General features: G+C 41.4%; 2 protein-coding genes and 1 long non-coding RNA gene across 10 annotated transcripts; 1 reads left to right on the forward strand and 2 right to left on the reverse strand.

The window, feature by feature from the left end:
• The first annotated feature begins 923 nt into the window (after positions 1–923).
• LOC122462439 lies at positions 924–3895 on the forward strand. The gene is made up of 3 exons (XR_006284976.1): positions 924–979; positions 1601–1755; positions 2414–3895. It is a non-coding gene; the product is annotated as an uncharacterized LOC122462439 (long non-coding RNA).
• Positions 3896–8484: 4589 nt separating this feature from the next.
• CHRNA1 (cholinergic receptor nicotinic alpha 1 subunit) lies at positions 8485–19491 on the reverse strand. Its single transcript, XM_007060526.4, has 9 exons — positions 19278–19491; positions 16577–16722; positions 16428–16472; positions 15834–15943; positions 15124–15319; positions 14335–14572; positions 12817–13040; positions 11219–11458; positions 8485–8892 (listed from the first exon to the last, which is right to left on the reverse strand). Exons 1-9 carry the CDS (start codon positions 19315–19317, stop codon positions 8761–8763), a joined length of 1371 nt encoding a protein of 456 aa, XP_007060588.1. The 5' UTR covers positions 19318–19491; the 3' UTR covers positions 8485–8760.
• A 25868-nt stretch (positions 19492–45359) lies between these two features.
• On the reverse strand, positions 45360–201973 carry CHN1 (chimerin 1). Of its 8 annotated transcripts, none has more exons than XM_043525352.1 (15): positions 201831–201973; positions 201440–201571; positions 200431–200442; positions 155639–155677; positions 150987–151042; positions 141233–141264; positions 139918–140031; positions 113114–113402; positions 80827–80904; positions 65344–65428; positions 51897–52070; positions 50955–51032; positions 49648–49785; positions 48631–48736; positions 45360–46284 (listed from the first exon to the last, which is right to left on the reverse strand). In XM_043525352.1, exons 2-15 carry the CDS (start codon positions 201456–201458, stop codon positions 46113–46115), a joined length of 1392 nt encoding a protein of 463 aa, XP_043381287.1. In that variant the 5' UTR covers positions 201459–201571; positions 201831–201973; the 3' UTR covers positions 45360–46112. The 8 variants fall into 8 exon arrangements, with proteins under 8 accessions (XP_043381287.1, XP_043381289.1, XP_007060587.2 ...); XM_043525354.1 differs by having other exon boundaries at positions 201827–201845; XM_007060525.4 differs by lacking the exon at positions 200431–200442.
• Between the last annotated feature and the right edge of the window lie 14361 nt (positions 201974–216334).

The raw sequence follows: 216334 nt of genomic DNA on the forward strand, positions 1-216334 counted from the left end.
CACTAATATTCAAAACCAGTGTATTGCACTGTGTTCAGATTATCAAGTGACACCTGTCTTTTAATGTCTAATGTTTAATAGCTCATGACCTGACAGAGCCAGAACCACTTTGGCAGGATCTGGACAAATGCTTTCAGGACCAGTAAGCTTTTCCAATCACTGGTCCCGGGTGAGTGCTCAGAAGGAAATATTTCCAACCTTTGGCATATCTGAGCTCATAATCAGGCTTTTAGAGTAGGCTGCTGTCGTTTCCCTGCTCATTCTGCCATATCCACTTCAACTCAGCTGCATGTCACATGGCTGAGGTACAACTGGCTGAGGAAGTTAAATAAGGCCATCAAATTTAGCTTATTTGCACTGTGAATATTAAGAGCAGCAGCCCATTCTGATTGCTGCTTCCAGGCACAAGCAGCACTGGAAACGGTCCTCTGGAACTCTTTAATGGCCTTTTTAAAATGCAGACTTTAAAAAACCCCTCAAGTTAATGGGTCAGGTCCCTTGGACAGAGTAATTGCTGAAGAAGAAGACACATTCAGGATGGCTGGAAATTTCTGGGGGCAAAATATCCAGGGCCCATTAGAAAGCTATCTATGTGCATAGGGGAAAGAGTGGCCAATATGGTTAAAAGAGCCTTTGAAAGTAGAAAAAGAATCATACCAAAAATAAGGTAGACTAGAAAAGTGACAAGGGGATGCTGAATTAAGGACGTGTGATAAATAAAGTGGGTGGATAGCTCCCTTTGATGGACACCCAGCCAGCCAGTTGGCTGTAAAACTCCTCTTGGTAGCTGTTCTTTATTTGCTTTACCTGTAAAGGGTTAAAAAGCCCCCAGGTAGAGAAAAAAAAAAAGTGGCCATCTGACCAAAAGAGCCAATAGGAAGGTAGAACTTTTTAAAATTGGGAAAGAAACTTTCCCTTTGTCTGTTGTTCTCTGGGCTGCAGGGGTGAAGCAGCAATGCAGTAAGCAGCTTTAAACCAGGTATAATTATAGATTATCAATTCATACCTCGAACCTACTTATCTGAAGTCTCAGATACGTAAGTAAAATTAGGGAATGTCTAGAAAGATGCGATTAAGGTTATTTCTTTTATTCCTTATTGGCTCGTGGACTCCTCGGTGCTTACCCCAGATGCTTTTGTTTTCTTGTAACCTTTAAGCTGAACCCCCAAGAAAGCTATTTTGGGTGCTTGATTTTTGGAATTGCTCTTTTAAAATCTAGCAAAAGCCTAAGTTCCAGATGTATTTTCTTTCTTCTTATTTTTAATAAAATTTACCTTTTTTAAGAACAGGATTGGATTTTTGGTGTCCTAAGAGATTTGTGCATATGCTGTTTGACTAGCTGGCGGCAACAGCTAATTTCCTTTGTTTTCTTTCTCAGCTCTTCCCTGGAGGAGAGAGGGGGGTGAAAGGGCTTGAGGGTACCCCCCAGGAAGGAATTCCCAAGTGCTCCTTCTTGGGTTCAAAGGGTTTTTTTTTTTTTTTTTTTTTTTGCATTTGGGTGGTGGCAGTGTTTACCAAGCCAAGGTCAGAGAAAAGCTGTAATCTTAGGAGTTTAATACAAGCCTGGAGTGGCCAGTATTAATTTTTAGAATCCTTGCAGGCCCTCACCTTCTGTACTTGGCGTGACAGAGTGGGGATTCAGCCCTGACAATATGGAAGAGTAACATCAAAAGCACATGAAGGAGTACTACAAGCAAAGGATTAAAGGGAACAATAACAGTTTAATAAGCAAGAGGATGAAAATGAAAAGTGCAGGTCAGTTACTTACAGTACTCCTCACTGTGCAAATGGCACCTTCTTACTCAGAAGATCGGCACTCTTGTTAGTCTGGAGAGTCAGATAAAACAGTTACCGATTTTTCTTTACCTGTTGTTTGAGATGTGTTGCACTGTAGGGGTGTGTGCACCTTGTGCACAGTTGTTGGAGAGTTTCCTCTCAGCAGTACCCTTTGGGGCAGCAGGAACGCCTCATGCCACTACTTCCCCTTTGTATTCAGGACTAGGATTAGGAAGTAATGGGAATAAAATCCCCTCCCTCTGAATGACATGGGAACGTCCTCTATGGCCCCCATGAGGAGAAGAGCCTAGAGCTCCTGAAGTAGAACTCTCCCAAGAGAGGGGTCTCTATAGAAGGATGGGGTAATGGGGGGATAGAAGTAAGTTGAAGGGTATGTCCCAGCTCCACTGTGCTTAAGACCCACAGATCCATGGGGATGGAGGTCCAAGCACTCAGGAAGCGGGATAGGCAGTTGGCAAAAATTGGAGTGGGGAAAGATGGTACTTTGGTGAGTGGTAAACTGCTCTCAACCAACAGGTCAAAAATGATAGTTTGATAGATACCTAGTTTGCCTAGAAGAACTGACAGCTGTAGGAGAGGAGGATGACAGTCTTGTAACTTCTGCTCCTCTTTTTAGATAAGTCCGAGGTATGCAGCAAGAAGGGCTGAAACAGCTGGGACTGTTGTGGGTGGAATGATTTTCTTTTTGCAGCTGATGTATAAATCCTAAGAGGGTCGCCCTGGAAACCTTAACACTATGAAGGGTCTCATTTGTCTTATTGGGGAAGAACCAGCGGCCTTCAAATGAGAGGTCTTGAATCATTTGTTGCCTCCCAGGGAAGACCTGACAACTGCAGCCAAGATGAACACTGCACAGTGATGGCAGAAGCCAGAACTTGAGCCCATAAAGTCCACCACATCCAAGCTCGCTTGCAGTGCTGTTTTGGCAACAAATTTGCACTCATCTACCATAGCAGTGAACTCCTTCTTTGCCTGATCAGGGAGCTTGGCTTTGAACTTCAGGATATTATCCCACAGACTTAAATCCTATCAACCCAGCAGAGTCAGCTGGTTCATGATCACAAGCTGTAAACTCCCTGTGGAATAAGCCTTCCTGCTGAATAAGTCTGCTTTTTTTTGCTTTTTTTGGGGGGGGTAGAGACCTGGTGTCCCTGTCTCTTTTTTTCATTAGCAGCAGTGACTATCAGGGAGCCTGGAGGAGCATGGTTATAGAAGTGCTCAAATCCCTGTGAAGGGACATAATATCTTCTCTCCACCTTTTAGCAGTGGGAGGCAATGGGCAGGCACGCCGCTGGGCTGCTGGGCATGCTCAGGTCAGGATACATATCATCCAACCTCAGAGGCTGATGAGGAGTCTACTTCCTCAGACCATGGTGGAGATGGCCCCTTTGTACCAGGGAGACTAGCTCAGAGCCCATCACTGCCTCTTTGGGTGTACAAACTGGACACTTTTCTATAGCCTCAATATCCTCTAGAGACTTTTGGGGGAACAAAGTATAGCTCATTCCTAGCAAGGCGCATCTTAAGAAAATTGGGGTGCCCCCTTCTTTGGTTAGAGTTAGGAGAACGTATTTAATTTAAAATGGAAAAAGAATAGATCCCTCCAGAGGCGCGTAACCAATGGCTGGCACTGCTTGCTTCTGAGACAGGGCTACTTGGCTGTGGCAGCTTTGCATTGCCACACCCCACCCTGGGTTAGTCTGTCACTATAAACTGAGCTCTGTGCCCTGCATCTGCCAACAGAAACAAACCCGTGGGTAGTGGTACAAGCACCAAGGGAGGATGTGGAATCACTAATACCAGCTGTGATGATTTGGCACTGCTTGTCATAATTTATGAATATTGTGTGGGGTTTTTGTGATGTTTGCTGCATGCATATATTGTGGTAATTCAGTTACAGGATTGTCAGGAAATGCACCCAGGAAGGGGAAGGTGAACCCTGATGTACATTTCTCAGCACACATTTGTGAGACAATGCAAGAGCTATTTGTTTTGATGCTCTGGTGCAACCTCCTGCTGGTTTGCCAGACAGGTTTCCCCCAGGAATAAATTGGTGTCTGTGAAGGGGTCAAAAGACTCAAGAGACACACACTCCCTCAAAGCAAGAGTCAGCCTTTTGAGACTGAGAACCTACAGCCTGCTGTGGGAGAGTCTTGGAGAAGTTAGACATGCTGGGTCCCCATCAAGAGGATGGCTTGATTCAAGGTCAGATAGATGTGTAGACCTTTTGCTATATTAAAATCCTCCTTTTTTTTAGGTTTAATGCTTTGTTCCTACTGCTAAGAACAAACAATGTTTTAAGAAGGCTGTCTGGTCACTGTTTTCACTGCTGGTCACAAGCTCCCAAAGGGAAGAACGCTGCAGGTTCCCAATCTAGTCAGACCTGCTGGATAAGCACCGGACTAGATAGACTGGCTGCTCGACTACAGTATCCTGTGTACTTTGCCTGAGACCTGTGAAGACATACTCAGTGACCACAGAGAGGTCAGAAGTACAGCTAGCCCTATTACCATGCCACCAGAGACCTCGCCTTGATACTTAACTCTCAGTGGTGGTTTATAGGGCTAAGAGACTCAATGGTACCACAGAGTGGGAGAATGACAAGATGTGACTTGGGAGTTTCCCTTCCTTCTCAAATAATTTCAATAGGGAAGAGCAGGTAGTGAAAACTCTTGGTGGAGTATTGCAAATAGCAGGACTCTAGTCCAGACAGCAAGCTTATTTAGTTGTGTTTTGGGGCTGTAGCTCACCAAAACAACAGTCAGCCAGAAAACACTGAGCATACAGTTTGGCACTGGGGCAACAGAACTGAGTGGGGGCTAGTGAGGGAAACATTGTGGGGGGTGATCTGTATTTCTGCCCATGCAATATTTCCTCTGTACTTGGGAGGGCACAAGACAGGGCAGCGTGGGTCCTGCTCCTCCTCTGGCCCAGGCCGCTCACTGACAGGGAGAGAAAAAAGAAAAGGAGTACTTGTGGCACCTTAGAGACTAACCAATTTATTTGAGCATAAGCTTTCGTGAGCTACAGCTCACTTCATCGGATGCATACTGTGGAAAGTGCAGAAGATCTTTTTATATACACACAAAGCATGAAAAAATACCTCCTCCCACCCCACTCTCCTGCTGGTAATAGCTTATCTAAAGTGATCAGTCTCCTTACAATGTGTATGATAATCAAGTTGGGCCATTTCCAGCACAAATCCAGGTTTTCTCACCGCCCCCCCCCCTCCCCCGCCACACACAAATCCACTCTCCTGGTGGTAATAGCTTATCTAAAGTGACCGCTCTCCTTACAATGTGTATGATAATCAAGGTGGGCCATTTCCAGCACAAATCCAGGGTTTAACACGAACTTCTGAGGAGGGGTGGGGGGGTAGGAAAAAACAAGGGGAAATAGGTTACCTTGCATAATGACTTAGCCACTCCCAGTCTCTATTCAAGCCTAAGTTAGACAGGGAGAGGTAGTCCCTGGAGGTGGGGGTGCAGCTGGGCTGGGCTTGGAAGGGACAGCTAGGCTGAGCTGAGTCATTTTGGGAATGGGGGAGGCCTGTTTCCCCTCCAGGGCAGAAGCCTCTGCCAGTTGTATAAAAGCAGCAGCCAGCATGGGAAGCTAGATGGGCGGTTGCTCTGGGACAGGGAGTGTGGACACCATTCTGAGGCAGGTGCCTGAGTGTGCTGCTTCCTAGGCCGGCCGTGCACCTCCAAGGTGAAGGCGAGTGCTTACCCCTTTCTCCCCCCGCCCCCTGCCACTGCCAGAGCCCGAGCTCCCTCTGCGCAGCACCCTCCTCCGCTCAGATCCCCATACCCAAACCTCGCCCTCCCCCTTCGCGTTGAGCTTCCACCACCTCTTGTTTGGCAGAGATTTACATATTAAAGCAGGGAGGAATTTAGTCCACAGTATATTGCAAATGTCTATACCGTGCAAACACACAATATAACTCTTGCAGAACAATAGTACATTCAGAGTTGTTTTGTTAAAGTTGCAGCAAATTCTTCAGCACCATTAAGATAGCAATACCACTTTCCTGGGCCGCTGTCTTGAATGAATAGTAATTAATTTCAGTCCTTTCCCCTTCATTTTTATTCATTATTCAGGAAAAATAGGCTGCAAAGGGAGAATTTCAAGCCTAATATTGTATCACCAAAACTAGTGAACAGATGCTTGTTGCCAACATCAGTTCAATGTTGACTAAAAAAATCCCTACAATAGGAAATATTTCGGAAATGGCTCACATTCACAAAAGCAGCAGTACTCAGTCTTACCACAGGATGGAGCTGCTGTCTAACTTATCTGAGTAGTAGCACATTTGCTCTGGTTTTTCATTGTTATTCAAAATGGTGTATTTTTATTTCACCATTTTGTCACTTAATATTATATTAAAGTCTCCTCCGAGATACATTTTACAAAGAAACATCTTCAGGCTGTATATAGAGCAGTCTAATGTGATTTAGTCTCCAGTGTTCTCAAGCTCGCTTCAGTGAGAAGCATGAGTCCTCTGTCTATCCAGAGACCAAGTACAATCAGTATAGTGGCAAAGCAAGTTCCCATGCCAATTTGCCTTATTCCTGACCTAGTATGAACAGGGGTAGAATGATAATTCGGTCCAAGGGTTTTCCCATATCACAAGCCTTGAGCAAATGAACTAATAATGACAGCATTGGTGATTTTAGTAGTACATCACACACATGTCTTACTTCTTTAACGTTAACTTTGTAAACGGCCAGCTTGAGTATTTTTCCCTTAGAAAACATATGTAAAGGAGAATAACATTTCACAAAAATACAATGCTGGCATTAAGCACAAGGAGAAAAAGGAGGCTGCTTAGCACCTTGACATCCTGCTGCAGCTCGGCAATTTACTAGCTGGCCCTATCTCCTTTTTTAGCACCAGGACTACAAGGGGAAGCAAAATCATGGCCTGATTCCCCTCCCAGGATCATGTTCACCCCCCAAAATTACAAAGCTGGGCCTGTACACAGGCCAAACAACAGCCACCATATGCTAATGAATAAGTTACTACTCAATTGGTCTAGATTTCAACCAGCGACCTAAAGCTGAGAGGTTCTGTAGCCCAGTGCCATGGGTTAACCTGCTCCCATTCTCCACAGTGAAGTATTGTTCTGATTTTGGCAACACAGCTGAGTGGAAACATCAAAACACATGCTGTGACTACCTGATCCAAAAAGAAACTGGATTTCCTTCCCCTGCGTATACACTCCTTTTGTGTTAGTTTCAGAGAATATCCCAGTTAACATATTGAAGGCAGGAATGGCACAACATTTTAGGCCGACATTAGAGCATATTCATAGAGAGCAAATGTTGATTTCAGAAATATAAGTATCCACAATCTGCTTCTAAGAATGGCTCTCAGACAGTAAAGGAACAGAAACAATTCCATGTTACCCGTGGGTGTGTCAACACAGCTGGAATTTTGAATATGGGGAACAATCTACAGGCCAAGAATTAATTGGAGAAATCACAGACACAAAGGGGCTAAATTCACACAAGTTACCCCCTCAGCATGACTACATCTTGGAGTACATTGACACTTACAGCTGGGGGTGGGGGTGATTTCCAGATGGAGGAAATTTACACTAGCTCTGATCGAGATAGTGTGCTAAAACCAGCACATAGCCGTAGCAGTGCATATGGCAGGAGGGGTTAGCCACCTTGAGTACATGCCTGTTGCCTTGGACGGGTACATACTTCTCTCGCACTGCCCCAGCCACCCAGTATTTTTAATGTATTCAGTCAATCAGAGCTAGTGTGGGTATGTCGCCTCGAGCTGGGAATCACACCCCCAGCTTGAAGTAGAGATACACTCTTAGAAAGAAGGCTGAGGCTGGAAGGGGGGAGTGAGCATGCAGGGGGACAGGAGATCTGGGACCAAGGAATAGGTCTTACTACACCTAGTTTCTCAGGAAACTCTGTGGTGGGGCAAGGGAAGGAATCCATGACACCAGCCCGTGAGCAGCCTCTCCACACCCATTATTTCAGCCAAAAGTGGCCACACCTTGCTGCCATGGGGGGTTTAGAATCACCACTTTAAACACTGAGCCGGCTCCTGGTGTGCTTCCAACAGCTTCCTTTTGTGCAGACTATTTGGGACAGGCACAGAGACCTGCTCTGTGAACACTGGGTGCACGTTACCTCTGCACAGTTGCTCTACCTGTGAAACTTCCTGCACGTGGCTCCTTGAGGACTTGGCAGCAAGGAGGTCTTGTGCAGATCACCTGTACTGAGCTGGATTCCACCTACAACACCTGAAAGGAAAGTTGCCCCCTTCTTGCTGAGCCAAGCAGAGTTTCCATGGGCAGAAGCACTTTTCACACAGTCACCTTGAAAATCACACTTAACAATAGAATTTTAGAGCCCTCTGCTGATGGCACCTCTCTTGCTAATGGAAGGGTCATTTGTGACATGGCCAATACAGAAACCACATATCAGAGATTTAAAACCAGCTTGAAAGCTAAGTTTAGATAATGATCTAAAGCATAGATAAAACATGAAGTGAAGAATCCCATCATCAGTTAGACTTTATCGACATGGGCTGCAGCTGGGGCACAATCTGGCCCTTAATATGTTTCAAAGTTAAACATTCTATTTATACATTAATGTTTTTTAAGATTGTTAAAATGGGTCAGAACCTGGTTTACAGCCATTTCCTTAGCATTTCCATAGCCATTTCCATAGCATTTTCACATTGCCAGTGGCACAGATCTTTTTCTTTTGACAAAAGAGACATCACCAGGAAGTGGCTCAGAAATGCCAAGTGTGGAAAAATCATTTTAATTTTTCCTTTATTTGTTCCCCATGGGAAGTGATTCTTAGCTGTGCAACCTTCAGACAGCTGGGAAGAACACAACAGGTAGAACAATGAAATGTATTCAATAAAAGCCTACGAAGTGAATAAAGATGTGCTACCCCTGGCCAGGGATAGTACACATTTTAGATTTAATGTTCATCCTTCTTGATTTAATTCAATAAGACGACCAGCAAACACGGCCAATGTTCCAATAATGCAAACCAGCATGAAGATACCAAGGAGAAGATGGTCAATTACCATTGCAACAAACTTCCATTCTTCTGCAGCCTGGACATGAAAGAAAGAGGAGACAGTTAGAACCTCCCAAGAGCTATATTCCTTACAAGGCAGGATATGGAAGTGTGGGCAATTACTGTCTTGTGCAAAGGAAAGCTTTTCTCTGGCTTCTAATATTATTATGGAAAAATATTCACTTTCTTTGAAGTGACAAGTTAGTGGTCTGCGATGCCTGTGCTAGCTGGACTCACAAATTCAAATTAAGGGATGATTCAACCTTCCTTTCAACAGCGGCCTTAAGAACAGAGGTCCTGTGTGCTCTACAGTGGTTGAAAGATCAGATTGCTCATTTTGTACGAGCAGAGATTTGCCGTGGTGTTTCCAGCCAAGACTCTTGAACACCCGCCCCCTTCCCACACCCCACTCTGCAGTGTGCGGACAGCTGCCAAAGTGGGCATTTCAGAGCACTGCAAACATTTGGCCACAGGCTTACTCCTGATTGTGGGGACTTATAAATATCAAAGCTAGCCTGGGTTTTAATTTAAATAAAGAAGATTTTCAAAACGCCTTCCAATTGGCTTTTAATGGAACACGTGCTCCTAAATCCCTCAGGCTCTTTTGAAAATCAACCTCAATACCCTTTAGACTGCAAAATGAGCCTTGAAAGTGTCTGCCAATTGTGAGTGTTCAAAACCAGTCACCATTTTTCCTAAAGGTTTTAGGTTATTCATGGTCCCCATTTTGTCCACCCAGCAACCTTCGGGACACAACACCCTTTTCTATAGGCCCCTGGATTTTTGTGGGGAGCCAAACTCAGTTCAGAGTTGTGGGGGACAATGGTGCCCAAGCTGGCTTTGCCAGTACAAGAACCTCCAAGCTACTTGCTCAGAGCTGGGGCTTTTGCTCAGCAACTTCTGTGGGGAGACAAGCAGTGTGAGCGAGCACAGAGTAGTGTGCCAAGCACGGGAGTGGGCACATAGGAATCATACAGTCTAATACTGCCTATGACAATGACTCTCTGTAACCTAAGGCTTTTCCAACCTTTCTGCCTGAGTTTTCCCATCTGTAAAACTGACTATTAGATTTACCTAGTTCCCAGTGGGACTGTGATAATCACTTACTATTTTCAAGTACTTCATAAGTGCTACATTTCACCAGAATGGCTACAACCCCTGGCTTGGTTTTGCAATTTGCCTTGGAAACCTTTTGTAAATGTTAGAAATGATGCACAGACCACACAGACAGCTGAGCTCCACTTCAAGAGGCTGGCAGTGACTCAAAGAGCCTCCTTTACAAATGAGGTGCAAATCTTCAAAAGAGCTGAGGTTGGGCCTCCCTTTTTTCAGGTGCAGTTTTCACTCACAAAATGAACTCAGATGCAAACTGGAGTATTTGACTGAACCTCTAACTATCTCAGCTGAGCCAGCATTTCCATTGCAGTCGAACATTCAGGTGAGAATTTTGCGCTTTTTTTTCATATTGTGGCCCAAAATGAATTAGTTAAATTGGGGGTGCCCAAAATAATTCTCTCATCAACAAGCCCCAAGCTCAAGCTGCTGCCGCCACCCATCCAGAAACATCTGCATCTCAGTGGTGCTTTATGTATATAATTAAGAAGTCTCTGGGATCCTTCAAAATGATAAGTGCTGTATCAGTATTAAAGTTAACCTCCAAATATTAGAAACGACTCAGGACAGAAGTATATAACCAGGTGTTATAAATAAGGGTTTTAGCACATATACTTAACTTTCTACAGAAGAGGGGCAAAGCTAGCTTTTCCTGGGAAATGCTGTCTAAGCCTTCATTTCGGTGGTACAGTAGAAAAGGCCAGTGTGTTCTAAAAGATGCTTATTATGTGCCCCCCTATAGGAATTATTTGGAGCACTGAGTCCACAAAATCAAAGCTTACCAAAATTGGAATTAACATTTGCATATCACATGTAAGATCTGAGGTGGTGAAATAAAAATGTTTCTGTTAGCATGGAGTTTTGTTAAGGTTTATTTCCCAGCTTTGAGTGTACTGCAAACTGCCTATTATATTAGGAAAATGTCCTGCATGAAATACATTAGGAATCTGTTTGGGAATATTGTTAATTTCCTTGAAACCATTCTAACTATCTGTACTCACTCCTCTCTGAGTTCATGTACTACACTTGGAAAATCTTAGTGCATAATTTTTTTCAAAGACTCAATTGTCATCTGTAACTTTTATTTATCATTCTTTACAGATTGCATCAAGGGAATAACGGGGCTCTTTGATACAGCAGAAACTATGTTTGGGGTGTACTTGTGAGAAATGGAAAGATTTATTATTCCCAGAAAATAAAGTGTCTTATTTTAAAAGCGAAGGATGAATCACACATAAAAAATGCCTTACATTACTGGATTCTTGGTCTGATTTCATGGTTTCAGCAATGTATTTGATTCCCTCTATGGCACTTTTCACATCTGGGTTTTTGGTAAGTGGGGAGTGGAAGTTGACGGCAGCAGGACATGGTTTTCCAGAGATTTCTGAAATATCAATGTCTTCTGTAAAAATCCTTTTCTCTTGTTTATCCCTGGATGGTCGTTTCATTGTTGAAAAAAACATAACATTTGGGATTGTGTCAATAAAGATCTGAAAAAAGAAATTGTATTAGTTTAGGGAGATTGTCTTACTGATGTGGCATTACAACAAACAAAAGCAGGTACAACATTCTTAACTACCAAATAATCTCCTCTACTGGATTTGCTAGAAATTCCCTGTTTGAAAGTATGTCACAGCCCAAGCCTTAGTCACACTTTACTTGTCCTGTATAAATCTGATGCCCTGGAGCTTACTGAATCATACACAAGCCTCTCACACATTTTCAAGAAACAATTTCTTGCTGCTATATAAAATGTATACTGATTTAACAGGATCCAAACATAACCAGAGTATAACACCCAGGACCAGAACCTCAACTGGCATAAATTGGCATAACTCGACTGACTTTAATGGAGCTATGCTGATACACACCAAATGAGGATCTGGCCCACACTGTCTAGAAGTGTTGCAGAGAAATCCTTTTGGCCTGCTTTTGCTTGTCCCTTCTTCTTGTTGGCTATCCTGTTTCACTTACATAAACACAGATTTTCACTACCTTCTTTAAATCAGTGGAGGTTTTTCTTCCTGATCACACAGCATGTACAGACATGGCCTTTTAAAATTCCTCACGTTCTGCAGGGGATTTTCTGCCTTGCAGGGATTCGATAAAATAATATTTTTTAAAGTTCCATTAAAAAAAAAAAGAAGACAATTTCTACTGCAACACAGGAGCAATTTTAAAGATATAGGTCTGTATGTGGTAGGTCTGGCCTACATAGTTTAATGCCAGTTCATGCAAGCTGGGTAATGGAAAGACTAGCAGGAGTGGCCACAGATGGTCTGGGTTCCCTGGTGGAGACATACCCACAACTTTGCCATGAGTCTTGGTAAGGTCTGGTGGCCATCATTTAAGTTGGAGAGGAAGATTTCCCTCCCTTCCCAAACAGCTGTGGAATAATGCTGTTTCATAGGAGAGTAGGGAATAGGCTGAGGAGTTGTCATGGGAGCCCCAGTTGAGCTCCACTCTGTGGATCCACAATGAACACCCGGGCAGGCAGCTGGCTGATGGAGTTGGCCACTTGCTGGGCCAGGAGTCATGCAGCCTGATAATCTGTCAGTTCCCATAAACAGCTATATAAGCAACCTACCTAATTCCTTCTCTGTCCACAGCTGCCACTTTGTTTTGCCTCATCTGCCTCCAGGTGTTGGCTTTTCCCTCTGATAGTCTACCCAACAACAGGCAATTTTGCTACTTAAAGGAGTGATTTTGCAGCCCAGCCAGGGAGCCCTGAGATTTATCTGGATTAGGAAATTCCTCCCAACACCTTGAGATTTTTAACACATAAACCTCAGAGTGAAATATTTAAGGCCCTGCTCGAGCAGAGAAATTCACAAATAATCCTTCTCACCTTCCTCACCCACTGTGGCATAATATGGGTACTTGGGGAGCGATGGTGGGTGTTGATTACAATGACGGTAATGATGATTGATGCTATGACAAATACCATGGTAAATAACATGTATTTGCCTATCAAGGGCACTGCACTTGAAGTAGAAGGAATCAGCTCCACAATGACCAGAAGGAACACAGTCAAAGACAGCAAAACAGAAATGCTCAAAGTCATCTTCTCACCTGCCACACAGAACAAAACAACAACACTGCCATTAATGTGGTACAGTGCAGAGGGTGTTAATCAGGGAGAGAAATAGAGTGTGATTTCTTGGGTGATTGGTTGTTGGTACATTTTGGATACTTGAATGTATACCTATACATCAGGACTACTTTTATATCTCCCTGCATCACAAGAAGCAGCAAACCTGGCTGGTCATTCATGTTCTTCTGCCACTGTGGAGGGATCAAATTAGGATCAAGCCCCCAGCATCAAGTTGGAGTTTTCCGGGACAAAACTGGGACTGGGGACAGGCTGAAGGTACTGACAACTCACTCGCTATGAGCATGAGTATGTGCTGCAGGAGTTAAGTGAGTAAACTCAGCCTCTAATCAGGGCTTGTGCCTTTGGGTTGATTTCCTCAGCTCCATTGGGTGGCTTTGTTTTTTGCTCTGGATAAACGGCAGCCTCACCGGGGGCTGATTGAATGGACAAGAGAGCACACGGCCTTAGAGCTCAATCGGTATTTGAGACTTCCTTTAGGACTAAGGTTGCCAATTTGGTTGGACGTATTCCTGGAAGTTTCATCACATGACATAATCTTTAATTAAAGATTAATCTTTAATTACTAGACACTCCAGGACAATCCTGGAGGGTTGGCAACCTATTTAGAACTAAGGATGACAAAACTGAACCACAAAGCACAATGAACATTCATTTTGTTCTGTTCAGTCCAGTGGCAAGCATTTTTTTTAAAAAAGCGCCTGATAAGACCTTACATAAAAGGAAATTGAAGGAAAAAAACAACCAAGGATAAGGGACAAAATCCTGGCATGGATTAAAAACAAATTAAGCACCAGGAAATGGTTGCAGTGACTAGGTGCTTTTGTCAGATTAGAGAGCACCTAATAGTGAGGCACAGAAAGAGCCCAGGGCTGCTTAATATATTTATTCATGCCATCACAGAAGCTAATGGTTGAAACAATCCCCTACCCAAACATGCTATATCAGGGTTTCCAGTGTCACCCTTTGATTGTTTATTAACATATTCAATACATTAATTTCAAAGGCACAAAACCAATCAGCTGAATCTTGCTCCCAGTGAAACGGAATGAATGATTTACCACTGATTTCCAAGGGAGCTGGGTCAGGCCTGTATAATAGCAGTTTTAGAGTTTAAATTGTTTCTCAGCTAGGTTTATAGCGTCCATCACTTTAGGGGCTGATCCTGACAGGTCCCATTGACTTAATTGTTAGTTATTGCTCTTTCCTTTGAGAATCAGGAGCTTATTACTGTAATGTAATAAATGCACATACCTGAATCAGTGGGCAGATAAAACACTAACCCAGTTAAAAACGAGAAGAGCAGACAGGGAATGATGACATTGACAATGAAGTAGAGAGGCAAGCGCTGCATAAGGAAGTGGTAGGTAATATCCAGATATGGGGTGTCAGGGCAACAGGCATAGTAAACGAAGTGCTTCCAGCCCCGGTAATCTTTCATCACCCACTCGCCGCTCTCCATAAAGTTGCTCATATCTGGGCGATCACTCTCCTGACAGTATAAATAGTATATTTCAATATTAGAGCTACTGACCAATAAATTATAGAAAATGAGAGAGAGGGAGAAAGAGAGACAGACAACATATACGATTGAGGGAACTCTTTGTTCCAGGAGTGAGATACTGATACATGTGTAATCACAATCTAGTGGCTGTATCCTAATACTAAGCCCTAATACTACTACAGCTAACAAAGAGTTGCCATAGCTGTACTGAAGTCAATGGAGCTGTGCCAATTTGAGGAGTTGGCTCTCTGAGCTTTAGCCATGCTGTTGACCATGAAGTTTATGCACTAAATGTGTGCAGAATAGCTCTAGAAGACCGGTAGTGCTGAATACTGCTGGTAGTACACTCTATATTTTGGCATCAGTAATTAATAATTTCAGTAATTTAGTACCTGTTTATTTTTCAATCAGAGCAGTTTACAATTAACATTTAAACCTGAGACTTTAAAAAAAAAAAAGAAAAAAGGTGTGTGAAAGAAGAATTCAGGTTAAAATATTCAATGTCTACTGGTACTCTCATTTAAAAAGTTGATTCATACCGGATTTATGATAACCACTGTACCATCATACGTCCAAGTGCCCAACTTCATACTGCAGTTCTGCTGGTCAAATGGAAAGTGTGTGACTATAATTTCACAGTAACTTTTAAAAATTGCTGGTGGTGTCCACATGATCTTGCCTGTATGTTCTAAAAGAACTTTGGTGAATTGATCAATAGCAAACTCACCATCTGCACTGCAAAAGGAAGAGGAAATTAACAGTGACATGGATAGCATAACTGACATACATATAATAGAGTATCTATCTGAAGAAAACTTGGAAAGGGTATATACTGGGTAAAGGGGTTGCTCTGAAGTAACTGCGTGGAGAATTTGGCTCATTGAATATAAAACCTATGGGTCAAATTCAGATCTGAAATACCAGGGTGTAACTCCCCTGTCATTAGGTTATGAGGAGGCGTGCGTGCCAAGAATTTGGTCTTGATATTCAAAAGATGGACAGGTTTTCTGTCCTGCACTGGATTTACTATAACTGTCTCAGACCCTGTTTTAGACGTTCTCTCTCCCGATCTTTTCCATTTACTAATCCAAGTGACGCTCGGCTAATCATTCAGACACATATGAAGTGTTCAAATAGGTACTGAAAAAACACCAGGCTGATCATTGGTCCCCTTCCTCTACTTCAGATTCTGTATTTTTTTGTTATAAGAGGCTCTATGCAGAGTTTTTGTACCATTAGCACTACTTACTTGTTATAAAGAACAAGATCGGGGTGCCAGATTATCTCAGATGGGATACGAATTTTTTTCAGCCCACCATATTCTTCTGGATTCCATTTTAGGTTGACATCCGTCCATTGCTATAAAAAGAATTTTAGCTAGTGGAAACCTGTTATTGGTATTGCTGGAACTAAATAAAATATTTCCAAGATCTACTGACTGTCATACCGTTGATACATGTAGATAGGCACAAAAGTACTGTATGTGTCCTTCTACCAATGCTGCTTTCTTATATATGTTCAAACAATACATGATGATTACCTCAATAATCTAAAATAACTGTAACACAAATCTGCTGTTTGAAACAATATCAGAGAAGGACATCTTGTCAAATGCAAAGTGTCTTTTTTCAGGAGCTCCATGTTGTTCAATGGAACTTCAAGGTTCCAGGACTGTATAAAGAAATCATCAATCAGTTCTGCCATCTGCCTAAGCTGCTTCAGGAAACCATAACAAAAAATGTTGTACGTGTAATATTTATGTCTGGAGATCAGCACTTTCCTGATTAGGTCCAGGGCATTGGTTTGCTTTGGAATAGCAAGAATAATGAGATTCAGAGGTTACCTGTTTCAGGCGTACATTGGTTGTTACAATCTGATTTACTTCATCCTTCAAACAACAAACAGAAAGTTTAGGGAAAAAGCTCACTCAGAAGAAATGTTTGATGAGCTCATATAAATAAACACAGTTAAACATCATCATTCATACTGTACCACATTAATAAGCTGAATAAGCTGCAGCCCAACTGTGACTACAACAGCCTCACGATGATCTTCCACTGGGCGCACTACTTTGTTGTAGTTCTTGAATAAATCTTCAACTAGACGAGTTTCATGTTCAGAGCACAGGATCAGACCAGCTACAGAACAGCAAATATGTCATCCGTAAGACAGTGATAGAGTAAACTGCAATCTTGGTAAGGACATCCTGCAAATATTACTGATACAAAGTCATGTGCCAGTTTAGTGAGGGACTCTAACCATAACAAAGCTTATTTACTATTTCATTGCTTCTTTTTATTTGTAGACCATGTCTTAGGCTGTTTCATAGTCATCAGGGATGATAACCAATTCTGATTCTGAGTAATATTTGCTTGCAAGAGTAAGTATCATTCAAAACACATACAGTTCCATCCAGGAGACCGACAAACATCAAGGACTCCCACCACCAAAGTTGGAATCAGGCTTCATGAAACTCCTAAAACCTATCTCACCCTGCATTTTTGGATAGTTAGGCAAACTGAAGACTCATTGCCAGGCATTTCTTGCATCTTTTTGCTTGGATCCACATTCTTGTCCTTCCCCATAACACTGGAGGTTTAAAGAATATGCACTAATAATGTTAGTATGTTTAGCTAAAAGTGCCACCTTGTGGCTTGTTGTTGTTTTTTATTTATGTAAGCTTATGCTAAGCTTTGAATGCTGGGAATTGTTGGGAGTGATTCTCAGCATGGCTGTGTGGTTAAGAAGACATTAACGCTATGTTCCTGCAATCTGCTCCCTGTGCACATCTGTTGACTGATCCAGCTTCATCTTGTTTTATATCTGAATTTCAAGTGCAACAGCATGCAAGTCAGTCATTTCAAATCCACATGGAAAAGGAAACAGGCTTTCCCTCTTAATTAAAAGACTCATGTGACTTCAGACAAGATAGACCTAACACTTTATCTTTATTTAATGTTCATTCCATTTCCTCTTCCCGTATCTTGCTCACTCACGCTTTCAGTGAGCAGACATATACAGAAAAAAATCTGCTTTAGAAATTATTTTGATCAGTCGCATACCCTCATGATGAGTTCCCATTTCATTTTTGAGAGAGCCACAAGGGAATGGTCATCTTGCAGTCTTATTCCTACATACTTTCATCTTTTCTTTAGAAAGTGGTTGTGTACATCTGCTTCAGGTCATAGTGAAAGCGAACAGTTGGTATGTAAAAATGGCCCTTGCAGATTTTGCATAATATGGAAACCCAAACCTCACAAGTTGGGAGAGGGATAACATACAATGCTAAAGCTCTTTGCTACAGCTGGAAGCTGCTATCAACTTGACATTTTCAGTAACAACGTATTTTTACAAGTCAGTTCATTCTCTTCACACTGGCAGAGTACACATAATAAAACTACTTGTGAAAATAGCTGGGGTGTGCCATGTGGTTGAGAAAGCATTAAATTAAATTCCTCTACCTACAAGGGACCAAACTGCAGCCTGGCTAATGCAGTGTTACAAGGGCACAACACGTTTCCTTGTACTCAGTATCAAAGGTAGCAGCATGGAAGGCGAAGCTGGCTCTGCAGAGCCGCCTGGTTTGCTCCCAGTGATCTTTTCATCCAGCAACAGGAATGGACTGCGATGGGAGCAGATTTAGGTCAGAGGTTAGCACTTCTGAAAATCCTTTTTCTGAGCTCAGACTCTTGAACAGGTTCTTAGGGCAAAATCTTGGCTCATTTAAGTCCATTGGAGTGTTGCCATTGACTAAAGTGGGGCCAGGATTTCGCTCGGTTTCTAATTGATTTACTCTCAGGTCCTTTAAGATAGTTGAGCTGGGAATCTGAGGATCCAGCTGTAATCTGCTCCTGGGTCTCAGCTGCTTTGTACTATATGAAATACTTTTCTCCAAATGGATCAGATTTACTGAAATGATACAACTCTTGCTATTAAGATGCTTGGATGGCAAAACACGGAAGTTTACATCACATTCTGCTGCAGACAAACAGCTCCTGTTTCCACTGACAGGAAGGGCAGTATTGGGTGTCATGTTTCAGACGGTATGTTATGATCACAGAGTCATATTTAGGTCAAGAGTTACACTGGTTTCTATTAATCCAATTAACAAAATCCTTCCTACAGTTCTATTCTAATAGGTCTTGGTAGGAATATAGCAATTTTTTAAATTTGGTGAAAAATATTTAAGATTACAAAATACTTAATCTCTTAGGGGAGAGTTTAATTGGAATTATTAATAGGTCCCAGCACAACACATGCAGCTGCCAATCAATTCAGTATCCTTATCAGTATTCCCCACAAATAAATGAAAATGTTTGTTACAGTATATTGCATTTCAAGCCATATTTGCTAAAAATCCCCAAAGATTTCAAAGTCTTTTTTGTTCTGTGCTAAAACATGGCACATGGCAGAAAAAAAGCAGCAAATGTAGAGGGGAGAAAGCAGCTCGACTTTTGAACTCAGTGCATACTGTGATTAAATCATCTGAATATTTCTCCACTTGTTCAGTCTTCAAATGTGAATAAACTGATATCATTGCACTTAGAAGCCAGTATTTTATTAATTTTGTATGTCATCCTTGCAAGTTCATAAAGCTTTATTAACACAGTTCACGTTATACACAAGGAGCAGTGGGCAACACATTAAGCAATGAACCAAACCAAAAATGAACCAACTGTTGAAATGAGCTTACCTGAGCAAAAGAAGAGGAGGGGTGTGTAGTGGAACTTCATTGTGTGGCCTTTTGTCTCTGCTAGACACACAGACTAGCGGGGACCTCAAAGTCTTCACAGTCTCGCACTGAGGAGGGTTCTGCTGCTTCCTGATACACAGCTTGGAAAATGTGACTGCTGAGCTATTGTTTTACACCACCTGCTTATGGGAATGACAGCTGAGAGTGCAGGAACAGCAACATGCTATATTTGCCCAGTCAAACATCTTCTCTGGTTTACAGTGGGATATTTTTTTCTAAGCATAACACATTCCATGGTAAAAGGAAGATTGTTTGTAGAGTAACTTAGAGTCCAAGTAAGGATTAACTAGAATACTCCCAACCTAAAAAAACCCTCAGCTGCACATAATCTTTTTTGACCTGAGTGGTTAGCTGAATTTGGGGTCTTGTCAGTTTCAGCCAGGAGGAGAAATTGGTGCTGGAGTCCGATATTCTTTGATGCAATCCTATTTACAAAGAATGTTCAAGGACACAGGATTTTGTACAAAGTAGGAATCAAACAACAGGAGACAGTTTCCTTGCTCAGTATTTCAAGATTCTTTTTCCAGCCAGCATTCTACCAAAAAGTTCTCTCACTTAGCTTTCTCCCAGGCTACAAGCGCATCTCTGGTGCTTACTTTTGCCTTCCTGCTTGTTTCTGTGGTGTTTCTCACTGCATCTGATCTCACACAGAGCTCCACCAAAACAATACCCAGCTGCGTGTGTTTGCATTCAGCCTCAGTGAAAGCCCTCTGCCCACATAGCTCAGGTGCTGACTGGCCTTGTGTTCGGCCTGTGTTTTGGCTGGTGGCTCCTATCGTTTTAGCTCTCTTACTCCAAAAGAAGCTTAACTGCGGATTTTTTCCTCAATGGAAGGGGTTTTTTTTACCTCTCTCCTCTGAAGCATCAGGGGTGGTCATGACTGGAGATGGGACACAGGGCAGGGCAGGCCAGGGCTCTGAGGTGGCACCGAGTATTCTCGCTCTCAGGTGCTTGGCTGGCTGTTCCGGCTCACATGCTCAGGGTACCTAACTCATTGCCATATGTTGGTTCAGGAAGGAATTTCCCCCAGCTCAGATTGGCAGTGTGTGGATGTGGGTCTCTTACCAGGATTATTCGTGAATATCTCACTTAATCATTTCCCTGCCATTGCAGGGCCCTCAGACAACCAGTCCCTTCTATTATCTGCCTGTGGCACATAGTAGTCTAGTCTCCTATGGGTCTCATTTCCTTTGGTCTCATTTCCATTGTTGGATTTAATGTGTGGATACTGGGTGGTATTGGTGGCCTGTGACATACGGGAAGTCAAACCTGATGATCTTGTGGTCCCTTTTGGTCTTAAACTCTATGCCTCTATGATTATTAACTGCTTCTTCCAAATGAAAGGTGGCTATTATACCCTCCAGCTTCAGCCACGTTTCACCCAACCCCCAGAGTAACACTGCACAAAGATACAAATTCATGATGATATCACTGGAATGTTAACCACCCAGCTTCAGATATGCACATTTTGTCTGTCCCAGCATTCCTTGCATATCCAAGCTAGGAATAGCAGGTTCAGTCCCAAACAGAGGCAGTCAAAAAATTACCATTGTCTTATGCCTATTATAGGTCTGGGATAACATAAGGTTCAACCATTCCAAAAAGCCTAGCTATACTATTGTGTTCTGTTTGGAATCAGCCAGACATGGAATGTGTAAGTGGCGCAGAAAATCTGTGCACTCAGCATGGCTTACTTTTCATGCAGCTGTGTAGACCGCAAAACAGAGTCCTTATTTCTGGAGCAAACTGCTGTACGTGGGATACCTAGCTATAACTTACTGGTTGAAAGTCAGAGGTCCACATCTGAAGGATGTTGCAAGAGTAGTTTTCTCAAAAAAGACCTATAGGGACCCACAGCCTGAATGGAAGGGGGGTAGAGTTTAACTGGCAGAGTGTCTGGATTCAAAAAATTCCCCTCCAGAAGCTCAGGCCAGCTGAACTCTGAATTTTAAATATGCACTGACAGAAATGAAAGTTGTTTGTTGTTAACAATGTAGTATGACTAGTTATTATCTTGGTGAAACTAAACAGACAGGAGTGAAAAGAGCAGTAGTGGGAATTTATCTGGATTTACAGAGATGCAATACAACACCTGGTTTCCATAGTTTGCTAAGAAAACTGTTTTCAGCTTCAAAGCCTCAAGATGCTTTACAAAAATCATTTGCTAATAGAAGACAGCCAAATCCTGCTCTGACTTATTTCCACCTAACCTCAGCCTTTTGGTCTTTGAGACATTGGTCCCTCAGCACTGCCTCCCCGGTCTCAGATGGAGCCATGGCCTAGGGTGCTGAAAGTGCCATAGCAACACATGCTTTAACCACGCAAGTGAATAGAATGGAGTGATGGGTCCCATCCAGGCAGGCTATAAAGAAGAATTTTAACTCAATATTGTCTGAATTTAGGATTTTACATTTTTATCTGAATTTGTGAATAATACCAGGGCTGAGTTCAAAACCCCAACAATGAACTGATGGTATTGAAGGTAAATCTTCACTGCAGAAGGGCGCCAGCATAATGTAATCGATCAGTTTACAAGTTAAACTGGTTTCAGCCTGATTATTAAATGTTTCTGGTGGAATGCTGGAGAACACGGACTTTGACTTAGAAAACATTAAAAATTCATACACACACTTGCAGGTAGTCACTTCCTGAACTATAGTGGGAGATGGAGGAGAAGAAATGGTACAGAAAGACGAGGCGAAATGGCAGCTTCATCTATGTCATTTGTTGACATGAGAACCAGAAATGAAATAAAAAAAGGAATAAAGATCATTTCAAACAGGGCAGGGAAAAGGGGTGGGTAGGTTTCTTTGTCTCCAGACCACTTCTATTACATGGTTTAACTCAGGCTATTTAATTCACATGGATCTGCAGTGCAATCCATCATTTAAGAGACGGGGGCTGGGGGTGGGTATTCAGTGCACGTGTTTGTGTATAAAAGCTTTAAGCTAGTGTAACTGACTATACTGTCAGGAAAATGAAGAGGGATAAGAGCTGAGAAATAAATAATAGAAGCTTGTTTACTTCATATATAATTGTAAACCAAGAACACCTTAACAGTGTTTAATTCAGTTTGATATGCGAAAAATGGCATTGTTGGTGACAGTAGATTATGGCGCTATCTGATAACAGAAGGCAGATTGTTTGAAAAGTAATTTGTACATTTGCCATGTGTTTGATACCAGATTGCCCCTAGTTATATACAGTATGGCATACATTTTCTACTGGAAACCATCACACTCTAGTCTGGCAACTCAATAATATCACCAGCAGGTGGCAACAGATGGTTAGAAAAGATGCAGTGGGCACATCAACAGTATTTAAGAGATAACTATCACAAACAATCACCAGGAAAACCAAAACAGAGGAAATACATATTTTCAACAGGAGATGCAGTCAAAGAATTAACTACCTTGAGATCCCATCGGAATGCACTTTTCACATTCCTTCCAATGTATTTTTAAGAACAGCACAAGGACTAAACATTAATTCGGTGGTCCCTAAACTGTGGGGTGGGACCCCTACGGGGCTGCAAAGGAACATTCCAGGGGGCCCAGTAGGGCCCGGACCAGTCCCCATGGGGGGTGGGGAGGGAGTGCCACCCAGCCCTGCTCTGCCCCCAGCTCCACTTTGGCCTCACCTCCTGCCCCAGCCACAGCTCTGGCCCAGCTTCTGGCCGTGGCCCCGGCTCCTGGCCCTGCTCTTAGCTGAGGCCCCAGCTGCATTCAAAAGTTAGAGTTTTCATATCAGACATGGCTCAGCCCTCTTGTGTAAAACTATGTAGAATCAAAAGTCTGTCCCCTTTCTGGAGTTTTGATTATTAATAAAGAAATTAACAATGAGATACCAAATTCATCTCAAGCCACCTTCTTAGACTCGGCTGCTTCTAGGGTTCCTATTTCAGGACTAGGGTTTAAATCTGGTGCTAGCTGAATTGCACCCAGGGTTAGACCCTAGTTGGGTTGGGGGGAAAAGTTGGCAAAACCCCAGTTTGTAAGGGTTCCTCTCGCTTGCACCTACCTCCAGTTCCCAAGGGAGAATTCTGGCATGGCAGTACTCCAGCTGTTTCCCCAGCCATGCTTCCTACTTTGAAGAGTGAAAAGGGATTACAGCTAGCTACAACAGTGCTTTTCCCTCTTGGAAATTCTCCTGCATTGAGGGAATCCTCAGGTAGCCTACTTTGCACTGTTGGATCCAGTCTTCTCTCTCAAGGTAGCTAGGCCCATCTCCCTTATATCTGTACGGACTAATGAGCCACCTGCATCAGAGAGTTAGTAAAACACACTTAATACTTTCCCAGCAGGTCAATCCATGAAAACAGAGTTCATTGTTTCAGCTGCTAGCTTGATACAGACGGCTATTGATTTTTCTGTGGTAAGACATGTACCAGGTAGAGCATTTATGACACACTATTATGACTGAGAAAGGTAAATCCAATCCTAGCTGGCATTCATGAACCTCCATATTTGAAATCAGAAATCATTCAGCACTGCACTCATGGGAGGGCTGCCCAAAAGATGCCCATTCTAACAGACAAGTGCACCATGTTGGATCACACAGTCCTGGCTAATTCATTGTAAAAGGCATCCAAACTGCTCTGGGATTTTAAGGATACTTTGGCCACTATGGTGACCTGGTGCAGGCCTAGTGTGTATCTAAACATTTCCCCATTGGTTTTGGCTAGATCCACTGCCCAGGCCCTTTCAGCATCAGTAGAATTGCTAGAGCAGCTTGTTTTGAGCTTTTTGTATAACAGGCAGGCAATATGTTCCTCTTTACATCGATGGATGGGATTTGCAAGGCACAAAAGTATGGCCATAGAAAATTAAATTTCCCACACAGCATGGGCTAAGTGGTTAAAGCTTGAAATCTGGCCATGTAGATTCTATTGCCACTGTTTGAGTTCTGTAGTTTCCGCATTGGAGTGTGGCTCTTTTAAGACTTTTGAAAGCATGCTCCACACCTCATCCCTCTCAGATTTTGGAAGGCGCTTCAGATTCTTAAACCTTGGGTCGAGTGCTGCAGTTATCTTTGGAAATCTCACATTCGTATCTTCTTTGCGTTTTGTCAAATCCGCAGTGAAAGTGTTCTTAAAATGAACAACATGTGCGAGGTCATCAAATATATGGCAGAATGCAGGTAAAACGGAGCAGGGGCCATACAATTTTTTTAACGAGCGTTATCAGCATGGAAGCATGTCCTCTGGAATGGTGGCCAAAACATGAAGGGGCATAAGAATGTTTAGCATATCTGGCATGTAAATACCTTGCAATGCCGGCTACAAAAGTGCCATGCAAATGCCTGTTCTCATTTTCTGGTGACACTGTAAATAAGAAGAGGGCAGCATTATCTTCTGTAAATGTAAACAAACTTGTTTGCTTTGCGATTGGCTGAAGAAGAAGTAGGATTGAGTGGACTTGTAGGCTCTGAAGTTTTACTTTGTTTTGTTTTTGAGCACAGCTATGTAACAAAAAAAAAATCTACATTTGTAAATTGCACTTTCACGACAAAGAGATTGCACTACAGTACTTGTACAGTACTTGTATGAGGTGAATTGAAAAATACTATTTCTTTTGTTCATCATTTTTACAGTGCAAATATTTGTAATAAAAATAATATACACTTTAATTTAAATTGCAACACAGAATACTATATATGAAAATGTAGAAAAACATGCGAAATATTTAATAAATTTCAATTGGTAGTCTCTTGTTTAACAGTGTGAATAAAACTGCGCTTAATTACAATTAATTTTTTTAAATTGTGATTAATTTTTTTGAGTTTATCGTGCGAGTTAACTGCCATTAATTGACAGCCCTAACTACAACCCCTTTTTCAACATCATGGCTACCAAAACCAAAACTAATAACAGGTCTTAACTCACTGGCATGTCAAGCGCTACATGACTTATTCCACAAATAATCTGAGCTATGGATTTGAAAACTCAAACATACATAGGGAGGTTGTCTGCCTCCAGTGAAATGCTCTCATCAAAGTAAGAGCTAGACTTGTTAAATCATTGTGCATCACATCTGGAATAAGAGAGCGCTGGGCAACCAAAATAAACATACATAACCTCGGAAATGCTTTTGTAACTCTGATAGATCCCCAGAACAGCTAGCCATACAGTACTGGCTCTTTTACTACTGGATTCATTTGCAGAGATTAGGTTACTTCATCTTTTAAAAATATATTTTGAAAATATACAAGATGGCACTTAGGGTTAGAACTAGCTCCATCTTTTTCTTCACACACGGTAGGTCTTCTCTTTAAGCCCTTGCTTATTGAATGAAATGATCTAACAATGACCTCTACAAAGTGTCTGAACCAAGGGCGCTGGAATGAGGTGGGCCAAGGCACTCCCATTTTTTGAAAGTGAATGGGCCTGGACCTGTCCACTTTTCACCACAGACCTCCCCACCTCTCCTCTTCCCCCCCGAGGTCCTGCTTCCCTTGCCAGGCTGGAAGCTGGACCCCAGATGGGGAGCCTGGGCAGCATGGGGCGCTGTGCCACGGACTATCCACCTGTCCAGGGTTGGGGGACCAAGAGCAGCCCCCGGCCCATGTCACCGCCACTGGGCCCCCCCACCCAGAGCAGGTGGAAGGTCTGTGCCCCGAGTCCCCACAGCTGTCTGGCCACGCAGCTCTTTCCATGGCCAGGCTGCAGCTCCGAGGCCCCATCCCCATGCCAGGAGAAGGGCAAGGGGCAGAGATACAGGCTGGGGGCTGCTCTCAGCCCCCCATCCCAGGCAGCTGGAGGGTCCACGGCTCCCAGACCGGTCTGACTTCTGGCTTGGCCAGGGATGGGCCTGGGGCAGAAGGGGTGGAGCAGGGCCATGGAGGGGGAGGGAGCAGGGGCCCCTGGGTCCCCCCCCCACTTTTGGGAAGGCTCTGCCACCCCTGGTCTGAACCTCACCTCACCTAAGGCTACAACCTTTGCCATATAAAAGTCAACATTCACCTCACTGTGCTATCTGAGACACCACAGTATTTCTCTCTGGTCAGAACAGGAAATACTGTAAATGAATTTTACAGTCCCAGGAACTGATTTCATCTCTCCATGTGACAGACTATATTTGAATTTCTCAGCACACAATTCATTAGTGCCTGGCTTCACTAAACACCAAAGCATGTGTTTTCCCTGGTTACTTCAGGAACTTCACCACTATGTGCACAACGTTCTGCTGGTAACGAGTGGTAGATACGGATTTTTCAATGGTAGTAGAGTGTGACCACCCAGTGCATTCTGGTAACGAGTGGTAGATACGGACTTTTCAATGGTAGTAGAGTCTGACCACCCAGTGCATTCTGGTAACGAGTGGTAGATACGGACTTTTCAATGGTAGTAGAGTCTGACCGCCCAGTGCATTCTGGTAACGAGTGGTAGATACGGACTTTTCAATGGTAGTAGAGTCTGACCGCCCAGTGCATTCTGGTAACGAGTGGTAGATACGGACTTTTCAATGGTAGTAGAGTGTGATCGCCCAGTGCATTCTGGTAACGAGTGGTAGATACGGACTTTTCAATGGTAGTAGAGTCTGACCACCCAGTGCATTCTGGTAACGAGTGGTAGATACGGACTTTTCAATGGTAGTAGAGTCTGACCGCCCAGTGCATTCTGGTAACGAGTGGTAGATACGGACTTTTCAATGGTAGTAGAGTCTGACCGCCCAGTGCATTCTGGTAACGAGTGGTAGATACGGACTTTTCAATGGTAGTAGAGTCTGACCGCCCAGTGCATTCTGGTAACGAGTGGTAGATACGGACTTTTCAATGGTAGTAGAGTCTGACCGCCCAGTGCATTCTGGTAACGAGTGGTAGATACGGACTTTTCAATGGTAGTAGAGTGTGATCGCCCAGTGCATTCTGGTAACGAGCGGTAGATACGGACTTTTCAACGGTAGTAGAGTCTGACCGCCCAGTGCATTCTGGTAACGAGCGGTAGATACGGACTTTTCAACGGTAGTAGAGTCTGACCGCCCAGTGCATTCTGGTAACGAGCGGTAGATACGGACTTTTCAACGGTAGTAGAGTCTGACCGCCCAGTGCATTCTGGTAACGAGCGGTAGATACGGACTTTTCAATGGTAGTAGAGTGTGACCGCCCAGTGCATTCTGGTAACGAGCGGTAGATACGGACTTTTCAACGGTAGTAGAGTCTGACCGCCCAGTGCATTCTGGTAACGAGCGGTAGATACGGACTTTTCAATGGTAGTAGAGTGTGACCACCCCGTGCATTCTGGTAACGAGTGGTAGATACGGACTTTTCAATGGTAGTAGAGTGTGACCACCCAGTGCATTCTGAACTGTTTGTTTTGTGGTTTAACCAGATTGTAAGATCCTTGCGGCAAAGATCATGTCTTCTTATATAACATCGAACAAATTGCTGCTGATCCATAACTAATAAAAACCCAAAGGCAGGCCCACAAGCTCCTTATTATGGTATTAAAACAGTTTTAGAAGTACACTTTGCAGATGGGGATAAGGTACTGTGATGTTCCTGGTCCCCATAATGATCACTATGAATGCAGAGGGAAGCAGTGCTTAATTTGTAATGAGAGAGGTGCTGAGGCTTAAGCAATATTTTTTACTTTCATAACTGACACAGCAAGCCCAGAGATACTGGGGCTGCGGACTGCCAAAACTAGAGGTTCCCGAGCTCAGAACCTGGCAAGCCCTGCTACAAATGAAGGACTGGAGGCAAGACTTGGTGGTTGTGTTGTGCGTGAAGCACACCCTAGTGGTGATTTTCCTTACTTTTATGAGTTTGTAGCTTGTGTTTTCTTGTAACATTAACATTTATTGCCCCGTTTTCTAATACCTGGGTTTTGGCATGGGAAGAAGGCGGCTCTGTGGTGTTGCAGCAACCTTAAATCTACCTTACACACATGTTCTCACAGCTAAATTCCCTCAGTTGAAGACAGTATTGGGAATAGATTAGTAAATATAGCCATAATATAGTCATTTGATGGGATGCGACTCACTACTGCAGCACCTCCTGCTGGCTGTTCTGGGGATTAGCTTTATTAGCCAGTGTGCCTTCTTCTAGTGATGTCTTGCCATCGTCACTTCTGCTCCTGGACCCGTGTCGTTCCAAGGATCATGCCGTCTTCTTCAGGACACAGTCCTCCGGCTGTGCCACACTCTGCACTCCCGACTTCCGGGGGAACTGCAGTCTGCTGCCCAGCCACTTCCCTCAGCCCATCATCTGGCCACTTCCTCAGTGGTGAGTGGGGGGAACCTGGGCCCACCCACTACTCTGGGTCTTGGCCCAGGGACCCTGTAGATGGTAGCCACATGCTGCATCCCCTCCAACCTCACAGTCTATTTCCCTGGCCACTTCCCTGCAGCCCCCACACCTTCTCCGCTCTTATCTCAGGGCCTCAGCGTGCCAGTCTTAGCAGTCAGCCAGGAGCTCACTCTTACTCCCCTGATCCTGCCTTGATTGGATGGTCCTCACAGCCCCTCTCTAATTGGCTGCCTCCTACACAACTTCCCTAGGGTTCTATTAACCCCTTATGGGCCAGTGTGAGGCAGATGCCCCATCACAGGCCAATAAGGGAATATAAGTGAAAGATAAGTCAGCATCAATACAAGGAGCAGAGGCTTTTTATTGTTTGAAAATGACTAATGCATTTTTTCAGATATTTGTCTCATCTTCTTGGCAGATATGGCGTGTTTCAGTGAAAATTAGCACTCAGGAATTTAATATGTAACACCTCTTCTCTCAGGGGCTTCTATATAGCCTGCTTTTCCAGAACAGTGGACTCAGTGATCTAAAATGTCTTTACTATCTCTATTTTCTATTATTATGATAATTTGTCTGAATATGTTAAAAATCTTTTGGAATTAATTCTCCATTTAGGAAAAATTATTACAATGTAATCTGGCCAGTTATTGGACACGAAGAACCTTTTTAGGGAATATCTTGAAGGATCCCTCTTTCCTTTCTCCCCACAAAACTCCCATCACATTGTGATGTCCCTCCTTTTAATGAGGAGGGATGGCTGCAGCTCCCTTTGGATCAGATATCCACGGTGAAAAATCGGGATGGGGGCAATAAGGTCCTACAGAAGACAAAGCCCCTAATATCGGGACAGTCCCAATAAAATCAGGACATCTGGTTACCCTATTTGGATCCCAACAGCGCTGGCTAGGACATCTACCAGAGAAGATCACTACAGAGTGGTGTAGAGAACATTCTCTCCCATGTTTTGCTATTTTGGGGATTTTTGAAGGGATGGTAAAAGCACAAGAGCACATCCATTTAGGTCCTGTCTAACACACAAAGTGGAACTGCTTCAACCAAAGTGATTTTAAACCAATTTAGTTACATTGCGGAACTTTGTGTGTGGACACCCTCACTGATTTAAATCTGGCTTACACTGGTATGTTAACAGGGGCAAGTTGAATCTATATCAATTAGTTTTAAATTGATGTAAGTGTACCCACATAAGGGGCTGCCCTGGTTTAACTAAACCAATGCAAGTTTGTGTGTAGACAAGCCCTTATATCATGAGACAACTACGAGAGAGGTCAAATCCTACAGTTAATCAAACCCTAACGTAGTAATCCTGAGAGGGTTTGATTAACTGTAGAATTTGACCACATAAGATTAACCACTAAGGAGATTGTTGCAATAAGTTATTTTTTTAAAATTTGGTTAAATTTTATTTTGTAATAAAACTATAGTAAAAATGCTAGAAATCATCATGGGCAGTGATGGTTGCTTGTAAAAGGTTATGCAAAGGGGACAATTGTGTACATGAAAAGAGTGGAGAGAGAAGATGGAATATTTGCAAGAGTTTCAGCTAACTGTAAGCAGATATTTGAAGGTAACCCTTGCATTTTAAATGTGCATTTAAACATCCAACAGCATAAAGACCCCACATGAGTGGCCTCTTTTGGACCCCAGTTACAGTATAATAAACATACCCATAACAAGTAGCTTTATGCATTTGCAAGGTGGCATTTGTTGATGAAAGAAGCAAAGTATTTCCCCCCTCAATGTATTTACCACTTAATTCATCATACTGAAAAGAGTCTATGAGTCTAGAGCAAGAGCAACCTTTGGGATAAAGATTTGAGATAGGCCCCCTATTGGAATTATTTGCAACAATGAGAGACATGGCTGTAGATGTCAGCTGTCCTCACAAAGTGCAGGGTGGCTATTTCTTCCGTTTCATACCAGTTCCATCATCATCAATTTTAAACAATCATTTTAGTGGACAGTCTGTCCCCTAAAGATGGAAAACACACCTTGGTTAGAACAGAGCAAAGAAAAGAGGTTAAGACCCCTAAGCTAAGGAAAATACAGGCTGCTGATAAAAACACTCACACATAAGAATGGAACATCTAATAAACCACCCCAAGCCTCCCACATGAGCAGTTTTGTTCCCAGCTTCTCCAGTGAGTCATTTACATTACAGATGATGTCACTCACCTTTGTGTAACTCCAGTGACCGCGATAAAGGAGATCAGAATCAGGCCCTGAGTTCTCCACACCTCTTTTCCCCATGAGGACCTATGGAAGACCCACTAATGTCTAGCCAAGGTCAGGGTGCAATTTAAAGCTGATCAACAGCTCTTTAAACTGGTTGGCAGAAGTAGTTGATTTTTCCCGCTCCCTATTATCAAGGGAGTGGATTACTCAGTCACATGCCAAGTGATATTTGAGTTTGCTGACATGGCCTCCTTTAGAGGTGGACTTTGTACCAGAGCAGAGTTCTTTGAAAAGAGCTGACTTTAAAAAGCACCTCTACAGCTTCTGCAAACCAGTTTTTCACGATCTAACCCCCATACCTGCAAACGTCCTGTTACCAGGATAGTGTTTATTGTAACAACGCTGAAAACAATGTCTTTCCCCCGAAATACAACATGCAGCTGACATGTAAGGAACAGCAAAGCTTCATGCTGCCGGAAGAGCACTACTACCTACAGCTCTGCAGGAGGGATGAAGGGATTTGAAAACTATAGCTTATCTCACTTAGAAAATGCAGCCTGTTTGAAACATTATTCTTTAATGTATGTTTTATGATGGTCTTGCACTAGGTTCATGGGTTGACTTTAATTCTTTGTTTGCTGATCCTCACTGAGTTTGTTGCATTGAATCAGAGGAGTGTTAGGGATACCTAAAAGACTCAGCAGCAATCTCTGTGGTAGTGTTGGTGTCCTACCCAAAAACAGAGAAACTTGCGGTGGGCCGGGTGAATGTCCATGTGGAAGTAGGCATCCTTCATGTCGAGTCATAAACCAGGCTCCTCGCTGGAGGGATGGGATAATTGCTGCCAGCGTCACCATACAGAATTTTGGACTTTCTGATGTTCAGCACACAAAGATCGAGAATGAGGCAATGCCCTCCGTCTTTCTTCAGGATGAGGGAGTATGGGGAGTAGAAGCCTCATCCCGTGTAGTGATGTGGGACATGGTCTTTGTCCCCCTTGAGGAGGACAGTGTCTGCTTCTTGTTGGAGAATGTGTTGATGGAAAGAGTCCCCAAGGGGGACCTGGGTCAGGGGAAAAGGGGGCTGATGTGGCAGGAATGACAGAAATTCTATGAAGTATCCATGGTGGATGATCTCCAGTACCCAACTGTTCATGGAGATCTTGCCCCAGTTGTGGGCGACTGGGGAAAGACAGTCCCCAAAGACAATATGGGGCCATGTGGGTGGCATTGGGGGAGGTTTGGCTGCTTCTGGAAGAGGGTCGAGGAGATGGTTGTGGCAGATGCAGGGAAGTGAGGTCATTGAGAGCGGTGCCATCTTCATGAAGCCTCCTGCTGGTGTTGGTAGTAGGCTGGGTAGGGACTGTGTGGGTGCAGATAAAACGGCTACCTCTCTTATCTGCATTGCAGGGCGGAGGTATATATCCTGAGGGACTATAATGTGTCTCAAGTCCTTCAAGAAGTGAAGGGATTTGTCCATCTTGCCATAGAACAGCTTGTTCTCATCAAAGGGGAGGTTCTCTATCATATTTTGGACCTCCCTGGGGAAGCTGGATGACTGGAGCCATGAGTCCCAGCGCATGACGACCCCTGTTGTGCATGCGCGAGAGAAGACATGTCAGCTGTATCCACAGCCGCCTGGAGGCCCACCTTGGTGACCAGGCACCCCTCATCTACCGGTGCCTGAAACTGCTGTTGTTGGTCCGGTGGCAGCTTGTCCCTGAACCCTGCTAGTCTAGTGTAGTTATTGAAATCATACTTAGCTAGCAGAGTCTGACAGTTCGCGATCTGGAAGGAACTGTAGGGCTGCCAAGGAATATACTTTCCTCCCTAGCAGGTTCATATGCTTCGCTGTCCTGTCCAGAGGGGTCGACTTCTGTGAGTGCTGGTGTGCCTGCTCTGCGGCTGCTTGGATGACAAGAGAGCTGGATGAGGAGCTGGAGGAGAAAAAATAAAATCCACCCCCTTATTAGGTACAAAATACCTCCTCTCTGCCCGGTTAGGGGTGGGGGCACAGGAGGCAGGGGAGTGCCACACTGCCCACGCTGGTTGGAGAATGGCCTTGTTAATAGGTAGTGCCACCCTAGAGGGCCCTTGAGCTTGGAGAATGTCTAGGAGCTTATTGTGCTGGGCCTGAACCTCCTCCAAAGGAATCCCCAAGTCCACTGGAGCAAGTCCTGGTATTGACGGTGGTCATCGGGCAGAGAGTGCGAGAGGTAAATAAGCACCTCATCTGGCAAAGAGGAAGCAACTGTGGGGACTGCCAGTGATGGCTGCTGTACAGGGGGGATCCGATGGTCCCAGATCCAACTGTGCACACGGTCGCATAGCTTCCTCCATTAAAAAAGTATGGAGGCAGAGCTCCCAAGCTTCCCAGGTTTGGGGCGGGAAGGACTTGCAAATGGAGCAGTGAGCTGTGATGTGAGCCTCACCGAGGCAATAAAGGCGCCTCTGGTGCTTGTCACTGATGGAGAACAAACACGGGCAGGAGACACAGTTTTTAAATCCCAGAATCTGGGGCATGTGGGTGGGGGGGAGTGGGTGGGGGGAGTCCCCATGTGGGTGGGGGGGAGTAGTCCTCAAATGAGGAAAGAACTTTGCTAACTCAACTATCTACTCTAAAACTACTATCTATAACTATATACAACTATCTAGAGCAAGTGAACAGTAGTCACTCTCTTAGGCTATGTCTACACTAGAACTTTCGTTGGTAAAACTTTTGTCTGTGTGAAAACAACACCCCCCCTGAGCGACATAAGTTTCACCAACAAAAGTGCCAGTGTGGACCATACTATGTCAGTGGGAGACGCTCTCCTGATGACATAGCTACTGCTGCTTGTTGGGGCTGGCTTAATTGTGCCGACGGCAGAGCTCTCTCTCATCGACATAGAGCGGCTACATAGGAGACTTACAGCTGTGCTGCTGTAAGGTCTGTAGTGTAGACGTAGCCTTTGTAAAAACTAAGAGCACAAAGAAACAAGGGTTCTGACTCAGGCCAAGCAGCGATAAGAGGGAACTGGAGAGGTGGCTATCCGCACTGCCCATTATACTCTCGTCTGCGTGCATGAGGGACGCACTACGCACATGCGGGACAATGGACACTGCTAAGAAACACTTCCAGACTCAGGTGCCTGGCGCACATGCGCATTCACATGTGGAATACCAAATAGGGACCATCACTTGAAGAAGAATCTACATTACATGAGTTATATTGCAAAGTATAGCTCATATAATAATGTTGGCAGATAAGTCTGTAGCCAAAGTAGTTAAACAGGGAAGGGGGCAGGTGCACAAAAATGAAAGCCCTTCTTTACAGAACAGACACAGCAGAAAAGCAACAACCAACAATGTATGAATGTGTTAATACTTTGCTATATTCTTTCGGGTTTAGTAAAGGGATACTTAAAGTGAGCTTCATGATAGTGCATGATGGTAACGAATACTCTCACAATCTGGATAACCAAAATGGCCTTGAACAATCCTATTTGGGTAACTGGCACTTTTACTAAATTATAAAACCTCAGATACACACACAACAAAAACTCAAAATCAAAATCCCAGAAACCATAAGGAGGGAAAAAAGAGCTCACTTAATATTTAAAAAGTAAATCCTTCTTGGCTGCCAAGTGTATTTTTCAAAAACAACCCCAGTTGCCTCAGGGAAAGCATGAATCAAAGGATCCCAGAAGCTTGAAAACCATTTGCTCCAATCCATGGAGATAAAGTAGATATACCAGTATTCCGAAAATAAAGACCTGACTAACACAGTGATCTAGAGAATATGAGAGGGAGTTGAATCTATCTTTGAGACAAAATACACGTGAGTAATACAAAAGGATAGAGAAATTAAACAGAGTCCTTAAATTCCTTGAGCAGTGTACTGGTATCTCTCCTGAGAGAAACAAATTAGGAGATTCAGTTCTGTAAAAGTAGAATCAGCAATATTGATTGGAGCAGTTTATGGATCTCTTGTCAGAATACTTGTATCAAGAAGAGTGAGTTACAGTATGGGGTCTCTGTCAATGTTGTCCACATAAAACAAGGGAGGGGTTGAGATGCCATAGGTAGGAAATAAAGCAGACTTTATAAGAACTCTGGAGAGCAGTCTAATTTGAGTTCTTCTGTGATTGGAAGCAAACTGAGACTTGATTTGTGCTTACTGAGCATCAGTGTTAACTGCTTAACAGTTAAAATCTTGGTCTAGTTTTAACTTTAATCATAAACCAAAGTGAATCAGATTTAGTAATTAGAATCTTACATAATGCAAAGAAACATATCCAGGTATGCTATGTGTAAGAGCGGTGCATATCAAAACAAGCTCAGCTCCTACTGTTACAAAGATCTCCAGTATTTACAGAAGAGTGACTAGAGATCTTAATGTGCGCACAGCTAGGATCCATGGTGCACAGGGGTACAGACCTCCTTTATGAACCTCCCAAATCCTGCCCTCATTCTGCTGTTGTGGCCATGGAAGACAAGCCAGGATTTGCCCCACAAGGTGCAGATCAGGTGAGTATGAAGCGCTAATTTTACATCATCTAAACCCCAATAAGCACACTTTAAAGACTTGAGTTTGATTAAAAATTGAATAAACAAACCCTGGAGCATTCAGTGTGCGTACAATGAAGATCACGTGGAGGTTTGCTGTCATTACAACAGAAAGCACTGTAAGAAGCTTACTGCTAGCCTGGTCATACACAAATTTTCCTTTTTGTGGTGGTAGTTGTTACATTCCTGCAACTATAGCATATTACCTAAGCATAATGAACTCCTCTTTATACCTGTTTGCTTAGCAATCATTGTAATCCGCAACATATTTCCTACCCTCATTCTCTTGTATTACATAAGCTTTCCAGGTCTGATGTGCAGTTGCTAAGCAGTAATTTTGCATGACTTAAAAAACCCAAATATTGCAAGGCTCACTAGATGATTTTTGTTGTTACAATATATCTATAACAAAAACATTTCAGAATGTTCATCAGCGTGCAAAAACTAGGTCAGCACCCCAGAGAATATATGCCTTTTAGGAGCTTTTACTTGGTCCTCTGCCGTTTTAAAAAGAAAAAAAATTGGTATACCACTCAAACGTAAATAATAGGGTTCCCTCCTACCAATGAATTGCAAGGGTAAGCAGAAGTTCACTTTATTGTCTCAGAAGGGTGGTTGTCTTTTTTATCTCTTACTGAACTATCTGGTTGTTGCAGCCTCCAGTTTTCAACAATGCACATTAGCACTTAATATGACTGCTGCTAGCTTGGTTTGATAGCACAACCACCACAACTTCAAGACAACAAAAATCGTGACTCTTTTGATCCGCAGGCAGGTGAAGACGTGGTGTGATACTGAAGCAATTTTCTTAATCTCTAGCGAGGAGGGGTTTGATTGCATTCCTCTCCAGCACTATTTAACAGCTGACGCAGAAGAACCACAGTGGCTTTAGAAGAGTCTGTCTCTACCTTCCCAGATAGCAGATATACGCATCATTCAAATAAACTGATAGAGGAATGATTGTCTTGCGGTGAAAGCACTGGATTAGGATACAGGATATCTAGGTTGACGTCCCAGCTCTGTCATAGGTTTCCTACTAGACCTTGGGAAGCAACAATTTTCTTGTGCCTCAGTTCTCCCATCTATAAAATGGGGATAATATCCCCACCACAGTGGTGTTGTGAGGATAAATAGGTGGTACTGAGAAACGCTAGTGATAGGGGTATATCGGTATCTATAGATCTAAACAGTACTGACTAACTTCATACCAGAATATACATATTTACTAGTATTATTGATACCATTAATGCTGCCAACATACAGAGTCACAAGATCATAGATGATAAAACGAAGGAAAGATACTCACATACATGTGGCACAAGAACCTAAATGGAACAGAGTATTAGCTCATCCAGGCTATTTGCCTGCAAATTCAGGCACATCGCTCACTGTACCTATTCCAGTATTTGGTCCAGTCTAGATCTAAATGGCTCAAGCAACAATGCTGTCACTATTTCCTTTGAGAGATTATTTTGTAGTTTATAACACCTCACAGCCAAGAAGTTTATTCCGATAACTTAAAATGTCCCTTTTTTTTCCATTTCATGCTATCACTACTAATTATGCACCCAAATCCTCCCCTAAACAATTCCTCCCCAAACTTTTCTGATATTTTATCTTTATTTTTCCCTGTTAGAGACAGATTTCAAAAAGACATTCAGTGCCTTAGCTATTTTTGAGTCATTAATTTCATCCTCTTTCTCTGCCCCTATTAATGGACTTACTTTCCCTTAGTACTAATCCTACACACCCCTTTGGTTACAATGAACTTATTCGGCTTCTTTTCCCTTATATTTTCCCCACAAATTGGACTGAGCAGTCTTTCTTGGTTTCGCCTTTCCCATCTCCAGAACTGGCTTCTTTTTTAAACTCAGATCTTTCAGCAATCCCTCATGAAGCCCACATCTTTCAAAACCTGACCTGCAGTCCCATACATTTTTCCAGGCTTGTACTTCTCTTAGGCAGGCACAGTCAGTCATGCTGAATTATGTAACCTTAATGTAGTGGCTTTGGGATGTGGACAATCACTTTACTTGTAGGGTTTGAAATCCAAACACAGGTCTCTAGGGATTAAAAGTCAATCAAATATTTTAACAGTTGTGCTAGTCCCTCAAAGCTCCTTTCCCTATTACTAACGCAAATTAGGGCCCAACCAGCTGAAGGTAAGGTACAGCTTTGTAAATGAAATGCTACAAGTATATTTCAAGCACTGAAAAGCAAGTCAGTAACCACCTAATGTACATTTAATACATTGTGACAAAACTTAATGAAAAATAATCACTTTACTGAAATGATTTTAATTAGCTTTATTATTTAAAAGAGGAAAATCATTTCACATTAATGGATGAAGCATGTAAAATTAAATAGAATAAATTCACATATTTCACTGTAGATGACTGAACATTCCAGAATGTGCTTTCCACTCTGGTGTCCGGGTAACTACATGTTTATCAGAAACATTCTGACAGTCTTAATTATGCAGACTCCACAGCCCTGAGATTATTTGTTGCTTAACATATTCAGAGGTTTTATCATCAATATTTGGTGTGTATTTTCGTCTATCTAGAGTCACGTTTTGAGACTGAGGGAAAATAGAGTGTGTTTATTACAGGAGAGAAACAGATACATGGACTAGAAGTCCATATGTATACTAGTTGCAGAGAAAATCTTAATTACTCATTAGCTAGCTCTAAAGAGGGATGCGTACACAAAGGAAATTAAGTAGCGCGCCGAACCCTGCTCCCCTCTTAGAAGCTGATGGCAGTTTAACTTCTTTCTCTTCCTGGGCCAGTCACCCCAAGGCTGCCCATGACTATGAGTGGCTTTCTAAAGTTGGTTGTGGGCCCTTAGGAGGAGCTACAGACGGTGACACGTTGGGATAATTTTACAGCTGCACCTGGCTTTTTGAGGGACTATGCATCAGTTTCTAAAGACTGAACACTTCCCAGTCTAGATAATTCCTATCAACGCAAGGAGGGGTGGCCTTTCCAGCACCAGCAACGAACAGGAATGTGCCCAGGGCAAGTTCAATAGCAGCTAACATGAAACCCCCCTTGCTCATTGGCTGTTGGTTATTGAGAGTCCAACCAATGTCTGATATTTTGGGTTTGTTTTCTCCAACTTATTTTGGGGCCAATCCAGTTTTCTTCTGAGCAACTGGCAATGTTGCTCTAGATGTGCCAGTGCTTCTAAAGGCTGATACGAAAAGTGAGGCATACAGTCATTATTGTCAACAGCACCAATCTGTTAGCACACTTGGACCGGATAAGTGGTGTACTTCATATTGGAGAAAGCATGGATAGACAAAGGCTGATGAAATTATCCAAATTACTCCTGTTTAGCATGCAGTTCCTGCAATACGCTTTGAACAGATGGATTTTGCACAGACAGGAATTCAGAACAAAAGTTCTTTCACTGTGTGTTCTTTGGACAATCCACTAAAATCTACTCTGCCAAAGGATGCAAAGGGTATATCTACACTGCACATGAAAGTGTGATTGTAGCATGGGTAGGCATGTGTGCACTAGCTTTAATTTAGCTAATGTGAGTTACGATAGTAATGATACGGAGTACTTGTGGCACCTTAGAGACTAACAAATTTATTTGAGCATAAGCTTTCATGAGCTACAGCTCACTTCATCGGATGCATTCAGTCTTTTCAGCCCATGCACGTTGGCGGAAGCACTCTATGTAGAAGTCCAGTCTGTTGTTTCGACCTTCAGGAGGAGTCCATCCAGAATCCTTCTTTTTGTAGTCTTGGTAGGAAGGTTCTGTGGATTAGTATGTTGTTCAGAGGTGTGTTGGAAATATTCCTTGAGTCAGAGACGTCGAAAATAGGATTCTAGGTCACCACAGAACTGTATCGTGTTTGTGGGGGTGGAGGGGCAGAAGGAGAGGTCCCGAGATAGGACAGATTCTTCTGCTGGGCGAAGAGTATAGTTGGATAGATTAACAATATTGCTGGATGGGTTAAGGGAACCACTGTTATGGCCCCTTGTGGCATGTAGTAGTTTAGATAGTTCAGTGTCCTTTTTCTTTTGTAGAGAAGTAAAGTGTGTGTTGTAAATGGCTTATCTAGTTTTTGTAAAGTCCAGCCACAAGGAAGTTTGTGTGGAAGGTTGTTTTTTTATGAGAGTATCCAGTTTAGAGAGCTCCTGCTTAATCTTTCCCTATTTGTGTAGAGGATGTTGATCAGGTGGTTCCCCAGTTTCTTTGAGAGCGTGTGGCACAAGCTGTCAGCATAGTCTGTGTGGTATGTAGATTGTAATGGATTTTTTACCTTCAGTCCTTTTGGTACGATGTCCGTCTGTTTGCATTTGGAAAGGAAGATGATGTCTGTCTGTATCTATACGAGTTTTTTCATGAAGTTGATAGATTTCCACTCCATACAGCTAAATTCAGTGCCTTGCATAATGACAGGTTTCAGAGTAGCCGTCGTGTTAGTCTGTATTTGCAAAAAGAGAAGGAGTACTTGTGGCACCTTAGAGACTAACCAATTTATTTGAGCATAAGCTTTAGTGAGCTACAGCTACACTTCACGAAAGCTTATGCTCAAATAAATTGGTTAGTCTCTAAGGTGCCACAAGTACTCCTTTTCTTTTTGCGAATACAGACTAACACGGCTGCTACTCTGAAACCTGTCAGATAGTAATGATGTAGACATAGTGGCATGGGCTTCAGCCCAGGCTAGCCACTCAAGTACAGTCTGTTGTGGAACCGGGGTCCCAGTTGCTAGCCTGTACCATGTACACTACCTGTGTTGGCTTGATTAAAGCTCGCATGGGGATACCGATCCGTGCTACAGTCACACCTTCACATGCAGTGTCAACATACCCAAAGTGTCATTACAACAGGATTGCCAGGGCACAGGGAAGTCCCAGTGATGACCCCTTATCTGGCCACATTATGCTGGCTGCTGAGAACTGGTTGTATGGGACTCTCTATACCAGCTCTAGCACACTGGAGGATGTCCCTACAAAGGGGCACTGCTCTCATGGCTGTCTGTGCTGGCTTTGAGGGTGTTATGCATTGGCAGTGTGGTGAAAAGCAATCCAAATGCAGGGAAGAATCTGAGATAACATATCTACAAGTGTAGCAGTTCAAACAACTCAAGGACTCATAAAAGTTGGCAAACATTATTAAAAAAAAAGATCATGGACCTAAAGATGATTTAGGAGTACAACACTGGGAGGGCAATGCACCAAAGACCTGAGAACTGGAATATTCAGAAGATGGTGAGGTGCTGTTAGACCAGTGTGGTATAACAGCAGATAGTGTATTAGGTCATTTACACAGGGGAGAAAGCACATGGGACCATTAGAGTAGCACAGTATACATCCAGCAGAGGGCGTATGGAGCTGTTAGAGCAGTGCAGTGTGTTCTAAAAGCAGCAGAGGGGATAGGGGGCCATTAGAGCAGCCGTGTATGAACACGGCAAAAGGACACATGAGGCTGTTACTGCAGCGCCGTATGAACCCAGCAGCGAGTGCTAGGACAGATAAGATGAGCACAGGCATATCTTTGAGCCTTTTATCTTAACTTTAGCAATGTTTCAGAGTAACAGTCGAGTTAGTCTGTATTCGCAAAAAGAAAAGGAGTACTTGTGGTACCTTAGAGACTAACCAATTTATTTGAGCATGAGCTTTCGTGAGCTACAGCTCACTATGAAGTGAGCTCACTTTAGCAATGTTATCCGCAGTGCTCCAGTCCTAAAAATAAAAGTACTGGACAGCTGTTCTGGCTTCCCAAAAAAGTGCCGGAATGGTGCCTACTTTTTATTGCACACCAGTAGCCTGAGCCATAAGGGAAGGCGACCATGATGAAACTCATGGTGAAGAGCAGCATCCCGGCCAGGCTGGCCAGGCTCTCAGTCCAGAGCAGCAGGTCCCCCTGGTATTGGCACACCAGGATCAGTCAGGCAAATCACACCACCACCAGGACACATATGCTCAGGAAGCTCTTTGCACCAGCAGGTGCCCAGCAGGCAGCAGTAGACCCAGGTCCTGGCCTTGGGCATCCCAGGATCCACACTGCCTGTCTTGGGCAGCTGGCACAGCAATAGCTCTGAGTGCAGCAGCCTGTTCTGCACCTGGCACGCCCCAAACAGGAGCCAACCAGCCTCTGCTGGGATGCAGCCTGCTGGTTCTCCCCCTCCCACTACTCTGCCAGTCTGGGGACGCCAGTGGATAAGGTCCTGTCTGGCCAGCAAGGCAAGCTGTGTACTTGATTGCCTGGCAGAGGAGTTGGAGCCCGGTGCTTCCAGAGCGCCACATCCTGCTGGTGCTGGGCCCAACCAGCTCTAACCCAGCAGCACACTCCGCTGAGCAGGAAGTGAGCCACCACACCAGGCCAGTCCCCACTTCCTGAAGCCTCTGGGAAGAGGTGACTGCTCGCTCATTCCTTTGCCATGGCCCAGCTGCCACAGCACAGAAGAGACTGAACCATTGATGTAGGCAGGGGGAGGGAAGTGGTCACACTTTACCACCACGGAGCGGAGGCTTGGAGGGCCGGGAGCACTAGCGGTGCTCAAGTCCTTCCTAAAAAAGGAATACCGGAGCAGCGGGCCAGCGCATTGCTGCATGGTTGTTTGTGAGCCAGGGATTGTTGCTCAGCCCCATCCAGGAACTAAAATCAGGGAACGGGTAATTACTGCAGACCCTGGGACAAGAGAAGGCCCCACTCCTGGTGAACTGCACATACTTTTTCAAGAGACTCAGGAGACAAAGACAGAGCTTGTGGCAGAAAGAGCCAAGCTGAAGCGAGTGGGGGCCTTCGTTCTGATCCAGCTGAGATGAACCTTTGCCCATGGGGAGCAAACCCAGCTGAAGGGCTGGAGCCTGCCAGGATCTCCACATGGAGGATGGGGGTGTTTTGGTTAGGTCAGACCCTCTGCTTAATCACCAGAGCTGAAGCCCCACTCCCTGGGCTGGAGGGGGCAGGTCCCTGATGGGGGCGGGATCAGCAATGCAATCACCTAATACTGTGCCGGGCACTGGCTGCCTGTCGAGGGGCACATGGGCCAGGAGCCTGCCCAGCTATTCGTCAGACCCCACCAGTGCAGGAGTTCACTTGAGCCTGCCATATGGCACCTGGCCCTGCTCTTGCCTGCCTAGCAGCCCTGGTGACGGGTGGCTGAGGAAATGCTCTAGGTATGTTTCTCTGGTTAGGGCAACTCTAGGCTTTATCTCTGAAGTTGAGGCCTCCAGGTCTCCCTTCTCTGACTTAGCTGGGCGTCTCTGACCAATGAGATGTAGCCTAGAGCTTAGTCCCCTAGTTTACCCCAAAGCTTGGAGCCAAGGCTAGGGTCCTGCTATGTGGTGCTCTAGTCCTCATGCCATGCCCTGGCCCCTGGAGTAACAGCTATAGTCCCAAGTATCCTGGGAGCAAGGGCTATGAGCAGCCACCTTAGGCACCCAGCTATGGACCAGCAGCCCAGCCCCACCCTTTCCCAGAGCAGTCAGCTGCAGAAACAAGTAACTCAACCACAGCCCTCCACCCAATCCAAGATGAGGAGCAAGCAGAGACCTTTCAGCTGTGACAGGTTTGCCTGTACTGCTTGTATTCAATAACAGCTGTGCAAGTCAACGTAAAATCTGCTGTGTAGCTCAGTAGGCCAAGTGAGTTGCATGCCTCAGGGGCCCCTTGCATTCTCCAGCTGCTACCAACAGGCTCCCTATATGGAACCCTCCCATCCCCCTCTATTTCAGAGTCTCCCTGCAACCATGGGCAGTGGGTGCACCACCATTTCAATGTCCCCCCAAACCAGCCTTCACCATGATCTTTCCTTCCAGGCCAGGGCCTTAGGGTGCCCCCCGCTTCCCACCTTCGCCTTCATGGCAGGGTCTCTGTGTGCCCTCCTTTCCACCCCCCTCCAGCTCCATCACTCCATGGGGCTGCAGTGAGGGAGGGGGGAGGAGAAGACCTGGCCCCTCTATTGCTCATGGGGGTGGGGACGGGAGAGCGGAGCTGCCCTGGGCTGCTGGCCTCTTTCTGTCCCCCTGCACCTGTTGTGAGAATGGCTTCAGGTGGTTGAGGGGATGGGAGCTTCCTGCAGCAGCCGTGATTGGTTGCTTTGTTCTAGGACGCGGGCAAGGAGGGTGGGGAGTCAATCCGAAGGCTCACATCTGCTAGCTAACTGGAGCTTCTTGTGTCGTTGCCAGACTGGCTCCAGCCCCGACTGACGAATGTCTGTCACAAGAGAAAAAAATCCCATGAGTTGGCAACATGGAGACCCCCGCAACCACACTCCCTCGGTCCCTGCTTCCCTCATCACCCCCTAACCCCCACAGTCCACTTTCCCCATTGATTCCCTACTTCCCCCATCACGATCACTTAGACCCCCCCAGTCCTGTGTGAGGTCCTTCTTCCTCCTCCACTCCCCCTGGTCCCTGCTTCTTCCACCACCACTGCCCAACCCTTTAGTTCGCAATCCTCTACCCCCCCTTACCCCTCTGAGTCCCTCATTCCCCTCTCCCCACGTCCCCTCTTCCCTCACTATAAACATTCCAGGTAAAGAGCTCTCCTTTTTATTTCTTCTTTTTTTGTTGGATTCCAGGCTACAGGGAATGTCTCTAGGCAGCAGATTAAGCTGCTGCCCCGATACATGGAGGCAGCAGCATGGGGCAATAGAGAGATTGCTCTGTCTGCAGCACCAGGCAGTTTGGGCCTCCTACTTTTCCTGTGAATCAGGCTTTTCTGGTGTTCTGATTTGTACCAAAATAAATAGTATTGTGCCCGCCGATGCCTAGAACATTCCCTGCAATTTTGAAATTGATTGGTTGCAGTGTTCCAAAGTTATCTTTTTACAGTGTGAGAAATGCCACTGAGTTGAGCATCAGACCTTGCTTAGCTTGCTCCATAAATGCAAATCAGAATGGTAACGTTTTACATGCAGTGTGCAGTCACTTTGCACTTGTGTAAATGATTACACATGTGCAAGGCAATGGAGAATCAGGTCCAATATATTTTAGGAGGTGAAGACCTGGTATAGTCACATATTGCACGTGGACAAATCTGGTCTGCCATTCTTGGTGACAAGAGTGAGTCAGAAACCTTAACATGAAAAAATTTGGTTTGTTTATTTGTTTTAAGGGCTGTGATTACAACAGTACAGAAAATTCCAACAATACCAAACAAAATTCATTGGAGTACCAGTCTTATAGAAATCATGAAAGCTGAGACAATAGTGCTTGCTGGTTTACTAAAACTTAATGATATGACTTTTGGTGTTAACCTGCTTAGAGATATGCAGTCAGACTCTACACCGTTGGATGGAATAATATTGCTTTGTCACACTCAGGAGCATTTCTAGAGAATAAAATGCGAATACACGAAGTGACTATATCACTGGGACTGCTGAAAGGTTGATAAGAAGCAATTTGTATGCATTGCTCTGTCTGAGATCATTTTTGGTCACTTCCCCTTCATATGGAGAAGATGGGGAGAGCCGGGGAGGTGGGGGAGAAGGAAGGACAGAAGTGTCGGGGTCAGTGTTGAACAATTTAAGCCTGAAGCAAATATAGTTTGGTATATCTGTAAATAAGTAGTGGATTCACCTATTCTGGCCACCTTTATTTGTGTAACTGTAAATTGCAATGCCGGCCTGTGTACAGGCAAATAACTAAATTTTTTGAAAAAATTCATAGAAAGTTAGTTATTAATAGTACTGGAGGCTTTGCAGTACTTCATTAGTTTTTGTTTTTGTTGTTTAAGAGGTGCTGATAAGCTCTTGAAAAATGTTCTGGATGCTGATTAAAGAATTTTGCTAATAAAATAATCATGAGAATTTGATGGGAACCTTAACAAGTGTCAGACTCCAAGCTATTTAGATTGGGAATGTCCTGCCAAAAAAATAACAGAACTATAAATTGTCTCTTTTCAGTCAAAGGTCATTCAATATATTCTGAGTGCCAAAACGCCACACATAATTCAAATAGCTCAACCAGAAATGAGTTGAGATTTTATTTTGTGAATATAAATATGAAAACAAAGGCATTGAAAATATTTTAATTAATGAAAAAAACACAGCACAATGTGAGATTTCTAATAGCAAAATTTAATAAATTAATATATGCATGCCAGATAAAAATACAAAATTACAATTGAAATAACAATAAAGGAAACATTGTACAGTGTTGCAGATTTTACTGCAACCACGATAAAAGGCATGAAGAATTACTTAAAGTGACAAAGTACACATTTTGTTTCTGTTAAAAACAAATTACTACATGATAAAAGAACTGAGAGAAACTAGGAAGAAATCACCCAAGAAAGTGGGAAAAGAATGATAGGAAATATCAGAATATAGGCAGAAGTCCCATTTCACAGAAATCATTCTTTTTTAGTATCAGAAACGAATTACATAGAACATAAAAGCAAATTCACAATAGGTTTACACTGAGAAACATGCTAAATTACAATCACAAACTATCCAGAATGAAGATGCTTATAAAAGATGCTGCACCAGTTCTCTTGTTTCTTTTGCAGAAAGTTCTTCACCAAAGCAGGGAGAACAGGGAGCCAATCATGCAACAGAGCTTTAGATTTTTGTTTTAAACATGATAAACACCCAGGATTACTAGTACTGGAAAATGTGTTAACCTTTTTTCAACATCAGCTGAATGGCACTACAGAAGCGACACAGAGTTCCTTCATTTTTATCCTGTATACATCAAAAGCTCTAGCAAATATGGAATTCAGCAACAAGAGCCAGTTAAATTACATTAAAATATTCCTTCCTCCACAGAATATTGTTGTTTCCTTTTTTAGAAAGAACAAAACAAAACATTCAAAATAAAATGTCTTCATTTTTTATGAGCATCTCCACCACAAGTCTCTGGTAACGGATATCATTCAGTGCAGCCATTGCATCTAGTTCTGGTGCTCGCATAAGGGTTGGTCCAAAAACAATGCCAAGATTCTCTGCATTCATGAGATTCTCCTTTTCATGAAGGGTTACCCTGTAAAGGAGGACAATATTAAACACAAGGCATCTCATACCAAATATTGGTTGATGACACGGTGCACATAGACATAACCCCTGGGCAGAGGGGGGGAGCAAAAAGTGCATTCTTTGCCTTTCCCAAAAACCTGTGGAGAGACTGCTTCACAGGCCCTGTGCAACAGGAACCACACAGAGGCGTTCTGGGGAGTATTTAGGGATTAGATGAGTATATGCACTGTGTGGTGTAGTTAGTTGTATGTTTTCTGATCCACCATTCTTCCTTCCTGCACAGACGATTGGTGCTTCTAGCAGGCATAATCTGGGTTTAGGGTATGTGTGTGTGGTATGTTGCTACAAATCAGAACATGGGTGCACAGTAATGCTACTTTTGCCATTTATAAATGTGTTGCAGGCCATTTAGGCAGGGAGGGAAAACTTAGTTTAAAGATCCTCTTTACAGAATTGTAATAAGATTACCAATTTAAAACTCACCACAAGTGTAGTGTTCCCACTTACAGGATAGGGGAAACCTGATTGGACTCACCAGGCTCAAACTCTTTCTCTCTCATGCATTTTATTATATTCACATCTGAATTCATTTGATGTATACACTGCAAACTAACCATGACATAAAGTGGTCAACTGGACTATATAGGGTCTCCCACAGGCACAAGCCATGCAAATTACATCCCTGGCACAGACAAGAGCAGGAGCACCTGAACAGGGACTCACCCTGGGGCTGCTTTAAAATCCATCAGGGCCGCAGGGGAGCCTCATTTGTAGAGGCCATCTAACAAAGGTGCTAAGTCAGGGCTTTGGCAGGCCTACCCCACCCCTCCTTGGCTGCATCAGGCAGCTCTTGGGTCCCTAACAGAGTGGGGTTATGAACTGCTAGTGCAGCTTTGCCACCACTTGTAGCAACTTCCTATTGCTGGTTATCTGGAAGGTAGGTTCCACCAGTGCCTGCTCCAAAGCGCACCGTCTGCTCATATATTATCTCTGAGTGGACCGCAGAATGTAATTTACCACATGTGCACACAGAGCAGAATACATAGAGTATTCTCAGACAGTATATAGTTAAGAAGTACAGAGACACAGAATAAATGTCTCCGCAAATTCTGTTTACTGGCATAATAATAGTAAACAAAATGCTGTCTAGAGACACTAAACTTCTGCTTTGGTTTATGGCAGTTAATTGCCTTTCTCAATAAAACAAATTCAGATTTATAAATGAGTTTGTTCACAGACTAAACAAAGGACTTAATATACACTACTGCTTTACCATGAAACAAATCTCCATAAGGATTCTTGTAAATGACTAAATATCCATTTGTAGGAAGTTTGTGGGTTATAAAAACATGTAAATTCTGCACTATCTAATCTCCTGTGATGAATAAAATCCCTTCAGGCATATACAATAGTTGTCAGAATTTGATGTCCTCTTTTTTTTTGACATATTATTCTGGTATTTCCAAAACTCTGCTTCCTAGTTTATGACTCCAAATAAAGGAGCAATGGCTAATTAGCTGAATTTTGCAAAAAGCCAATGAGCTAGCTGCATTACAAGTAATAAAATTTGCTTAACTACTTTGCTGCTGGGCTTCCATTCCTAAGTCTGAACTAATACATTCATTTGAAGTTCCATTGAAATAAGTGGACACTGACATATCTGGTCCAGAACATGCAGCAGCCCTGGGGTTGCATTTTGCTGGACATACTCAGCAGACTCAACAAATCCTACAGTGGAACTGTGTTTTCACTAAAAAGGCTTAAAATGAAGCTATTTATAAGGCAAGAAATGATTACTCATGACAATAGGTACATGCTGACAATAGGTACATGTCACAAACAAAATGGGCAGAGTAGCTAATATGCCGATTCCATTTTTTACTCGGTGGTTTTGTATATACTTTGACTACAGAAGGGGAATAGTTTTTTGCCTTGTAGATATTTGCAGTACCTAAAAGTAGAATAAACATTGGTTAGGTATATTATTAATTATTATTATTATTATTATTTTTTGCATCAAAATTGTGGTTTTTTTATTGGTCTAAGTCCTTAAGGCCTATGGAGAGTGCAGAAGGTGGGAGAAAGCACAATGTTTATGTGTCTGTTTTAGTGTATTTTAATACTCTATTCTTTTAAGACATATTTAAGTTTGTTCATTCTGCTATAACAAATGACACTGGAGAGACTGTAGTGCTGTGTTAAATTTATAAAAACAACTCAGAATTTGCTTTATAGAAACCTGTACAAGGCCCCAAATACATCTTGTGGGGCTTACACAGACTTGTGTAGAGACTGCGGATTGGCCTTTGTTTCAGATGAATTCATCTAATTTCTTTTAAAATAAACAACATACCTCTTTAAATGTGCCATGAGATACCTTAAGGTTTCACAGTGTGCAGCTGGCAGTAGTTTCAGTGCTTCATGAAGTGTTTCTAACTGTTCATCAGGATCCATGGTTTCTGAAACAGAAACATTTAAATATCAGTGCAGACAATGCCAGACTTCAAGCAGAGAAGTAGACACACGGTAGGTTTGGGGAGTGACAGGTCTGAAAGGAATCCTCATGATTAAATCTGCCTGTTTATCTCCCGATTATGTCAATGAGCTTTGGTTTAGCTTTAATCAATTTTAATCCTTTTTCTGGGAGGTCTCTTCTGGAATGACTCTGTTGTGACAGTTTCCATGGCCTCCCCAATGCACTGGCAAGAACAGGGTTAGAGGAGAAGAGCTGTGATGAGTTGTGACATGTGAATTCCTGTCCACTAGAGGAACTGGACTGAGTCCACCAAGACATTCCTCATAGGTACTGAAAAAGTTGTCAAGATAGTAATTACTACTGACTTGGACTAGTTTTGCACAAGTGACCTAGAGGTGAAATTCTGGGCCTACTCAAGTCTACTCGAGTTTTGCCATTGACTTCAATGGGTCTGAGATTTCATCCCTAGGGGTCCTTTATCTCATTACCAATCACTCTCATAAATTACCTCATTCCCAGTAAAATAAAATGAAGGGTACTTTGAATTATGACATTGTTAGATAAATAGGACCATTCAACACTTGGTGACAGGAAAAGGGGTTACTCATCCTGCACAGTAACTGTGGTTCTTCATATGTACTATGAGAACATATCTTTCCAGTATGTGTAGTGAAAAGGAAACATTTGAGAAAAATGGAGGAGAAACTGAAACAAAGATCACTTAGTACAACATTCTTATAATCTATGGCACATACTCAGTCCTGTTTTCATCTCAATTTATAGCACTCATGTGAAGAGCTTAAGCAGTACTTAATTAATAACACATGTTAAAAAACAAAACAGAGAGAGAAAAAGGGACAAAGAAAAACAGGAAAAATGTTATTTTATACTTACTTGCAGAATCTATAAATTTTGGGTAGGCATCGTATGTGATAAGTGGAATTGGCAAATCCCTGAAGTACAATTTAAGTGCACCAGTGATAATATTGATATCTTCATACATATTCACAGAAATATCTGCTTTTTCCCCATCTGTGTATAGAAAGCAGCTGACATTAATGTTTTAAAAATATAAATAGATCTAGACTAATATTCAGTGGAAAAATCTAGGCTGTTTAGCAATTATTAAGATCAGCACAGCCACAGATTCTGGAGTATGTAAACTAACCAATAAAACCTGTTCTTTGACTGTGAATTTCACTGTTTCAGGATAAAGCCTAAAGCCTTTTGTACAGAGACAAGTCCTTTTTTCATCTAAGATTAACAAAAAAATGTTATGCAGAAACCCATGTGACTGTTTTAATGGTGACTGTCTGTGTTGTAAAAATGTGTTGCAGATCAACTATATTTGAACATATCACTTTGCCAAAAACACATTTGTCAGCACTGAATGGGAAATGAGGAATGTTTGCAAAAAGGAAAATGTTTTCAGTACTTAGTCGCTAGGACAGGCATGTGCTCACCCTCTCAGAGCAGTGGTGCTATTTATTCTTGAGTTCAATGGGCACCAGGCCAGGGCCTGAATTTGTCCAGCACCTCAAGCCCAGCTAGGACCACACAGAAGGCAGGTGTTATTTGAGCTCTCTTTGTGTAGCCCCAGTAGCCTTGAGAGGCAAAGAGAGATGGAATTTTTGGCTCAGTAAAAAAAACACATGGGGAGGGAACACATCTCCCCGTCCCTGATTGCTACTGTGGGGTATTGAGGGTGGGAACTCCTTATTTCTCTCATTGCCTTTGGTGGAAGAGGAAGAATGTTTAGCCCATGAGTTCCTTATTATTTTGGAGCTATCATTCAGGGAGAGGGCTTCGAGTTGCACTGCTCCTTTAAGATTCTTCTCCAGCTGACTCATGATCCCACCGAGAGAGGAGCCTGGAGGTTCACTCGTAAATGAGGACAATAACTGAGAATGTTCACTGCTTTCCTACCCCAATGACATCATTGCCAAGAGCCAAACTGTCATAGTCATGCTGTGGAGAGACAAACTCTGCCGAAGGGAAAAGGGCAGCTTTTGGCAACCCAGGCCAAAATGCGATTTGTGTGTTTGTCCAGGTGGGGTACCCCTCCACTCAGCATAATGACCAGCCTCTGCATCTGCAGAGCCCAACAGGCAGATGGAGCCTGCGCTGAGGCACCCCTAGGGCTGAACAGAACCCTTCAAATATGCTGGCATAAAAGTTGCAGCAGATGCAAAAGCAGATACCTCTGTCAAATGCCATTTTGACATCTTCAATTAGGTCACTAAAGCCTGAAACTCTGTATAGTCCTTCAGAATTAAGACCTGTTAGGAGAGAACATTTTCACTTGATTAAAATTAGTATTAACTTTGCATCTCCCTTAAAACTGGCTTGTCCCTGCCCAGGTTCTTCATTTAAGGTAATGAGGCAACAAGGTTAGTTAGGTTTCAAAAGCTTTACCAGGTTTTTCATTTGGAATACAATTTCAGCCCCATCCTTTTAACCCTGACCCTTGCATCAACCGCATTGTTAGGCTCAGCTCCCAATCATTTTATGTAGTCATGTTTATGATAATGATTCCAAGAGGTGAAAAAACAGATTAGCCCAATTACAAGCTAATTCTTTTTAATCAGCTAATTGAGATTAGCATATTAGATGTACAGTAAATATTTCAGAAGCAAACCATATATTCTAGTAAAGAATATTAAATGTGGGCTGGGAGAACTATGAAGATGAAATATGTAAATACTGGCTACTCTAGTTTTTACTGTGTTAATCTTTCTGATTAAAATACCATGGGAAGTATAGGAGGCGGAAGATGCACATGTACATCAATGAGATAGGAGATCATCCAAGACTGGAGTTTAGCAAGCATGAAGCTATGTCAAAACAGTACTGTATGCTGTGCATTATAAAACACGCATTGCATCTGTCCATTTCTTGTGCATTAATTAGAGGAGTCCTTATAAGACTAAGTAATTTCAGCAGAGCTTTTAAAAAAATCAGATATTTGTGAACCAACAAATAACACCAAGTATGATATGAACTGTGTAGAATAATTGGCAGTCATAAAATACCCTGTTTGAAACTGTTTTGAGCAACCATAAATTCAGCGAAAACCCAAATGACCCAGATCAATCTAAAGGGATTATCATTAAAGCAACCAAAGTCCATTAATGATGTCTTACCTCTAGATTCAATTTCTCTAATACACATGTCTACTACCATTGGCCTTTTAGTGATGTGTGCTTTTACTAGCGTTGTAAGGTCACAGCTGTACACTTTTTTGACATGCTTCAGATCCGGCTTGCAGTCATTTGGGACCATTTTGGAACACTGCTTGTGAACATTTAAACCACAATCTGGGAGAAAAAATGAAAAAACAATTAACCCAATGTTGGGTGAAAATGTACTGTAATGTTAATATAATAAAGTATGTATTACTTCTACAGGGGTCTGATCCTCCAGACCTCATTCCTGTAAGGACTGCTCCTGTGAGTAAGCTGAAAAGGACTGGTGCAGATTTTAAAGAACACTTACTAGCTGAATACATTCCATTCTAAGATGCAAAAACAGACGTTTCCTCTACTACAGGATTTAACAGAAATCAACCGATTGAAAATCAAATGGTCCAAGTCCTTAATTCTCTATCAAATCGCATAGGTTTTTACAGTAATTTCAACAGAACCCTATTGGTTTAATCCCCATTACATTCTGTAGGACTCTTCCATAGGGGAAGAGATCTATTACTCTGTAATGTTTTTCTCTTCCTATATTTTATATGTGACTATTTCATGATCTAATACCTTCCCCATATCTTTATATTTATTTTAGGCTAAGTCTACACTACAAACCACTTTCGGCGGCATGTAGTGTATGTATAGCTACATGCTACAGTCAAAAGCACACTACATCTGTGGTGTGTAGCTACACGTGGCAGTGAAAGGCCCTGGCAGATGGCCTTTCCTTCCTGCAGTGAAAGGCTCTGGCAGTGGGGAGAAGCTGAAACAAGGCTGAGCCTTTCCCTGCCTCTCACTCCCTTCCAGAGGAAGGGCTTCAGCAGTGCGGGAGCTGGCAGAGACTTTCACTGCTGCTGGAGCCTTTCCTTATAGCAGGGAATGGCTCCAGCAGTGGGGAGTTGCTGGAGTCTTCCCCTGCATAGGAGAAAGGCTCCAGCTGTTGAGATGTGGCAGCCTTTTCCCACCCTTCCACCCCACCCCCACTCCGTCCACTGTTGGAGTCTTTCCCTGCAAAGGAGAAGGGGACCAGTAGTGAGAGGTAACGGGACACTACACAGCTAAAAATAGCAGTGGTGCTGGGAAGGCATGGCTTGGCCCAGTAGAGGATGTCTAGGTACGTACTCTGGGTTTATACCCACATCCTTCAGGTGTGTCTTGACTGGCTTAATCCATGTTTCACTGTCTATGCTGCTGTTTATACTTGTACTATGAGAGCTATGCGTGTATGTGCACTACACACTGCCAAAAGAATCCTGCAGCGTAGACACACCCTTAGGGATAGATTGTGACATTTACTCTTAACCCTGAGCAGGGCAGGGGAGGAGGTATTACTTCCAATGCTGTTTCGTAGACTGGGTTTTTGAAAGAGAAAGCCCAGAAAACTGGCAATCCAAATAATTCTATTTAAATTCAAATGAATTTGGGAAGAATGTCATAGAATCATAGAATATCAGATTTGGAAGGGACCTCTGGAGGTCATCTAGTCCAACCCCCTGCCCAGAGCAGGACCAATCCCAATTTATTTAAAGAACAGTTCCACGGTTTTATTGTAAACATTTTACAAATGAAGGTTTGGTTCATTTTAGAGTACAATTTAATTGAAATCAGATATGCAGAAAAAACATTCATTCTGTACAAAAATGGGCCAAGCATAACTATCAACACTAATGCTCCATATGTAGGAAAAAAGCAGGGAAATCAGCAATAATACAACAAGAAAGCATAGTGAAGACAGGCTGAGCAATGCAGTTCCTTTTAAGTTAATGGAATGTTCATATCCATGATTTGAATCCATAAGTCTTGTGCAATGATGTATGAGCAGCATTTTGCTTTGTCTGAAGTCCAACCTAGTTCCTTCTGACTTCACTGGGAGTTTTATCAGGTCTCTGCTGTCTTGCAGTAGGGACCCCTGTCTTGCAAGATGCTGAGTATCTTGAACTTTCATTGGTAACTGGCAATACAAATGTCACCCAGAGCCCAATCCTACAAAGTGACATGCTGAACTGCCACAGCAAAACAGCACAGAGCCTAGAGTGTACACTCTCTTAGGCCTTAATCCAGCAAAGATTTCCAGTGTGCTTAACTTTCCTACCATGAGTAGTCCCATTGATTTCAATTATTCATTGATCTCAAGGGGACTACTCATAGAATTAAAGTTAAACGCATGTAAGAGTTTGGAGGACTGGGGCCATGGTGAAGATTTACAGTATCCCTTCCCTTCTCTCTTCCCCTCCCAGTATCTAGTGTCTACAGAGGACTCACCTTTGTATCTGATTATCACTGATTTTGTTGACATTTTAATTTACAGTAAATAGTCCACATATGATGTGGCTCTCTTTATACAACAGCAAAAGCCAATGTTTGTATCTTAGTTTAATTCCAACTCAGTTGTTCATGTGCTATTACAAAAAAGCACTTTGTTTTCTTAATAGGGTTGTAAAGCTAAAGAGTTTTGTCACTTAGAATTTATTGTAAAGTGCTCAATCTCTTGGTAACAATAAAAGTTCAACATGTCACATTCAATCAGTCAAAATTTATGAACCCTGTTCCAGACAGAATGACTGCTTACAATTCTATTTCACTCTTTAAGTGTAAGAACAGTTCCCTTCCATGAAGAAAAGAAAGTGATCTTGTAATTAAGGGACAGGATGAGGAGCCAGGAATTCTGGGTTCTGCACCTACTAATGCCACAAACTTCCTGGGTGACCCTAGGCGAATAACGTAGAGTACAGCCTCCTCCTACACAGCAGACCCTGATCTAGCAGAACTGGCCCAGTGGGGCAGGATCAGAAGACTTGTGCAAGGAGGGTGGGCCACTGCACACTGCAGAGTTCAGTTCTGTTGGCTTCCCTCCACCCTAACACATGGTGGGGGTTGGAAAAATTACTGGGGGTGAGGGCAGTGGATTACTCAGATCCACCAGCCACCCTCTTTCCTGGAGAGGGAAGAGACCCTCTACAGAGATTGTTGTGCTTCTGAGACTTCATAGTGTTTGTGGCACAGCACCACTCTATGGCAGGAGGTTAGGAGCCTAACCCTTCCTCATTCAGGCTGTGAAGAACTCCAGAGCAGAGCCTAGCCCGTTGCTTGCTTTTAGGATTTGGTCCTTAATCATCCTGTGTCTCAATTTCTCCCCCTGTAAAACAGAGGGACAAGGAATTTGGGCAGAGGAGGACAAGAGACTGATTGGACGAGGAGCTGTGTGAGAGGGTACTAGATTGTCTGGGCAAGGGTATTGGCACTGAGATGAGAAGTCTAAGGAGTAGAGACAGGGAGTGGCTAGGTGAGGAGAATGGGACTGGGACAAGGAGACAGGGATGAGGAAAAGACTGGAGAAGGATAAGTTGGAGGGGATGGGGCCCAACGGGTAAAGTCTGGATGTACCCTTGTGCATTTGCATTATGACAACAGTCTTTAATTACATGATTGCATACTGTTTTTTTCCAAACGAGCGCTATCTCATTCAGTGCACATGATGGACCTGCTCTGAGGATGAATCATCAGGGTTGTCTAATGAAGGCTGTTGTCCGTAGGACCTCGGCTTCATTTGTTGCAGAAGATGGAAGGTGTGTAGTGAATGAGGGAGCGGATTGCAGAAAGAGAAAGGACAGTCTCCTGGTTAAGGCAGTTGAATGCTCCCGTGAAGAACTGGATTCTATCCCTGCCTCTGCCACAGAATTCCTGTATGGTGCTAGGCAAGTGACTTCAACCAGACTTTTCACAGGTGGTCACTAGTTGCATGCTCCTTATCTGATGGTTGCCCAACTTGAGTCTCTGGGCTCTGATTTCCAGAAGTGCTGCGCTCTCTCAGATACAACTGAAATCAATGGGAATTTTGCTTTGAACATATGAAGTGCTATATAATGCTAAATACTCTGAAAAATATCAGATCCTAGATGTTTCAAATTGGGTACCCAAAATTAGTGAACACTTTTGACCTTAATCTCTTTGTGCCTCGGCTCCCTATCTGTACAATGGGGATAATACCACCGCCTCATTTCACAGTGGTATTTAAAAATAAATTCATTAAATGTTTGTGAAGCATTCAGATACTATAGTGAAAATCACAGTGGAAAGCCCATGAAGAAATTAAAAATTCAGTCTTCAAAGCAGACATGAATAATGTGTAGCAAGTAAGGCCTGGGGCCACGCATTGAGCAACTACGAGAAAACAAAATACAAAATAGCCATTTATTAAGTGAGCACCATCCATTCTGTGCCCAGAATGAGGCAAAGGTCTTGGGGGAAAAAAACAATATGTGATTATGTAATTAAAGACTATGATAATGAAAACACACAAGGGGCTGAATTAAGAGTGTACTTACAATCTTAATTCTTGCATTTCATGCCTTTTGAGTGATTGACTTTGCAATCTTTATAATGTTTTTAATACAGATTTTGTATGCATAATTATCATATGTACTAAAACTGCTGGCAGAGCCACTCATTACAGCATACTGCAAGTAGTTTATCTTTGAAGATTTAAATATTAAACAGGGAGCAAAACATTTTCAGAAACAATGTTTAAACTCTTAAAGGTCTGTTTCAACTGAGGTGTGAGCAAGTTGAAAGGCTAACCCCCATTTATGGAATTGGGTTGGTCTTGTGAGCACACATCTACCCATACTGATGGGAGAGTAGATATCTTAGAGCTACACTATTGTGAGAACAAGGATAATTCATTTTTAAGTATATAAGAATGAAAAACATGTATTTACAAATGTCCTGTGCTTGAATTAAAACAATCTTTACATTTTCCATGGTCATCTTAAGGATATTTGCATACAACAAAGTGCTATTTTATTAAAATGTTTCGCTTGGAGGGACATTTCAAGCTGAAAATCATATTTCTAAAAAAACAAATGTAATTACCTGTGTTACTGCTAATCCTTTTGGGGTCTGCTTCAAAGCCCAATTAAGTCAATGAAAAGATTCCCATTGATTTGAAGGGGCTTTGGATCAGGTCTCATTAACACCAGAAACGTTTAAAAATCAACATTGCTTTTCCATCTTTATGCTTTGTACACTTCATTGGTTCTCATACATCAGAACACTGCTGCAAGGGTTATAAACACTCCTGAGGAATATATCATGCTTTAAGAGAAGTTTATAAAAGGCAGAGCACATTTCTATTACCATTATTATTATGCTTTGCAGGCTTTAAAAAAAAAAAGCTATGTTTTTGGTCCTTATCTGAGACTGAAGTCCTGTGACAACTCAAAATTAATATTTTTGTAAGATTTAAATGCATAGTTTAAAACAAGAATAAGGTTGTTGCTTTTTAAATAAAGTTGAAACATAGCCATTTTGTTATGCTTTTGTCATGGGACGGTCGTTTCTCTGAGTTCAAAATACTCTGTGGAAGCAGAATGGTATTGTTTTAGTCAGTAGGCTTTCATTTTCAGGATTTGATGAGAGTTTAACTTGGTGCTGGTTACACACCAATATAAGAAAGACTATCTGTTTGCTTATTCAAGCAAGGTAAAAAGTGCATGAGTAACATGACAGGCTGCTTTCCAACAGAGTACTACAAAATCCCAGAGCAATCCATTGTTCAGACTTTCTACAGTAGCGATATTAAGCCTAAATTTGGGAAGCTGGAACACAGGGTATTGTAAGACAAATTACAAACAATTAAAACAAATTGTCGGGTTTTTTTGTTTGTTTGTTTTTTAAATCCCAGAGTGTAGCACATCTGCTTTGCAACATCTTAGAATCCTGACATTTTCGGAGGGCCAGGAGAACTGAATCCTGAGTGGCATCAAGCACTCACTACTTCCACTGGCTTCAAATGCTCAGCACCTCTACGGATCAGGCTCTAAAATCCATTTGCCATACTCATACAAGTAGTCCCGCTGATTTCAATTGGGCTACTTGCATGAATAAGATTAGCAGGCTTCAGACCCAAGAGTTTGTTTTATTTCATGCTTACGTCCAATTTCTACTTTCAGTTACAATGAAGTAAATCCTGAGTAACTCAGTTTACTTCAGTGGATTAAATGCTGATTTACACCAAATAAAGGGTCTGATCCAACTCCTGTGGAGGTACATCAGTGTCTTTTCATTGACTTCCATGGGAGTTGGGTCAGGCCCTAAAAGAAAAATGTGACCCTTATTTGTTAAAACCACACAAATTACATAAAGTAACATATCGCCCAGTAAAGTCCAGAATAAAGGAAAGATTTAAGAGACTATGGGTGAAATCTAGGCCCCGCAGAGGTCAATAGCAAAACTCTCATTGACTTCAATAAGGTCATTGTATAAGTGGATCATTTCATTGGCTGGATTTGTAGTTGAGTATAGGTTTCTTTTGTATGTTATCATCAAGCTGCAGCCATCCTTCACCAAAAAGTACATTTAGAAATTCATGAGCAGGTAGACAAGTTTACAAATTTCAGAATAAAACAGACTTTATAGATGTTGTTTTTGAAAAAGTTTCAGGTAAGCTATACTATTTTTAATAGCATATTGATCTTACTCTAGGAGTTTGGATAGGCTGTGGCATTACTTGTATGAGAAATGAGCCTGACATAGCCAATGCTTTCCTAGGAAGCCCAGAAAAAGATTGCACAATTTTTCTGAAGCAACTAATATTGACTTTAGTCCATTGAGCTGAAAGAAGAAATAATGTGATCATATTAATGCATGAGCAGAGCCCCAAAAATATATGCATATTAATACTGCCCTATGAGCGCCCATTACAAATATTTGCTGAGAATAAAATACGCATAGCTGTCACTTTTTGCTATGCTGTTGATTTGATTTAGTCCGTTTTAGATTTCCTTTTGCTTACTGGTAAATGTGGCTGCTGAGCATGCTCTATTGAAATTATATCACATGTAATATACTTTATAAATTACAACTCCTCACTAAATCTTGTAGTTATGTTCCTTAAAAATGCACCTTTAAGTGCAACGATGTTAAACAAATCCAATTTTCCCATACGATTTAATGTAAATGCGGGGGGTTAGGTTCCAAGGAAATTTTTTTGGGGCAGACAAAAGGCATTATATACTGTACAGTACTGTGGTTGGGAGGTTCCCCTGGCTTAACCCACATAGGCACAGCCTGCTGAAGACAATGAGACAAGCAAGGATGATAGGAAGCACCTTGTGCAGTAGCAGCAGCAGCTTCCCCCCAGAAGAACAGGCGCTGACTTTGCTGGGGGATGCTCCAGACCCGCCTCTTCCCACCCCCACTCCACCTCCTCCCCGGAGCACGCCGCATCCCCGCTCCTCCCACTTCCTGGGACTTTCTGGGAGGGAAGGGGAAGAGCGGAGAAGCGGCGCTTCCCTGCTTCTCTCCCTCCCTCCCAGCACTTCCACTTGTTAAAATTCTACCCACGGACTGCACAGAAAGTTAGGGATGAATTCCACTCCTTCTCTTAGAAATTTTGTGTGCTATTTAGGCTAAGATGATATTTCTCTTAATTTCACCACATTATCTCACTTACATTTTTAATCCCTGCAGCCTGTTTTTGTTCTCCCTCCTTGGGGCTGGATTGTGAGTAGCTCTGGCACAGGTGTACAGTAGGAGAGGAGGAACTTAGGCCTCCCCCTGTTCTGACACTTGCATGCCATAAATTCTGAGCAGAATTTCAGTTCCAGAGCTCAGAGACTCCTCCAGAATTACTTCCTCAGAGGCACTTGGCACCCCAGATGGAGCAGGGAGAGGGGGAATTAGGTAGAACCACGGCTCTGTCCCTTCCTGTTATCAGCTATGCTGGGGAGTACATGTCCCTAATGAAGATCTATGCTGAAATGGCATGATCTTGACCTTGGTGTTTACAGTCGGTGAGTACCTGTGGATGGTATCATATCACCTCCTGAGAGCTGTACTTTGGCAAAGGGGTGCCTATTTAGGGTCCGATTCTGACATGATAAATCCATAATCTACAATTAATAACATTGCAGTGCACGTCATATGATGCCACTTCTGCCTGCACCTAATGGCCACCTGACTTCCTTCTTAAAAGACATGGGTATTTCCAATTTGAACTGGTAATAAATTGCATGGCACAATAGAATTCCATCAAAAAAGGTACATTATTTGTATAATGTAATGTATAACATGCACTAATTAGTTCCTACAACAGTGCTGGGAGGGAGGGGGAAGAGCAGAGATGCGGCACTTTCCCGCTCCTCCCCCTCCCTCCCAGCGTTTCCCTGCCACCAAACAGCTGTTTGCCTGCTGCCAAACAGATGTTTGGTGATGAGGGAAGCGCTGGGAGGGAGGGGGAGGAGGCGGAGAAGAGGAACTTGTGCAATGCTCCCTTGTAAAGTCGCTGCTCTTCCACAGAATCCTACATGCAGTGGACAAAGCAGGCAGCCAAATGACGTTATAAGGGAGGATTGCACAACTTTAAATGAGCATGTTTCCTAATGGAGCAGTGATGTAACTTTGAAACAACATTAAGCGGGAGGACGTTAAGTGAGGAGTTACTGTATATTTATAAATTAAGCTGAAAGACATTTATGTATTCTGTCTTTCTGACGGGATGGTTTAAGTTACTGAAAGGTAGATTTACATTTTCCTCTAAGAGATTCTCCAGACATTTATGATAACTGCAGAGTGGTGTGGGAAAGGGGCAGGAGGCCTGGGTTCTATTCTTGGGCCTGGCATTAAATCACTGTGTTACCTTGGGCAAGTCACTTAAGACTTGTTCCTCAGTTTCCCCATTTGACACAAGGGGATAATACCACTACCCACCTTTGTAAAGCACTTTGAGATCTGCAGTGAGGAGTGCTACGTAAGAGCTAACTATTAGTATTGCTTTAATGAGGGTGAACAGATGTAAAGGAATTTGCCCCAATACATCATTCATCAAATAGTAGCTTTCCTTTTACAGTAGTTAAATTCTCTTTTCTTTACTTCAAAAATTAAAGTTTACTCTCTCTGTAGCGCACATAATCATTTACCATTCTTTAGTTTTACGGGCACTGATAACTAGCATTACTCGTAAATGCTATGATACCCAAAACAAACTCCATTTGTTGACATACTGTATTGATCTGACAGGAGCCTTAGTGTAACTACTGACCCGGGCTGCTCTTCTAAGTGGCACCAGGACAAAAACAGGTCTCAAGCATACATGATATGCTCCCATACTGCCTTCCCTACTCCATGGTTCTCTGGTAATGAGCAGACTGTCTATTCTGCCAGAAAACCACCTCTCACCTGTGATGGCTTCAGACCATGAATGGTATCTGCATGAGTCTTTCTTTGCTCATGTTCCTTCCTCATGCTGTCCTTTAATGCTGATAGCCTGTGCTCTTAAGTGCTAAGTGTATAGTGCAGGAGCAAAAGCAATGTGCTGCTAGATGAATCTATCCTTGATTTCATGTATTATAGGCTTGTGAGAGAGGGGGGAGGTAGAGAGGAAAAAACAAAACCAAGACAGACAGAAGTTGCTTGTGCACCCAGGAGAAAGTAGAGGGAGAAAGAAGAGGGACTTGGCTGTGTCTTTAAGGCACAGTTCTGAGTTGGTGGAGGAATGGAGGCTTAAGTGGACATAAAACTGAGTCTTAACTTTGGAAATAAAAATATCATCTTGTTTCAAGAAGTGCAGAGGAGCAACAGATTAATCATGAAACCTTATCAATCAAAATGGCAGCCACCTGCTCTTCACAATTCTCTCTCACAGGTTTTTTGGTTTATGTGAGACAAGTTCCTACTGGACCATTGTTCACGTCACAAAAACCACCAGCACCACCACCTTCCCTATTTGGCAGTCTCAGCAGAGAGGTACTGACACTGCGATTACCCCTGGACCTCATGCAGGAGGATGACTATAATCACTCTTATTTCCCTGCCAATCAACATAAGGGGTAGGGACAAACTGCCTTAGAGAGATAATTATACTGTATATGGGGCAAAGAACATAGACGTTAACCAGGCTCTGTTCTGGCTGGAGATGCTGAGTTGTAATAAAGAATGAATAAGTACAGTTCTAGTTGCTATGACATATTAGCTAGCTGGTATAGCATAATATGTATTGTTGGTACTATCCTGGTTCTAGTCCCCCCCCCCTCCCCAGTATTGCTTGTGCTTTTATGCCATAAATTAATCTATATGCCAATGGCAACAATCTCCTTACGTCCATTTTTCTTTCCTCCTCCTACTTTCTGAAATGGGTGACTTTTATCCTTATAAAGGGAATCCAGGAATGCCCTGCATTTTTATTCCTATGTCTCTTGCTAAGAGCAAGACTCAAAATGATTGAGTGTGTTCCCTGCAGTATTCATTTACAGCCATAATAAGTATCGCTTTTGTACAGCTAATAGATTCATCTTATGATCTGTAATTGTTTGCTTTAAAAAAGCAAACTCAGTAAAAAGTACAGAATATTATAATAAGCACAGTTTTGTTCCTAAAGCATTTTCAATAAAATTATCACACCAATCACAAGTCAGACTTTCTGGAGTTTCCTGGAGTGACACAGAGCCCAGTTTGAATGTTAGCAGGCTGCATCCTGCTCAATCCTCTAATTTTTAATGTGGACTTGTACTCAGAAAAGTGATGGGTGTCCTGGGGTTCATCGTTTATGGTCTCTCGATTTCCATAGCAAAGGTGTTCAGTTCAGAAGAACAAACAATTTCACAGGGAAAATTAAGCCCTTATTTATACCTGCGGTACCCACATTCTTTCATTTATGCCCTCAGTTACACCAGTGCAGCCTCTCAATTGCACAGTTCTAGCTCACTGGAACAAGTAAACAATCTGTTGATGATGCACAAGAAGGAATAGAATCCAGCTCACTCACTCTTAGCTGTGTTGGTTCAGGAGAGTGAAACAGCATTAAAAAGCTGCACAAGTTATTTTTCTTCATTCAGTAAGCAAGATGCAACTTTGAACACACATGGGGAGCAGATCTGCTGAGTTTAGGTGGCGGCATTTTTTACACAGCCACTTTTCAGAAGGGAACCACATTTACTGAATTGAACTTTTTCATGGAATGTTAAGTAATCTTTCCCTACCCTTCCACCAGACATATTCAACATCACTGCTGGAGCTGTTAATGGTTCCCATTTCCTCCACATAACACCTCTGTCTTTGAGGGTCCATTTCCTGGCCACCATCCATTTGGCTGAAAATGACAGAATTTGGCCTCCATTCAGAACTCATTTGTCCTGGTGAGAGGGTTTGCCGTTTATTAACACGTGGCACTTTCTCTTCCACCCACCAGGGGCTGAGTACAAGCGGTTGGCTAGGGGGTTGAGAGAACAAGGATAGTTATGTGAAGCCTGTGAGTATCTTACCACCGGCACATCCTGTCATTCCTCAGATAAGGTATGACAGCCATCATAAAGATTATGATCACTAGCTAAGTGGCCTTGAGCAGTCACAAAGTGTAGTAATCTCTTGGTGGGCTTTATCCTGTAGTGTACTTTATTGATAGCATGAAATGGAATTACAAATAAAAAAAATCGCTGTATTTATTGGGTGTTATTGACATGGGTATGACAACTTTAGACAAACAGAAAAGTCCAATTATGTCTGAAATTCTAAAGCCATCCAGTTCACATTTGTTCCTTTCTTATTACAGTCACCCTTGTACAGAGCCAAAAAGAGAAAAAGAGAAAGCACTGTAGTTATTTCCCACTTCCATAATACAAGCTAAGAAAAGGAAACCAGTAGGATCTTTTGGAGAAAAATCTGCATTAACATATAAAATAAGAAAACAATGTTGTCTAGAGTAGTTATAAATAAAAATAGTAAAAAGAAAAGTACTGTCAGTTTAATTATAAAACCTATCTTTTTTGCGCATTCCACAAAAGTGTGCAACTACTCTGAAGAGTGACACTGTAGACTTTCATATTTATTGTCTTTATTGAACTTCCAGATCAATGCTACTTAATGTAAACTAAAAAGCCTGTTATTTTTCCTAACTGCCAGCGTTGCAAATTCAACATGAGATCAGAAACAGAGAGCTGTGTATTTTCTGGCTCATGTATCATCAACTATAAAAAGTCTACTCTGAAAATTTAGCTGACATCTCTGTTGCTGATGCATGAAGCAGAATAAAATCAAGCTCCCTTTCACAGAGTTGCATTGGCTGTGCAGATTTAACAAGAGTAAAATGTGGCAAAACATTAATTTAATGAGTAGAGTATGTAGCTAGAACTCTGAATAAACATGTGGTAGGACTACGGAGTAAGGAAGTGCCATTTTCACAGAATATAACTGCACATGAATGTTCTTTCATTTATTTCAGTTATTTCTATAACTAATAAGCTAAAAAACTTTATGAACTATAGAGATTCTGTTGACAAATCTGCACCAATAACACATCAAACATTTCTTGTGGAATATTTCAAGATTTTTCAGTCATAGCTTTTCTATAAACTCATTTGTTTATGTTGAAATTTCTACCATTTTGCATTGATGCTATAAAAATCCTATTATTTGCTTAAGACAAGATTTCAGAAATCTTTAGACAGGGAAAAAATTCTTAAATTAGCTTGAAAATTCAGTTTCCAGGGCAACAAATGCAGCTTTTCATACATCAACATTTCTTTATACTACTTTTATAAAATTAGTTACAGGAAAATCATAAGGCACATTTGAAATAAAGCAACTTGTTTTTCCAATTACTTTGATCTTTTTCTCCTAAAGTTGATTTCTCTCCCTTTTCAGAGGCTATCAATAATATTGCTGAATTATTTTACCTAAGTTCTTCAGCTAGAACAGAAAGACTAAATCCCCAAATGCATGCAGTATCTGTCTGTCTAGGCATTTATAACATAGCCTCTAAGTGCTTTTATAGATTTATGAATACACCCATTTTAATCATCTTTATTTCTCTTCTTCTCAATCCATTAATTTATTTTTTCAAATTAGAGAGAGCATCTGTGTGTAGTCGTTAGAGCACACACACAAACAAGACAGAGTCTGGACTACTGGGTTCTGTACCAAGCTCCCTTTCTAACTCAATAGGCAACTTCTGGCAAGTCACTTTACTGCTCTGCGACGCAGTTTATCCATCTGTAAAATGAATCTAAATATCTATCTCACAGAGGTTTTGTGAGGTTTGATTATTGTCTACAAGCTTCATTAAGATCCTCAATAAGTTTCTCATACACACCCACCCCACACACAGACTCTTCCATTACAAAGTAAATACAACAACTCATTCAAGCTATTTCTCCTACATGCTGAAAGAAAGGAAAGATAGATTATTATTTCCATCTCTGACTGTTGGAAGGCATTTAGATAGTAAGGTTCAACGGTCAATAGAAGCACCTGATACAATGATCACTGAAATGAAAGGGCATCTTTCCAGTGATTTTAACAGGAGGATAAGACTCTAGGTGCACAATTTATTAAGAAATAGATAGTATGTCTAAGGCTTTACAGCAGCAGGATTGTCTTAAGAAACAAAGAATGAACCAGTTACCTGCACATTTTACTCCCTGAGCAATGAGGCCCCACATAAAGTTGGCACAGTATTCACACCAGTGTGGACCCCTGAACGTGTGAACCTAGAAAACAGTAGCAGAAAGAGAGTCTACATTATTTCACAGGTATAATATTAATGAGCATAAATGGGCCACGGTTCCCTTTTTACTAAGGTAATAGTTGCTTTCATTTCCCTTAATTCTGGTTTGGGGCTTACCACTGAAGGAAAAGATGACACAATCTAAGAGAAAGATTTAACTGCCAAGATTCTTATAGCATGGAAAAAGGTGAGCTTTCCATCCCGAGGGCCATCCTGAACAAAGGAGTCCAGTCCTTAGGAAATGGCTTTGCTTAACATGAATAGATCTACAGGGTCAAGTGATGGAATCCTCAGCCCCACCTGACCTAGAGAGGTGCAGCTGGGCTAGGCTCACTAAGCCAGGATGTGTAAACCAGCAGACAGCCCGTTTCCTGTGCCTCTCCTCCCCTGACCACCACCAAGGGTGGGATTTCAGCACTGTGCATTAGTGCTGTAAATGGAACTAAACAGCAACTGCTTTCCAACACAGAGAAGAGTATGTAAGGGACATGGGGTCCCCTCATTTGGGATTTATGCTGCCTGTCCCCTACATATGGTCTTGCATACTGCAGGGCTTGTGCCTAAATCAGAAAGAGCCCTGCTAGGCAAATGTATTGGTACAACATATACTCCTGGGGGAATTCTGTGCCAAAAATTAAAACTTCTGCAACAAAAAATTAAAAATTCTGTGCACAATATTTTAAAATTCTCCAAATTTTATTTGTCAAAATAACACAATAGAATCACAACAGTTTTAATTATTTTTGGTCATTTATTTCAAAATACTTGTCAGCAAGTATGTCTGTAACAATACATACAACAAAAAAGATTCAGGACATATTTTTGACAAATAGATTTCTTACTAGGCATATTAATATAGAACGCTGAGTAATAATTCATTTAAACTAAAATACAGAACCATATTTTCCGCACCCATCAGAAGCAGTGCAAAGGCTTGGGGGAATCAGGGGTAACAGAGGAGCTGAGGGAGAGGGAAGTAGATTGCTGGGAAGGAGCCTGGGTGTGAACTTGGAGGGTTGTTGTATATGGCTGGAAAAAGTATGGAACAGGTTTTTTTGGGAGGCTGGGAGGAATTGTTAGGGAGCTTCCCCCATGCAGATCCTGGCTGACCCCTAGCCTCTCCCATTCAGCAGGCACATCTGCCCCTGTCCACATGTGTTCCTGCACCCCCATGTGTCCTTGCACCCCCGTCCACATGTGTCCCTTCACCCCCCACTCAGACACCCACTCCCCCCATCCCCATGTGTCTCCGTGCCCCCATTCAGCAACTCCCCTTTCCCTATGTAGCTCTGCACCCCATCCCCCATCACCATGTGACCCTGAACCTCCTTCCCCCCTGTGGCCCTGTGCCTCCACTCCCATTCAGCCCCTGCCCTAATCTGTCCTCCCCCACTAGCCCTTACGAGCCCATCTGACCCCCCAGCAGTCCCACACTGTCTGTCTCCCCAAATCCCCTGTCTCCTGACCTGGCCTGACAGGCACTGTGAAGAAGGCAGGCTCGTTCTCTTCCCTAGCTGGCTGGGAGCAGCTCCTGTGTTCTATCACCACAGCACCCTCTGGTGGGCAAAAGGTGGAACTGCAGAAGTTATTTTCTGCAGGGAGCTGCTGCTGCTGCTCTTGCACCACAGCGCCCTCTGGTGGGCAAAAGGCAGAACTGCAGCAACATTTCAGCAGAAGCTTTTTTCTGCACAAACAATAAAAATATGCACAGCTCATTAATTAGGCACATGCGCAGTAGCACAGAATTCCCTCAGGAGTAAACATAGAAATGCTGAATACATAGTCAGAGGTTCCTTGATTTAGTATAAAGGATTAGCCTTTTTTCAGAACAATGTTACATATTGAAAACCTGCATGCATGAATTTAGTAAGCAGAAAATGAACAGGAATCTACTTAAGCAAGAACAAATTCAAAGCTAAGGAGGAAGCTAATACTAGTCTCAGTCCAGGCTCGCCTGCTTGTTCCAGTCCTTCAGCCACAATGAGCTGCCTCTGATTTATTCTGGTAGGCTTCCTGCTTAGAAAACCACAAGATTCTTAGCAGAGAAAATCATTATTTTGTTAACCAATGTAAAGGACTTTGAGTGGTTACTTGTAATAGATGGTGAACATAAATGAAATCAGTAACTGATGATCACAAAGTAAGGAAATTCATAGTCAAGAATATTTTAGCCTTAACTTATGCAGTTCTTCTTACATATTGACCGGGGGTCATCTTGCGCAAATATATGCAATAGCTAATCATAAGTGGGTGTATCAAAGAGAAAGGTGAACCTTTTTCAAACTTGGGTGCCTTAAGTTAATAATCTAAATTCATACAGTATTTAGTGGATATAAATAATGGATCTGAAGTGGCCTGATTTTCAGAGGTGTTGAGCATCCAATCCACGGCTCCACTGACTCCAGTGGAGTCAAATTCCCAGCAGGAATAGGTCAAAATGACACTTATCTTACACAAAATGAGTATTCAGAGCAGTTCATGGAAATTTAGGTAAACATTTGGGTTTCATTAAGGTGTCCATAAACCATTAGAAATTGGTACCAATAAAGAAAAAGATGTAACCTGCTATAGACAGGTGTTTAGGTAAATCTAAGAGCCAGTCTGGAAACTTACTCCTGAATGTCATTGTGATTTTTATATAGAGTCAGGCTTTTAATGCTATAACAATCAGGTTTTTGTGGTATCTTCTTTGGTATTTTTAAACCATAGGGTATTTGTAACTATATTAGGGTTAGACTGTGATACCAGTACTCATATTTAGCAATACCGTACACCATGAGTAGTTCCACTGAAGTCAACGGGCTGCTTGTGAAGTATCACTGTCCAGCCTTGATATGTAACTAAAAACATATTAAAAATATTGTTGACACTGTGTAGTCCATCCCACTAACCTCTTGCCTGGCTGACCCTCAGCATCTGCTTCCTCTATTCCTGCCCCTGTGCTGTCAAACACCTCTGGAGGAAGTCCTTTGGATTTCCTCCACTACTGGCACAAATTCATTCTCTCTTTCCTTAACTCTACTATATAATTTGCCAGGGAACCGTACTTTGCCACCCTCGCTGAATTCCACTCCATGGCCTCCCTCTTGAAACTCTACCTCATAGACTCATAGATATTAAAGTCAGAAGAGACCATTATGATCATCTAGTCTGACCTCCTGAACAATGCAGGCCACAGAATCTCACCCACCCACTCCTGCAATAAATCTCTCACCTATGTCTGAGCTATTGAAGTCCTCAAATCATGGTTTAAAGACTTCAAGGTGCAGAGAATCCTCCAACAAGTGACCCGTGCCCCATTCTACAGAAGAAGGTGAAAAACACCCAGGGCCTCTGCCAATCTGCCCTGGTGGAAAATTCCTTCCCGACCCCAAATATGGCGATCAGCTGAACCCTGAGCATGTGGGCAAGATTCATGAGCCAGATACCCAGGAAAGAATTCTCTGTAGTAACTCAGATCCCACCCCATCTAACATCCCATCAAGGCCATTGGGCCTATTTACCATGAATAGTTAAAGATCAATTAACTGCCAAAATCATGTTATCCCATCATACCATCTCCTCCATAAACTTATTGAGTTTAATCTTGAAGCCAGATAGATCTTTTGCCCCCACTGCTTCCCTTGGAAGGCTATTTCAGAACTTCACTCCTCTGATGGTTAGAAACCTTCATCTAATTTCAAATCTAAACTTCCCGATGGCCAGTTTATATCCATTTGTTGTGTCCACATTGGTACTGAGCTTAAATAATTCCTCTCCCACTCCGGTATTTATCCCTCTGATGTATTTATAGAGAGCAATCATATCTCCCCTCAACCTTCTTTTGGTTAGGCTAAACAAGCCAAGCTCCTTGAGTCTCCTTTCATAAGACAGGTTTTCCATTCCTCAGATCATCCTAGTAGCCCTTCTCTGTACCTGTTCCAGTTTGAAATCATCCTTCTTAAACTTGGGAGACCAGAACTGCACACAGTATTCCAGATGAGGTCTCACCAGTGCCTCGTATAACGGTACTAAAACCTCCTTATCTCTACTGGAAATATCTCGCCTGATGCATCCCAAGACCGCATTAGCTTTTTTCACGGCCATATCACATTGGCGGCTCATAGTCATCCTGTGATCAACCAATACTCCAAGGTCCTTCTCCTCCTCTGTTACTTCCATTTGATGCGTCCCCAGCTTATAACTAAAATTCTTGTTATTAATCCCTAAATGCATGACCTTACGCTTCTCACTATTAAATTTCATCCTATTACTATTACTCCAGTTTACAAGGTCATCCAGATCCTCCTGTAGGGTATCCCTGTCCTTCTCTAAATTGGCAATACCTCCCAGCTTTGTATCATCCGCAAACTTTATTAGCACACTCCCACTTTTTGTGCCGAGGTCATTAATAAAAAGATTAAATAAGATTGGTCCCAAAACCGATCCCTGAGGAACTCCACTGGTAACCTCCCTCCAGTCTGACAGTTCACCTTTCAGTATGACCTACTGTAATCTCCCTTTTAACCAATTCCTTATCCACCTTTCAATTTTCATACTGATCCCCATCTTTTCCAATTTAACTAATAATTCCCTGTGTGGCACTGTTTCAAACGCCTTACTGAAATCTAGGTAAATTAGATCCACTGTGTTTCCTTTGTCTAAAAAAATTCTGTTACTTTCTCAAAGAAGGAGATCAGGTTGGTTTGGCACTATCTACCTTTTGTAAAAACCATGTTGTATTTTGTCCCATTTACCATGGACCTCAATGTCCTTAACTACTTTCCTTCCCTTCAAAATTTTTCCAAGACCATGCATACTACAGATATCAAACTAACAGGCCTGTAGTTACCCGAATCACTTTTTTTTCCTTTCTTAAAAATAGGAACTATGTTAGCAATTCTCCAGTCATACGGTACAACCCCTAAATTTACAGATTCATTAAAAATTCTTGCTAATGGGCTTGCAATTTCATGTGCCAATTCCTTTAATATTCTTGGATGAAGATTATCTGGGCCCCCCAATTTAGTCCCATTAAGCTGTTTGAGTTTCGCTTCTACCTAAGATATGGTAATATCATCCAGGCTGTGTCCAAATCCTGCCACCACTTTTTGGATAACATTTCTAAAAAATGAGGCTCTTTCTGTTCACACAGTTGAATGTGAATGTTGAATACTGTAATCTATTAATCTCGGATTTCCCCGACCCTCTGAAAAATAGTAGTATTCCAGAAGTCCTAATTTAAGTTATACCTTTTTTCCCCCCATATAAAAAGCAACTGCCATATGCAGATTTTACTGCCTTAAAAGATGTGAAAGCAGAATTGCCAATTTGTGGCTTCACACTCCAAAAATTTTTTATTTTTGTCTTGCTTTTTCCATGATCTTTCATCCAGGAACTTCTTGGAAGAGAGGCACAACCAATTTATCAAGATCTATTTTTAAATTTATAAATTTAAGGCTAATGTATAAAATTTGAAAGAAAAACTTAACTGACCAGTTTTAAAAGAACAAACCTGCCTCAAAAGCACACTAAATTTGACCACAGCTCCCTCCCCAAAGCCTGAGAAAATAGGAGAGCTTCATATCATGGCTTAAAGTACAACAGACTATCTCTGTCAGATCAAAGAGGAAAACAAGTTTCAGAGTTGAGTGTCCTCCATTAGTATTTAAATGTTTAACTCTAGGCACTTTTATTCTGAGTTCTCCACAGTATAAATGGGGTACATTAGACAGACAAAACTACTGTGACACGACATGGACAGACAGCTTGTTTCTGAGGTTTGTAGAATTCTTAATTCTTTTACTGGAAGCCATTTTTCTATACGTAGGAAAAAACTGCTGCACTCCAGTGATTTAAAATCATATCAATTTTTGTACGGTATTTAATTAGTTTAATTAGAGCGTTAGGTAGTGCTTATATTTCCAAGGTCAGACATTTAAAGAGTCCCAATAAATAATTTCACTGAGGGCTCTGACGACAGCATATACCACAAGCATGACATCCTCAAGCACGTCTCACTTGCAGTGATATCTGAGGCCTTGGAAAATAGGTCAGTGACATACCAGCCATAAGAGTTAGCTATCTATATCTTTCTAGGATCCATCTTTCTGCATATTATCTTTTGCCTTTTGAAATTATTAGGCTGCTCTTAGGATAGCTTGACTGTAATCTGAGAGACAAGAATGACACAGCATATAAATAAAATTCATAATCACTAATGGGATAAAACAGGCAGACTTATGTTACACTCAAAATTAAACAAATTAAGAAACTCTAGCTTTCTTATTTTACCTAGCAAATTCTTCTAGCAGTTATTCTAACAAACATTTAGAAAAAACAAGAGAGTTAATGAAGGAATGCAATAAAAATGCTTCAGAAACGTGATGTGAAAGAAAAAGAATAATTTGGAGAGGCTCATCAAAGCCAGCAATGAGAAGAACGGTGGGTTGGATGTGACAAGTGAGGTATGTATAGTTTACCACTGAAGCACTACAAACCATAGTCCTAATGACTGTGCCTTGAGACAAAAAAAGTCTTCACTGATTTATAAGCTAAAGCCCGTATCCACTATGCCAGCCCCTGAGGGCATCAGCTTTTTTTTTCTTTCTGTGTCAGATGACACCCATACCTTTTATATGGCAATGTAGTCTATTGTATGTAGATCTCATTTAGCTGTCAGTCAGAATAACAGTTTTCTGACTAATCCATACATTTAGCAAATATGTCATGCATTAATTAAAAAAATAAGAACACAGAACAACACTGCAAGGCTACCTCCTGGGGTTCATTAAGCTAAGTGGGCTGAGGCCTGGCCAGTGGTTAGAAGGAAATCTGGTGTTGCAGGAAATAGTGTTGGGGCTCAAGTAAGTGACACTTTTGTGTGTCAGTATTGAACTGATAAAGTAATGTGGTATTCAGGAAGTTCTGTTCTGCAGGAGATGCTGTCTTTCAGGCAAGGCATAAAATGGAGTTCCTAATAATTTGTAGTCATTAAATATCCTATGATACTTTTGGCAAGACTAAGGGCTTGTCTACACAGGGTTTAGTTTGCATCTGCAAATGTTAGTCCACACTAGTGTGTTGTGCACTAACTGGCCTGCAAGGACCCTGCTGACATGCACTAAAAGTTCCCTAGCGTGCATTAATGCAATTAGGTCCTACTATACTAACGTGCACTAGGGAACTTTTAGTATGTGCCAGACGGGACCCCACAACCAGTTAGTGTGCTACATGCTAGTGCAGGCTAAAATTTACACCCCTCTGGTGCAGACTAAAGCCCTGCTTAGGCAAACCCTAGGGCATTATTAGCTCAGAGGTCCTAGCTGAATTCTAATTTCAGCAACTAAATTCTGCCTGCTTAAATTCCCCAAGCAGTTAATATTGGATGCAATATTTTTCTATTTTTTTATATGTAAATGTATTCTACAGCATTTTAAAGTATGTCAGCTTGAATGATTAACTCATCCTGTAGTATGCTCACTGCCACAGTGGATTTTACCAAGCACTGGAATAAATGTACCACTCAAGCAGCCATAATTTCTATAAGAAAAGTACTCTATATCCATATCTGGTCTGACAGTGAAGTCACACAGATGCAAAGGGTGAAGGAAACAGATGCCAACAAGAAATGAATCAACTCCAATATCAGTTTGGCCAATATTCCTATATAATCTTTAAAATAATGCTTTGTTGTTAAAAACAAAGAGAAGTTAAAAGACCACCAAGGCCACACAGCGAATCAGTGGAAGAAGTGTGATTAATATACAGTATAGTTGCTTTCATTTGAAGATATAATAGAAGTGAAGGCTATGGTATACTCTCTCTTAAAAGTGCGCTGACTGTACTTGTATCAACAATGGTGTCAACTTCCTCGAGCTAGTCTTGAATTGTGCCAACAACTTTGTTCAGCACTTCTTGAGAGGAAGGGACATTCTGCACTGACTTGCACCATCATTTAGAGAGTCGAGTATAAATAGGACCTTTATCAGGAAAGAGCTCATTGTCTTGAATGTTGAGCAGGCGAACATTCCTCCAGGTCCTCACTCAGACCAAGCCAGGAGCGCTATCAAGTCTTTTTACTTCCTGCTTTGTGCTGATCTTGTCAGCAGGAATGTGAACAACTGGGAATTATACTGAAGTAGTGTGCTATAGCAGGACCAATTCATGAGGCAGAAGAAGAGAGAGAGAGGAAGTCTAATTTTTTGCAAATTCAACAAAAATAATGACATTTCTTTGAGCAATGGAATAACAGATTTTTCTTTAAATTGATATTTAGAATCTAAATCACATGCTCATTTTAACAGAGGGTCCACATCACTTGATACAGTGTCCATGTAAAATACAATAGTTAGAAACTGGAGTTGAAAACCAAATAGAGTTCTTAGATTTAAAGCTATGGAGTAAAAGAAATGTAAAATATTCCTCGGAAAGGGCAGATGATAAAGGGACTTCACTTTGCTATGTGCTACAGCTAATTTGGAGAAAAGCAACTGATAAGAAGTTATGACACACTATGTATGCTCCTTGAGGCAAATGCCTTGACTGCCTCAATACAGCCTTTCTAAACTTCACCATATAAGTGATCGAGTCAGCTCCCAGGGCCATGCACATGCAAGGGCATGAGACCTAGAAACAGAGATGTATAAAACTACTTGTGTCTGTGTACAGTAGTTTGAGTAAAACAAGGATTTGAAGAAAATGCTATTTTATTTTTTAAACAAAGGAGGAAAGCTTGAAACTGAGGACTGGCATGTCCTTTGGAAAAGGTAGGGCAAATGTACCAGTAATTGAATACTTTTGTTGGAGAGAATGCACCAAAAACTTAATACCATGAAGGTTTAGGCATCTTACAGTCTATTATTAGTTTCAAAAGCAGAGATACAGAATCTCTGAAAGCTTCCTTGAAGCCTTGAGGAACTTTTAAAAAGTTTTCTTCACTCTGGATTTATGGGAAGAAGAGCTTTTTTCACCTTTGAATGATTTTTAAAGTTCTAAATGTCTAGAAGAAACCTCAAATTTCTCAGGGTTCTCTTATCTCTGAGAATGTGTAAAGAGACAGACTATGTTTTTTTAAAACTAGAGAGACACTCAGTTTATCAGAACGTTAATTTGCATGTACTGACTCCTTTAAAGATATTCTGAAATAATTTCAGAAGCACAGATCCAGATCCACAGTTGCTGTAAATCACTATAGCTCTATTTACTTCAGTGGAATCAGGCCAAATTACACCAACTCAGGATCTGGCCCACAGTTTCCAAACAATCAGATATGAAACCATATACATTAGTATGAGAAGCTATGAAAAAAATGCATCCAATGAACATTTGAAGGATCTGCCACATGTTTTGTTTTTTTTTTTCTCCCCTGGAACATACATCTTCATCTTTCAGCTCGAATAAGTCTTAAACCAGGTCTACACTAGAAATTTTCGCCAGGATGATAATGTCAGGACAGTGATACTTCACTACATTCTTATACCAACAGAAAGCCCGAGCATGGATGCAGTTATACTGACAAACAAGTGCTTTTGCCAGTGTAGCTTATTTTGTTCAGGGGACTGATATAACCTATACTGGCAAAAGCTCTCTTTTGCTGGCATAAGCTGTCTCTTCACTAGAGGGGGTCTGTTGGTATAGCTTTATGATCAAACCCTTTCTAACACAGAACTGCCCTCACTTCAATCTCCACTTGTGTAACACTTTTAAGGCCATATTTTGCCTTCAGTGACACAGTGCAAGCCCTTTTCCTTCAGTGTAATGGAGAACAGTATTTTGCCCTTCAATGTGGAGTTCTCAAGGATGGTGTTATGATGACACAAATATTAGATACATGCTAGGGAACCACAAAAAGAGGGTTAATCAGCATCTCAGCCGACAAATTAAATGGAAAAATGTGTCTCAATGGAACAAAGTTTTGGTTTTAAAGAGATTAAGTTAGCATGTGCATCAGTAATTTACCATAGTAGTCTTTCAACCAGTAGTACACGCATGTTAAATTAACCAGTCATGCTCTGACAGACACTAAGTAGCATAGCAACAAAGACAACAGCATGGCAATTACAAATGCTGCACAAAAAAGTTAGATAAATGTTCTTCTGGAAACATATTTCCTTTTTATCCATCACAAAATAAGTAAGACGACATCCTAGAGAAAAAACACAGGAAAATGTATATACTGTAACAAACAATTCCAACCCTGCTTCGACAAACATGAACACCTCCTTGCTTCAGTGAAGCAGTACAGGACTAATCTAGATAGGAAAGTATTTCTGCACCTTGAAATATGGACATTTATGAAATATCTGCAGAGTTCTTCTCCTAGCAAGATTCACATTCCGCGAGACTCAAGATGCTGGTGGTATACCCACAAACAAGTCAAGGGAGATCAAAATTATCAATTCCCCAAGGCCTGTGAATCATACAATCCAGAGAAGGAAAAGACCTCCTAGATTATCTAGCCCAACTCCCTAACACTGTAAAATTGTTCCCTACAGTATATTTGCTAGTGTTTTGTCCAGTCTTGTTTTAAATCTGCAAAGTGATGGGGCTTCCACTACATCCCCTTGGGAGATTATTCCACAGGCTTAATACATCTCCCTGACAGAAAGGTTTTCCTGCTGTTCATCTGAAAATCTTATACTTTCCTCCCATACCTCCTGATTATATTCCCTTTTTATAACCCTAAATAATCTCTCCTTCCTCTGCCTCTCCTTCCTCTGCCTTCCTCTGCCATTCTTCCCCAACCTCAATGGAAACAGCACGTTCGGGGGGATACAAATATTACTATGACAAAGTATGGGGTGGGGAGAAGAAAGAGAGGGAAAAGCTATCACTAAAGCATTTTAGGAATGGGGATGGTTCAACTGAGGGGAAATAGGGAGTGATTCTCAGGGCTGTGGAAGCAAGCAGACATTCCCATGGAAAGAAGTTGCATATTCCGCCAAACTTAATACATTCAGTCTGAAAGGAATGTTTCACATTTCTTTATTGCACATGCTCAGGGACCCAAGATTAGCCTCACGTCCCTCACTCTGGGCATGGCTCTATAAATCACTTCTCTGATCTGGTCTTCAAAATTTGGTTTGGAATAAGTATGTGGCTGTGAGATCATATTGTCCAGGAGCATAATCCAATTTCTACTCCCACTGTCCCAACACTGGTTTGTAGTCTGATTCTGCAGCCAGTTCACGTCCTTGGTCTTAATCTTAACATTATTCAATGGATAAGGTCTCAGCTACATTAGAAACTTCATCTCCAGCTACAAAAGACAAGTTGTGGTCTCCTGGGACAACAGAGTTTACAGAAACTAGAAGAGAACACATAACAGGCAGACACAAAGCATTAGTATTTGAGTAGTAGACTTTTGATTTGTCTAATCTCCTCCTGAGGTTCATTCCACAGTTGAGGTATCCAACTGTGGAATGAACCTCAGGAGGAGATTAGACAAATCAAAAGTCTGACCACTTTAGGAAATGCTGCAAAATTTTCCTATTTGACAAAGTTTTTCTACCATAACCAGAACAACATCTGCAGCTTCAACTATTTCTCTCTCCCCTGCTTCAGAAAACAAAGAAAAAACAAACACTCAGAACAGACCTGTCTTTAGCCCCGAAAGGGAAGACACTCATTCTATGGTACTGAGTTGCAGCACAAAACTGATAAGCAGATTTCAGTAGTTGTTGAGTCATGCCCATAATGGGAACTAAATCTAAATATAGAGAGGCTTTGATATGGTTGATGGCTGGTTGGAATCATAAAGATGATTCAACAGATGGCCCTGGTTTGTTTTGACAATTGAAATATTATACAGTATGCTGGACTATACAAGTGGAATAAATGGACTGAAAGTAAAATGCACCAAATAATCAATATGGCCAGACGTAGTTTAAGCCACATTTATCATATCGGTTCACTTTCAAGTCTCACTATTTAATTATTGTTAAATAAAATGTCATTTTGAGCAAATTCCTTGTAATTGCTATGTTTGGAATTACTTATTTTGCTTTTAATAATAAATTTTATGTAAAAACACAGAAAAGCAGATGTGCTTATATTTTATCCATATAAATATATTTAATATTTACCTCTTACCCTGGAGGTTATATATTAAAAACTCACTCTGGCTTGCCATTTGTAAGTTGTCATTCCTCTTTTTTACTTACGGAGAGAAATTAAATAGAATTCAGTCACAGTGAATTTGCATTTGAGATGTGTAAACATCACATCATAACTGCACAATCTATAGAATATTATAGTATTTGCAAAATGGTGATCATTAACTGTGCTAGCATAGTCCTACTTGCAGAGCTCAGAATCATCCACAGCCAATCAGGCCGCCCACTTAGGGCAGAAGATAGCTTTGGGATGATAACTGGACTTTCAGTTGGCTTAAACAATACTGCGGATCCAAAAACAGTTATGTCAACACAGAGTTGAACTCTAATATTTTAACCCCTTTTTCTAATTCCATATCAAACAAATTTGGAGTTAGCAGATTTATTGGTGACAACTCTGGATGATTTGAAGGAGTCAGTTGTTGTGTTTGGGATATAGTCCTATCACCACTGGTACTTACAATTTCTTCACCTCATTATTCAATAAAAGACTATTTCTGCTACTGCATTACAATATTTCTAAGTATTTTAAAGTTTGCTAGAGGCAGCAGCCAAGTCTTCTGCCATTTTGCATGCATCCAGTAGTCAGCAGAAGAATGCAATAAGCGTCCACACTGCTTTCCAAAGTGATGGCCATGGTTGTAATAGCACATGCAACAAAAATAATTCTCCATTTCCTCTCCCCCAACTGTGCTAGTGAGACACTTACCTCAAGTGCTTGGTGAGACAGTCTAATAAATACAATAAATTAATAACACCTCAGATATGTATACCTGCCTTTTACCCCAAAGGGATCAAAAGCATGTTACTGAATGCACCTACACTGCGCTCTGCAGCAGTTCAGACAGGACGCAAAGAAGCCTACCATTTTCAAGTGTAAGATACAGAAGGAATCTAGGGGAAAAAACATGACATTCCCAGGTTGAAAGTCTTCCAGGACACCTCTTATCCTTGTGAAAAGTGATGTGACAAGGTATAGCATCAGCCTAGAAAGGGTTAAGAGATCCCTGCGTATCACATGGCTGGCAAGGAAGAGGAAGCTGAAAAGAGTGTGTCCTCTCTTCCCCTGGTTGGTGGATGCAAAGCAAAAGGCCTGCGGGAACTACATCCAGCTTTGTCCATTGAGTTGCTTTATTTTGTGTTCAAACAATAAATCCTGCCCTGAGGCAAGGGCTTTAACAATCACTTGGGCAGGGTGTTTGCTTCCTTTCCTGAGCTGGTAAAACAGCCTACCACCCTGCTAGTGACCTGAGATATTTAGTTAGTGATTTAAAATGATTATATCTATACTTTTAGGATGACAATCTGACTGTCATACTGAGCAACAATTGGGAGGGTTTATAGTTTAAAAAAAGAAACAAAAATAGGGATTTTTAAAGCCATTGTAAATGGAGGTGACAGCCAGACTTTAAGCCTACCATTCAGGACAACATCCCTTTAACAGGTAAATATACCGTCATATGCCCTCTGGCACACAAGCTTCTGTTCTTGTGAAGAATTAGCGGATTTTAAAAAATTTATTTAACAAAAGGTATCTGTTTAGACTGACTTCATTTTAATGGCTTGGTGGAAGAAATGGCATACTTTTAATAGGTGTATTTTTCTAACAGGTATACATTTAAGGGAAGAGCAGTACAAAAATGATGATAATAATAATATTGATGGTGGAAAGTTTATGCAGCATTTACTACTTAAGATCAAGCAGTATGTTTAAGCAGCTAGCATAACAAATTAAAATTTACAAGGACAGTGCTATAGAAAAGAATCTATTTCAGAAAAGAAGTAGACTAACAAGAATCAGACCAACAGAATATTTTCAGAACAGAACAGAAATATATGCTATTTCATACAGCAGCTAAGAAAGAAAGCAGTAATTAAACAAAATTAAACATAAAAAGTATTTTATATATATGGGTATTCATGGGATATCAGTATCTATTAGCACTTATGATTATCCTCAAAATCTAAGGCAAAGGTCTCAGTTGCAAGGCAAGATTTTAAATCACCTGTACTACTCAGGTTCTTGCAAAAGTATATTGTGGATTTAATTGACAGCCAGCAGGATTATTCTTTGTCAAATTTTCATATTAAATGCTAATTTTCTATGTTTATATAATATTTTGTATACATTTTTCAAATTTATATTTATTGGAGGAGTCCTCTCCAGTAAAACATTGTGATCATAAAGGTTTCCAATTTTAGTGATGGTATGAACATGAGAGCTAGAAGTCATATTAAAAAAAAAAAATCAAATGAGGAGTGTCTGAGTACTTGAACTGTAAGTAAAAGTAAAATATCAGATGGAAATTGAAACAGAAAATAAGCGAAATGTCATCAGATTTCTCACTAAAATAGTCAAGATTCCCCTCCCCTACCCTAACATTTTAAAAAATCTGTAGGGGAAAAAACAACAACAAAATCTGCATTCTAGGCACTCAGTGTCAAGTCGATATAATCACTCAGTTCACTTATACAGTTTTGCATATATAGACTGCCTATTATGCAATGAATTTGGCTGCAAAAAGCTGAATTTCTAAGACTTTAAATGATAGTTACAACAATCATATACACAGAGTACATGTATTGTCATGCGTATCTCTTAATGGATAAAAGAGGAATATATTTATAAAAACACATTAGAACAATAATTAGAAGCTACATAAAAGTAAAAGCAAATTATATTAAAATGAAGAGTAGGTGCTAGTGTCAGCAGCTTCAATAGTCCGCTGGTAAGCCATACTCCTTTCATCAGAGTCAATTCATTAACACAGGAGAAAAGCCAGAAACTAAGGGAAATGCAGACCATCTGCTCAATCCAGATGCAACAGAACATGCTTCTTATATCCAATGCTATTTACCAGCAACGAACAGAGATAAGATCTGTTTAATCCTCTAATCAAAGATTTAACAAAGGTCTTTTGACATCTTTGTTTCACAAATAAAAATTAAACTAAAATACTGATAACTGAAAGATAACTTTCTCACTGTATCTCACTGCTAACTTTTCTCTCTCTATATATAGAAACAATTTTAATTAACATAGATACCCCAGGTACAATAAGTAGGATCACAACAATTAAATGTATTTAAGCATTCCACAATTTTTTTGCAGCTAATTTATGTTTTCAAATGTCTAATTGCTTTAACTAGCAAGAATATTTTAGCTGATGTGTTTAAGTTTTTAAAAAGCCACACTGCATATATTTACTTGCAGTCTTGAAGCTATTCTAGAACTAAAAAAACATTTTCTGTAGTTATAAGTTGAAAAAAGTAGGATAATTCTTACCTTGAAATTGTGAACCTTTTCATATTTTGGAATATGTTCATTTTCTTTCAGAGTTGCTCTTCTGACAAGTGATGTCAACTGTGAATAAGCAAAGAGTTTAAGAGGTTGCCAAATTGTCACAGATGACTTCTGAGAACCCAGTTTCATTCCCAAGGCTGCTATCAATAAATCTTGTTGACGGCTCTCTTGTTTTGAGTTGTGAAGTGCAGATCTATTAGCTTTTTGCCCTGACCAAGACTCTTTGGATGGCATTTTAGAATTGACAGGAAATAAAAATAAAAAGCTGTATTGATCTGTGCTCTCTGTAGATCAATCTGAGTTCAAAAAACAGAAACAAACATTTCAGAAACCTAAACTGATCTGGAGAAAGACATGTTCATAGTGATAATAATGCACTTCTTATAAAAAGGCTGACGTAACTAGGCAGATTCTTCTTGCTTCTGTTTTTAAAGGGCTCTAATATGAAAAATTTAATTGTCTGGATACCAATAAAATTGGAGTTACTATTAATGTAAGAAAGCCAAGTGTCTCTTCATCCATTTAAAAAAACATGTTATTTAGTCAAATAATGCATTTCTAAAAGCTCTCATTCCTACTCAATATACTGATGCCCATTTTGAATGAAAGATGCTCACATACTGCATATAATCAGGTTCTAGCAACAGACACTCTGCTAACCTCAGTCTAGCAAGGAGTGGGTGGCAGTGTGGGCTTTAGCAGTCAGGGATGGATTAGACTGGTCACATTACGAAGGCAGATAGCCAATGAAAAAACAGCAATAGTATTTAAGTACTGTATTCCTAACTCACTCACTCTCCTCCTCCCCCGTGTAAGACTTACTTGCTGGCTCAAGGAAAAATATCAGCAGGAAGATAATGAGCAATGAATGAGTCATGCATCATTACAAAATGGCATCTTTTTGCCATTTAAAAGCTGAGGAGATGGTAATACATTCTCATGCTTAAAAATACTGTGAAAAGATAACCCAGGAGAGACTAAGGAAACAGCTCTATTTTTTGCTAACTATAAAGCGATGCTGGCAACTGGAACCAAACTGTATTAATGCTGAGCATAGCAGTCAGTGCAGATTGTTTTTCATTTATAATGACACTATTCTTGTCTTTGTTACATGTGTTAACAAACTAATTCTACTGAGTGGAAGTGTCAGCTTTTTCTTCTCTACAGTGGAGATCTCAGCACTTAAAATGTACCCCACCAAGATCTCACCTCTTTAAATCATCTTTTCCACTCAAAGATCTGGGGATTAGACTTGCTGTTGCCCTGGACATTGCTATGTAGTTGTGCATATCAGCACAAAATGAGTGCAAAGTGGGTGTAAAATGCTACCAGGTCAGAAGGAAAACATTTCACACCCATTTAGCATTTACATTTCCAAATTACAGAATGCTAAGGGCACTGGAGGATCTGCTACGGTTGAGGCCCTGCATGCACAGACTTGACCAACTAGCCAGGGTGCCATCCCCATTTACTCTTCCTCCTCCATCTAACTCCAACACCACAAGCACTCCACGCTCTGCAGTAGGGGAGAGAGATGACCAGTTTTTATACTCACCAGTCTATGTGTGATGCCTAAGACAAACAGGGATGTGAAGGCTGATGGGCAGAAGCTGTGTGGAGCCAATTGATGGGAGCTTTGAGAATCAAGGTGCTTGAGCAGGATTTTCTGATTTTCCTGCTTGGCCAATATCTCCTGCCAGGTTTGTAAAATATCCTGAACCTCAAATCCAGCCTGGTTTAGATGCAATACAGATGCTTTGCCCAATGCTACTGCTAGGACATTGCTTCTGAATAGCCATAAGCCAGCATGTTGGCTACAGGCTGCAGCTGTAATGCAGTGGCCACATAAGCAGTTCAGTTCAACTCCGACATGGGATGGTTAGCCAGACTCTGAATACTGCTGCCTAAATTTCTTATTGGGATCTGTTCCTGCCATTACTCTATTGAAAAATAACTGTCCAACTGCTGCCAGGATCTATGGGTTTTAACCACTCCTCTCTGCAGCAGTATCTGGCCTTAGTTTTAACATACTTAATATGAATCAGTGTCCATTTCTTGTGCTCTCTTATCTCTGTCCTGGTTTGTAGAGCCACACATAATGGAATGGATGTGGTGGGGAGGGGATGGCCCCAGGCAAGTAGCAGTGGTCGGGAAAGGCTACCACAGCACATATGTGGAAGCAGGTGGGGAAGGAGATGCTCTCCCAGGTGAGGTGGAAGCTGCATGGGCCATACAACTCACACACTTCTTCAGGGTGCTGAAATTCTAGGGCTTATCCCAGCCACAAATTTCTGGCTATGATGACACATCACAATTCTACCCCTAACCTGCCATAGCTGGCAGCATTCACTATTAAATAATAAGGTAAATCCACAACAGTGGTGTACATCTGTTCCAAAGGGCTCCCAGCGACAGCCAGCTCAGCAAAGGAGAGACTGGTCCTGGGAACCAAAGATCCGTCTCAGATGACACTGTAGAATACTAATGCCAGTAGGCCAGCCAACTAGCCCCCAACTTCCTCTTCACTTCACTCACCCCTTAAAAAAAATAAAATCACAGACACTGCTCTGAAGATGCACTGAACTAGCAAGAAAATAATATATTTTCCAGTTCCATTACTAGAATTAATAAGCCAGCCATACTTTAATGGTAAATTTGCACTCAGACAAACATTTACAACGGTTTTTTCTTATAACACTATAAATAAATTATTTTACTTAAGAAGTAATATAAATCATTCTGATTTTTCCTTTTCATCCTTTGGCAAAGTCTGACATACTTTTTTCTTAGTTGTCAATTTCCTTTTTCCTATTTCTAAAAGACTAAAGTGTAATTGAAAATAAATCAGAGTCACATTAGTAGAAAATGATGTCTGGGTCCTAGAAAATTAAATCTAGAGAACACCAATAAAAAGGTAAACAAAACCACACAACAGGGAAAGGTCACCCTCTCACTGCTGTAATTATGAAAAAGGTTTGTAATCTGAAAAGTAGCTTTAAGATAAAGTAGTGTTAGAATTAAAATGCATTGTTAGAAAAATCTACCTACAATTGGTTATTAGTCTTGCATAAAGTAGCTTCACATTGTTTATTGCAAGGTATTTTCTGATGATTAAACATACATACATACATACACACACACACATAGAGATACAAATACTGCTGATACCTTATACCTGTATTTTTTATATTGTATATGATGTAATTTTTACATCCAATCAAACTATGTTAAACAAAGTTGCAAAGTCAAGCATTAAAAAATTAGGGAAAATAGTATGTGATCATGAAATTAAAGACTCCTATGTATATGCACAAGAGGTCAAAATTAAGATTGCACAGGAAACCTTATTTCTGGCAGTTCCTAACTGAATACTTGGCTTTGCAACCTTAATGTTCTTTTATTGCAGGTTTTTTTATGTTATTTCCTACTTTAAACAAAAACTGAAAAAACAAAACTTCCATTATGCGAAGGCATATTGACCCACAGCTTGGGTCATTAGCGGGATTCAGACCTATAGACCTCTACCACACGAGCTAACAGACTGAGTAACTATTAGTAGGCTTCAGAGTGGTAGCCATGTTAGTCTGTATCAGCAAAAACAATGAGGAGTCTTTGTGGCACCTTAGAAACTAACACATTTATTTGGGCAAAAGCTTTTGTTGGCTAGAACCCACTTCATCAGATGCATGGAGCAGGAAATACAGGAGCAGGTACAAATACATGAAAAGATGTGAACTGCCTTACCAAGTGTCAGAGTAGCAGCCGTGTTAGTCTGTATCCGCAAAAAGAAAAGGAGCACTTGCGGCACCTTGGAGACAAACAAATTTATTTGAGCGTAAGCTTTCGTGAGCTACAGCTCACTTCATCGGCATGCATCCGATGAAGTGAGCTGTAGCTCATGAAAGTTTATGCTCAAATAAATTTGTTAGTCTCTAAGGTGCCACAAGTACTCCTTTTCTTCTTACCAAGTGTGAGGTTAGTCTGACTTTGCAACTTTGTTTAACATAGGTTAGACTAACCTCATACTTCGTAAGGCAATTCACATCTTTTCATGTATTTATACCTGCTCCTGTATTTTCCACTCCATGCATCTGATGAAGTGGGTTCTAGCCCACAAAAGCTTATGCCCAAATAAATTTGTTAGTCTCTAAGATGCCACAAGGACTCCTCGCTGTTTTTATTAGTAGGCTGTTATCGTCTATGTGGACCCGCCACTAGAGTGAATAGATGAGATACACTCTTTACCAGTGGGTTTTATAGGTATTTGCTGTAGGGAAGTGTTGTTTAGTGGTTAAGGATCCTACTGCTCCTGTGCCCTTAGCCTGTTTGTTCCCTCTTCTCCTAGCCACCCCACCCCAGCTCCTGCCCTGTCTTCCCCTCTGTTCCTACTCTCTCTGCTACCCCTCAGCCTCCTGCCTCCCTCTCCTCCTTTCTGCCCCTCCACCCATTGGCTCTTGCCCTCCCTCTGCTCCCATCCACCCCATAGCTCCTGCACCTCTCTCCCACCTCCTGCCACACTCCCCTCTGCTCCTACCCTACCTCCCATCCTCTGGCTCCCTCCATCAGTGTGGCCCCTTCTTTGCTCCTGAAACCATGACCTCTTATCACAGTGCATTTCTTACCAACATACAAGGATCGTTGTGCTCTTTTTTCTTTTATGTGTGAAGTCCTTTGTACTGTTGCAGTATTAGCTACTCTGGTTTTTCTTGTGAGCTGGTTTTTCTAAATAAGATTTAATTAGGCTATATACACTTATTTTTGCTAGTCTCAGAACCAGTGAGATCTTATTTTACTATGTATCATCTACAGAAATGTTTTGTACAGTGTTCCATGGCTTACAATGCACTCTAATGTGTCCCTTTCTGAGCAACAGTCACGTTATAAAGCTTAACTCAGTCACCACATAATAAAATAGGTATCATACATGATATTTTTCTAAAATGGTAAGTCAACACATTCAGTGTGTATTAAATAATAAAATAAAACTACTCAGTGGGAAATTATGATAATAGACCATTCCAGATGCATAGATAAGCTCTCTAAAATCAGAAAATGCCAAAGTCAAGCTCGTGTGGGCAACCTTTCCTCTTGCTCCTTGTGCATGTTCATTATAATAGAGTGTTCAGTATTAGGACCACCTGGGTCCTCTTTAAAATACAATATCATACTATTTCTTACAATCTTAGATACACATTTGTTATATTTTTCAGTTTTTGTCATTCTCACAGGTATTTTTACTCTTGTAATGATTCAATATACTTTTATTGATTTAGACTTTGTATATAATAAATTCTCTGTACTCTAAGGAATGTATTTTAATAATAGTCAGCAGCTATATTATATACATTTTCTTTACAATCAGCAGCACAGCCTCCCTTACACATATGTCAGGGAATGAGATTTTAAAAGAAACCTGATTTGCTATGCACTTAGCCACCTTCTAGTGTTCTCTCTAAATAGCTAAGTCAGACATGCACATATGTGCAGAAAATCTTTCCTTGCCTGCACACTTTATGAGTGTATTTTATGGCTCAGTACACAATTTTCAAAGGGTAATAAATCGGTCAAATTACTAAACCAAGCCCCAATTTTCTCCTGTACAATACTAGGCATTTCTCCTTACTGAAGGCTATCTCCAAATCTCATTTTCCAAGGCATTTCAGCTATAGGCTTGTTCCAAAACGGTCACAAAGTTTTGACTGTTTGGGATTTGTGACCAGTTTATTTTTTTTCACCATCCTTGAATGTGATTTTTTTTTGAACTCAGGATTTCCAGACAGTTTACCTACAGATAAGAGATGATGCATAGAAAATCTCAGCCCGTAAAGTGGCATATTTAGAAAATTATGAGCAACTAAAAACAGGAGATTAGAATGGAAAGCATCATGAAACCCCAACTACCAAGATTGGGGTTGTCGTTTGTCCTGCTATAATATCACATCTGAACACAGCTCCAACACAGAATTTTGCTTTACAAAAATAAACACTGTCCCAACCTCTCATATCAATATGTAACATCTCTAAATACAATGTATTTCTGCAGAAAGATATCTTCAAGAAAAATAAAATATTTCCACAGTTATACTGTGTAACTGCTGCATCCACACTCTGAAGATATTGAAACATATTTATTCTGTCCGTAACTCTGATTGAGTTTACAGCTACTCAGAGATGAATTTGCTTTTACAGCTGGCTAAAAAATGAAAATCTATTATTGAGACAAATTTTGGAATGCCAGATATTTTCATTTTGAAATGATCCAGATGGACCCATTGTTAGTTTTTAAAAGATTTATTGTGAAATTTGTTTTCCATTTTTTTGTAAACTTTTATCAAAAATGTTATTGAAATGGTTAACATTTTTCATGTCAAAAATGTAGATAATCATTTACATTTTGACGTTTTCCATAATTTTTTTGATAAAATCCAAAAAACATGCAACTTTTCATGCAATTTTTGATAATGTCAACATTGTTCCACAAAAAACTTTGTTTTTTTTAAAAATAGGCCATTTAAAATAAAAAACATTAAAAACCATTCATCCAGCTCTATTTGTGCTGTAAAATTCAACCTTAATTCTATCTTTCACATGTAATCCTTTAATTGAAAAAATAATTAATAAACCCAAAACTAAGCTAAAAATAGGAGATAAGCCATTAAAATTTGTTGTGCAGTTACTGTGCATAAAGCATGAATTGTGTTTTGTATTACTATTTTATGCATTACAGCTGGAGAATATTAATGTTATAATTTTGTAAGAATTTTAGATTCATGATAGTATAAAAGATGGTAAGATTTAGAAATATGAAATATAATGCTATAAGTTTTACTTGAACACAGTTCTCATACACAAATAAACACACTTCTAAAATCAAAAAGATCTTCACACATAATATTTATATTAAAAAGTTGTTATTCTGCAAACTTAGTTTTACAACCCTCCAATCACTATAGCTGATTTCAGTCTTGGGACAGTCTGGTATATTAACTTTGGTTTATTTTGTTACTATAAACATGATTTGTTTTAAGTTTACTTAGATGCAAGTTATCAAAACTGGCCTTTATAAATAAAATAAAAAATAAAATAAAAAAGTGGAAAGTGCAGACTGTCAAAAACAGTCCATGGTGACTGTTTATCTCTATTACTAACTCTAAGCCAAAAACAGCTAATATTTTCTGTGCTGGAGAACAATAGAATCATAGAAATGAAGGGCTGGAAGGGACTCAAGAAGTCATCAAGTCCAGCCCCCTACGCTGAGGCAGGACCAAGTACACCTGATACTATACTGAACAGTAAATGATACTGAGAAGTATTCCCCTATGCACAATACTGCAAACAATTTTATTCCTGTATCATTATATTACATGATACATTAGAAGCAAGTACTACAAATACATTAGAAGCAAGACGAGGACTAAAGGACAGAATAGGCCGTTTACTCAGTGAGGACAGAATAGGCCCATTACTCAATGAGGGGGGAAATATAACAACAGGAAATGTGGAAATGGCAGAAGTGCTAAATGACGTTTTTGTTTCACCAAAAAATTTAGTAGCGATTGGAAGTCTAACATAGTGAATCCCAGTGAAAATGAGGTAGGATCTGAGGCTAAAATAGGGAAATAATGAGTTAAAAATTACTTAGACAGGTTAGATGTCTTCAAGTTGGCAGGGCCTGATGAAATGCATCCTAGAAAACACAAGGAGCTGACTGAGGCGCTATCTAAGCCATTAGCGATTATGTTAAAAAACTCATGGAAGATGGGAGAGATTCCAAAGGACTGGAAGAGGACAAATATAGTGCCAACCCATAAAAAGGGGAATATGGACAACTGGGGAATTACAGACCAGTCAGCTTAACATCTGTATCCAGAAAGATAATGGAACAAATAATTAAGCAATCAATTTGCAAACACCTAGAAGATAAAATGACAAATAACAGTTGGCATGGATTTGTCAAGAACAAATTATGTAAGACCAACCAAATAGCTTTCTTTGACAGAGTGACAAGCCTAGTGGTTGTGGTGAAGCAGTAGATGTGCTATACCTTTACTTTAGTAAGGCTTTTGATACTGTTTTGCAAGACCTTCTCATAAACAAACTAGGGAAATATAGCCTAGATGGAACTACTATAATGTGGGTGCATAACTGGTTGAAAAATCGTTCCCAGAGAGTAGTTATCAGTGATTCACAGTCAAGCTGGAAGGGCATATCAAGTGGGGTTCATCGGGGACTGGTTCTTGATCCGGTTCTGTTCAATATCTTCATCAATATATTAGATAACGGCATAGAGAGTACACTTATAAAGTTTGCAGACAATACGAAGCTGAGAAGGATTTCAAGTGCTTTGGAAGATCAGATTAAAATTCAAAATGATCTGGACAAACTCGAGAAATGGTCTGAGGTAAATAGGATAAAAGCAAAGTACTCCACGTAGGAAGGAACAATCAGTTGCATACATACAAAATGGGAAATGACTGCCTAGGAAGGAGTACTGCGGAAAGAGATTTGGGGGTTATAGTGGATCACAAACTAAATATGAGTCAACAGTATAATGCTGTTGCAAAAAAAAAAAAAAGAAAAAAAAAAGAACACCATTCTGAGATATATTAGCAGGAGTGTTGTAAGCAAGACACAAGAAGTAATTTTTCCATTCTACTCTGCGCTGATAAGGCCCTCAACTGAAGTACAGTACTGTGTCTAGTTCTGGGTACCACATTTCAGGGAAGATGTGGACAAATTGGAGAAAGTCCAGAGGAAAGCAACAAAAATGATTAAAGGTCTAGAATTGGGTTTGTTTAGTCTGCAGAAGAGAAGATGGAGGGGACACATGATAACAGTTTTCAAGTGGATAAAAGTTTCTTACAAGGAGGAGGGAGAAAACTGTTCTTGTTAACGTCTGAGGCTAGGACAAGAAGCAATGGGCTTAAATTGTAGCAAAGGAGATTTGGGCTGGACAGTAGAAAAAACTTCTAACTGTCAGGGTAGTTAAATACTGGAACAAATTGCCTAGGGAGATTATGGAATCTCTGTCATTGTCTAACCTGTTCTTAAAAACCTCCAAACATCTTTCAGGAATGGTCTAGTTATTACTACTCCTGCCTTGAGTGCAGGGGAATGGACTAGATGACCTCTTGAGGTCCCTTCTAGTCCTTCACTCCTATGATTCTACTATTTTCAATTTAGAACAAATTCAACTTTATTTTTAAGTACAAATGCATGATTGATCAAAGCAAGATACTTTTTCAACTGCCAAACTAAAAACTACATTTCCTTTTTTTTTTTTAGTTATGTTGATATAGATGCCTGGGTCCCACAATGGTGTAAATCCAGAGTACTTACACTAAAGCCAGTGGTTCTGGACTTGCATGACCCCATTAACTTCAATGGAGTTACTCAGCATTTAGTGAAGTCAGAAACTGGCCCACTGAATCTTTAGAAACAGAGGGAGGGGGAATTCTAGGGATTTCCTTAAAGTTTTTTTTTCCAAGTGTAAGTATTTCCAAAGAACTTTATGGAAAAGTTTTAGAATGAACGTAGCTGCCATTTCAGTGCTAAATCCCACACTGCAATGGCTTAGTTTTGAAAGTAATTGCCACAACTTTATTCATACTGAATAACCAAGACACTGTGCAACACTTGACACTATCCTGGCAATAAATCTTCTGCGGAACCCCAACACAGAATACTCCTATGCCCTTGAGTGGGGCAGCACTGCAGGCCCATTCCCCTATTGAGGGCCCAGGGCCTGGTGTTCTCAAACACCATGTTCCATGCACCAGGAGATTGGCACCTCCACTGTGTGACTGACCCTCTTTGTCTTGCATGAAACTGGTCTAACCCACTGATGTCCCCTGTGTCCCTGGAAAATAGCCTTAACTCACAGGTTACTCCCATAAAGGGATGTCTCTCCCACCATGTGTGTATTTAATTAGTTAAATCGTCTACTCCAGTCTTTCCCTTATAGGCAACGACTACCAATCCAGAGGCACAAAGCAAGCTGTGACAGCAGAACAAAGGCAGAGTTGTTACCAAGCTGTATGTGAGTAAGACAAGATAAATCACAAACACTCATCATAGTAAAAGGATAGTCGGGAAGATCAGAATTAAGACCGTCACCTCACTCTTAACTCATACTGCTATGAGGAGAGAAGTGCAGCAATGAGTTAAAACTAAACCATCAGTCTGTACACTTAGTTTCTTCACTCCTGACAGCTCAAAAATCACTATCACTTACTTGGGCACAGAGGGGGATCAAATGGGGGAAAATGCCAGCCAACCACAGCAAATAAGTGCAGGAGGGAGGGGCAGAGGAATATGGAGCATGACAGACATACTCTCTCCCTTCCCTTCAGATAGCAAAAACCACTCTGTGTGAAAGCCACGTAGCTAGGGCTCAGTGGATTTTTTTTGAGGGACACACTTTTGCCAGTTGTTGGGGGAGCAAAGTTGGGTGCATCAAGGGGGCATTGTCCTCTGCAAAATGGTGGGATTTTCCAGAGGAAAACCCCTCAGAATTAATGCTGCCTCTTGCAACATTCATTTTCAATCAATAACTTCTACAGCACCCCCAGCAGGAGCTTGATCCTGGAAGATGCTGAGCACAGGATGAATATTAAGGCAATATGGGGCCTGAAGCACATCACAACACAGCACCCATGGCCTCCCTCCCACATTAGAGGGCAGTAGCAGAGTGATAGGGATGATATGCTTCAGTGGGGCTACTCACATACTTCAAATTAAGCACATGCTAATGTACTTTGCTGGATCAGGGTTAAGGTTCTCAGCACCTTGCAGGACAGAGCCCTAGAAGAGACATTGTGCAACTACCAATTAGTTCAGTCACAGCCAACATGGCCAGCAGTCGAGCCAGAGATTGGCAGAGTACATGGAGGTCTTTGGTTCACGTGGATACCCTTCGGCACTACAGATGTTAAAAGAACGGGACAGGCTCTCTCTAAACATAACTACTCTGCCTGGGCCTCCCGGCCACACCAGGGTTGCAGTGCCAGGGCAGAGGGTGCTGCGGTGTGTGGTCAGTGCCCCCTCGACAGAGCAAGGCAGCAGCAGCGCTGGTCAAAGATTTTGGGCTCCTCCCATGAGTTTGGGTCTTAGGTATGTGCCCAGTTTGTCGATGTGTTAAGCCAGCTCCAGCCACATCTCCAGTTGTTTTTTTTTAAATGAGTTCCAGGATACGACAGCAATATTCACTATAGCGCAGACTACTTTTCCTTAATACAGTCACGTTTTTATGAAGATAATACAAAATCAATATTGTTGTTGCATCGTTACAGAATTTAAAAAATAGTAAATAGTTAATTTACTATTAAATAAAAATAGTGTGTGTGTAGTTTCTCTACACACACACTCTCTCATTCACTCACTCAGTATATGTAATAGTGGGTCTAACCCCCCACCCCAAAAAAGACAAAATGCAGTTGGTGGGTCGCTACAGCAAAAAGTTTGGGAATCACTGGGATAAGGCATCTTTTCCAATCCTTCAGTCATTCTCATGGCTCTTCTCTTCTCTGATTCATCTCCAATTTAACAACATCCTTCTTGAATGGGGACACCAGAACTGGACACAGTATTCCAGTAGCAGTTGCACAAATGCCAAATACAGAGGTGATATAACCTCCTTACTCCTATTCAATATTCCCCTGTTTACACACCCAATGACTGCAGTAGCCCTTTTGACCACAGTGTTGCACTGGGATTCCATGTATCCAGTATAAGCCCCCAAATCTTTTGCAGAGCGACTACTTCACAGATGACATTGTGATATCCTGTAAGTATGGCCTACATTGTTTGCCCATGGATGTCTGATCTTACATTTGGCTGTACTGAAACACATATTGTTTGCTTGAACCCAGCTTACCAAGCGACAGTGAATTTACAACCACTTGCACCCAAAGCATGACACTTTTCACTGCTACATGAATCTAGTGATCTGAGACACCAGTCACTTGAATAACTAAGTAATTAAACAGTCTTTAGAAATAGGTACATAAGCATCCCCTTGAACACCACTCAACTAAAAATACATAGCCTACAAAATGGAGCAGCACTTCAATTTCTTGGGTGAATAACCAAGGGTCCTATATTTCTTCTTCATAATCTGGAATGGCTGATATAGGGAAGAAGCACATATTTTCTATGCACTTCAGAGCCCAGATTCTTATACCGTGGTGATCACCATAGTACCTGAGCACCTTCTAGTAAGTAGCGTATTAAGCAGTGTTTGTTCTCTCATCCTCTTCCGCATGCACGTTTAAAGCTAGAGAAGGCAAGGTCAAAGAACTACACCTTGCACTTGGAGCAGAAAGTGGTGATGTTTGTGACGGCCCTAGCTTTGAGGGAGGTTCCATGGGGTTCATTTCAGTCTTGGAATGGCCTGTGAGAAAGCTCTCTCCAGCACAGATGAGCATTACCGAGTTGACTTCACCCATAGTAGAACATGGCTAGGCAGGCATTGAGCTAGGACAGTTGCTTACTGCACAAATTTGCTTGTTTCACTATTACTTCATCCACCCATTCCCACACACATCTATTTCATTCACCTTGTCACAAACCAGGACTATGAGATGTCTGGGTCAGGGACTGTCTTTTTACTTCATGCCTGTACAGTGCCTAGCACAATGGGCTCCTGATTGAGGCATAGAGGTGCTAGTATAATACAAATGGTAAATAACTACCACCTACAGATTCTATTCTGGAAAGTTCTTGCCTGGGGCAATAGCATCCTGAAAGGAGTCATGGCAGCCATGTGACCCTAATTAACTGCCTTGACTGAGCACATTGGCAGCTCCTCTACCCTCACTTTCCATTTTGTCAACTTATTCTCTTTTTTTCAGCTAATGGCATTACATTTATCTATCGTTTTCTTTTATTTCCTTCTCTTGCCCCTCTGCCTTCTCCTGTCTGTGGGGATCTGCATCACTGTGATCAAGAGACAAGTGACATTTATTTCAGCGAGGTATTATCCCTCACAAAAATTTCTTGGACTATGATTCCTCATGGCAAATTTTATCCCAGAATGTACTTTTAAGCCATTTACAAAGCCCACAGCACAACATGCTCTAGCTTAGGGATAACAGTCATAATCTAATGAAAAGCAGAAACTGCATTAACAGTAATCTTTCATCAAATGTCCATTATCAGTAATATACCACATTCGATAATCAAAGAAAATCAGGGCTATAAAACAAATATTCAAATTCCACCTTAATTATATTTAGTACTAAAAACCTTAGAGGAAAATTATGATTTATTTCTGGAATGTCCCACAATATGCTAAACAATTTCCAAATATAAAAGAAGGCACAATTCCTGCACCTTGAAGAGTTTACACAGTTCCTTTTGTCATATATGGTTCCTTTTGTCAAGAACCCCAATAATTCTCAAATATTTACAAGTAGTAAAATTTCTGATGGTGACAAATTTTTATGGAAAAATTATTAATTTACAACACTGTTCTTTATCTGATCTACTCCAGAGCCATGTTCTCATAAGCAGTTTTTACATGAAAACCCTACATATTTTTTTAATTAAAGAAATTAAATTTGGGGATAATAATTGTTTGGTCCACAAAGCTCTCTTTGATTTGAGTTAATTTGCAGTATTCATGGAATAGGAGGCTCAGAGCTGGATATAATGTGTGCAGGCATTATGCACGTTTCTTTTTATCTCTTGTTAATATTTTCTTACCTCATGCATAATATTTCACATCCACATCAGTCTTCTCATGGCAGGCTGCACTCTGCCCCTTATATTAGCCTTTTTTTGTTCTGTATAATAATTCAATCTAGAATGATTCAATACACTTTGTAATTGAAAACTGCAGCTCATTAATTTCTAAACATTCTTTGTATTTCATGCTACACCTGTTCTTTTGGCACAGCCAGTATTCTGAATTCATCCATATCCTCCGGAGTAAGCTATGTTGCTAAGATACATGTGTTGTCACAGTTTTCCCCTCCAACATACTTTCAGTTCGTGATCATACTTGTTTAGCATAATTAAGACTGAAAAGTGCTAACCCCTCTAATCCTTGCTAAAATAATCCTGGATATAAACCCCAGTAATCAAGATGAGTTTATAGTTTTAAAATACTTTTATTACAATTTTTTTTTTTGAGTTGTAACGTTTTCAGGTAACATTTTTGCAGATCATAATGTGATTTCATCGTCATTCTGAAGTCCCTTGTTGATCATCCAACACTGAAAAGAGCTTGGAACTGTGGTGGTCCAAAGTGTTTATCAGCACTTCCCCAGGCCCTGATCCTGCATTTTCTGAGTTCAGGATTCTGCATGGGTGCAGCTGCGCCTGCACTCAGTGAATTGCTAGATCAGGCTCAAGATTGACTTTCAGACAAGGCTAGAGTGCAGAATCAAAAAAAGGGATCAGATTCTGCTCAAGCATCAAATCCTATTTGCCTTAATGTTCTCGGTTACACTCATGTAACTCAGGAATTACAACTGACTTTAACCATGTTATTTCTGATTTAAATCTGGAGTAAATGAGATAAGAGTTTGATTCAAAATCTCCAGCAGTGGAACTACATTCTAAAGAAGTCTCAGAACTCAAGCCCTTAGGTTATCTATAATTCACTACATGTGCCCAAACTGAGCTCAGAAAGCGCATGTCTACACTTACCGTGGATTGATGCTGTGGCGAGTGATCCACCATGGGTCGATTTAGTGGGTCTAGTGAAGAAGACCCACTAAATCAACCGCCTATCACTCTCCCATCAATTCCGGTACTCCACAGGAATGAGAAGCATAAGGTAAGTCGATGACAGAGTTTCTCCCATTGACCCAGCGCAGTGTAGAAACCGCAATAAGTCAACCTATGCTTTGTTGAATCCAGCTACGTTATTCATGTACCTGGAGTTGCGTAACTTAGGTTGACTTAACCCCGTACTATAGACCTGCCCAGAGACTATTCAGGTACTGAACATTAGGCATGTACTTAGGTCTCTTGTTAAATATAGGCCCTACCTCAGATACAAGAAAAAAATGGAAAGATAAAGGAGGGGGAGGAATGAAGAGAATTACTAATTGCAGGGAGCTTCCACACGACCACAGTGAAATACAGTATTTATCATAGTGTTAAAATTGTAAAGTATGGAAAATAAAGCAAAGACAAAACAAAGTAAGTTTCTCCCTTACAAAGAAAATTAGAAAATAAATGAAAAGATGAAAAATCCTTCTCATGCCTGTAACTTCTAATGGGAGTCAGGTTTTATTACACTGTTCAGATGCTTTTTGTTCTCTTCTAGTTGCTGCTCCCACAAAATAACCTTGCTGGCTTTGGTAACTGGGTGCTTTGGAAACTTTGGTGGTTTCTTGGTTTCAAACTAGATTAGCAGGCACTAGTGAGTCCAAAAGTAGAGCAACTAATATCCTAGACTTAAAAAACCAGTCAGTTTATGTCCTATTTGAATGGTTCAATTCCTCTCCACCCCCATATATGTTAGTCTTCTTTCCCATTTACTACCGCTTTGTCTCCCGTGTTACTCTATTAAATTTTCCTGCCATGTGAGTGTTTATGTGAGAGGGCAGCAAACTCACCCAGGTTTCTGGTTGAAGTTATGGCCACTAGGAATTCCCACTGCGAGAGTCAGCAATTCCAGGGATGAAGAAACTATCATCTCAAAAGGGGAAAAACAGCAATTCTGAAACAAATTTAAATAGCTTCTTCATTTTAAAACTGTATCATTCTGAAAATGGGCTACCACCAACCCATTTCTCCATCAGAGGTTTGTGCTAAATTAGGCTACATATATTGTTGTTTGGCTTAGGAAAAAAGTCAGTGTGCAGTCAGAGTAGATCGTTTCTATCTGAATGGTGTTTTTTGTTTATTTTTTTTTATATTCATTGGCACAAGTCTTTCTTGAAACATGACTTTCAGATGAAGCCCAAGAAACCTACCACTCGTAGGCCCCTACTGGCAATACAAAAATCTGGCATTTCATTTGGAATTTGAGGTAAAACATCTTTGGAAAGAATATTTTGTTCTTCTGAACACCAAGACACATTGATGTTAAAAATCCATGCTTAAAAAAATTTCATTTTTACAACTCATCTATTAGGATTAAACTAAATACTGAACCAACAGATGTGTTTTCTTCTGCTTATTCAGCCAAGTTATTTTCCGTTTTTATCTTATCCAGGCTCTTTTTAATTATCATTTTTCCAGACTAGAAGTAAAAACAAAAACCCCCCACAAAACCCCACTCTTCTCTTGTTTTAATACTGCTAATATCAATCAACATTTTAAGTGGTTGAAACTACATAAAATAGATAAGCTTATTATTGTTTTGATTCTCAGCTTTAAAAGTAGCTTAAGAGAATTAACCCATAGCCCCAACATAAGTTATTCAGTAGCTGCTAGCATACCAACTTGCTGAGCAAAGCATCTGTCTTAAAATCTTCTGTTTATTGCAAAGGTGGTTGTCAGTTCAGAGGTCTTTTGTCAGTTTCAAAGCACCAAGCTGCAGGTTTGAATGCTAACAGCATTTGGAATTTGAAGTGAATTTGAATGAAAAGCTGCTATTTAGGATCTGAAAAATTTCAGCTCCATGAAAATACAAATATACATGATGTTACTTTCAATTTTCATGCATTTGTATTGAACACATTGCTACTTTAAGCTGATTCTGAGTCACAGCAATGTTTGAATGCAAATGTACCTCACTTCCATATTGGCTTTGGTAACTGTTTCATGATAACTTTTTCTGCACTGTAAAATCACCCAAAACACTCCTCACCCAATAACATTTGAGACATGATATAATCCATTATTAAACACTTCCCAACCATGTTTAAATTTAGTACAGAAACAGACAATATAACCTTTCATCTCCATATTCATCTGCTCTTGCCTAGGAAAGAGAAAAGCTGCTTGGCTCTTTAAATGCTACTACCCCTGATTCACACACTGAAAACTAAGAACATACACCCAGTAATAAGGTTTAATGTGGGACATTATACTCGGCAATAAACACCCAAATCCTATAGACATACCAGTTTCTTATTCTGTGCTTTGATGCAATATCCATCTAACAATTGATATAACGATCATTAACTGAATGCAGTATACAAGAATATCTAGTATAATTTGATCATCTGGGCCTTGATCCTGCAAATATGTTAGCTTGTGGTTAACTTTATGCACATGACTAGCCCCACTAAAAGCCAGGAATACCGATGCTGAGGGGTCAGTGCTAAAATAACTCAGGGAAGCGTCAGATCTGTCAATCTGACAGTTCCTACAGCGCTCACAAACATTAGGAGATGCACATCGGGGAACATTAAAAGCTGCACAGCTCTAAATAATTGGCGCTAATATCTTTAAAAAGAAGCTAGGTTTGTAAGAGTTTATAACTTTCTAATTCTAACTGAAATTTTTGAAAAGTCTGGTATCCTTGCAGTGGCTGAGGACTAAGTGTGACAAGTGTGCAGTAATGAAAGCAAGCATTTCTGTCTATCTAGGTAACTACATTGCTCTCCTGATTTTATTCAAACTCAAAAGAAAATTTTCAGCTATGAGCTTACACTAAGCATTGAGAATTTAATTTTAAAAGGATTACTTGTGACAATTCAGAAGGAATAAAAATAGGGGTCAGAACAGGATGGCTATTACAGCTTTAAACAGGGGGTATATAATAGCTCCAGTTTTCATTTACACCCCAATACAGCTAAAAAATTCATTTAACCATTTCTGTCCAGAACTCTAACAAATGTGATAGCTTTATTTTCTTTCTGCTGTCACTTCTACCCAAGTGTTTTACTCTCCACAGGTCTGCAAGGTTGGGGTGACCACTGGACAATTATAATTGCATCAGATGTGCCTGCTTACCATGGATTGAAAGGTATAGGATGACAGAGTGATTTTGAGCTCTACATAAAAGCCTGATGATGTGGATACCTATGCAGGATGATTTAAAGATAACTGGTATAAAATATGCTATTCGTTTAGATTGGAAAACATTTCCACACCCTACGCAGGAAGGAGAAAATGGTTGAGAGCTTTGTGTATAGAAAGGGATAGCCTATTAAGGTGGTAAAATATATGTATGAGGAATCTCTCACTGTACAGCTAAAGAAGGGTCTGATGTTAGTCCTTAAAACACAAAGTATTAGAATCTTGGGCTTTGGTTCATGACTGTTTCAGAGCGAAAAGGGCCATGAACATCACCACTTCCTGCGGTCCCTAGGTTTTCCTTGGGAGTCTCATATACAAGTACTGACTGATGTGACTCTGCTTAGTTTATGAGATTAGATACACTCATAACGCCAGGTGATTATCACCAGCTGTGCAGTGTTACATTATAAAATCAAAGTAAGGTAAGAAAAACTTGTAAATAACAAAATTATCCCTTTACAGTTCTCCTAATTCAAAAAGTCCAGCCTGTTTCCTGTAGAAGTGATTAGTAATAGAAAATAATTAGAACAAGGCAGATGGAAGAAGGAGGGCAAAACAAAAACAACATATACAGCCCAGGAAACAGCCTGACAAGTGATGGAATTGACAGTCAGCAAACCAGTGACAGAGCACCACAATTTGAGAGTATTTTATGTAAGCAGGCCTACTGCACAAGTAAAAAGTACCATTAAATGCCACCTTTAGAAACAATGACCAAGAGACCCACTTTATCCTAGGTATGATTATTGGAAGGATAGTGTCACAAATCGCAATATACTGCTCTTAAAATCCCCTCACCATTTCCTCAAATAACCAAGGAGCGACTTCTGAAATGATTTCCCCTGAAGATCCCTCTTTGTAACCAGTGATTAAAATGGAAGATGAGCTCTTGTATACAGCTTATAAAGATAACACAACATTGCATTATGGAGTGATGAGCCTCCTGAGCATCCTGTAGGATCTTCTCTCCTTCACATCTCAGGAGATCCACAGGAGGGATCTGATCTCTTCACTCACCAGCACAGTTCTCACTCAGACTCTGCCATCTCTGTGCCCTCCTCCACTTCTCTGCGTTTTTGCAGTGATAAAAATTCCCCTCACAGACTACAAGCAGTTTGTCCTTTGGTGGAGACGTCAGGGTGAACTATGCTTGGAAGAGAAATCTGATCCCTTTTTTGGGGCATGCTTGGGTCTGCAGGATGGGTATCAGGAAACTCATCTCTCCATAGCAGACAGCTATATTATCTTATAAACTGTACACCGGAGCTGATTTTCCAGGCCAGCTGTTATATGGGGTAATTAATCTTTCTCCTTGCCTTGTCCTGCTGCACCATGAGCTTATCCTAAGCATCGTTCTCTGTACCCCTCTGTTCCAGGCAGCCTCTTCATATCTCTGAGCAAGTCACAGGGTAGGGATGTCCTCCTGATACCTCATTCTCTTTCCACAGACCCAATAATTTTGGGAGGGCCTCAAGAGCAGTTCAGTGGTAAAGCAGGACAAGACAGGAGAAAAAAACAACACTTCTTTCCCTGCTCCACCTGACACTTAATTTTCTGTCCTTCATCACAGAGGAATTAGGCTAGTGTGAGCCACAGAATTTGGTCTGTTGAAGAAGGTAGGGAAGTGCTAATGACTCCCTCCTTGCCTTCTCCTGCAGTGAATACCTGTTCCTCAGCTCTTCCTCCAAACCCTCTTTGCTCGGAGCTCCTTGGAGCCTCCGCCAAAAGTTTACTCTCACTAATGTGCCCAAAGTCCCACTCCCCCATATACGCACCTATAGCTATGAGAGCTCGTTATGGCCCACACCTACCCCAAGACCCACAGGGGAAGAAAAACAACAAGCTCCTACCATTTGTCAGGATTGTGGTGCCACGACAACCCTCCTAAGGGTCATTAGGGGTTACCTCATCAGTTACCTCGGTGGAGCCCTACTTCTGTGCACTTCCCGAGATTCACAGGGGATGTGCACCTCTCCTAAGGTCTTAGCAGACGTGCGCTAGTGAGGCGATCCTCTTCTGGCATCAGGAAATAAGATGGAAGCCCCCCACCAACCTTCCTTCATTTCCCATCCCTATGTGGTGACTACTTAAAAAAAATGAAGGAAATTTCCAAGGTCAAGTTTAGGTTGCAATGGTTTGAATGCTCAAGTTTAAAAAACAAAACCAAACAACCCTCCACCCCGAACCTACAGTATTAGGAACCCTAGAAATGGCTGTACTTTACAAGTAAGGCACTCAACCTACCTTAGATCTCTGTGCCCATACTAATTATCTGACAAACATAAAAAGGAATAATATCTTATTCCATCTAACAGATTAATTTGAATAGTGACCACAGAAGCAGAATTCTCCAATCTTAATTTTACAGCAATGGGGCTGCTTTACAGTCTTAACAGTCATTCACAGTACTCATACAGAAATATTCCAAATTCCTGAACCAAAAAGAAAAAGGGTATATTGAAGGCAACCATTCTCCAGTCTTTGCTGAGGGCCTGATTCTGTGAACCAAGGAGAACATTCAGCACCTGACAGGTTGGGCTCTGTGATTCCAAATGGCAGTCAATTATCCAAGTATAATTAGACAGAGCTAAAGCACCTCTGTAGATTAACCTAATTTGCCCAGCAGTATTAGAGCACTTAAGTGATAAGAGCAAAAGTCAGTGTGCTGAGAAATCATCTCCTTAAGTGTCAGAGACATGTATATATGAGACAAATAATTAAATTACTGCTCTGTGGTGTACATTATTAATAGTACACCTACAAGGAAAGGAAGATGGTACACTGGCTTCTCTACAGGGACACAGTATTATGAAGCAAAGGTGCCTTGTGTTAGAAATACAATTGTAACTGGGCATTTCCTAGATTTTTAATATCTTGTGTAATGTATGTATGTATTTTTAACTCATGTTCTTGATAGGCAATAATGCAGGTGAACCCCTGATAGGTGCCAGCAACTTTAACTTCACCTTCGTGACATTATTGTGTGAGCATTACATTAACATTCTTTGGACACGCAAACTCTTTCATAGGACCTGAGGGGTTAACTGGAATCAGCTGGGTGACAGTCTTTTAGTACATATCCTCTTAAATAAAGTGCAGGAATAAACAGTGGCCGGCTGAGAACCTACTTTGAGTTAGCAAGGATACAAGGAAAGAAAGAATTCAGACTGGAAGAAGCAGAAATACTGAGGAAGCAGGGAACTGAGATGTAGTCCACAGTTGGAGACTGGCTAGAGTGTGACTAACTGATCCTTTCTGAGCAAGACACATTGGAATTTCAAGGCTAGATCTTCTGCAGAGCATGGATTATTGTAAGAAAAATATCTTTACATTTCATTTGGGAGTTTTGGCTTCTAAAGCAAGAACAGTTTGTATGGTCTTTTTATGTATCTGCTTTACTACAACCACAGAATGAAAGTAATGTAAGGTGTCAATTGCTCTAAGTTAATATGAATGGAAAATACCTCTCTCAGCAATCTATAGAAAATATTTCTTGCATATTACTTTAAAGTGTTCTTTATATTCCGCATGTCCTCACACTGGAAACTAACTTATTATTCCACTCACCCACTTTTACCAGGCCCTTAAATAATAATAAACATTCTTAATGGCTGCTTGTATGCTTAAGTAATTATTAGTGATCTTGTTTCAGAATGAATGGGTACCATCCCTTTAAGTGTAATCCCTCCCACAGTGCATGCTAGAGGGAAGAGAGGGAGGAGATAAAAGATAAGGAGGATGTGGCAGCCCAAGTGCACTGAAATGGACTGTGCAGGAGCAGCTACCTAAAAAAAAGGGTCTCTTTTCACAGCGTGAGGGACATTCTTGGTATTGACAAGGCTGTGTGGTCTTGGACGCCTCTGTCAGAAGCAGCACTAGGCACAAAATAAATAGATTGACTTTTTACCTTCCACAGAGTTATGTTTTATTTATAAATTATACTAAATGTACAGAATGATTGTCATGGACATCTATCCAGGGACTTGTGAGGGAACATTTGTGAGAAAAGAGTTGACAATCTCATCAAGTTAACCCACAGGATTCTTCAGCACTCAATGTCTTTATAAATATTTGAAAGGAAAGCATTTACCATTGAAGGACAGTTGCATTTTTAATGGTACTTTTTTGTTGATAGGGGTGTGCGTAAAGAGGCTTTAACGCCACACCCCACTATCCTCCCATGAACACTACCTGGTAAGACTGAAGCATTGCTGGTAGAAAGAAAGTATTTCAAACAACTTGTAACAGCTAGACCTTGCCACTGCCCTTGATTGTTAAAGTGGTGTGCTGTCTCAGCCCCTACTGGGCGTATCACTGCTACACTCAAACAACAAGTACCCAAGAATGTCTTCATCCATCTATGGACCTACTAGGGTGACCAGACATCCCGATAAAAATCCCAATTTTTAGTTCTTTGTCCTGCGTCCCGACCAATGCACGGTCAGGACACCATTTGTCCCAATACTGTGGCTTTGGCCGCTCTAGCCGTTTTTTTTTTTTTGCTTTGGCAACTCCGGTCTGGCTGCCCCCCCGCCCTTTTTTTTTTTTGCTTCCCCCACGTGTCCCGATATTTTGTCTGTTTCATCTGGTCACCCTAGGACCTACGCAAGGTGGTCTATGCTTTCACTGGCTCCAGGGCAAACGACTGCAATACAAATTGATTGGGATCAACTTGAAGGCCATATGGAAACTACAACTAGTCCAACATGCTGTGTCTGCTAAGCAAGACTGACCAACAAGGATACATCATGCTCTTCATTGACTCCAATTCAGATTCCAGATCAGTTTCAAGTTTCTGGTCCTTAGCTTTAAAGCTCTCAATGATAAAGGGTTAAATATTGTCAGGGACCACCTCTTCCCCCCATATTCTGCCACAGAAATTTTGACCAAAGTGTGAAATTCTCAGAGGCAGAATGTTCTTTCAGTAAAGGACTATTACATAAAACACTACCACTGAAGATCTGCCTGAGCCTGACCTTTGCCATGTAAGGCGCTCTGGAAGCTCTTTAAGCAGACTTTTCCTCAACACCGGGGGGGGCATAAGGACTCGGGTATATTTCTCAATATCATCACCTGAGATGGCAGCCTAAATTAGGGAAGCTAGGTCTACCTTTGGACATATATAACTGTGATCTTAACTTTGTTATGGCTCCTGGATACAATGGTGATGGGTTTATTAGAAATGCATATAGAGATTTACACTACCTCCAGGCTCTTAGTACTAACTAGACTCAGGAGCTAGCATGAGGAGCTTGTTTTCAATTAAGGCATATTGGGAACATCATAAAGATTCACTGTTCTAGATCTCTTTGATCAGTATTGCATGCAGAATCAGACCCAATTTATCGTCATGGAAAGGTAAGAATGGCTGTTACTATTATCAATATTAAAAAAATATAACAAAAATATTGTTGTGAGAGAATTGCTTCTCCAAGACTTTACTTAACTCTTTCCATCTCAGGCAATATGTTGGCATGAGGGACTAGAAGGTCCTTGTTCACAGCCAGTGCAATTACTTTTATTGTAACTTTTCTTGCAGAAGTGTAAATCATTTCTTATGTAAATAACAATGACTATTAAATTTAACTTGCATCGATCTTAACATACAATTAATCTGCAACTATTTAAAGTAGGCACTTCATTCTGAGACACAGAGGATATGTAGCAGCACAGCTCAACCTTAGACAGACTTCACTTTTGTAATATTTTAAAATGCCAATATCTTAGTGAAGTAAAAAAATTATAATGTTAATTTAAATCAGTGCCAGATAATTGACAATGACCTTGACAAAGAGGTAAATAAGTATCTATATATTTATTAATTCAATAGAGCTGTCATCTTACATGAAGTATTTAACCGAATCAATTGATCTGCTTGCAGGCCACTAACTCTACTGTGACAATTACCTTCTGAAGGAGGAGGATTTGCAATGATTTGTCAACTATTCAAGGAGTGAAGTGCAGAAACAGCTCTGGCTCTGGGATATTGGGAACTATTGCCATTTCTGCATTAGGCCACTTCAGGTGGAACACACTTTCAACGGAGTCTTTAGGCTTGTCTCCCTAACTCAAAGGATCATAATGGTGGCATAACTTTGCTTTCTGAACAGCCTACAGATTATCTGAAGAACTATCTTTGTATTTTTAGCTGCTGTGCTGAAATGGTATGTTAAGAGCATTCAGCCATGTCAAGCCCACTCCCTTTTTCAATTCTCAAATCCACCAGTTAACGCTCTAACTTTATTAATTCTGTCAAAGGTCATGAAAGTAAAAAATCAGTAAACTAAAACATTTTTGATTTTCTATTTACACTTGTATATGACAAGCAGTCAAAGGCCTTCAAGTAATCAGTGACACACATAACAAGTAGTCAATTAGAGTCTCATGCTTTTCCCATTAAAAACTAATCTTAAGTCACACAACAATATAGTTATATATCCCTTACAGCACCCAATGCTTCTGCTCATCATGATGGTTTGTGTTTTGCAATCCTCATCCAAAGATTGCATAGTTTGCCAACTTTGCATCTTTCATGGTCTTTAAATCTTTCTCCTTTGCTAAAGCCAGCTATTAAGACTCTCCCATCAACCACAATAATTTTTTTAAATTCACCCAAATACACAAATTTCTACTGCTATAAATTAAAGTTAATTTCCATAGAGACATCTCATGTATCCTTGGATTCCCAAACACTGCCACTTACTGAATTTACTACTAGGCTTAAGACTCTAATATTTTATTTTGATGTTTATGGGGTGCTTTGTATCCTCTGCGCTTTTATGACAGAATGTAAAATTACAACCCCAGCCAAGCCTGTGTGTCCTTGTGCTCTGTTTGTTCTTCTCCAGAAATTATTTTTACACATCACCGTTTGTCTCACTTATGATGACAGGCAGGCCTGTATCACAAAGCCTGTATTATACCCTGATCAGAATGTCCACAGAGTCTGCAGGTGTGTAGCATGTGATTTGGGTACAAGCTCATCCCTACTTTAGACAGAGAAGCTTTTTCCTCCCTTGTGCCATGGAGAAAACATAAGACTTTATTCCCAAGAGGTGAAAAATTAGGGAGAAGCTATGAAGCTGCAGGATAAGGCTTATGAAGATGCACATTCATAAAATACAGAGCCCTTCAGAAATTATTTTCTCCTCCATCTACTGGAATAATTCCCTTTAGTGAATATTATTACAAGCACCATTCAGATAATAAAACAGCATCTTCTGTCATGTTTAACTTTCTACAATTTTCTTTGCATCTGCTGTTAGACTTGTCCAATTCCAGTTGGCTTATATATTTCAATTTGAGCAACAGGGATTTAATACTTCCTTTTCTATCATTGAAGACAAAGAAAAACTTCTCAATCTATGTATAAACACACTACAGAATGAGTATAGAGTTGCTTTATATGGAGGTTAAATCATTCTAATCATCATTTATATTAATGTAAACAATGGAGAAATATCAGTTTTTTAATTAGGGCTGTTGATTAATCACAGTTTTAATTGTACTGTTAAACAATAGAATACCAATTGAAATTTATTAAATATTTTTGGATGTTTTTCTACATTTTCAAATATATTGATTTCAATTACAACACAGAATACAAAGTGTACATTAAAAACAACAAGGAGTCTTTGTGGCACCTTAGAGACTAACAAATTTATTTGGGTCTTTAAGGTGCCATAAGGACTCCTCCTTATTTTTGCTGATACAGACTAACACGGCTACCACTCTGAAAAGTGTACAGTGCTCACTTTATATTATTATTTGTATTACAAATATTTCCACTGTAAAAATGATAAACAAAAGAAATAGTATTTTTCAATTCACCTAATTCATGATAAAGAGATTGCACTACAGTACTTGTAAGTTGAACTTACAAATGTAGAATTATGTACAAAAAATAACTGCATTCAAAAACAGAACAATGCAAAACTTCAGAGCCTACAAGTGCACTCAGTCCTACCTCTTGTTCAGCCAATTGCTAGGACAAACAAGTCTGTTTGCATTTATGGGAGATAAAGCTGCCCACTTCTTATTTACAGCATCACCAGAAAGTGAGAACAGGCGTTCGCATAGGACTTTTGTTGCTGGCATTGCAAGGTATTTACGTGCCAGATCATGTTAAACATTCGTATACCCCTTCATGCTTTGGACACCATTTCAGAGAACATGCTTCCATACTGATGACGCTCATTAAAAAAACAATACATTAATTAAATTTGTGACTGAACTTCTTGGGGGAGAATTGCATGTCTCCGGCTCTGTTTTACATGCATTCTGCGATATATTTCATGTTATAGTAGTCTCGAATGACAACTCAGCATGCTGTTCATTTAAAGAACACTTTTGCTGCAGATTTGACAAAATGCAAATAAGTTACCAATGTGAGATTTCTAAAGATAGCTATAGCACTCGACCCAAGATTTAAGAATCTGAAGTGGGACAAGGGACAAGGTGTTGAGCATGCTTTCAGATGTCTTAAAAGAGTAGCACTCTAATGTGAAAACTACAGAACCCAAACCATCAAAAAAGAAAATCAACCTTCTGCGGGTGGCATATGACTCAGATGATGAATACGAACATGCATCAGTCCGCACTGCTTTGGATGGTTATCGAGCAGAACCCGTCATCAGCATGGATGCATGTCCTCTAGAATGGTGGTAGAAGCATGAAGGGACGTATGAATCTTTAGTGCATCTGGCATGTAAATATCTTCCGATGCCAGCTACAACAGTGCCATGTGAACGCCTGTTCTCATTTTCAGGTGACATTGCGAACAAGAAGCAGGCAGCATTATCTCCTGGAAATGTAAACAAATGTGTATGTCTGAGCGATTGGCTGAGCAAGAAATAGGACTGAGTGGACTTGTAGGCTCTGAAGTTTTGCATTGTTTTGTTTTTGAATACAGTTATTTTTTGTACATAATTCTACATTTGTAAGTTCAACTTTCATGATAAAGAGATTGCACTACAGTAGTTATATTAGGTGAATTGAAAAATATTATTTCTTTTATTATTTTTACAGTGGAAATATTTGTAATACAAATAATAATATAAAGTGAGCACTGTACACTTTGTATTCTGTGTTGTTATTGAAATCAATATATTTTAAAATATAGAAAACATCCAAAATATTTAAATAAATGGTATTCTATTATTGTTTAATCACAATTAGTTTTTTAGTTGGTTGACATCCCTTTTTTTTTTTTTTAATAAATACAGCCTTTAAACAAACAGCGACAAATATCATCATATCATAAAAAAACAACAGTGTATTAACTTTTGTACAGTACCGTATTTTTAAGGGGCTCTGGAAGTTTCTAATGCAGACAATAAATGTTTAGTTTGCTGGAGAAGGCTAGGGTCTGCAGCTTAACTGCGGATACAACTACTTTGTATTGTGCGCTATCACTATCCATAAAATATCTTTATATAGCAGAGACAAGGTGGGTAAGGCAATATCTTTTATTGGACCAACTTCTGTTGGTGAAAGAGACAAGCTTTCGAGCTACACAGACCTCTTCTTCAGGTCGGGAATAGGTACTATCTGCTTAATCTTGTATTTAGCTGTAACACTATCAGTACCTTTCCCAAACAGAAGGTGGTCTAATAAAAGATATTACCTCACCAACCTTGTCTTGCTAATATCCTGGGACCGACAGGGCTATAACAACACTGTATGTTATATAGCAGGCAATTTTTAAAAAAGGCAAGGAAATATTTCCTATTATCCAGTGTTTGGGGTCACTTTCCGCTAAGCATTTCTGAAACACATATAATATTTTACACAAGTGACACAGCATTTATATAAAAATGCATATTGTGTATCACACAATTTTAATATTCTTTATAAAACTTAGCTGAAAATGGTAAATTCTCATAATGTGTTGCATGAAGACACTAGTGGGGGTCTATATTGACCATGCGAACCACAAACCGTTCAAACGCTCACCTTGTTAGCTGAGGTGTGACTCTGATGGGGCTGGGAGGATGCTGGAGCAGGCCTAAGGGTATAGCGCGGGCATGGCCTACACACCCACCCTCAAGTTTGTAGTATCTGGGGCCATGGGTGCCAGTTGAAGTCCACACGAGAATAACCCTGCTGGGTAACTTGGGGCATTACTCCAGTTTGGTAATAGTTATAAATGAAATTGCAGCCTCTGCATTTATCCATGCTATGGAGTGTGCGTCTTACTAGTTACATCTACACTGCAAAATACACCTCCATGGCAGAGTGTGTCAGAGCCAGGTCAACTGACTAGGGCTCACACCAGAGATGGGGAAGGGTATCAGGGTATATCTACCTGCAATAAAACACCCACGGATGACCTGTGTCGGCCGATTCATGCTTGCAGGGCTCAGGCTGCAGGGCTATAACACTGCAGTGTAGATGTCAGGGTCGGGCTGGAGCCCAGGCTTTGGAACCCTTCCCCCAAATGGGGTGCTGGACTCTGGGACTCTTCTCCCTCGCAGGGTCCCAGAACCTGGGCTCCAGCCAGCTGACATGGGCCAGCCATTGGTATTTTATTGCAATGTAGACACACCCTCAGAGCCCAGGCTCCAGTGCAAGTGGGAACATCTACACTGCTATTTTTAGTCTTGTAGCACAAGCCCTAGTCAGTTGCCCCTGGCTCTGAGTCTCGCTGCTGTGATTATTATTATTTTTTTGGCAATACAGACTGACCCATTGTTTCTATGCCCACATCAATAAGGTTCCAAACCAAATAATGAGACCAGACTCATAAAAACTGGGCTTCGGGCCAATCCAGACTGTTAGCCAAACTTGCTTTGTCTCCAAAATGTATGCTTATAACTTCCAAACAAAGGGTGTGGGATGTGGCAATTACATGACTAATCTCTCTAAGGCTTTTCATCTAAAATTTCAATTTGAGAGAACTACTCAATAGTTCTTGATCTATTCTGTGAGAAAACACATGTACATTTTTATTGATGGAAGTCTGATTTGACAGCATCCATCTAAGAAAAAACAAACAAACAGTGTCCTTCCGTAATAACCTCCTCTACAATCCTTACACTGTATAAACTTTTCCGGCAGTGCAGAAAATGTTATGACACTAAACAACAAAATTCTATTACCTCTTCACAAAATGACAGCACTCTCTTTGAATAGTAGTGACTACGTGAAGTATGATAAATGTGATAAGAGTTGAATTTACCAAAAAAAACCACACAACCACCACCTCCCCCCATGATCTGATGATTTCCAGAACTTCTGTTCAAGGTTTTGCCTTAAATCAAACCCTTGTAGGATGAAAGAAATGCCAGTGCAGAAAGCCCACTCAAGACCCTCCAACACGATGTAAGCCCTTGTTAGGTGGTGTAAGTGGTGTGGAGGACCTTCTGTCAGCCTTCTGCACCTGACTGAACTTTACCTGTAATTAACAGATGACATTTTCTACTAATATTTTACATCCCCCACTGTTAGGATCTATAGAATTCAGTACCAACAGCCTGATCTTGTGAGGTTCTGAGTCCCCTTAAGTCCCCTCTGAGTTCATTGGGAGTGGAAAAAGCTTCTTAAGTACTGAAGAAAAAAGCATATAAGGCCATTTAGACAGTCTATGCCAGTGGTTCTCAAACTTTTTTTTTGCAGACCACTTGAAAATTGCAGAGAGTCTTGGCAGACCACTTAATGATCTTTCCAAATGTTGTTTGTACCGTTAGCTAACTACTGTGAAGTGCTTTGGATAAAAGCGCTATATAAAAAAGCCTTAATATTAAAGTTATTTTGTTCTACAAATAAAAGCACACAACTCGTATTTTAATGTCAGTAGTCTTATCTTTCTAATGCAACAGATGTGCCCTCTCTCCCCCCGCCGTGGCGGCCCCTGAGCTGAGGCTGGGGAGGAGGGAGGTCTCTCCCTCTCTCCCCCTCCACAGCAGCCACAGAGCTGAGGCTGGGAAGCAGGGCCGTCTCTCCCCAGCAGCTGCAGCCCTGGAGCTGGGGAAAGTCGCCTCTTTTTCTGGCCGCTGCAGCCCTGCACGTCCCAAATTCCTCTCACCCCCTCTTCTCACCCCACTGCCCCTTTCCCCCAAGGCCACAACCTCACCTTACATGTGCATCTTTTCCAGGGTCTAGACACCTAATTAGTGGAGCCACGCCTGCACGGCTCCACTAATTAGGTGGGTGGCCCTTCATTCTCTTGTGTATGACCACCCACACGCGCACCTTAGAGGGAACTATCTGTGGACCACCTGAATGGAGCTCGCGGACCACAATTTGAGAACCTCTGGTCTATGCTATTAAAAAAAGGTATTTTACTTACAGCTGTCATTTATAGGGGCAAACCAATATTTCAAAATGTTGACCCAACCTATTGATTTGAAAAAGTTTTCTTGTTCCCAATAAATGAAGAAGTCTGTAAATAAGATAAACCTATTTTTAATGGAATAGGCTTCATTTGGGACTAGAGATAAATTCTGGAGACATGTTCAAATGCATATTGTTTCTCGTACACATTGGTGAGTCAACTTTGGCAGTCAGAGATGGTCACACCGTACTACTTTCACAGTGCTTTTCAACTGTAGGTTGCACCAAGCACTTTACAAAATTGGATAAGCATTAGTATCAATTTTATAAATGGGGAAACGGAGGCACAGAATGGTTAAGTGATTTGCTCAACATCAGACAGCCAGTCAATGGCACCAGGGAACAGAACCCAGGTAAATCAGACCTATACCACTGCTAGTTTCAGGCAAGAAATCAGGTGATTAAAATGGACAGCTAGAATCAATATATTTTCCAATATATTGAGAGCAATGAAAATGATTAGGGGGTTGGGGCACATGACTTATGAGGAGAGGCTGAGGGAACTGGGCTTGTTTAGTCTGCAGAAGAGAAGAGTTTGATAGCAATTTGATAGAAATTTGATAGCAGCCTTCAACTACCTGAAGGAGGGGTTCCAAAGAGGATGGATCTAGACTGTTCTCAGTGGTAGCAGATGACAGAACAAGGAATAATGGTCCCAAGTTGCAGTGTGGGAGGTCTAGGTTGGATATTAGGAAACACTATTTCACTAGGAGGGTGGTGAAGCACTGAAATGGGTTACCTAGGAAGGTGGTGGAATCTCCATCCTTAGAGCTTTTAAGGCCTGGCTTGACAGAGCCCTGGCTGGAATGATTTAGTTGGTGTTGGTCCTGCTTTGAGCAGGGGGCTGGACTAGATGACCTCCTGAGGTCTCTTCCAACCCTAATCTTCTATGATTCTACGATTTACTTCATTAAAAAAGTTCAATCACAACAGCGTAGACACAAAATGTCAATACATGTAAGGATTACAAGAAATGTGTTCCTTATCTCTGATTGCGAAGATGAATATGTAATCAGACCTAAACATAGTATTTTCTTTTGTGATTTACAGTAATTTGCAAAAAACGCTTAATAACATTGAAACTGGAGAGCCTAGAGCGCATATTATATATGCGTGAATATATTGATATTTTAAGTAATATTTTTAAACACACACTTAATAAAGATTGCCATTTATGGGCTTTTTAATAAACAGATGCAATCAATTTTTCCTCTAGTTATTTATTTTAACAAACTATCATTATTTTAAAAATGTATTAATATGAATTTAAAAACAAGTTTTATATCTGTCATGTTAACAAAGCTATATGGCAACTGTTTTTGGGGTCTTCTACATTACATTAAAGATGTTCTGCAAGAGTACAAAGTCTGAAATTTATCCTGCATTTGGTTCTAAATTTATTTATTTATTTTAAAGCCCTCCCCCCCACAAATGCAGTTAGTTCTCAGTTGATAATGCAACTCTCTGAAGAGAGATATCCTTCTTCATAAGCCTGGTTGAGGCCAAAAATAGTTCTGTCAGTTCATGACAGGCTGAACTTAGGTCATGTGAAATGTTTTAACATTTTATCTTGTTAATGAACAGACTTATTTATAAAGTGGACAACTTTACTATCATTGTATGGGGAATGCTGAATAGATTATGGAATACATTTCTGTATTAAAGGGCAATTGTCTTTTTGCACAGTAAATAAGTTTAAATATCTTTAGCCCTTCTGGAATATCAGAGGATTGACATTTGTAATAGCAATAATTTCTTTTAATAAAACAAAGAACCTTATGATAAAAGTTTATGAATCAGAGGCATTTGCAATATGCAAAAAATTTCCATTTGAAAACTTGGAAAGATTAGTAAAACATCTTAACATATAACTTACTATTAATCAAAAATATCTGATGTAACCATCTAGATTAAACACCTATAAACATATTTAATATTCTTCAGTGGAGTTGAGTTAAAAGTATAAAATAAAAGTCTAATAAAAAAAAAGTGTGTTTTGACAGTTGCTTACCCTTTTCTCTGCTACCTCATCTTCTCCTGTAGATTCTTTGCCATCATATGTATCTCTCAGGGTTGGCATATGTTTTTTGTGTGCTGGCTCTCTGTTTAAGGTTGTATATCCTATGTGTTCATAAATTGGATTTATTGTCATCTTGGCAATATATTCTGCTGCCTTGGTTTCAATATAAAGAGTAATCAATCCATCTGTCACCAGGTCATGGATGGACTCAAAACGTTTCTCCCCAACAAAGTGTTTTCCATCGTAGTAGAGTCTGAAGTTCCTGGTTTGATTTCCAAATCTGCCTCAATGAAATGGGAAAGTATACACATAGATACATATTTATTTTTAAAAGAAAGATTAAGCAAGTGATGCCTTGCAACAATAAAAATACCCTATCATTTAAATCTGTGACTATGCTGTGTATGGTCTGAACGAGGAGGAATATAAAATTAAACAACAACAACTGTGGATAGACAGCCAAACTAATGCCTGCCCTAGAACGAGCTATTTGTTCTCTTATCCTGTTTGGACACATCATTATCCTGTGGAAAAAATGAAAAATACTTCACACTCTGTTTAAGGGATTTCTTTAGTACGGCGCCTCTATAGTCTATTGCTTGCCTCTCTGATATGAAAAGTTCTCATAACAGAGTCCTCTATTACAGTAGACCAATACAGAGATTTGATGCAGTGTTAGACCTCTGTACTCCTGTCTTTTTGTAGGAAGAGGCCATTCAGGGTACAGTTTAGCTTTAGTGCCAACAATTACACTGAAGTCAAACTGCTGCCAGAATCTGAGCAGTGGAGGACAGAATGGCACAAGGGCAAGCTTTCTTTATTGCTGGCCAAATGCCAAGGACTAACTCCTCAAGCTTTTTACAAAAGGCCCTCTGTGCTATGCTTCAAGCAAATCTTTGTAATATACAGGATATTTAAACCATAATCTGATGCTAGTAATTCTGCAGCCTGGTTTGAATAGCATTTTGATGTAACCTTTTAATAACCATAAATGAGTGTGTTGACTCCACCTGACTTCAAGCACCTTTTCAAAAATCTTACTGAAAGCCTGGAACAATTTGCTTTCTGAAGCCATCTGCACATGCGTGAACAGACATCAGTGTGTGCACTTGGTAACTACCAATGCTTGTCTTGCAGAGAGGATGGAAGCAAGAAGCTGCTTTCATCACTGACTCCAATGTCACTCCTTGGCCAGACAGCAGTAGGTGCTGCTGTTCAGGGTATTAGACTTCTTTATGCTATCTAACTGGCCAAATCAATCATAAAAACAAAATACCTCCTCATTAAGATTTCATTTCTGAAATGAAAGCTGCATATTGCTGTTAAAAAAACAAACAAACAGAAAACAGAAGTGCTCTACAAAAGTATGCCTTTTGAATGGAGCCTACCTAAACAGATGAAAGCACAAAATTGTGTGATTAGTATTAGGTTGAAACATAGGTATTCTTCAAAAGAAGTAATTAATGTTCTTGAAAAGGTATGTATTTTAATAACAGAACATAGGTAAAATAATTGATTCTCAATTAAAATTAAGCATTCTGGTTTTCAATTTAAACTGGAAAAAAAGATAAACCAACACAAACTGTAAATTCAAGAACTGTGCTTTAAAAATAAAAGTTGAGGTTCTTTTCAAGGAGCTTTTAGGGGAGTTCACATCCTGTTCACTAATAAGATGGGATATGAAACATGTATACAAATTAGTAGGTGGAGTATAAACAAGATGAATCAAATGTTTCTATTTACATTTCCGTATAATAAAGGAAGAAGAGTTCACAGAGCAAAACTGAAAGGCAACAAATTAAAAAACAATAAAGGGAAACATTTTTACACAACACAACATTATCCTGTAGAACTCATTGCTACAAGGCATTACTGAGGGCAAGTACTTAGCCATTTATACAGATAATGAGAACAGCCACAGTTACATTAAAATGGAAATGAAAACCTTTTAGGTATATAAAGCATCAAGCTTCAAGTCATATGCCAACCAATATCTGACAGGCCTTAGGAAGAAATTTCTTCTGTGGGAAGATTATTCCATTACTGAGTTTCTTCCTTCTTTCTCTAGTGCACTGATAGTAGTCACTGTCAGAGGCAGAATACTGATCTACAGCATCCATTGGACTTATCTGGAAATTCCAATGTTCAATTGTTTATCGTTATTTGTTTTGCAACAGAGTTTAGGGGCACCATTCCAGAATCAGAACTCCCGTGTACTCAGTACTATACAAACTCAGTCTAAAAAACAATTCCTACCCCAGAGAGCTCACAATCTAGCTTGTGACAAAATGCAACAGGTGAATGATTCAAACTGAGATAACACGCAATTACAGCATCTCACCACATATTTTGGTAAGTAGTGGGGTCAGTTTCTCCATTATACATGTATATATTTAGGGCAATGCCCTGGCTTTTTCATTAACTTGTTTTTACTGTGCCAATGAAGAGTTTTGAAAGATTTTATGAAAGGCAAAACAATAGAGACACAGCCAGACTCCTGCACTGAAGACAGGCTCTGCACCTTATTTGTTAAATTATTGCTGAGCACAGTGGTAGTTACTCCCAGACCTGATCATGAGATTAATTCCATTGGTGAAATCCTGAATATCCTCACCTCCCAGTGACGTGAACAGGAGGTAAGAATGCTCAGCACATTGGAGCTCTTGTGGGTAACCATCACACAATCCCATCAAAGTCAATGGAAATAACACACACAGCATATCCTTTATGATTTTAGGCTTTTCCAGGAAAGGAAGTCAGAACTGAGTAAGTTTCAGATATATTCAGGACCCTGAGAATAAAGAGCCGTAGAGGCTAATAAACAAAAAGATTGATTTTTATAAAGAAGTGAACAGTTAAGAACAGTGAAGAGCTGTTCAAATCTGTAAAATATGCTCCTATAGAACTTAAGAATACCTGGGTCACAGAATTCTACACAAGCTGAAGGTCACTTATCAAACTTCTTGGCTTTCTAGCAATGAAAGGATCAGGAGAGGATTAATCTAAACAGGAGAAGATAAAGGCTCAGACAAGCTTCTTGGGGCCTGTCATTACTAAGTATATTTGAAGATTGGCAATATTCTTCAGATATTAATACAAAGTTCGGACAAACAGAACAGTAAAATACAGAGGAAGGATGGAAGGACAAACTTTAAGGGACTGATCTTCTTCCCATCAAAAACAATAAGAGCAGGATCAAGTCCCATGTACATTGATCCACAACATAGTGTTTTTCTGCCTGTTAAAGGTGCTGCACACAACATACCTGACACACAACTCAAAAATAAGGAAATGGAAAGTTAAGGTCCCTAACAGTACATATCCTCTACCCCTTCACCCAGAGATCTTCATCTTATCACTAGCACAACCACTAGACAATGGTTCATAATCCTAATTCTGCATCAGCAGTGATGCCAGCTTTTCAGCATCCACTTCCGCAAACTGGCCTCTCTCTCATACACAACACAAACAGACCAGACGTCCCCACTGTTCACTCTTTGGCACAGTTCTAGGGAACCACACGCTTTCTCTCTGAAAAGCTGTATTTCTCCAGGTACCTAATCAGTTTCAGATGCATGCTCCTAACCCAGGAGTGCTCTCATAAGCAAGGTACTTGATAAATGGACCTCATGTGTGGTTCTGAAATTCAATCAGCAACACACTAATTTGGAAAAGATACCTGAAATAAACTGTTTTTTCTGCAACAGGTGAAAGTTAAATAGCTTCCCCCTACATTCCAATTCAGCCTATTTCTCTGCTATTCCTTCTTTACAGTATGCATTGGGGAGATGTATTTTTTCAAGGTAGTACTAGTAAGGAGAAAAGAGCATGTGATTCTTTACATGGTTATTGTAAAAAGAAAAGGAGTACTTGTGGCACCTTAGAGACTAACCAGTTTATTTGAGCATGAGCTTTCGTGAGCTACAGCTCACTCATGAAGTGAGCAGCTCACGAAAGCTCATGCTCAAATAAACTGGTTAGTCTCTAAGGTGACACAAGTACTCCTTTTCTTTTTACGAATACAGACTAACACGGCTGTTACTCTGAAACCTACATGGTTATTATTATTACTGTCTTGAAGGCATTTCTCTCTCTTCAACAATTCCAGGTTTTGTTTCCGTCTGCCCTTTTAAAATCTCTTTATTATTCCATAATATTACTATTCTGATGAATTACAACACGTATCTTATGGGTGCAGCTGCAAGCTCTCTCCATTAAAAAAAATTGTGTTTCAATCCTTTCGACCTTGTTTTACCTACACAGATATCTTGGTTTCAATTTTTCCATCAGGCCACATTTTTTGGTATTTTTACCTTATCTATAACATTACTATACCTTGTTCATTTCTGCATGACCACTGAACTAAGTAGGTCACAAATTTTATGTTTGAACTTCCTGACATTCTCCTTCTAAAGGGAGGCTTTAGCAACAGCTGTTTTTTGTTTAATAAACAGAAAACAAGACATATACAATGTACACTCTCTTTCAGTTAACAGTGGAACACTGGAAGCTTTGCCAAGAAAGAATAAAAAATGGACTTTGACATGTCATCATAACATTCTTAGTGTATCTATTGCACATTTGTTTGCAAGTAGCTGACCTAAAGATAAAAGACTTTTTTTAATTCAAAGTTGCTTGAAAGGCGATTGCTCTGTCTAGCCCGTTTGGCTGCTGGTGGGGCAGAGAGAATAACACAATCTGGGAAAGTGGATTAAAGTGTAGCGGCAATAGTGGCCAGAAATAAAGGAGTGAAGAGACCAATTAGGTCCCTTATCCCTAAAAAGATGTAATGCAGACTCTCAGCTACCTGCTCTTTATGCAGCAGTCACTGGTGAAACATAGGGAGGATGTTTAATGACTGCAAAACCATCCAGATTTTCGAGAACATTCTTATCCTCTATGCATATGGATTTTAAAAGTACAAATGCAACAGTGTGAAACCAATTGTACAACATACCGCCATTCATCCACCTCTGTAATATGCTTCACTGCCCCAACTTAATATATTTTGCTGTTTAAAAAATGTACCTATGCACTGCTCTAGGCACATGCACTTGAGTGTTTACAAAATATCTATAATTACAAAACAGCATCCAGAGTTAGTGCCATCACTAACTGTCACCTATCCCCCTCACCATCTCTAACTCTCCTAATTCAGAGCATCTGGGAAAACATACAGGATTTGTAGTGTGCCGTGAAGGTTAGCAAACTTGGACTCAGTCTCATCAGGATAGGCAACAAAGTCCACAGCTGATGACCCTTCACGGCCTCCTAGCAGCCCTCCCAGCTGAATCTGAAGACTGTACACTTTAGTGTGTCAGCAGCTGATCTCAATTGCTGTAGCAGGAATCAAGAGCAGAGGCAGTACCTAACTGATACTACATATGATGAGTGCTTTACAAATACATGTAAGAAAAATAACAACAAACAATGGAAGTACATTATGTTTTGTTTTATCTTTAACTGAGTTTCCTTGATTTTTCTCACTTGTCACCTTACACAAATGTTAGAGCCAATTTATTAGGCAAAAATTGTGTTATTAATTTGTAGTAGTATTTTCCTTAACATTGTTCCTGGTTGCTAATAGATACTCTGAAAATAATATGACTGGCTTTAAAATTAGTATCTTATGGAGATGAAAAGTTTACTAACTCTGACTTCACTATGTTACTCCTGTTTTATGCCCATATAACTTCATTGATTTCATTGGCTTTACACTAACAGGAGTAACAGTGGTGAATCAGAGTCAATAATATGCAAAGTCCCAGTGTGCTTTCTATATATCAGAGATTTGTTAAGGTGAAATTAAAGTAGTAGGTGCAGATCAATGAGCTTAGAACATTACCTTTCAGGAGATGCAGACTTTAAAAATCCCTCAAATGTTAAAACGCAGAAAGCCAAGAGTTAAGATTGCAGTTCTCAAGCAAATCTTAGCAAAGTTATTTGGGTTGAACTTCCTCAGTTTTTAATACAGTCATAAGGGGGAAGCTTACCCCTATGCCCCCTTGGGAAAGTCCCACCAGAGACCTAATGCTAGGGTAGGAGCTGTCAGGAGCAGAGGGGTCCAGGTGAATGGTTAGCTCTGACTCAGGAGCAGTCACAGAACACACTAATTATTCACCGCTTTCTCTGTTTGGTGACCCTCATGGTTGATTGGGTGGTGAAGGTAGAGGAGCACTAGTTCTCCTCTCCTGAACATACCCCACGGAAAGGAAGGGCTAATGCCTCACCTGACTTGGCAGCGCCTGAGTGGTCAGGTTACACTTTGTGGTCTATTGCCGCTGGGGAAAGGGCTTGAAGCCCTACATTTTTCTTAAAGGAAAGCTTAGGTCTCCAGCAGTCCTCTGATGCCCTATAGTAACATACCTGGAGCAGAAATTTTCTAGAAATGTTATTAAATAAAATATCAATAATTTTTGAAAATTCAAATTAATCAACTAAATTTTGGTTCTGGGAAAAACAGCTCAGCTGGGGATATCTAGTAAAACTTGTTTTACCTTCTGATTTTTTGTTAAGGGTCAAAAAGTTGGAATTATGCTTTAACCCTTCTATAATGAGGGTATCGTGATTTAGGAACCTCGTGTCCACCAAATTTCAACATTTGCATAAAGATTCTATCTTAATCTCAGGTCTAGCCTTCTAATTTTGAGTCCTATATGAACTGTTTTTTTTCCTGGTAAATTGTAGGAGGGTGGGGGCAAAATCAGGTTTGAAATGGAAACTTCATCAGAATCATCATCATAGAGAGATGACCATCATTCTATAGCATTCTGTAAAAATATGGTCCACATTGCACCTTTGTTTTCACTAATGTGTGTGACTCCCATTGGTTTCATTTAAGCAGTTTTCATACCATGATTATAATCCATCTCTTTGCTTGCATAGTTTTCTCATACTAAAAACAACTTGTTCTTAAATTAGTTCCCTATACCCACATAAATATTTAAATTGTGAATGTAAGAAAACATATGGCTTGAACGGAGAGTATTAAGATATAAAAGACAAGAAATTTCCATACCTAATACCCCTTTTGTATCATTTAAAACTGAAAGAATTTTAAAAGTGTAATTTGCTTTTCACTATTTATGTTTCACTTAGTCTTTCTTTTTCTACCAGGATGACACAAATTGTTTAAGTAGGTTTTTTTGAATAGGCTATTTCACTTGCATTTAGGTTGCAAACATTGGAGTCAAATGTTTGGTTAAAAGCTCCCATTGGATTAAAAATCATCTTGTAAAGATTTCCATGAGTCTTAAATTTTGTTAAAGTTGTTTTTACCAAACTCAGTTGTTAAGACAAAATTGAGTCTGCAGCTTCGCTAAAGACCAATTACAGACTGTCATTGCATTTTATGGTTACTTTTTCCAACACAAGTTTGGCCTCTGAAATTCCTGCAGCCTGAACTCATTTCTTTGGTAAACAGTATACCACACAATACAATTTACTGATCACGCAGTCTTGATTTTGTTCTCCATAAAGTTTCACTGCTTGACTACCATAATATTTAATAAACAATAGCAACACACATTTGTTAAAACTGATTACCGATTTTTAAAAAAGGGAATTAATAGCAAGTAAAGCCTTCTTATTGCAAGAAGTAATGGAATTAACAAAATATTAGTATTTATATTAACCAGGGGAGGTTAGGGATATCTAAAAGTGAGCAAACTACTGGTACATATAGATGAACAGAGAGTCAAGTAGCTTGGCAGGTAAAAGACAGACAAACAAAAAAAACCAACCATTTTAAGATTCAAAACCTGCTATGAGATGCTTTTACTGATATTTGCTTTAGTATTGATGGTGCACAAAGCCAAAAACCTTTGTGAATTAGACCTATAATGTTTGGCTAGTGGATAAAATGACAGAAGGGTTTAGGCTATGGCTGAACAATAGAGTAATAATAATGATAGAGTAGTACTTACATAACTCTTTTCATTCAGAGATCTCAAAGTGCTTTGCCTCCATTTTACAGATGAAGAAAATGAATTAAGTGGTTTGCCAATGGTTACATTGCAGGCCAGTTTCAGAGTACGGAGTAGCAATCAACTCCCAGTCCAGTGTCCCATGAGCTGTAGTACGCTGCCCCCATTAGACCACTAGCATCTGCTGCTATTCTTGTAGTTACTTTTGAATAAGGGTGGTAAAATGCTTCTGGTTCTGTAGTCTAGATGAAATTTAAAACCAAGGTTCTAATTATTTGTAGTCATTAGAACTCCTATGATACTTCTTCTGAAATATGAGGTGTATGCCCTCATGTTCTGGCTAAATTCTAATTCTAAATTCCAAAGTCATCCTGTAGTTTTAACTGAAAAAGAAATTCTTATTTTTCTGTCCTGACAATGTTTAACATCACTGTGTGCTGTCTGAAAGCTGCTGCTTTCCTTACAAGACATGGCCACATTTCAGTGATTTATGCGGTGAAAGCTACACATAGTAGTTTGTATATACTGGTGAGCACTTTGGATGAAAGGTGCCATGTTTTATATACATATGTCAGCTGTTATTTACTAAAATATTACTGTTTGAAACAGTCTAGAGTCTTTCCCACTGTTCCCCTAGAATTACAAAACCTAGTAGGAGTTAAAAAAGAAAAAGTTCTGTACTATGAAGTTTTTTTAATACATTTTGCTTTAAATTACTAACAAAATATAATAATTATAGTATTCTGGGGAACGTATCTTAGTAGGTCAAAACAGGTGATATGCTCATAATCAAAACAGAAACTGCTGTTTTTATGTACCTCCATCTTAACTTCTCTTGACCATGGTTACATAAATAAATTGCAGAGGAATAGTTTAGACCACAAATAGGAATTACTGTTCTGTGGTGCTCCACCATCTATAAAAAATTAATTCTCTTAGTGTGATGCCTAATCTGCCATTAAAATGCTTGCTGAATTAACAAATGGGAGAGAACAGATGATAAACAGTCATTATAAAGTAATATGCCCATTAAAATGACTTATGCTACCAGTGATTTTCATTTTTTCAGGACTCAGTGAAACAGAATAAATTTAAAAGATTTCATCCAACTGGCATCCTAAATGTGTGTCCCGTATAGGTGGCACATATACACACACAAATATTTGTTACCAAATGTATTAAACACCATTTGGTAGTTTATGAATGTTAAAAGAAATGTCCCTGATTCTCCTCTCACTAGCACTGGCATAAAGCTGGAGTAATGCCATTTAACTCAATTGAATTAGCTTAAGTATAAAACAGGTATCAGTGAGGGGGAAATTTGGCACTAATACATTTACTATTTACAGTGCTTGATGTGCTTGAATAATTAAAAGTGTGTTTGATAAAAACAACTATGAGATAAAACAACAATATGGAACCCCTTCTTTTCCGGGGGGAAAAAAGCTTTAAAAGGCCAAGGTATTTATCGCCGAATGATTTTTTTTAATGCATAAGTAATAAGCTTTAAAAATGGTTCCTCAAATGCATATTTATAAAGCAGCCCATTTGCTAAGGCAGACAATAGAAGAGGGCAACTAAAGGACTGGCTGGAAGATGTGTGTCTAAATTGCAGCCCTCAAGATACGAGGTGGGGGAGGGAGCAACATTACTGGTGGGAGCCAGAAAGGAATTAGACCAGTGGCCTTCTTCAAGAAGAGAACACAACATAGAATATGGGTAACACTTCTTCTGACACTTGAGCTACTGGATTTTTATGTTTGTTTATTATTTAAATTACAGTAGTGCCTAGAGGCCTCAACCAAGATCAGGGCCCCATTGTGCTAGGCACTGTATAAACACAGTGAAATACAGGTCCTGCCCCAAAGAGATCTGGATGGGATTTTGAAAGGGGCCTAAGAAAGTTAGGTGACCAACTCCCACTAACTCCTCTCGGTCTCTTTTCCAAATTCCAGTCTACCACATGAAATAGACAAGACAGACAAAGAAAGGAAATATTGTTACCCCCATTTTATAGATGGAGAACTGAGGCACAGAGAAATTAATTGACTTGCCCAAAGTAAGACAGGAAGTCTGTCAGAGCTAGAAAATGAAGGAAGATCTCTTCAGTTCCAGTCCAGTGCCTTGACCACAAGACCTCCTCTCTTGCTGTTGAATGAGTTACAGTAGATAATTGTAGTACAGTAGTGACTGTAGTGAAACATGAACTATGTACTCAGCAAGAAGCTTTGACGTACGCTAGACACACTGAACCCAGTCTTGGACATTGGTTATGTAGAAAACAAAACCTATTAAAGCAATGAACACATCTCCAGAAAGTGCTGAAGTTATAATAGTAGGAAAAAGTCTGCAATTTACAAAACAGCCAAGGATAAATTTGAAGCTCTAGCCAAAAGAAAACAGAACTGACAACAACAACAGATGGGAAGAGGAGGGAAGGAGAACAGGAACACGGCAAGAAGACATGAACCATAAGGAAAAAAAAAGCATTCCAGTCTGTGGGAGGCCCAAGTAGCCAGTTAATTACTCATTAAGGTTAGGAGAGGATTATCATCATTGCATACACTTATAATGAGCCCATCTCAGTAGTACCCAGATGCATTTACAAAAGATAGATCAAGTACAAAACAACCATTTCCCCCGAATCTTGAACATACAGGCCAAAACCTCAAATAACCCCAAATTTACTTCCATAACAGTGCCAGAAATGGGGGTTCTACAGCAGAATTTAATGGAAACCTGGAACAAAGAGATAAGTTTACAAAGCATTCTTCTATGGGCCAGGTTTAAGCACAAAAATATTTCCAGTAGGAGCAAACTCCAGAGGATACGACCTACCCCAGACAACAGCTCCTATGAGCTCACTCCTGGGATAGTCATCCAAAGCATTCCTGCCAGCCAATTCAAGCAGTGGGTGGAAAACAGGTATGGGAAAGAGGAGAGCGAGAGGAGGGCATTTTCTGAGATAACTGGAACCCAGGCAAAGAACTGTTTTGAAGACAGGAATCTCATTGCATTTCATCTGGCAGCAAATTGGCAGTAAGCGCACAGAGCAAGGCGTAGGTGTAACATACTCTCAGCAATCTAAATGGCAGACAGCTGCAATTTGCATCGGTTGGAGCTTCCAAATAGCATTCAAGGCTCCAAGCAGAGCGCACTGAAGAAGTATCTCCTGGAGATAACAAAGAAGCGATATCGCCATCTGAGAGGTAATGACGCAGTCATGCAGCCAGCAAAAGGTGGAAAGTAGGTTTCTGGTCACTGAGTGTCAGTGAATCCAGGATCGGTCAGAAGTCTGCATTTATTTTAGGGCTGTCAAGCGATTAAAAAAATTAATCATGATTAATCGCACAATAAAAAAATTAATCGTGATTAATTGTGCTGTTAAACAATAATAGAATACCATTTATTTTAATATTTTGGATGTTTTCTACATTTTAAAATATATTGATTTCAATTACAACACAGAATACAAAGTGTACAGTGCTCACTTTATATTATTATTTGTATTACAAATATTTCCACTGTAAAAATGATAAAAGAAATAGTATTTTTCAATTCACCTAATACAAGTACTGTAGTGCAGTCTCTTTATCATGGAAGTTGAACTTACAAATGTAAAATTATGTACAAAAAAAAACTGCACTCAGAAATAAAATAATGTAAATCTTTAGAGCCTACAAGTCCACTCAGTCCTACTTCTTGTTCAGCCAATCACTCAAACAAATAAGTTTGTTTACATTTGCAGGAGATAATGCTGCCCGCTTCTTCTTTACAATGTCATCTGAAAGTGAGAACACGCTTTTGCAGGGCATTTTTGTAGTGGGCATTGCAAGATATTTACGTGCCAGATACACTAAAGATTCATATGTCCCTTCATGCTTCAACCACCCTTCCAGAGGACATGCGTCCATGCCGATGATGGGTTCTGCTTGATAATGATCCAAAGCAGTGCGGACTGACGCATATTCATTTTCATCATCTGAGTCACATGCGACCAGCAGAAGGTTGATTTTCTTTTTTGGTGGTTCAGTTCTGTAGTTTCTGCATCAGAGTGTTGCTCTTTTATAACTTCTGAAAGCATGCTACACATCTCATCCCTCTCAGATTTTTGAAGGCACTTCAGATTCTTAAACCTTGGGTCAAGTACTGTAGGTATCTTTAAAAATCTCACATTGGTACCTTCTTTGCGTTCTGTCAAATCTTCAGTGAGAGTTCTTAAAACGAACACTTGCTGGGTCATCATCCGAGTTTGCTATAACATGAAATATATGGCAGAATGCAGGTAAAACAGAATAGGAGACATACAATTCTCCCCCAAGAAATTCAGTCACAAATTTAATTAACATATTATTTTTTTAATGAGCGTCATCAGTATGGAGGCATGTCCTCTGGAATGGTGGCCGAAGCATGAAGGGGCATACGAATGTTTAGCGTATCTGGTACGTAAATACCCTGCAATGTCAGCTACAAAAATGCCATGCGAAAGCCTGTTCTCACTTTCAGATGACATTGTAAATAAGAAGCAGGCAGCATTATGTCCCGTAAATGTAAACAAACTTGTTTGTCCTAGCAGTTGGCTGAACAAGAAGTAGGACTGAGTGGACTTGTAGGCTCTAAAGTTTTACATGGTTCTGGTTTTTGAGTGCAGTTATAGAATGAAAAAAATCTACATTTGTAAGTTACACTTTCACGATAAAGAGATTGCACTTCAGTACTTGTATGAGGTGAATTGAAAAATACTATTTCATCATCATTTTTACAGTGCAAATATTTGTAATAAAAATAATATAAAGTGAGCATTGTACACTTTGTATTCTGTGTTGTAATTGATATCAATATATTTGAAAAATGTAGTAAAACATCAAAAAATATTTAGTGCATTTCAATCTATATTCTATTGTTTAACAGTGCAAATAAAAGTGTGATTAATCATGATTAATTTTTTTAATCGCGATTAATTTTTTTGAATTAATCGCATAAGTTAGCTGTGATTAATCGACAGCCCTAATTTATTTAGATTTATGCAAATCTAACAAGCATCTAGCCCTGGATTTATGCACCCTTGACAAATACGTAAAATACAACCCTAATTTTAGTAATCCAGTCATTTTAACTCAACCCACATTACAACAGCCAACCATGAAATACAGGAGCGACTAGAGATTTCTAGGCCAGCTTATCTGAAAAATGTAAAAATGTAAAATGCACTGTAACAGAACTGCAAGAGCCTTTAGGGAACAGGACAAAACCAAGGGAGTAAGAGGAAGGTAGCAAACACAAGATGAGGCCCCCACAAAGTTAGTGTTTATAAAACCGTTGAGCATACAAGCACCACGGTTAGGTAATAAAGCACTCAAATAGGCATGCACCGGGAACAGAGAGAACTCTTTATTCAGAGGGCCCTACCATGCCACAGACCACCAAAAGGAGGCTGAGCACAGCAATACACGGCATGGCTTGGCACAGCTGAGCGCAGTTGTCTCACTAAACAGAGAGAAACATGAAACCATCCCCTCCTTCAAACCCCTCCTCAATCACATATTTGCTGTGATACCTACAAGAAATGAACAATCAATCATGGCCTAGTAGAGAAGAGAATAGGCCATGCAGAAAAAATATGGATGCTTGAAATCACATGGGTATCTATCTAAGGAAATTCCTAGATATCCATGGATTGGGCCAGAGATATTCTATTCAGAGGTGGGAAAACTATGGCCTGTGGGCCACAACTGGCCCATCAGACATTTTAATCCTACCCTCGAGCTCCAGCCAGGGAGTGGGGTCGGGGGCTTGCCTGGCTCCCCGTGGCTCCTGGAAGCAGCAGCATGTCCCCCCTCCAGCTCCTACACTTCGGGGCAGCCATGGGGATTCACACACTGCCTCTGCCCCAAGCACCAGCCCTGCAGCTCCCATTGGTCAGGAACTCCGAACCTCTTTGCTCCATTCCCAGCCTGCAGTTCCCTCCTGCATCCCAAACCCCTCATCCCTGGCCCTACCCCAGGCTTGCACCTCCAGCTGGAGCCCTCACCCCCTCCCGCATCCCAACCCCTTGCCCCAGTCTGGAGCTCCCTCCCACACCCCGAACTCCTCATTTCTTGCCCCACCCCAGAACCCGCACCCCCAGCCAGAGCCCTCACCCCCTCCCGCATCCCAACCCCCAATGTGATGAGCATTCATGGCCTGCCAAACAATTTCCATACCCAGATGTGGCCCTCAGGCCAAAAAGTTTGCCCACCCCTGTTCTACCTTGTGAATTTCATCCAAACACAATGTGCAAATTCTTATCTCCTTGAAAAAAAGTTTGAGCTTTCTATCTGCAAATCTAATTGTTTATCTTTCTAAATACTCTACTCAAATGTTCAAGAGAAGACCTAACCTTTCAGATCAAATTATCTATTGGTAGTTTAACATACAGACCTTTTGTGCAGATGAACCGGATGGTAGAGCAGAAATTATTTAATTGGGTACTCTATCCAGAGAAAGAAAATTTTAAACAAAGGCAATTTTTGTTGCTATGGACCATAATTAGAAATATAATTCAGCCTCTCTACAAAAGAATTTGATGCTCTGGCTTTAGACGTAAGTGACTCCCAGTCTCCCTTTCCCCTGATTCAATCCCCCTTCTCCTTCTCACCAATACACTTAGTCTCTGATCATTGCACAGGTATGTAGCCTTGGGTCCTGATTCTGCATAGAGTTATTCACATGCTTAACTTTACTCTCATGAGTAATCTCTCTGAGGTCAAAGGAGGTCTTTGTAGGATCCTAGACTTGGAATGTCATGATGTATTTTTTAAAACATACTCGAACATGCAAAAATTGAAGCAATTATTCTCCAAAATCTGAAAGATGCATCCGAACCACTGAACAGTATGTTCATTAGTAGGATGTCAAATTATGTACTGTCTAAAGTAAAAATTAATTCTATAATTAATATTAGTGGCAAATTTCTTTACATCCACTTCAAAATTTCAGGGGATTTTACTGTGCAATCTTTTAAAATATACTTCGAATTACTGCACAATACATAAAATCAGTGACATAAACTAAGAATCAGTCAGTTTTTTGACATTTAACTTCTCTCAAGACTATATCCCAATGCCACCTACCCTTGAATATACCCATTTGTAATCAAAACTTGCAATTAATAATCACAACTACGAGAATTACCTTTTTTTAATCAGACTGCAGAACCTATTTCCATTTATTCACAATATTGAAACAATAGGATTTGCAGGAAAGGAAACCATGGTAACCAACTAAACCTGCTGCAGCAGATATCAGTGCAAAAGAACATACAGTGTGATCGCACTTCAACGCCTACCACAAGTACATTTTTCCCCATTTCCTTTTTATCCTCATCCTAATTATTAAACAAGCTTTCAATCACAAAAACCTACATTGTGAGTGATGTCTTATTGTTATCATAATTTGCTCTAGGTCTTGGCATTAAGCATGGACCTACTGTTTTGCTGACATTTAAAAGCAAATCTAAAACCTCTAGGAATTAATTAGGAATTTCCAGGTCTTTTAATCCATTAGGAATATCTAATTTCTATTACAATGTATGTTATAACACTTTTTTTCTTGCATACAGACTCCAATATATAGGCAACAATTTACTCCTGCTAGTAATATTTGTAAAACACAGGTAAAAATGCATTTACTTTATCATTTTCTTCTGTCCTGTGAATTCACTTCTACCCTTGAGACAAACTATGACATATTTATTTTCCTTAGTAAAGGTTTTAAACAGAAGTGCATTTTCATCATGTGTGGATGTAAAAGGGTACTCGAGCTGGAAAAAAAATAGTAAAGATGCAAACTAACTAATAACAAAGAAGGAAAGTAATTATCAAGACAAAACAAAACACAGCTCCCCATGAAAACGGAAAGTATATTTCAGTACAGCCTATAGATAACCTAGCTAACCGAGAAACTTCATGTTTAAAAGGTTATTTGGGGGAAAACTGTTGGTCCACTTTCTTATTAGAGCATGAAATAAATATTTATTAGAAAACCTAAAACCCCATATTTCACCTTGTCTTGTTTTATTTATCTTACAGGAGTTGTGAGGTTTAATTAACTCTGACGGGCTCTGTGGTTCTTGGATGAAAGACACTATTGAAGTGAGATCACTAGATTTAGGGCAGCCACTTTGGCCATAAACCCAATCCACAAAACCTAGGATCACCCTAGGGCCAACGTGACTGTACAGTGCTGTAGAGCTGACACAGGATACTTCTGCTCAACAATAACAACAAAACCCTGCAGCAGTGAGTCTCAGAGCCCAGGTCTACAGACTTGGTCTTGCACTATGGTGCTAAAAAGAGTCATGCAGATGTTCCATCTAGGGCTGGAACCAAAGCTCTGAAGCTCAGGGAAGGTATGGGTCTCAGAGCCCGAGCTCCAGCCCGATTGGAATGTCTACACGAGGCTCATACACCAAACACCCACCCTGCTGCTGGCATACAAGAGAAAAAGGGGACATGCCAGGATCCAATACTGATTGTTGTCTAATATTTTTAGCCCACATTGTTACAGGCCAGACTAAGTTAGAGTACTCCTCAGACTATACTGAGAGCTCAAAAAGAATAGTGAGAAGAGAGAAACATTGGGACTAGGACAGTGCAAAAAAGAGCCTTTATGTACCACCCCAAATGGCATTCTCTGCATTTTGGTTGTACACAAGGATGTGGCCTGCTATTATTGTTCACTCTGTTCCCAAAGAAACACCTTTGCTACACTGTGACTCTGGCATGGATTTATTTGCGATACATGGGGCTAAACTAATTCCTGGTGTAACTCAACTGGCTTGATTAATTTATGCATGGAGTTATATAAGGGTGTTGCCTGCAATAGATGTGGACCGGACTCGATGACGCAGTCCTGTGTCTTAAGTCTACTTATCTAGTGATTTGGAAGGTTGCTCTAGATTTGTAATGCTTACAGTATACTCCATCTCTTTACACTGGGTTCCATGAGTAAAAATCTTTAGTGTGAAGTGAAGTGAATTTGAACATTTCATGTCATGAGAGTCTGACAAGGTGTGAATAAGCAGAGGAGTTAGAAACAGAATGAGAAGGGTTGTGGGTGGTCTCTTGTTCCTACACTCTCTCTCTCTCTTTCTGCAGGGGAATCTTGTTTCACAAATTTAGAAGGAAAGCAAAGACTCAGATTAACACAGATGGTCAAGTGTCCACCAGTCAGACTAAAAGAAATTGGCAGAATTTCTATACACAAGGGGCGAGATTCTTTGGTTCACCTGAGTGACACTTGGTGCAGGATCTCGGAAAGGATCATTCAAAGGATGTGGCCAATGCTGTGTTGAGCCATCTCTACATTCCTCCAACCCTGGAGTGGGCCAGGGGCCGTTACACGAAATTTGACACTAATGTGATTCAGGCCCCTCAAGAGGCTCTGATTTATGCCCAGCTGCCTTAGAGGCTGTACTGACAATTGCAAATCACCAGATATCCTGGCCACACCCACTTTCTCCATGGGAACACCCCTTGCAATTGACTTATGCTGGGCCTATGTCACCAGGGAACACCTGGGGATTCTCCTTACACAAGGATAATTCTCTGACTCGCCAGATTCAATGGTGCTTTAGCAGCTTTGCAGCATGGGAGAGGTACAAAGCATCCATGAGAAGGCCGAGGCCATGACTTTTATTTCAGTTAAAATTTTGATTTAAAAATGTCCCCCAAAATTTTTTAAAAAAATAAAAATGTGTTTTGAATCCTGTGAAACAGAAACAACTTTGAATTTTCAACTTCCGTCAGGATTTTTAAAATTTTTAGACCAACTCTTCAAGAGTGATTATGTATTAAATGCCCCAAAACTTCCTTAAGGTTGCCCAATGGTGTTTTGTGCCCTTCCAGAATGCGGAGAGTGGCTAATTTTAAACCTATGAAAACCGGAAAGGAAGGGTGAAGATAAATGCCAAACCTGCAACACATGACAGTAACACATGTATTAGGACTATACCCTTACAGATGCTATAGCAGGGGTTCCCAACATTTTTCTTGCTGAGGCCTCCCTCAATATGCTATAAAAACACCAGGGCACAACGAGGTGGGGGGGGGGGGGGGAGAAAGAACTGGTGGGACTCGAGCCAGGGGGGACCCTTGGGCATAGGCATAGTTTTACTTCTATTTGGGGGGGGGGGGGCGGGGGAAGAACTGGTGGGACTCAAGCCAGCTCTGCACAGTGGTGTCCAGGGAGGAAACACAACCTCTACCCGCCTGACTCACTCAGGAGGTCAACCTGCCAGCAGGGGGATGCAACCAAAAAATATAACTCAAATGGGGGACTCAGTTCAAAAAGTTTGTAAGCCGCTCAGGATGCAGGTAGGGGGTAACTAGGGGCTGTGTGAAGTGAGGGGAGTAGCTCAGGGTGCAGGCAGGAGATAGCTAGGGCCTGTTTGCAGGCAAGAGGGTAGCTCAGGGTGCAGGCAGGGGGGTAGCTAGGGGCTGTCTACGGGCAAGGGGAGGCTCCCAATGCAACTCCTAGCTTCGGGGGGTGGGCGCTGAGGCTCCAGGCTCATGACTTGGCAGGGGAGGGGGGAGGTTTGCCGCTTCAGCTCCACATTGCTCCCAGCTTCGGGGGCTTGAGGGGGTGCTGGCATCAGACCCACGCTGCTCCCGGCTTCAGGGCGGGAGGTCCACTGGCTTTAGTCCTATGTAACTCCTGGCTTCAGGGCAGAGAGGGGCTGCCAGCTTTAGCACTGTGCCAGTCCTGGCTTCAGGGCGGGGGCCGTCAACTTTAGCCCCATGCCGCTCCTAGCTTCGGGGCAGGAGTGCCAGCTTCAGCCCTGCATTGCTCCTGAGGGGGCTGGGGTAGGGGGGACCGCTGGCTTCAGCGCTGGTGCACCGGGTTTCAGCCACAGGGCTCCGCGGTCCCCCTGAAAGGGCTTGCGGACCTCCAGGGGACCACGGACCCCTGGTTGAGAACCACTGTGCTACAGAACACATTGGAAATAGAGCACATGAGCACTGTAGGATAAAGTCTAACATTGTCTCTTTTCCAAGGCAAACCATGGGTTCAGGTCAAGCGTAGCAAACAGAAGCTACCTGCACTCAAACACTGAGCTTACTCCACTCAAACCACCCTGGACTTGCTTCACTCTTGTCCTGAGCACTCCTTCTGAGACTCTGTCTTCACGCACCCGTGGATATTGCTGTCATACATACCACCACATTGCTGACAATCCCCACAGCAAGAAGACAGCCTTGTGTACCTCTACTGCCACAAGCTACAAAATTCAGTGCAAAAATAAGGCATATTGGATCCTTCAAGGTGCACATGCACTTCTCTTCATATCACAGTCACAGCTTTGCCAAGCTGCTTCTGCTGATCCCTCCTCCATTCAGTGCAGGTACAGTTAACACAGCTAGAGTGGACACAGATAAATGCTGGAATTCTTATGTGTGGAACTCAACACAAATAATGGCATGTTCTCTTAGTCCTTCCTTATATGTTCTTATTGTAAATTCATAGATTTTAGGGCTCTAAGGGACCATTAGATCATATAGTCTGACCTATATAATACAGGCTATAGAATTTCCCCCAGATACTGATGTATTAAGCTTAATAAGTCTTGACTTGAAGCCTTCAAGAGATGGAGAATCCACCACTTCCCTTGGTAGTTTGTTAACCTTTGCACTAGCCTTACTGAACCATTCGCAGTGACTATTGCTGGATCCAAAGAGGACAGAGTTAAGGTTGCATTGTGGGGGTGGCATGCACCTTAACTTTGTATTACCTGTTTTTCAGCAGTTGAAAGCTGCGTTACCTTAACTCATTTCCTGGTTTTCAGAGGTCTGAGTTTAACCACACCCTGCATTATAGAAGAGCACGAGGCATGACCGGGCAACCTTCATGCTGCCTTAAAGTTTTGGAACATTTAATTAAAAAAAACAAGCAAACAAAAAAAAAACAAACCAATTTCTTAGCACCTCCATGTACCACAGCCCACATTTAAAATGAAACACTGAACATAAGTTTCTCTAGCCATAATACATATAGGTATCAGTTGAACACAATGTTTTATAGGTATATTTACCATTTTTAAGGAAGTTTGAAGCCTACCAGTGCCATCAATCATTATAATAAAATTAACAGAATTGCAATTTGTATTTCTTACTTCTGACTATTTTCTAGATTTTAAGAAAAAAAAATTTTTTTAATGCACTGCAATGATCCAGTCACAGTGCACTGTTTCTTCACTGTTGTTGATGGCCCTGCTGATTCAGCCTCTTGTTTTCATTTCTCTTCATTCAGTTTATGTTCAGTGCTTTCCATGTGTTCTACAATTGTCTGCCTTCTAACATAATCTAAAGCCTCTCTGCATATAGTATAGAACAGCACATTACCATCAACATGAAATGTTTTCCTTGCCAAAAGCAGTGACATCGTCTTTAGGGATGAATTTAAAAGTTTTCACAGTCTTTTCATAACTTTAATTACTCATGTCTAGAGGCTGAAGTGAAATTTGAGATCCATTAAAACCCGAACCACTATACACCTTTGAGTAACCTCTATATGCCAGAAGCAGTTTACTTGAGTATGTTTAGCTATGTAAATTTAAAGTGCATTCAAAAATCAACCACAAGAGGGGAAGGTTGCACACATTGAATATGTGACACTGGCACTTTCAGTAAAATGTAGTTAATAGTTAATATATGTTTTTATTTTTTCACAAAATGTAAAAACTAAAGATTCTCTGTAAAAATGCAAATTTCGTGGTTTTCCACATTTTTCCACAGCAAACAGATTTCTAGGATCCCTGCTCACAAGGCCCAACAGGACACTAGCTCATTAATCCCAGGTGGGCTGGACCACTCTCCCTTAAAGGTATTAGGTCCACCTGTGATACTAGTAGGAAAAGATTAAACTGAATCATGGAGTTAGACATAGAGGGTGAAATCCTAGCTCACTGAAATCAATGTGAGTCCTGTCAAAGGGGGCAGGATTTTGTGCAAAGACACATCTCACTGACATTCCTCATTTCTGATCTGGGAAATGAGAGTCAGAATATAGATAAACAGCTATCAAAGTCACCTCCAGGCTGCAGATGAAGCTGACCATTCATCCTGACATTGTAGCAATGGGGAAAAAATTAACTGGTTCCCATAAAAAAATCTGACAGTTTACAGGCAAATTTTTCTTTATCTACCAAGGTATGCACAGCAAAATTTCCAAAGCTGAAATAAGAGTAGAATGCAGTAGTAACAGTAATGGTAACTACAGTGACAGAGTAAGGATTGGGTTAAACACTAGATGTAAGTAAGCAAAGCCAACATCACACTTATTGGAAACACTGGTATACTATGAATATCTTCTAACAAAGAGAGAAAAATTGAAACAAAGAGCAAAACTCTTGCCTGCAACTGATGGAAAGAATATGCCTGCTGCTTACTTCCTTCTAGGAAGGAAAATAAATGTTGGAAGCATTAGGAACTCCAAGGGTAGGAAATGTGCTGCCAGAAAGGTCTGAAGCACTCATATTCAGCTATGGCATATGAGATAACAGAGTGTGTGGGTTCACTTTCACACATTTTAAAGTGAGAGCAACGAACAGGATAATATGGTATCACTTGCTTCAGCAATGGAAAGCAACACCACAAGCTATTTTCCTTGGTAAAACCAGGATGGTCAAGCTAATGCTTAATCACAGTAAAATGGCATCTGCATGTACAATGTTTAGATTTCAATGCATAATTCCAAATCCTAATTTCTTTAAATTAAACTAAGGTTAACTGCATGAACACTGCATTTAAAGAAGTCTGAGAGCATTTTCCTGCCATGTTATATCCAACTGACGTTACCTCTTACATAAATACAGCCTGGCCATAATTTAAAAACATTCTTTATAACTGGTATATTAAACATTTTCCCAAGCCAGCAGAAAAACTAAATTTCAGAGGGAGAGCTGCCTTACGCTCTTTTCTGTAGTAAAATCCATCACTATGTATACTTTACTGTCTGCAAAAGTTGCTTTCAGTGGGATTTTCTACCTTGAAAAAGATAATGTCAAAGTTTGAAGACACTAACCTTTCTCCTAGAGTCAGAGAATTTAAGGCCAGAAGGGACCATTAGATCATCTAGTCTGGCCTCCTCTGTATCATAGGCCACCTACACCACCCAGCACCCACACACTAAATCCAAGAGCCAAAATGAGATCAAAGTATTACAGCCCACAGGAGTCTAGATTATTGTGTGCCACCAGCAGAGAAAAGGAGGGACTGAGGTGCACCAGAACCCGAGGCTCCAATAATGGCAGGGAAATGATTAAGTGAGACATACTCAGATAATTCTGGCAAGTGACCCGCATCCACGTGCTGCAGAGAAATGCAAAAAACTACAAAGGTCACTACCAATCTGTCCTGGGGGAAAATTCCTTCTCTATCCCCACATGGCATGCAGTTAGACCTGGAGCACGTGAGCCAGAACCAGCCAGTCAAGCACCTGAGAGAGAGAGAATGCTCAGTGCCACCTCACAGCCCTGGCCCACCCCCACAATATCCCATCTCTAGCCATGGCCATCCCTGATGCCTCAAAGGAAGGAGACTGAAAAAACTCCACCAAATACATTGGGGGTGGGGTGGGGTGGGGACCCTCCTAACCCCTGCCAGTGGCCGGCTGAAACCTTGTGGCATGAGCTTTAGGAATACAAGACAGAAACTGGAAGTGAGGCCCCAGACTGCTGAGTACTATCCCTTACCATCACAACCAATCCTGTCCTACAATCATACACATAACTCTGTCCAGCTTTTTCTTAAAACCAGTTAAGTAGTTTGCTCCACAACTGCTTTTGGGAGGCTGTTCCAGAACCTCACCTCTGTGATGGTTAGAATCCTTCTAATTTCCACCCTGAATTTGTTCATGGCTAGTTTACATCCATTTCTTCTTCTGCCAGCATTATCCATTAGCTTAAAGAGCTCTTCATGCTCCTTCGTATTTACTTCCCATAACGTATTTACAGACAGCAATCATATCCTTTGTCAACCTTCTTTTTGCTAGATTAAGCAAGCTAAGCTCTTCCATCTCCACTCATAAAATAGGCACTCCATTCTCCTCATCATCCTAGCAGTTCTTCTCTGCGCCCGTTACAATTTAAATTCATCTTTCTTGAACACAGGTGACCAGAATTGTACACAGTATTCCAGATGAGGTCTTACCAGTGCCTTGTACAATGGAATTAATACTTTACTGGAAAGGCCTTGCCTGATACCTCCCAAGATCACTTTTGCTTTTTTCACAGCTGCATCACGGCGGCTCATAGTCATCCTGTGATCGAGACACACACCCAGGTCTCTCTCCTCCTCTGTCACTTCCAACTGATGATCCCCCAGTTTGTAGCAGAAATTCTTATTGTGAGCCCCTAAGAGCCAATTCCTTATCCACCTTACAATATGTGTACTGATCTATATCTTCCCTAATTTAGCCAATAATTTCCCATGTGGTACCATATCAGATGCTTTACTGAAGTCCAAGTGTATTAGATCTACTGTACTTCCCTTATCTCAAAAATCAGTTATTTTCTCAAAGAAGAAAAGCATGTTAGGCTGATATGATCTACCTTTGGTAAACCCATGTCACATTACATCCCCTTTACCTCTATGAATTTAATTATTCTTTCCTTCACAATTTGTGCTAAAACCTTGCATACTACTGAGGTCAGACTAACAGATCAGTAATTGCCCGGATCATGTTTTTCCTCTCTCTAAAATATAGGAACAATCTGTTACCCTGGGAAAAAATTACTCATTTTCAAATTAAATAAGCCACACCAAGAATCATCATGCAAGGTGCCCAGCAACATCAGCACCTGCTGGTCAAAGGCACTGTGTGTTTTGCCGGAGCAGGAACAAAATTCAGTGACAGAATCTCTCTCTCTTTAGATCAGCCATTCAAACAAGGCTTGCAACAGTTTGTTCAGTTTTGAATGTATTTTTATTACAGGGGAGTGGCTGGAAGGAGTCATTAGACCATGAAAAATAATAATACTGCTGTATTCACACATGTGAATCAATTTAAATGTCAATTCATGTTCCTGTTAGAATCATATTACTGCAGAGAAAAATATCTTACTGCAGTCTATTTTTTAAAATTTAAATACAGTAATTTTTTTCTAAGAAAACGCATTCACCCCCATGTATTATTCCAGGATATCAATATTTCAACCATATGTCTATTTTTGTTGTATAACACGTTCATTAATTGCTATTGCTCTTCCAGATGTCCAGCATGTCCTAAAGATAAACATTTGCTGGATAAGTTTCTTTGTGAGACCTGTGGGCATTTACTGATATTTTAACACATTTTTTTCAGGTTGGTATCCTATATTTGCTCCAGAGGAACTGCAATTCATCAGTTGGACTTTTGTAGAGAACAGCAGTAGGTTACAAATTTTGGAAGCAAAGTGTCTCTCTGTTTCTTGCTAGAATGTTTAAAAATCTGATATCAGAAGATAGAATGTCTGGAGAACAGTTTTTGTGTGTCTTTGTTTTAAATACCCACTAACTGACTCACTAGTTAACATACCCAAATAACCCTTAAAATTCCTGCCTTTTGGAGGGGGACAATGCAAAAATGACTAACCAAAGACTCACAGTTTTTTGGGCCAGGAGTTTTTTTGTGATGTGATAACTCACATTTCATACTGTTTTCTACTGTGTGTATTATTTTATTCTTATGAGCTCACAAGAACATGGCTAGGCAGAGACTGCAATTCAAAAGTTTCCTGTTCTTTAGAGAGCAGGAGTCTCATCAACTTGGATCTATTATCAGTTTGTTTGCAAGAACAAAGATGACAAGAACAGGGAAGGATGGAGCAAACTGTACATTGTATGCTTGTGCTGTATGCGTGATTATGCACGGCAGCAAACAGCATTATTTGTTGGCTTGTCTCACTGAAGAGCAGAGATTATGAAATGGTTGCAGTTCTTGTTATAGAATTGTAATGCTAAAAAAACCACCCACAACATACAGTGGGACAGATTAAAAAAACAACAGAGGATCAAATTTTAGGACTCTCTGCGTCTCTCAGTCCCTTTTAATATGTACAGTACTTGCAAGATGGACATATCAGGTATTATCATCAGATTAGGGTGACCAGACATCCTGATTTTATAGGGACAGTCCCGATATTTGGGACTTTTTTTTAATATGGGCTCCTATTACACCTCAGACCATCCCAATTTTTCACACTTGCTATCTGGTCACACTACATCAGATATACAGGTCAGAATTAGGGGGAAATCTTGTCTCCTTCTTTGTGGGTTTGGAGGGCTCTTTTTCAATAGTAATAGTGACATTTGGCGCCATGGAGTGATGGGAGCCAGGTTTGGAAAGACCATGTGGGAAATGCATAACCTAGCTTTGTCAAGGCTTCCTATACACTGTGTCTGTTTAGAGTGGTTGGAAGTAATGCAAGGGCAGAAACAGAGGCTCCATCGCTAAAAATATTCAGGTCTGGCTGGTGGGTCTCACCGACTTGCTCCTTATCTGACTGCCATATTTGGGGTCAGGACAGCATGTTCCTCCAGGTCAGACTGGCAGACCATCTACCATCAATACAGCTGGTATCCAGGAAAATGTAAGCCCATAATCCATGCTGCTCTCTATTCCCCTCTGTGAAACATGGGATGCAGGACTCAACATAACTAAGGGGCTAATTCTGCAACCTTTCCTCACACTGCATAGCGCTTGCTCATCTGAGCAGTCCCATTGAGTAGTGCTTACTATCGGCCTCAATGTGAGTACAGTTTACAGTACTGGACCCAAAGCTACTAAAGAAGTAAAGGGAAAACACTTTACAGTACCGTAGAGTGAAATTAATTAAAACTCAGATTTGCAAGATTTGTTTTTCTCTTATTAGCTTCAGAATCCTTTCAGCTGTACAGTGATAATGAGAAAAACGATGTGTGACCACTGATATGGAAAAGCTGGTGCTGATATGGGAAAGCATATGCCTGCTTTTAATATGAGTCGTCTTACTGAAGGATTACTCGTGTGCTTAAAGTTAAGCATATGCTTAAATGTTTTCCTGAATCTGGTCTATACTCAGTTAAACTATGTAGAACTGAAGAGTCAATTCATTTAACATACTATCTCTGAGAACAACAAAATGACAAAGCTAAAAAATTGTAAAAGTCATTCTGTAACTATTTCAGTTAGGAAACAATCTGATTGAGTTTTCATAGCTGTATAGAGGTGGTGGCATGCATTCACACCCAGTTGGCACACAACTGTTCAAGGATAGACACTAGTTCACAGGCCAGATTAGACTGGCACACAGGCTGTATGAGTAGTTTCATGAGTCACTGGAGGACAACCAGCTACTCTCCTACAACAGGTCACCAATCTTGATCCTACTGGGATCCGGGAAGTAGGCGGGCGAAGCCCGTCCACTGCTAAAGGATCCCCCACAGCCTAAGAGGGGGATCCACAGGACCTGGATACCAAATAAATACAAGGTTGGGTTTAGTCACATGGGATCACAGAGGAACTATCTAATTCTTCTCCATCTCCATTTTCAATATCCAGATGTGGCGTCTATGGACACAACTGAAGGGCAATGGGAAAAGAGAGAAGGAGGGAAAATCTACAGTAAAATAAAACCAATAGGCCATAGACAGTTATCCCAGTATTTCAAACCCAAGACATTAATCTCACACTGAAAGATTTAAAGTACTTTGAAGATACTGAACAGTAACCCAGCCACAAAAATACAATGTCATTAAATGGTCACTATTACAAAAAATTCTCTAAAGGAATTAAATAATAGTTCATTTTAACACCATAATGAGATAGTCACAAACATTCTATAACTTTTAAAATAAAATGGTAATTACCAACCTTAATGCCAAAGTGTAGGTTCCTGGTTGCCGTTGGCTTTCACGAATGAGATAACTTCCCTCTGCAACACTTAATAATTGGTCAGCTTCTTCTCTTGAGATCATACCATGGAATCTAACAAACAAAACTCATTTTTATTAGCAATCAAAGCTGTTTCCAAACACACTGTTTTTCAATCTTAGACCACACCTTTGTTTGTTTTTAAGGAAAAAGAAAAACAAAAAACAAAAAACTATGGCTTTTTAAAACAAGCTTCCATAAAAACTACAGTAATTAGCAGGAACCTATTCATTATGTTAATTTCTCTCTCTGCTTGGCATTTGGCCAGCATGATTATTTGCGGCTGGTAGGCTTTAGCCGTCAAAATCACTTAACAGACAGCATGGGAAGAACACTCTTTCATTACAGAACAAGTGCATTCTTTTCATAACATGGATATCTTACATTAGTTTAATAGACAAGTGTCTGTGTTACCCATTAGCTTAATATTCTATGCTAGGGGTACTCACACTTTCCAAACAGAGGGACAGTTTGCTAGTTTGCCAGGGGCTCAAGTGATCCATTTAATCTGACTAATAATCTGCATAAGAAAGTGCACAATTTACATACACTGATACCAAAATAAACACAAACATACAATATCTTTGCTTAATGCAGTGAAATGGAGGACAGGGAAATACAAATGATAATGTGAATTTTTATAGCATTTGGCATTTCAAATGGCCCCAAAGAGAGTTTTACACACACACACACACACACTCATTGCAGCACCTCCATCTTTGAGGTGGAAAGAGCCAACCACCCCTGTGAAGCACAGCAGCACTCTACTTTCCCAGATAATGCAGAACTGAAGAATACCGTATCCATCTGACACTGCAGGGGTGATGTGAGGTGGGCAAAATGCCATAGCCAAATTAGAGTTTGCAGGGAAGCAAGAGTAGTGTGATTAAGTGGAGCAAAGTTCCTTGCTGCACATGCCCAACGAGCAGACTGGCAGAAACAGGGCAGAGCAGAATTTCACAGTGAACACTCAAGATGTACACATCAAAATGTAATGCGTGACCTTGACAAGGTCCCACATACAGTATGCTGAACAGCCAAGAGGGTAGGCTACTGCAGAGTCACCACTTTGCAAGGCAAAATGTCCTGCAAATTAAAACTATTAGCACAGCTAGCCCCACATTCCTGTGGTGTTAAACACACAGAGGAGATGAAAAGGCCATGGGGTGCACTTGCAGCACCTTTACTCAACATTGAACATGAGCTGACACCCACTCACATTAGACTCAGTGATTCACAGCAGCACATTACTTACTCTCTTCCATAATATTTGGGTCTGTTCTCTACCTATTGAAAAAACAAACAACATTTTAAATATTTTACTTGCAGAAGAAATGCCACATAATGAACACCTTGTATAAAACAACTTTTTAAAAAATAGGAGAGAACATATGGCGTATCTGAAGGGAAAGGACAAGAATCACTCAGCACTACATTACTTTTCCAATGGGTACAGCGTAAGAAGACACATTGAAAGGTCCAGCACTACACTCTGAAACAATCTAAACACAACCTGAGGAAACACCCTATTTAAATGCTGAAATGGAGAGTCTCTTGAAACCACGTGCATGCTGGTGCTTTTCTAAGCCACATAAGTAACTTTGTCCAACTACTATATGCCCAAATTGCAAATTTTAAAAAAATGATACATGCCATTTTTTCTTGGCATTAGTGCGTGTGATAATCTAGAAACACATTTTTTAAAAATCGTCAATTTACAAGTCATCTTCCTCTTCTAAAGTTTCTTGAAGTGTTGCGTGCACTGTTAAACCACTGCCATATTTCACCTGAGAGGTGGCTACATTTCAGTGGTAAGTGAAATGTTATTATACAAGTCTTGCATTTCTTGTGCACCCAAAACTTTCATATTTGTGTATTACAATAGCACCTAGAGGCCCCACCAATATGAAGACCCTTTTGGACTAGTTGCTGTACAAGCACATAGTACGAGACAGTCTCTGCCCCAAACAGTTGACAATCTAAATGTGCATCCCAATGCAGTGCCTTAACCCCAAGACCATCATTCCTCTGACTATAGAGCTGGGAAATCCTTTGGGCTTAGAATTCAACAGTTATGCAACCTTAACCAGAGCAGTCACTGATGATCCAGCTATAATCAAGCACAAAACATTCACAGTATATTTCTGCTTCAGTTTCATCCTCACATCTTTTCAGGGAAATGTCAAGCAAACTAAAATAAATATTTCACCCTTAAATAAATAAATAAATAAATAAAATAAAAATAAATAAAATAAATATTTCAGCCCGTTTAAATGGCATCTTTAAATGTCTGAGATGTCAAAAATTAAATATGATGCAGAGTCTAGCAACAACAATCCTTCCACAGTCACAGGAAATAAAGAGCTATTCTGATGGTTGATCAGTTTAGAAAATCAGTGTTCATTATTGAAGTGATCAATAATGTTTTAAAGTGTGCACTTTATAATAATTGGTGCATATATATTAATTTAGATGTAGAATACAACTTATAATGGAAGAAACAAGAGTTGACTTATGTAACCACAGTCTTGCGACTTGCTTTATACCTCTGACTAGATTACAACAGAAAGCCTGTATTACTAGAGAAGCAAAATTAGGCCTCTATTCTGCAAAGAAATGCTTGACTTTAATCATGCAAGTAGCCCCATTGATCTGAGTTGGACTACTCACATGCCTAAAGGCAAACACATGCATAAAACTTTGTAGGATGAGGTCCTAATTTCCCTCCTCCTGCCAGGCAAACCACTTCATTTTATACCTTCGGAGCAATATGAAAGTAGAGAAGATGAAAGCATTAAAAACACACACACACACACACACACACTGAAATACTGTGCATAAAAACTCTGTATAAGTAACTTAAAAAAATTTAGATACCTGTCATGGGATTAATGGCCAACATGGCACTCCAAGAAAATATCCAAATCACAATAAAATCTGAGTGTGCAAACAAGATGAGAATGTGAAGTGGCAGAAGATTAGTGCAAACTGTCAAAGCAAAACTCAGCTGGAGAGTAACTACAGGCACTCAGACTGGGTGTGGGACTTTACTTTGCTGGATGATAAATTAAAAGGACAAATTACCACTGCTCTGAACCTGGGCCTGGCTGCCCTCACTCCTTCAAACTGTTCCGTCCACTTTTCTTCATTTAGGCTGTAAGCTCTTTGGACAGGGGCTACCTTTCACTGAGTAAAAAGAAAAGGAGTACTTGTGGCACCTTAGAGACTAACCAATTTATTTGAGCACAAGCTTGTACCAATTTAGTCTCTAAGGTGCCACAAGTACTCCTTTTCTTTTTGCGAATACAGACTAACGCGGCTGCTACTCTGAAATCTTTCACTGAGTGTTTGTACAGCATCTAGCACAATGGGAACCCATTCAGGATTGGAGATAAACTGAGCCCACCTAATTTACATGCCTGTTTCTTTATAACCTCCCATGTTGTCTCATTACCCCATCCTATTGTATTGGTTTTTTTGTTGTTTATTTTGAATGTATTCAGTTAGGGCCTGACCCAACTCCCACTGAATCAATGGGAGTCTTTCCATTGACTTTAGCAGCAGCTGGATTGTGCCTTTGGAATAGAGTTGATTTGTATGTATTACTGTACTATTGTAGGCCAAATATATAATGTAGGTCAGGAAATTATATGCCTCTTATTTTCTGCAGTGTTTACTATGAGTATTATCATAAAGGTTTCCCCACAGGCATATCTCTTTAGTCAGCACGTAGCATTTTTCATAATTTAGTTGATATTGCCATTAAGTGCATCAGAACTGGCAGCACTGTTTGACCTTGCCATGATCTTTTGCAAAGTTTCTTTTGATACCACAAAGTTCCTGAAACACTATTTCTCTGAGTCACCATGTATGTCATCCTGGTCAATACAGATCCGGGGATAGCTAAAGTTAGCTGACAAAGTAACTATACAGATTTGGTAAGTTTAACCCTCCTTTTTGCTCTCCACGATAGAGTTTCATGATGCTTATTCTCACTCTTCTCAACACTCATGTAAAGGAGCAAAATCATGCCTTCCAAGATTGGAGCCACTTACTTTCTGAGATGAAATATGGATATTGCCATAATAAAATGAAGCAGCTGAAGGAGAATGATCATTTTAATTAAATCTATTCTTGCTAGAAAGGTCAGTCCAACTGTGCCCCATCTCCGCATAATGTCTTTTGCTTTTTGCAGTATTTCTGGGCCACTTAATTGAAAATTTTATTTAACATGAGGCATAAGATGTGTCCCCCACGACTTCATTTTTTCTTTCATCCAAGTAAATGTCAGTGCTAAATTTCCTTGAGTTTCAGAAATTTTTCAGAGTAGTTTGTAAATTGTCTTATCATTTCAATAATCATAGCAATGGTTTGTACAGGGTTCATAAAAGTTGATTCTTGTATTAGCAAAGACTTTTTATGTCAGTTCTATATCTAGGCAAAAAATTTTGGCCAGCATTTTTTTCCTCCGAAAAATGCAGCTTTGGGAAGACTGAAACATTCTGCAAATACGTGTCGATTTTGAAAATTTGTTTTAGTCAAAAATGAAAAAAAGAGAAAACTTCAGAAATGTTTAAATGAATCATATAATAAAAAAGAAACATTTCAGTGTCTTGGGCTACATCAGCAAGAGTATTTCGGCACGATGCATAAGAATGAGGTGGGATGGGGATGCTCTGGAGCAGGGACTCGAACCAAGGTCTCCAACATCTTAGGTGAGTGTCCTGGGTGATGGAGTATGCTGGGGATGGAGGTCTCTCAATGTCTTCTGTTGAAGCTGTCCCACTTTGTATAAATAATTAAATATTCACTGAAGCAGGGACTGGAATCCAGGTGTCCCCTGCCGAGGTGAGTGTCCTAACCGCCAGGCTACAGGGGATTCTGGGATGGAGCTCTTTCAGTTTCTACTACTGAAGCTGTTCTACTTTCTATAAAATACTTGAATAGTCATTGGGCCAGAAAGAGAATGTGAGAATGACATGATAGGTTCGAAACGCCTTTTTCAATGTGCTGGAAATTCTGGACTTTTTTTTCCCCCCGTTTGACCCAAACAGAACTTATTTTATTTTTTGGAACTGCCAGCGAACTGAAAAATCAGTTATTCTCACAGTTCTAATTAGTACTTTTTTTTTCAAAGTCAGCATTTACCCACAGTTACTACTCTGTGGTATGAGAGATAGCACACTTTCCCCTGTACTTAGAATGGAAAATAACAGTGGTACCCATGTGGTATTTGTTGTCAATTATTATTATTATTTGTACTGTAGTAGTGCCCAGAGAGCCCAGGAAGGATCTAGGCCCCATTGTGCTAGGCACTGTAACACACAAGTCACTATGGTCCTGCTCTGGTTTTGTTTCTATACTTTCCCCTAAACAATGGTGTATGGCTAATAAAACTGAAGTGGGTGAATAGATAAATGGTGTAGACCTGGCATGCGCCTCACACTTGACCGTAAATAAATAAATTTGTTAGTCTCTAAGGTGCCACAAGTACTCCTCGTTCTTTTCGCTGATACAGACTAACACGGCTACCACTCTGACACTTGACTGTGTCATTCTGAAATGTCCTCAGTGCCTTGGGAAGTCACCTAGGGTGAAGCTCATTCATATGAACTCATCTTGAAGATTAAATTTAACAACTTACATTAAATACCCGCATTCAGTGTGATCAAATGCTTCTTAGCTACCCAGAGAGGCTGCTTTGACAAGGGTATTTAGATATGCTGCTCAATCAGGCTTGTTAGCCATTAGCACAAGATTAGGATGGAGTCTTATTATGTGGCGAAAAAGGGCAGTAATTTTAATTAACTCAATCATTTGGCTGGCTTGATATCCTTTCACATATGATTATTTTAAATTCATTGTGAGGTGCCCTGCTGTGACAGCAAGGGGTGCCCTGAAGACGGATTCTAACTATACATATATATTCATGCGCACACACGTGCATGCACACACAGCCCAGAGAGGCAACCACAATATGCTTTGGACAATGCACCCACATTTCATATTATAATCACAGTATGAATCTGATGTAGAATTCAAAGATCCTTAAGTATTTACAGCACTAAGTCACAATGTTATTTTCACTCAAAATGCTATAGTGTTAACTGCCTCAGCTGTGCTGCATCATCACATAACCAAAAAACCAAGGGCTGATTCTCCAGTCCTTTATCCTGACATTACCCATTGACCTCAGCAGAGTTAGAGTGGATAGTTGGAGTATTTTAGTACCATTTTCAAGTTACTGGGTTATTTGCTGGTAATGTCTCTCTACATTATCTCTTGTAGCAGCATGTGCCTTTGCACCTTGAATAAACATTATTTATGGTGTGATTTCCAATTACTCTTTGGCAAGTACCTTTTTCTTTAATCATCCTGCTTATTTCAACAAGAGGAATAACATAATTAATACCATACCAAATTACATATTACTCCCTCCCCCTAATCTCTGATATTCTTTGGACTAGGATTCTCTTCCTAATATTTATAAAATTACTTATACAACAGAACTATTCAATTACTTAGAAGATTCTGCTCCCCGCTCCCTCACTCATGGCTGCTAATAGAAACCCAGCTGAGAAAGAGCAGATCAAAGCTCAGCTAGCAGGAGGAGCTTAGACCACAGAAAAAGGATAAACACGTTTCTACTCACTGAATATATTTTCACTTCAGCTGTGGCTCAGCTGCACAGTATGTTCAGTACTTGTAATGAAAAACATTGTTATGGGCAAGTTTCAGAGTAGCAGCCGTGTTAGTCTGTATTTGCAACAAGAAAAGGAGTAGTTGTGGCACCCTAGAGACTAATGACAGATTTCAGAGTAACAGCCGTGTTAGTCTGTATTCACAAAAAGAAAAGGAGTACTTGTGGCACCTCAGAGACTAAAAAATTTATTTGAGCATAAGCTTTCGTGAGCTACAGCTCACTTCATCCAATGAAGTACTCCTTTTCTTTTTGCGAATACAGACTAACGTGGCTGCTACTCTGAAACCTTGTGTTATGAATGTTCACAAGTGATTGTACAAACACTCATCTCTGTTGAGTCTGACAGACTTTACAATTACAGGATTAAACACGGAGACCTTTCTAGGTACTATATAGTAAACAGTCTCCAAGGAGAGACTGCTGAATTGGAATTAATTTGCAAACTGGATACAATTAACTTAGGATTTATCTATTCAATTTATCTTTTGAATAAAGACTGGGAGTGGATGTGTCATTACACAAAGTAAAACTCTTTCCCCTTGTCTATTTCCCCTCCTACTGCTCTTGTAAACTGCTGGAAATGCCCCACCTTGATTATCACTACAAAACGTTCCCCCCCAGCCCCGCTCTCCTGCTGGTAATAGCTCACCTTTCCTGATCACTCTTGTTACAGTCTGTATGGTAACACCCATTGCTTCATGTTCTCTGTGTACATAAAATCTCTCTTTTCCACTTCACCATCCGATGAAGTGAGCTGTAGCTCACAAAAGCTTATGCTCTAATAAATTTGTTAGTCTCTAAGGTGCCACAAGTAGTCCTTTTCTTTTTACGGATACCGACTAACACGGCTGCTACTCTGAAACCTATAGTAAACCTATAGTCTCTAAGGTGCCACAAGTACTCCTTTTCTTTTTATAGTAAACCTACATACCCTCTAGAACTTGCATCAGTAATTCAAGGTGAGCACTGCTCAGTTCCAGCCTATTTCTTCCTAAAATAACCACGAATTGCAATTTGCCACCTGTACAATAACTTATAAAATGTTAAAACTAATGTGTAAACTCAATGATACTGCAACTATATACATACATCTTGGGATGAGAAAATTAAGTAAAGGTAAATTGTAATTGAAGTGGCAGCATCTGGATGCCTGAAGATCTCCCCAGTATGAATTGGCCTGATCTTGTCTGATTTTAAAAATAATGCAAGTATGGATCTGATTAGAATTTGAATGAATGACCAGCTGGTGTTCTAGGCTTGTTCTACTACTGCAATTGAAAGAGATGCCAAAATGTTTATCTATAGTATATGACTTAATATCTTTTATATCTTGCCTTGGCAGTCTAGTGGTATTGCTAATATGATAAAGGAGATCTTTGCATGACTCCTGCTCATGATCTCTCATTTCCCAGGGCATTAATCATTAACAGAAACACCAGCCTGCAGCCAAATTGGCATGTGCTGTGCTCCTGAGAGATCTATTAAGCTAAACAAGGCTAGAGCTCCTCTGTATTATTATAGGTAACTCTCCACTATGGGGAAAAAAGTCCATGAAGCATACATGTTGTGCACCAAACTGCAGTCATTATTTTATTTTCTATAAGGCCTCTTCATGCAGTTCCAGCTGCACTATTCCTGCATACTTTGTATTTCTCTGTTTATTTAAGAAGGGAAGTTTATCCTGAAAGCTATACATATCAATAGTAAAGTTGAGACTCTGACTACACAAAAATTAGGACATGTATAGTTCAGGTTCCCATACTGTCTAGGTACCTGAGTGGCACCCATTATCATAGTATCCATATGCATTACAATACGATCTTTCGTTACACCAACAGACAATGCAGGGCAATGTAAGATACAGCTCATCAAAATAAATAAATGTAACAGTCTACACTATTAGCCTGCCAAGAGCGCTTTGTAGTCTTAAAATGTATATACACTGGATGCATTTCACCCACCACTGGAACACAGGAACCTTTGGGGAGGAAAGCAGCAGTTATTTCTTGACACCTACCAACAGTACACAACAGTTTAGGGCAGTGTAACGGTGCAGAACCACCGCCGCGGTACCTCTTACTGGTCGTGCTGGGAATTAGCTCTCTTGGACCACCAGGGCACCTTTTACTAGTGATGTCTTGCTCGTCATCCCTTCCACTTCCTCCACCGTCTCCACCATCTGAACCCGCGGTGCTCCCAGACCGCGGTGTCCTCCGACTGTGCCCCAACCCGCTGTCTCCTTCTGTCCTTCCACTAGCCTCAGCAGCCAACTGAAGTTTCTAGTCCAGCCCCGGCTTCAGGGGCAAACTGCAGTCTGAATTTAGGCCACTCTCCTCATTGGCTAGTATGGGTAAAGAGCGGGAGGGACCCAGGCCTGCTCGCTATTCTGGGTCCCGGCCCAGGGACCCTATAGCTGGCAGCCACTTATTGCCCCTCCTCCTATTCCTGCTGCCTACTTTCCCTGGGCCACTTCCTCTGTAGCCCTAGCACCTTCCCTGCCCTGCTTTAGGGCCTCAGTCTGGCCATGGTCGGCCAAGAGCTCCCCTATTGCTCCGCTATTCTGCCCAGCACTGTAATATCTACGGTGCTCCTCAGCAGACAGTTCTTTCCCTTTGTCCTCCAAGAAGAAACTGCCTTTGCTCTGCTGAGCAGCCCTTTATATATGGGCTGCTCCAGTAAGCCTTCTCTTGATTGGCTCTCCCAATGAGCCATTTCCGGATTGGCTGGGTTCTGCGCAGCCGCCCCATCACAGGCAGGGAGTAAAAAAGCACCATACCCAAATGAATATGTGTAATTTTGAGTGATATCACAAAAAATCCTATTGTGCTGAATACATGAAAGGAAAAATAGAAAGGTTGAAGTGGAAACAAAAACTGTGAATGTAATTATTTCTGTGTGATTAAAATCTCAACTTCAATATTAATGTGTAAGCTTTCTGTACAGAAACAATAACAGCTTAGATGTTGTTTCCTTATTAGCAAACTCATTAACAGCACAAAACATTTTTTAAAACTAATTTTTCTTGCTGAGACACGTTCCATTAAAAAATTAGTCTGTCACGCTTGATCAAGATATAGCTACATGAAAGAGCGATCAACTATAGCTAAACACCTATTGCAAAAATGCAAACCTGCCAGGTTAATCATGGAAGATGAGGGTGTTTCCATTAAAATGAAGCATTTGACTCCCATTAAATCTCTATTTTTTATCCTAGAACTTGACAGACTATTTGGAAGAACTGCAATTGGGCATTTGAAAGAGAGTACAGAGAAATCCCTGTTTAAGTCAGTAAAGTAATCCTCTTTGTGATCTAAGCTATAAGCTATTAATGCCCCTGACAGTACTATGCTCCATTATATTTAATGCTATGTCAATATGACAAACACATTCCAGAGATTAATTTCCTCTCTCTTGTTGCATGATAAAACTGTTGCAATTAAATCTGAACAATTCAATAACTTGCAATGGTTTAGTATGAGCACTGTTTTGTAATATCATTTAATGAATCAAACCCAACATTTCAGCATTCTTAAAATTGACACTGATGTTTCCCAAGTTCCTAGATGTAGCAATGGGATAGAGTTACGCATAAAAACTTACTGACATGATGTTCAATATCAATTAAAACACTCCTATATTTTAATCTACAATTTCAAAACAGTTACGAAAGAATGCTAGTCTTGTTAAACAGCATTAAAGGAACAGTATCACTTTAGGTCCTGGTCCTACAATCTGAGCTATATGAGCTGACCCTCTGCACTGATGGGTATTCCCTATGCTTCAATAGGATTCCACAACTGAAGCACCAGGGCCCACACTTTCTGTCTGTTTTAGCTACTATTGCCAGTAATGCTTCAGGTGACTATTACTGAAAGATTGGGATGGGAGGAGGAATTCACTGTTCTTTCACTGTATTTATTATGTGCATTTAATAACGTAGGGACAGTCTTGGTATTTGCCCTGTACAGTCAGTTTCCCCTGTTTGTGGGCATCTTTCACACAAAAGAGGGGACACAGAAATGTTTTATAAAAATAGAAAAGTGTAACTGTAAATAAAAATTGCTAAAGTTACCAGGTCTTTGCAGAGGGCAGATGTGGTACCTGAAAATCTTTTTAACTCTTATTTCAAATTAACCAGATTTCCAGTTGATGGTGCCCCTTTAACTTCAGCAAAAGCAATGTATTCAAGTTGCCCTCTACATAATACTTCCATGTCTCCCATGTAGTAGTTGTTCAGAATGTAGCGTGCGTGGATGGATCTGGAGTTTGTGGACAATGTAAAGCTTTGGATCATTATAATACCCACCTCAAAAGTGCAGGTAATCCTTCTAGGATGGGGAGCTTCCTGTTGCAACTGATACACTGAGAGAAGGCAGAAGTTAAATATATTTCAGTTTTCTGCTTAACACAGAATTGTTTGTGTTATATTATGCATTTTATAACATTAAATTTTGATTAAAAAATACTTGCTGCAAGATTTTGTGCAGAGGGATACATAAGCCAAGATATTATAATTGATTCACAATGAATCAGAAACCACTCGCTATTAGAATTCATTTAACTAATTAATTACTGTGTAATAACTGGGCAAGGTGGGAAAAAAGCTAGACTTAGGCAGAAAAGAACAGAAGTTATGATCAATACAAACTTCATTTCACAATACATCAAAAACATGTTGGTTCTACAACTCTGGTCTTCAGCGAGAGGGTTCACAGTCAGTGCTGTAAGGCACTGACCACGTCCTGCAAGGCGCTGCTCACCTTCAACTCCCATTGATTTCACTTGGGACTGAAGCTCTTCAGGACCTTGAAGAAGAAACTCAGAGCTTTGTAGAATCAGGCCCTCTGTCTTTATGATTGCTCACTAACCTTTCTGAGCAAACAAAATGTCGTTTATGGCTGTGAACCTATGGTCGTTCAGTGGGCAGTTTCCCATAGTCAAGGCCTAAAATGTAACCTATTTTAAAATGGGTACAAATACCAAAATATCTATTTTTGTTATCCTTTAAAAATTGAACCTCACCAAGACCAAGGCATTTTTAAAAGTAAGTTGTAAATTTATGATAGTAACATGCTACTGTGCTATAAAGGAGGGACATTCAGCTCCTCCTTCTAAAGTAGTTTGATTTGGCAAATCACCTTAAAAATGAGGCTGTTGATACTTATTTTATCATTACAAAAATTTTGATCTGATTAGATTTCTTTCTGAAATAGACATTGAGAGATGTAATCCCTTAAAATTAAATTAATTTTCAAACAATATTACTCGCAAAGGACTCTGATAACATGTGCTGTCACTTCTTTCACGTAACAAGAACATAAATTAGTTTATCCAATGAGATTTTATTTTATTATGCTTGGCATTTGACCATAACTATTTTTCTGACACTCATACTTCGTTAAAATGCTAAGAATATAAGAATCACAATGGAGAAAATGGCTAAGTGTTAGATGACAAGTAAATATTCACACTAGAGATCCTTGTTCCAAAGGGGGGAAAGGGAGGAGCAACGTTTTTATCTTGATTTCATTAAAAAAACCTATTTCACCACTTTTAAAAAACTGTTTTGCAGAGCTATTAAAAAGGTGATGTTTGCAAGTGATGAAAAAACAGCAAAATAATGTAAAATTAGCAACTTTCATTGGAAGTAAAGCATGAACATTTATTTTCCTCAGGATGGACTACTCCCAGTTTCCACTATAAAAATAATATTTTATGCCACAAATGAAGAAATTATTCCCTGATCCAAATCTGATACTTGTGGAGAACTAGCTCAGATTTTATATGAAAAAATTCAGAGCAAGAGAACGGATAATTTTAGATTTGAAAATGTGATGATGGATAGTCACAAGTGACAGGCTCCGTAGAGCACTAAAAAATTCAAGGTAATCATTTCTTGCCTCACATCAACATTAGAAAAATTTTCTGAAGATGACCTTCTCCTCAAAGACTGTGCCTTTTATTCTTTGCAGGTCAGGAACACACTATGTGGTCTGTCAAGTTATAAAATGTGCTCTCTATCCTTTTCCTATAACTGCTGCATGAGAACCAAGCTATCAGCTGCTGTTTCCTTGCCGCTACTATTCCTAGTGAACTCGAATAAGACATTTCTATTCATTCATCGAGACAGCAACACAAGCAAATAATATGACTGTGTGCACTTACTTCTAATTACGGAAAATTATGAAAAACATAAGTTGCATCTACAAATGATGTGCGTTGCTTTAGCTACTGGGATAGCTGCCAACGAGGCTTTGGTGTTGTAAAGGTTGGACACCTCATTACAGATGAGGGCGTAAAATAAAATGAACGAAAAGGCAGAGTTCATTGAGTTCACAGAAGGTACAGTACTGTGATTTATTATTAATATTTGCAACTGAAAGCAAAACATACAGAGCTTGGTGACAAACACTATGTGAACAGCTGTTATGATTAATGATGTTTAATATAAAAGCTACAATGTACTCCAATTTTATTCTTTAACCATCATCTACAAGGCAAAAGCTTGCTTCAAATCACTTTATGTGTAAGTGCCTTTATTTTAAGTGACTGGCTTGACATATGGCAAGTCACTGACGTAATAAGTTATGATTCAGAGCCACACACAGAGATTGCTTCTACGTTCACATGCAGACTGAGGTTCCAACCACCGCAATTATGCGACAGCAGTTGAATGGGTTGGAGATTGTTACTCACGTTCAGTTCCTTCACATTAAACTATCTAAAGAGAAGACCAAAGACAGCTGGGAGAAAATCTTTAGCATTTTTCCCTATCCTTGCTGCTTATTTTTCATTCATTTCAATTAATTTAAAATAAGTTTTAAAAGGTTCTGAAGTTGCTAAAATTTTAAGGCTTATGCAGTGTTGTCAACCCTCTTGAATTTCTCATGAGTCTCACAATATTAGATGTTTTAGTTAAAGGCTCAGCGTCTGGAAACTAGAGATTATACAAGAATCTCAGCTTTTGGGATTTTTTAAAAAAATCTAAGTTTCTAGTCTTCATGGCAGCAGAGAAAAGCTTGAAACTATTACTTGAGTTCATCTTAAATGCTCAGAAACCAGATGGCAAGTAAAAAAACCCCAACACTAATGTTTTGGGGGTTTTGAGGCACAACTCATGATTTTTGAATGTTTGGGGTTGGCAATGCTGTCTACAAAGTAAGTGCCTGTTGTACCAGAACCATCCAATATCTGCAGGACTCATGGAAACTGAAAGTGAATGTTTCAGAAAAGATGGAAGTTCTGTGCATTTAGACCTAGAATATATACTGTAGAGCAGTGGTTCTCAAACTATTGTACTGGTGACCCCTTTCACATAGCAAGTCTCTGAGTACGATCCCCCTTATAAATTAAAAAACTTGTTTATATATTTAACACAATTACAAATGCTGGAGGGTTTGGAGTTGAGGCTGACAGCTCGTGCCCCCCATGTAATAACCTTGCGATCCCCTGAGGGGTCCCAACCCCCAGTTTGAGAACCCCTGCTGTAGAGAATAATCCTGCATTAGCAAAGTCATTAACTAAATGATTCAAAAGGTCTTTTCTTCCTCTTATCTCTATTATATATTTTCAGTTGATAAGAACTATTTTAATCCAGTCTCTATAAACTTTAGTAACATCTTACACTTCAAAAATAATAAATTTTTTTGTCAAAGGTTTAACACAAACTTACAACCTTAAACTCAGTAGAACAGATTCCATGATGTGCAGTAATTTTGAAATAAATGCATTCTTTTGGACGCTGAATCATAAGTCCCAATTTACACAGGTGAATTCTTTCATTATGTTAAGTGCTGCTTTAATGTGTCTTTGGCAGTGCTGTTGCTAGCCCATTTGGGGCCCAAAGCAGGAATAGTTTGTGGGGGGCCCTACACATACAACACATACTAATAATTAATAGGGAGTCCCTTGAGCTGCTTGGGGCACTAGGCAATTGCTTAGTCTGCTTATGCCTCGTGCTGGCTCTAGTCTTTGGACATGATCTCAGAAGGACATCTAGCCTCAAAAATATGTCAGAAAATGTAGAGTTAGAGGCATTTTAAAAGTAGTTGTTTAGCCACACACACACTCTGAAAATCTGTTGTTAAATAAAGGCTGATTCTTTCTGCCAATCCCCCACAGCTTCACCAAGCCCAGTGCCTCCTCCTTATGCATACAGGCAAGGAAGCAGAAGTTACAGGTGTGGCATCCTAACAGCAGTTTCACTTTTCCTTTTCTAATGCATCACTTCTCGTGTTCATTCATCTCAGTCTCTTTCAGTTACAATGTGTGTAGAAAGGTAATTCTGTTTCATGGAGGATTTAGATATTTCTAAATCTGGTTTCATTTTGATTAGGAACGAAACCCAAAAACTTCGAAACTGTCCTTGAAAGGGAGGGAATGGACCCTTGGCTCTGAGGCAGGCAGCCTGATGGGTTGCCCTGAAGCTGCAGACCCAGGAAGCTCTGAAGTTCTTGTCCCAGAGCTGTCTGCATGGCTGGGTTCCATCAGAACATTGGTGAAATGTCCTGATTTCGCTGAATCGGCAAATTCAGAACAAACTTTTTCAGCTAGTTCTAGTCTCAACTCCAGTGGTGCATGTGGTTAAGACAAATTGGCCTTAAAATGTTCCCATGTGATATCAGGCTTTTACATGCAAGAATCCAGGTCACTAACGCCCTAAGGAACTACGCCAGCAGGCCATACCTGTGCAAGTAGTCTCATTGACATTAATGGGAACACTCATGTGAACAAGGTTTACAAAATCCAACCCCAGGGACTGTACAGCTGCACTTGGCCTTTGGCATCAAGGAGTGCAAGTGTCTCCAAATGACAACATTCCCTGCTATTCTTCATATTAATGCACAATGTTTCTTGAGCTTATATCTCGATAAACATGATATTTCAATTGTTGTAAAAGCACTAGAAATGAAAGGTTTTTGTATCAACATTTTAAAAAAAATCTGTTTGAATACTCACAGTAAGATTTCCAAACAGGTGGTCGGTATTCATCAGTATCTGAAAGAATAATGACACTTATCTAAATACACTATTAAAAACAAGGTAAACGCCTTCCAGCAGAAGCGTTAATAAATTCAGCAAGATAACTGTACAAAAATCTAGCTGCAGTATATTCTAATACTATTGGCATTTTAAAAACTACAAAAAGGGAGGTATAAAAAATGAATGCAAGTGCAAAGATTCTTCTCTTCTTTATTTAGAAATCTTTAAAGGTATTTTTCAAAACAAGATGGAAGAAGAGCAATAGAATACCACTTGGCAAGATGGCCAATTTACATAGAACCCTAATGCTACTATAAATAGAAGTGCAAAACTGGGAAGAAAAAGCACGATGCTTTCTTTAAATATGCTTTTTTTAAAAAGTTTATATTAGAAAATAATATTTCCTTAAAGATATTTAACTTAAGATCAGATCAATCAACTTTCATTCCAACTATTAATGACCCAGTCCTTCTCTGAAGTGTTTTGGAATTGGGTGTATCCCTTTCCATAGTTTGTGAGCTCTCTAGTAGAGTTTACTGTATTCTGTGTTTGTTTTAGAAGACAGTGTCTCAAGAGGGCGCAAAAACTATGTAAAGGGATACTACATTCTTCCTCTGAAATCAGAGGCCAAACTGCTATAGACGTCAATGCTAGCAGAATCAGGCCCTAAATTTGTGAAAGCAAGAGAACTGTAAGGTATCAATCTGTATAAGAAGCAATCTTGTAACTTTATTCTACTGAGATCACTCTTCTTTTTCAAATCTTCTAATTACATTGATCTCAGCTATGATTTGCAATCTGATACACTTCACAGCATATAAGTAATATTGAAGAAGTTGCAAAAAACTTGTATTCCTTTTATACTGAGTACAAGCTCCAGATAGGAAAATTATCAGATGCTGTAATTATACCACATGAGCTTGTCTGCAAATGGAAATCTTGCAAACCTCAAACTTTAGTTCTTGTTGTGTACTTTGGAGTTTGTCATAAAAATAAATTGGTTTTCTAGGTTCTGTCTGTCTTGTGACTTGCTGACAACTTACCAGATGTTTTAAGTTACAATGTTCTGTGAAAAAATAGGGCTAGATTCTGGCCCTCATTGCAGCCGCTTTGTGCCAGTCCTCTCCTCCAGTGGTTCCCAAACTTGTTCCGCTGCTTGTGCAGGGAAAGCCCCTGGCGGGCTGGGCCGGTTTGTTTACCTGCTGCGTCCACAGGTTCAGCTGATCGCGGCTCCCAGTGGCCGCGGTTCGCTGCTCCAGGCCAATGGGAGCTGCTGGAAGCAGCGCGGGTTGAGGGACGTACTGACCGCCGCTTCCAGCAGCTCCTATTGGCCTGGAGCAGCGAACCGCAGCCACTGGGAGCTGCTATCAGCCGAACCTGCAGATGTGGCAGATAAACAAACCGGCCCAGCCCGCCAGGGGCTTTCAATGCACAAGTGGCGGAACAAGTCTGGGAACCACTGCTCTACTCCTATCAGGTACCCCCTAACTTTGGTTTTGATCCCATGAGCTACTGATCCTACAAGATGATGAGCTACCTCACCTCCCATTGCAGTTGATTGGAGTCAGTGGCACTCTGCATGTTGCAGGATCTATGAAACACAACCACACTTGAGTGTAGATGCCAGTGTTTTCTGCTACACCACAAACTTTGGTAGGCAAATATCCGCTGGCACTGATGCTGTCTGATGCCTCAAACATACCCACTTAACTTCTGACTATCATCTTGAATACACAAACAGAAGATGTTTGTTTAAAAGATGTGTGCTTGTTCAAACAGAAGTTAATTCATGGAAGTCCTATGGCCTGTGTTATTCAGGTCAGACTAGATCACCACAATGGTCCATTCTGGCCTTATAATCTATGTATCTGACTACATTTGAGACCTCTTCTTTGAGCCTTGTAGTGACAGACATCTTCACTCTGGCATCATCCATCCACCTTTCAGGGATTCTACCATAGAACTTGAGGCTGGGAAAGTCTTAGGCTTGCATTCCCTTAGGGTATGGCACTTACTTCCTGTGGATATTTATCTTAAACCACCCCTTCCCCATTCAGAAACATCTGTAAACACTTCTAACTCAGGAATGTTTTCTATTTTAATTGCTATCAGCTATGGATGGTAACTGCTCCACCTTGCACTTTCCACCGTATTTGTATAGCTGTCATTTTGTCTGGCTTTTTATGATCTATCTTGTGTGACATTTTAATTACTATATATGACTATCATATATTAATTGCTTATAGAGTGCCTCAAGTGCCTTGGTATCAGGACCATTTATAATTAAGATTGTTATTAATAAGTGAGCATCTGGGTCAGATAAATAGATCCCCAAAATCCCATTAGCCAAATCCCCAAGAGATCATGCAGACATGCTACCATCTCGTGGTTGCCTGCCTCGTGTCTCACAATAGCATGGAGGTTTTCAGCTGTCCACCTTATGCTGTGTCATTGAAAGATCATCATCAGTAGACACACTAAGGAATATCCATTTCTAATTTTTATTTTATTTTAAGTTAAAGCAGTGTTAGGGGGTGCATGGTAGGAGCACTGGAACATGATCCCTCAGCACTGTACTGTATGTCATGTGGAAAATGGCAAAACCTATGTCTAAAAATAATGGGCCCTTATTCCCAGAAGAATATTACTACACTATTAGCTGGCTTTTGGTTTACTGTTACTACTTTATAAACAACATTTGCATCGGTTTTATTTACAAATAAATGACAAGTAAAGAACATCATCCCCAATATTTGTACAATGGGAGGTGACCATTATGGAAATACAAATATCTTGGCTGTTTAAACTGTTTTTGAATGTACTACAGCTATGTAATCATTACAACTAAGGGCATTATGTTTACAAAACTGAGAAGCAACAATATTTCTGCCTCAACAAAAAAATCTCGTTCAAGTCAAACAAGAACAGAGGTAACTTCCACATAACAACAATTTATAAAATTCTGAAACTGGAAGGAATGATTTATGTTCTGCAGCTGTGCACAAGTATTTTGTTTAAAAATCTGTCAGCATGCTTTACTACCTTAACACTGCTAGAGTTCCCAGAGAACATTCCACATTTGGGAATGAAAAACAAAAGGTCATTTCTATTGTAATTTTAAAAAATGTTCTCAGATATAAAATAGTGTAGCAGCAAGCACAGCACAATGACAATAGTGAAGGAGAGGTTTTATAGTGTCCACTTGTGTCTGTAACAGCGTGCTGTTGCTGTTAGCACATGATAAAAATTACTCTGCTGCCTACCGATAAAAAAAGATAAAGTCTAAACACCGCATTGGACTATTAAAATCTTTAAAAAAATTATCGATACTGACCAAATATGGACAGTATTTTTGGGTGCACGCTTTGTGAAGAGGCCTGATTTTCAGAGGCCAGGTGCTTTTTCTTTAAGGTGTCCAGTTGGGCATCCAAAAATTAAGATACCCAGATCACTAATCACTGAAAATTTAGGCCAGACATGGTCTGTTTTTTTAAGTCACAATTCAGAGATACAGTGTGCTGCAAAACTGGCCCAAAATATAAAGGTTCCCACCAACACAACAGTGTTTTTTAATTAATGATGTAAACTCTACTCTGTCAATCTCTCTCAGGTTTTTCTATAATGCCTATCAGTGCAATGCCTGCACTCTGCTCTAAAGTTCTCATAATAAGATCAAACCATTTTCTGCAAGTTGTGCATCATGTTTTTCCTCTACAGTATTTTTTAGTTAATTTATATTTAATTAATCTGAATATTTAACCTGGCGCTGCAAACCCTTACTACTGGGTGTAGTCCTACAGATGACAATTTGAGTACTCAAAGTGTTACACTCAGTAACAGTTTTTAGGATCATGCTCATAGCACAGTTTAGTAAATTTGCCACTTCAACCAGAGCTAGGATAACTTTACAGGCACAGTATTTAGTTATTGCAACAGAAGGAGCAAGAAGTCTTGTTTTTAAAATGGCAATGCATCAGAAAAAAACTGACAAATTTCCCTCATCCAGGCAATTTTTGAAGTCTACAAAAATCTTGCTCTGAAAAGGAAGGAAGAAAAAGAAAAGGGGATATGTGGAGGAGAGGCTACTGAAATACAACACTGGGATTTCTGAAATCATCCTAGCCTAAAGCAGGGGTTCACGCAACAAACTTTTTGGTGGCTTCATAGTGCAGCCACCAACTCTTGCTGGTGGCCACGCTGACGCTTTTTCCTAAAATACTTAATTAACTTTAAGAAAAACAAAATAAATATGCACATATACATATCCAAATCATTGTAATTTATTTGTGTAGGTTTTTTTTCCAACTCAGTAATAAAAATAATTTACATTTGTCTCTATTCTTTACTGGACCTAAACAGACTAGAAACACAAATAAGGTGCTTTGTATGTTCTTGTCTTTTTGTTGTTGTTTCTTTTGCTTTTTTGGTTGAGCTTTTTTTTTCCCCCCTCCTAAGATTCACTAGCTGGTAAGTCTTCTGCTGTGAAAAGTGATATCTGTATGTTTGTTAATATCACTTTTCACAGCAGACTTACTCAGTCCCAGCAAGCTCTGGGACAAATTAAGCCCTGGATGGGGAGGTGGGCAGGGAGGCAGTGGGGTCAAGGGACGATGGCAGGGGTGGTGAGCCTGGGGCCGGAGCCTGGAACCAGAGCCTACCACCGCATGGACGGAGCCCAAAGCCTGCCATCCCTACCCCCAGGAAAGTTAGGAATTCACCAACTTCCTGCACCTCCAGTGTTTGTCTCTTCAGAGGGAGGCAGGGCACAAACATTGCTGGCGGCTCTGGGAGAGGGGCCACTGCTTTGCGCCCCCCCCCCCCCATCACAGCCCAGGAGGCTGTCGTCACAAGAAAAGGTCATGGTGCATTTGAGAAACACTGGCCTAAAGCCACATTGACATCTAATAATTTGCCAGCTTAGGACAGCTCAGTAAGAAACAGCTGTTTTTTCAAAACCTGCACTAACTTCTTAGCTCCTAAAGATCCCTGTCATACGTATCCATAAGGTTAAATGAAGAGAACATCATTTTACATTGATATAGCACTTTTTATCCTACTGAGACTCAAAGACATTTATAAAGTAAGGGGGAAATAGTTCAGGATATTTCCACGTATTAAAAGCATGGAGAGCATGAAGAGGCCACTGTCCACAGTTCTTGTATCCTGCAGTGGATTCCTGCTATGTTGGACCAAGAGCAGAATGAGACCTGTCCATGAGATGAGTGTCTCGCTGCAGAAGTGTATGTGCCATGAAAGAGAGGAGCGGTCCTGGCTCTGCACACTAGTTCAAAACTGAGTGCAATATCTACCCACAACTCAAGTCAGAACTGGAGGAACATAGGGCCCCGAACAGCAGCAGCAGAGGCTCCACCCAGTCCCACACATCATGAAGTCACTGGAAGTCACAACAGTGTGACAGATCATACCTTAGCCTTCTCAATGGCAGGGGCAAGCCACCAGCATTTGCCTACTCATCTCCCTTTGCTGGGCAATGAAACTTTGGGCCCTCCAGACAATTCCCAATTCTTCCTTAGTGCTCTCCTATGTCCTCACAAACAGCACACTGTTCTCTTCTTCTCCAGCTTCTGGCCTGCTTCTGAGCTCAACAGTTACCACTCACACCGCAGAGGCCCACCCTCACCCCATGCTAACTGCTGGTTCTGCTCCCCATTTTAGCCCATCCCAGCTCCTCCGCAACCTGCCTACTCCCATACCCAACATGTTCAGCATGTAAATCCCACCTTCTCACCACTCCTCAACCATCCTTCGTTACCTAGATGAACTCATTCTCAAGTCTCTCAGAGGTCCAGCTGTCCCCTCTTTTCCTTTTTGACCTGGAGATATGGGTGGAAGATTTGCCAATCTATGGTAGGCTGATGAGCTCTGCCCATGTAATTGGCAAGGGCAGAATATCCATACCGGGAAAGGAGTATGTGAAGAAAACTCGATGTATTCTCTCCTGGGCCAGAGGACAATTTTGCCCTCCTTAATAAGGAAGAATTCATTTCATAATGTGATGGAGCTGAGGAAGGCATCGTACAAAAATGCCACAGGTCATTAGAAGTCAAATTGTAGCCAACAAATGACAGGCTGACAATGAAATCTGAAACATGCTAGCCCTGAGAGAATGGACTCCACTTAGAGGCAGCTATTTATGAGAAATTCATATATAGATCACAAAACAGTACAAGAACATTTCAGGTTCTTGGGCACATAAATGGCTAATTCTGACATTTAAGCATAGCATTTCCTTTGTTCTTTTCCTTCTTTCTTCCTTCAGTCGCATGTTCTTTTTATGTCTTTAGATAAAGCTGGTCTAATTTTAATGCTTGCAAAATGAACAGTTTAATCATAGATATCAAAGCTGTTTTATCATTGCCTCAAAAAAACTGTTGAGACTGCTTGTCTCTGTGTATTCCTTTTATAGAAAGAATAAAAAGTTTACATATATTTAGAAGAAGGAGGAACCATTTCACCACCTTACTGAAGTTCGATCAGCTTTGGGCTGGATCAACAGCTGCTTAACCATGCATGGCAAAACATAAAACAATTTAGGACAGTAAGTGATGTACATAATATCTAACTAAAACTACATTTAATTTAGCTAGGCAGAATATAATTATCCTGACTCAATCCTAATTTGGATAAACCCCCTGTTCATGTAGGGACTTCAGTTTTACTTTTAATAGATGTCATCTCCAGCAGCAAGTGGTCTATAACATCATACTGGAGGGATGGCTTAACAGACAGTTACAATAATGCTACCGCTGGCTGAGCTGCCGGAACATCTCCTCAAACCTTGTTTTTCTCTGGTGAAATCCCATCCAAATACAGACCAGGCCTTAACTTGCTAATCTTGTGGACCAACCTAGGTTGTACCCAAATAGGCTGAATGGAAAATGATTAGGAAACAAGAATCCAATGTAACTATTTCTAAATGGATAGTTAATTAAAAAGTTAGCTTCTTAAAAATACAAGACAAAAGGATGGTTTGACTCTTAATTTAGGAGAAATATTAGAAAATTTAAAACATTTCTCTCTTGTGTTATGACTAGTTCACTGGCCAATCAGCACTGGCAATATCTTAAATGCTCTGGGCCTCTTTACCTTGCTTCTGGTTACAACACAGCATTTCAAAATTTAACTGCCAAAGAATGAAGGAACATAACAAAGCTGACATGTCCATTTATTCACCCATGTAATGGTTACCATGGAACTCGATGTGCCTTCAGAAAAATAGTAGGTTTACAAGCAGAAAAGGGCAAAGGATTTTCCTCGCCTATTATGTGTATGCACACTACTGTCAAGAACCAGGGACAGCGGGCCACCAAGGACAACCACGCAACAGGCTAATGGGGTACTTCTATGTTAATGCTGATGTTCATGCAGAGGTTAAGTACTCCCTTGAGAATGATAGGCATTTCCAAATGCAAGGAGAGAGAAAAGAATTTGAGGCATCATTAAGTATTATTTCAGAAGGCATATGGAAGAAGGCACATTAACTAGAAGAGCAAACTTGTTTCAAAGTGGGCTTCAGAAATACAACAGTGTTAACATTTCAGGTTATAGATTGGCTTTACTCTGGCAACATTCCTATTAGCACATCAATGATTGGGTATTTAGATTTTCAAAAATTTTCAAAAGTGACTAGTAAGTTTGGGTGCCTCTATTTTTGGGTGATCAGCTAGACATACCTTAAAGGGGCATGATTTTTCAGAGGGTGACCACCCCCAAAATTGAAGCACCCAGTCTCTAGTCTCCAGTCTCTAGTCTCTTTTGAAAAGTAGAACACAACAGATCTTCATTGGAGAGTAGTGGCTAGAACAGAGGTGGGCAAACTATGGCCCATGGGACCGTCCTGCCCGGCCCCTGAGCTCCTGGCCCAGGAGGCTAGCCCCCGGCCCCGGAGGCTAGCCCCCGGCCCCTTACCTGCAGCCAAGTCATGGCGCGGTGCAATGCTCTGGGCAGCGGGGCTGCAATGCCCAGCCTGACCCAGTGCTCTGTGCTGTGCGGCGCAGCTGCCTGTCTTGGTGCAGCCGTGCCGCCAGCCACTGGTGCTCCAAGCATCACGTTAAGGGGGCAGGGAGCCGGGGGGGGGGGGGGAGGTTGGATAGAGGTCAGGGGAGTTCGGGGGGTGGTCAGGGCGTGGATGGGGTTGAGGCGGTCAGAGGGTGGGGAATGGGGGTTGAATGGGGGCAGTGGTCCTGGGGGGGCAGTCAGGAAGGAGAGGAGGGGTCGTCAGGGGGCGAGAAGCAAGGGGGTCAGATAGGAGGCGGGGGCTGGGCCATGGCTGGCTGTTTGGGGAGGCACAGCCTCCCCTAACCGGCCCTCCATACAATTTCAGAAACCCGATGTGGCCCTCAGGCCAAAAAGTTTGCCCGCCCCTGGGCTAGAAGCAGTATGACAAATCACCATGGCCAGTTTAGGTGTATGCCATTTTTTCAGAAACAATCTCTAGAACGCTCCTCTTCAGCCTTGAGGGTCTGTTGGTTAGCATCTCCAAGATGTTAATGGGATGTGCTCAAGAAATTACCTGACCTACTGTAAAACAGCCAGCATTTACTTAACGATGACATTCTCAAATGAAGAAGATAGCCAAGTCAAACAGGATATTTCATTTCTTCTCTGTTTTTAGAGTATGAGTGCCAACAGAATCTCAAAGATGAAACTCAACCCACCAGAAAATGTTTTCAATTGCAGCCAGGCAGGGGGGAGCAGCCAGGGCCTCTAAATTCCCAGACAAAAAAAAGTAAATTAATTAAAGATTGTACAGGAAACATTAATAAAGCAAAAAGGTCTATGACCTTTATTTTCAAGATAGACATGAAAAAAGTTTATCTCTGGCTTGTCTGAATAGTATGTGATCTCTTAGCAATTATGGGAGAACTCATAAGTTAAAATAAGGTATCCTGTCTGTATGAGGTGATGGATGGAGACAGGGTCTTGGCACAAAGGGTAATAAGCCTAACATGAAGACCTGCCTAACCAAGAAAGATCATCAGCTCTCCAGCATGGAGTCTGTTGGTCGTACTCCAGCCAATTCTGGAACCCAGAGATTAAGAAGTTCATTTCAGCCTAGCTTACGCTTGGCTAACAAAAATGAAAATCGGACATCAATTTTTTTCCAAGAAGCAAGGATCTCTCTGGCATTAGGTCTCTCTACCTTCATCGCTCTTCACAGGGCACATGAAGATGAAGAGGGAAATGGCCCTTGGACTCACTAATGCCAGATCTTTGCCTACCAATACCGCAGAAATGACAAATTAATTCTGTGAGAAACACAGGGTAAGAACCTTAAGACTATTCTTTTGTATATTCCCTTTTATCTCAGAAATTACTATATGGCTTTGTTATTTAGAATTTGAAATACATTACAGACATTCTTAATACAAAATTAGCATTGGTATTTTAATTCATGAAAGCAAGGACATTAAGCATTGTGGTCCCTGTTGGTACATGCAGTAACTGTTATCACTACAGTGATTGTGGTTCCACGGTATCTCCGTTTCTGTAGGAAGGTATCTTGGGTTCTGCAGGTATGTAGAGCAGTGAATGTTGAGTTTTTAATGGTGTCCACAAGTATAACCAGTATGTATAATGTCACAGTGTTGTAGTTGCTCAGAAGTCATAGCTAAATTTTCTGGATTTCCTTCAATTAGTAACTAACCCTCAACATTACTTCAACATAATTCTTTGAACATAATTTCCTTGGGTTAAAAAAACAGGCATAAAGGCAGGGAGATCACACATTTAAAAAGCTTGCTGAAGCATCAACACAACTCCTCAAGTATCCAGGTCCCCTAGATAAACCAAGAAGAGCCTGAAAGCAACGTGCTTCCCAAGTGAATCTCCACACAGAAGCAAATATTTGTTTGAACACCCCACATACATATGAAACCAGTCCTGCATTCATTTTAATGTCTAAATATTGAAGTGAAAGGGTAAGTATGTGAATACACATATTAGACATGCATGGAAGGCTAAATTGTTCTGCTCCAGTAAAAGAGCAGGGAGGGATCTCACTCCTATGCCTGAAAAACACACCTCTACACCTCTTGAGGAATTCCACCATGATTTCAACAATTTCCATCCCACCATCAACCTCAGCCTGGTCCAGTCCACACAAGAGATCCACTTCCTGGACACTACAGTGCTAATAAACAATGGTCACATAAACACCACCCTATACCAGAAACCTACTGACCGCTATTCCTACCTACATGCCTCCAGCTTTCACCCTGACCACACCACACGATCCATTGTCTACAGCCAAACTCTGCGATACAACCGCATTTGCTCCAACCCCTCAGAGAGAGACAAACACCTACAAGATCTCTATCAAGCATTCTTACAACTACAATACCCACCTGCGGAAGTGAAGAAACAGATTGATAGAGCCAGAAGAGTTCCCAGAAGTCACCTACTACAGGACAGGCCTAACAAAGAAAATAACAGAACGCCACTAGCCATCACCTTCAGCCCCAAACTAAAACCCCTCCAACGCATTATTAAGGATCTACAACCTATCCTGAAGGATGACCCAACACTCTCACAAATCTTGAGAGACAGGCCAGTCCTCGCCTACAGACAGCCCCCCAACCTGAAGCAAATACTCACCAGCAACCACATACCACACAACAGAACCACTAACCCAGGAACCTATCCTTGCAACAAAGCCCGTTGCCAACTGTGCCCACATATCTATTCAGGGGACACCATCAGGGCCTAATAACATCAGCCATACTATCAGAGGCTCGTTCACCTGCACATCCACCAATGTGATATATGCCATCATGTGCCAGCAATGCCCCTCTGCCATGTACATTGGTCAAACTGGACAGTCTCTACGTAAAAGAATAAATGGACACAAATCAGATGTCAAGAATTATAACATTCATAAACCAGTCGGAGAACACTTCAATCTCTCTGGTCATGCGATTACAGACATGAAAGTTGCGATATTACAACAAAAAAACTTCAAAACCAGACTCCAGCGAGAGACTGTTGAATTGGAATTCATTTGCAAATTGGATACAATTAACTTAGGCTTGAATAGAGACTGGGAGCGGCTAAGTCATTATGCAAGGTAACCTATTTCCCCTTGTTTTTTCCTACCCCCCTCCCCCTCCTCAGACGTTTTTGTTAAACCCTGGATTTGTGCTGGAAATGGCCCACCTTGATTATCATACACATTGTAAGGAGAGTGATCACTTTAGATAAGCTATTACCAACAGGGGAGTGGGTTTGTGGCGGGGGGGGGGGGGGGCGGGGGGAGGAGAAAACCTGGATTTGTGCTGGAAATGGCCCAACTTGATTATCATACACATTGTAAGGAGAGTGATCACTTCAGATAAGCTATTACCAGCAGGAGAGTGGGGTGGGGGGAGGTATTTTTTCATGCTTTGTGTATATAAAAAGATCTTCTACACTTTCCACAGTATGCATCCGATGAAGTGAGCTGTAGCTCACGAAAGCTTATGCTCAAATAAATTGGTTAGTCTCTAAGGTGCCACAAGTACTCCTTTTCTTTTTGTGAATACAGACTAACACGGCTGTTACTCTGAAACACCTCTACAGCAGACCCGGGGGGAGGGGAGGGCATTTCTGATATAAGCTGGGAAATGGTACGATATGGCCAGTAAGTATAAGACTGTGCTGATCCACCAACCATACTGCTACCTACACATGTAGGACAAGCTCTCATTAGTCACTAGCAGTCTTCACAGTCCGTTTCCCTAATGCCTTAGCTGAAGCATGTCGATCTACTGAGCTCAAGTCTTTCCAGAAAGTCCAATAGCAGACACCTCGTCTCAGCAGTGATGGGAGGAGGAGGAGGAGGAGGAGGAGGAGGGAGAGGAAGAAGAGGAAGGAAAGATTCATTCCCTCGTCTCCAATTCTGTAGTTTTGCATCCCTTATACATTTGGCTGCCTGCTCATAGCTGCAGGGGGAGGATATGGTCACTTATGACTCTCTCCACATTCAAACTCTCTTGCCTCCAGTCTTGGCCCTAGTTAGTAATACTTTGCACTTGTAAAGCGTCTTTTATAAATACTGTATCTGTACTTCTATGCCAGACTTGGACTTTTACAATTAAACCATGTTGCAGTTATCTGGGCAATAAAGTAAAACCAGCTGAATGGATTCTCTTCAAATGTCTCACAGAAATTCACATGTGCGAAGAGCATAAGGATATAATGCAATTTTGGGGAAAGTTATGAGCCAGTAAAAACAGGATCTTAGATTAAAAGTGGCCTTCCAGCTGTAACATGGCACTAAATCATATATACTACACATTAACATGTTTTTAGAGGGATCAAAACTCAGTTATTTTTCTTCAGTGGCATAGTTTACATCTTCAGAAGTGTACCCTAGTTATTACTTTTCTGAACAAATGTCATTAGCTTTCTACGATGGAATACTGCGGTAAAAATGAGTAACAGAAAGCAACGGTGAGCTAAATGCATGGCTAACAGGGCTAGTTCCATTTCACAATTAATCTGCACAAGCAGTTGAACTGCTTGAAATAGAAATGAAACAGCACACCACGTGGCTCGGCCCTGCTCCGGCATACAGCTCCTCCTAGGGTCAGGCTACGATTATTATTTGTACAGTGAATAACGGAGCGAGGAAACCTCTAATACTTTCTGACTTACCACAATCGGCATCACAGTAAATGAATTCACCTTGTACATTAATAGATCAGATTGCAGTAGTTTGTGTCCAAATTTTCATTTCTTGATTTCAGCAAGACAGGGAACAGAAAATCAAGCTATGACCAACTATTTTGTAGATGTTGATGCTTTCCCTTCCCAACACTAGATACATAATATGACAGCTGATTACAGGAGTATTTGATATGTGGAAAAAACGGTTGAAATATTTATCATATTACTAAAGACAGTCTCAGTATCACAAAAATTAGAATTTTATTTCCAGTCTAGTAAGAACTGGATTTTATCGAGATTAGGGTCCTCTCTCCCCGCTGCTATGTAGCTGCAATGAAAACCCTGCACATAAAAACACAGCTGTCCAACTATTTTTAAAATATCATGTTTCCAAAATCTCTAAAAATCATTTTTAAAAATGCCTGCTGCAAGTGTAAAAGTACATTTGAAACACAGAAGTAAAAAGATGACAAGTGCCATCTTGTGGACATTTGATGTACATAGAATTTAATCTTGCCCAGTTTACAGCACTGCAGGATTTGCAATAGTTGTACAGCAGAAGAGCAATTTAAAAATTTAGCCAATTTGTGCTTTACTGCTAGTGCATCTACAGAGCATTGAGCAATGGCTAGGTCATAAGCAGCAGTCTAAGCTTATGACCTATATATAGTAATATATCAAAGTAATATATCAAACACAGCGATGCCTTCTTCCCCCACCTGTTTTCATATGCTTAGACTGTAAGCTCTTTGGGGCAGGGGCAGTCTTTACTACAATGTCCAGCACAACGGGGCCTCAAACCCATACCTGGGGCCTGTGAATGTTACCTCAATACAAATAAAATTCAGGCTTAATACCCTCAACCAAAAGCCGATTGTATTATACATTATTTATATTACAGTACTCCCAGAGCCTCTGATCAGAGCTAGGGCTCCACTGTGATAGGGTCCGTACAACTACATAGCAAAAGGATGGTCCCCGCTTCAAAGAGTTTACAATCTAAGTAAAATACAAGAGACAACAGATGGATTCAGGGAGGGGGAGCACAAAGTAACAATCACAGCAGGTCGGAAACCAGAATTTCTGTCTGAGGGAAATTCTGAATTAAAAAAAAAAAGTTTCGAATTGGAACAAAAAGCCAAAATTTCCAAATTTCCTCTGTGAACAAAAATTCTAAAAAAAAATGATCTGAAATCATCAAAATGTTTTGATAATGTCAAAGCATTTCAATAAGGTACAAATATTCAGTTTCATTTTGATTAGTCATATTAAATTATATATCATATTAAAATCAAAATATATTAATATTTTAATATAATGTAAAAGTGAAAATGAAATCAAATCTGTAGTCAAAAAATTTTCAACCTTACTGAAACAAACTGAGAAAGTCAAATGATTCCTTTCAGCCTTTTCCCATTAAAAATGCCGTTGAAATTGTCATTTTCTTGCAAAATGTTCCATCAATGCATTTTCAATTAGTTCTTGTAAAAATGTGTGCCATTGAGAGATAAACACTACTGAAATAACATGGGTTTGGCACTGTTGTCTGCAATTCCACAGTGGTGTTGAAACAAGTCTTTTGCAGCCCAGCTCTGTGAAGTCAAAAGGCTCAACAGAGATATGTGTCTACATGGTGCATTAGATTAGCAAGCAAACCTGTTTGCTGGTAGGCACTGTGTGTAAGTTTCTTGCATCTGAGGGCTTCAAAGACTTGAAGTAATACAAGGAAAAACAATGTCTTTTAAATATGAAGAACATGGTGAGCAGATTTTTAAACCAACAAGCCGGGACACCTCTCACTGGGTGTTGCGCAGGGTGCAGTTTTGGTAGGGATTAGAGAGGTTGTGCTTAGGAAAGTTTTGGCAGCTGAAGGCAAAAGTAAATGTGCATGGTTAAGCTGCCCTTCCCACACCATACCCTCTTCCCTTCCCTTTTTAAAATGAAATACAGGATGGTTACAGTAAAGTAAACAACATTCACCCCTCTGCATCCCCTTTAATGTTTGTCCAAGACACAAACCCTTCACTTTATTTTGTTCCCTACGTAACCATCATTACAGGGGGAGGGATAGCTCAGTGGTTTGAGCATTAGCCTGCTAAACCCAGGGCTGTGAGTTCAATCCTTGAGGGGGCCATTTAGGGATCTGGAGCAAAAATTGGGGATTGGTCCTGCTTTGAGCAGGGGGTTGGACTAGATGACCTCCTGAGGTCCCTTCCAACCCTGATATTCTATGATTCTATCTCCCTGCTCAGAGACCTCACTTATTTTGTTCCATTCCTCCTGGGCTTGGGTGGAAGAAGCAGGCAGTTTGTCACTAAGGTATGTGTGCTTATCTTACTTACTGTCAACTTCACCAGCAACTCCATCAAGCGGTCAGAGTGAAAAGGTTTACAAGAAGACAAGATACTTTTTTTAAATTAATACAACCAACTGGGAAATTGGAACAGGTCCTGAAAATTGAGACACATTCTGGACACATTGTCTGAAGTAGGACTGAAGAATAAATACAAAGTGATATGTTAAAATGTCGTTTTAGACAAAATTAATTCCGGCTAAGGTCCACAAGAGACCCTAAAAAAGAAAAACTTTCAAACATTCCCAAAATGTAATCCTGCCAACCACAGCTAACCATGAGTGTGGCAAAAGCGTTGTCCTCACCTGCAGAGGAAGATTTTCCCCATTGGGCACTGGTGGCAGCTTGGTTTCTCCTGTTCTCCACCTGTGCAACACAACAATCTCTTGAGGACTGAAATGCTTTGGTCTAACTAAAGTCCTTGAGCTCAATATAGATCGGGTGACGTGTGATAGCCTGTGATATGCAAGAGGTCAGACTAGATCATGGGTGGGCAAACTACAGCCTGCTGGCCGGATGCAGCCCTCGAGCTGTTTTAAGCCGGCCCTCAAGCCGCACTACGCGGCTTGGCCCGCTCCGGCGCTCCAGCCAGTGCGCTGGGTCGGAGCTGCACCATGCGGATCGGCCCTGCTCCGGAACTCCGGCTGGGGCGCTGGGTCGGGGGCCAGACCATGTGGCTCGGCCCCGCTCTGGCCAGGGCGCTGGGTCGGGGGCCAGACCATGTGGCTCAGCCCCACTCCGGCGCTTTGGCTGGGGCCCCGGGTTGGGGCCACACCACGTGGCTCGGCCCTGCTCCGGCCAGGGTGCTGGGTCGGGGGCCAGACCATGTGGCTTGGCTCCACTCCGGTGCTTCGGCCGGGGCACCGGGTTGGGGCTGTGCCATGCTCCGCTCCAGGGTGCTGGGTCGGGGACCGCACCACGCAGCTCCCGGAAGCTGCAGCATGGCCCCGCTCCAGCTCCTATGCACTTCAATGGGAGCTGCAGGGGCGGTGCCTTCAGATGGGGCGGTGCCTTCAGATGGGGCGGTGCCTGCAGATGGGGTGGCGTGCAGAGCCGCCTGGCAGTGCCTCCACGTAGGAGCTGGAAAAGGGACATGCCATTGCTTCCAGGAGCCACTTGGGGTAAGCGCCGCTTGGAGCCTGCACCCCTGAGCCTCTCCCCATGCCCCAACCCCCTGCCCCAGCCCTGATCCCCCTCCCACCTTCCAAACCCCTTGATCCCAGCCCGGAGCACCCTCCTGCACCTTAAACCTCTCATCCCCAGCTCAACCCCCACCCCAGAGCCCGCACCCCCAGCCAGAGCCTGCCCCCCTGCCCCAGCCCTGATCCCCCTCCTGCTCTCCGAAGCCCTCGGTCCCAGCCCAGAGCACCCTCCTACAGCCCAAACTCCTCATCCCCAGCCCCACCCCAGAGCCCACACCCGCTCCCGTACCCCAACCCCAATTTTGTGAGCATTCATAGCCTGCCATACAATTTCTATTCCCTGATGTGGCCTTCAGGCCAAAAAGTTTGCCCACCCCTGGACTAGATGATCTAATGGTCTCTTCTGGAGCTACATTCTATAGCTACCTTGGAGTAAAAACTAAAGGGAGCTTGTCTCTACTAGGATTTTACAGCATGATAACTATTGTGCATTAGTTATCACACTCTAAACCCCTCACTTTATTAGCAGTGAATATACAGCCTAAATTGCCAGGAGATTATTAAGAGCATATCTGATTTCTGCCTCCCACTACAAATGGGGTTTTCAGTTTCTAAAATACTCATCAAAAATACAAGCCATGACTTATATGAAAATAATGGTTTGCACTGATACTTTCACTGTCCAGAACAGACACAATGATACGTCCACTCATACAATGGCCAGGAAGGACACCTTGCCAAGTGACATACTTTTGGCCTGTAATGTGATCAGGTTACCATACCATTAAGGATATAACCCTGAGAAGTAATTGATTACTCTACTGTTCTCCATGATGACGGAAGGGAAAGTTACCCTGATGGACATGCTTTTATTTCTAAATTTGAGTTTACTTTCTTTTTAATCAGACACCTGAATCTTCAGCCACTGAGATTTTTTCCCTGTCATTTTGAAATTGAAGGCTTCATATTTTTTACATATAACCTATTAAAAATTCACCATAATGACAGATTAATCTGAGATCCACTAGAAGGGCCCTAATCTACTGAATAGGTTCTTTTAAGTTACCCTATGGCTTATCAATATAAAGTTCATTATCACACTTAATTTATTTTTATTTTATTTTATTATTTTATTAAGTGTATTATTTACACTTAATGCACCACAGTGTTTTGTGGCAATTCTGGTTCTACTAACTAAATAAAAGGGGAAGCAATATATTATTTCCTTTCACCAGACAGCTCTCCCAGCACTCTAATAAACTACCTCCATGAGGGCCGTAGCTCCCAGCGCTGGTGCACTGTCTACACTGGCGCTTTACAGCGCTGAAACTTGCTGCGCTCAGGGGTGTGTTTTTCACACTCCGAGTGAGAAAGTTGCAGCGCTGTAAATTGCCAATGTAGACAAGCCCTGAGTGATGATGGATTTGAATGAGATGGTGTTTTACAGATCACCTTAACAATGGCTACTCCAGGTTCACAATTTTCTAAATCTCTTTCCCCCAGCTAGTTTCTCTGTTGCACTAGTAAAGAGCTGTTCTACTTGCAAAAACTACACACAGAGAGAAGGGAGCCGGTAGAGGCACTCTGGTCAGTGTAAAAACCGTGCTCTGGGGCCTCTCTTGCATCACACAAGCTTGTAGTCAGACTAAAGCAATAGACAAATGATTGTCTGGAAGCCAGTGTACCAGCTCTGAAGAGCTTTGGAGAGTGAGGGTTTCTCACTCTCTCCATCTTTCCGTGGTTCCTTCTGTACATTTGTGAATGAGAAGAGCACTCTTCTGGCTGGGGAACACTAGGAACAGCACTTAGGAGGAAAAGTGGGAGAAAAAGGTCTGTCCCTGCACAGAGAGAAAGGCAGAGCTAGTGGAAAGACTCAGCATGATTGACGCTTGAATACAACCTGCAAGTCTCCCTCCTAAGTAACTTCCACTTTTTCAAAAGAAAGTTGAATTCACCTTGTTTCTTTTCCTCTCCATTTTCAAGTAATTTCTCCTTCTATTGTCATTTTACATTTGGTTTTGGTGAGTAGTGAGGACCTCATAAAAGAAATGGTTGTAGGGACAACCTTGGCTCGAGTGATCATGAGCTAATTCAGTTCAAATTGAACGGAAGGATAAACAAACATAAATCTGCGACTAGGGTTTTTGATTTCAAAAGGGCTGACTTTCAAAAATTAAGGAAAATGGTTAGGGAAGTGGATTGGACTGAGGCAGTTAAGGCGGAGGAGGCCTGGGAATACTTTAAGTCAAAGCTGCAGAAGCTATCGGAAGCCTGCATCCCAAGAAAGGGGGGAAAATTCATAGGTAGGAGTTGTAGACCAAGCTGGATGAGCAAGCATCTCAAGATGTGATTAAGAAAAAGCATAAAGCATACAGGGAGTGGAAGATGGGAGGGATCAGCAAGGAAAGCTGTCATAAATATAAAGGGAAGGGTAAACCCCTGTAAAATCCCTCCTGGCCAGAGGAAATCTCCTCTCACCTGTAAAGGGTTAAGAAGCTAAAGGTAACCTCGCTGGCACCTGACCAAAATGACCAATGAGGAGACAAGATAATTTCAAAAGCTGGGAGGAGGGAGAGAAACAAAGGGTATGTGTGTCTGTCTATATTTTGTCTTTGCCGGGGATAGACCAGGAATGAAGCCTTAGAACTTTTAGTAAGTAATCTAGCTAGGTACGTGTTAGATTATGATTTCTTTAAATGGCTGAGAAAAGAATTGTGCTGAATAGAATAACTATTTCTGTCTGTGTATCTTTTTTGTAACTTAAGGTTTTGCCTAGAGGGGTTCTCTATGTTTTGAATCTAATTACCCTGTAAAGTATTTACCATCCTGATTTTACAGGGGGGATTTTTTTTTATTTCTATTTACTTCTATTTCTATTAAAAGTCTTCTTGTAAGAAAACTGAATGCTTTTTCATTGTTCTCAGATCCAAGGGTTTGGGTCTGTGGTCACCTATGCAAATTGGTGAGGCTTTTTATCCAACATTTCCCTGGAAAGGGGGGGTGCAAGTGTTGGGAGGATTGTTCATTGTTCTTAAGATCCAAGGGTCTGGGTCTGTAGTCACCTAGGCAAATTGGTGAGGCTTTTTACCAAACCTTGTCCAGGAAGTGGGGTGCAAGGTTTTGGGAAGTATTTTGGGGGGAAAGACGTGTCCAAACAGCTCTTCCCCAGTAACCAGTATTTGTTTGGTGGTGGTAGCGGCCAATCCAAGGACAAAGGGTGGAATATTTTGTACCTTGGGGAAGTTTTGACCTAAGCTGGTAAAGATAAGCTTAGGAGGTTTTTTTCATGCAGGTCCCCACATCTGTACCCTAGAGTTCAGAGTGGGGGAGGAACCTTGACATGGTGGCATAGCGTGGTGGGATTAACCTGAAATCATTTTGAGATCCAGTTGAGATTTTAAAAAGAGATTTTTCTTTCCTTTGGAAAGGAAGTCCAGAAGCAGCTGAAACTGAAAGCAGCTTGTTTTTTTCTCTGCTTTGTGGCCAAGCAGAGACAAAAGGGCATTATCTTTGTGAATTGCAGGTTTTCTTTGCCTGGAGGCAGGGTACTTAACTCCTGCAGGGAAATTCACAGTCTTCCAACCCAGAGTTTTTTTTTTTTCCTAAAAGTAAATAGAAGGGGGGGTGTTCTACCCATTTGCCTGGAGACAAAAGTGGCAGGGTTTTTTTTTTTTTTTGGATTTTGATTTTTTACAAGGAGCACAAGTTTAAAAAGGAAACTTGTTTTTTCTTTGGGCTGGGTAAACAGGTTTCAAAGTAGCTGGAAGTTTTTGCTTTGATTTGGGCCCAGAGCAGAGACAAGGGAATTGTCTTTTTCTGTAGGCTGACAATCACTATCAGAGAATAGGTATTCTATTCCAGCACAGCAAAATTTTACAGCCAAGTTTTGTTTGTTTATTCTAAACCTCGGGTGTAAAGTTAGTTAAAAACAGAGAGGTTAGAATGACAAAATCTGCAGCTCGACTACAGCTGGAATTAGCCAGATTTCAGGCTGAGGAAAGACAAAGGGAACATGAAAGACAGATAGAACTCATGCGGCTGAAGAAGGAGGAGAAGGAACAAGAGAGGAAGCATGTGGAGGAGGAGAAGGAAAAAGAGAGGAAGCATGTGGAGGAGGTGGAGAAGATAAAGGCTCAGCAGAATATACCAACAAACCCTAGCAATCCTTCTCCAGGTACCACTTCCCATCCCAGAAAGTTCCCCACCTACAAGGCAGGTGATGATACTGAGGCCTTCTTAGAAAACTTCGAAAGGGCCTGCCTTGGGTACAACATCTCTACTGACCAATACATGGTAGAGCTGAGGCCGCAGCTCAGTGGACCCTTAGCTGAGGTGGCGGCTGAAATGCCTAAAGAACACATGAACAAGTATGAACTGTTTAAATCCAAGGCGAGAGTCAGAATGGGGATAACACCCGAGCAGTCTCGTCGGAGGTTCAGAGCCCTAAGGTGGAAACCAGACGTGTCATTTACCCGACATGCCTACCACATTGTGAAACATTGGGATGCCTGGATATCCGGAGCAAGTGTTGAATCTCCAGTAAATTTGCCCTTCCTAATGCAAATGGAACAATTCTTAGAGGGTGTTCCTGAAGAAATAGAAAGGTACATCCTAGATGGGAAGCCCAAAACTGTAATCGAGGCAGGAGAGATTGGAGCCAGATGGGTGGAGGTGGCAGAGAAGAAGAAAACTGGTCGCAGTTGGAGCGGAGACCAGAAGGGACAACCCCAGACCACACCCTATTACCGGGGGCCGCCCAAAGCCCCACCTACCTCCCAAAGAACCCTCCAGACCCCTTATCGTCCCTCCACCCCGTTCTCCAGCAACCCTCCTCGCCCCAGTGACCAGTCAGCTGGACGATGTTTTAAATGTAACGAGCTGGGGCATGTAAAGGCCAACTGCCCCAAGAACCCCAACAGATTACAGTTCATTGCACCGGAATCGCACCAGAGGTCCACAGGCCCAGATACCTCCCAGATACCCTTGGAGCGGAGGGAAACTGTGAGTGTGGGCGGGAAGAAGGTCACCGCGTGGAGGGACACCGGAGCACAAGTATCAGCTATCCATGCTTCCTTAGTGGACCCCAATTTAATCAACCCAGAGATCCAAGTGACGATTCAACCCTTCAAGTCCAACTCTTTCGATTTGCCTACAGCCAAGTTGCCTGTCCAGTACAAGGGCTGGTCCGGAACGTGGACTTTTGCAGTCTATGATGATTATCCCATCCCCATGCTGTTGGGGGAAGACTTGGCCAATCATGTGAAGCAGGCCAAGAGGGTGGGAACGGTCACCCGCAGCCAGGCTAACCAAGCCGTGAGGCCTAGCTCTGTTCCGGAAACTTCTATCAGGACCCGGTCAGAGGTGATGGATCCGGACCCCAGACCAATGTCTGCAACAGCAGTAGTGGATCCAGTCCCAGAGACCCAGACGGAACCAGTCCCAGAACCGGAACCAGCCGAACAACCAACACCAGACCCATTGCCAGCACTGAATCCAGTACTTGCAACCTCAACACCAGAGGGCCCCACCGACCCTGAACCGACAGCAGCCGATAACCCGACACAAGAGGCTCAGCCGGAGCCTGAATCCCAACATAGTTCACCAGCGGAGAGCGGTTCACAGTCAACAGAAACAGCCCCATCCCCTATATCGCTTCCAGAGGGACCAAGCCTAGGTCCACAATCCAATAAGGAACTGATGTCTCCAGCATCAAGGGAACAGTTCCAGACCGAACAGGAAGCAGATGAAAGCCTCCAGAGAGCTTGGACGGCGGCACGGAGCAACCCACCGCCTCTCAGCTCTTCTAATCGATCCAGGTTTGTTGTAGAAAGAGGACTTTTATACAAGGAAACTCTTTCTGGTGGACACCAGGAAGACTGGCATCCTCAGAGACAGTTGGTAGTTCCAACTAAATACCGGGCCAAGCTCTTGAGCTTAGCCCATGATCACCCTAGTGGCCATGCTGGGGTGAACAGGACCAAAGACCGTTTGGGGGGGTCATTCCACTGGGAGGGAATGGGCAAGGATGTTTCTACCTATGTCCAGTCTTGTGAGGTGTGCCAAAGAGTGGGAAAGCCCCAAGACCAGGTCAAAGCCCCTCTCCAGCCACTCCCCATCATTGAAGTTCCATTTCAGCGAGTAGCTGTGGATATTCTGGGTCCTTTTCCGAAAAAGACACCCAGAGGAAAGCAGTACATACTGACTTTCATGGATTTTGCCACCCGATGGCCGGAAGCAGTAGCTCTAAGCAACACCAGGGCTAAAAGTGTGTGCCAGGCACTAGCAGACATTTTTGCCAGGGTAGGTTGGCCCTCCGACATCCTCACAGATGCAGGGACTAATTTCCTGGCAGGAACTATGAAAAACCTTTGGGAAGCTCATGGGGTAAATCACTTGGTTGCCACTCCTTACCACCATCAAACAAATGGCATGGTGGAGAAGTTTAATGGAACTTTGGGGGCCATGATACGTAAATTCGTAAATGAGCACTCCAATGATTGGGACCTAGTGTTGCAGCAGTTGCTCTTTGCCTACAGAGCTGTACCACACCCCAGTTTAGGGTTTTCCCCATTTGAACTTGTATATGGCCGTGAGGTTAAGGGGCCATTGCAGTTGGTGAAGCAGCAATGGGAGGGATTTACACCTTCTCCAGGAACTAACATTCTGGACTTTGTAACCAACCTACAAAACACCCTCCGAACCTCTTTAGCCCTTGCTAAAGAAAACTTACAGGATGCTCAAAAAGAGCAAAAAGCCTGGTATGATAAACATGCCAGAGAGCGTTCCTTCAAAGTAGGGGACCAGGTCATGGTCTTAAAGGCGCTCCAGGCCCATAAAATGGAAGCGTCGTGGGAAGGGCCATTCACGGTCCAGGAGCGCCTGGGAGCTGTTAATTATCTCATAGCATTCCCCACCTCCAACCGAAAGCCTAAGGTGTACCATATTAATTCTCTAAAGCCCTTTTATTCCAGAGAATTAAAGGTTTGTCAGTTTACAGCCCAGGGAGGAGACGACGCTGAGTGGCCTGAAGGTGTCTACTACGAAGGGAAATGTGCTGGTGGTGTGGAAGAGGTGAACCTCTCCATGACCCTTGGGCGTATGCAGCGACAGCAGATCCAGGAGCTGTGCACTAGCTACGCGCCAACGTTCTCAGCCACCCCAGGACTGACTGAACGGGCATACCACTCCATTGACACAGGTAATGCTCGCCCAATTAGAGTCCAACCTTACCGGGTGTCTCCTCAAGCTAAAACTGCTATAGAACGGGAGATCCGGGATATGTTACAGATGGGTGTAATCCGCCCCTCTGAAAGTGCATGGGCATCTCCAGTGGTTCTAGTTCCCAAACCAGATGGGGAAATACGTTTTTGCGTGGACTACCGTAAGCTAAATGCTGTAACTCGCCCAGACAACTATCCAATGCCACGCACAGATGAACTATTAGAGAAACTGGGACGGGCCCAGTTCATCTCTACCTTGGACTTAACCAAGGGGTACTGGCAGGTACCGCTAGATGAATCTGCCAAGGAAAGGTCAGCCTTCACCACACATCTCGGGCTGTATGAATTTAATGTACTCCCTTTCGGGCTGCGAAATGCACCCGCCACCTTCCAAAGACTTGTAGATGGTCTCCTAGCAGGATTAGGAGAATATGCAGTCGCCTACCTTGACGATGTGGCCATATTTTCGGATTCCTGGGCAGACCACCTGGAACATCTACAAAAAGTCCTTGAGCGCATAAGGGAGGCAGGACTAACTGTTAAGGCTAAGAAGTGTCAAATAGGCCTAAACAGAGTGACTTACCTTGGACACCAGGTGGGTCAAGGAACTATCAGCCCCCTACAGGCCAAAGTGGATGCTATCCAAAAGTGGCCTGTCCCAAAGTCAAAGAAACAGGTTCAATCCTTCTTAGGCTTGGCCGGTTATTACAGACGATTTGTACCGCACTACAGCCAAATTGCCGCCCCACTGACAGACCTAACCAAAAAGAAACAGCCAAATGCGGTTCAGTGGACCGAAAAGTGTCAGAAGGCCTTTAACAAGCTTAAAGCGACACTCATGTCTGACCCTGTACTAAGGGCCCCAGACTTTGACAAACCGTTCCTAGTAACCACAGATGCGTCCGAGCGTGGTGTGGGAGCAGTTTTAATGCAGAAAGGACCTGATCAAGAATTCCACCCTGTAGTGTTTCTCAGCAAAAAACTGTCTGAGAGGGAAAGCCACTGGTCAGTCACTGAAAAAGAATGTTACGCCATTGTCTACGCTCTGGAAAAGCTACGCCCATATGTTTGGGGACGGCGTTTCCACCTGCAAACCGACCATGCTGCACTGAAGTGGCTTCACACGGTCAAAGAAAATAGCAAAAAACTTCTTCGGTGGAGTTTAGCTCTCCAAGATTTTGATTTTGACATCCAACACATCTCAGGAGCTTCTAACAAAGTGGCTGATGCACTCTCCCGTGAAAGTTTCCCAGAATCAACTGGTTAAAATCGTCCTTGAGATGTAGAAAATATTGTTAGTCTTTATGTACTTGGTAGTATATTTAGAGATGCATGTGTCTTATTAACTCTGTTTTTCCTAGAGCTCCAGGAAGAAATCCCAGCCAGTGTTTCACCCTAGCTGAGATTTGGGGGGCGTGTCATAAATATAAAGGGAAGGGTAAACCCCTGTAAAATCCCTCCTGGCCAGAGGAAATCTCCTCTCACCTGTAAAGGGTTAAGAAGCTAAAGGTAACCTCGCTGGCACCTGACCAAAATGACCAATGAGGAGACAAGATAATTTCAAAAGCTGGGAGGAGGGAGAGAAACAAAGGGTATGTGTGTCTGTCTATATTTTGTCTTTGCCGGGGATAGACCAGGAATGAAGCCTTAGAACTTTTAGTAAGTAATCTAGCTAGGTACGTGTTAGATTATGATTTCTTTAAATGGCTGAGAAAAGAATTGTGCTGAATAGAATAACTATTTCTGTCTGTGTATCTTTTTTGTAACTTAAGGTTTTGCCTAGAGGGGTTCTCTATGTTTTGAATCTAATTACCCTGTAAAGTATTTACCATCCTGATTTTACAGGGGGGATTTTTTTTTATTTCTATTTACTTCTATTTCTATTAAAAGTCTTCTTGTAAGAAAACTGAATGCTTTTTCATTGTTCTCAGATCCAAGGGTTTGGGTCTGTGGTCACCTATGCAAATTGGTGAGGCTTTTTATCCAACATTTCCCTGGAAAGGGGGGGTGCAAGTGTTGGGAGGATTGTTCATTGTTCTTAAGATCCAAGGGTCTGGGTCTGTAGTCACCTAGGCAAATTGGTGAGGCTTTTTACCAAACCTTGTCCAGGAAGTGGGGTGCAAGGTTTTGGGAAGTATTTTGGGGGGAAAGACGTGTCCAAACAGCTCTTCCCCAGTAACCAGTATTTGTTTGGTGGTGGTAGCGGCCAATCCAAGGACAAAGGGTGGAATATTTTGTACCTTGGGGAAGTTTTGACCTAAGCTGGTAAAGATAAGCTTAGGAGGTTTTTTTCATGCAGGTCCCCACATCTGTACCCTAGAGTTCAGAGTGGGGGAGGAACCTTGACAAAAGCTATCTTATTGAGGTCAGAACATATAGAGATAAAGTGAGAAAGGCTAAAAGTCATGTAGAGTTGAACCTTGCAAAGGGAATAAAAACCAATAGTAAAAGGTTCTATAGCCATATAAATAAGAAGAATAAAAGGAAAGAAGAGTTGGAACCGCTAAACATTGAGGATGGAGTGGAGGTTAAGGATAATCTAGGCATGGCCCAATATCTAAACAAATACTTTGCCTCAGTCTTTAATGAGGCTAGTGAGGATCTTAGGGATAATGGTAAAATGACAAATGGGAATGAGGATATGGAGATAGATATTACCATATCCGAGGTAGAAGCCAAATTTGAACAGCTTAATGGGACTAAATCAGGGGGCCCGGATAATCTTCATCCAAGAATATTAAAGGAACTGGCACATGAAATTGCAAGCCCATTAGCAAGAATTTTTAATGAATCTGTAAACTCAGGGGTTGTACCGTATGACTGGAAAATTACTAACAGAGTTCCTATTTTTAAGAAAGGAAAGAAAAGTGATCCGGGTAACTACAGGCCTGTTAGTTTGACATCTGTAGTACGCACGGTCTTGGAAAAAAATTTTGAAGGAGAAATTGAGGTCATTTAATAACATTGAGGTCAATAGTAATTGGGACAAAATACAACATGGTTTTACAAAAGGTAGATCGTGCCAAACCAACCTGATCTCCTTCTTTGAGAAAGTAACAGATTTTTTAGACAAAGGAAACACAGTGGATCTAATTTACCTAGATTTCAGTAAGGCGTTTGAAACAGTGCCACATAGGGAATTATTAGTTAAATTGGAAAAGATGGGGATCAATATGAAAACTGAAAGGTGGATAAGGAACTGGTTAAAGGGGAGACTACAGCAAGTCATACTGAAAGGTGAACTGTCAGGCTGGAGGGAGGTTACCAGTGGAGTTCCTCAGGGATCGGTTTTGGGACCAATCTTATTTAATCTTTTTATTAATGATCTTGGCACAAAAAGTGGGAGTGTGCTAATAAAGTTTGCGGATGATACAAAGCTGGGAGGTATTGCCAATTTAGAGGTGGACCGGGATATCATACAGGAGGATCTGGATGACCTTGTAAACTGAAGTAATAGTAATAGGATGAAATTTAATAGTGAGAAGCGTAAGGTCACGCATTTAGGGATTAATAACAAGAATTTTAGTTATAAGCTGGGGACGCATCAAATGGAAGTAACAGAGGAGGAGAAGGACCTTGGAGTATTGGTTGATCACAGGATGACTATGAGCCGCCAATGTGATATGGCCGTGAAAAAAGCTAATGTGGTCTTGGGATGCATCAGGCGAGATATTTCCAGTAAAGATAAGGAGGTGTTAGTACCATTATACAAGGCACTGATGAGACCTCATCTGGAATACTGTGTGCAGTTCTGGTCTCCCAAGTTTAAGAAGGATGATTTCAAACTGGAACAGGTACAGAGAAGGGCTACTAGGATGATTCGAGGAATGGAAAACCTGTCTTATGAAAGGAGACTCAAGGAGCTTGGCTTGTTTAGCCTAACCAAAAGAAGGCTGAGGGGAGATATGATTGCTCTCTATAAATATATCAGAGGGATAAATACCAGGGAGGGAGAGGAATTATTTAAGCTCATTACCAATGTGGACACAAGAACAAATGGATATAAACTGGCCATCAGGAAGTTTAGATTTGAAATTAGATGAAGGTTTCTAACCATCAGAGGAGTGAAGTGAACCATCAAGGGAAGCAGTGAGGGCAAAAGACCTACCTGGCTTCAAGATTAAGCTTGATACATTTATGGAGGAGATGGTATAATGGGATAACATGATTTTGGCAATTAATTGATCTTTAACTATTCATGGTAAATAGGCCCAATGGCCTGTGATGGGATGTTAGATGGGGTGGATCTGAGTTACTACAGAGAATTCTTTCCTGGGCATCTGGCTGATGAGTCTTGCCCACATGCTCAGGGTTCAGCTGATCGCCATATTTGGGGTCGGGAAGGAATTTTCCTCCAGGGCAGATTGGCAGAGGCCCTGGGGTTTTTTCACCTTCCCCTGCAGCGTAGGGCACAGGACACTTGCTGTAGGATTCTCTGCACCTTGAAGTCTTTAAACATGATTTGATGACTTCTGTAGCTCAGATATAGGTGAGAAGTTTATTGCAGGAATGGGTGGGTGAGACTCTGTGGCCTGCATTGTGCAGGAGGTCAGACTAGATGATCATAATGGTCCCTTCTGACCTTAAAGTCTATGAATCTATGAAAGACAGACTGGTCTGAGTAATGAGAACTTAGATTTATTTCCTTTTTTAAAATAAGGAAGCATGGCACTAGAATCGTGGTTGAGTTCTGAACAGAAAATTTTATATGATCATTATTTACATTCCAGTAGCACCTGCACATGCTACATGAGGCTGGGACCTACTGTGCTAGGCACTGTACAAACCTATAGTGAGATGCAGTCCTTGCCCTGAAAAGCTTACAATCTAAAGAGAAAAGACCAACACCCCCACCCTGCTCTCACACAGCACTTTTCATCAGTAGATCTCAAAGCACTTTACAAAGGTGGTCAGACTTATTAGCTTCATTTTACAGGAAACTGAAGTACAGAGAGGGGAAATGACTTGGCAAAGGTCACTCAGCAGGCTAGGGCAGTTCTCTTGACTCCAAGTCCTAGTCAATCTAATAATTCATTAGAAATACGATCTCTCCATACAAAAAAATTCATTCTGCATTTTAAACTCCGGTTTTGATCCTTATAAATAGCTCCTCCACAACTGCAGTCCGCAGCACGTGCTGTGCTTCAGAAACACATACAAAACTGCAGCACCCGGTGGATCAAAAACATGGGTTGAAATTAAAGATTCCTCTGGCATATCTACATGATTGAATAAAGCTTTCTGGGACATTGCTGCAACAATGAAGTGGACAAAGGTCAGGGAAAAGAAGTAGTCATGCTTTGCATCAGTGTCCCCTGCAGACCCACCAGATTGCTATGCCAAACAGGGTCCAAAGTTAATACAGCTCCAGACTGTGTTATCTCCTGTCAGCCCCCTCTGCAGTTGCTGCTGCACACTCATGGGGGAAGGGAGGAACAAGACAATAGAAGCATAATGTACTTTACATCCAACAATTAAAATATCAACAGACCACGTCTGACACTAAAAGAGTCAACAAACCCTTAGAAAAATGCTCTTCAGGCTTCTCTATGGAACCCTATGTGGCAGGGGAAGAGAGAAGGAGACAGACACCAGTGCCTAGGGCACTGGAGTGGAACTCAGGAGACGTGCAGCTCATAAGCAACTCTGCAGTAATGAACAAGTGTCCATGCAATGGAGAAAGTATAACCTGAGCAAGGAATCTCATTTAACTTATTTCACTTTCAGGAAAGAAGGATTGACCTTTGAAATAAACCATTAAATAGTGAGTTAGGCATATGGATTCTATAAACATAGAAGAAAAATCTGGAAGATCAAATTTTGGGCCTACCAAATAATGCCCATTGACTTTTTACAAAGACTCTTGACTACACTCTCATCAGATAATAGTCTGACATCGAGGAGACCTGCTTATACCCTGCCAGGTGAGAATCAGAGACTTAAACCTTAGATTACGCTGCAGTAAAAATCCTATGCTTATTGTTACTCCCTATTCTGGATCTCTTCAGGCCCCCTTTTTCATAGGAATTATCCTGGTGACCCTTTTCCATTGCTCCAGCACTGGTCAGAGGGTTCTTTTGCTATATTTTCAAACTAGTGAACCATTTGGGTGATGGGGTATCCTATGTCCACATGCTGAATGGGCCATGTATGTTTAATTGACCCCCATTGCCAGATGCACCAATAGTAAGAAGTGGGAATCCAATACAGGCAATCCAAGTATTTAGCAGGAGAAGTTAATTGCCTTCACTTTTGAAGTTGGAAATTCCCATTAATAAGTTACCTTGGGACAGCACACTTCCTGATAAAGGCCCCCTGTTCTTTAAAACTTTTTGCAGGGTCACTAGCACAGTCACTCTGACAAGGAAGGAAGCAGGAAGGAGAGAGGGAAAGAGACTGAAGGAGAGAGGGAGCAAGAAAGGAAAAGACTGTCAGGAAGAAGGAAGCCGGGGCTTCTCTGGCTTGCAAGGCAATAAAAGAGAATTGATAAAGGGAAGAGAAGAAAAAGGACAGGAAAATAAAGGGAAAGGACAAAAGCAACAAAAAAATGACACAGCTGCCACCCTTTTAGGGTCAGTGACTTAATTTATACATCATCTTTCAGTGACTTAATTTATACGTCATCTTACATTTTATTGGTTCCCTGCACAATGTCCCCCAGCTTGAGCTAATTTGGGGCAGAGGTGAAAGTGCATCCTGCACTGTGACATTCAATGCTGCCAAGCACTGAGGCATTTTCATCATTTGTGTTAATCACCAAACTAAGGTCCTGATCCCACAAAGTGCTCTACACAATCGGACCCATGCATCTTTACAGAACCTCATTGTTGGTGATGGGCATCATGCTGGTGCCCAGAACCGCTTGCGAGATCAAGGCCGAGCCTGCTGCTACTAGGGCAATCTGCTACAGGGACACAGAGCTTGCTATGGGATGAGGCCAGAGGGTGCAGTGTTCCAATTCCTTCCCCCCAGCCTCCGGTATGTGGATTTGCTTACATGAAAGATCAAGCCATGCTCTCATGTCATATCAGTGTTTGCTTGTGGTGAAATAAAATCCTAACCAAGGGTTCTGACCAGCCCAAGCTGTCACCTCAGCTCCAGAGCTCTCAGACACTATGCAGACCTCCCTGACTCTGCAGCTTCCGATTCTCTACTGTACTTTCCACTCTGATGTGGACAACCCCCACCCAGGACTGGAATCTGCAACGCTACCCCACTATACTGCCATATATAGCAACTGAGCTCTTGGTGATGACACTGAGATGAATTACTGTTAACTTGGCTGAACATAAAATACAAGCTGCCATATCGCTCTCTTTTCATCAGTCATCTTGCACCAGCCAGGGTGTGTGTGTGAGGCCCCGGGAGCTACAGCCACAAGCCCCCAGTGGTTTTTAATTTTGAATGCTTTAACACACCAAAGCTAACCTCATCTTTAGCTTATTTTTTCAGTGAGTTTACAGCTCTTTTCCTTGCAAAGACAGCCTTGAAAAATGCAAACTCTCAAGAGGATTGTCATAAATATAAAGGGAAGGGTAACCACCTTTCTGTATACAGAACTATAAAATCCCTCCTGGCCGGAGGCAAAACCCTTTCACCTGTAAAGGGTTAAGAAGCTAGGATAACCTCGCTGGCACCTGACCAAAATGACCAATGAGGAGACAAGTTACTTTCAAAGCTGGGGGGACGGGGGGGGGGGACAAAGGGTCTGTCTATCTGTGTGATGCTTTTGCTGGGATCAGGTCAGGAATGCTCTTCAGAACTTCTGTTAAGTTAGTAAGTAATCTAGCTAGAAATGTGTTAGATTTCCTTTTGTTTAAATGGCTGGTAAATAAGCTGTGCTGAATGGAATGTATATTCCTGTTTTTGTGTCTTTTTGTAACTTAAGGTTTTGCCTAGAGGGATTCTCTATGTTTTGAATCTGATTACCCTGTAAGGTTTTACCATCCTGATTTTTACAGAGGTGGTTCTTTTACTTTTTCTTTAATTAAAATTCTTCTTTTAAGATCCTGATTGCTTTTTCATTGTTCTTAAGATCCAAGGGTTTGGGTCTGTGTTGCCTTCCCCAGGAAAGGGGGTGTAGGGCTTGGGGGGATATTTTGGGGGGAAGATGTCTCCAAGTGGGCTCTTTTCCTGTTCTTTGTTTAACATGCTTGGTGGTGGCAGCATAGGGTTCAAGGGCAAGGCAAAGTTTGTACCTTGAGGAAGTTTTTAACCTAAGCTGGTAAGAATAAGCTTAGCTTTCATGCAGGTCCCCACATCTGTACCCTAGAGTTCAGAGTGGGGAAGGAATCTTGACAAGGATTAAAAGTTTGTTAGTCATTTTTTTCTAAAAATCACAAGGTACGGACAGCCCTTCCTGCAACCAGCTCTTAAAACCTGTGAAATCCACAGCTGTGGATCCCTTTATTTTTGAGGAGATGCCAGACCAGTTTCTCACTACTCCTCACTACATGTGGAAATTCCTTCTGCCTACTCTTCCAGTCGCTACACAACTGCATTCCTGGCTAGCAGTTGGCTTGCGGCAGCTAACTCAGCCACTCTGCTGAGCAGTCAATATAGTCTGTGGCCACAAGGTGGAGCAGCTAAGACTCAGCCTGACACCGAGAGCAAGGAAAACTGTAACAATGCCTTTTTGGAAAAAATTGTGTGTCTATGGACTTGTTTGGCGACTGATTAGTGTCATAAGTTATGCTTGTATATATCAATATCTACTCTTCAAAAAAGGGCTGTGCTGGTTTTATATTTGAGCTTACTGCTGAAGACATTATTTATTTTAAATCAGAGTTAAAGCCGTTGGCGTTGTGGTGAAAGAAGTATTCTCTGTGCTTGATTAGAATGTATCTGCATATCATCATGCGGGCAGTGGAATCTTTTAGGTTCATAATAAGACATTTTCTTGCTTTTAAATGTTTTGTGTTTTTAGGTTAAATGGAATTTCTAAGGTTTCTATTTTATATATTTTTTATTTCATGTAAGATGTATCATTTTTTAAAATTAAATTAAATTAAAAAAATGATACAACTGAGTCGCTAGATTATTGAATAAGAGAAGTGAATGGTGCTGGCCAAGCTCCCCTTTCTTGTTTTGCTTTGCTTTGCTCTGGTCCTGTGGAACCTGGCCTCATTCAGCGTGCACCTGACAAGATATACACGTTCACTATGGGTGGGATTTTCAGAAGCATTCAGCATTGGCTTAACTCTGCTCTCACTGAACTCAATGGGAGCTTTATTATTGATTGTAGGGACAGAGCAGTTAGGCCAGCACTGAGGGCTTGTCTACACTGGCAATTTAAAGCACTGCAACTTTCTCGCTCAGGGGTGTGAAAAAAAAAACAAACAAAAAACCCTGAGCGCAGCAAGTTTCAGCGCTGTAAAACTGTAAAGCGCTCTGCCGTGACTACACAAGCCACACTAAAGCGCTGCTGCAGCTGTGCTTTAGTGTTGCCAGTGTAGACTCGCCCCAAGTGTTTTTGAAAATTCCACCCCTTGCAGATAAGTTAGCCACACATGCATGTGCAGCACAGGCTACTTCCAGGCTTCCAGGCCAGAAGGGACCATCATGATCATCTAGTCTGACCTCCTGCACGTTGCAGGCCATAGAAACTAAACCCACCCGCTCCTGTAATAGACCCATAACCTGTGGTTTAGTTACTAAAGTCTTCATATCATGATTAAAGACTTCAATCCACCACTTAACTCTAGTTTAAATCAGCAAATGACATATGCCTGATGCTGCAGAGGAATGGTAAAAATCCCCAGGGTCTCTGCCAATCTGACCAGGGGAAAATTTATTCCCAACACCGAATATGGCAATCAGTTGGGCCCTGAGTGTGTCGGCAAGAACCACAAGCCAGACAGCTAGGGAAAAATTGACGGAAGTAACAGTAATGGAAGGGGAAGGTCCATTACTGGATTTGGATTCATCACTTCTTGCTCCACCCTCTGGTACATCTTCAGGCATTTCACCTGCTACCTGGAAGGACTAACAATGGTCCTCTGCAGCTCTGAGCACACACCAACTAGACTCAACAAATAATGTTACTAAGTGTCCCTACAGTAATCTCCATCTCTGTATTCAATTCTAAAACCTCTTTTCATTAGCTCCCTGTACACATTATTGAACCAATCCCATCAATCTTCATCAGGTAATCCTGAACTCCGACTACCACTTTTAAGATTCTTTTCCAATATTTAAAGTGAAGTCCTGAGTTATCTTTAGCCACTGTATTAAACCAAAATTTTAAGAATACTAAATTGAGAAGCCATGACTGAATTTTTTTAAATCCTTATTTATAAAGTGTTCAGTGCTCTAAATTTATGATCAATTGATGCCGCTGTATCAGTTAAGAGATCTGTTTTATTTTCCAAGTTCCTAAGCACGTTTTTCCCTTTTGATTTTTTTCAGAGATTGCACTGGCAGCAAAACTCTTTCAAGGTTACTGTCCTTATTTGCTTCATTAGATTCTATAAATTAGAGAAGGGTTGCACAGCATCTGAGAGAAAAGAACCTTCTGATTCTCAGTATTAGGACTCACTTTTCATCCCAAGCTCCAGCTATTGAGGCTGTAGAGAAGAATACTTGCAAGTTTTGCTTCCATAACACTCTTTATTTGTATTTTAGGAAGCATTTTCATTATTAGCTATTTTAAAAAATTAAATATCGGCCTTGTCTGTCCTAGAAACATTGCCCTGAAATAACTCAATAGATTATAAATCAATTTAGTTAAACCAGTGAAAACCATCATGCAGATGGCCTTTAACCATTCAAACATTGCTTAAATCAGTTTAGCTTGTGTCAGAAATTTACCAATTTATCCTAAGATATTTTAAGCAAGGGTTAAATAGGTTTAAGTGCATCTACCTTATATATTTGTGCCAGTTTAATTAGATTGCTTTAAAATCTATTTACACTGGTGCAACACTTTTAGTATAGACAGGGCCTTAGTGCAATGGGGATAATGGTATTTACCCACCTTTGCAAAGTGCTTTGAGATTCTTGGACAAGTATTATTACAAAAGAGACCAATTTGAATTGCAACATACTCTGTTTTCCTCCTTCAGGCACCCCTGCATGAAGCCCTTTTTCATCTTTCTTCCAGTGATCTTTCATGGGGAAGACACTATTTAGACTATATCTACATTGGCAATTGAATGACAAAACTTTTGTCTTTCAGAGGCGTTAAACCCCCACTCCCCTGAAAGACAAAAGTTTTGCGGCGACAAGTGCCAGTGTGACCAGCACTGCTCGTTGGGGGTAGAAGTTTTTTGTCAGCAGGAGAGCCGACAAACAGCAGTTACACTGCACAACTTTTAATGGCACAGCTGTAAAATTCAGTCTATTGGGCCAAGGTTGGCAAGTAGTATAATATTTGGGTTTCAATGGTCTTTGGAGACCCTAGTCAAAGGACAAATATTATATTTGACAGGTTTCAGAGTAACAGCCGTGTTAGTCTGTATTCGCAAAAAGAAAAGGAGTACTTGTGGCACCTTAGAGACTAACCAATTTATTTGAGCATAAGCTTTCGTGAGCTACAGCTCACTTCATCGGATGCATCCGATGAAGTGAGCTGTAGCTCACAAAAGCTTATGCTCAAATAAATTGGTTAGTCTCTAAGGTGCCACAAGTACTCCTTTTCTTTTTATTATATTTGATTTTGTTTCCCCCATTCTTTCTCCTTATACTGGCATCATTGTTAATTCCTTTTCATCTGACATCTTTCCCAATTCTCTATAATCTGTCCTTGTCCAGCCTCACCTTAAATAACCCTTCTGGGCACTTTAACCACAGTTCTATCTCTAATGTCATCTATCGGTAGGCACGCTTGTGATGCTTTTGACCATAGAATGTGAGCACTTCACAAGATTAAAGATCCATCACTTGATCCCTTTTATTTCTTAATCACTCAGGAGATTTTATGCACCACACCACATTGTTCATGAACAGTAAGAACATGAATACACATATGAATCATATTTGCAAATATCTTCATGATAGAAGAGCTCTCCTGGCCAATTAGAATATTTTTCTTTTATTCACACAAGAGAGTTGATGAGCCATTATGAAAAGCAAACAAATTCATAAAAACTCAAGGGAAATTTGCAATCATTGAAACAGACAGAATATAAAAGTGTATTATTTTCAAAATACAATCATTGCTTCCTTTAAATGAAGCTTAGGTCATCCAATCAGACAACCAAAACCATACCACGGGAACTGGGTGACTAGTCACATGCAGTAAATAGCAGATCATGAATAGCAAATACGTATACTGATCAGGCCATGAAAGTTTGCTCTAACTTTTTGTTGAACAGTAGAACTAACAGCTAACAAAATCCTAAACCAATTGTTGGGAAGTAATTAACACATAAAAGGAATGAATTAATCAGATCTATTATTTTCAACAAATAATTCAGCCAGATCTCTATTTTTCACACAACAAACACTGTGACAGACTTTCAATCCTCTTTCATTGTGGCCATAGCATAGTAACTGTTCCAGTAGCCAACAACCTACATGTTCTCTTTGACCTGAGCGCAGCCTCTCTGCTGGAGGCCTCTCCCCATCTGGAAAAGCCATCCTGTATCCCTTCCACTTAATACACTCCACAGTCTATCAAATCTCCCACCTTCCCCAGGAAGGCCTGGGGAAGTGGACAGGCCCTTGCAGCATTCACACTAGTCAACTGTGACTTGAGCATGTCAGACGATCATGACTGCCATTGTACGGGCATAAGGAGAGAGGTATTTCCTAGGGTAACCAGCATCCAAATAATTAAGGTTTTAAAGGCCAAAAGCAACACAATAAACTGCAATGGGAAACAAAGAGGAAGCCAAGCAGATCATGGAGCACAGGGCTAACAGTCTTTCTTCAGGTGCAAAACACTGCTTAACATGCAGCCATGTTCTGCTCCAGCTGAACTTTCCAAGTAGTCTTCAGGTGCAGCTCCCATCAAGCACATTATAGTAATTACATTACATTACAATGTGGTGACAAAGGCATGGAGGGAGAAAGGTACATGCCAGGGCACCTCATCACTTGGCAAGTGAAAATGGGGACAAACCACACTTGGTCATCACTTCTATCTGTATATCCCCTAGAAGCTACATATCCTTCTTAATCTTTAATACACCTGTGATAAATGAAGGGTGGGGGAGCTCCCTTTTATGGGCACCGAGCCAGCCAGCAGCTATAAAATCCCTCTTAGTAGCCGTTCTCTAATTGCTCTACCTGTAAAGCAGGGGTCTCAAACATGCGGCCTGTAGAGTTATTTGCTGCAGCCTGCCAAGCTCCCCGTGCCTCCCCCCGCCCGAGTTATTTCCTGCTATAATTTTTGACATCTGATTTGTGTCCATTTATTCTTTTACATAGAGACTGTCTGGTTTGGTCAATGTACATGGCAGAGGGGCATTGCTGGCACATGATGGCATATATCACATAAATCAGACGTCAAGAATTATAACATTCAAAAATCAGTCGGAGAACATGTCAATCTCCCTGGTCACTCGATTACAGACCTAAAAGTGGCAATTCTTCAACAAAAAAACTTCAAAAACAGACTCCAACAAGAAACTGCTGAATAGGAATTAATTTGCAAACAGGACACCATTAAATTAGGCTTGAATAAAGACTGGGAGTGGATGGGTCATTACACAAAGTAAAACTATTTCCCCATGCTTATTTCCCCACCCCCCCTCCCCCCATTACTCACACCTTCTTGTCAACTGTTGGAAATGGGCCATCCTGATTATCACTACAAAAGGGTTTTTTTCTCCTGCTGATAATAGCCCACCTTAACTGATCACTCTCATTATAGTGGGTATGGCAACACCCATTTTTTCATGATCTGTGTGTGTGTGTGTGTATATATATATATATCTATATATATCTATATAGATATAGATATAGATATCTTCCTACTGTATTTCCACTGCATGCATCCAATGAAGTGGGTTTTTGCCCACGAAAGCTTATGCTCAAATAAATTTGTTAGTCTCTAAGGTGCCACACGTACTCCTTGTTCTTTTTCCCAGATATGTAAGTAGATCAGAAAATGTCTAGGAAGATGCGATTAGGTTTATCCCTTTTATTTCTTTATGGCTGGTGGATTCCTCTGTTTTTTGGTGCTTTTGTTTTTCTTGTAACCTTTAAGCTGGACCTCAAGAAAACAATTCTTGGTGCTTAATCCTTGTAGTTGCTCTTCTAAAATCTAGCAATAGCCTGTATTCCCAGATGTATTTTATTTCTCTTTTTTTATAAATAAAATTTACCTCTTTTAAGAACAGAATTGGATTTTTGTGTCTTCAAAGGTTTGTGCACATGTTGTTTAATTAGCTAGTGGCATTAGCTGATTTCCTTTTTTTTTCTTTTTTCTTTCTCAGCTCTTCCCTGGAGTGGGGGTTGAAACGGCTTGAGGGTATCCCACAAAGGAATTCCCAAGTGCGCCTTCTTGGGCTCTCAAACGGGTTCTGCACTTGGGTGGTGGCAGCATCTACCAGTCCAAGGTCAGAGAATAGCTGTAACCTTAGGAGTTTAATACAAGCCTGGAGTGGCCAGTATTAATTTTTAGAATCCTTGCGAGCCTCCCCACTTTCTGCACTTGAAGTGCCAGAGTGGGGAATTAGCCTTGACAACACTAGATGCCCTTGCCACCACAGTCTGCTGTCCCAGTTCCCTCTACCCCATCTAATGCAATCATTAGATAATACAATCTTGAAAGTGGAGAGAGGGAACATTATAACTAAACCTCCCTAATCATACACACCTTCCAGATGCCATTGGAAAGAATCTAGCAGACTTGGTGGATTTTCCCCCAAACCGATACAGCTGTTTATTTCTAATTTTTGCACGCAATGTAGCACACAATGAACTACACACTAGCATTCATAGCCCCAGACTGAATCTGTGATATACTGATAGTGCATTAGAAGAAATGCATTAATGAGACTACTGCATATTTGAATATGTAAATCCACAGTTAAATATCTCTCTACACGGGAAAGTTATACTGGAATAAGCTAAGGTGTGAATTTAAACCGGTATAACTGTGTGTATGGACCCTTTTATTCCAGTTTAAGAGGCCCCTTTTCAGTTTAGTTTACGTTGTTTTTGAAGATAAACCAATAAAAGCCACTTTTTATTCTGGAATAAGATCATCAACACAGGGAACCATACCAGTATAACTGTATTGATATAGGTTTCAGAGTAGCAGCCGTGTTAGTCTGTATTTGCAAAAAGAAAAGGAGTTTGTTAGTCTCTAAGGTGCCACAAGTACTCCTTTTCTGTATTGGTATAATTATACCAATATAACTGGTAAAACTTTCCCCTGTCAACAAACCCTTAGTCGTCTTCTCCTTTTTGCATCATTTAAAACATGCCCAACTTGTTTTGTACTGTAATATAATGTATGTGTGAGAGAGAGAATGCATTTCACTCACAGTACAATCAACAGGGCTGATTCGTAATTTTATAGTGATTTTTTTATTCCCCATTTTGTGCTTTTTAAAGGGGTGAAGTCAATGGAGATATGACAAGTTACATCAGCTGAGAATCTGCAGGAGTCTTCAACTAGTTCAAGATATTATTAAAAACTAGACAAAACAGAGTGAACTGAGGACAGAGTAGAAGTCCTCACTTTACATTTCTTCACTCTTGTTAGTCTAAGCCCTCGTCTACACTAGGAGTTGAGGTCGAATTTAGCAGCATTGAATCATTTAACCCTGCACCCGTCCACACAACGAAGCCCTTTTTTTCAACTTAAAGGGCTCTTAAAATCGATTTCTTTACTCCACCCCCAACAAGAGGATTAGCGCTGAAATCAGCCTTGCCGGGTCAAATTTGGGGTACTGTGGATGCAATTAGACGGTATTGGCCTCCGGGAGCTATCCCAGAGTGCTCCATTGTGACCGCGCTGGACAGCACTCTCAACTAAGATGCACTGGTCAGGTAGACAGGAAAAGGCCCGTGAACTTTTGAATTTCATTTCCTGTTTGGCCAGTGTGGCAAGCTGCAGGTGAGTGCAGAGCTCATCAGCAGAGGTGACCATGATGGAGTCCCAGAATCACAAAAGAGCTCCAGCATGGACTGAACGGGAGATACGGGATCTGATCGCTGTATGGGGAGAGGAATCCGTCCTATCAGAACTCCGTTCCAGTTTTCGAAATGCCAAAACATTTGTCAAAATCTTCCAGGGCATGAAGGAAAGAGGCCATAACAGGGACCCGAAGCAGTGCTGTGTGAAACTTAAGGAGCGGAGGTAAGCCTACCAGAAAACCAGAGAGGCAAACGGCCGCTCCGGGTCAGAGCTCCAAACGTGCCGTTTTTATGATGGGCTGCATGCCATTTTAGGGGGTTCAGCCACCACTACCCCAACCGTGTGCTTGGATTCCTTCAATGGAGAGGGAGGCAACACGGAAGCAGGTTTGGGGAACGAGGAAGATGATGATGATGAGGTTGTAGATAGCAAACAGCGAACAAGCGGAGAAACCGGTTTTCCTGACAGCCAGGAACTGTTTCTCACCCTGGACCTGGAGCCAGTACCCCCCGAACCCACCCAAGGCTGCCTCCTGGACCCGCCAGGCGAAGAAGGGACCTCTGGTGAGTGTACCTTTTTAAATAGCATACATGGTTTAAAAGCAAACGCGTTTAATGATTAATTTGCCCTGGCTTTTGCGGCCAGTACAGCTACTTGAAAAGTCTGTTAACGTGTCTGGGGATGGAGCGGAAATCCTCCAGGGACATCTCCATAAAGCTCTCCTGGATGTACTCCCAAAGCCTTTGCAAAAGTTTTCTAGGGAGGGCAGCCTTATTCCATCCACCGTGGTAGGACACTTTAGCACGCCAGGCCAGTAGCACATAGTCGGGAATCATTGCAGAACAAAGCATTGCAGCGTATTGCTGGCGTTCAAACAACATCCGTTCTTTATCTCTCTGTGTTATCCTCAGGAGAGTGATATCATTCATGGTCACCTGGTTGAAATAGGGTGCTTTTCTTAAGGGGACATTCAGAGGTGCCCGTTCCCTGCTGGGCTGTTTGCCTGTGGCTGAAGAGAAATGTTCCCCGCTGTTAGCCACTGGGAGTGGGGAAGGTGGAGGGGCTAGCCACGCGCTGGGGGAAGGCAAAATGCGACCTTGTAACGAAAGCACATGTGCTATGTATGTAATGTTAACAGCAAGGTTTACTGTGAAAGAGTGTACCCATTGTTCTATAAAATGTGTCTTTTTAAATACCACTGTCCCTTTTTTTTTCTCCACCAGCTGCATGTGTTTCAAGGATCACAGGATCTTCTCCTTCCCAGAGGCTAGCGAAGACTAGAAGGCGAAAAAAATGCACTCGCGATGAAATGTTCTCTGACCTCATGCTGTCCTCCCACACTGACAGAGCACAGACGAATGCGTGGAGGCAGACAATGTCAAAGTGCAGGAAAGCACAAAATGACCAGGAGGAGAGGTGGCAGGCTGAAGAGAGGGCTGAAGCTCAAAGGTGGCAGCAGCGTGATGAGAGGAGGCAGGATTCAATGCTGAGGCTGATGGAAGATCAAACCAATATGCTCCAGCATATGGTTGAGCTGCAGGAAAGGCAGCTGGAGCACAGACGGCCGCTACAGCCCCTGTGTAACCAACCACCCTCCTCCCCAAGTTCCATAGCCTCCTCACCCAGATGCCCAAGAACACGGTAGGGGAGGGCCTCCAGCCACCCAGCCACTCCACCACAGAGGATTGCCCAAACAACAGAAGGTTGGCATTCAATAAGTTTTAAAATTGTAAACTTTTAAAGTGCTGTGTGGCCTTGTGCTTCCCTCCTCCACCACCCTTCCTGGTGCTTCTCTCCTCCACCACCCCTCCTGGGCTACCTTGGTAGTTATCCCCCTATTTGTGTGATGAATAAATAAAGAATGCATGAATATGAAGCAAGAATGACTTTATTGCCTCTGCAAGTGGTGATCAAAGGAAGGTGGGGAGGGTGGTTAGCTTACAAGGAAGTAGAGTGAACCAAGGGGCGGGGGGTTTCATCAAGGACAAAGAAACAGAACTTTCACACCGTAGCTTGGCCAGTCATGAAACTGGTTTCCAAAGCTTCTCTGATGCGAACCGTGCGCTCCTGTGCTCTTCTAACCACCCTGGTGTCTGGCTGTGTGAAATCAGCAGCCAGGCGATTTGCCTCAACCTCCCACCCCGCCATAAACGTCTCCCCCTTGCTCTCACAGATATTGTGGAGGGCACAGCAAACAGTAATAACAGTGGGAATATTGGTTTTGCTGAGGTCTAACCGAGTCAGTAAACTGCGCCAGCGCGCTTTTAAACGTCCAAATGCACATTCTACCACCATTCTGTACTTGGTCAGCCTGTAGTTGAACAGCTCCTGACTACTGTCCAGGCTGCCTGTGTACGGCTTCATGAGCCATGGCATTAAGGGATAGCCTGGGTCCCCAAGGATAACTATAGGCATTTCAACATCCCCAATGGTTATTTTCTCGTCTGGGAATAAAGTCCCTTCCTGCAGCTTTTGAAACAGACCAGAGTTCCTGAAGATGGAAGCGTCATGTACCTTCCTGGCCATCCCACGTAGATATTGGTGAAACGTCCCTTGTGATCCACCAGTGCTTGCAGCACTATTGAAAAGTACTCCTTGCACTTTATGTACTCGCCAGCTTGGTTCTGCGGTGCCAAGATAGGGATATGGGTTCCGTCTATGGCCCCATCACAATTAGGGAATCCCATTGCAGCAAAGCTATCCACTATGACCTGCACATTTCCCAGACTCATTACCCTTGATATCAGCAGATCTTTGATTGCGTTGGCTACTTGCATCACAGCAGCCCCCACAGTAGATTTGCCCACTCCAAATTGATTCCCGACTGACCGGTAGCTGTCTGGCATTGCAAGCTTCCACAGGGCTATTGCCACTCGCTTCTCAACTGTGAGGGCTGCTCTCATCTTGGTATTCTGGCGCTTCAGGGCAGGGGAAAGCAAGTCACAAAGTTCCATGAAAGTGCCCTTACGCATGCGAAAATTTCACAGCCACTGGGAATCATCTCAGACCTGCAACACTATGTGGTCCCACCAGTCTGGGCTTGTTTCCCGGGCCCACAATTGCCGTTCCACGGCATGAACCTGCCCCATTAGCACCATGATGCCCACATTGGCAGGCCCCATGCTTTGAGAGAAGTCTGTGTCAATGTCCTCATCACTCACGTCACTGCGCTGACGTTTCCTACTCGCCCGGTATCACTTTGCCTGGTTCTGGTGCTGCATATACTGCTGGATAATGTGCGTGGTGTTTAATGTGCTCCTAATTGCCAAAGTGAGCTGAGCAGGCTCCATGCTTGCCATGGTATGGCGTCTGCACAGAAAAAAGGCGCGGAACGATTGTCTGCCATTGCTGTGATGGAGGGAGGGGTGACTGACGACATGGCTTACAGGGTTGGCTTACAGGGAATTAAAATCAACATAGGGGGTGGCTTTACATCAAGGAGTATTTCAGGCAGGACTTCACGGAGCGACGGAGGGAGGGGGAAGCAAATGAGTACAAAACAAATCTGGTCTATTTCTTGTTTTGATCTACTCCATCTATCTTTTACATCTTTGGCTGGCAGCAGACGGTGCAGAAGGACTGCAAGCCATCCACATCCCTTGGCTGCTCAGCAGAAGATGGTACAATAGGACTGCTAGCCATCCTCATCTCCTGCTTGCCCGGCAAAAGATGGTACAATAGGACTGCTAGCCATCCATATTGCCTGCCTGTTCACCAAAAGATGGTAGAATAGGACTGCCTGCAGGACTAAAGAGAGTGACCTGGTCGAGTCACTCCTAATGTAGTCCCTGCACCCATGTCTGCCCAGGCGCTCCTGGCCGATGTGGCCAGGAGCACCTCGGACATGACGATGACGGCTACCAGTCCTATTGTACCGTCTGCTGCCACAAGGCAATGGGTTGCTGCTGCTGTGTAGCAATGCAGTACCGCATCTGCCAGCACCCAGGAGACATACGGTGACAGTGAGCTGAGCGGGCTCCATGCTTGCCGTGGTATGGCGTCTGCACAGGTAACTCAAGAAAAAAAGGCGCAAAACAATTGTCTGCTGTTGCTTTCACAGAAGGAGAAAGGGAAGGAGGGCCTGATGACATGTACCCAGACATGTTTTTTGCCCCATCAGGCATTGGGATCTCAACCCAGAATTCCAATGGGCAGCGGAGACTGCGGGAACTGTGGGATAGCTAACCACAGTGCAACACTCTGGAAATCAACTCTAGCCTTGGTACTGTGGAAGCACTCCGCCGAGTTAATGCACTTAGAGCATTTTGTGTGGGGACACACACAATCGACTATTTAAAAACGATTTCTAAAAAACCGACTTCTATAAATTCGACCTAATTTCGTAGTGTAGACATACCCTAAATGGCACTGGTGCATCCAAAAAACTCATGATAGAGAAACTTGACCTTTTCTATGTACTATCAAGTCTATTTATTTTGTAATTTAAATTGTTATTTAAAAAAAACAGCAGCATCACATCTAGTACATAAAATACATATATGAAATAAAACAAGAAGAGAAGGAAAAGTCAACTTGTAGATAACTAAAAAGTGCTTTTTTTGTTATTGTTAACTTCAGTGTTTGTTTTGGTTATTTGTAATTAATTATATAGTCAAATTACGATTGTGATGGAACTACCTGTGTAACTTCTCTCCAATGTAAGTAAAAGGTTCATGATGTAGCTCTATTTTCTACACAGTGTGAAAGTTGTTTGATTTTATTAATGTTTATGAATAACTGTGAAACTTGTCTCGTACTGTTAACCTCCTACACCTGTCATCTCTTTCTCTACTAGATAAATTACACTGATATTATTTAATATATACAGTAATATTAGCATATAAACATCAAATTGCTATTTGGTCCTTACATCCTGCATTGGCAAAGGAGTGAACTTCAGCCCCAAACCAGCAACTGGCACCACGTAAGACCCCTGCGCCCACACTGAGTCAGTGGGACTCTGCATAGGCACAGGGGTCCATCACAAGGACTCAGCGACAAGATCAGGGCCTACCGTTTGTTCCATTTTCAACTGTTTTGGTTTACAATCTTGGGGACCCTAAAAGACTGAATCAGGAAATATAAGTTCAAATGACAGCGCTGTAGCTAAATGCAATACCAGCTTGACTTCACCTGAAGAGAACTGTTCAGTACCCATGCTGAATCTGGTCTTCAGAAGGTACAATATACTACAATAATTATAATCAGAAAGAGTGAAGAATCAAGTCTGATACCTATAAGACTTTGCACTAACCTCAGAGTCATAAAATAAATCGAACCAAATTATTTACACAAGGAATAAAAAACATTAAAAACACAATTCACATAAATGGTAATTATGTAAAATTACTTACTGGAAAGCACTTCTGAATTAAGAGGCATCCATGAGTTGTTTATGAGAGCAATGAAATTGGTTCCAATTAATATTATGTTAATATTAATCATGTTAATTTTTGCTTCCTTTGTATTGCTGGTTTTAGCATAATTAAGTAAATGGACTTTGTGCCACCCAATACCTTTTTTAATTGCAAAATAAGTAACATGCACAATAAAGCTTAATAATCTTATTTAAGAGAAACCATATGTTCCACAGTTAAAATTGTAGTCTTTACATGTTGTTTTCCCAACACATTGTCTAATGTTATAAAAACACTCAAAGCCAACACTCATAACCTCTAGATACTATGTTCTTTCTTGAATTTGTACTATTAAATATAATTATAGAAACACATCTAATTGTTATGGGCAATTAAGCACTATACAGAGCTATTCCCAGAAGAAGGAGGTTGTCTCATTAGCTAATTTATCATTTTGCTGTACAATTCTTCTTGCCATTAGAGCACTTTTTAAAGCAGCATAACTTTTATTTATATTACCATTCAAACATACTTTCAGTGCAATGTCCATGGCATTGAACTATCTCAGTAAACGCTAGTCTTGTGCACAGCACAGTAGTAATAGCTTTTGGGCTATAAAGAAGTAACTCTGGGGTGGGGGGTATTTTTTTTTTTTTTTTTTTTTTGCAAAACAAACAACTTTATAGTAATAATCAAGTGATGTGTAACTAGAGGGCTCACGCTTGAGAATATCTGCAGCCTAAGACTGCAGTGCCCAATAACTGTAGCTAGCTATTACTTTACCAGCCTGAAATTAACAGTAGGAGCACACGCCCATAGGCTCTGCCTTGGGAAACAATGGGAGAGACCGACCAGCCTTATCTCGCTAGCCATCATCCCTGTACAAGGCACTCCAGACAGCCCAGAATTATTGTATAGCCACAGACATACCCCCACCCCCTATGCTTTCTCCTGGAAGCAGGATGAAGCAGTCGGAGCCCTAGGTGTAAAGACGGGCTTTACTTACCGAACAAGGTTAGGGCCATTGTAAAGGCGCGGCAAGTCGCAGGATCACGTCAAGGCTGGTCAGACCGCGCGGAATGGGCATTGGCCCAGCAGCTCTCCCATCAGCTGGGCGCAGAGCGGCAGGCAGAAAACCCTGCAATAAAAGTTAGACACAATGTTGTCAGAAGCCCAGCAGGGACAGCCACTTGCGGCTGCGATGCGCACAGGAGACAGCGGGGAGTTACAACCCCCGGGGGGGCTGCTGGGCTGTAGTTCTCCCTGGCCCACAAGCCAGGGGTGCAGCGCAGGGAAAGGGGCAGCCAGCAGCCGCCGCTGCCTCAGCGCTGACTGCATGGCTCTGATAGACAGTGCCAGCCTGTACTCACTCTCCCCCCGCCCACCCACTCACTCACACTGCAGCCTTCAGGCTCTGGGAGCCATCTTGCCGCACCACATGACCGGCTTCTCCTTCTCCTGCCTGCCAGACCAGCCCGCGGGTGACTGCGTGAGTTCCCATAGCAACAGGGAATTCATGGGCCACTCCATCCCCAGCCTCCAAGCAGGCCCTGCCAGCCGGAGCTCAGGGAGGGGGCGCCCACAGCACCGACCCAGCGGCGGCTGGGGAGGGAGGGAGGCAGGCACCGGTTGCTTTGGGGGGGCAGGGAAGAAACCTGGACAATCTCCCCGGCTCCCAAACTCTGCCCTTTGGCTTTGAGCGTGCAGCAGCTGCAGGCAGGGAAGACATCTCCCCGCCTCCCCCGGCTGTGCATCGCTCAGCTCCCTGTGGCTCCAAAGCTTGGTCCAGTAAAAGGGTTTACCTCACCCACCAGTCTCTCTCAGCTTTGCAGTGTCTCAAACAGAGCAGAGTAGGGCTAGGACGACGACACTGCCCGTGTGAAAACACGGGACAACTGAGGCACCTGCAGGGGCAGGGAGCAGCAGAGGATGGTTACAGTGTTAGGCTGGTGTGCACAGGGTGTGAGCAGCTGGGGGTGAAGAGGGAGACTCAGGCTAGGGGTATGGCAAGGGCAGGGTGACAACAAGCCCCTGGTCTAGTTCAGGGTGGTTCTTAAGGTGCATATATACTCAGCCAGCCTGGTTCAGTTTTACTGGCTCAAGTGGACAGAGGCAGCAGGTTTCTAGAAACACTGGGAGAAAACACCTGTTTGGGTAATATTGAAAGGCACACTGGATCCGGTCTCAAAACCTGGGATATTCCTAGCTTTCAAGGGCAGCCCTGATATAATGCAATTTACCTCACGCCACAAAATTTTCACAACAAAATCTGTGAGGAAGGAAAATAATTGCATAATAGTCATATTCCATTTTAACTTCGTTTTATTTTAATTTTAAGAATAAAGGAAAAAAAACCTTCATGTGGAATGACAGAGAGTTTGCCTCCCATAAAGTATCAGCATAAAAGTGATCAAGTGTACATAAGTGACCTAGGGTCCAACTAGGGAGACTGGTAAGAGAATACAGGGTGTAGGACTATGGGGATCTGCAGAGTATGTGCTGCTCTGGTCATTTTGGATTGCTGTTCTCAGAAGTGTGGCAGCCCTTGTGAACTGCAGAAGTATTTGATCCAGATTCCAGCCTTAGGCCCTGATTCTGATCCTGCAGGGAGTTGCAACTGAAACATTCAGTTATTTCAGCAGGAGTTACGCAGACTTCAGAACCATACAGCTGTGCATAACACTTTACAGAACTGGAGTCTGGGAACAGGGAACATGTAAAAGGACTGCAGCAACACATTTACCCTGTAATTAAATTTTACCTCTTACTTTTACATTTCATTTATTCTTTCTTGATATGTTCACAATAATACAGTAATATGCTGTAGATATACACATACATTAATGTCCTAAAAGAGCAGCTTTGCACTGGAGTAAATCTTAGGGAAAAAACAGATCATTTATACCCAAAAAGAAAAGGAGTACTTGTGGCACCTTAGAGATTAACCAATTTATTTGAGCATAAGCTTTCGTGAGCTACAGCTCACTTCATCGGATGCATACAGTGGAAAGTACAGAAGATCTTTTTATACACACAAACCAAGAAAAAATGAGTGTTTACCACTACAAAAGGTATTCTCTCCCCCTACCCCACTCTCCTGCTGGTAATAGCTTATCTAAAGTGATCACTCTCCTTACAATGTGTATGATAATCAAGGTGGGCCATTTCCAGCACAAATCCAGGTTTTCTCCCCCCCCCCACCGCCTTTTTTCCCCTCCCCCCACACAAACCCACTCTCCTGTTGGTAATAGCTTATCTAAAGTGATCACTCTCCTTACAATGTGTATGATAATCCAGGTGGGCCATCTCCAGCACAAATCCAGGGTTTAACAAGAACGTTGGGGGGGGAGGGGAGGAAAAAACAAGGGGAAATAGGTTACCTTGCATAATGACTTAGCCACTCCCAGTCTCTATTCAAGCCTAAGTTAATAGTATCCAATTTGCAAATGAATTCCAATTCAACAGTCTCTCGCTGGAGTCTGGTTTTGAAGTTTTTCTATTGTAATATCGCAACTTTCATGTCTGTAATCGCATGACCAGACAGCAGGAGAGTGGGGTGGGGGGAGAGAAAACCTTTTGTAGTGGTAAACACCCATTTTTTCATGGTTTGTGTGTATAAAAAGATCTTCTGTACTTTCCACAGTATGCATCCGATGAAGTGAGCTGTAGCTCACGAAAGCTTATGCTCAAATAAATTGATTAATCTCTAAGGTGCCACAAGTACTCCTTTTCTTTTTGCGAATACAGACTAACACAGCTGTTACTCTGAAACCTGTCATTTATACCCAAAGAAATGTAGTTATTTACTACTTCGTGTACCCTCCTTACAGTTACTTTAAATAGCTGTGTTTAAGTAGGAACATTTTCATTTACATCACAGATTCATGCTCTGTGGTCTTGGGTAATTTCTCAGTCTCCATCTGTAAAATGGGGCTAATCCTTCCTTGCCTCACAGTGATATTGTATGAGGATTAGTTAATTAATGCTGGTACAATGTTTTGAGACTGTAAGGAACTACGGGCAAAATTTTCAAAAGCGTCTATATGATTTAGGAGCCTAAATCCCATTTTCAACAGTGAAGTATTTATGACTTTCAGTGAGATTTAGACTCATAATGCACTGGCACATATTTCTTCAACTCTCTTCTACCAGCTTTATGCGGCACTGTGAAACAGGGAATGCATGAGTAAAAAAAATTTACTTTTTTACTTAAAAATTGAAATTATTGAAATTTATTATTACAATTTCAACTAGCCCTATAGCTTGGTGAAAAATGAAAGATTTTTTTAATCAAAATTTGGAAATACGAAATGTTAGAAATATATGGCCCTTCTGCTATATGTTTAGAAATTCCAGGGCCACACCTTTTAAAAGTGAAATCAAGGATATATATAAGGCACCAAATGGCTGACATGTCAGAAATACAATATATTCTGCTTACATAGAGACACAAGAAAACTTGAAGTGCACTATTACCCCGAAAAGCAGGTACATAAAAATGGCAACTTCTTACTAAGTAGATCTGCCCGCCCCCGTGTGCATTGAGAGAGATTTGCTTATTAGTGACAGAAATAACTTTCTGTTGCTTTTTATTTTTGATAGCCCTGCTGAGCCAGCTTAGCTGAAATTGAATGAGCGGAGAATTCCAATCCATCCTGAATATCAACCCAATTATTTAAATTATAATCAATTACACCTTTGCAAAAGCACTGAAGGCAATGGGGGCTGCAGAGGCACCACTGAAGACAATGAAATTGCACAGGTATCACCGTGAACCTAATGTAGTCTGCAAGACCTTTATTTGTAACAATATGTAAGATAGAAAGAACCCAAGCTTGTCTCTCAGAGTTTCCAGGACTGGCAGTTAGAAAAAAACCCCTTCACTTTTACCTATGAATTGAGCACATTTGATACACATATCACTGAAACTATAAATAGAGGCCCACAATGTCATTTTTCAGTCTAGAACTGCACTTTAAGTGTTGTGAATCTCAAAGAAGGTGTATAGGCAATGCGATGATGTGACAGGTTCGGTCACAGAGACTCCCCTCGAGACGGTCATTCGATCAGCTGGAATACCACTGAGAACAACCCTCCTGCCAGAACAGGTGCCCCTCCACTCCTGTCTTGCTGAGTTAGACACTCCAGTCAGCTCCAGCACAGACCCAGAGATTGGGTCACAGCTCTCTGCAGTTCACTGAAACGGAGATTCATTCAGCCCAGGGACTTCTCAGTTAACAGGGACTTTCCCAGCGCCCAGTGTTTAGCCTTTCTGGGAGTCTGAACCCCAAATAAATCCGTTTTACTCTGTATAAAGCTTATACAGGGTAAATTCATAAATTGTCCACCCTCTATAACACTGATAAAGAGGTATAAACAGCTGTTTGCTCCCCCAGGTATTAATCACTTACTCTGGGTTTATTGATAAACTAACGTGATTTTATTAAGTATAAAAAGTAGGATTCAAGTGGTTTCAAGTAGTAACAGATAGAACAAAGTAAGTCACCAAGCAAAATAAAGCAAAAACATGCAAGTCTAAGCCTAATACATTAAGAAACTGATTACAGGTAATATCTCACCCTCAGAGATGTTCCAATAAGCTTCTTTCACAGACTAGACTCCTTCCTAGTCTGGGCCAATCATTTTCCTGGTACAGTCTTTGTTAGTTCCAGCAGACTTCTCATGACTGGCAGCCTCCTTTGTCCTGCTCCATCCCCTTTTATAACTTTGGCTATAGAAGGCGGGAATCTTTTGTTTCTCTGGGTCCCCACCCCTCCTTCTAAATGGAAAAGTACCAGATTTAAGATGGATTTCATTATCAGGTGACATGGTCACATGTCACTGTAAGACCCCTAGTCTCCATTCCCTTTGGGCTGGCCCACAAGTACACAGGAAGGCTTTCAAGTAAATAAGGCCATTTACAACTGATTGTTTCTGGAGCACCCTTAATGGCCTCCATGTCATATGTTTACATCAGTGATACAAGTTTATATCTTATTCTCCTAACTCCAGATATAGAAGTAACACATGCAAACAAATAGGATGAACACGCTTAGTAGATTAAAAGCTTTCTAATTACATCATACCAGGAATATTTAGCATAAAGCATATTCCAGTTATGTCATATTCATAAGCATATTTCCCTAAAGAATATGGACTGCAACATCACAGATATTTTTTTTCCTGTTTATCAACTACAGGTGTCCAGAGAACAACAATTCTGTTTTGCAACAACTTTCAAAATTTGGGTTTGTTATAAAAACAGAACTGTGGCTGAACTGTGGTCTTTTTGGGGTCAAGGGCTCTCTGTGGTAGAACAGGAAAGAGAGAAAGATTCCAAAGTGTGGTGGCTAGGGCTCTGTCCTGGGATGCGTATCACTGTTCTGCCTGATTCGGAGCAGAGTTTTTTCATTCCAAATCACTATAAATTAAGCGGAGCAGGGACTTGAACCTGTACCTACAACTAATCCCACTGCAATGAATGGAGCCAACTTTTGTGCATAAAGACTGTTCACATGGCCAAAGGTTGCAGGATTAGGCCCAATAGGTGTATAAAAGTAGTGCAGTCTTTCAGCAAAGCAGTTACAAACTTAGGTCCCCAGCATTCACTTCCTCCATCAAAATTTGAACTTTTTTACCCAGTGAATTCACTTGCTTGCACATAACAGTTCAGACTACCATATTATTTAGCTAACTTCTGCTCCTTAAAATATCCCCCACACATACAACTTTGCAGTCAGTTTTCAAACCAGTGCCCCTACTCCAACACGCTAATGAGTAGAGCTGTGCAGAGGATGGAAGTTCCATTTTGTGAAAGATTTTGAGATCTCAAAATCTGGTTTTGTTCAGAATAGGAACAAAAACTGAAATTTTTGAAGGAAAATTGAAAAAAATATTTGTTGTGAATCAGTCCATCTGACTCAGTATCCTGTCTTCCAACAGTGGCCAACGCCAGATGCTTCAGAGGGAACGAACAGAACAGGGCAATTATTGCATGATCCATTCCCTGTCGTCCAGTCCCAGCATCTGGCAGTCAGAGGCTTAGGTACACCCAGAGCATGGGATTGCATCCCTGACCATCTTGGCTAATAAGTTAATTGAAGATAGGTCAATCAATGGCTATCAATTCTTTTTCATCCCATGCCACCTTATCTGGGCATACCACTGGTTTACTATTTCCTCTAAGTCTTCTTTTGAGGATACCTTTATTGCGATGTCATCTGCATATAGCCGATTCTCACCTTTTGCTATTGGGATCTTCCTGCTAACATCGTCCATCAATATGACAAACATTAGGGGACTTAAAGCTGACCCCAATGCAGTCTGACTTTCACTTCAAAGGGGCTTGTTATTCCAAAACATATTCACATCACTGTATTCACCAGAGATATTAAATCCTCAGACACTCCATATTTTGTCAGCACTGGTGTGAGCATCCTTTTGTCCAATACCTTACAAAACTCCTTCCCTTTACATTTAGTTTATGTAATGCTGTAAATCTTTTTGCCAGCCCGCTATGGGTCATTTTCAAGCTCAGTATACACACTGTCTGTGGCACTCTCTTTGGCCTTCTTCACTGCCCACTTGGCAGCTTGCTTTGCTTCTCTGTATTTGTTTTTGTTTACGCTCAATGGATTCATTTCTTTTTATTTACGCACCATTTTCTTGTTTCCACTCCCAATGTGATATATGCCATCATGTGCCAGCAATGCCCCTCTGCCATGTACATTGGCCAAACCGGACAGTCTCTACATAAAAGAATAAATGGACACAAATCAGACGTCAAGAATTATAACATTGAAAAACCAGTCGGAGAACACTTCAATCTCTCTGGTCACTCGATTACAGAACTAAAAGTCGCAGTTCTTCAAGAGAAAAACTTCGAAAACAGAGTCCAACGAGAAACTGCTGAATTGGAATTAATTTGCAAACTGGACACCATTACATTAGGCTTGAATAAAGACTGGGAGTGGATGTGTCATTACACAAAGTAAAATTATTTCCCCGTGTTTATTTCACCCCCCCCCCCCCCACTGTTCCTCACACATTCTTGTCAACTGCTGGAAATGGCCCACCTTGATTTTCACTACAAAAGATTTTGGGTTTTTTTCTCTCCTGCTGGTAATAGCTCACCTTACCTGATCACGCTCGTTACAGTGTGTATGGTAACACCCATTGTTTCATGTTCTCTGTGTACATAAAATCTCTCCACTGTATTTTCCACTGAATGCATCCGATGAAGTGAGCTGTAGCTCACGAACGCTCATGCTCAAATAAATTTGTTAGTCTCTAAGGTGCCACAAGTACTCCTTTTCTTTTTGAGAATACAGACTAACACAGCTGCTACTCTGATACTTGCACTTTGTCAGTCCACCTCCCTTTCCTTTGGTTTTCTCCTTCTGCATCATTCACAAACCTAGCTTGTAAATATAATATTGTTTGAAGAAAACAAACAGATACATTAAAGCTGTCCGGTGTTAATGGAAAATAGTATAAATAAGAACATTGTAAAGTGTTACCTGATGAATAGATTTGGCATCTTACCATAGATATAGCTCCTATATGACAGGATCTCTTAACAGAAGGAAAACAGCTCTGTAGATACCTTTGTCATGTATAGAATTTAATTTAGCTTCCAATGTGTAATCTCTGAGGGTATGTCTACACTACGAAATTAGGTCGAATTTATAGAAGTCAGTTTTTTAGAAATCGTTTTTATATAGGCGATTGTGTGTGTCCCCACACAAAATGCTCTAAGTGCATTAAGTGCATTAACTTGGCGGGGTGCTTCCACAGTACCGAGGCTATCGTCGACTTCCGGAGCGTTGCACTGTGGGTAGCTATCCCACAGTTCCCGCAGTCTCCGCTGCCCATTGGAATTCTGGGTTGAAATCCCAATGCCTGATGGAGCAAAAAACATTGTCGCGGGTGGTTCTGGGTACATGTCATCAGGACCTCCCTTCCTCCCTCCCTCCATGAAAGCAACGGCAGACAATCGTTTTGCGCCTTTTTTCCTGAGTTACCTGTGCAGACACCATACCACAGCAAGCACGGAGCCCGCTCAGCTAACCGTCACCGTACGTCTCCTGGGTGCTAGCAGACGCGGTACTGCATTGCTATACAGCAGCAGCAACCCATTGCCTTGTGGCAGCAGATGGTGCAATAGGCCTGATAACCATTGTCATCATATCCGAGGTGCTCCTGGCCGCCTCGGTAAGGTTGGTCAGGAGCGCCTGGGCAGACATGGGCGCAGGGTCTGAAATAGGAGTGACTCGACCAGGTCATTCTCTTTAATCCTGCCTGCAGTCCTATTGCACCATCTTATGCCGAGCAGCCAGGAGATAAGGATGGCTAGCAGTCCTACTGCACCATCTGCTGCCAGCTGAAGATGTAAAAGATAGATGGAATGGATCAAAACGAGAAATAAACCAGATTTGTTTTGTATTCATTTGCTCCCCCCTCCCTCCCTCCATGAAAGCATCGGCCGACAATTGTTTCGGTGAGGTCTGTCAGGGGCACCTTGAAAAGTTTAATGGAGATTCAGTCCTGCCTGGAATACTGGGGGGAGGGATAGCTCAGGGGGTTGAGCATTGGCCTGCTAAACCCTGGGTTTTGAGCTCAATCCTTGGGGGGGGCCATTCTGTGTGACAGTTGTTCTTGTTTCTCCTTGATGTAAAGCCACCCCCTTTGTTGGTTTTAATTCCCTGTAAGCCAACCCTGTAAGCCATGTGGTCAGTCACCCCTCCCTCCATCAGAGCAACAGCAGACAATTGTTCCGCATCTTTTTTTCGTGCAGATGCCATACCACGGCAAGCATGGAGCCCGCTCCGATCACTTTGGCAATTAGGAGCACATTAAACACCACGCACATTATCCAGCAGTATATGCAGCACCAGAACCTGGCAAAGCGAAACCGGGCGAGTAGGCGACGTCAGCGTGGTGACGAGAGTGATGAGGACATGGACACAGATTTCTCTCAAAGCACGGGCCCTGGGAATGTGGGCATCATGGTGCTAATGGGGCAGGTTCATGCCGTGGAACACCGATTGTGGGCCCGGGAACCAAGCACAGACTGGTGGGACCGCATAGTGTTGCAGGTCTGGGACGATTCCCAGTGACTGCGAAACTTTCGCATGCATAAGGGCACTTTCATGGAACTTTGTGACTTGTTTTCCCCTGCCCTAAAGTGCCAGAATACCAAGATGAGAGTAGCCCTCACAGTTGAGAAGTGAGTGGCAATAGCCCTGTGGAAGCTTGCAACACCAGACAGCTACCGGTCAGTCGGGAATCAATTTGGAGTGGGCAAATCTACTGTGGGGGCTGCTGTGATGCAAGTAGCCAACGCAATCAAAGATCTGCTGATATCAAGGGTAGTGAGTCTGGGAAATGTGCAGGTCATAGTGGATGGCTTTGCTGCAATGGGATTCCCTAACTGTGATGGGGCCATAGACGGAACCCATATCCCTATCTTGCCACCGGAGCACCAAGCCGGCGAGTACATAAACCGCAAGGGGTACTTTTCAATAGTGCTGCAAGCACTGGTGGATCACAAGGGACATTTCACCAACATCAACGTGGGATGGCCGGGAAAGGTACATGACCCTCGCATCTTCAGGAACTGTTAGTGGGACTGCTGCTGGAGGACAGTTAGGATTGATACAGATCATACAGTGTCTACAGTCACACTGTGTCAACTTCAGGTTGACCATGGCCATTGGGGGAGGTGGTTCTACTGTGCTGCTGTAACAGGGCACTTACATCAGCCAGAGCCAAATTTGAATGTAGAAACATGCACAAATAGACTGATCCAAGGCAACTTACATCGACCTAACTCTGTAGTATAGACCAGACCATAGTTAAAGTGGTACAACTTTTGTGTGTAGATGAGGCCTTAAGTCTCCTTATAATTTAGTGTGGCCACAAGTCTCTTCTTACAGATGTGCCTGAAAAGTCAAGTCTGATCAAATTAAATGTGGCAAGAAAACCCAGGCTGGGCTTTGGCATACCAGCAATGTACTGTGATCCCATGCAAGAGGTCAGGATTCAAGAGAAAACTTCCAGAGTGGGAAGAGTGCAGTTCTCCTACACTTTGTGTTTCTCTCAACTGGCCATTTCATAGAGCAGAATTGCTGCATTTTCTGATCTTCCAGGCCAAAATAAACTGTGATGGCTCCTACCGGAGAAAGGGTGAAGAAAAGGAGGCATAGCTTTTACCAAGCCTGCATCTGTAATCATGGTAGTCTTGTGACGGGAGTTCTTGATGTTCCTGTTGCAGTACTTGCTGAGAATGTTCGGTGGCAGTAACATTTCTTCCTCCAGTGAGGTGTTGGTCCCCGTCATCACAGGGATGAAGGCAAACATCCAACTTCTAACACTTGTGATGGTGGGGAAGACTTTTTGTTTTCAGCAGATGCTCCAAGAGCACTAGTATTGTGGTAGTGGTATATGTACGTGGAGCTTCCACAGAAGCAAGCTGCAACGGTGGCTTTAATGAGAATTCCCTTAAAGATTACGTACAAATAGGTCATCTAGACCAGTGGTTCTCAACCCGCAGCCCAATCAGTACACAGCTGTGGCCACAGTGACATCCTCAGGGCCATACAGGTAGTATATATATTGTGTGGATGCAGCCCACACAACACACAGAGAGCTGCATATGTGGCCCACGGTGGTAAATAGGTTGAGAACCACTGATCTAGACAGACCTCCTTTATATCCCAGGTGGCTTAATTTCACCCAGTTACCCCTATATGGAGCCCAATAACTTTGGCTAAGGTTAAGTATTTAAGTCTTCAAGAGACTAAACTGTTGTGTGCCACAGACAAAGAGCAGGAGGGACCAAGGAGCCACCAATGCCCTGTTACAGCAGCACAGTAGAACCACCTCCCCCAGTGGCCATGGTTAACCTGAAGTTGACACAGTGTGATTGTAGACACTATATGATCTGTGTCAATCCTAACTGTCCTCCAGCAGCAGTCCCACTATTCCCTGGGACACCAATTGATCTGGTCACAATGTTAAACTCCACTGCCCAGGGGTCGCAAAGACTGGAAGCCAACTTGGCAAGGACACCTAGCAGCTCTCTCTGTTTGTGCAACTGACCATGCTGACTCTATGCACTAGACGCATTTGTGCTTGGAGTGGTTACTGGAACTCTGGACCTGTGGGGAGAAGATGCTGTGCCAGCACAGCCAGGGAACAGCTGTAGAAATATGGACCTCTATGGACAGATTGCACGGGGATGCAGGCACAAGGGTACAACAGGGACCCCAGGAGTGCCGTGTGAAAGAAAGGAACTGTGCCAGGCATACCACAAAGCCAGGCCAACAATAGATCTGGTGCTGAGCCACAGACCTGCCACTTTTTCAACAAGCTGCATGCCATACCCCAGCACCCTAAAGGCCACCATAGATACCTCAAAGGAGCCAGAGCCAGAGACTCCTGCTACGAACAGGGAGGAGGTGGGGGAGATGCAGCGGGAGGGCTCCATGCTGTGAGCCATGAGCTGTTCAAGACTCTACCCCAGTCTAGCCAGTCCTGCCAACTGAGCACAGATGAGCCTGCTGAAGGGGAAGGGACTTTGGGTAAGTGCGTGTGCATGTATTTGTCCTTACGATGTTTACATTTAAATATGTCCCCCAGACCATCCCCAAGAGGTAGCAGTGCAACAGAGGTAGAGTTGGTATCTGCTTTTCATTCCCCTATTGAGTGAGTTAGGGGGGAAGCCATGCAGAGCAGTTTGGTTATGTACATAGAGATATCCTTTGAATACTATTGAAAGATCTTGATAAAACTTTCATGGAGCTACTTTGAAATCCTCTCCTGAAGGTTTCTCAGGATGGCTGCCTTATTAATTCCTCCATGGTAGGACACTTTCCCACACTACTCCGCGATGAGTTCGGCTGGCATCATTACAGTAACCAGGCTAGCAGCATACAAGCCTGGGTGGCTTCGGGATGCCAGTAGCAGCTGTTCTTTCTGTGCCTTTGTTACCCCCAGGAGTGAGATTTCAGCTAAAAACTCCAGTGCCTGTGGAAAACAGTGTCTGTATTCAATATTATGGTTCTGTCCTTGTATCCAAGTAACAGGGACTAAAATTTTATTGCTTCATGCAACCTAAAATCCTTTCTCCCCCATTCTCCCCAACCCTGCCCACAAAATGGACAGACATGTTTGCTGCCTTTCCAATTCCAATGTTCCACAGTTAATTTATGTTTAAAATCTGTATTAAATTGCCTGGAGGGGGTTTTCTGTACTGTTTTCCCCACTCAATCAATTTCTATTTTTGGTGAACAAAAGTATCTTTATTAGTTCACACACACACACTGCAGAATGCATAGCGGTACTCAAAGCATGCAGTACTTGTTAATGTACGGCAAGCACTCCACAATTCTTAGCAGCACCCAAAGTTCCAGGCCCTGAGAACATTCCCGCACAGAACACTACTGTGGCTGACCATTAAAGTACTCTTTCAAAGCTTTCCTCACCTGTATAGCTCCACACTTAGTTCTTGTAATGGTCCTTGTGTTTGGCTGTACAAACTGAGCAGGCAGACACTCCACCTTTGCCCTGCACCCTGGCTGCAGCTTTCCCCACTTCGCCTCACAGATATTATGCAGGACACAACAGGCCACTGTAACGATTGGAATATTTTTTCTCACTGAGGTCCAATTGAGTGAGTAAACACTTCCAGCATCTCTGTTGAATGTGCTTGTGTTAGACTGCTGTCATTCTGCATGTGATGAGCCAGTAGTTGAATCTGTCCTTGATGCTGTTGAGTGGCCAGAGTATGGATTCATGAGCCAGGATAGCAAGGGGTAGGCTGGGTCTCCCAGTATCGCTATTGGCATTTCAATATCACAGTGGTAATCTGCTAGTCAGGAAAGAATGTCCCTCCTTGCATGTTTCTGAATAGTCCTGTGTTTTTAAAGATACAAGCATCATGCACCTTCCCAGACCAGCCCAAACTGATATCAGTGAAGCATCCCTGGTGATCCACCAACGCTTGTATAACCGCAGAAGAACAGCCCTTTCTGTTGATGTACTCTGTTGCAAGGTGGGCTGGTGCCAAAATACAGATACACATGCCATCTATTCCAGCTTGGGAACCCCATTGCTTCAAATCCATCCACATTGCCAAGTCACGGTTCTGCATAGGAGGGGATGTTTAATGGCCCTACACATTTTTTGACAACAGCCTCCAATGTGGATTTGCTAACTCCAAAGTGATTTCCCACTGACCAGTAGCAATCTGGTGTTGCAAGCCTCTGGACTGTTATCACCACTCACTTCTCCAGTGTCAATGCAGCTCTGATTCTGGCATCCCTGTGCCAGAAGGCTGGGGTGAGCATGGCACACAGATCCAGGAATGTGGCCTTTCACATCCACAAGTTCTGCAGCTCCCGTGTTCAGTCTATACCTGCATTTTGATATGATCCCACCAATTAGTGCTCATTTCTCAGCCTCAATTGTGGTACTTCACTGCCTGCAGCTACTCTGCGAATGCCACCAACAACCTTGAATTGTTTTTCTCTATGTCCATTTGCAAATTGTCCTTGAAGAACTCCTCATATCCCCCATGGTTGCAATACTTCCAGCAGGTCTGCAAATACTGGAAAATCATGAGCCCTGGTATTTGCCATGTTCATAGAAATAGTGGAGAGCTCTGTGGGCTCCATGCTTCTATCAGAAATGGCGGACACTGAAAAGGGCTGAACGGGTTTGTGGGATTTTTTTTAAAAAAGGCATGAAAATTATAGAATATGGATGGCATTAAGGGATGGAGAAAGTTGCATGTTGGGAACTTGACCCTTAGCTCTCAGAGATTCCTGGTTGAGCCATTTTCTATTCCACAACATCCTGCAAAAAGTTCCCAAAAGGCGCTGTGCTGGACAGCAATATGTGACACACTGGGATACCTACCTGTGGCGCACTGCACTTTGCATTGACACAAGCACTCCTGGTGAGTACACACAGTCAGATGCAAGTAGCCAAGTGTGCACGTCCGTGAGCAATAGATGGACTTTGGCAGTTGTATGCCAACATAACTTGCATCTACCAATGCTTGTAGTGTAGACATGACCTAAGTGGGTTTAAAAACAGGTGTCATTAAATTGATGCAAGCTGGGTTATGTGTCGAGACAAGACTTTAGAAAGTGATCATATTTCCAATTGTGTTGCAACTCATGTCTGTAAATTATCTTATTAACAAACCATTTAAATAAGTTTCCTATGTCTTTAATCAGTGTCTTTGATAGGGAAGTTTCTCAGTAAAATAAAAGAAAACATGAGTTGCTGTAAAATGTGTAGACTATCTGAAATATATATAGCTTCATAAAACTTAGTACAGAGAAATGTTCTAAATATTTTTCATTTACCACTAGATGGCATTTTGTTCCATGGAAATCAATGGTAGAAATCCTGGGTTTGGATTTACATGTAATAAGAGGAAGCAGGAAATAATAGGAAATGAAAATACTTAGCTGATTCAGTTAGTAATTTAGTCTTGATTTTCTTTTGCAGGTTAGAGGTCATTAATGAAAGCTCAATTGTACTAGCAAATGTATGAGCTTTTCCATTCCATTCCGTTTCTCTTTGGATTGTGAGCTCTCTCACGGGAAAGACCATCTTCATTTTATGTCACATACAGTGCTGAGCACACTGTCAGTGCTTAATAATGCACTGCTGGGGGGAAGCTCCTTATTTTTAAATAAAAGACAATTCTAAGTCCTTTCCTGGCTACTGAATATACCCAGAATATTTGGCAAACATACACTGCTCCAGAGATTACGTTACATGTAGCATTTCCTGATGTTATCTTAATGTCAGTTTAACATTCAGGACAAAGAGCAGCATAGAAGAGGCATTTCTATCCAGCAGCAAAGGAATTAAATGTTCGGCT

This window comes from Chelonia mydas, chromosome 11 (genome assembly GCF_015237465.2).
Source record: "Chelonia mydas isolate rCheMyd1 chromosome 11, rCheMyd1.pri.v2, whole genome shotgun sequence".
Lineage (NCBI taxonomy): Eukaryota > Metazoa > Chordata > Testudines > Cheloniidae > Chelonia > Chelonia mydas.

Excerpts from the sequence above, each read along its gene's own strand:
- CHRNA1 (XM_007060526.4), bottom strand. The coding sequence starts at position 19,317 with ATGAAGTTCCACTACACACCCCTCCTCTTCTTTTGCTCAG. Across the intron at positions 15,320-15,833 it reads GATCTTGTTCTTTATAACAA|TGCAGATGGTGAGTTTGCTA; the intron begins GTAAGTAGTGCT and ends TTCCTTTTGCAG. Across the intron at positions 14,573-15,123 it reads CAGTGGTTATCATAAATCCG|GAGAGTGATCGCCCAGATAT; the intron begins GTATGAATCAAC and ends TTATACTGTCAG.
- CHN1 (XM_043525352.1), bottom strand. Across the intron at positions 141,265-150,986 it reads GGATTACCTGCACTTTTGAG|GTAGAGAACAGACCCAAATA; the intron begins GTGGGTATTATA and ends TTTTTTCAATAG. Across the intron at positions 52,071-65,343 it reads TCAGGGAGTAAAATGTGCAG|ATTGTGGTTTAAATGTTCAC; the intron begins GTAACTGGTTCA and ends TTTTTCTCCCAG.